The sequence below is a fragment of the Macaca mulatta genome, chromosome 3 (assembly GCF_049350105.2).
Source record: "Macaca mulatta isolate MMU2019108-1 chromosome 3, T2T-MMU8v2.0, whole genome shotgun sequence".
NCBI lineage: Eukaryota > Metazoa > Chordata > Mammalia > Primates > Cercopithecidae > Macaca > Macaca mulatta.
In genome coordinates, this window is record NC_133408.1 from 36,914,270 (window position 1) to 37,202,627 (window position 288,358).

The 288,358-nt window shown below is 48.0% G+C and overlaps 1 protein-coding gene and 1 long non-coding RNA gene across 10 annotated transcripts; both read right to left on the reverse strand.

Annotated features, from left to right (window-relative positions):
* Window positions 1-556: 556 nt before the first annotated feature.
* CARD11 (caspase recruitment domain family member 11) lies at window positions 557-139,480 on the reverse strand. Of its 9 annotated transcripts, none has more exons than XM_015133205.3 (25): window positions 139,200-139,480; window positions 55,298-55,429; window positions 44,265-44,477; window positions 42,494-42,631; window positions 40,901-41,226; window positions 35,890-36,069; window positions 34,778-34,930; window positions 34,006-34,131; window positions 33,162-33,359; window positions 30,505-30,681; window positions 28,465-28,516; window positions 25,709-25,791; window positions 24,123-24,220; window positions 22,237-22,289; window positions 19,384-19,516; window positions 18,282-18,483; window positions 17,765-17,891; window positions 13,597-13,837; window positions 12,726-12,822; window positions 11,542-11,637; window positions 9,482-9,617; window positions 7,862-8,041; window positions 6,756-6,880; window positions 4,579-4,694; window positions 557-1,258 (listed from the first exon to the last, which is right to left on the reverse strand). In XM_015133205.3, the coding sequence occupies exons 2-25, from the start codon at window positions 55,302-55,304 to the stop codon at window positions 1,054-1,056; spliced, it is 3,462 nt and encodes a 1,153-aa protein (XP_014988691.1). In that variant the 5' UTR covers window positions 55,305-55,429; window positions 139,200-139,480; the 3' UTR covers window positions 557-1,053. The 9 variants fall into 9 exon arrangements, with proteins under 9 accessions (XP_014988691.1, XP_014988687.1, XP_077852124.1 ...); XM_015133201.3 differs by having other exon boundaries at window positions 24,123-24,223; window positions 139,200-139,476; XM_077995998.1 differs by having other exon boundaries at window positions 40,901-41,260; window positions 139,200-139,474.
* A 90,908-nt stretch (window positions 139,481-230,388) lies between these two features.
* LOC106997333 (uncharacterized) lies at window positions 230,389-248,678 on the reverse strand. Its single transcript, XR_001443497.3, has 4 exons — window positions 248,597-248,678; window positions 248,256-248,373; window positions 238,694-238,781; window positions 230,389-230,674 (listed from the first exon to the last, which is right to left on the reverse strand). It is a non-coding gene; the product is annotated as an uncharacterized LOC106997333 (long non-coding RNA).
* Between the last annotated feature and the right edge of the window lie 39,680 nt (window positions 248,679-288,358).

Below are 288,358 nucleotides of genomic sequence, written 5' to 3' on the forward strand. Positions count from 1 at the left end.
GAAGAATGGTTCTAGAACTCCTAGGACTTTTGTTACCTGCTGGGGAGTGGGCACGACTTTCCTGCACCCCTCAAGCTCCTGGGCAGTGCGGTATGAACCCCATAGAGGGCTGTACCCCACATGCTTGCTCCTGACCTGCAGGAGGAAGCTGGGCTGCCCTCTAGGGACACTGAATGCAGGGCAGAGGCAATTATGTGCAGAGAAGAGCTGAGTGACAGGGGCCTGGCCTCAGGGCTGGAATTATGGGGCAGGCCAGGCACAGACTGCAAGGACTCCCCAGGGTCTGTGAGAGGATGGGCCCTCCCCAGGGTGACAAGATAATTTGTTTATCTTCCAAATCAGATGCATTTGACTCTACGGGATGCAATTAGCAAGTATTGCCCTAAGCCCAGGGATAAATTAGGCCTGTCCTGGGACCCTGGGGTGTGTCCAGGCACCCTACACAGGAACGTGGGGCCTGAGTCCCCAGCTAAGCTCCCTGGGCGTGGTTTTCAGGTTAGGAGGGTGGCAAGGTCTCAAGGCCTTGCAAGCTGTTCACAAACAAAGGGTCGAAACAAAGAAATAATAATACATTTTAATGCAAGAGGAATCATAGCCTGGTACACACCCCCTTCCCCGATCTGTCCTGCCTGGGGATGTGTTTACGGCAAGAGTGTCCCCAGGGCTAGTGGTCACCTGGCTGTCCGGGTCCCTGCCCTACTGGTGGCAGCACGCCTGTCCCCAGCATTACATTCAGCTGCTGCTCTGACTCTCGAGAGGCCGGCTGGCCTCGGGCCTCCAGCTTGGCGTCCTTTGCTCCCCTGTCTCCCTGCTCAGGCCAGCAGGGCCAAACCGCTGGGCCAGGTCAGCCGGGGCTGGGGGAATGGGTTGCGCCCTGCTCCTCCCCAGGCGCACCTGTGCCCCCCAGGCTCCATCACCGGGTGGGGCAGAGCGTCTGCTGGGGCAGCTCCGTGGGCCACAGGATCCCTCCACACCCACCGCATCTCTCTGCCCGGGGCGCCTGCCTCATAGGATGCCCCGCACCGCAGCATCTCTCTGCCTGGGGCGCCCGCCTCACAGCTGGTCCTCGTCCACCCAGATGGTCTTGCGCTGCTCCTCGCCGATCTTGTCCTTGACAACGCGGAGCAGCTCCTCTACGCTGCCCCACATGTCGGGTTCTACCGTGGCGTACAGGCACGGCAGGGCCTCCAGCTCCTTCTCCTTCAGCCGGCACACGCGCAGGAACTCCTCCTCGGTCTCAGGCCGGGGCAGCAGCTTTCTGGGAGGAGACATGCAGGGGCTGTGGGGAGGCTGCCAATCCGCGGCACTGGTGTGGCACCACCTGCCCGGACACCCCTGACTGCCGCGGTCCCCACCCCTTCCCTGCCTTGCTTCTCCCTATAGTGTCCCTGCCTCCTTAAGCTGTTTATCGGAAATTCCAAACACATCCTTATTGATTGATTGATTGATTGATTGAGATGGAGTCTCGCTCTGTCACCCAGGCCGAAGTGCAGTGGCACAATCTCGGCTCACTGCAACCTCCACCTCCCGGGTTCAAGCGATTCTCCTGCCTCAGCCTCCTGAGTAGCTGGGATTACAGGCACGTGCTACCATGAGTGGCTAATTTTTATGTTTGTAGTAGAGGTGGGGTTTCACCATGTTGGCCAGGCTGGTCTTGAACTCTCCACCTCAAATGACCTGCCTGCCTCGGCCTCCCAATGTCCTAGGATTATAGGTGTGAGCCACCGGGCCCGGTCACATCCTTTTTATTTTTTATCGTGCTAAGATACGCATAAAAGAAAATCAACAATTTCACCTATTCTTTAAGTGAGTAATTCAGTAGCATGAGGTATATTCACACGGCTGTGGAACCAATCTCCAGAACTTTCTCATCTTCCCAAACTGCAACTCTGGGACCATTAAATACTCCCCATCTTCCCTCCTGCAGCCCCCAGGAACCACCCTTCTGCTTCCTGTCTCTGGGAATCTGACTGCTCTAGAGACCTCATAGAAGTGGAATCACGTACAGCACGTGTGTTTTTGTAATCGGCTTATTTAACTGAGAATAACATCCTCAAGGTTCATCTCACACCCACGGAGTGGGTGTGAGAATCTCCTTCCTTTTGAAGGCTGAATAATACTCCACCGTATGGGCTGGGTGTGATGCCTCACGCCTGTCATCCCAGCACTCTGGGAGGCCGAGGCGGGAGGATCACTTGAAGTCAGGAGTTCGAGACCAGCCTGGCCAACGTGGTGAAACCCAATCTCTAGTAAAAATACACAAATTAGCCAGGCATGGTGGTGGGCACCTGTAATCCCAGCTACTTGGGAGGCTGAGGTAGGAGAATTTCTTGAACCCTGGAGGTGGAGGCTGCAGTGGGCCAAGATTGTGCCACTGCACTCCAGCCTGGGTGACAGAGTGAGACTCTGTCTCAAAACAAACAAACAAACAAATTCCATACAGTATTTTTGGTGCAATACACACTGCATCGCAAACACATTCCAAGGCAGGGCAGATCAGGGAAGGGGGTGTGTACCATGCTATTATTTCTCTTGCATTAAATGTATTATTATTTCTTTGTTTCAACTATTTTTTGTTAACAGTTTGCAAGGTTTTCAGCTCTTGCCACCTTCCTAGCCTGTATGGGTGGGCCCTGTTGTGTATATTCATCCCCCACGGACCAACCCTTGGGTGAAGTCCATGTTTTGGCTATTGGGAGTAACGCTGCTGTGAACACAGGCGTGTAAATGTCTCTTACAGACCCTGCTCTCACTTCTCTTGGGGACATGCCCACAGGTGGGGCTGCTGGATTATATGGTATTCTATTTTTAATTTTTTGGGGCATCGCCATGCTGTCCTCCACAGTGGCCGCTCTCTTTTGCATTTCCAGCAGCTGCCCTTGGGGTTTCGACGTCTATCCTCCTCGCCAACTCTTGTCAGTTTCTGTGCTTTTGGTCCTGGCCAGCCTAACGGGTGTGAGGTGTTGAGGGGGGATGCCGGTCTCTTTTGCTCACTGCTGGGTTCCCCAGAGCCTAACCCTTCCCAGGGGCTCAGTGAGTATCTGGTGAAAAGGAATGAAGGGGCCTAAACTCTGTTATTCCCTCTGTAAAATGGCTGCAGGACATTTATTTTGCAGGTGCGTGCGAGGAGGCGTGGGGATCCGAGATGAAGCCACTTAAGGGCCAGTCTGTCCTCGTCACCCAGGCCCCAAACCTCAGCGCCATCCTTTCGTTCTTTTTTGTTTGTTTGTTTGTTTTTTTTGAGGCGGCGTCTCACTCTGTCGACCAGGCTGGAGGGCAGTGGCTCGATCTCACCTCACTGCAACCTCCACCTTCCACGTTCAAGCGATTCTCCTGCCTCTGCCTCCCGAGTAGCTAGAACTGCAGGTGCATGTCACTACACCCGGTTAATTTTTTGTATTTTTAGTAGAGACTATGGGGTTTCACCATGTTGGCCAAGCTGGTCTCAAACTCCCAACTTCAGCTGATCCACCCACCTCAGCCTCCCAAAGTGTGGGGATTACAGGCGTGAGCCACCACGCCTGGCCTCTCCTTCTCTGGAATCCCAGAGTGAACCCTTTCCCGAATCCTGCAGGCTCGACCCTGAGCATGGATCCAAAGTCACACTGCCTCTCATCGCCTCCCAGACAGGATCCTGGCCCGCACCGCCACCCTGCCCCTGTCCACACAGAGATGAGAGGTGCGTTTATACCCTAAAGTGGACCATGCCACGCCTCCGCTCAGAACCTTCAGCGGCCTCCAGACGCACTCGGAACAAGACGCCGCATCCTCCCATGGCTCCCGTGGCCCCACAGGGCCTGTACCAGCTGCCCCTCACCCCTCCACCCCTCACCCCCCGCCCCTCACCCCCTGCCCCTCACCGCTCTGCCCCTCACCCCTCCACCTCTTACCTCTCCAGCCCTCACCCCTCCACTCCTCACCCCTCCGCCCCCACCCTCTGCTTCTCACTGCTCTGCCCCTACCCCTCCACCCCTCACCCCCTGCCCCTTACTGCTCTGCCCCTCACCCCCCACCCCTCACCCCTTCGCCCCTCACCCCTCTGCCCCTCACCCTTCCGCCTCTCGCCTCTCCAGCCCTCACCCCTTCTCCCCTCACCCTCACCCTTCACCCCTCCGCCCCCACCCGTCCACCTCTCATCCGTCCACCCCCACCCTCTGCCTCCCACTGCTCCACCCCTCACCCCTCCGCCCCTCACCACTTGGCCCAAACACCTGTCTCAGGGTCTGAGCACCAGCTGTTCCCCCGCTGCCCAGATTGCGTCTTCTTTCTCATCTCCTAGGCCCCCCTCACTGCCATGGATCTCGCTGACAGATCCCCCAGGCCTTCCCTGACCACCCCGGGTGATGGGCACTCTGCCCCGACCCTCCTAGCTCTTGTCCCCTGGGATGTGCCCCGTTTGTGAGTCATCATCTCGGCCGCTGCCTTCGGCGTCAGCTCTGCAAGGTCAGTCCCGTACTTGGTGAGGGTTTACTAAGGGGGGTGCGTGAAGTGGGGGCACACAGGCCTCCTGCGATCCATGGAGACTTGGTGGGGTGCTAGGGACAGGAGGGGGCAGCCCCTAGGGTCTGGAAGCCCTACCTGAACCTCTTGATGTTCTTCTCACACACCCGGATGAAAAGCACGATGGGGTAGATGTTGGACTTGATCAAGTCTCTCGTGCAGCCGATCCCAGCCTCCAGCAGGCAGTGCTTGTTCTGTGGGCACAGTGGTTTCAGTCAGCAGCAGCCCGCCCACCTCTCGCTCTTGTGAAGGTGCCTGCGGCAGGGCCTGGATGCAGGGTTGGGGTCTATAGCCGGGTGGGAGCCCTGAAAGCCATTTGCCACTGATCCAGGAGATGAGACCTCCCAGGAGTCTGGACACTCCAGGACTCTGCTGACCACAGTGATGTTCATGGGCAGAGACGAGGCCTTGGCCGGGGTGAACCAGGTGGTGTGAATGAGTTTGAATGAAACACCTGCTACCAACCGGGCGTGGTGGCTCACGCCTGTAATCCCGGCACTTTGGGAGGCCAAGGTGGGCTGATCACTTGGGGTCAGGAGTTCGAGACCAGCCTGGCCAACATGGCAAAACCCTGTCTCTACTAAAAGTACAAAAATTAGCCGGGTGTGGTGGCAGGTGCCTGTAATCCCAGCTACTCGGGAGGTTGAGGCAGGAGAATCGCTTGAACCCGGAAGGTGGAGGTTGCAGTGTGTCAAGATGGTGCCACTGCATTCCAGCCTGGCTGACAGAGCAAGACACTGTCTCAAACACTCAAACACACACACACACACACACCTCCCCCCAAAACACCTGCTACCCTAGCCCGCCTTCAATTAAGAGAGTAGAGAACACATGAAGGGTGAGTCAGCCAGGCTGGCAGGTCCCAGGAGTATCTGCAAGGGTTCTCAACCATGAGCTCATCATTTTGAGAAAGGACAATCTCTGCTTTGCTGAAGGCATCACTTAAAAAAAAATTTCCACCAAATGTTGGCTGGGCGTAGTGGCTCATGCCAGCAATCCCAGCACTTTGGGAGGTGGGAGGATTGCTTGATGCTAGGAGTTTGAGACCAGCCTGGGCAATATGACAAGACCCTATCTCTAAAAAAATTAGAAAAATCATTACTGGGCATGGTGGTGCATAACCATAGTCCCAGCTACTCGGGAGGCAGAGGCGGGAGAGTTGCTTGAGCCTACGAAGGCGTGGCTGCAGTAAGCCGGGATCGTGCCCTGCACTCCAGCCTGGGCAACACGGCGAGACCCAGTCTCTAAATAAATAAATAAAACATCAAACTTTGCACTGGAATAGAACATAAACACAGCATTCTAAGTGTGCAGCTCAGTGAATTTCACAAACTGAACACAACCTGGAACTAGCACCCGGGTCTGGAAGTGGGAATGTCCCACCTTGCTCAGGGTCCCCTTGGGCCTCCTGCAGGCCACTGCTCCCCCTTCCCCGTGAGCAGGGCCATGGCCCACATTTCTAACAGCACAGATCTGCTGGACGGCTTCTTCTTTTCAGCTAAAAACAATCTCGGCTCCAACCCTGTCCGCTTACTTTCTATCCGCGCCAGCTGTCAGAATTTCCTAAAGCTGTGGCCCAGACTTTTAAAAAAAACCAAAAACACCACCATCTGCTCTTGCCATCCCCAAGGTCAGCGTCCACCACAGAGCCAGCCCCCGGCAGCTGGGGGAGCCCTCCACTGGTGCAGACCGAGAGCCCGCCACGGAGCCAGCCCCCGGCCCTCCACTGACGTGGACAGAGAGCCTTTCCTTCATCCAGTGCTGGGACGAGGAAGAGCTCAATGCTTAGATCACGTTTTCTGACTCCAAAGACTCCACATTGCACACAGACAACCTTTTCGCATGGTTGCCAACAACCCTCATGATGTCCTGTTTTCCCCTCGTTTGGTGAATGCAATCCCTGTCACCTTCACGTTCATCCTGTCTCTCGCCCTGATGAGCTGGTTCTCTATCTCTGGCCCTTGTTATCACAACCAGACACACACCCCTAAATAATGCGAACATACACCAGCTCCAGGAAGCCATCACAAATAGAAAGCAGCTCCAAAATAAAAACTCACATCGGAGCCCAGGGAACAAGGGCGCAGAGAGGACGTTAACACAGGGCAGCTGCTGGGACAAGGGGAAAAGGAGAGGTCTGGCCACGGGGAGGTGAAAGCAACTCTTCATCCCACCCTTGTCCCTGGCCCAGGTGGCCTCATGAGGATCATCACGGAGGATCCCGGCCTCGTCCAACCTCCCAGCCCCCGCCTCACCTTGGCGGACACAGCTTCAATGTTGGCAGGGGCGATGCATTCGAACGTGTTGGGGTTCTTCTCTCGGGAGTAGATGATGGTCTCCGTCTTCTGCCTTCTGAGGAACTCATCTCTTGTGACGATATCTGCAGAGAGAGGGGCCAGTCCTGAGGGCAGCACCAGGTGGCCTTGGGTTGATCATCCCACCCAGGCCCTGCCTGCCACCTTCTGGGCTCTACAGAACTCGATGTCCAATCTCCTTCCAGCCATGTTTAAATGAATCTTATCTCCTTTCTACTAGACCGTGAAGCTCCTTGAGAGCAGGGCTAAGGTTAACCTTCTTCATACTCCCCATGGCAGCCCATGGAGCAGGTGCTTGGCAAATACTCACGGTTTGGCTTCTCAGCAATACCCTTCACTGGACAAAGCAGCTCAGGCACTGTGGTGCAAGGCTGATCACCAGTCTAAATAAATCTCCTGTTCCACCCACCCATCTACCGACCCCTCACCTACCCACCCATCCGTCCACCCACCCATCCACTTATCCATCCATCCATCCATCCACCCACCCACCTATCTATCTATCCATCCATCCACCCACCCACCTATCCATCCATCCATCCATCCATCCATCCATCCATCCATCCATCCACCCACCCACCCACCCACCCACCTATCCATCCATCCATCCATCCATCCATCCATCCATCCATCCATCCATCCACCCACCCATCCACCCACCCATCCTTCCATCCATCCATCTACCCACCCACCCATTTATCTATAAATCTGTCCACCCACCCAGTCACCCATCATTCATTCATCCATCCATCCATTTATCCACTCATCCAGGGGGAGGAGGGGTGATGGAGAGGAGGAGGAGGGAAGAAGAGGGAGGAGGGACGGGAGGATGAGGAAGAGGAAAAGGAGGGGAGGAAAGAGGGGAGGAGGGAAATGAGGAAGGGGAGGAGAGGAGTGAGAAGGTGGAGGAGGGAGAAGGGAGGAGGAAGGAAAGGAAAAAGGGAAGAAGGGGAAAGGGAGGAGGGGAGGAAGGAAGAGAAGAGGGGAATTCGTCCTTGTCCGTGGCTCCCGCGGGGCTCCCCAGGTGGCCGTGGCTCGCCGATCACCTGACTTGCAGATGGTGAACTCCATGGCACCTCCCGAGTTGAGCAGCCTCTGAACCAGCGTCTTGGCCAGCACGGTGGGTGTGAAGAGCACGGGCCGGCGGCGCTCGCAGTAGAAGGCGCGTACTAGGCTGTAGGGGATGAGGCTGAGGTTCTTGCCCAGCTCGCTCTCGGGGTCCAGCTCTGGCAGGGGCAGGAGAGGGCGGTGGTCAGAGCCCTGGGGCTCTGAAGACCTTCCAGGGAGGATGGGGCCCCTGGGCTGGGTCCTGGGGGCCACAGTTAGTGTGGAGACCTGGCGGCTGCCCTGGGCATCGAATGTCTGAGGTCACCTTAGGCTGGCACTGCTTGGGGCTCGTGTGCCGGGGAGGGGAGGTGTGGTGGGGGGCAGGCGGAGTGTGTGACAAATGCAGGAACCTTGGCTGAGCTCTGGAGGGAAAGTTTGCCTTGGAAGATGATCAAGGAGGGCTTCTTGGAGGAAGGGCATGGACTGGGTACAGCCCAGCGGAGGGGAGGGTGAGGGCAAGGAAAGCAAGTGCTGGCGGGCGCCCACGAGACACCAGGACCAGCGGGCAAGGCCTTGGGTGTCTCCCAGGAGCACTGGGAGGGACGACTTGGCCTCAGTTCTGCCTTCTCAGTCCCTTTCTGGCTGGGGTGGGGGAGCCATGCAGAAGCCCGGGGTTCTGATGAAACCACCCCAGGCACCCAGAGGAAACGGTTCCCAGAAACAGGCAGCCTGTCCCTTGTCCCTTGTGCCTTTTCTTGTCCCTGGCCTGGCCACTCCAACTTCCAAACGGCCAGCCTGGGGAGCTGCCCCAGGGCCTCCTCTGAGATCCAGCCAGGGCTGTGGCCTCCCTTTCCCTGAGCAGGGCCAGCCAGGGCCAGCGGGGTGGGGGACGGTGGACCGGGAGGCCCCTCGCCGGGTTGATAAATGACAAGAGGCACTCAGTGGGTAGAGAAATCAATAAAATGAACACTTCACAGCAAACAGCCCCAATTAACACAGGTACCCGGGCGCGAAGCAACCACAACGAGAGCGTCGTTATCCGGTGAGCTTGGCGGGACGTCACCCCGAGGCAGCATGGCCCTCACAGCCAAGGCCAGGCTTCCTCACCCTTAATTTATTTTTGTCTTTTATTTTTATTTTTAGAGCTAGGGGTCTTGCTGTATGGACCAAGCCAGAGTGACTGCAGTGGTGTGATCTTGGTTCACTGCAGCCTCAACCTCCTGCTCAAGTGATCCTCCCACCTCAGCCTCCCAAGTAGCTGGGACTATAGACACGTGATACCATGCCTAGCTATTTATTTACATCTTTTAAGATTTATTTTTAATGTTTTATGTTTTTATTTTTAATGTTTTTATATATTTTATAGTTATATTTTTTGTAGAGATGGGGAGTCTTACTATGTTGCCCAGGCTGGTCTTGAACTCCTGGCCACAAGCGATCCTCCTGCCTTGGCCTCCCAAAGCACTGCGATTACAGGCATGAGCCACCTATGTCCTCCCTCCCCTCCGTTTTGAGGACTTCTAGGCCCCCTCACAAGGACCAATGTGCCCCCAGGTGAAGGTGAGGCATGTATGATTGTGGATGGGAGTGGTGGGAGGGGCCAGGCGGTCCCCATGTACCTTCCTGCTTCTCAGTCAAGAGCTTGGTGGCGTCCAGCGAGGACCGGGCCAGGCTCCCGAGCGGGCTTCCCGAGATGATGCGGACCCTCTCGTTGCTGTTCATTCGCTTATACTTGTTCTCGGACCTGCTGACGAACTGGAGGAGCAGAGGGAGGACTGGGGGAGGACTGTTTTGCTTCCGCTTCTAAACAGACAGGGCGCTGCCCTCAACCAGCCAAAGTCAGACCTTTGTTCACATCCCTCCTCTGCCCGGGGGGTTCCTGGGCCAGTCATTTCCCCTATAAAAACAGGAGACTCCCAGCAGGCGGCTTGAGCCCTTTAGCCACTGGAGAGATGTCCTGAGTAGGCAAATGAATGAATCAGTGCCCACAGTCTTCCCCAGCCGGATGAGTCTCAGGTCAAGCCCATCTGCATCCCTGTGGGAGCCTCAGGTGCAGCTCTGCAGGCACTGTGGGACCTGAGCCGCCCCAGCCGTGAAGATCCCTGGCTGGAAACCCCTGTGGGCAGGGACTGCCCCCCTGCTGGGCATGTGCTGGACAATGTCACCTCCCTCTGACACTGTGCTCACCATGCCTTTCTGCCTCGGTATCCCCAAGTTTAATGGGGGGAACCCACTTTTTTCTACAGTTCACAGAGTTGAGTCCTGGAAGGCAGAAACAGATGCCCCGGCAGTGGGCACAGAAGCAGGTTCACACCATATTCTATAGGCTACTTTGAGTCTCTCCACACTCTTCCTTCTGCAGGAAGGAAAACACATGGTATCTGGGATGTCAGCTGTCTCTCTGTTAACTGGCTGCAGGGCTCTGGATGAGACTCCCAAGGTTTCACTATTTTTTTTTTTTTTTTTCTGAGATGGAGTCTCGCACTCTCGCCCAGGCTGGAGTACAGTGGTGCGATCTTGGCTCACTGCAACCTCCGCCTCCCGGGTTCAAGCGATTCTTCTGTTTCAGCCTCCTGAGTAGCTGGGATTACAGGCACCCGCCACTGCACCTGGCTACTTTTTGTATTTTTAGTAGAGACGGGGTTTCGCCGTGTTAGCCAGACTAGTCTCGATCTCCTGACTTCAAGTGATCCACCCGCCTCAGCCTCCCAAAGTGTTCGGATTATAGGCGTGAGCCACCGCGCCTGGCCCCAAGGTTCCACTCTTGCATGACATGCGGGTGTAAAAATGCGTCATCTTAAATGGTCCTGCCCTTGTAAACCCCTCAGACTTGGCCAGGGTTCCTTTCCACCTGGGTGGCTCTCTGACACTTGTTTGTGTCTTCCTGGGTTTTAGGGTCACATTGCTCATACTTTCCCTGGGTTTCCCCGTTCCAACATCAAGATGGAGCAGTGGAACGAAACACTGTCTCCACTGGGGTCTAATGAGTGAGGCAGCTACACAGGAACACGCTCATGGGGCCACATTTTCATATTACCCCCTTGGTTTTCGTCCACGGGCGATAAAAGAAACGATCCCAAAGAGTGTTTCTGCATTTATGAGAAGCCATTTTTGAAGATATCACAAACAATGCTAGTCAATGTTCTTTCTATAATGATCCATGCCAAAAAAAAAAAAATCCCTTTTAGAATTAAGTAGAAGGGAAAAGTCCTTTCTGGTCCCGATTGCTAAAATGTTTCCCTAGACAGATAAGATTGAAAGAATCTGCTGGGTTCCCTTTTTACCTTGGCTGCCAGGATGCTCAGATAAGTTGAATGCTCGATTAATGAGGACCTAAACTGGCCTAGATATTTAGGATGTTTGTTTTTCATCTCCTGATACACTGCTTCTGATCTTTCTATTAGTATCTGAACAGCTAACTTCAGTTTCTTTTCACCATAAGGTTCCTCAATCTTTTATGAAAGTGGGATTTGCTTCCCGCAGGCACAGAGACTGTCTACCAACCTGTCACTGAGAGGATAAAATGGGACAGGAGATGTGAGGCACTGTGAAGAGATGCAAGTGGTGTACAAACACAAAGCACGATTATTTTGATTCGGGTGTCTCTTCTCAGTGGGGGGAGGGCAGGGCCACAGCAGAATATGATTGAAAAGTCGGTAGGCACTCCGGAGAGCCTTACCTGAAGGAGCTGGCCAAAAAGGAAGCTTGCTCGGGAGAGACGGGGACTGACCCGGGGGTCGCTTGTTGAAAGCGCTTCTTCCGGCTGCAGGGTGTTCTGAAATGAATTTATCCATCAGTCAGGCCCTGCTGGGCTTGGCAGGAGGCAAGAACACAATGATGCTGGTGAGAATCGGAGACCTGTCCTCAAGTCCCCTCCGTGCTAAAGCTTCCTTAGGGAAATCAAAAGCCTGCAGGGAAGGGGTGGGGGCAGGCGGGGTAGGGGAGAGGAGTCCTGGAGACTTGGGAGAGAGGTGATTCGCTTCAACAGAGACCACGGATGGTAGAGCAAAGGCCTGCAGTCCAGCTCGAGCCAGACATCTAGGCTCACCTTTTTTTTTTTTGAGAGGGAGTCTCGCTCTGTCACCAGGCTGGAGTTCAGTGGCGTGATCTCTGCTCACTGCAACCTCCACCTCCCGGGTTCAAGCAATTCTCCTGCCTCAGCCTCCTGAGTAGCTGGGACTATAGGCGCACCACCATACCCAGCTAATTTTTGTATTTTTAGTAGAGATGGGGTTTCACCATGTTGGCAAGGATGGTCTCGATCTCTTGACCTCATGATCCTCCCACCTCTGCCTCCCAAAGTGCTAGGATTATAACTGTGAGCCACTGCGCCCAGCCCTGTTTTTGTTTTGAGACAGGGTCTTGCTCTGCTGCCCAGGCTGGAGTGCAGTGGCATGATCTCGGCTCACTGCAACCTCTGCCTCCCAGGTTCAAGTGATTCTCCTGCCTCAGCCTCCCGAGTAGCTGGGATTATAGGCGCCCATCACCAGGCCTGGCTACTTTTTGTATTTTTAGTAGAGACAAAGTTTCACCATGTTGGCCTGGCTGGTCTCGAACTCCTGACCTCAAGTGATCTGCTCACCTTGGTCTCCCAAAATGCTGGGATTACAGGCATGAGCCACTGTGCCTGGCCAGACACCAACCCCTTGTCCTGGAAAGTCAGGACCTGTGGGAGGGCATGACAGGACGGGTCTCCTTCGACAGAGAGCGTCTCATTCCTAAGGAACTAAGTCCCCTAGAATTCATCATCCCAATATGGATGGATTGCATTTGTTACTGCCTCTAAAAAAGACTCGGGAGTTAGGTTTGAAGCTGGCAAGGTCCCTGGCCCTGCTACTCCCACAGGGTGCTTGGCAGACCTACCCGGAGTGCCCGCAGGGTGTGGTGGGTGCCGTCCACCTCCTCCCGGCTGCCCCGGTGCATCAGGCGTTGCAGTTTGACTAGGAGGAGCTGCTGGGCTCTGCGGAGCGAAGAGAGGAGCTTCAGGGGCTGAAATTCAAGGGTCAAGCACCGGGAAGCCAGCGGGGCCGCAGCACCGCACTGGCATGGGTGGGGTGCGTGTCTGACTCTGCATAGGGATGGCCCTGTGGCTGGTGTGTGCTCTGAGCCCAAGGGCCACCCGGGGTGAAGATGTGGCTCCTTGTATCTGTGTTTGGATCCCACCTCCAGCACTGGCTCGCTGTGGGGCTGCAGAAAAGTGACTGAACCCCTCTGAGCCACCGTCTCCTCTTCCGTAAATCTGGTGTGATGATGCTTTCCTTGGAGGACTGGCCTGAGGTGCGTTGTCATGGTCTTACAGATGTTGTGGTATGGATGTGTAGTGTTACAGTCTTATAGATGCTTCCGGATGCCTGCTGTGTGCCTGACACACTACCTGTGCTCAGTCCCCGGGGGCTAGTGCTGTTATAATGACAACGTTGTTATTGGGATGTGGTCTATGGAAAAGAAACGACTAATGAACCCAGCAGGAGAGCATAGAATTGAGTACCAGGTGGTCTGGTCACCACCAGATGGAAGAGGGTTCTGCAGGATTCTAGTGAATGTCGAGAGACATCCCTGAGGAGGCAGGAAGTCCTGGAGGAAGAGGGCCTGGGGGACCTCGCTGTGAAACGGAAAGCAGTAGCCTTCTTTGTCCTGGGCTTCTCTATAAGCCCCTCTGCTGATGTTCATGGCATCCTGCCTGGTCCTCCACAGACTCAGGGAAACGGAGGCCCTGCCCTGGTTCTGGCCTCACCGGCTGTAGCTGGGAATGGTGCCCATGTCCAGGTCGTGATCTGTGAAAGGGTCGACGCGCGCACACAGCCACTCGTGCCTGTCCTGGTACATGGTGTCACGGACGTGCACAACATCGTCACACTTTAGGGACATGGTGCAGGCGTCCAGCTGGCTGGAGATGTTCAGGTTCAGCCGGATGTAGAATGAGTCCCCCGATGTGATCAGGCCATCCTCCATGTCCTTCACCAGCTTCCGGTACCCTGTGGAAGGAAAGATGCACCAGCTGTCTATCGATATGGGGTCCCCCGACCATCAGAGCAGCTCCTAGAGCAGCTTCCCTCACCACCAACTTAAAGCTTATAGCTAGGGGAAAGTTCTACCTCCCCAGTGAAGGGTAGCCATGTTGTTTACCAGTTTCCCTTTTTGTCTTGGCTGCCAGGAAGCTCAGAGCTGAAAGTTTTGCCAAGTTGCAACGATCACCTTTACTAGCATTCCTGCTACACTCTTCATATTTCCCCACCCTTATACAGCACTTGTTTGTTTTTTATTTTTTTCATTGCTGCACAACTCACATATAGCAAAAATTAAGTACTCAGCTCAATGAATTTCCACAAATATATATGTGTGGGCAGCAACGACCAGAGCCCTGTCTGTCAGTACCTTTCCCAAGGGGAACCATCATCCTAACCAACATTGCTATAAATAGGCTGAATCTCACTTCATATAAGTGGAACCAAACAGCATATGTTCTCTTCACTTCCAGCTTCCACTGTTCAACATTACGCCTGTGAGATTTGTCTGTGATGCTGCAACGTAGCTGGAGGGGGCTCTTTTTCACTGGTGTATAGTATTCCATGGTATGTAGATGTATCCATTCTCCCATGTGCAACTTGCATTGTCTGCAGTTTTGGGTATTGTGAACAACTCTGCTAAGAGTTATTCATATACACTGCTGTCTGTGGATATATGTGCCCATTTCTCTTGGGTATATACACAGAAGTGGAATTACTTGGTCATAGAATATCTATCTATCTACCTATCATCTATCTACCTATCTATCATCTATCTATTCATCTATTATCTATCTATCTACCTATCATCTATCAATCATCTATCTATCAGTCAATCAATCATCTATCTGTGGATATGTGTGCTCATTTCTCTTGGGTATATAGACAGAAGTGGAATTACTTGGTCATAGAATATCTATCTATCTATCTATCTATCAATCATCCACTTATCCATCCATCATCCATTTACATATCCATTATCTAACATCTATCATCTATCTATCTATCTATCTATCTATCTATCTATCTATCTATCTACTTATCCATCCATCATCCATCTACGTATCCATTATCTAACATCTATCATCTATCTAACACCTATCTATCTATCTATCTATCTATCTTCTATCTATCAATCATCTATCGACTTATCCATCCATCATCCATCTATGTATCCATTATCTAACATCTATCATCTATCTATCTATCTTCTATCAATCAATCAATCATCTATCTACTTATCCATCCATCGTCCATCTACATATCCATTATCTAACATCTATCATCTATCTATCTATCTATCTATCTATCTATCTATCTATCTATCTATCTATCTATCATCTACTTATCCATCCATCATCCATCTACGTATCCATTATCTAACATCTATCATCTATCTAACATCTATCTATCTATCTATCTATCTATCTATCTATCTATCTATCTTCTATCAATCAATCATCTATCTACTTATCCATCCATCATCCATCTATGTATCCATTATCTAACATCTATCATCTATCTATCTATCTTCTATCAATCAATCAATCATCTATCTACTTATCCATCCATCGTCCATCTACATATCCATTATCTAACATCTATCATCTATCTATCTATCTATCTATCTATCTATCTATCTATCTATCTATCAATCATCTACTTATCCATCCATCATCCATCTATGTATCCATTATCTAACATCTATCATCTATCTATCTATCTATCTATCTATCTATCTATCTATCTATCTATCTTCTATCAATCATCTATCTACTTATCCATCCATTATCCATCTATGTATCCATTATCTAACATCTATCATCTATCTATCTATCTATCTATCTATCTATCTATCTATCTATCTATCTATCATCAATCAATCATCTATCTACTTATCCATCCATCATCCATCTACGTATCCATTATCTAACATCTATCATCTATCTATCTATCTATCTATCTATCTATCTATCTATCTATCTTCTATCAATCAATCATCTATCTATCTTTAGAAGACACTGCCAAATGGTTTCCCAAAGAGACCATGGCACATGTCGTTTGAATCTTATTTAAATGTCATCAGCCTCCCAAGTAGTTTTGCAAATACTTTGTGAGGGAGCGGGGCATAAATCATGAACATGATAAACGCAGCAAGCTCTGCTATGATATAAAACCATAATATAAACCCCCAAATCAACCCCACATGCTGAGGGCTGCATAACACTGCGGGAGCTAAAATGGTTCTAATAACCAGAGTAGCTCCTCAACTGTCCACGCCCACATTCCAGGGCCAAGCCAGCCAGCTGGATTAACTGATGAATGTTCCCGCCCACTGTGCATGGAGAAATAGGGATTCCCTGTCAGGTCTGTCCGGGGGATCCTGGCTTTGTCCAGCACATCTCAGAATCCTGCCCATCCACTTGGCCAGGGGCCATTGTGATCGCTGTCTGAGTTCTCTGCCTCCTATGAAAACAGAACCTGCACACAGTACCCTGCTGGAGTGAACTTTCTTTCCCTGGAATTCCAGACTTGCAGGGCTGTGCTGCTACACAACTCCGGGGTTGGGGGTCGGGGGTCGGGGGTCAGGGGTCGGGGGTTGGGGGTCGGGGGTCGGGGGTCGGGGGGTGGCGCTGCTCACATCATATTCTGCAGGCCCACCGATTTTCTGCTGGGCTGGAAGATCAGGGTGCAGGACTGGGGAGAGGCCTGCCCTGCATGTAGGGATAAAGCATCGTTATTGTCTTTGCACGGGTAGGGCACTGCCGGGAAGGAGCTCGAGCAGGCGGCTCTGGAGAGCGGATAGAGAGAAACTGGCTATTTATGCTCTGCTGAAACATTCATGAGCCCTGGCGGTTAAAAATAAGATCCAGCTGCAGAGATAATCATGTAGAAAAACCCAGAGGTGAGAACGAGAACTCAGACTCGTTCAGAGCAGAAAACAAAGCTCAGAGCTCACCGCCCAGGAGTCTTGGCTGAGAAACAGGAGATCCCATTCAAAGGATGCTGGGGCCCTGTGAAAAGGCACCATACTCAGCTGCAGCCGGGGAGGCCAGAACCAGGGCGGGGCCTCCGTTTCCCTGAGTCTATGAAGGGTGAGGCCCACCTGCCCCGGAGCCGGGGGATCTCAGAGCAAGAATCCTGAGTCGCGGGATGTGGTTCAGTGGTCTTGGTCCTGGGTAGAGAAATCTCTGGGCCTCCTGACCAGCACTGCCACAGAATACGATGTGAACAGCGCCCCCCAGGGTTGTGCAGCAGCACCATCCTGCAGTCTGGAATTCCAGGGAAAGAAAGTTCACTCCAGTAGGGTCCTGTGTGTAAGTTCTGTTCTTACAGTAGTTAGAGAGCTCAGGTAGCCATTGCTGTGGCCCCCGGCCTGGGGGGTGAGCAGGCTTCTGAGATATGCTGAACAAAGCCAGGAATCCCCCAGCAGGACCTGACAGGGAACCTCTGTTTCTCCATGCCCAGTCCGTGGGGAGAATGACCCCAGAGCTGCTGCCTGTGTACATCAGGGACGGGAAGCCCGAGAGAGGAAGCAACTTCCACTTGCCAGGGAGAAAGGGCTGAGCTGGGCCAGCCAGGGCTCCAACAGGTGTGCCTGAGTCTGGGGATGCCGTGTCCACTGTGACCTGGCGGGCAGCCTGAGTCACCCGGGCAGGTGCGTGCAGACATGTCCAAAGAGCCGGTGCGAGACAGCAAAGCCCTGCTCACAGCCGTCGCCATCCCTGTGTGCTCTCTCAGACCTGCCCCTGAGCCTCGTGATGCTGCCAGGAAGTGCCCGTGCCTTCCACTGAACAGAAGAGCAAGCGGAGGCTCTGGGCAGCGAGGTCACTTGTCCAGGTCAGAGACTTGCCTCCCTGGCCAAGGGTCGCTCCAGATGGCGGAGGGAGGTCTCACCTTCGTGGTTGACCTTGTAGTGCAGCGTGACGGGGCCGCTGCACCTCTGGATGGTCCAGTGGGCTTCCTCTTTGGTGCATGTGTCCAAGGGGACACTCTGCCTCTCGCCTCGGATACAGCCTTCTAGCTGGAGAGAAGAGACTGCGTTTGTCTCCCCGCTCCACAGGCAGCAGAACCGCAGGGGTGAGGCCGCTCTCTGTACATTGGGAAGAAAACCATCTCTCCCCGAACAAAGACTAGCTCAGTGCCAACAGGGGGAAAAAGCATCTCGCTCAGGGAGGTGCACCTGCCTCCTGCCTGCACCCTGGGAGCTTGCAGGAGCCAGTGGCTGGACACAGACTGCAGAAGCACAGGCGGGGAGCTGGGGAGAGAAGGGCCCCGTGATGCGGATGGTCTGACCACCTTCCAGCTCCCTCCTCCTGCCCAGGGATCCGGGGCTGAATGCAAGGCTTAGGGGCCCTAAATGTCAGCACTGACACTACGGTTGCAGCCACCTCCCCTGTAGCCAGCCCCTCACCAGCAGCAGCTGGTGGCCCTCGCGGAGGCCGGCTTTCTCGGCCAGGGAGCCAGGCTTGACCGAGTGCACGAAGCTCCCTCGCGCGTTGCCCCCCAGCAGGGTAAGCTGGGAGGTGAGGCTGTCGCCGTTCAACGTCGTGTGCTGCACGGAGGGCCCTGGGCCCCGCACGTGCCCCACGGAGGTGACCGAAGGCCGGAAGGGTCTGCAGCGGAAACAGAATGGCAGTTAGGCAGCTGGGCTGAAAAGAGAAAAGCCCTACTGGGACACACCGGGGGTTGGTGGCGGGTGCTGGGACCCCGGTGGCATGGCCTCCTGTGGTCATCAGGCGCCTCGGTGTCCTGGCTCTGAGAATGGCCCTTAATGGCTAAGGGAAGTGAGAGCTCACAAGCGGCTCCTGCTGAGAGAAATGCAGATGAGGAGGGGAGCTGAGGCGCCCTCCCTGACCTGCAGCGGCTGTACTGGGACTGGCAAGGGCCATGTTAGGAGGGGGCCCTCGAGCATGGCCCACCAGGCTCCAATGTGTCATGGACGGGGCCTGCTGGGTATCTGGGTCCCACTTCTTTGCCTCTGCCACGCTGCATGGCCTTGGGGAAGCCCTTCCCTCTGTGGGCCTCAGTTTCTGCGCCTGGACACTTGGGAGGTCAGAGGAAGTCATTTCATTTTTTTTGAGACAGGATCTCGCTCTGTCACCCAGGCTGGAGTGCAGTGGTGCAATCATAGCTTACTGCAGCCTCAACCTCCAGGCTCAAGTGATCCTCCTGCCTCAGCCTCCTGAGTAGTTGACACTACAGGTGTGTGCCACCACACCTGGCGAATGTTTAAATTATTTTGTAGAGACGGGGTCTTGCATGTTGCCCAGGCTGGTCTGGAACTCCTGGGCTCAAGCAATCCTCCCGCCTTGGCCTCCCAAAGTGCAGGGATTATAGGTGTGAGCAACGCGCCCGGCCAGGAAGTGATTTCTGACTCAGGAATGCTACGATTCTGGTGCTGGCTCTAGGAGAACAAGGCCCACAGGAATGGTCCCCTTTCCAGGGGAGTGAGGGGGTGAGGGGTCTTTATCCCATCCCCACCCTCAACCCCGGCTTCCCCTTCACCAGGGTACCTTTCCAGAGAGAACTTCCTGAACATGAGGTTGACCTGCTCCAGGTCATAGGCATCCAGGCCCTCGGATTGGTGGGAGGAGGAGGAGGAGTGAACGGAGGAGGGTCCAAAGGAGTAGCGTTCGTGACTGTCATCTGCAGAGGGACGAGGGCCCATCAGTACCGGGGTGGCGGGGAGCTCCGCAGACAGTGCCGGGACCTGCTGGGGTGGCCCTGGCACTGGGGCAGGCCCGGAGCCTCTTGCCCTGCTCCTCCTGGGGAGCCTCCTGGGAGATGGGTCTCTGAGGTTCCCTAGCACAGAAGGCTGAGTCCCACACTGAATGTCTCCAACACAGACCTTCCTCAGCCTCCAGGAGCTTCCTCTTAGTGGGAAGCCTTGTCAGGCATCTGGTTTTTTTTTTGTTTTTTGTTTTTTGAGATGGAGTCTTGCTCTGTCGCCCAGGCTGGAGTGCAGTGGCCAGATCTCAGCTCACTGCAAGCTCCGCCTCCTGGGTTCACGCCATTCTCCTGCCTCAGCCTCCCGAGTAGCTGGGACTACAGGTGCCCGCCACCTCGCCCGGCTAGTTTTTTGTATTTTTTAGTAGAGACGGGGTTTCACCGTGTTAGCCAGGATGGTCTCGATCTCCTGACCTCGTGATCCACCCGTCTTGGCCTCCCAAAGTGATGGTATTACAGGCTTGAGCCACCGCACCCGGCCCAGGTATCTGGTTTTTAAGATTCCTTTTTTTTTTTTTTTTTGGTATCTGGAAAAGGGGGACTTCCCATTAGCAGTTGCTTGTTCTAGTTTTTTTTTTTTTTTTTTTTTTTTAGAGGGGGTCTTGCTCTGTTGCCCAGGTTGCAGTGCGGTGATCATAGCTCACTGTAGCTTCAACCTCCTGGGCTCAAGTGATCCTCCCACCTCAGTCTCTGGAGTAGCTGGGACTACAGGTGCACACCACCATGTCCAGATAATTAAACATTTTTTTTTTTATAGAGATGGGGTCTCACTATGCTGTCCAGGCTGGTTTTGAATTTCTGGGCTCAAGCTATCCTCCTATCATGGCTTCCCAAGGAGCTGGGACTATAGGGGTATGCCACCATGCCTGGCTAATTTTTTTTTTTTGTAGAGGCAGGGTCTTGCTATGTCACTCTTAATGGTCTCAAGTGATCCACCTGCCTTGGCCTCTCAAAGTGCTGAGATTACAGGCATGAGGCACCGTGGCTGGCTTCATTCTGTTTTTGAGTTGGGCCCCCAGATTTCATTTTGGTACCCTAAGGCCTCACCATTGTCCATCAGCTTCCCGGCCTGCAGGGGCCTGAAGCAGGGCGGGAAGAGGAGGGTCTGGCCCCCGTAGGAGGCCCCCCCTATCTTCTCACCCCAGGTGGACCCGGAACACCTGGGGGAAAGACATCTGCTGCATAGAACTCCGGGTGGCTGGGATGGAGGGAACTGCAAACCTGCTCGGGACTGATAACAAAAGGCTTCTCTGCAAATGGAATTTTTCCCAACACTGCAAAATACTTTGGACGGTTGCCCGGGATTCTCTCCCCTTTCCAAAACTCTTTCAATTCTTCTCATTACCCAGCCTCGATTAGGTGCTAACCTCTCTTTAACACTTGATAGCATTGATGCTTCCCCCATTAAAGAGGACCACTCATCTTTTGTTTCATCGGTTGGCAGCCTTAGCTGGCAAAGGCTGGGGGAGCCCTGGAAGAGAGGGGGCTGGCAGGGCACACCCGGAGGATTCTGAGCCACGGTCTCCCCTGCTGCCAGCTCTGTCGGGCCAGGGGATGCTGCCACCCTCCCTTGGTGCTGAGACAGGCTTGAAGGCGGTGACCCTGCAAGCCCGCCTTCACCCTCCCTATTTCTCCCCATCCCGCCTTCACCCTCCCTACTTCTCCCCATCCTGCCTTCACCCTCCCTACTTCTCCCCATCCCGCCTCGCCCCTCCCTACTTCTCCCCATCCCGCCTTCACCCTCCCTACTTCTCCCCATCCCACCTTCACCCTCCCTACTTCTCCCCATCCCGCCTTCACTCTCCCTACTTCTCCCCATCCCGCCTCGCCCCTCCCTACTTCTCCCCATCCCACCTCGCCCCTCCCTACTTCTCCCCATCCCACCTTCACCCTCCCTACTTCTCCCTATCCTGCCTTCACCCTCCCTACTTCTCCCCATCCTGCCTTGCCCCTCCAGTGTCGGCCTGTTCCCCTAGCCTTGCCCCTCCAGTGTCGGCCTCTCCCCGCAGCCTTGCATCTCCAAGGTCTGCCTCTCCCCATGGCCTTGTCCCTCCAAGGTCTGCCTCTCCCCACAGCCTTGCACCTCCAAGCTTGGCCTCTCCCCCTGGCCTTGCCCCTCCAATATTGGCCTCTCCATCTGCATTCTGTACTCCTTTTGCACAGACTGGTTAACAGCTCAATACATGAATTTCTTACGAGAACGCCCTGCTCCCAGCCCACCCTCTGCCCTCCTGTTCTTTCCTGTCTCTGAGGCTCCTTTCTTTATCTATAAAATGAGGGTAACAATAGCATTTCTGAGAGCGGTTGTTGAGATTAAACTGGATCAGGTATGCAGGTCGAGCCCCTCCATGGTGCCTGGCTACAGTACGTGAGAGCTACGCTTTTTAAAAGCCCAGACCTAGCTCGAGCCCTCTGCACAACAGCTGGATGGGCCCCCATTACCTACAAGATAAAGAACAAACTCACAGGGCGTCTCTCGGCCACGAGCAAGCCCCCTGGGGGACAGAGGCTTATCTTCTGTGTTCAAGAGTGACTTGAGTCCATTCCACATAGTAGGTCTTAAGGACCTGTGACCCTCCACCTGTGACCCTCTACGACCCGTCCTATCCAGGACCCTCCCGGATCTGAGAGGCACGTACCGTCCAGGTCTAAGGCGTCAAACCCGCCGCTGTCATTGTCTTCTTCGACTGTGCTGCAAGACACAAGGGAGGGCAGGGAAAGCATGCGTGTGAGTGTGTGTGTGTGTGCGCGTGCGTGTGCGTGCAGGTGAGGGAGAGGGAAGCTTCTGGAAAGTTCCAGGCTTCTGAGTGGCCTTGCCTCTGAGAGGGCAGTGTGGGTGGAGGAGTTTGGGACAAGGAGGGGTGGAGGAGGCAGGAGCCTCCCTGGAAGGGTGGGTGGCCCAGAGGCCTTGGAGGTTGCGTCCTCCAGTGGGGGAGGAGGGAAGCCAGGGCAGGTGAACAGAGGCCCCACCGGCCCCACTGGCCCCACCTGCTGTTTACGTCTCTCTCATTCTTCTCTGACATGGTACAGGACAGAGATCCATCTGCCCTGTGTGATGGGTCTGGGAGCAGAGCGCCCCTCAGCAGGAGTGGACAGAGCAGGCTTGCTGTGCTCTGGAGTTCTCAATTGTCTGCATGTGGTTTTTGCAATAGTGCTTCAAGGCGCAGGTGGCTTTGGTGCAGACGCCACATGTGGCTTCTGAAAGCTGCTTTCAACACCCGCCCCCGGCTGGCCTGAGGGAGCCCCCACAACACAGCTGCTGGTGGAGGGGCTGGCGTGGGTCTGTTTTTTATTTTTATTTTTTTAATTTTTGAGATGGAGTTTTGCTCCTGTCACCCAGGCTGGAGTGCAATGGTGCGATCTTGGCTCACTGCAACCTCTGCCTCTCGGGTTCAAGCGATTCTCCTGCCTCAGCCTCCCCAGTAGCTAGGATTACAGGTACATGCCACCGTGCCCAGCTATTTTTATTTTTTATTTTTTAATTTTTAGTGGAGATGGGGTTTTGCCATGTTGGCGAGTCTGGTCTTGAACTCCTGACCTCAGGTGATCCACCCACCTCAGCCTCCCAAAGTGTTGGGATTACAGGTGTGAGCCACTGTGCCTGGCCTAAGCAGATCTTTGCTGCTGATCTCTGGAGCCAACCAGGGAAGGCCATGCTGAGAGGCCCAAACCCAGGCCCCAGCAGGACCCGGGGTGTGGATCCAGCCTCCTCGGCCACTGCTTGCTCTCTGCCCTTCGGGAAACCGCCCAACAACCTCTGACTTTGTAGGTGACATGCCAAATCCTGGCAGGCTGGAAACACCCATAGCGCAGGCATACTTCTACTGTAGTTCTCCTTGTGAGGACACTAATGGTTTTTGGGAAGTAAGGAAGGTGGGAGAGGAGATTGGAGAAGCTATTCATGAGTTTCTTTCTTTTTTTTTTTTGAGATGGAGTCTCGCCTTGTCGCCCAGGCTGGAGTGCAGGGGCACGATCTCGGCTCACTGCAACCTCTACCTGCTGGGTTCAAGCGATTCTCCTGTCTCAGCCTCCCAAGTAGCTGGGACTACAGGCGCCCGCCACCATACCCAGCTAATTTTTGTAATGTTAGTAGAGATGGAGTTTCACCATATTGGTCAGGCTGGTCTTGAACTCCTGACCTCAGGTGATCCACCCGCCTTGGCCTTGTAATCCCAAAGTGCTGGGATTACAGGCATGAGCCACCGTGCCCAGCCTTGAGTTTCTTATTCTTTGGCAGAAAATGCCAAACCCTGGGGCCGTGGGGCCCTAGAACCTGATTTCTGGTCAGCATGGAGCCATGGGTCATGGGTTTCGTCCTTGGATAGGCAGCTCGGTGAACCTGGGGTGGCCACTTCCCTCCTCCGAGCCTCAGCCTCCTCATCTGTACGATGAGCAGCACCCTGCCTTTTAGGGTAGCTTTGAGGATGGCTGGGTCAGCAAGCATGGACTGGCCCGGAGACGGGGTAAGGAGGCTTGGCATGGTGGCATGGGGCAAACGCCCAGTCCTCCCTCACCTGCCACCCACCTGCGATGGGGCGCGTCCTCCTTGTAGCGTCTGACGATGGAGTCGTTTCCCGGGGGCTCGGCGGTGATTGACATGATGCTGCTGCGGCTCCGGGGGGGCTGCTTCAGACACAGAAACACACACGTTACGGGTGCGTAAATATGACACACGCAGGGACTAAATTCAACACAAAATCATGCCCGCCTTCTACTCAGGCGGCGTGGGGGCAGCGAGCTGGCTCTCAGGGGCGACCTTGGCTGCAGCAGGCTCGTGCTCAGCCCGGCGCGGCCGCAGCCGCCAAGCTTGGAACACATCTGCTTGCACATCTGCTCACAGGGAGGACGCAGGCAGGAGCTGGCCGACTGGGGGACTGGGGCACTGCCTTGCCATGGTGCACAGGCTGAGCTCGAGGCTCCCGGGCTGCACCTGCTGTGGGCACCTGCTCTAAACACGGTGAACAGTGTGGGCCTGGGGCGTGGGGAGGGCAGTGGTGTCCCCGGACGGCACAGCTGCTGGAGGGCGACCTTTGAAAGCAGGCCTGCTGGCTCCTGGCCAGAGCCGCTCTTAGTAAGAGCCTGGGATTCTGCCACCCAGGGCCGCCATCAGACAGGAATCATTATAAAATCTCTGCCTCCCCCAGGGCCTGATTTTGGAAGCTGAGCTGACAAGCTTCTCAGGGCTTCCCCTCAGGGTTAGAATTTCTAATCCTGGGCCTTCTGCTGCCTGGTGGGGAGTGGGCAATGCTGGATGCAGTGGTTGGGACCCTGCCCGGCTCTGCCCGGGTAGGGGTTCTGGGCTGGTGAGGGGGCCCCGAGCCTCAGCTCTGTAGCGGCTCTAGCTGCTCCCAGCTCTGTGCCCTGCCTGCCACCGGCTCCCCAGGCTGCTGGAGTTGCCAGGGGCTGAGAAGTTGCGGCAGAATTTTCACCGCCTGTGCCATGCGTGACAGCCCCTGGGAGGCCCAGCTCCTCCTCCCACCAAGTGTTAAATTGGGAAAGGAGGCGGCAAGAAGGTGTAAATACATTGCGAGGCTGTGGAAACCTCTCTAAATAAACATAAAGGAGGCTGGGGCTGCAGCCCAGAGCATGCAGCAGCGCCGTTCAGAGGCTGGGACTCGGGGAGGAAGGCGAGGTGGGTCGGGGCTGGTGGGGTGGACGAGGCTGGGGCCCCAGGATGGTGTTCCGCAGCAGGAGAAGGTGTTGGGGGATGAGCTGGGGCCCCGGACGGCACTCTGGAGGGAGAGAGGGTGGTGGGGACCAGCTGGGGCCCTGGATGGCACTCTGGAGGGAGAGAGGGTGGTGGGGACCAGCTGGGGCCCTGGATGGCACTCTGGAGGGAGAGAGGGTGGTGGGGATAAGCTGCGGCCCTGGATGGCATTCTGCAGGGGGAGTGGGTGGTGGGGACCAGCTGGGGCCCTGGATGGCATTCTGCAGGGGGAGTGGGTGGTGGGGACCAGCTGGGGCCCTGGATGGCATTCTGCAGTGGGAGAGGGCGGTGGGATGAGCTCTGGAGGGAGAGTGGGTGGTGGGCATGAGCTGGGGCCCCGGACAGTGTTCTGCAGGGAAAGACAACAGAGGGGACCCGCAGGTCGGGCAGAGGCTGCAGCTCACCATCTTGGTGAAGGAGTTGGTGATGGGCAGAGATCCACAGGAGCTGGGGCTGGCGTCCGTGCCTTCTTCCTCGTGCCCCTTGGCTGTCCTCATGGAAGACAAGGTGGGAGAGACAGAGAAAGGAGAAGGGGGCCGGGGAGGGTTTGAGGTGGAAGAGAGATGGAAGGGAGAGAAAAGGCAGGGAAAGGGAAGTCAGAGCCCCATAGCCAATAGACACGTGGGGCTGTCTGGTGTCATCCCAAACCTCCTTCTAACGAGGTGGGTCCGGGGCCTCTTCTCTCCCTTGGGGGCTCCCTCCCCTCTCTGTGGCATCTGCTGGAGAAAGAGCCCTCAGAAACCTCCTCTTGTTTTTTATTAAGTTTTTTGTAGAGATGGTGTCTTGCTATGTTGCCCAGGTTGGTCTTGAACTCTTGGCCTCAAGCGATCCTCCTGCCTTGGCCTCCCAAAGCGCTGATATCCCAGGCATAAAATTATCTCTTCTTTTCCCGTCTTCCCCCACCACAGTAGGCTCCTGGGGGTGGGGGTGGGTCTCGTTTGCCAACATATCCCAGCTCCCAGCAAGGGTCACTCCCTGGGCAGCCTGGGTCAAAGCTGGACAATGCCATGTGTCTCTGAGGACTTGTGTGGGGTCCCTGGCTGGCATTTTCTGTGAACAATGAACAACCGGGGCCTGAGTCTTCCCGTCCAATTCTCTACCATCACCATGGACTCTGCCTCTCCCTGACAAGCAGGGCTGGCTGATGGGGATGAGGACAAACTGGGGGCCAAGTCTGTGGAAACCTCTCTACATAAACATACGGGAGGCTGGGGCTGCAGCCCAGAGCACGCAGCAGCACCGTTCAGAGGCTGGGACTTGGGGAGGAAGGTGAGGTGGGTCGGGGCTGGTGGGGTGGATGAGGCTGTGGCCCCGGGACGGTGTTCCGCAGCAGGAGAGGGTGTTGGGGGATGAGCTGGGGCCCCGGATGGCACTCTAGAGGGAGAGAGGGTGAAGCCTCCCTTGATGTCCCTGCCCCAACCCCTGGCTCTGCTGCAGGTTGCCTGGGGACCATGTGCACGTCCTCTCAGCCCTCGTCTGACGGCTTTGCTGTCTGTGTCCCCTCCTTGCTCCCACCCTTGCTGTGTGTGCCCATGTTGTGTGCACAGACAGATATACGTACATCCACCCCCATCAGCGGATGTCTTGTAGGGAGGAACCATATGCTGTCCTTCCCTGGGCCCCCAGCACCTGGCACTGGGCAGCCTAAGGTCTGATGAGGAGCGAAGAAGCCCCATGGCCACGAAATCCTGTCCCTTCCCTTTGGTGCAACCCCCTTCTCTGCTTCCTGCAGGCCCCAGGCCCTTTGCACCTCCCTTCTGATAAAGAAGGCCGTTGAGACACCGGATATGGCCGTGAGGGAGCTGGACGGGGCCCCCTGCCCTGGCCTCCCTCCTCTACCTCCATGCCCAGAGAGAACAGCCTTAAGCATGGGTCTGCACTCTTCACTCTCCTGCTCACCCCAAAGCCACCTGGGGGAGGCTTCATCCTTGCGGTGCGGGATGAAGTCCATCTCTTCAGCGAGGCACCCACAGTCTCAGCCCAGTGCTTTCCTGCTTTGCGCTCTGGGGCGGCAGGGCAGCTTCTGCCCCGTGCACCTCCAGGTCTCCACACCTCTGTTTACGGGCCCCTCTCTGACCTGACACTGTGTCCCTCCACCAAAAGGCTCCCTTTTCCAGCCCCAGTTTAAACGTACACCCTACCCCCACTTTTTTTTTCTTTCTTTTCTTTCTTTCCTTCCTTCCTTCCTTCCTTCTTTCCTTTTTCTTTCTTTCTTTCTTTTTTCTTTTTTTTGAGACAGCACCTCATTCTTTTGCTCAGGCTGGAGTGCAGTGGTGCCATCTTGGCTCACTGCAACCTCCACCTTCTGGGCTCAAGTGATTCTCCTGCCTCAGCCTCCCAAGTAGCTGGGATTACAGGCGTCCGCCACCACACCCAGCTACTTTTTGTAATTTTAGTAGAGACAGGGTTTCACCATGTTGACCAGGCTGGTCTTAAACTCCTGACCTCAGGTGATCTGCCTGCCTTGGCCTCCCAAAGTGCTGGGATTACAGGTGTGAGCCACCATGCCCGGCCAAATGTACCCTTTTTGACGGATCCTTCTCTGACCTTTGTCCAACCACTCTCTGGACCCATGCACTTTCCGCCTCCTGGCTGTGGCCCTGCCTCCGTGTGTGGGGTCTATGGGCATCTACTTGGGCCTTCCAGCACCTGGCACATAATAGGTGCTTGATTTGCTTAGGCAAACCCTTCTAGCCGATCTGTCACTCCCAGAGACATGGTGAGGACAAAAGAGAAGATTCTGAAGGCGGTGTGTCTTGGAGAACCAGGGACTGACGAATGAACCAGCCTCCTGTGAGGTCCTGTGGGGGACCACCCAGCGAAGTCTTGGAAGAGGGTCAAAGATTCCTCTCACTGAGAAGCCACAGGCAAAATGCACAGTTCGGCTAATGCACCAGGGGTTCCGGACAGACCCACTGGGAAAGGCGGGAGGTGTGGAGGGAACCACAGAGGGAACCTTGCAGCGCTCGGGGCTCCTGCCCGCTTTGAATGACGACGAACATTAACTGCTATTTGGATGGACCCCCACCACCCTGAGACCCCCGAAAGCCCGCCATGTTTACCCTGCAGGACTGATCGCTACAGTGGGAGAAACAGATGGACTGAGAGAGACAGAGTGACAGATGAGACAGGCCGAGAGAGATCCGGGCATCTCACTAACCTTGAAAATCTGATGTTCGCTTCAGGCTGATGGGGGATTTGGCTCTCTGCAGCTAAAAGGGAGGGGAGGGGAAGAAACAAGACAGGAGACACAAATCAAACAGGGCCCTAGACACATGTCACTGGGGCTTAGAAAAAAAATAAAGCGAGGCCAGCCATCCTGTCCCTCGTCATACAGCCGCCTGGGTTGGCCCAGAACGCACACGGACTGATGCTCATCTCCCGTGGCTGGGACGACAAGACACAGCGGCTCCCCTGGGCTTGAATCAGGCAGCTGCTGGTACAGACAAGCTTTCCTCCCAGGGCAGCCGTGCAATATGGCTCATGGCAGAAGACAGGACAAAAGCCAAGAGCAGCGGAGGGGACCAAGTGATGTGCGGGGAGTGTGAGGCTGAGCAGAGCTGGCTACACAACGCAGAGGGGGTTTCTGAAGAGGGTGAGGCTGCCGGGCAGGTGCCCTGGCCACCCCCGGCCCGGAGTGCTAACGGGGTCTCAGTCAGCTCGGATGTGCTGCCTCAGCCTTCTGGCTCGGCGTGTGCAAGGCTGGGAGAGGCGGAGGCACTGTCAGGCCCTGCTGTGGCATCTCATTCATTCACTCCACTCCCCTTCGAGAGCCAGCCATAGGCTTCAGGTTGCATGAGATTCTGAGCAAAGCGACAGGATTACTGCTAACTCCAGCTCCCAGGATGGTGCCTGACATGTGACGGGCATGTGATTGGCACTCAATACATTTGTGAAGAATAAACAGATTAATTTTTTTTTTTTTGAGACAGAGTCTTGCTCTATCGCCCAGGTTGGAGTGCAGTGGTATGATCTTGGCTCACTGCAACCTCTGCCCGGCTGGGTTCAAGTGATTCTCCTGCCTCAGCCTCCCAAGTAGCTGGGACTACGGGTGTCCACCACCATGCCCAGCTAATTTTTGTTTTTTTTAGTAGATGGGATTTCGCCATGTTGGCCAGGCTGGCATCGAACTCCTAACCTCAGATGATCCATCCACCTCAGCTTCCCAAAGTGCTGGGATTACAGGCTTGAGTGACTGTGCCCAGCCTGAATTTGGAAATGATGCTCATTTCGTTCTCTTTCCCTCCCTCTGTCTCTTTTTCTCTTCCCTTCCCTTTTCCTTCCTTCCTTCCTTCCTTCCTTCCTTCCTTCCTTCCTTCCTTCCTTCCTTCCTTCCTTCCTTCCTTCTCTCTCTCTCTCTCTCTCCCCCTCTCTCCCTCCTCTCTCTCTTTTCTTTCTTTCCTTTTCTTTCTCCTTCCTTCCTTCCTTCCCTCCTTCCTTCCTTCTTTCTTTTTCTCTCTCTCTCTTATTATTGAGACAGGGTCTTCTTGCTCTCACTCAGGCTGGAGTATAGTAGTGCAATCATAGCTCACGGCAGCCTCCAACTCTTGGGCTCAGGAGATCCTCCTGCCTCAGCCTCCTGAGTAGCTGGGACTACAGGTATGTACCACGATGCCTGGCTAATTTCTTTTCTTTCCTTTTTCCCCTTCCTTCCTTCCTTCCTTCCTTCCTTCCTTCCTTCCTTCCTTCCTTCCTTCCTTCCTTCCTTCCTTGCTTCCTTCCTTCCTTCCTTCCTTCCTTCCTTCCTTCCTTCCTTCCTTCCTTCCTTCCCTTCCTTCCTTCCTTCCTTCCTCTCTCTCTCTCTTTCTCTCTTTCTTTCTTTCTTTTTTGACACTGGATCTTCCTATGTTGCCCAGCCTGGTCTGGAACTCCTGATCTCAAGCGATCCTCCCACATTGGGCTCCCAAAGTGCTGGGATTACAGACGTGAGCTACCATGCCCAGCCTGTCTTTCTTTCTCTCTCTCTTAACGTCTATTACATTTATAAGAGTGAAGGAATCAGTAAAAATGTACAAATGAGTAAAAAGCGAGTTGGCAGGATTTCCAGCTTACAGGGTTGAAATAGGTTGAATCACAGTCTGGGCACCCAAAACCCACCCAGAAGCCGGCGTGACTGTGCTGCCCCATTGTTGCCTGCAGGGGCCCGCGGCTCCCAGACCCTCCGCCCTACACCTGCGCCCCTCCCTCCACCCCCATGCACCTGGATGCCCTTCAGGTTCATCCTGCGCTGGGGTGGGTGGTAGGGCAGGAAGTACTTGCTGTCTTCGGGTGACTCCTCCGAGGTGGAGGAATCGTCGGCTTCTTGACCATTGGTCCTGGGGCTGGCGTCCCCAAAGTCCTGAGAGATGATGGTTACTGGCAGGTTCCTGGGCAGACTCTGGGGACAGAGAAAACCTGGCGTTAGTGATGGGGCTTGGCAATGTGCCACCAGTAGGCAAAGTGGCTGGGCTGACGGCATCATCATTCCCTCAGCCACCCGAGCTTGAAGCTCACTTCGGCCATTCTTCTTTCCTGACCCCAACCGTAACCCCAGACACTGAGCCCCACCATTCCAGCCTAACGATGCCTCCTCCTCCCGGGCTTCTGGTCCGGTCTCCCAAGCAAGCCCCGGTCTTCCTGTACAATGTAAAGGCGTTGCCTCCTGACCGGCCTCAACCCCTTACATCTCATCTGCCCCCATTACATTTCCAATTTCTAGCCCTGATTTCTAGAATTTTCTAGAAATTCTAGAAAATTCTAGAAATTCCCATTTCTAGCCAATTCTAGCTCTAGTGCCTGAGCTAACAATATAAAAAATATTCAGAATGACTGAATGATGTTAAGAACAAAAACAGTGCTAAGTACTGTCTGGAGTGCTTCATAGCTGCCACTTCATTGAATCCCTTCCTGACAAGTGGAGGTTGTTGTTGATCACCACCTTTTACAAAATAGGGAGCGGAGTGCTGTGGCATGAAGGAACTACGTGGCCCGCAAAGCCACACGGCACCCTCATGCTGCGCTGCCTCCAAACTCAAAGCGTCTTGTCCCACTCCCTGTGCAAAATCCTTCAGGGACTCAGAATAGCAGCGGAACACTCCTGGGTACGCACAGCCCACCTTGGCGCATCTCGTTACCCGCCTGCTGGTCCTTGACTCCCACTCTGCAGACGGTGGAAGCGCCGGACACGGCCTGCTGGCAGCACGATGGGCTACGTGCCAGGCCTGTATTCACGCTGTAACTGCAGCCGGGAATGCGGGTCCTCCCAAAGTGCTGGGATTACAGGCCTCAGCCACCGCACCCAGTCACAGGGTCCCTTCTTTTGTAAATGAGGACACTGAGCATGTGCTTTCCATGCAGGACAGTTCTGTGGGGTAAATGAGGTAACGCGCAGGGGGCACGTTGCGTGGCACCTGCACGTGACTGCGCTCAGTAAACCCACAGCTATAAAAGTGATAACATCTACCCTGGAGGAGGCATTCCTTCACTTCTCAGTGCCTGGGGCGCTGCTGGGAAATGCACTCTGCAATTCACATTGTCGATAAATGAGGGTTTACTCACAGGCACTAGGAACCCTAATGACCGCAGGGTGTCTTAAACCCAGTGACCGTTCAGGTGTGCGGGGGAACCCTAGTAGGAGGCCAGCAGCTGGCTGTGGTCAACTGAGAGGGCACTGAGGCTTCTAAGCGGGGAGGCTGCTCAGCCAGGAAGTGGCTGGGTCAGGCTTGACCCTGCATCTTCTTCTTTTTGTTTTTTGAGACGAAGGTTTGCTCTGTCACCAGGCTGGAGTGCAGTGGCAAGATCTCGGCTCACTGCAACCTCTGCCTCCCGGGTTCAAGCAATTCTCCTGCCTCAGCCTCCCAAGGAGCTGGGAGTACAGGCACACACCACCACATCTAGCTAATTTTTTTGTATTTTTAGTAAAGACGGGGTTTCACTATGTTGGTCAGGCTGGTCTCGAACTCCTGACCTCATGATCCACCCGCCTCAGCCTCCCAAAGTGCTGGGATTACAGGCATGAGCCATCGCGTCCAGCCCCCTGCATCTTCTTATTTATGTTTTTAATTTTAATTTTTTAAATTAAAAAAAATTTTCACTCTGTTGCCCAGACTGGTCTTGAACTCCTGTCCTAAAGCGATCCTCCCACCTCAGCCTCCCAAAATGCTGAGATTAGAGGCATGAACCACTGTGCCCAGCCCTACCCTGCATCTTCTAACTTCAAAATGAGTGGCTTCTACTCATCACTAAACAGACACAAACACAACACTAAAAGATGTGGATTATGCTGGGTGTGGGAGGGAACTTCTGGCTTCAAAAATATGAAGGGCCGACCGGGCACAGTGGCTCATGGCTGTAAGTCTAGCACTTTGGGAGGCTGAAGCGGGAGGATCGCTTGAGGATAGGAGTTTAAGACCAGCCTGGGAAACAGTGAGACCTTGTCTGTATAAAAAAATACAAAATTAGTCAGGCATGGTGGTGTGTGCCTTTAGTCCCGTTACCCGGGAGGCTGAAGTGGGAGGATGGCTTGAGACCAGGAGTTTGAAGCTGCAGTGAGCTGTGATGGTGCCACTGCATTCCAGCCTGGGCAACAGAGCAAGACTCCGTCTCAAAAACAAAACAAAACTAAACAAAGGACAAGGAGCCATTCATTGTACTGGGAGGTGGCAACTGGCCACAGCCCTCAGTGGGCGCCAGGGGGCACCTGGCTTCAGATGTGGGGCCCCACGGGGAGGCGGCGACTGGCCACAGCCCTCAGTGGGCGCCAGGGGGCACCTGGCTTCAGATGTGGGGCCCCACGGGGAGGCGGCGACTGGCCACAGCCCTCAGTGGGCGCCATGGGGCACCTGGCTTCAGACGTGGGCCCTGCCTGTCCCAGCCCACCTGGTCCAGGTTGTTGCTGTCCTTGGAGAGGCGCCGGAGCTTGCTTTCCAGGTTGACGATGCAGGCCTCCCGCCGCACCATCTCGATCCTCATCTCGTCGTTCTTCTCCTCCAGCTCACGGATCTGCTTCCTGTACTTGTCCTTTTCGATTAAGCACTGCGAGTACTGTGTCTGGGCTTCGTCTCGGGAGTGGAAGGCCTGCCGGGGAGAAGCAGGACAAAGGCCGCTTTGGGGGCCGCACCCCAGTCAACTCCAGCTGGGCCCAGGGACAGGCATCATCCCCAACCCAGGGGCCAGCCACATCGTCTGTGACTCTCATCTGCAGCCTGACTCCTGGGCGTGTCAGTCACTGCCTTCTTCAATAACACGATCACAGAGCCGATGGTTCGACCCTTGCTAGTGGCAGGCTCCGTGTTGAGAGATTTGATGCAGTATCCCTGGAAGGCCACGGCCTGTCCCTATGAGGTGGTGCTACCGTAATTTTCCTCATTTTACAGATGAGGGCACTGAGGTCAGGGTGGCATACACCTTATGAATGACAGGGCTGGATCTGAACCCATCCTCTCACCCGAGAGAACAGACAACATTTAAGAACCATGCTTGGTTGTGGGAGCTGCTGGAGCTCAGCTCAGAGCCCCCTGATACCCAAATGCCTGTGACTTCCAAAAGCCTTTTGGGATAGAATTCATCGTTGGAACAGAAATGGGAAAGATGGATTCAGGAGTGATCCCTGCATTGTCAGTGACATTGCACTGGACAAAACACTCTGAAGGACCCCGTGGCCTGGGGTGTGGGCCCCGCTGTGCAGTCTTGCCGCCCTGCATGCTGCAGGTGGTGCCTGTACCTGGTCCCGCTCCCGCTCCACCTCCTCCAGCTGCAGCATGACCGTATTCATCCGGTGCTTGTACATTTCACAGTCCTTCCCCAGGGTTGAGCACTTGAGCTCCAGGTCCTCCTTCTCCTCCAGGTACTGTGAACAACACAGAGAAATCAATACGTGCATCAAGGAATCAATAGGTCAGGGTTGAAAGCTGTTCTCCGCTCGTGCCTTCCCGCCGGCTGGCTGGAGCTGGCCTGTCCCTCCCTAAGCTGGCATGGTCAGGACATGGCCTGCCCTTCTGAGAACCGGCTATCTGACCACTGGGGCTCAAGGTAGGGGACCAATGAACTTGGCATTGTCATGAACCCACTACAGACCAGGTAACGTATGGGAGGATAGTGTGGTCTCAATCAGGAGGGGGACACTGGTGCTCAGCTGGTGCAATAGCTTATAAATGCCCAAGGGTGGCCGACACATCTGGGATCCTGCAATCTGCAAGGTGTGGGTGAGGCTCTGAGACTCACACATTGGCAAGTATGTTGGTTCCCCCAATCCCAAGCCCTCACCGTCTCCTCTGCCCACATTGCTCCTGCCCCCAGGCCCTCATCAGGTTGATAAACTGCAGCTCCTGCCAGGGGCTGAATACTGGGAAGTACAGGGGATTTATGCCAGGGGTCTGACCTAGTCCCCGGAAAGGAGTGTGGGGTCAGGGAGGTCCTGCTGACACACACCACTGCCCCCTGGTGTGAAGGGGGCAGGCCAAGGGCACTGCTGGGCAGGCGCTCCCTGCTCCCACCTTGTCCCGCAGCTCCTCCGCCTGGCGGGCCTCCTCCTGCAGGTTGTAGATCCTGTTGACCAGCTCCTGCCGGTCCTCCAGGGCCTCCTTGCGGTCGTGTTCCAGGATGTCCAGGATGGCCTTGTCGGAGTCTGGCAGGCTGCGCTTTCCAGCCTGGGTGGGAGGGAGGAGGTTTAACAGGGTCAGGGTCGGGGTGGGGAGCCAGGTGGTCCTGGAAGGTGGGGGACAGAAGAGCCAGCAACAGACACGGACAGAGCAGAAGGTTTTGTGTCTGGAAGGTAGAGGCAAGAAGAGATGTATGTCCCTTGAGGTCTCTAAGAAGCTTATCATTTAAGAAGTTTATTGCCTGGAAAGAAGCAGAAAACTGGCTTCTGCTTGGGAGTATCCTGGGCCTTTTGTTCTCCCTGGCACTTATTAGAGCGCAGAGAAGCAACTGGTGCACCTAGAACACTTCACAGGTGACAGCAAAGGGAAGCTGGATCGGCTTTTTAGATGCTGTCCCTGAAATACTGAGGAATCTGTTCTGGTGAAGCTGGGTTCATCCTCGGCTCCGAAAGAGAGCCTTAAATACCAGGCAGCCGCTCCTGGTGGGGACTGTTCTGGAGGGAGCCAGAGGATGCATGTTTTTTTTCCTGCCCTGCAGATATGTTTTGGGATGTCACTCCTCGGCAGCTTCCTCCTCCATGCCCACAAGTGATTCCACTTTGACAAGTGCGGAGAGGCATTTGAGGTTGGAACAAGTGGCACAGAGCTTAGAGTTGAGTTTTCTGAAATCTTTAAGGGCGTGTAGGTTTCCCAGACGTCCTTGTCTCTTCCCACAGTGCCCAGGGCATTGATTTCCACATGGATGGTGATTTTCCTGGAGTGCTTCAAACAAGGACATGTTTTCCCAAGTATGATCTCCTGTCTCTGACAAATGCGTGGTGGGGTGGTCACCGCTTTATAGAGGAGGAGACAAAGGTGCCCAAGGATGGCATGCATGTCTGTGATCCTGCAGTCAGCGTGGTGTGAGTGAGGCTCTGGGACTCACACCCTGGCAGGTGCATCGTCTCCCCCAACCCCAAGCCCTCACCCTCCCGCTGCCTGCGCTGGCCCCGCCCCCAGGCCCTCACCTGGATGATGGACTGCAGTTCCTGGTTTTTGGTCTTCAGCATTTCATTCTCCCGCTCCAGTTCCAGAACCTGCTCCTTCTTGGGCCGATTTTCAATGTCATTCTTCAGTTTCAGAGACTGATTTCTCTCCAGCTTACATTCCTCCTCCATCTTATTCAACCGGTGCTTTAGCTGATCGATCTGAAACACCCCAAGGGTGCCGAGGGGAGAAGGCAGGTGGCAAGAAACACTCAGAAAAGGCAACGCTACCCCAGATTCCACTGGGCTGGCAGCATAACCTGAGTTATGCCCCTCCTTCTTTCAGGGGCAGAGAAGGGCTTCAAGAAAACTTCTCCAGTAAAACAAACCATCATCTCCCTATTGATGGAGAGTTCCTGATTAGTCTATTTAGAAATAGCTCTAAAGGGGCTACAGACCTCAGAGAAAATTCCCTCAACCTTTGTCGGGTGGAACAGGTTATGGATTTTGGGATAAAAGAGATCCAAGTTGGTGTTTCTCACGTCAACACCCTTCTCTGATGGGTTTTTCAAATTCTGATCCTCAGAACTCAAGGATTCCCCTGAAGAATCCTAGGGTTATCCAGGGGGAAGGAGGAGATGGTTGAGAAATCTGGGTTCTCGGCGTCCACCCTGACTTCACGTCCCAGAACAGCTCTGCTTGTGTGGTTTGTTCTTTGGGGTTTCATACAGATTTTATTTGGATAAATAGCACTGTTGCTAAAAAGGAAGAGGAGGAGGAGGAGGAAGAGGAAAAAGAAAGAAAAAGCAGGAGAAGGAGGAGAAGAAGAAAAGTAGAGGAAGAAGAGGAAGAAGAAGAGGAAGCAGAAGAAGAGAAAGGAGAAGAGGAAGAGGAGGAAGGAGAGGAAGAGGAAGAAGAGGAAGAAGAGGGGGAGGAGAAGAAAGAAGAGGAGGATGAGAGGAGGAGGAGGAAGGAGCAGAGGAAGAGGAAGAGAAAGAAGATGAAGGAGGAGGAGAAGGAGGAGGAGACGGAGAAAAAGAAGAAATAAGAAGGTGGAGGAGAAGAAAGAAGAGGAGGAAGAAGAAGGAGAATAAGGGGGAGGAGGGGAGGAGGAGGAGAAGGAGAAGAGAAAGAAGAAGGAGAAGGAGGAGAAGGAGAAGAAGGAGAAGAAGGAGAAGAAGAAAGAGGAGGAGGAGGAGGACAGCCTGAAATCAACTGAATTGTAATTTAAGAGGATCTCCGGCCTAAAGAACTTCCCTAGACCTAGTGGCAGAAAGAGTGACTGAAGAAGAAGATAGCCTGAAATCCACTTAATTGTAATTTCACAGGATCTCCGGCCTAAAGAACTTCCCTAGACTTAGTGGCAGAAAGAGTGGCTTCCTGGAGGAGGCAGCTATTGCATCTAGAAATGAGACAAGTGGAGATGTGCTGATTTTCACACTCAAGAGTTTAGTGTCAGGAACTGGGACCAGCAGAAGACTTCTTCAACTTGTGAGACCAAACTGTGTGCCAAACACACTGGCTTGGCTAAAATATCCCAAATAAGAAGGTTGCATTCAAGGGCTATAAAGAAAGGAGGCACCAAAGCGGAGAGTGTCATTTTTTCAAACCTAGTCTTGGAGGGAGAATCGTCTCAAGGAATCTGGCAGGTAGAGAGCAGTGGCTTTAGTGAGAAAAGTCCAGCTCCTGCACCCCAGTGATTAACCTGAGACGATGAAGAAATGGGCGTGCAGGAAGCAGCCTGAGGCCAAGAAAACCAGCCAGGGACTCTGCTGGCCATATGTTCTTCCAAATTCTACTTATACTTTCTCACTATTATAATATATCTCCAGGGAAACATAACACAGGAGAAAGTTCCAGGAGAGAAACTTGTAAGTCCCTGCTACAGGGTAACTTCCTCAAATCCTAGGTAAAAACAGCATAGAAATCTCTCCTGCTTATGCAAAAAAAAAAAAAAAAAAAAAAAAAAAAAAAAAGAAAAAGAAAAAGAAAAAGGGAAAAAAGCTCCTCAGCATCTTCAAAGCTCAACTCAAGCGTCCCATGCTAAGTCCCAAGTCCCACACGAGCAGGCATGGGGTGCTAGCATTGAGGGGTGCTTACAGGGTCAGCCACTCTGCCCCAAGGCTTACGGTTCAGTATTCCAGCAATCCTAGGGCACAGCTATTACTTTCATTATTGCCATCTGCAAATGAGGAAACTGAAGCCAATAGCTAAGTAGTAAAGCATAAAGCCAGAATTTGAACTCAAAACTACAGGACTTACAAAGCTCATGCTCCTAACCAAAACACTATTGCCAGCTATGCCACTGACTCCATTCACCTGAATCCCGGTGGATTGTTTACAGATCTGTCTGCTTCACTAAACTGTAAGTGACCTAAGCACAGCTCACGTGATTTATCCCCGTGTCTCCCACAGCGCTTAGCACAGTGCCTCACACGTGGCAGGTGCTTAATAAATATTCTGTGAGTCTATTTCCCACCCAGCAGCCAGAGTGATCCTTCTCAGATATAAATCGTCACTCCTCAGCTCTCAATCCTTCAGAGGCTTCTCATCACAACTAGAATAAATCCCAAAGTTCTTACCATGGCCCCATGATCTGGACCCCGCCATCCCTTCCACTCCCTTCTGCACCATTTGTTTATTTGGCTCTGGCCCCACTGACTCTCCTGCTATTTCTTTTCTCTTTTCTCTTTCATTTCCTTTCCTTCCTTCCTTCCTTCCTTCCTTCCTTCCTTCCTTCCTTCCTTCCTTCCTCCCTTCCTTCCTTCCCTCCTTCCTTCCTCCATCTCCTTCCTTCTTTCCTTCCTCCCTCCCTCCTTCCCTCCCTCCCTCTCCTTCCTTCCTTCCTTCCTCTCTCCCTTCCACTCTCCCTCTCCTTCCTTCCTTCCTCCCTCCCTCTCTCCCTGCCTCTCCTTCCTTCCTTCCTTCCTCTCTCCCTTCTTCTCTCCCTTCCTCTCTCCCTTTCCTTCCTTCCTTCCTCCCTCCCTCCCTCTCCTTCCTTCCTCCCTCCCTCCCTCTCCTTCCTTCCTCCCTCCCTCCCTCTCCTTCCTTCCTCCCTCCCTCTCCTTCTTTCCTCCCTCCCTCCCCTTCCTTCCTCCCTCCCTCCCTCTCCTTCCTTCCTCCCTCTCTCTCTCCCTTTCCTTGCTTCCTTCCTCCCTCTCCTTCCTTCCTCCCTCCCTCCCTCCCTCCCTCCCTCCCTCCCTCCCTTCCTTCCTTCCTTCCTTCCTTCCTTCCTTCCTTCCTTCCTTCCTTCCTTCCCTCCCTGTCTCCCTCCCTCCCTCCCTCCTTCTTCTTCTCTCTCTCTCTCTCTTTTTCGACAGGCATGGCTCATTGCAGCCCGACCTTCTGGACTCAGGCAATCATCCTGCCTTATCCCCCTGAACTACAGGCACATACCACCATGCCTGGCTTATTTCTGTAGAGATGCGGTTTTTGTCAGGTTACCCGTGCTGGTCTCAAACTCCTGGACTGAAGCAATCCTCCCACCTTGGCCTCCCAAAATGCTGGGATTACAGGTGTTAGCCACCAAGCCCAGCCTTCCTGCTATTTCTTCGAAAACAAAAACAGAAACAAAAAAACATGCCTCCTGCTTGTGGCCTTTGCAAGTGCTTTCCCCCTGAGACTTGCATGGATGGCTCCTTTCATCCCTTCAGATCTCTGTTCATGTGTCTCCTTCTCAGAGACCTTTCCTGGCCACCCTATTTAAAGTAGCAACCCTCATGTTCTGTCCTCACGCCCTGTCTTCTCTTCTTGAGAACACTCATTTCTACCAAGTATTTATGCATTTGTTTTCTGATTACAATGTTAGTTCCACCACAGCAGGGTTTTAGTCTTGAGCTATGTATCCCTGGAAAAGAGCCTGGGGGCCAGGCGTGGTGGCTTACACCTGTAATCCCAGCACTTTGGGAGGCCAAGGTGGGCAGGTTGCCTGAGTCCAGCCTGGGCAACATGGCAAAAAGCTGTCTCTACTAAAAATAGAAAAAGGGAGGCGGGTAGGAAAAAAATAGAAAAAAGGTAGCTGGCATAGCACGTACCTATAGTCCCAGCTACTTGGGAGGCTAAGTTGGGAGGATCACCTGAGCCTGCAAGGCCAAAGCTACAGTGAGCTGTGATCACACCACTACACTCCAGCTTGGGTGACAGAGTGAGACTCTGTCCAAAAAAACCCCAAAAAACAAAAAACAAAAAGCCTGGTACCTGGTGGCACTCAATAAACAGAAAGAATGAATGAGGCTGGGTGCAGTGGCTCATACCTGTAATCCCACCACTTTGGAAGGCCAAGGCAGGTGGATCACTTGAGCCCAGGAGTTGCAGACAGCCTGGGCAAAATAGCGAGACCCCTTTTCTACAAAAAAAAATTCAAAGAATAGCCTGGTGTGATGGCGGGCACCTGTAGTCCCAGCTACTTTGGAGGCTGAGACAGGAGGATCGCTTGAGTCTAGGAGGTCAAGGGTGCAGTGAGCCAAGCCATGATCGCACCACTGCAGCCTGGGCAGTGGAAGACCCTGTCTCAAAAAAAAAAGAAAGAAAGAAAAGAAAGAAAAGAAAGGAAGGAAGGAAGAAGGAAGAAAAGAGAGGAAGAGGAGGGAAAGAGGAAGGAAGGAAGGTGGGAAGAAGGAAGGAAAAGGAAAGGAAAGAAGGAAAAGAAAAAAAAGAAAGGAAAAGAAAAGAAAAAAGACAAAAGAAAGATGTAAATCTCCTTAATTCATTTGCGCAGTGCGCCATTCCAGGAGCCCCACAGGGTCTGAGTGCGCATGCACAAGGCGACTCTGGACCCAGAGGTGGAAAGCCGTACTGGGTCGGTCCTTGTGCGCATGTCTGCCCATGCGCATAGGGGATGTAGGCGCTGACCCGGTAGCGCTAAGCACTATGGGTACCGGCGCAGGCGCATGGTGGACGCAGGACCCCCAGAGGCTCTGTGTCCTCCATTCCCTCTCACCTGGCTGGCACGAAGTTCTGGGAGACCATGTGCATGTGCTTGTACCTGCTTTATGGGGGACCTGAGCCCTGGTGACATTTGTTTCCCCCAGAGTAGCCCTTGGACACCCCTCACCTCGAGTTGAAGGTCTCGGCTCCTCATGACCGCCATGTTCTTCTCCTCACTGAGCTGTGCGTAGCGCATGGCTAAGTTGTAGTTGTCGTCCTTCACCTTGACCAGCTCGTCATTGTAGCTGTCCCGCTCTTCCTTCATCTTGTAGTACCGCTCCTGGAAGGTCAGCAACTCCACGCGCGTCAGCGTCATCTGCTTTTTCTCATCCTCCAGCTGCCGCAACCTGGCCAGCAGCTCGCAGCGTTGCAGATCCTTGGCCTTCATCTGCTGCTGCAGCTTGATGACCTCGTTCATCAGGAAGTGCGTGAGGCCCTCGTGGCCCTCCTCCACTGTGGAGAGGGGGCACCCAGTCAGGCCTGAGGACTGGGAAGTGGAAAAAGGAGGTTCCAGACGCAGGGCAGGTGCCATTCATTCACTCACTCACTCACCAACGTTGTGCCGAGCTCTTTACTCACTCTGCCCACGAGCTACTGGGGATTCAGAGTGAGCAAGACTTACAGCTTTGGCCCCGGGAGAGCTTATGGTGTAATAAGAGAAACGCATTTTTAAAAAATAAAATGATCACCACAAACAGAATTACAGACCGTGAGGATTTCACAAAGTAAAGGTAGATGGAGCTATGAGAGTGTGTGGCAGAGGCCCAGATCCAGCCTCGTGGGCAGAGGGGGTTGGAGAAGGCTCCTGATGGTTGAGGTACAATGTTAAGTTCGGGAGGGAAGAGGCATTCTAGGAAAGGGGAACAACATTGCCAAGGCCATATGGGGAGAAGGGAGGAACCTGGCATATTTCAGGAACTGAACAAAGACCAAAGTGGCTTAAGGAGAGAGATAGAAGAGAAAGGTGAGGCTGGGGGTGTCAGCAGGGACTGGATCATGAAGGGTCCTTGTGGGCTGCATTAAAGACCTGGGTCTTTTTTATATTTTAAAACAGGGTCTCACTCTGTCACCCAGGCTGGAATGCAGGGGCATGATCATAGCTTATTGCAGCCTAAAACTCCTGGGTTCAAGCAATTCTGTGGCTGCAGCCTCCAAAAGTGTAGGAATTTCAGGCATGAGGCACTGTGCTTGGACAAGACCTGGGTCTTTACAAAGAAACAATGAAAAACCACCAGAGGGTTTTAAATAAGGGAGGAAGAATGGAGAAAGCACTGAAACAGATCGGGAATTGATATAGAGAGTTGATGGGGTTGTGAGAGTCTGGACTGTGGGAAGTGTTGGGGAGGGAGAGAAGACTGATTCAAGAATGTTATAGAAAGGAAGATTAAGAAAGCAAGATGCTCAAGGGCTCTGGCCTGTGAGACACTCCAAAGAATGCAGTCAAGGCAAGGACAAGATCTACTGGGTAGAATGAACTTGAGTTCCACTCGGCGCCATTCGTGGGGGATGGTCCGTGAACACCCACTTCTCTTGGCTCCTGCTTCACTTTGCCCCTGTTAACCTATCTTTCATCATCAAGCAAAATAAGTGGTTGACAGACCCCAGTTCTATATGTCATAGATTCACAGCTTTAGAACCATGCCACTACTGAGGACACACACACACACTCATACGCCCCTCCTATTAGAGTCCAGATGTTCCCAATGGCAAAAGCACTTACCCACAATAGTGGAGAATCTCCGGGTGGGCTCTTTCCCAGTCACCAGTTTGTACAGCTCGGGGTAATAAAATTCCAGGCTCTCCAAGAAGACCACATAGCCCCTTTGCCCCTTGGTATGTAGAATGTCCAACAGCCGGCCTAGGGGAAAGACCAGATCACTCTGTGAGAATACATACCTGATGGAACACAAGTCCCTGTGGCTGGTCTCATCCTGGACTTGTGTCCTTCAGTCAACTCTAAGAAGACAGTCTCCCCACATTCTATCACTTCTGAGTTGTATCTTGGAGCCCAGATGACGTAAATCAAAGTGCCAGGCCCCCCGCAGGGATTCGTTGAGCATTCGTTTTCTTTTTCTAATAAATTGGTAGAACCAGGATAAATGGAATTGCCGCCCCAGTTTTGAAGTTTCCCAACTGACCAGGGCCAAAATGAACCATGTAGGCACCAGGTCTTCTATGACTGAAGGAGGTTGGAAGCACGATAAAAATTATGGAATGATATATGGTTCTCTGGGATTGAGAGCAGGAAGATAAATATTTGGGTGAGGGGCTAGGAAAAATCATAGGAAGCAGGGATAGTTCTAGGCTTTTCTTTGGGATTATGACACAACCTGGAAACACCTTAAGTGTAATTTCCCCAGCAGGTCCCAGTTTCTATACTATTGATTCCGCTTATTGCTTACATTTCTGGGCCCTTCCTTAAACATTTTATTTTCAGATATTTCTTCTGAGATATAGAAGAAGAAAGGTAGGTCTTAAAACTCGACCTTTTCCTTAGGACGGATGGAAGAAATACATTTGATGTGATGTCAACCCCGATGGTTTGGTGAAGCTGCCTGTAGTACTGTTTTGAGAAATATTCCAAAGTTACATCCAAGCTCAGTGGGAAAACATGCTGATTAGTGATGTCTGCCATGGATGCCAGAGAGTCGCAGCTGATGAGCCATTTACCACCAGCCACGCTGGGGGACAGTGATTATCAAACCTTCTAAACTGATCCGTAGAAAGAAAAACATTTAACATTGTGGTCTAGTGACCACAAACAAAGATAACTCTACAAATACATGTGTATACACATGTACATAATATACAATTAAAACAAGCTTCATAAACCATATTTATTACCTTTACTGAATATGATAAAGTGTCCTACCCACCCCCCCCCCCGGAAGTCAGGCTAGAAAAGCCTGTGGCACCCTTCTTGGAATAATATTTTTAAACAGATAAAGTACATCAGATTACAAAAGAAACCAATTATAATAAAATCCAGTTATCAAATATTAAATAAATTTGTGTTTCAGTAACGTACTTCTTTATTAATGCACTAAATAACAAGACCTCTTGGCAGATCTAATAAGTACTGTAATTTTGAAAGAGAGATGAGTGTAAGTGGCATTTTGAGAGATTTGCAGTAGCTGTAGTGATAGGAAGAGATCTGTAATTTTCATTGTTGCCTAAGTCACAGGAGTTATTAATCACTACTGTAATTCGTGGCCTCCTGACATTTGCAATTGAGGGCAATGCTAAATTGCTGTTGAGGTTAGTAAAATAAAGACGGCATTTCTTCCCCACTCCCAGCTTACGTATTCTTTGCGTTCTATACACAGACAGCTTGAGTTCTATACACAGATGAGTGGGTGGTGGTCTGTGGACCCCAGTTTAAAAATCCCTGACCTAGAGCAACCTCATTTTGGTACAGCTACCAAAGGGTATGTCTGGAAGTTGCCTTGTGCTGTAGCCCTCCCTCTCCCACAAAGAGGTCCTAAGGTTACCTGCCCGGTTGATCTTGGACGGCAGCATAGGAGCATTAAGCACTTCATCTTCATCCTGCTCATCAATGACCTTACACTGACGCAGGTAGGGCGTGAGCTTGGCGGGGTTGATGTAGCGGCTGAGCATGTGCCGGTTACACTCCACATTCTCCCACAAGGCGTCCTCTTCATCCTTCAGTGTCTCCATGTAGTCATCCATCTCTGGCCCTCCTCCTTTTAGACATAAACCCCAACAAGCTTAATAAAAGAGTCTCACCGGAACAGCTGTATAAACTCCTCTGGAGTGATCTCTAGAATATATTAAGTTAAAAAAAAGTCCCGTACAGTAAAGTATATATGGCATTTTACCTTTTATCTAAGAAAGGCGGTATGAATATAAAAATATGTATTTCCTTATACACTAAACATAAACAATGGAAGTTTAAGCCATAAAATTTTTAAAAGATTATTTATAGGGCAGAGAGGGAAAATCCTGCGGTTGCAGTCTACCCTTTCCATCCAAGTTTTTATGTCTTACTAAAAATGTATAGTTCCCTAAACAATATATGCTATTGGTTTTTGTTTTAAAATTTCACATAAATGGTGTCATACTGTATATTTCCTTTTTCAACATGTTTTTCTCCCTCTACATTTTTTTTTTGAGATTTATCTAGGTGGATACATACAGATCTAAGTCATTCATTTTTAAAAACAGCTTTATTGTGATATAATTCACATACTATACAAGTTAACTTTTTAATATGTTCAATTCAGTGATTTTAGTATATTCATAGAATTGTGCAACCACCACCACAATCAATTTAAAAACATTTCCATCATTTCAAAAAGAAGCTCCTCACCCTTTATTAGCCACTCTCAATTTCCCTCTAATCCCTGCCCCTCCATCCCGTGTAACTACTCATTCACCTTCTGTCTGTATAGATTTGCCTTTTCTGTACATTTTATACAAGTGAAATCCTACAATTTATGGTCTTTCATGGTTGGCTTCTTTCGCTTAGCAACTTTTCAAGGTTTGTTCCTGTTGTAGCATGTATCAGGACTTCATTTATTTGAAATTGCTCAGTGATTTTTTCATTGCATGGACACACCACATTTTGCTTGTCTGTTCATTCACTAATGGACATTTGAGTTTCTGCCTTTTGTCTATTATGAACAATGCTGCTATGAACGTTCATATACCAGTTTTTGTGTGACTGTATGTTTTTATTTCCCTTGGGTAGATACGTAGGAGTGGATTGTTAGGCCATATGGCAACTCTATATTTAACATTTTGAGGAACTGCCAAACTGTTTTCCAAAGCAGCTGCATCATTTTACATTGCCACCAGCAAGCCATGAGGGTTTTAATTCCTCCATATTCTTGCTAACACTTGTTATTGTCTGCCTTTTTTTATTACAGCTCTCCTACTGAGTGTGAAGTAGCATCTCATTGTGGTTTTGATTTGCATTTCCCTAATGACTAACGATGTTGAACATCTTTTCATGTGCATATTGGCCATTTGTGCATTGAGAAATGTCTATTCAAATCCTTTGCCCATTTTAAAATTGTGTTGTTTGTCTTTTTATTATTGAGTTGTAGGATTTTGTTATGTATTCTGGATGCAAGCCACTTATCAGATATATGACTTGCAAATATTTCTCTCATTCTGTCAGTTGTCTTCCCTTTCTTAAAAGCATTGTTTGTAGCATAAAACTTTTAAATTTTGAGGTAATTTATTTTTTTCTTTTTTTCACTTGTGCTCTTGGCATGTATCTAAAACACCATTGTCTAATTCAAGATGATGAAGGTTTACTCCTGTTTTTTTCCTTTGAATATTATACCTTAGTTCTTACGTTGAGGATGATCCATTTTGAGTTAATTTTTGTGTATGGTGTGAGGTAGGGGTCCAACTGCATTCTTTTGTGTGTGGATGTCCAGTTGTCCAAGCACAGTTTGTTTGAAAAGACTATTCTTTCCCCATTGAATGATTTTGCTACCCTTGTTGACAATCAACTGACCATAAAAGTAAACATTTGTTTTTGCACTATTGATTCTATTCCATTGATCTATATGTGTATCCTTATGACAGTACTACATTGTCTTGATTATTGAAGATTTGTAGATTTGTAGTAGGCCTTGAAATTGGGAAGTATGAGTCTCCCAAACTTGTTCTTTTTCAAGATTGTTTTGGCTATTAGGTGCCTTTTACAGCTCTTACGGATTTTGGGATTAGGATGTCAATTTGTGCAAAAAAATGCAGTTGGTATTTTGGTAGTGAATCTGCTGAATATCTAGATCAATTTGGGGAGTACTGCTACCTAACAATATTGAATCTTCTGATCTGTGAACATGGGGATGTCTTTCTTTAAATCTTCTTTAATTTCTTTCAGCAATGTTTCATAGTTCTCAGTGTACAAATCTTGCACTTCTTTTGTTAAATATATTCCTAAGTATTTCATTATGTTTGATGACATTATAAATGGGAGTTTTTTTCTTAATTTCATTTGTGGAATATTCATTGCTGGTCTATAGATATATAATTTATTTTTGTATATTGACCTCGTATTCTGCAACCTTGTGAAATCATTTATTAGTTCTCATAATTTGTTAGAGACACCTTATGATATCCTATATATAAGATCACGTCATTTGCAGATAAAGATAGTTTTACTTCTGTTTTTCCAATCTGGGTGCCTTTTATTTTTCTTCCTTGCCTAATTGCTCTGGCTAAAATACCTCCAGTACTATGTTAGATAGAAGTGTTGACAGCAGGAATCCTTGTTTTGTTACTGATGTTAGCGGACAGCATCCAGTCTTTCACTGTCAAGTATGACATTAGCTGTAGGCTTTTGCTTTTGCTTTTAGAATAGATGTCCTTTATCAGGTTGAGGAAGTTTTCTTACCTTCTTGGTTTATTGAATGTTTTTACCCCGAAAGCGTTCTTAATTTTGTCAGATGCTTTTTCTGCATTTATTGAGGCTGCCGTGTGGTTTTTGTTTTTTATTCTATCGATATGGTTACACTACCTGACTTTCAGCTGTTAAACCAACCTTATATTCCTGGCATAAATCCCATGTGGTCATGGTATATAATTCTTTTTATATGTTGCTGGATTTAATTAGCCAGTTTTTAAAAATAGGATTTTTGCATTCATATTCATAGGAGATATTGGTCTGTAGTTTTCTTTTCCTGTGATGTCATTGTCTGGTTTTGATATCAGGGTATATCAGGGTATTTCTTTTCCTGTGATGTCATTGTCTGGTTTTGATATTGGCCTCAGAATGATTTAGGAAGTGTTGCTTCCTCTCCTGCTTTTTGGAAGCGGCTTTTAAGAATTGGTATTAATTTTTCTTTTGTTTGGTAGAACTTACAAGTGAAGACAGCTGGGCATGGGTTTTTCTTTGTAGATTATTTTTACAAATTCAGCCTCCTTACTTATTACAGGTCTGTTCATATTTTCTGTTTGTCTTGAGCCAGTTTCAGTAGTTTGTGTCTTTCTAGGAATTTGTCCACTATATTTAAGTTATCCAATTTATTGGCAGCAATTGCTCACAGTTCCCTTCATAATTCTTTTTATCTCTGTAAGTTCAGTTATAATTTCCCCCCTTTCATTTCTGATTCTAGTAATTTGCATCTTCTCTTATTTTGTTGATATATCAAAGAACCAACTTTTGGTTTCATTAATTCTCTGTATTCCTTTTCTATTCTCAGGTTCATTTTCTTCTACTCTAGTCTTGATTATTTCCTTTCTTTTCATTGCTTTAGGTTTAGTTAGCACTTCTTTTTCTACTTTTGTAAGAGAGGAGGTAAAATTGCCTTTGCAAAATTTGTAACAAAAATTCTGACAGTGAAAGAGATCTGACGTAACCAATTCCATCTTGCTTCTAACCTCCAAGCTGTCCTTGTTCATTCCTGGGCAGAGGCCAAACTGATTTTGGGAGGAACTTAGTTCATAGATTAATGTATTATTCTGCTGCTGTCAGATGGAGTGTACTACAGATGTCTGTTAGGTCTGATTTTTTTTTTTTGAGACAGAGCCTCTCTCTGTCACCCAGGCTGGAGCGCAGTGGTGCAGTCGTTACTCACTCCAGGTTCCGCTTCCTGGCTTCCCGCCAGCGCGTCTGGCTAATTTTTGTATTTTTAGTAGAGACAGGGTTTCATCATGTTGGCCAGGATGGTCTCGAATTCCTGATCTCAAGTAATCCACCTGCGTTGGCCTCCCCAAATGCTGGGATTACACGTGTGAGCCACCAAGCCCAGCCAGGTCTGGTTTGTTTATAGTGTTGTGCAAGTCTCTTATTTGTTGATCTTCTGCCTAGTTGTTCTATCCATTATTGAAAGTAGAGTAATAACGTCTTCAACTCTTTTTTTTTTGTGAGACAGAGTCTCACTCTGTCACCCAGGCTGGAGTGCAATGGCGTGATCTCGGCTCACTGCAAAGTCTGCCTCCCGGGTTCAAGTGATTCTCCTGCCTCAGCCTCCCGAGTAGCTAGGATTACAGGCGCCTGTCACCACGCCTGGCTAATTTTGTATTTTTAGTGGAGACTGGGTTTATCCATTTTGGCCAGGCTGGTCTCGAACTCCTGACCTCAGGTGATCCACCTGCCTCGGCCTCCCAAAGTGCTGGGACTACAGGCATGAGCCACTGCGCCCAGCCAACGTCTTCAACTCTTATTGTTGAATTGTGTATCTCTCCCTCCAGCTCTGTCTGTCTTTGCTTCATGTATCTGGGGCTCTGATAGGTGCACATGCTTATAACTCTTATAGCTTCCCAGTGGATTGACCATTTTATCATTATGAGATGTTCTTTAGCCACAGCCAAATTTCTGGACCTGGGGATTTCATATGTGGTGGGATGGGTGAGTGTGCTGGGGGCAACTGAGCTAGAAGGTGGCATTGGTGTAGCCATGGAGGTTGGAGCTCAGCCAGGGTGAAGAGACATGCAGGCAGGTCAAGGCTATCAGGGCAGAGAAGAGACAAGCAGAGGAAGCTGGTCTTCCAAGTGGCACCATGGCGAGACCACGAGGTTCCATGAGAAGCGGATGGCCGGGGTCATCTCTCTTGGTGCATAACTCAGTTCCCAACCTCATGAGCCTTGGCCTTCTGTGGTGTCTGGTCCTTGTTGTAGGCCTTCTATATCCCTCCACCTTCCCCATTAATTTGAGCCATTAAATTTTTTTAAAAAATTATTTTTAGAGACAGAGTTTCGCTCTGCCACCCAGGCTGGAATGCAGTGGGGCAATCCTAGCTCATGGCAGCCTCAAACTCTTGGGCTCAAGCAATCCTCCCATCTCAGCCTCCTGAGTGGCTAGGACTACAGGTGTATACCTCCACCCCTGGCTATTTTGAACCTTTTTGGTAGAGACAGGGTCTCACTACAGGCATGCACCACCATGCTGTAGTTTGCCCAGGCTAGTCTCAAACTCCTGGCCTCAAATGATCCTCCTATCTCAGCCTCCCAAAGTGCTGAGATTACAAGCATGAGCCACCACTCTTGGTCAATTTGAGATATTTCAGGGGTGATTTTGTTCCCTGCAACCCAAGTGCCTTGAGTAAAAATGTCTATTTGCTGTCATGAGCAAAAGTTATATTTAAAGTAATTAAAAATGAGGATTTGGTCTGTATTCAATCCAATGAACTTTGCACAGATGACAACCTCCTTAGTTCACTGCCTTAAGTCCTGACCTCTACAAGCCTTTTGCTAACACATGGCACTGGCCACCTGAGTCATAGCCAGCAACATCATAGACATGCCCACAACAATGGCTCATTCTGACAACATGACCATGTGATCATTTGCATTCACAAAGGAAAATGTACTTGCTTTTATTATTTTCAAGAAGTGGACAGCCTAAGAATTTTATTCAACGAATTATTTATTGACTAGGTGGCAGGCACTGCTGGTGTCTCTCCACACTACCCCTTGACTTCCTGCTAACGGAACCCCCCTTTTTTTCCCCCCAAAAAACCAGGCAGTCTGATGCTTCAGGGAGGCTGAATATCTTTTGAGCTGCAAAGAGCGGCCGTCGTTTGGTCTCTACCAGTAGTGTAGAAACAAGCCGGTGAAGTGCTTTTGGCCATGCAACCTGCAGGAACACGCACTGGGGGCGGCTCTGGAGGCTTTCCTTTATCTTTAACAGGGATACCTTGTCCTTGGGCTTTTGGCTGTGTGAGTGTGTAAAGATGGATGTGATAGTTTGGGTCACTGCACCTCAGCCCGTACCCCTCGGGTGACATCAAGGACCGAGGGTCTTTCCAGCTCTCTGCTCTGCCGTCCTGAGGATTCACCCTGAGGTGAGGACTGGAAAGATCCTTGGTCCTTGATGTCATCTCCTGGGCACTGAATGAACCAGCACTGGGCTCCTCCCACCTCTGGACTCCTGTAAAACATAAATGCTCTTTGTTCCAAGCCTTGTGAAGTTGAGTCAACTGTGATTTGCAAGCCCAAAGCCTCCTAACTAGTAAATACATCTACTTAGCACAAAGACTTGCTCAGCGCCATGAATGCACAAGAGAGCTGAAAGTCAGGTGTTAAGAAGCTTACACCTTTTGCGGGGTCAGAAGGCACGTGCCTAGGAATTAAACAGCAGTTCAAGGCAAGAAGACGGGCAGGTCTGGATGGACCAAGAAGCATTACTTATCAGCCTTCATGAACAAGGAGGTTGTAGTTGACACATGCCAACCACCTGTTACAAGAGTGCTCAGTGACATAGAAAGCCTTCCTCCCGGGACTGGGGTGACCCGGTGCAGCCACCTCAGCAGCCTGTCAGCTAAGCAGGAAATAACTAGGGCAAAATCTTTCTGAAGCAGAGATGAAAGGGACGCTCCTACCTCATCATAGCTCTCTGCAGCCTCGACCTCCCAGGCTCCAGCAATCCTCCTACCTCAGCCTCCTAAGTAGCTGGGACTATAGGCGCACACCACCATGCCCGGCTAAGAGACCCTCCTACCTCAGATGCAGTGAAATCACAGACCCTGGATCTCGTTGAAACCTGTCCCATCGTTAATGCCCCTGTGCAGCACAGTTGCTTAGCAACCAGGGTGAAGAGGAACTTAGGAAAGCTGACCAGTTTGTGAGTGCCTGGAGTGAAAGGGCCTCTTCATCCTCAGCCGACTTGAGTGAGAAGTGGCTCTGTGCTGAGCACTGTGCTGGGAACAGAGGGTGCAAAGACATTTCCCACACAGCTCCTGAGCTGCAAGCTGCTCAGAGGTTGGTGGTAAGTGTCAGCCGCCCACACAAGCCCCGGTGGGAGGAACAGCATCCTCTGGAACCCTGCAGAGAGGGCAGCCGCACGCCCTGCTGGCGGAACAGGAAGTGCTTCCCCTCTGGGCTGCACGTGTGCCAGGCATCGGGCCCGACCCTTTATAGAAATTATCTCATTTGGCCGGGCGTGGTGATTACACCTGTAATCTCAGCACTTTGGGAGGCCAAGGTGGGTAGATCACTTGAGATCAGGAGTTCAAGTCCAGCCTGGCCAACATGGCGAAACCCAGTCTCTACTAAAAATACAAAACATCAGCTGAGCATGGTGGCGGGCGCCTGTAGTCCCAGCTACTCAGGAGGCAGAGGCAAGAGAATCACTTGAACCCGGGAGGCAGAGCTTGCAGTGAACCCAGATCGTTCCACTGCACTCCAGCCCTGGCAACAGAGCAAGATGCTGTCTCAAAATTAAAAAAAAAAGGAAAGAAATCATCTCTTTTAGTGACCACAGCGGCTCTGAGAGGTGGACGTGCTCACCCTTGTTTTGTAGACAAGGAAACCAAGAAGCAGAGAACCCTAGCGACTTGCTGAGGGTCATACAGCAAGTCTAACTGGGATTCCAGCCCAGGCCTCCTCCACGTGAAGACCTCCCTGAGGTTCCCCTCCTTAGAGAGGTGGGAGCATTTCGAGCGGGAGTTTGCTAGGCAGAGGGAGAGGCAAGATAAAGCAGCCCGGTGAAGGGTGAGCTCATATCACAAAGACCCGGAGCCATGATCTGGGAGCATCTGTTCTCACTTGGAGTGACAGAGTAAGGATGCTCTTGCACCTCTGTCCCCAGCAGGGGCTCACCTGCAGACATTTGTTACTGGATGGAAAAAACCCACAAGGACTGGAAAACAAGTCAGTTTCACCTAGTAGGGTTGAACATGCAGACCACACATGCCAGGAGTCCCTTTTAGATATCATCCCTAGAGAAATTCTCCCCGTGTACATCCAGAGACCTGCGCAAGAATGTTCCACAGCAGCGCCCTGTACCCAAAACCAGAAACCACACACAGACCTCGTGCAACAGCGTGGATAAATAAACTGTGTATTCAATGCTGGCGTACTCCCCAGAAGTGAAAATGGAAAGAAATATGACCATGTGCATTAGCACAGGTGGACCTCAGGAACATGACGTTGAGTGAAAAAGCAAGCCACAGAAGATGCATGGCATAAAATTGTCTATAAATACTTCAAAAACAGGCCGGGCACAGTGGCTCACGCCTATAATCTCAGCACTTTGGGAGGCCCAGGTGGGAGGATTGTTTGAGGCCAGAAGTTTGAGACCAGCCTGGAAAACACAGCGAGACCCCATCTCTACAAAAAATAAAAACAAATTAGCCGGGCATGGTGGCACACGCCTGTAGTCCCAGCTACTTGGGAGGCAGGAGGATCTCTTGGGCCTAGGAGGTGGAGGCTGCAATTAACTATGATCGTACCACTGCATTCCAGCCTGGGAAACAGTGAGACCCTGTCTCTAAAAAATTAAAAAAAAAAAAAAGTAAAACAAGGTTGAGTGAGATGGCTCATGCCTGAAATCCCGGTACTTTGGAAGGCCGAGATGGAGACTGGGAGTTTGAGGCCAGGAGTTTGAGGCCAGCCTGGGCGATATAGCAAGACCTCATCTCTACAGAAAAATAAAAACTTAGCTGGGTGTGGGGTTGCGTGCTTGTAGTTAGTCCCAGCTACCCAGAAGGCTGAGACGGAAGGATTGCTTAAGACCCGGAGGTCGAGGCTGCAGGGAACTATCGCCATACCACTGCACTCCAGCCTGGGAGACAGAGCGAAACCCTGTCTCAAAAATCATTTTTTTTGGTAAACATACAAAAGGAAACCCTACTGTTAAAGATATACGGCAAAACTATACCAAGAAACAAGGGACTGATGAAAATCAGAATGGTGGCTTCCCCTGGGGAGGGGCAGCCAGGCAGATGTGATGTTGGAAGGGCCCTGGGGGACACTGGTGATACAAGGAATTATTGTTATGCTTCAACTGGGGACACGAGTGTCCATGTCATTGTTCTCTGTCTCGTGGATACACATTATGTATACATATTTATATGTATGAAATATCTCATGGAAAATAAATCTATGGAGAGTGTAGCCAGCCTCAAAAGAAAAAAAATGTCTCAGACACAATTCGAAATGAATTTTACCTTCCAGCACTTCTCTCTAACTCAGCCTGACTCAGCCTCATCACTGGGACGAACCCGGCGGCTCTGTCAAGCTCTGGGCAGTTTCTTTGAAGGCAGTTTTCTCAGAAATGCTCCCGGAGGCCCCGAGGCTCTGAACTTTAACAGCCTTGCAGGTTGGATGGCCCGTCCCTACCTAAGTCTTAGCCAGAGCTTGTCACAACCCGCAGCTCGGACCCAACCTTCGGCAGGATTTGACTTCCAGTGTGAGACAGGTCCTAGGCCACACGAGTCTCTCTGCAAACGGATGAACAGCAAGTGCCAGGCCCCCAGGCCAGGCTCCACAGGAAGGGCTGTGTCGCTCACCTTCCCTGGGAACCAAAGGATCTGGAGGTGACCCACCGGAGGATGAATTCCATGAGAGCTGGTGGCCTCATGTCCTGACTCACTCATTCAAGACCTCTATTGTGGCTTCCTCTTGCTGTTATGATAAAGTTCCAATCATTTTTTATTTTTATTTTTTGAGATAGGGTCTTACTCTGTTGTCCAGGCTGGAGTGCAGTGGCGTGATCTCAGCTCACAGCAGCCTCTGCCTCCTGAGCTCAAGCAATCCTCCTGCCTCCGCCTACTGAGTAGCTGGGACCACAGGCAAAACCACCATGCCCAGCTAATATTTTAAAAATTGTTTTTGTAGAGATGGGGTCTTCCTATGTTGTCGAGGCTGGTCTCAAACTTCTGGGCTCGAGTGATCTTCCCGCCCTGGACTCCCAAAGTGCTGGGATTACAGGCATGACCACCATGCCAAGCCACGATCAACCTTTTTTTTTTTTTTTTTTTTTGAGACAGAGTCTTGCTCTTTTGCCCAGGCTGGAGTGCAGTGGCACCATCTCGGCTCACTGCAGCCTCGGCCTCCTGGGTTCAAGTGATTCTCCTGCCTCAGCCTCCTGAGTAGCTGGGATTACAGATGCCCACCACCATGCCTGGCTAATTTTTGTATTTTTTGTAGAGACGGGGTTTCACCATGTTGGCCAGGCTGGTCTCGAACTCTCAACCTCAGATTATCCACCCGCCTCGGCCTCCCAAAGTGCTGGGATTTACAGGTGTGAGCCACCATGCCTGGCCCATGTTCAACATCTTGATCTTGATCTTGAGGCCCTGCGACGTTTGCCTTCTGCCAGCCCCACAATCTTATCACAACTGCATCCCGGGCCCGCCAGCCTTTTCTCTGATTGTCTCCCAAGCTCCAGCTAGTGTCAGAGCCTGATCCCTGCCCCTCCCTCCCTTCACTACCCGAGCCCCTCCGCCAAGTCTTAGGTTACCCTCACTTGCCTTTTTTCCAATATAAAGGAACGGCCAGGCACAGTGTCTCCTGCCTGTAATCTCAGTGCTTTGGGAGGCAGAGGCAGGGGGATCGCTTGAGGCCAGGAGTTTGAGACCAGTCTGGGCAACATAGCAAGGCCCTATCTCTATAACAAATTTAAGAATTCACCACATTTGGTTGTGTGTGCCTGTGGTCCCAGCTACTTGGGAGGCTAAAATGGGAGGATCACTTGAGCCAAGGAGGTGGAGGGCTACAGAGTGTTATGATCACGTCGCTGCACTCCAGCCCCGGTGACAGAACAAGACCCTGTCTCTCCATGATGTAGAGAGGTATAGAGGGGATAACAGATGCTGAGTACCTGGCATGGAGGGGTGCTCACACACAGGGGCTGCTATCCCGTCATTGGGGTGTGACTTTCACACTTTCCGGCCGGATCTTGTCTTCCCTCGAGCCAGGCTCCCGTTGCATCTGGACTTGCAGTGCTCGGGATCTGAAAAGGAAGAGATAATCAGCCTTGGAGCGGGAGGCAGAGGATGGAGGGAAAGGGAACCGTTCTGGGATCAAAGCGATGCTCTGCTTGGGAGGAAAAGGCCAGGAAGTCCTGAGGGGTGCGTCACCCTCGATGACATTGGCAGAGTGGACCCCACACCAGGGGCTACAGGGGGAGAAAGGCTTCTGTCCCACCCCGTGGAGTGGACAGCCTGGGAGGCCACTGAGACAGGCCCCAAGAGCCGTGGGGATGGGGAGGAGGGAAGATGGCAGCCTTGGGCATGCTCATGACCAGTGTGGAAGATCTTTGATGAAAAGGCTTTGATGGAAACCTCTGTAGACTGGAGCCGCTCTAATCAGTGCTAATTCATTAGGTCAAAAGCAGCAAACCCTGTTCCCAGACCCCGAAGAGTTCCCGTCACTGTGAATTATGTCTTTAACCTCCAGCCTCCCGTGGATTTGGGCAGGAACACGCGGGGGCCCACACACGCTGTATTTCCCAAGGGCGGTGTTCCTTACGGTGACTGACGAGGCCACTGCTAATGTCCCACTCAGCCATCTAGGAGCCCAGCTGGGGGTTTGGGTTTTTTGGGGAAGGGTCAGTTCTCCTTCTAGAGAAAGGAGGGCAGGATCTCACTCTGTTGCCCAGGCTGGAGTGCTGTGGCACAATCATGGTAAGAGGGAAAGGTGGGGTTCAAACCCTGGTATGGTGGAAAGAGCCTTATGCCAGTCCCCAAAGCTGCTTGGAACCTGGTGGGCGGCGGGCCTCAGGCTGCTGCTGTAGGACGGCTGCATTCAGGAGTGACAGGGACCCTGAGCCGCTGATGTTTAATCAGGGACTTGCTTGGTTTTGGCTATGAAGACTAATCGGAGGTGACATGAGATCTCCCAGGGCTGACAGAAGCTGTTCCTGTTGGGCATCGGCTGGGGTTGGAGTGAACTGTCAGAAGCCCTCAGCCCCGGGGAGGTGGTGGCGACAGGCATCTCTGGAGGACACCATCTCCCTGGTCTCCTCACGGCCTTCCTGCCCTGTGGCTGGGACAGGGCTGGGGGCCGGGGCTGAGTGGGGAAGGGAATCACAGAACCAAGGGCCTCTGCAAAGGCAGCAGAGCAGTGCACAGGCCAGTCAGCAAACGCAAAGGGAAATTATACCGTCTGCATTTTTAAAAAAAGAGAATGTGTTTATCATCAGAAAAAAAAAGGCTTTAAAAAAATTATAAGGAAGGCTTCAATTGTGGCCAGGCATGGTGGCTCATGCCTATAATCCCAGCACTTTGAAAAGTTGAAGTGGGAGGATTGCTTGAAGTCAGGAGTTCAAGACCAGCTTGGGGCAACATAGCGAGACCCCATCTCTTAAAAAAACAAAAAATTATCTGGCCTGATGGCATACACCTGTAGTCTCAGCTACTCAAGAGGCTGAGGTGGGAGGATCGCTTGAGCCCAGGAGGTTGAGGCTACAGTGAGCCATGATTGTGCCACTGTACTCCAGCCTGGGTGACAGAGCAAGATCATGTCTCAAAGAGAAAAAGAAGAAAGGTTTTAATTACAAGAAAGGAGAAACAGGGCTGGGCGCAGTGGCTCACACCTGTAATCCCAGCACTTTGGGAGGCCGAGGTGGGCAGATCAGCTGAGGTCGGGAGATCGAGACCAGCCTGACCAACATGGAGAAACCCTGTCTCTACTAAAAATACAAAAATTAGCTGGGCATGGTGGCGCATGCCTGTAGTCCCAACTACTTGGGAGGTTAAGGCAGGAGAGCCGCTTGAACCCGGGTGGCGGAGGTTGCAGTGAGCCGAGATCGCGCCAATTGCACTCCAGCCTGGGCTGCAAGAGCAAAACTCTGTCTCAAAAAAAAAAGGAGAAACAGGCTTGAACAACTCCCCTTGCTATTCTACCCCTACCCCCTACCCACTATGTCAATGTAGGTTGGGGAAACTGAGGCACAAGAAAACCAATACTGAGGCTGGGCTGTTTCTGCCCTTAGAATTTTTTTTTTTTTTTTTTTTTTTTTTGAGACGGAGTCTGGCTCTGTCGCCCAGGCTGGAGTGCAGTGGCGCGATGTCGGCTCACTGCAAGCTCCGCCTCCCGGGTTCACGCCATTCTCCTGCCTCAGCCTCCCGAGTAGCTGGGACTACAGGCGCCCACAACCGCGCCCGGCTAATTTTTTGTATTTTTAGTAGAGACGGGGTTTCACCGTGGTCTCAATCTCCTGACCTTGTGATCCGCCCGCCTCGGCCTCCCAAAGTGCTGGGATTACAGGCGTGAGCCACCGCGCCCGGCCTGCCCTTAGAATTTTGATGACAGCATTTGGGAACTTGGTCCTCAGGTCAGGGAAGGTTTCTAGGATTAAAAGTCAATCTCTTGACCACTTGCAAGACTGGCTCAGAGGTATAACATGCAACTGACCAAACATCATCCCTCGTGCTTACAGACTATCTGGGGTGTGCCAGACACTTTGTTAGACGTCACTGACGAACCTCCAGAACTCTTTGAGGTAGGCGGTATTATCATCACCACCACCACCTTACAACCAAGAAAACAAAAGCTTAGAGAGGGCTAGGCACGGTGGGTCATGCCTGTAATGCCAGCACTTTGGGAGGCTGAGGTGGGCGGATCACTTGAGCTCAGGAGTTCAAGACCAGCCTGGGTAACATGGCAAAACCCCGTCTTTACAAAAAATTAGCTGGGCATGGTGGCACGCACCTGTGGTCCCAGCTATTTGGGAGGCTGAGGCAGGAGGATCACTTAAGCCTGGGAGATCGAGGCTACAGTGAGCCAAGATGGTACCATTGCACTCTAACCTGGGTGACAGAGGGAGATCTCTGTCTGAAAACAAAACAAAACAAAACAAATGCTTAGAGAGGTTCAAGTTCATATACTTAGCATAAAGTTGGGATTTGGACCCAAGGTTTTCTGACTTCCCCTTGATTACTACTATATAGCATCTAGAATTGCTTCTTATTTTTTTAAGTTTACCTTTTTAAAGGGTTGTAACCAGAAAGTATATGTGCAAAAGCTCTCTGAAATGTCACTTTTACATATAAGCTTAAGACAGAGTGAAAACCGTGCTCTGAGATGGCAGATACTGGCTCAAGGTTAAAAAGAACAACTATTGCTTCTCAAAAGAGGAATCAATTGCTTAGTGCACTGTAGATTCCTCATGGTGGTGTTTTCCAAGTACAATCAATGCCCATTCACCACACAATGAAGCCTGCTAGTTGACAAACAAAATGCTAGTTTTTCTTCTTTTCCTTTTTTTTTTTTTTTTTTCCTTTTTGAGACGGAGTCTTGCTCTCATTGCCCAGGCTGGAGTGCAGTGACACGATCTCCACTCACTGCAACCTCTGCCTCCTCGGTTCAAGTGATTCTCCTGCCTCAGCCTCCCAAGTAGCTGGGATTACAGGCATGCACCACCATGCCCGGCTAATCTTTGTATTTTTAGTAGAGATGGGGTTTCATCATGTTGGCCAGGCTGGTCTCGAACTCCTGACCTCAGGTGATCCAATAGCCTTGGCTTCCCAAAATGCTGGGATTGCAGGCATGAGCCACCGTATCTGGCTGGCAAATGTTGGTTTTTGTTGCCTCTCACTTAAGAATAAATAGATAGACAAGGATCACTTGATGGTTGAGGAAAGTCTCCACATGAAAGGCAGAGATCAAAAGGGTCATAGGGACACAAGGAACCTGCTAGAAGCAGACAATGCACAGAACAAGAGAAAATTTTAAAAAACATAACCTGGCTAGCGCAGTGGCTCACACCTGTAATCCCAGTACTTTGGGAGGCTGAGGTGGGAGGATTGCTTGAGCCCAGGGATTCGAGGCCAGTTTAGACAGTATAACGAGACACTGTCTCTACAAAAAAATCAAAAAATTAGCTGGGCATGGTGATATGTACCTGTAGTCCCGGCTACACAGGAGGCTGAGGCAGGAGGATTGCTCAACCCCAGGAGATTGAGGCTGCAGTGAGCCATGTTTGCACCACTGCACTCCAGCCTGAGGCAACACAGTGAGACCCTGTCTCAAAAGAAATCCTCAAAACATAACCTGATAATTAAGAATCATTTAGAGATGAGATGAAGCATTGTATCCATAAAGCAATGGTGCTAAGAAGAGGAACAATCAAAGAACAAGGTATTAGCAATTAAAAATAAGGCAGCAGAAATTTAAACTCAATGGAAGGCTTGGAAGATAAAGTTGGGGAAATTTCCTGAAAAGTTAAATAAAAAGTTAAAGAGAAGGAAGATAAGAGGGGAGGGAATGAGATCAATTTAGAAGGTCTAATATCCAATAAATAGAAATCCTAAAAAGAGATGACAATGACTGTGTCTTCTTGTTATATATCTTCTGGGGATAGAATATAAATCAAGGGATGAAATTATCAGAGAAATAATATTAGAGAATTCTCTGAATTTAAGAGCATGAGACTTCAGACTTAATAGGCCCTTTGAATATTAGTACAATCAGTGGAAAAGAACCTTCTCAGTGCACATTGTTCCAAAAATTCTGGCCACCAGGGAATAAGAAAAGACCCTACAAGCTTCCAGAGAGAAAACCTCAGGTCACATGAAGAAGAATGGAAGCAAATATACCATCAAACTCCTCAATACAAATACTGGAAGCTGGGAGAAAATGAGGCAACGCCTTCAAGTTTTTGATGGAAAATACTTTCTTTCCTAGGATCCTGTATCCACCCAAACTATTGTGTGTGAAAATACAATAAAATTATTTTCAGAAAAGCAGGAACTCCAAATATTTGTCTCCTATGCACCTTTTCATTGGAAGCTACTAGAGGATATGATGCAGCAAAAAGAGGAAGTAAGCAATAAAGAGGAAGGTATGGAGCTCACAAAGCAAGGAATCTACTTGGGGAGGCAGCAAGGAAAGTCCCAGGATGAAAGCAAAGCGGCCAGGAGCGATCAGCCAAGATTGCAACAGGATCATGGAGGGTCCACAAGGGAGAGGTTGCCAGGGGAAAAACAGAATGATTTTCTGATATATTTGATAACTCAGGAAATCATATTGTTAGGCAAATGACAGATCTGAGAGTCAGATGGGAAAAAATTAAGAATAAGTATATTTAAAAGAAACCCTGAGCAAATGCAAAGGAAAAAAAAAAAAAAAGAGGCAATATTAACTCCAGGAAAAAACAAAAGTGCAGACAAGAAAGAACATCATAGCACACAACTTGCCTTAACATGAACAATATTTACCTAGTTATAATAATATAACCACCACAGATAAATCAACGCAACAGATTGTGACCTAATGTAATGAGAGAATGGAGGAAGGGGAAGTGCTTTGAATGGGTTGTTAGTAAAAGAGAGCTAAATTCTCATCAGTATGTCAACCGATAATGTCTTAAAACTAATATATCAACAAATAGCAAGGCAAACATTATTTAGACCTAGTGAAAAAGAACAGAAGAAATAACAGAAGAAAACAAGGTGAAAAAGAGGTTGTTTTGTTTGTTTTGTTTTTTTTGTCTAGTTTTTTTTTTTTTTTGAGATGGAGTCTTACTCACTCTGTCGCCCAGGATGGAGTACAGTGGCACGATTTCGGCTCACTGCAACCTCCACCTCCCAGGTTCAAGCGATTCTCCTGCCTCAGCCTCCCGAGTAGTTGGGATTACAGGTATGCTCCATGTCTGGCTAATTTTTGTATATTTAGTAGAGATGGGGTTTCACTATGTTGGCCAGGCTGGTCTCAAACTCCTGACCTTAAGTGATTCACCTGTCTGGGCCTCCCAAAGTGCTGGGATTATAGGTGTGAGCCACTGCGCTTGGCCTGAAGAAGAGTTTGAAGTGACTGCCTCTGGGTATCAGGACTAAGGGATGATGATGGCTGGGTTGAGGAGCGATGTTTTTCTTACAAGCCTATTTTACTTTCTTATTTTTAATTTTTTAATTAAAAAATATAATAGAGATGGGGTTTTGTCATGTTGCCCAGTCTGGTCTTGAATTCCTGGACTCAAGCGATCCACCTGCCTTGGCCTCCCAAAGTGCTGGAATTACGGACATGAGCCACCATGCCTGGTGTATTTTGCTCCTTTGCATGACTCATGCATTACTTTGATAAAAAATAAAACTAACTAACTAAAAAAAAACAAAACACATGTCAGTCATTGGAAATATGGATAATGCATTTAAGTATGAAGAACAAAATAGTTATCTTCAGTCTTTGCACACACACCACGTTCCATCTTTTGCAATGCTTGTGAGTCAGCTCACCCCTTCCTAAACTGAAACTGCTGACTGTGTACCTGGCTCTTCATGGATATCACCTTGATTAATCTTCACAGAAGCTCAATTAGGTGGTTTTATTACTCCCATTTTATGGATGAGAAGGTAGGATCAGAGCGTTCAATAATAGAGTGAGATCTCACAGCCAATAAGTGGAAGAGCAGAGATTCCTACTCAGCCTCCCTGAACTCCACATCATCTGATCTTAATTAAACTAGCAATCATCCCAGCTAACGTTTATTAAGCATAGCATCTAATCGAACCAATTATATTCCTTGCTTCCCGAGCTCCAAATCTTCCTCTTTATTACTCTGTATCTGTGTGTGTGTGTGTGTGTGTGTGTGTGTGTGTGTGGAGAGACAGGGCCTCACTATGCTCTGGAATTACAGATGTGAGCCACTGTGCCCAGCCTCTTTATTAATTTAAGCCATCATTTTGCTGGAACTTATACTCGAATAGCTGCCTCTGAAAAGGCATATGGAGTTGCTATTTGCCAGATATTGTGCTAAATGCTCCATGTGGATTATCTCATTAAATACACAAAACAACACTATGAGGTAAATACTCCTACCCTCCTCATTTTATAGAAGAGGAAACTGAGGCACTCACAGAGAGTTCCAGCAACTTGCCACATGTCTGTCTCATCTCTGTATCCCCAGGAGAACTTAGCATGGAGCTATACTCTTAGTAGGTGTTCAATATATATATTTGTAGAGTGGATAAATACAAATAAATATCAAATCTTGAATAAAATAAACATTAAGATTCCCATTGCTTCAAACCCAGGGAGTCCTCTGGAAATGAGCTGTCTTTGGGGGGCAGAAACCTCTTTTTGCCAAGAGCTGCCCCAGTGCAAAAGCTCTGCAACCAGGAGGAGATAAACAGTCAGTTAGATAAATGCATCTCTGGTTAATTGATTTGCCTGCATGATTGGAGTGAATGGCTTGATATGCAGGGTTTAATTATTCCAATGAAACCTCCACTTAATTGAAAGGGCTTCTAGCAAAAAAAGGGAAAGAGATTATTTAAAAGGACAATCTACTGCCCATGAGAAAGGACTGAGGAGACATGGATACATGCCCGGACTCCAGCTATACTCAGTGTTTACAGCCCTGAAATGAAAGCTTGATGGAAAAGAGCCAGAATCATCCCTTCATGTACCACCTGCCCCATCCCCTTCATTCCTACAAAGAGGGCACTTGCAGAAGCAGCTAGAAAATTCCCCCTGCAAGACGATTCCCTGGTATCCCAGTTAACTTTTTAACCTCTGTCTATCTCAGCTCATTCAACCAAAATTCTGAGATGATATTATTTCCCATCAATTAACATGTGTTGAACAATCAGCAGAGCTTCACTGGTACATATTTTGAAAGTAGCAATTATTTTAAATTTGCTGTGGTGTGGCAGGCATTGCCAGCTGCTGGCCCAATAGCCATTCTCTCTTACTTATTAACAGATCACCAATTTTGTCTGGGGGCATTACTGTACCCATCCAAAAACCTGTATTTCCAGCATCCCTTGCAGCTAGGTGGCTATTTGACACCACTCTGGCCAGTGAGATGTAGGTGGAAGTTTCTGGATGAGACATACAGGAAGGCTCTTTAAAAGGAGGCAGATTTCAGATGAGAAGAGCCCTTTACTTGTTCTTCTCTTCCTACCTGGAATGTGGGTGTGATGCCTGGAGGCATAGCAGCTATTTTGTGACCATGAAGATAAGGCCATGCTCTAAGGATGACTGACTAGGATGCTACAAGAACCTCAGGTCATTGATGGCAGCTCTGGACAGCTAACCTTTGAGTTCTTGGTCCATGAGAAGAGTAAAATCCCTAGCAGGCAGAAAATCTGATTCAGTTTCTATTATTTGCAGCTGCAAACAGTCCTAACAGATACAAGTGCCACACACAACCCACACTTTCTAAGTCATATTGGTCCTGGCCACAGATCTCTGAGCACTGAAATCAGAGCAACTCTCTTATCGATCTATTCCTTCCCATTCCTTTCTCCTAGAGACAAAACCAGAGTTGGCAAGTGGTCAACAAGAACTAAGTATTTAATACCATCCATATCTAAAGTGCTGCGGCAGACAGACACAAATGGTGCGGCTCTGAGGGGTGAGCAGTACCACGAGGAGATAAGGATCGCCCAGGAAATTGTAACTCAGGGACGACACCCTCAGCCATTGGTTTAGCCATTCCCAGCTTTCAGCGTGTAGGCAGGACGATTTATCTCACCTGCCTGCTGTGGCACTTTGAATCCCCAGAACACCCCTCACTGTGCAGTCAATGCCGTCACTTCTCCAGCCTCTGCCTTATCCCCTGGGCTGCATCTCCCCCCGCATCAGCTCTCACTCTTCCGTATACACCCAACCTCCTCCCCATGTCACGTCACAGCCGAGCTTCCTGGTCACCGTCCCCGGCAAGGCCTAGCCCCTCAATCCAGAGCACTGCCCGCCACCCCAAGCATCCCCTTGGGCACCAGCCTGCCTCTAATATTCACACCTGAAGCTCCACAAGGGGCAACATCATTTTTAGCTGACTCAGGCAAAAGGCCAATGGTTCCTGAAGATGAAAATGTCTCATCTTGATAGCTTTTTAGGAAAGGCGAGAGCATCAGTAGGAAGTTAGAAGGGGCTCGTGTGCCCTGAACCCAGAGACCAAGGGCACCACCACACATCATCCCCCAGCCCCCCGGAATAAATCCACGCTTATTCTGCAGTGGCTTCAGATCTGTACCAAGACCATGAAATGTGGAAGGGCACACACCCCTTGTATTCCCAAAGGACACTGCTTCCTGGGTCTCCTTTTTTCTAACATCACTGCAGAAAAGCTTTTGATAGAAGCCCAATTAGGAGTGACAGATTTAAATTGTTCTGAAATGCACATCAATTCATCACGTCCACTTTTTATGAGCATTGGCCCCATCTGGATTTCAGGTCTGTGCACAGGGCTGATTGACAGCTCTGATGGCCACCAGGAACCATGACGGGACCACTCAGCCAGACCCATATCCCAGAGTGAGGTCACCCTCTAGGACTCCTGTCAAGTCAGGCTTGCTATAGGACTGGCTGGGGGGAAACCCTGGCCTTGATAATGAAATACGCTTCTCTCCTGCTGTTGCCTTTGAAGCCTGGTCAGCAAATCTGCCTTCCCCACAGGAGACTGATAAGCAGTTGCAACCACCAGCTGATTCCAATTCAAGACCTCTCTGTGCTTTCAAGGATGGGCTCTTGGCTTCACCTGTGCACTGGATGGAATTTGTTTCATTGCTGTGTTCTTCAGTGTCTTGGCTGTCATTTTATTGTCTGGGTTGGAAGCAACTCGGGGAGCCCATTGTCCCTCTTTGGGTTCTCCATGTCAGTGTCATGACTTGTTTGGGCCATGCTATCCAGTGTGGAGTAGGTTTTTAATAAATATTTGCTGAATTGAGTGCTCTGAAATTTTATGATAAAAACATTCCGTGGTCACAGAATTACATTCAGTATCAGTCCACCAAGAAGAATGCAGTGAGCTTAAGTGCTGTGATGGGCCCGGACGGCCACTCTGCAGTTTCGTCTAACTGCTCCAGCGGAGTGAAGACCCTCCCTTCATGTCACCTGTGTGCTGGGCACAGAACAAAATTCTGTACCACGTCTTTTTTAAATTTTTAATTGTTTTTACAGATGGGGTCTTGCTCTGTTATCCAGGCTGGAGTGCAGTGGCATGATCATAGCTCACTGCAGCCTCCAACTCCTGGGCTCAAGTGATCCTCCCAGCATTGCCTCCCAGAGCACTGGTATTACAGGGGCACACCACCACCCCTGGATAACTTTGTTTTTTAAGAGATGGAGGTCTCCCTATGTTGCCCAGGCTGGTCTTGAACTCCTGGCTTCAAGGAATCCTCCTGCCTCGGCCTCCCAAAGTGCTGGGATTTCAGGCATGAGGCAGCCTTCTGGGCCCAGTTTGTGCTTCTTACCCTCTTTTGCCCTTGCTGGTTCCTACACCTGTTGTGAATTCCCTGGAGGAGGCCTCATGTGTACCCATCGGCGCCTTTCCAGCACGGCGCCTGGCCCTCCTTTGTAGAGTGACTGAATAAACAAGTCTTCTTCCAGCGTTTAGCAAGGAGACTTGACACAAAAGCAACGGCAAGGTGGGATACAGAGCCTGTGTTTTTGTGCATCCATTAAATTCGGGAGGAGGAGAGGTGGGAGGAAATTGTGTTACTCTTTGGTTTTGGGAATTCAAGAGACAGTTTGGAAGGCGTAAAATCAGACACGGGACAGGCACTGCCGCAGACTTGGCCATTAGCAAGCAAAACCCTGCCCCTGGGAGCCCTTGGGGCTGGCATGTGAATGTGTGGGGTGGGTCCAGCGCCCCGAGAATCTTCTCAATGAGAGTTGGGCCCTTGAGTTTTATAGAAAAGGTCACCAGGATCATCAAATGAGTCCCACTCAGAGAGTGGCCAAGAACCAGAGGTGGAAGAGTCTGTGGGAGTCACAGTCAGACCTTAAATCTTCCTCATTATCTTCTCATCTCACTCGGCTGGCACTAGAACCCCCAAGGAGCCTGCGACAGGGTTAGGCCAGGCCGAGCCGGATGCCTTTGGATGTCAACCCCGGGTAAGTCCGCAAAGCATGGTAATGAGGATATTCCAGAGAGACTGCGAGGGGTCCCACTCACTCACTCACTTGCACATTCTGACTCGCGCATTCACTCCCACTCACTAGTTCCCTCATTCATTCACTCATTCATTTACTCACTCACCCATCCACTCACTCACTCATTCATTTACTGATCCACTCGCTCACTCACCCATGCACTCATTCACTCACTCATTCATCCACTCACACATCCACTTGCTTGCACATTTACTCACTCATTCACTCACTCATCCACTCATTCACTCACTAACTCATTTACTCGCTCATCCACTCACTCATTCACTCACACATCCATTCACTCATTCATCCATTCACTCACTCACTCACTCACTCATTCACTCACTCACTCATTCACCCACTCACTCACTTGTCCATTCACTCACGCATCTACTCACTTATCCACTGACTCACTCATGCATTCACTCACCCATTCACTCACTCACTCACTCATCCACTCACTCATCCATTCACTCACTCTCATTCATTCACTCACTCATCCACTCATTCACTCATGCATTCACTCATTCACTCACTCACTCACTCATTCACTCACTCACCCATTCACTCACTCATCCACTCATTCATTCACTCACTTATCCATTCGCTGATTCACTCACTCTTGCACTCACTCATGCATTCACTCATCCATTCGCTCACTCATTCATCCCTCACTCACTCATTCTCTCACTCACTCACACATTCACTCACTCATTCATTCACTCAATCATTTACTCATTAATCCACACACTCACTCATCCATTCACTCAATCACTCATCCACTCATTCATTCACTCATCTGCTCATTCATTAATTCATTTACTCATTCATTCATTTGCTCACTCACTCACTGACTCACTCACTAGATTCAAAAAGCATTCCTAGATGCAGAAGGCAAAAAAATGGAAGAAACTTTGACTGTGAGAAGATTCGGGGAACGAAAAATGGTAAGTAAGAATATGCCACACATGACAAATACAGGAGGTTCAGAGCTGAGAAAAAGAGGCAGGGAAAGAGAAACTCGGAAGAAAGATGGTGAAAACGGCCCCCAGACTCATTGGAAGAAGAAAGAAGTGGCAAGAAAGACTGGGGCTGAGGAGCAGTGAGAAGGAGATTGGAGGAAAGAAGGCAACCTGGATCCCAGCCCAGTCTGGACCGTATTTTAAAGTCAAGCATTAGCTCAGAGAATGCAAATCAGAACTACAGCAGAGTGATTTACCAAGGGAATGCAGCGTGATCACTCGGGTCACTACCTGCAGCTCAAATGAAGTTATCTCCAGGGCCCAGAGCTGGCCCTGGCCGCATCACAAGCTTCCTTTGAGAGTCAGCAGGCAGCGGGACACACACCAGGCACCTGCCGCTGCCTTCTGCATTTATAAGACACTCAGGAAATACACTTAGAATCGACGCAGCGATCAATTTAAAATGCATTTCTAGTTGTGGGGCCATCTATTTTATGAAATACCCTGCAAACGGATAAATGCAGCAATGCTTCGAAACACATGCCCAGGTGTTTGAAAGTACCTTTGCCAACTTTTTCCATCAGCTAGAAGGTTGGTATTTTTTTTTAAACGCAGATTTCAGGTTTTCTTCCATCGTGACAGGGATGTGGTGGTGGAGGCTTCTGCCTCTAGCTTTCTAATCCTCCCATTCTCATCCCAGGATCCACCAAGAGGTGCAGTCAGGGCAAGTCGCCTCAACCACAGCAGAAGAGCCCAGGGTGGGGTTTGCATGTCTTTCCCTGGAGCTTCACAGGGCTCCCAGCTCTTCCTTCTAGAAAGGTCTTCAGGTCTGGTCAGCCCAAGTTTCAGGAAGCAGCTTTTTTTTTTTTTTTTTTGGCATGGTGGCTCATGCCTGTAATCTCAGCACTCTGGGAGGCCGAGGCGGGCGGATCACCTGAGGTCAGGAGTTCACGACCAGCCTGGCTAACATGGTGAAACCCCATTTCTACTAAAAATGCAAAATACTAGCTGGGCATGGTGGCAGGTGCCTGTAATCCCAGCTACTAGGGAGGCCGAGGCAGAATTGCTTGAACCCGAGAGGTGGAGGTTGCAGTGAGCCGAAATTGTACCATTGCACTCCAGCTTGGGCAACAAGAGCGAAACTCCTTTTCAAAAAAAAAAAGACACTTTAAATTTTGTGTGTGTGTGTGTGTGTGTGTGTGTGGCAGGGTCTTACTCTGCCACCCAGGCTGGAGTGCAGTGGTGCAATCAGAGCTCACTGCAGCCTTGACCTCCTGGGCCCAAGTCATCCTCCCACCTCAAGCCTCCCCCAGGAGCTGGGACTGCAGATGTACACCACCACACCCAGCTACTTCTTAAATTTTTGTATTTTAAAGATGGGGGTCTTACTACGTTGTCCAGGTTGGTGTTGAACTCCTGGTCTCAAGCCTCAGCTTCCCCAAATGCTGGGATTGCAGGCATGAGCCACCATGCCCTGCCAGATCTGGGTTTTATTTAGGTCTTGGACTTCCTTATTTTAACCCAAGGTGTTCAAGGCTTGAGGTCAACATGCACTTTCTCATCTATCAGGCTCAGTGGGCAGATTTCCAGGCAGCAGAAGAAAAAGAAGTGGGGTGGTTTTTGAGGGCTAGGCTTGAGTGACTTTGTTAAAATGAGAGTCTCTGAGGATGCCTTCTGTTGTAGATTTAGAGAGTTGGGTGGCCAGGGTTCCACAGGCTGGGAACCCACAAATAAGGAAGCCATAACTCCTGCACTCGGGAGGTTCAAATATTGTATGTTGTACTTGTTGGTGTGAAGTGACATTGTTCCCTCCAAAAAGGGGTGTAGAGGAAAGGATTGCAGGAATTCTAATCAAACAGAAAGGAAGTCAAACAAACAAACAAACAAAAAAACCAAAATCTTTGCATAAAGAGATAAAAACGGCAGTTCCCCTCTGTGTTCTAGTAGGAAGGATGTGGTCCTGCAGTTAGAGAGCCCTGGGTTTAAACTTCAGTTCTGCCATTTGTTGCTGTGTGGCCTGGGGCATGTTACTTACCCTCTCTGAGCCCCCTTTTATTGGATGAGTAGCACTAACATCTTTCTTTTTTTTTTTTTTTTTTTTGAGATGGAGTCTGGTTCTGTCGCCCAGGCTGGAGTGCAGTGGCACTATCTTGGTTTATTGTAACCTCTTCCTCCTGAGCTCAAGTGATCCTCCCACTTCAGCCTCTGGAGTAGCTGGGATGACAGGCATGTGCCACTGTGCCTGGTTATTTATTTATTTATTTATTTATTTATTTATTTATTTATTTTTGTATTTTTCATAGAGAATGGGTTTCGCCATGATGGCCAGGCTGGTCTTGAACTCTTGGCTGCAAGTGATCCACTGGCCTCAGCCTCCTAAAGTGCTGGGATTCCAGGCATGAGCCACCGCTCCAGGCCACGAGTAGCACTAACATCTTAAGGCTACTGTGGCACGTACAGTGGGCAATGCTACTTAGCTACTCAGCCCAACCCTGTCAGAAGCTAGCAGCAAACTCAGGATAGAAACAAGAAGTTACAACCTATTCTTCCTGTCAATTACCTCCATTCCAAGCAGAATTTAGAGAAAAAGTTCAAAGATTTACCCTCAGACCTTCTGTCTGGGCTTCCGATTGGAAACTCATCCAGCCAGTGGTGTTGGCATCTTTCTGTGTCTTCCAGGTTCCTCTGGGCAGGGACACACCTCATATTTCCTTGTATACCCTGGCTTAGCAAGTGTCTTCTATAAATCGGCATTTCATACTCATCAAGTGATTGGTGTCCAGCGGCCAAACGCTGGCTTTCTTTCAGTCATTACAGCTTCTTCTCTTCAGCTGATCAGTCCTCTACCTCCCCACGTGTGGGGAGAGCTTTCACCGTGACTGCTTCCCGGTGCCTGCTGTTCCCACCTAGATGGTTCCGCTGTGCCTGCAGTTTGGAGGTACGTGCCAATCCATCTTGCACTCCCTATCACTTATGGGTTAGAAGCCTAGCATAGATGGCCCTCTGATTTCTAACCTACAGGGTGCAAACTGTCTTTACCCGGTGAAATGCCGACAGGCCAGCTGGCCGTATGTCCCACCAGGAGAGCTCTTCATTTGCCAGTGTCCCCAAACATCAGTGTTATGGCAGCAACAAACATATCTGCCACCTGCTCCCACCCTGGGCAATTTCCAGACTCCGAAGGGCCTTCTTCACCATCAAAGCCAGTCTATTCTGCTGGGCACCATGGCTCGTGCTTGTAATCCCAGCACTTTGGGAGGCTGAGGCGGGAGGATTGCTTGAGCCCAGGAGTTCAAGACCAGCTTGGGCAACATAGTGAGGCCCTATCTCTACAAAAAAATAAAAAAATTAGCTGGGTGTGGTGGCATGTGCCTGTAGTTCTAGCTATTTGGGAGGCTGAGGCAGGAGGATCACTTGAGACTGGGAGTTTGAGACCAGCCTGGGCAACATAGTGAGACCTTGTCTCTACAAAAAAAAAAAAAAAAAAAGTAGGCAGGCATGGTGGTATGCACCTGTGGTCTCAGCTACTCAGGAGACTGAGGTGGGAGGATCACTTGGGTCCAGGAGGTGGAGGCTGCAGTGAGCCGTGATTGCATCACTAGACTTCAGCCTGGGTGACAGAGCCAGATCCTGTCTCAAAAACAAGAAAGTCCATTCTGTCCACCGGGGTGTTTCTGGAGTTCAGTCATGTTTGTGGGATATTGATAACCCCATACCAGTCATCATTTTTTGGGATGATACTCGTCACTCTCTCATTGTGTAAGGGAATGAAGGGTGTATGGTAACTTCTTTACCAGTTGACCTTCAGAGGACACATTCCCGGACAACCAGGGTACAATATCTCTGTGCAGTGGGTGTCTGCACACAGTGGGCACTCAGTCAACCTGAGAGCAGGACGACAGAATGTCTCAGTAACCAAACCCACTTGCTAGACATGCAGGCGGACATTGACAGCCTCGGAGGGGAGACCGCCATGGTGCAGGAGAGCTGGGAAGCCCCCATCTCATGTTTTAGACGGTCATGCTTGGGCAGTCTGTGACCTCACCAGGATTACTCTAGGCTGTGGCTGAGCTTCCGGGAAGGAAAATGAATAATTAAGACGCTGGAGATGGAAAACTTCAGAACACAATAGAGATTTTTAGTCTTAACCAGACAGGAAAATAAGTGTCTCAGGCTAGGTACAGTGGCTCACACCTCTAATCCCAGCACTTTGGGAGGCCAAGGCGGGTGGATAGCTTGAGTTCAGGAGTTTGAGACCAGCCTGAGCAGCACAGGGAGACCCTGTCTCTTCCAAAAATACAAAAACAAGTTGGGTGTGGTGGTGCACACCTGTAGTCCCAGCTACTTGAGGAGGCTGAGGCGGGAGGATCGCTTGAGCCCGGGTGGTTAAAGCTGCAGCAAACCATGATTGCACCACTGCACTCCAGCCTCGGTGACAGAGCAAGATCTTGTCTCAATAAAATACAATAAAAATACAATAAAAGCAGCTTCTCAATATTGAAGCACATTTGCCCATTCCGGAAAGGGTTCTCGAGAGACCTCCAAAGAGTAGCCCCACCACCTCTCAATCCCCAGGAACTGACGACCCAGTGGGGCAGTTTCCAGATTCCTGGTTTGTCTGATTTCGCCTTTTACTACGTGTCTTTTGTTTTTGATTTTTTGTTGAGATGAAGTTCGCCCAAGCTGCAGTGCAGTGGCGCCATCTCGGTTCACTGTAACCTCTGCCTCCTGGGTTCAAGTGATTCTCCTGCCTCAGCCTCCTGAGTAGCTGGGATTACAGGTGCACGCCACCACGCCCAGCTAATTTTTGTATTTTTAGTAGAGACAGGGTTTCACCATGTTGGCCAGGCTGGTCTTGAACTCCTGACCTCAAGTGATCCACCTGCCTTGGCCTCCCAAAGTGCTGGGATTATAGGCGTGAGCCACCACGCCCGGCCTCTGCTGTGTGTCTTATGGTAACATCACCATTTACAGGAGGCATTTCTAGAAGAATAAAGCATGAAGCCTATATCCGGCGCTCTTATTATTACAATTATTATAACAATGAGTGTCTCCATCTGAGGTTAGACGGGCACAGAAATGGAATTCAAACCAGTCGGATTTCCTATCTCGGAGAATTCTGCCAAAGAGATGCCAGGGGAGCCCCTGTGTTAGAGCGCATTAATTGAGCACCACTATGTTGGGAGCAAAATAGGTTTGTGCATCCAATTAAATGTGGGGCATCTGAGAGGGAGAAAGATGGAGAGACAGCAGGATTCAGAAAGGGTCTCTTTACTTATAATTAACTACAAAATAAATAGCTCTCTCATGGAATGGGGCCCTCTCTGTTCCCGCCACCCCTGCAGCCCACGTTTCAATTAGCTCTGTGTTATTCGGGTCCCCTATTACTCCAGATAACTCAGGACTGGCTCTAATTAATTGTTACAATGTACTCAGGAGCAGAGCCAAGCTGCAGCTCGGGAAGGCTGGTTGAAGCTGCTCTTTTCCTCTAACCGGCCTCCTGGAAGGGCTGCTCCTGGCTTGGAGCTCCACTTTCACCAATAAGACAGAGCTGCCCTGTGGGATGATGAGGGAGAGGGGCTGAGATACTTGGAGTCTGCTTTGTTTGCTGCATTTGGTGCTGAGTAAGGTATCCCCTTTTCTCTCTGCCCCGCTCCCTTCTCAGTCCCTGAAGCCCTGAACCCTTCGTGCCAGTGACATTTAAAAAAGACATCAGGCCAGGCGCAGTGGCTCATGCCTGTAATCCCAGAACTTTGGGAGATGGAGATGGGTGTATCACTTGAGGTCAGGAGTTCGAGACCAGCCTGGCCAACACGGTGAAACCCCATCTCTGTTAAAAATAAAAAAAATTAGCCAGGCGTGGTGGCGGGCGCCTGTTGTCCCAGCTACTCGGGAGGCTGAGGCAGGAGAATGGAGTGAACCCAGGAGGCGGAGTTTGCAGTGAGCCGAGATCGTGCCATTGCACTCCAGCCTGGGTGAGAGAGTGAGACTCCGTCTAAAAAAAAAAACAAAAAACACCAATAACAAATATTAGCCAGTCGCGGTGGCATGTGCCTGCAATCCCAGTTACCGGGAGGCTGAGGCAGGAGAATCACTTGAACCCAGGAGGCAGAGGTTGCAGTGAGCCGAGATGGCACTACTGCACTCCAGCCTGGGCGACAAGAGCAAAACTCCGTCTCAAACAAACAAACAAACAAGCAAACAAAAACCCCATAGAAATTAGCTGGGCGTTGTGGCGGGCCCCTGTAATCCCAGTTACTCGGGAGGCTGAGGCAGGAGAATCACTTGAACCCGGGAGGCAGAGGTTGTAGTGAGCTGAGATTGCGCCACTGCACTCCATCCTGGGCAGCAGAGTAAAACTGTCTAAAAAAAAAAAAAAAAGACATCTTATCCATAGAATGGAATATTATTCATCCATACAAAGGCATGAAGAAGCACTGCTGCTTGCTACGGCACAGATGAGCTCAGTGAAGGAAGCCAGACACAAAACGCCACACATCATAAGATGCCATTTAGATGAAATGCCCAGAATAGGCAAATCCATAGAGACAGAAGGCAGGCTGGCGGGTACCAGGGGCTGCGGGGAGGCAGGGATGGAGAAGGGAGTGAGTGTCAATGAGGACAAGGTTTCCTTTTGTGGTGATGAAAGTGTCTTAGAGCTGGATAGAAGTGGGTGTTGCATAGCATTGTGAATGTACTAGACACCACCAGATTATTGATTTTTAAAATGGTGACTTTTATGTTATATGAATCTTACCTCAATAAATAAATAGAAACAGGCTGGGTGCAGTGGCTCACGCCTGTAGTCCCAGCACTTTGGGAGGCTGAGGCAGGAGGATTACTTGAGCCCAGGAGTCTGAGACCAGTCTGGGCAACATAGCAAGACCCCATCTCGGGAAAAAGTAAAAAGATTAGGCAGGCATGTGGGGCGCGTCTATAGTCTCAGCTACTCAGGAGACTGAGGCGGGAGGATTGCTTGACCCAGGAGTCTCAGGCTGCAGTGAGCTACGATCGCACCATTGCACTCTAGCCTGGGCGACAGAGAAAGACCCTGTCTCAAAACCAAACTAAACTAAAATAAAAACAGCTACAATTTTTTGAGCCTAGGTGAGCAGGGGCCAGGCCCCAAACCCTCAGTGACTCGAAGCCCCAAACAGCCTGGGCAGGAAGCTACGATCATCTCTGGTGAAGACCTGAGACTTCCCAGTCTGGGGGAGGGGACACCAAGGGATGAGACAGGTTATGGGGAAGCTGGGACTTGAGCCCTGCGGGGAGGCCGTGTGCTTGTCATGGGAGACGACAGTTCACGGGGGAATTGCAGGAATGACTTTTTTTATTTTTATTTTTTTTGAGACAGAGTCTCGCTCTGTCACCAGGCTAGAGTGCAGTGGCATGATCTTGGCTCACTACAACCTCTGCCTCCTGGGCTCAAGTGATCCTCCTGCCTCAGCCTCCCGAGTAGCTGGGATTACAGGTTCATGCCACCACGCCCGGCTAATTTTTTTTTGTATTTTTAGTAGAGACAGGGTTTCATCGTGTTGGCCAGGATGGTCTCGATCTCCTGACCTTGTGATCCACCCACTTCGGCCTCCCAAAGTGCTGGGATTACAGGCATAAGCCACCGTGCCCAGCCCTGCATTTTTTTTTTTTTTTGAGACAGAGTCTTACTCTGTCGCCAGGCTGGAGTGCAATGGTGCGATCTCGGCTCACTGCAAGTGTAATGGTGTGATCTCGGCTCACTGCAAGCTCCGCCTCCTGGGCTCAAGTGATTCTCCTGCCTCAGCCTCCCGAGTAGCTGGGACTACAGGCACCCGCCACCATGTCCTAATTTTTGTATTTTTAGCAGAGATGGGGTTTCACCATGTTGGCCAGGATGGTCTCGATCTCCTGACCTTGTGATCTGCACTTACAGGACGCTGGGTCAAGGAAAAGACAAGATAGAAGCAGAGGCGGAGAAAGATGGTGAGGTGAGTGGGAGAAGAGGGGACGGCGGGACCGGGGCCTTGTGACAGAAAAGGGAACAAGAAGTCAGGGTTTTACGTTGTACCCACAGGTGCAGAGCTGAGAAAAGGAAAGAGAAATGAAGAACGGCAACTCGGAGGAAGGAGATGGTGGGGGTGGCGCAGGCACCGGGTACAGGGTGAGAAAGTGAGAGGGCGGTCCGGCCAGGGGGTGGGGGTGCTGCAACCATCTCAGGTCACGTTCCTTCTCCTGAGAGCTCCCGGGACTGCAGGCAACTTGTTCAAGAATTTGAGTAATTTCCCGGAGGCCGGCTCACCTGTTTCCAACCCACCAGTGATCTTGAAACTTAAAAATACTCAGATTCACACTTTCCGCCTATCCATGCAAGGTAAGATGAGCCAAACACATCTCGAAATGCACCGATTTTTCTTCTTCTAAGGGGGCAGACTCCTGTGGTGTGCCCCCACCCTCTCTTTTAATGCCTCTATTGTGTAAAAATGTCTTTAAATAAATTTGTCAGGCTTGGAGCCTGGGGTGGCCATTTCTTTTCACTCTCTCTACTATAATCCAAGACCAGCAAACGTGAGACCACGTTTTTCCAATGGCTTATGCCTCCCCCACCCCAGCGGTGACGGAAATACGTTCCCCAGCAACAGCGAGAGGACCCTGGGATTCTGCAGGCGCAGACATCCTCTGTACCCTCCCGTCATGTAAGTGCAAGATGACAAATGAGATGCAAACAGGGAAGTCTTTCTTATGTTTGCGCCAAAGGATACAACCCCCAATAATGAAATAAGGCACCCGTCAAAACTGCACCCAGAAACGGTCGATCGGTATGGACGTGAGGCTGTTACGAATGTGTTTCCTTAGCAGCGGAGAGGGGGCGACTGGCTGCTCTCTGATCATTGGTCTCTTCTTCCCTGTATGCAGGGAGCTCTGAAGGAGCCCACTTAGGAAGGCAGGCTTTAAGGTGACAGGACAGTGTTGCAGGTGAGGCTCCACTCGCCAGTCAGTGGCGGCTGGGGGTCACCCCCAAATCTCCGCACCCATGGCTGTTAGAGGGACATTACACAGTGCATGAACTAGAGACACCAAGAGCCTATCATTCTGTTTCACGTTTTAAAGGAGGCCTCTGAGGACCAGCTAACATTTTCAAACCACTTAAGTCAGCGAAGCCCCCAAAAGGCCATAGTCTCCCGTAAGCAAAAGTTACTAAGGGGCTGCCGAGGGTCTTCAAACCCGCAGGACTTAAGAAATTCCCGAAGTGTTTCACCAGGAATTGAGGAATCTACTCGGATCCCTTTCAGGGATCCCAGAGGGAGGGGAACTTCCCCTTTGGGGTCCTCAGTCCTACTGTCTCTTTGGGAAGCTCCTTGCCCCATAATCGCCTGGTTTGTCCTCCAGTGTTTGTGGGCAGGGCCTGGGCCTTGGGTGCCCTGGTGGACACCAGCGAGCCACAGGCTCATTTCTTAGCATTTGCAATCTCAAGAGATCCCAGAGGAACCATCTGGGAGGTGCTTGCGGGGTTGACGTTGGGAAACACGAACCCTTCCCAGACCCAGAGAGGGCCAGGCTGCAAGGCCCCACGTTTTGGAAACAGACCCTGTACACATTTCCTGTCCACCCGGCTGGGGCCACGGGCATCTCAGGCCTCGAGGCACACTCTGTACACTGAACCCCACTCCTCGGCCCCTGGCACCATTCCAGTCAGAAGAAAATAAGACCCAGTGCCACATGACAACGGGAGCATCCTGACCCGTGTGGGTCACCGGGCACGTGTGGAGAGCGTCTGGGAGCTGAATCCACGGAACTCTGTGCAATCCAAGCCACGGCATGAGACGGTCGCCCTAGCACCTGCTGCTGGGATTGCACATCCGGTTTAGGAAATTAGGAGATGCAAAGAGGCGTGCATGAAGCCATGAAAACAAATGGGCATGGACAGGACAAGGGGGCCAGGTGCTGGGGAGAGGGGGTCCCACGGCAGCCGCCCAGGGACAGGGCTTCACCAGTGCTGCACCCGCGGGCCTCAGTCAGGGGACCTGCCCGTTGGGAAACGTACTCACGCGGTGGTGAGCTAGCTGGGTCCTGGGGGTCCCTCGTGTTCCTCTCAAATTCTCTCCTGTTGATTCCCCAGAAAACACCAAGGCTGCGGGAGAGCAGCCACCTCCCCCGGAAGCCCACACCGACGCCCCACTCAGATGCCACCTCTATTTTTAGCAGGGGCAGAAGTCGGGGCTGGGGGGGGGCTGCCTTACTTCCCTCTTTTTTTTTTGTTCTGAGCAGAATCTGTGGGTGACTTTCCACTCATGGGAGCGGGGGAGGCTGGGAGAGCAGAAAGGGACCCATGCCGTGCAGGGCAGGCAGGAATTGCAGGGAACAGGGTGCGTCTGTCATCAGGGCCAGGAGGGCGGTGGGGCGGGGGGACAGGGCGGGAACCCGGCATCGTCAGTCATTGTTCGTACCTCTGCTCTGCTCTCCCCACTGGGCCCCGGGCCACCCCAGACCTCACCCAGGGGACCCCTCTGGCTTCCTCCACAGAGGAGGAAGACTGGCCACTGGCCATCAGGAAGTGCGGAGCCTCGGACATGCCAGGGAACACTCTTCTATGAGCATGCATCCGTGATACATACCCTTTCCTCCTCTGTCTCTCTGAAGTTTGTTAGTGGGTGTGGAGCCCAAAGTACTTTGGACTCCCCCATCTGCTGCCCCTACCCGGGATCCACTTTGAACCCTAACCCCCTCTGACAACCTGTGTCTTGTCTTTGCATGGCAGGCTGCCTGCAGAGCTCTGACCACTTCATTCCCCTGGGAGGCCCTGTGGTATAGATGCCTGGGGGGGCAGATGGACTGGAACATTGTGTCTTCACCAGGGAATGGGGGCAACCAGAGTTGTGGGAATGAATGGAGGCAATGTGTGAACATCGCCCACCCCAGCGTCCTGTGGAGGCAGGTGACCAATTCCTTCCCCAAAGCTGTCAACATCCCCTCCACTCCTATACAAGCAAACACCAGTTTCTCGGCCATTGCTTCCTGGCCCTGTGCAACAGCACCCAAATCTGCTATCAGAGCCGGCTTCCCCCCTATTTCCCAGCCTATACCGATCGCAAGAATACTCGCTGTTCCCCTTTTCTTCCAGAAAATTGAAGTGCAATCAGTGAGCTGCACGGATCTTCAGTACACAATTCAATGAGTTAGGAAGATGCCCACGCAACTAAATTCAATGAGTTAGGAAGACGACCATGCAACTAAGACCTCAATTGTGATACAGAGTACGGTGGCCGCCACTAAGAAGTTCTCCATGGCCCTTTCCATCCCCCTGTGGCCCCAAAGGCAAACGCTCCTGTGATTTCCATCAGCTTTGCCTTTTCTTGAACCTTAGGAGAGTAGAATAATGTGCGGTTCTACTCAGACGTCCCCTCCTTAGGTATCCAGGAAGCTCTGGGCACCGCAGCTGCGTACTCTGCGCGATGCTTAATTTTCTTTGTCAACTTGACTGGGCTAAGGGATGCCCAGATAGCTGGTAAAACATTTCTGAGTGTGTTGGTGAGGCTGTTTCTCAGCCTTTGAATCAGTGGACTGAATCAAGAAGACCCATCCTCCCCAGTGTGGGCGGGTGTCATCCAATCTGCCGAGGACCCCTGAGAGAACAGAAAGTCGGAGGAAGGAAGAATTTGCCCTCTTGACCTGGGGCATCCATCTTCTTTAGGGTCTGGATCCTTTCACGCAGCGTTGTGAGGCCGGTGTCAGTCTCGCGTTCCTGTTTGTCACTGGGCAGTGTCCCATCGATGCATGTCCCACATTTTCTTGACTTGTGTTATCTTTCGCTGGACATGTGGGTTGTTTTCTGTTTGACTGGGACCTTCCCGTACAGATCTTCATGTGGACGTGTTGTCATTTTTTTGAGTAAACACCCTGGAGAAGGACTGTCTGGGGGAGGAAGACATAGTGTCCCCACCCCAGGGCTGCCATGGAGAATTAGGGGAGCAGCAGGGACTGACCCTGATCTCCTCACACCTCTGCTCTCTGATCATTCCAGCACTAGCCTTTCTGGGAAGGCTGGGAAGATCCGTGCAGCTCACTGATTACACCTCAAGTTTTTGGAAGAAAAGAAGGGGAACAGCAAGAATTCTTGCGATGGGTATAGGCTGGGAAATAGGGAGGAAGCCGGCTAAGATAGTAGATTTGGGTGCTGTTGCACAGGGCCGGGACGCAAGGACTGAGAAACCGGTGTTCACTTGCGTAGGAGCGGAGGGGATGTTGACCTCATCCTTCCCGGCTTAGGCAGGAGAGACAGTGATGATGATATCGGGAGGCTGAAACCCACCAAAGAGTCGGAAGAAAGCTGATTCAATATGGAGTTGGCAATTTCGGGGGGGAAAAGATGTCAGCACCTTCATAGGTGGGGCCAGACCCCTTGGAGGTAAAAGTCCCTTCCAACTTTGGATTCTGGAACACACCCCATTGGAGAGACCAAAACATGGCTAGTGGAATTCAGGCTTGATTCCCATTTCCCCGTGAGAGGGTGAGAAGGTTCCTACTGGGCTGCTCCAGGGAGCACAGCAAGGATCACCGGCGCCATGGGCAGAAGGAGCTGAGTCCCCCCACGGGCAACACGGAGAAGAGGGGTCACCTGAGGCCACAGAGGAAAGGGACTCCTCGGAGGAGGTGGCAGTAACTAAGTCACACACAAAAAGGAAGTGGCATCTGAGAGCTTCCGGTATGCACGCCAAGGGAGGTGGGAGCCTGAGCTTGTGGGTGAGGGGTGATTTTTTCTAGCATGGCAAGAAACAGAAAATACAAAACAGGTGGTTCTGCCAATAAGTCTGCCCCAGAGGAACCTGGTGACCCTGGAGATGAGGCCGACCTGATATGGACTTAGGGGTTTTGAGGTTTGAGCCCCAGCCTGGACTCTTGAGCCTTAACAAGGGGGCTGGGAGGCAGCCCTCTTTCCTTTTTTTTTTTTTTTTTTTTTTTTTGGAGACAGAGTCTCACTTTGTTGCCCAGGCTGGAGTGCAGTGGTACAATCTTGGCTCACTGCAACCTCTGCCTCCTGGGTTCAAGCAATTTCTCCCACCTCAGCCTCCTGAGTAGCTGAGATGACAGGTGTGCACCACCACGCTCAGCTAATTTTTGTATTTTTAGTAGAGATGGGGTTTCACCATGTTGGCCAGGCTGGTCTCAAACTCCCAACCTCAGGTGATCCACCCGCCTCAGCCTCCCAAAGTGCTGGGATAACAGGCGTGAGCCATCGCGCCTGGCCAGGAGCCCTCTTTCCTAATGCTGCTTCTCCAGTGGAGCCAGGTCTGTCCTTCCGAGGACCCCAAAGCAGTTCAGACCTAGGCCTGTCCAAGCACTCAGGATCCCACCTCCTCCCTGGCACTATTTGTTTTCTTTATCTCCGCCTTGAAGCTGTAGTTCCAAACAGGCAGGCCCTTCACTGCTGATTCAGCTGCCTGAGCCAACACTCATAAAATCCTATTTCAAAAAGGTCCAGTGATTTTATTTTCTGATCATAAATATGAAATTTAATTAGCAGCCTGCTGCTAATGAAGTCGCCGTGGAAGTCAGCCTGGAGAGGCGGAGGGAACGTGAACACCTGCAGGTTAACCCACTGCCCGGTTAACCCTTCCTCTCCTGCTGCCCCTCACTGGGCCCTTTCTAGGGCCACATGGGCCCCGCTGCAGAGGGGCAGCCTCTGGCCTGGAAGGACAAGGAGGGGCTGCTCGTTCAGGCAGAGTTGGATGTGGCTCAGATGTCCCCTCCTTGGGTCTCCAGGAAGCTCTGGGCACAGCAGCTGCGCACTCCATGTGATGGTTAATTTTATGTGTCCACCTGACTGGGCTAAGGGATGTCCAGAGAGCTGGTAAAACATCTGGGTGTGGCAGTGAGGATGCTTCTGGAGGAGCTCAGCATTTGAATCAGTACACTGAGTTAAGAAGATCCGCCCTCCCCAGTGTGAGTGGGCGCCATCCAATCTGTCAAGGACCCTGATAGAACCGCCAGTCCCAGGAAGGAAAAATTCTCCTCTTGAGCTGGGACATCCATCTTCTCCTGCCCTCTGACACTGGAGCTCTTGGTTCTGGGCCTTCGAACTCTGGGACTTACACCATGGACTCCCTTGTTTTCGGACCTTCAAACTCGGACTTTTTTTTTTTCTCTCCTTTTTCTCTCCTTTTTTTCTCTCCTTTTTTTTCTCTCCTTTTTTTCTCCTTTATCACTATCATATAGTGATATGATATAATGGACTCTGGGGATTCGGGGGAGGAGGGTGGCAGGGGGTGAGGGATACAAGGTTACACATTGGGTAGGGTATATGCTGCTCAGGTGACAGGTGCACCAAAATCTCAAAATTTCCTACTATAGAATTCGTCCATGTAACTAAAAACAACTAGTATCCCAAACGTGATAGAAAATTTTAAAAAATCTTTAAAAAACCCAAACAAGTTAAATATTTAAAAATCAAATAATATTTCATACAAGTTTTTATCGGTGTACTTGAAGTCTTCTTTGGGGACAGGATGCCCAGTGAATCTGACCCTCCACATATCCCACCTCATGGCCAACCTTGTGTAACACCCACTTCCTAATAAATTCAGATCAGTCGTGAGCAGTATGGAAAGGAACAGGTTACTAGTCACGGTGGGAGTATTTCATGGTTATAAAATGGGACAGGCATTTGAAACACCTGTTGGCAGGCATTGCCTGACAGCTAGCTCAGGACAGACCCTGAAGGAAGATGTAATAAATCCATGTGGTAAGCCCTGCCAACACTGCGGCATCTCATCTGATCCGCTTTGTTGTTGGTGGTTTTTTTTTTGAGATGGAGTCTCGCCCTGTTGCCCAGCCTGGAGTGCAGTGGCACAATCTTGGTCCACTGCAACCTCTGCCTCCCAGGTTCACGTGATTCTCATGCCTCAGCCTCCTGAGCAGCTGGGATTACAGGCACCCACCACCATGCCTGGCTGATTTTTAAAGAACTGAACACTTCAATGAAAATAAAGAGGTGATCGGGGTGGATTAAAGATGATACAATTCTATGCCGTCGATAACAGACACACTTTAAATATAAAGACATAGAGAAGGTAACAGTAAAAAGATGGAAACGCTATTCATAAAAACTGAAATGGCAAAAGATATTAATATCAGAAGAGTAGATTTCAGGAAGAGGTGTATTTCTAGGGATAAAGAGGGACATTTCATAATGAAAATAGAGTCAATTCATCAAGAAGATACAACACTCTTAAATGTGTATGCACCAATTCTAAAGCTTCAAAACATGTGAGGCCAAAAGAAATAAAACTGAAAGGGGACTTGGACAAAATCCACAATGATGGTTGTTGATTTCAACAGTCCTTTTTTCACTAATTGTTGGAGCCAATAGATAAAAACGAAGGCTACAGAAGATTTGAATAATACTATCAACCAACCTGACCTAATTGATGTTTATAAAACACTACAGTTAACAGCTGCAGAATACATACTCTTCTTTTTTTTGGAGACTGAGTGTCGCACTGTCACCCGGGCTGGAGTGCAGTGGCACGATCTCAGCTCACTGCAACCTCCGCCTTCCGGGTTCAAGTGATTCTCGTGTTTCAGCCTCCCAAGTAGCTGGGATTACAGGTGCCCGCCACCACACCCAGCTAATTTTTTGTATTTTTAGTAGAGACAGGGTTTCACCATGTTGGCCAGGCTGGTCTCGAACTCCTGACCTCATGATTCGCCCGCCTCGGCCTCCCAAAGTCCTGGGATTACAGGTGCGAGCTACTGCACTCAGCCATACATACTCCTTTCAAGTGTATGTGGAACATTCACCAAGATCTTTTATCAGTCTATAAAACAAGTCACAACTTTAAAAGGACTAAAATTATATAGAATGTGTTCTCTGTCACAATGGAACTAAAGTAGAAACTTACGATAAAAAGGAACCTAGAAATTTTCTAGACGTTTGGAAATGAAATGGCACAGTCCTAAATAACCCATTGATTAAAGAAGAAACCAAAAGAAACATTTGAAGATGTTCTGAACTGAATGGAAATAAAAACAAAACATCAAAATGTGTGGAATGCTGCTAAAGCAATGCTTAGGAGGGATGTTATAACTTTAAATGATCATATCAGAAAAGAAGAATAATTTAAAATTAATGTTCTAAGTTTCTGCATTAAGAAGCCAGGCTGGGAGTGGTGGTTCATGCCTGTAATCTCAGCACCTTGGGAGGCTGAGGCAGGAGGATCACTTGATGCCAGGAGTTCAAGATCAAAAAATCAACCAGTGTAAATCTGTGAGATTTACACTGTGAGACCTCATTGCTATAAAAATAAAAATAAAAAATTAGCCAGGCATGGTGGTGTGCACCTGTGGGCCCAGGTACTTCAGAGAATGAGGTGGGAGGATCACTTGAGTCCAGGAGCTTGAGGCTGGAGTGAGCTATGATTGCACCACTGCAATCCAGCCTGGGTGACAGTGAGACCTTGTCTCAAAACAAAACAAAACAAAATAACAACAATGACAACAACAAAACCCCCAGAACAACAACAACAACAACAAAAAAAAAAAAAAAAAAAAAAAAGAAAGAAAGAAGAGGAAAGAAGATAATGAAAATAAAGATAAGAACAGAAAAATAAAGCTTAAAAACAGTCTAGAAAACCAAAAGCTGGGTCTTTAAAAAGAGCAACGAAATGGATAAACCTTTAGTTATACACTAACAAAAAAAGAGAAAAAACAAAATGACCAATATCAGAAATGAAAGAGGAGCTATCACTACCAATGCAACAGACATTAAAAATATATTAGGAATATTATTTTTAAAACATTATGCCCACAATTCTATAATATAAATGATAAGAACATAAATTACTCGAAAGATATACATTCCTAAAATTGACTTAAGAAGAAATAGACAGTCTGAATTAGACCTATATCTATTGGAAAAGTTGAAGTCATCATCAGAAACTCTCCCACAAAGAAAATTCCAGACTCATACAGCCTCACTGGTGAATTCTGTCAAACATTTAAGGAAGAAATAACACCAATCTTACATAAACACTTTCAGAAAACAGAGGAAGAAGCAACACTTCCCACCTCATTTTATGTGGCCAATATTATGCTGATTCCAGAATCAGACAAAAGCATTACAGGAATAGAAAACTAGGCACGAGCATCCTTCATGAACATAGATACAAAAATCCTTAATGGAATTAGCAACAACTTCAAAAATATATAGAGAGGATAACACATCATGAACAAGTGAGGTTTATTCCAGGAATGCTAGTCCATTCAACATTCAAAAATCAACCAATGTGGCTGGGTGTGGTGGCTCACGCCTATAATCCCAGTACTTTGGGAGGCAGAGATGGGTGGATCACGAGGTCAGGAGTTCAAGATCAGCCTGACCAACATGGTGAAACCCCGTCTCTACTAAAAATACAAAAATTAGCCAGGTGTGGTGGTGTGTGCCTGTAATCCCAGTTACTCAGGGGGCTAAGGCAGGAGAATTGCTTGAACCCGGGAGGCAGAGGTTGCAGTGAGCCGAGATTGTGCCACTGCACTTCAGCCTGGGTGACAGGGTGAGACTGCATCTCAAAGAAAAAAAAAATCAACGAATGTAAATCACCATATTAAGAGAATAAAGAAGGGAAAAATCATCTGATTACTTCAATCTATGCAGAACAGTCACTGGGCAAATTTCAGCATCCATTTATATTAAAAACTCCTCCAAATTAGAAGAGGCTGTTCCCCAAAGACTGGGACCAAAGCAAGGATATTCATACTGAACACTTCTATTCAACATTGTGCTGAAGTTTCTAGTTAATCCAACGAGACAGAAAATAAAAGGGACGGCCGGGCACAGTGGCTTACGCCTGTAATCCCAGCACTTTGGGAGGCTGAGGCGGGTGGATCACGAGGTCAGGAGATTGAGACTATCCTGGCTAACACGGTGAAACCCCGTCTCTACTGAAAATACAAAAAATATTAGCCGGGCGTAGTGGCGGGCGCCTGTAGTCCCAGCTACTCGGGAGGCTGAGGCAGGAGAATGGCGTGAACCCGGGAGACGGAGCTTGCAGTGAGCTGAGATCCGGCCACTGCACTCCAACCTGGGTGACAGAGCAAGACTCCGTCTCAAAAAAAAAAAAAAAAAAAAAAAAAGGGACGAAGACTGGAAAGGAAGAGGTAAAGCTGCCATTATTTGCAGAAAACATGATTGTCTGAAAGAAATCCAAAGTAATCTACAGAAAAATCTGCTAGAATTGGCCGGGCGCGGTGGCTCAAGCCTGTAATCCCAGCACTTTGGGAGGCCGAGACGGGCGGATCACGAGGTCAGGAGATCGAGACCATCCTGGCTAACACGGTGAAACCCCATCTCTACTAAAAAAATACAAAAAACTAGCCGGGCGAGGTGGCGGGCGCCTGTAGTCCCAGCTACTCCGGAGGCTGAGGCAGGAGAATGGCGTAAACCCGGGAGGCGGAGCTTGCAGTGAGCTGAGATCCGGCCACCGTACTCCAGCCTGGGCAACACAGCGAGACTTTGTCTCAAAAAAAAAAAAAAAAAAAAGAAAAAAAAAAGAAAAATCTGCTAGAATTAATAATAATCAATGAACATCGATTAATAATTATCTGCTACATTAGCAAAGTCACAGAAGGTCAATATACGAAAATCAAAAACCCTAATACCCAGAAACATAACACACTTAGGATTTAAGATAAGGAAAGCTTTGTAAAGTGTCTGAACCGAAAACTACAAAGCATTGCTAAGAAAAATTAAGGAAGCCCTAAGTCGAACAGAGAGATATATCATGTTCATTGACTGGAAGATTCTTTAATATTGGTTTTTGGTGTTTTTATTTTATTTTATTTTTTTTCTGAGACAGGGTTTTGCAGTGTTGCCCAGGCTGGAGTGAAGTGGTGCAATTATAGTTCACTACAGCCTCAAATTCTTGGCTCAAGTGATATTCCTGCCTCGGCCTCCCAAGTAGCTGGGAATACAGGCACATATCACCACATTCAGCTAATTTTTGTATATTTTTGTACAGACAGGGTTTCACCATGTTGACCAGGCTGAGCTCAGGCAATCCTCCTGCCTCAACCTCTCAAAAAGTGCTAGGATTACAGTCATAAGCCACCATGCCTGGCCTGGAACTCTCATCCATATCTGGTGGGGGTGTAAAATAGGACAACCACTTTAGAAAATGGTTTAACATATACCTATTCTGATGACTTAGCAAATACCTAAGGATCTAGGACCCAGGGCCCTATGTATTTACTCAAGGAATACGAAAATACGTCCACACAAAGATTTGTATGTGGGTAGACTGATAACAACTCCATTCACAATAGCCTCGAGTTGAAAACCACCCCAGTTACCCAACAGGAGGAAGGATAAACCAGTTGTGGTAATAAAAACAAAATAAAATAAACAGGAAAGAGACATGCAACAACATGGGAGATTCCAAAGACATGAAGAGTGAAAGAAGTCAGACACAAACAGGTACATACGGTATGATTCCAGGTATGTGAAGCCCCCGGACAGACAAAGCTACCCAAAGTGAGAGAAACCAGAACGGTGATTATCCCAACAGCTTCTGGTGGGGAGGATGGAAACTGAGCAGGAGGGGCACGAGGAGCCTCTTGAGAGCACTGAAGATGTTCTGTATCTTGAAGGATTATGGGTTACGTTTATCAAAAATGGTTAACCTGTCTACCGTGCACTTAAGATTTGTGCATTTCTTTTTTTTTTTTTTTTTTTTTTTTTTGTTGAGATGGAGTCTCGCTCTGTCGCCCAGGCTGGAGTGCAGTGGCCAGATCTCAGCTCACTGCAAGCTCCGCCTCCCGGGTTTAGGCCATTCTCCTGCCTCAGCCTCCCAAGTAGCTGGGACTACAGGCGTCCGCCACCTCGGCCAGCTAGTTTTTTGTATTTTTTTTTAAGTAGAGATGGGGTTTCACTGTGTTAGCCAGGATGGTCTCGATCTCCTGACCTCATGATCTGCCCACCTCGGCCTCCCAAAGTGCTGGGATTACAGGCTTGAGCCACTGCGCCCGGCCAGATTTGTGCATTTCATGGCATACAAATTATATCCCAATTTAGAAAAAAATGAGAATGGATTTGAAGTGATCCCTCCAATACAATATTGTGCTTACATACCCCTGAAATCTTTTATTTTATTTTTAATTTTAATTTTTTATGTCCATGGGTTTTTGGGGGTACAGGTGGTATTGGGTTACATGAGTAAGTTCTTTAGTGGTGATTTGTGAGATTTTGGTGCACCCATCACCCAAGCAGTATACACTGAACCCAATATGTTACCCTTTATCCCTCTCCTCCTCCCACCTTTTCCCCACTAAGTCCCCAGAATCCACTGTGTCCATTTGCAAAAATCCACTTGCATCCTCTTAGCTTAACTCCCAGAACATATGATGTTTGGTTTTCCATTCCTGAGTTACTTCACGTAGAATAATAGTCTCCAATCTCATCCAGGGCCCTGCGAATGCCATTAATTCATATCTTTTTATGGCTGAGTAGTATTCCATCATATATATATACACACACACATATACACAAACCACAGATTTTTATCCACTTGTTGACTGATGGACATTTGGGCTGGTTCCATATTTTTGCAATTTCGAATTGTGCTGCTATACACATGCACACACTCTTGAAATCTGAAATCATAGCTCGGTGGGTTGGGGAGGGGGTAGAATTCCAGCAGATGCTCTGGGAATAAACCAGGTCCCACTGGGCCCTTGGTATTGTTTGCGCCTGTGATCCCCATGCACACGGGTGATGGGGGATGGCTAAGTTAGACAACATCTGTGTCTGTTTCCTAGAGCTGCAGTAAAAAATTAACACAAAATGAGCAGCTTAAAACAATGGAAATGTATTCTCTCACAGTTCTGGAGGCCAGAAGTTCAAAATCAGGGTGTCGGCCAGATGGGCTCCTTCTGGAAGCTCAGAGGGAGAGTCTGTTCCAAGCCTCTTTCCCGGATTCTAGTGATTTCTGATGATCCCTGGCATTTCTTGACTTGTAGATACCTCACTCCAGTCTCTGCCTCTGTTGTCACACGGCTTTCCCTGTGCATCTCTGCACGGCCTCTCTTCTTTTTATTTCTTTTTTTTTTTGAGACAGAGTCTCGCTCTGTCACCCAGGCTGGAGTGCAGTGGCCGTATCTCAGCTCACTGCAAGCACTGCCCCCCGGGTTCACGCCATTCTCCTGCCTCAGCCTCCCGAGTAGCTGGGACTTCAGGCGGCCGCCAACACACCCAGATAACTTTTTGTATTTTCAGTAGAGACGGGGTTTCACCATGTTAGACAGGATGGTCTCGATCTCCTGACCTCGTGATCTGCCCGCCTCGGCCTCCCAAAGTGCTGGGATTACAGGCATGAGCCACCGGGCCCGGCCAAGGTCCTTATATTTTAAAAAATCTTGTCCCATCAAACTCTGCTTTCAGGAATGGCACAAAGAGCTGACACACACGGTGAGCAGCTGCCTTCTCCAGGTGGAACGCATCCACACCTCACCTGGGATGCAGGCGTTCCTGTTCACAGTCAGGCCCTGAGCCCTGGATTCCTGCCCAAGGTCACATAGCAGGGACTGGCCCAGCCCCGTTCACTCACGCATGTCTGACCCCGAGGCAGGGCTGGTGGCCTCTAAATCCTCCTGCTAGGGTTTCAGTGCCTGGCTGTGTTGAAGGTGTCACCTTTTCTATGAACACCTGTTCCGAACAGTGGAAATCGCTATTTCTAATAGAGGGGTTGCGAGCTCCAGGGATCTGTGTGTGTGTGTTGCGGAGAGTGGAGTAGATCGTTTCCAGAAAACGAGGTCTCAATACGTAGCGCCGTTTACAGATGAGAAAAGATGCTTTTAGAAGCTTGAACTGGAATGGGCTGTACATAGGACTGCCTTGCCAGACAGCGGCTTAGAAGTCTTAAAAAACGTTTAAAGATGCCCCATTAAAAGCGTTTGGTTATCTGTTGGTAACGGTGCTGGTCTGTTCAGCCTGTCTTAACAAAATACCACAGACTGGGTGGCCAAAGCAACAGAAATTCACTTTCTCACAGTGCCAGACACTGGAAGTCTGAGATCAAGGTGCCAGGAGGGTTGGTTTCTGGTGAGGCCCTTCTCGCTGCCTTGTAGGTGGCCACCTCCTGGCTGTGTCCTCAAATGGCCTTTACTTCCATGCATGTGAACCTGGTGTCTCTTCTTCCTCTTACAAGGACCCCAGTGCTGTGGGATTAGGCTCCCACCCTTATGATCTTATTTAAAATTGCCTCCTTAAGATTCCTCAAATAAATAAAAATTGAACTACCACTTGACGCAGCAATCCCACAAGTAGGTGTCTACACAAAGGAAAACGAATCGTTCTACCAAAAGACACCCATGCCCTTATGTTCATGGCAGTGCTAGTCACAAAGCAAAGACATAGAATCAACCTATGTGCCCATCAACGGTGGACTAGATATAGAAAATGTGGCATATATATACCATGGATTACTATACAGCCATAAAAAGGAACAAAATCATGTCCATTGCAGCAACATGGATGCAGTTGGAGGCCATAATCCTAAGTGAATTAACAGAGGAATAGAAAACCAAATACCGCAATTTCTCACTTATAAGTGGGAGCTAAATGAGAACACATGGACATACAGATGGGAACAACACACACTGGGGTCTCCAAAATCAAGGAGTGAAGGAAAAGGGCAAGGGTTGAAAAACTACTGATTGATATGGTTTGGCTCTGTGTCCCCACCCAAATCTCACCTTGAATTGTAATAATCCCCATGTGTCAAGGGCGGGACCAGGGGGAGGTAACTGAATTACAGGGGCAGTTTCTACCATGCTGTTCTCATGACAGTGAGTTCTCATGAGATCTGATGGTTTATAAGCATCTGGCATTTCCCCTGTTTGCACCCATTCTCTCTCCTGCCGCCTTGTGAAGAGGTGCCTTCTGCCATGACTGTAAGTTTCCTGAGGCCTCCCCAGCCATTTGACCTGTGAGTCAATTAAACCTCTTTTCTTTATAAAGTACCAGTCTCTGGTATTTCTTCCTAGCAGCATGAGAACAGACTAATACAACTACCTATTCGATGTTCACTATTTGGGTGATGGGTTCAATAGAATTCCAAACCTGAGCATTGCACAATATCCCCATATCATAAGCCTGCACATATATCCCCCTGAATCTAAAATTTCCAAAAAGAGAAACAATAATTAAAAGAAAAACAATCGCTCCCCACTTAAAGGCCCCATCTCCAAAGACAATCACACTGGGAGTTAGGGTTTCAACACGTGAATTTGGGGGACACCATTCAGCCCATCACAGTAACCAAGCCTGCTGTCCCTCCCTGTCCTGATGGAATGTGTGAATCAAAGTGGACTTTTTTAAGAAAGGAGACTTGACCTGACAACACCCAAATGAACAGTCCTTTAAGACAGTGTTTCCGACAGTTTGACAATCGCTCCTCACGTTTTCTGGAATGTCCTCCTCTGAACTGCTGTAATTCTAAAGCTTGAGGAACAGTAGTAGAGGGTGAGAATCCACATTCTTCCCTGCACAGTGACACTGTCGCTGGGATAGGCACAGAGATCAAAGAGTGGCCACATCGAATGACCTCACATTTCCCAGCCCCTGCACACGCATTCATGCTGTTCCATGCACCGGGAATGCCGTTCCCATCATGTCCATTTACACAGTACATCCCCTGGGGCTCTGGGCCACTGTTGCCCGAACTCCATGGCAGCTCCATGTCTCCTTCCTCCACCCCTCCCAAGCTGTGACTTTCAGACTGGCACTTGTGGGTTTCTGCTTTTTGGCTTCCTTTGCTTGGCAATTTGCCCTGGAAACCAGCAGACCTGTCTTGTCACCAGGAGGGCCTCAGTCACCAAGGCACTCTGCAGATGTCTGTCTAATCTTGTGGAGGTGATGTTCTAGCCAGCTCCCCCCAACCCCACCCACACCCAAAGCTGCCACTGCCTGGTTTTGTCACAAAGAAAAACAGGGAATAAAGTGACACCAGCAGACCTTCTGCCACTATTCCCAGCTCTGTGCCCGAGGCCTTTCTTTCAAGACTTTTTTTTTTTTTTTTTTTGAGGCAGAGTCTTGTTCTCTTGCCCAGGCTGGAGTGCAGTGGCATGATCTCGGCTCACTGCAACCTCCATCTCCTGGGTTCAAACAATTCTCCTGCCTCAGTCTCCCAAGTAACTGGGATTACAGGTGTGTGCCATCACGCCTAGCTAATTTTTACATTTTTAGTATAGATGGGGTTTCACTGTATTGGCCAGGCTGGTCTTGAACTCCTGACCTCAAGTGATCTGCCCACCTCAGCCTCCCAAGTGTTGGGATTACGGGCGTGAGCCACTGTGCCTGGCCTTTTGGGATTATCTTAGACCACCAAACCCAGAGTGTAACAATTAAGGGTGTTTTGGGTTGAATAACACCCCAGGTACCTCGGTCTCAGGGGGAATCCCTGGGCGTGAGTTTTGTCCGTCTGCCCAGCCTCCCCATGGGATGGAGTCCCTGTCATTCACCGTGGCGACAGGCTCCATAACATACCCTTTACCAGCTGCCCCTCAACCCTGTGCCACTTCCCCACCCCAAGATCCTCGTCCCCAGCAACTCCCAGATGAACTAGTTGCATTCAAATGCTCATCTCAGAGACTGCTTTGGGGGGCACGCAAATGATGACACAGTCTGGGATGGCAGACGTGGCTCTGGACAGGTGGCATGGAGCTCAGATCCCAGCTCCGATAAAGGCTCGTTGGAGCTGGCCGGATTCACAGCAAACCACAAGCAAAACGGCCTCCCTTACCCACCCCACACACCCCAACAAATCTCAAATGAGAACCTCAGATGGTGCAGATGGACAAGGCACCATTTCTCAGGAGAGGGAAAGCCAGGGTCATCCTGAAACTCCCTTCATCTCAGCCCACGGGGGAGGCGGGGTGAGGATGGAGGCTGGTGCTTGTGGGTGAGCGGTCCTAGGCATGGCTCAGTTCTAAGTCTTATTGTAGGCTTGACTTAGCTGAGAGGCAGTCCTGAGATGCTCAGGCCCACAGCAGGGACAGCAGCAGCTGCCACCACCTCCGTGCTGAGAAAAACCAAGCTGCCCAGAACTGAGACATCCCACCCGGCAGCTCCCAGGGGCTCTGGGGACAGGATGCTGGTCTGGGCCCTGGGCTCTCAGCTCACATTTTACAGTGAAAAGATGGATGTCTTTTTATTTTTATGCAGAATCAAGCTGACAGGATCTAATTCTTTCCCCAAGGGAAGATTAAGGAGGGAGGTTGAACTTGGGATGGCAGAACGAGCTCTGTGCTGGAAAATCTATGTTTAGATCCCAGTTCTCTTAAAGTCTATCTGTGGCAATTTTAAAACATGACCCCCAAATTCTCTGCCACTTTTCCCACTGATAGGTGGGGCTTGTGTCCCCACCCCTTGAACCCGGGCTCTGTAACTGCTTGACCTACAGAAAAAGCTGGAAGTGATACTGTAACAGTGTCTGGACTCAGGCTCTAAGAAACTGCAGCTTCCTTGTCAGGCACGATGGCTCACATCTATAATCCCAGCACTTTGGGAGGCCGAGGCGGGTGGATCACCTGAGGTCAGGAGTTCGAGACCAGCCTGGCCAACATGGTGAAACCCCATCTCTCCTAAAAATACAAAAATTAGCAGTGTGTGGTGGCTCACACCTGTAATCCCAGCTACTCAGGAGGCTGAGGCAGGAGAATTACTTGAAGCCGGGAGGCGGAGGTTGCAGTGAACCAAGATTGTGCCACCACACTCCAGTCTGGGTGACAGAGTGAGATTCTGTCTCAAAAAAAAAACAAAAACAAAAACACACACATATATATATATATATATATGTATATAGCTTTCCTTGTCTGTGTCCTGGGTCACTCACTCTTAAAGCCCAGACATGCCCGGGCATGGTGACTCATGCCTGTAATCTCAGCACTTTGGGAGGCTAAGGTGGGAGGATCACTTGAGCTCAGGAGTTTGTGACCAGCCTGGGCAACATAGCAAGACCCAATCTCTAAAAACAAAAACAAACAAACAAACAAAAAATTATCTGGGTAGAGTGATACACATCTGCAGTCCCAGCTACTTAGGAGGCTGAGGCAGGGGATCACTTGAGCCTGGGAGGTTGAGGCTGCAGTAAGCCATGATGGTACCACTGCACTCCAGTCTGGGCAACAGAGCAAGACCCTGTCTCTAAAAAAAAGAAGCCCAGACACCATGCAGCCCGTGTTGTCTCTAAAAAAAGAAGCCGAGACACCAAGCAGCCCATGCAGAGGCCATATGGACAAGGATCAAGGTTCCCAGCCCTCCCTGGCTGAGATCCCAGCAAATAGCCAGCAGCACTTTGCAGTCATGTGAGAGCACTGTCTGGGAAGTGGATCCCGCGGCCCCAGCTGAGCTGCCCCAGTTGACCCTGCAAGGAGCAGAGACAAGCTTTCCCTGCCAGGCTCTGCCTGAACTGCAGAATCCGTGAGCTCAATAAAGTGTTGTTGTTTGAAGTCATTAAGTTTTGGGGTGGCTTTTACACAACACACAACCAGAACACCGTCTCTGTGGCCGGGGGCAAATGCTTAACGTCTCCGGACCTCAGTTTTCCTCGTCTGTAAAGGGAATAGGATTCAAAGGCTTCCAAAGTGCATTTCAGGATGTGAGGGCGATCTGGCTGCAACAGCTGTCACCCCCATTGGTCACCAGTGTTGATTTGGCTGATCCGGCTGGCTGGGCAGGTGGCCCCTTCCTCCCTCACCACTCCACGTGTGTACCTCCTGAGGCTGCGTACTCGTTCAAAGAGGATGACCATCCCCGAGAGAGGAAGACCGGTCTTCCGTCAAGGGTACACAAGTAGCCGTGCTTCCCCTGCTAGAACCTCCAAACAAACTCTCAAGGTGCAAAGTGCATTTCTTTTTTTTTTTTTTTTTTTTTGAGACGGAGTCTCGCTCTGTAGCCCAGGCTGGAGTGCAGTGGCCAGATCTCAGCTCACTGCAAGCTCCGCCTCCCGGGTCCACACCATTCTCCTGCCTCAGCCTCCCGAGTAGCTGGGACTACAGGTGCCCGCCACCTCGCCCTGCTAGTTTTTTTTTTTTTGTATTTTTTAGTAGAGATGGGGTTTCACCATGTTAGCCAGGATGGTCTCGATCTCCTGACCTCATGATCCACCCGTCTCGGCCTCCCAAAGTGCTGGGATTACAGGCTTGAGCCACCGCACCCGGCGCAAAGTGCATTTCAACTCAAATACTCAATGCATTCTTTCAATGTTAGTGAATCACTTTCCTGGTTTTATTGTAACACGTGACGCCCTTTCTCCAGATCATCAAAACATTCCCTAAAAGGACCAGAACGCTTTGTCAGTCCTTCTTAAACATCGACGTCTACATGACTCAGCCGGAGACCCTGTTCAATGCAGATTCTAATGCAGGAGGTCAGAGGCAGGGCCTGGAAATCTGCATTTTAATGTGATTTCTTTTTTTTTTTTTTTTTTTGTTTGTTTTTTGAGACGGAGTCTCGCTCTGTTGCCCAGGTTGGAGTGCAGTGGCGCGATCTCGGCTCACTGCAAGCTCCGCCTCCTGGGTTTACGCCATTCTCCTGCCTCAGCCTCCTGAGTAGCTGGGACTACAGGCGCCCGCCACCGCGCCCGGCTAATTTTTTGTATTTTTAGTAGAGACGGGGTTTCACCGTGGTCTCGATCTCCTGACCTTGTGATCCGCCCGCCTCGGCCTCCCAAAGTGCTGGGATTACAGGTGTGAGCCACCGCGCCCGGCCAAATGTGATTTCTTTTTTCTTTGACTCAGGACAGAGTCTCACTCTGTTGCCCAGGTTAGAGTGCTGCAGAGGTGCCATGATAGCTCACGAGCAGCCTCAACCTCCCTGGGCTCAAGTGACCTCCCACCTCAGCCCCCTGAGTAGCTGGGACTACAGGTGCACACCTACCATACCTAGCTAATTAAAAAAAAATTATTTGTAGAGACGAGGGCTCGCTATGCTACTGAGGCTGTTCTTGAATTCCTAGGCTCAAGCAGTCTTCTTGCCTCAGCCTCCCAAAGTTCTGGGATTACGGGTGTGCGCCACCAGCCCAGATTTTTTTTTTTTTTTTTTAACAAGATGTGGTCTCACTTGTTTGTCCAGGCTGGAATGCAGTGGTGCAATCATATCTCCCTGCAGCCTCGAACACCAGAGCTCAAGTGATCCTCCTGTCTCAGCCTCCTTAGTAGCTAGGACTACAGGTGAGCGCCACCACAACCAGCTAAGTTTTTTTCAATGAAGAGATGAGGTCTCACTGTTGCCCAGGCTGGTCCTGAACTGGCCTCAAGCAATCCTTCTGCTTGGGCCTCTCAGAGTGCTGGGATTCCAGACATGAGCCACTGCACGCAGCCACTGATTGCTTTTTTTTTCTTCCTGAGACAGAGTCTCACACTGTCGCCCAGCTGGAGTGCAGTGATGTGGTCTCCACTCACTGCAGCCTCTGCCTCCAGGGTTCAAGCAATTCTCCTGCCTCAGCCTCCAGAGTAGCACTGATAGCGTTTTGAGTAGCAAGGCCCCTTTGTTTGTCTGTTACCAATAGCCACCCTTACCCACAGGATTAAAAGGGAAGGCAGTATCTTTTTTTTTTTTTTTTTTTGAGACAGGGTCTCATTCTATCACCCAGGCTGGAGTGCAGTGGTGTGATCATGGCTCACTGCAATCTCAACCTCCCGGGTTCAAGCGATCCTCCTGCCTCGGCCTCCTGAGTAGCTGGGACTACAGTCACATACCACCATGCCTAGCTAATTTTTTGCATTTTTAGTAGAGATGGGGTTTCACCATGTTGCCCAGGCTGGTCTCGAACTCCTGAGCTTGCTCAAGTGATCCGCCCACCTTGGCCTCCCAAGGTGCTGGGACTACAATTGTGAGCCACTGCACCCGGCCGGCAGTATCTCATTTAATCTTAGAACAACTCCCAAGGAAGGCTCTAGAATCATGTGCACTTTACAGATGGGAGACACAGCATCTGGAGAGGTCCGGGGATGTGCCCACGGCCACAGCTGGTGGGTGGTAATGGCCAGGACTTGCACTGAAGTCAGCTCCTCCACACCCAATCCCCTGCCGCCCTCTTCCGAGCACCAGGTGATGTGAGGTCAACCATGTTTTAAAAAATCTCACCCCTTCGTGCCTGCAGCAAGGCAGCTGGGGATGAAAATCTATCACAGAAGGACAGAAATGGGGACTCAGTGACACGCAGGAATAACAAACCAGAGTTAACAAAGATAGAGGTGACTTTTTCAGGTTCCCCAGCTCCAGTCGTGATTAATTTACAGCTTTTTACATGCTAATGTTTTCCTGCCTTCTGCTCGTAATAAATAACCAATATGCTTTAATACCTAGTTATTATTCATCCCTTTCAGATACTTGGGTTTTGATTCTTCGCTGCAGCTCAATCACATTGAATTCCTTTAACCAGGACAGCTCCATTAAGAGTCCCTTGCAAGGACACCCTGGCGGGGCAGTGACAGTAACAGATAACGGGTGACAAGAGAGTGAGGAGCTGCCACACGAAATATTGGCAGCCATAGGGAAAGAAAGGGGAGGCTGTAATAAAAAACACCACCAAACTACATTTAAGGAATGCCGAGGTGATGACACAGACCAATAAAACCAGAGAACGCTCAGTGAAGGTTGACATGCCATCCTTAACGCACCTCCCCGGCTTGCTTCTGCAATAGAAACTCGCATTCATTTAATCACCTTTCTGACATCGAGCGTTCCCTTCTTACGTAGGGATAAGAATGGCTCGTCACCCCTCCCACCCCCTCCACCTGCCCGGCAGTGTATTTCAGAAAGTTCCTTGGAACTGTCTCCATCTTCTCTCCCTCCCAGTGCTTTTCAAGCAGAGAAGCCTAGCTCATCAAGAGACATGCATGAGGGTTAACAGAATTGCTTCCTTCTAAAGAAGCTGTTCCTTCTGAAATTCAAGAACTCTCTGGCCATCCTGTCCCCCATTTGACACATGGCGACTCACGTTCCTCCGGGCCCGCTGAGGACTGAACATGACAATCATCCTGCTGTGTGGCTGCCCCGAGAACAGCAGCCTCACTCCTGGGGCCTCTGGGCAGCCACTTTCCTTGGCTACCTGGACCCTTGTGGGTCAGTCCTCTGCCTCCTAGGCTGGACCACTCTTTCCACTGCAGGAACCACCCAAAGTGTTTCCAGTACAGGAAGCCTTTCGTCAGGGACAGCACTTCGTATCTTTCTTGAACTCATCTGGGACTACTTCCAGAATAATGTGGTGCTTTTTTGTTTTTAAGAGAGGGGTCTTGCTACATTGCCCAGGCTGAAGGGCACTGGCTATTCACAGGCGTGATCATAGCACACTACGGCCTCAAACTCCTAGGCTCAAGCAATCCTCCTGCCTCAGTCTCCTGAATAGCTGGGACAATGGGTGTGTGCCACTGTGCCCAGCTCAGAACAATGTTTTTAAACACATAAAATAACATACAGGCCGGGTAGGGTGGCTCACGCCTGTAATCCCAGCACTCTTGGAGGCTGAGGTGGATGGATCACTTGAGGTCAAGAGTTCGAGACCAGCCTGGCCAACATGGTGAAACCCTGTCTACTAAAAATACAAAAATGAGCCAGGCATGGTGGTGCAGGCCTGTAGTCCCAGCTACTCAGGAGGCTGAGGCAGGAGAATCACTTGAACCCAGGAGGTGGAAGTTGCAGTGAGCCGAGATCGTGACATTGCACTCTAGCCTGTAAACAAGAGTGAAACTCCATCTCAAAAACACACAAACAAACAAACAAAAACCTTCTGTGGAGGCCTCAGGAAACTTACAATCATGGTGGAAGGGCGAAGGGGAAACCAGCACATTTACTCGGGAGCAGGAGGAAGAGAGAGAGAAGGGGAAGGTGCCACATCCTTTTAAACAACCAGATCTCGTGAGAGTTCACTCACTGTCAGGAAAACAGCAAGGGGGATGTCCCTCCCCATGACCCAGTCGCCTCCCACCACGACCCTCCTCCAACACTGAGAGTCACAACTCAACATGAGATTTGGGTGGGGACACAGAGTTAAACCCTATCCCTCTCAAAATGCGAGGATTACAGATATAAGCCACCACACCTGGCAAATTGGGTCATTCTTATCACACCCACCTAAAACAGAGTTGGGAGGGGAGGAGGTAAAAAGCACCCGGGACACACATGGCTCCGAAGATGAAATTCTCTGCAAGCTGGGCTGCGGACACTACGGACACTGCTGGCTGTAACCCGAAACCAGTTTTCTCTAATAGCTACTGAAACAACCTGCTACCACTCTAAGGCTAGTTTTACCCACCGCTGTCACTCACCGACTGGGGCTTGCCAGTTCCCCAAAACTTCACTGGTGACAGTGAACTTAAAGAACAATACGTAACACTTCTGTTTTTAAAATAAAAACTCTAACCTTTGTTCTTTGGACATAACGAAGACCACCCAGGTCTATGTATACGTCCAAAATTGCAATTCTTTTTTTTTGAGACGGGGTCTCCCTCTGTTGCCCAGGCTGGAGTGCAGTGGCCCCATCATAGCTCACTGCAGCCTTGACCTCCCAGGCTCAAGAGAGCCTCCCACCTCTGCCTCCTGAGAACTAGGACGACAGGTGTGTGCCACCACGCTCGGCTAATTTTTTTTATTTTTTATTTTTTTTTAGAGATAGGGTTTCACTATGTTGCCCAGGCTGCTCTCAAATTCCTGGGCTCAGGCAATCCTCCCCCCGTCGGTCTCCCAAAGTGCTGGGATTACAGGTGTGAGCCACCATGCCCAGCCCAAATTGCAGTTTTTACTTCTCAAATAAAACTTCTGAATTTCAGATATGCATCTCTGTAATCTGTTTGATGTCGACAACTCTTATATCCCCAGTGGCTGGCCCAGAGCTCAATAAACAACCACAGACCATGTGGAAGAGTCCAGTCTGATTCTAACCCTACAGTAAAGGAGCCACCCACAGTCATCTGGAGGCCGTGAACACCGCAGCAGATGGCACAAAGTGGTCTGCTAGTCTCCTGCCTAACTAATCATCACAGCTTGGCTTTTTAAGAACAATTCCTTGCCAGAAGGGCCTCTCTCTAGCCTTATCCCATTGCAGCATCAGCTTCCTGGTGGGTTTTGGCAAGAACCTGAAGTCAAGAAGGGCACGGGAATGATGCCTCCATGTCCGATCAGCCCCAGAAGGTGCTGCTGCGACCTCTTCTTCTCCGCACCCCTCAGTCACTTCCCCGCCTGGACTCACTCTGTGGGAAGCGACGGTATCTGAGGACTGCAATATGCTCCATGTCAGGACCCCATCCATCACCAGCTTCCTACCAGTTACCATGGAGACGGAATGTGGGGTCCCCACTGGGATGGGACATTCAGAGTCCCTGGGCTAGGGAGTATTCGTGGGCAAAGGGACACTGTGAGATCCAGGATCACCCAGAGCGGGGCCATGCAGAGGTCCACGCAGGCAAGAGAGGCCAAGGGGGAAGGAGGCGGCTGAGAAAAACTGCTGAATGTGCACAGAACTAAGGGCAGCATCCGTGAGCGTCTGAAGGACCAGACCAACCACGCGTGGAACTCTGGTGAACTAAAGAAACCAGACCCTGACTATGGCACAGAGGTCTGGGCCAGCCAAGAGGTCGGCAGCTCCTTAAGTCCACAGCCCACCACAAAGACCCCACATGCCTTCCCAGGTAGGGAAACAGAAACACTGGATAATCTCAACAGTCACTTCTGCAGCTATCTAAGACATGCTGTCATATATATATATATATCACATATTATATCATGACAATATATAAATTTCATAGGGTTGCTTTAAGGAGCAAATGATAGTATCCATAGAAAAGCTTAGTTCAGGGCCTGCCACATAGAGAAAAAATATATGTATCTATATATATACATATAAATGTCAATATATAGCTATATGTCATATATAACTACATATACACATATAACTATATATCATATATAACTACATATACACATTTATAACTATAACAATACATATCATATTGATATATGATATATTATTGGTATCAATTGACATTGATATCAATAATATATATCATACATCATATATTATATATGATAAATTAAATATGTATGTATAATAAATATATTAATATATGTTAATAACAATGGATTATTATAAATTATTATTATTTAAATTTATTATTATAAATTATATAATAAATTAATAACAATAGATTAGATACATATTTAATGTATTTTTTTATGAGACAGGGTCTCGCTGTGTTGCCCAGGCTGGTCTTGAACGCCTAGGCTCAACTATCCTCCTGCCTCAGCCTCCCAAGTAGCTGGGGTTACAGGAAGGTGCTGCTGCCCCTGGCTTAACACAGGCCTCTAATGAGCCTAGCAAGCATGCTGGATTTCTTTTGACAACAGAGGCTGGCCATAGGAAGGTAAGGAAAGTGCCAGAAAGAGACCAGGAACCTGGCCACACCTTAGTGGGGTCACCCTACACTCAGGATATGGGGCTCTGTTTTGTAAGCTCAAGGAATTTACCATTTCCTCCTTCATTCTGGTCACTGAATGCTTAACAGGCTGACTCATAAACCATAATGCTTATTTATTTGGGACAGGGTCTTCCTCTGTCACCCAAGCTGGAGTGCAGTGGTATAATCACAGCTCACTGCAGCCTTGACCTCCTGGGCTCAAGTGATCCTCCCACCTCAGCCTCCTGAGTAGCTACTACTACAGGATCTCACCACCATGCCTGGCTAATTTAAAAAAATTATTATTATTATTTTTTGTAGAGATGGGGTCTCGTTATGTTGCCTAGGCTGGCCTTGAACTCCTGAGCTCAAGTGATCCTCCTGCCTTGGTCTCCCAAAGCACTGGGATTACAGGCATGAGCCACTGCACCTGGCCCTCATTTACCTTTCTATTATAAGTGGCCCTTGTCTTCTGGGGAAGCATGATAAAGTGGACTTTGGAGGGAGGCAGGCCTGGATTTGAACCTGGCACTACCACTATTGGCTGAGTAAGGAGGGAAAGTGGTTTGAACTCTCCAAGTCTCGAATGCTCTACCTATCGAATGGGAATGATGACAATATATAAACTTCACAGGGTTGCCTTAAGGAGCAAATGAAATCATACATAAGAAAGCTTAGTTCAGCGCCTGCCACATAGAAACTCAGTAAATAGTTCCTGTTCACGACACAGAACTGTGTCCCTAGTAGATAGTGTGTTCCACCAAAAAAACCAGTGAGGAGTGGGGTGTGTGACGTGGCAAAATGGATTGGTAAGGCTGGGTGTTGCAGGACTTCTCAGAGCCTTTGTACATGAATCTCGCCAAGAGAGGTGCAGCAGGCAGCATTTCCCAGCTTATCTGACCATGGCACCCTCGGTTGATGGAGCAACTCATGATCTAGTGTTCTGTGTGGCGTACACTTTGAGAAACATCATCACAGGCCATATGTCCATCAACCTGGAGAAGCCTGATGAACTCACATGCATGCTGGGGATACATCTGTTCAGAGAATGAGGATGGATTGGCAGCATCAGGCCATTCCCTCCCATGCAGAGTGGAGGGGAAAAGCACATGCACAAGTCTTACTCTTGGACAAGAACACCCCCTTCAGTCATGGCACCAATATCCATGATGGATAAGCTCAATAAATGAGATCACTTTGCATTCAGTTACATTCTGGCTTGGAGTCTACTGATGAGGTGTGGGAAGGACCCAGGCACTGTGGAAACTCGGCTCCATTCATCTTTTAGGGCAAGTGATCCCTGCTGGGAACATGCATTTCTCTTCAATTCCTACCAGGTGGAATTTCAGGGCATGGCATTTTCTGAGCCTGTTCCCAAATTCTGGAAAGGGGAGGGAGTAGGTGGAAATGCAGAGGGCTTGGGAGGAGATAGTCAAACAAGCTCTACTGCAACCAGCAGGGTGGCCTGGCCCAGAGCACAATAAACCATCAAGCCACTTCCCTGCCTATGAAATCAAACCACAACAGCTCCTCCACTGTGGGTGGTGAGCTCATATTTATACATTCTATAGTTTTATTCTAGAAGAGGAAACTGAGGAACTCTCCTAGAATCCAGTGGAAAAAGTGGTGGTGGGAGGAGCCGGACAGGATGAAAGAAAAGTTAAGAGAAGTGGAAGATAGATTGAGAAGTTGCAATGGTTGTCTTACAGGTGATACAGGTGGAGAAAATTAAAAGAATGGAGAGGAAGAGAAATTCAAAGACACTCTGGAAAAAAATTCCCAGATCTGAAAAAATACAGGAATCCTGAGCTCAAATAATGCAACAGTTTCCACGCCAGGGAGTGCATGTGCACAGCTGTACGATAAGTCCTCAATTGGCATTGCCTGTTGGTTCTTAGGAACTGCGACTTTAAGCAAAATGACCTGTAATGAAACGAATTTTACCACAGGCTAATGAATACAAACAGGAATTAAGTTCCTACTCCAAAAACATCACCAAACAACAACTACTACTACCACTTCTTCTCCTCCTCTTCCTCCTCCTCTTCTTCTTCCTCTTCCTCTTCCTCCTCCTCCTCTCCTTCTCCTTCTCCTTCTACTTCTCCTTCTTCTCCTTCTATAGGGTCTCACTCTATTACCCACACTGGAATGCGGTGGTGGAATCATTGCTCCCTCACTGTAGCTTCGACCTCCCAGGTTCAAGCGATCTTCCTGCCTTAGCCTCACAATGTGCTGGGATGTCAGGCATCAGTCATTGTACCTGGCCTACCAAACTACTCAAGACCAGAACACTTCTAGTATTAAACATGGAAATAAATGTGTGCTATACATACAATAACTGTGAGCTTAAGAAACATTCATTAAGAATAGCAAATAATTATCTATTTATTGCAGTTCAGGCTCTCGGGTGGTCAGAGCCCATCCCAGCAGCTCAGGACACAAGATGGGCACCAGCCCAGGATAGGACACCATTGCAGGGCAACTCTCACACTCCACACTCACTCAGACTGGAGCCATGTAGACACACCAATGAACCTAATATGCACACGTTTGGGATACGAGAGGAAACCGCAATACCCGGAGAAAACTCACACAGACACAGGGAGACTCGCCGACTCCACACAGGCTGTGGTCCCAGCCAGGAATCAACTTTTTTTCTCATTGACATTACAATGAAACAACATTGAATGAAATGACATTAATATGCTCCTCCAAAAAATTCATACTTCAGCTTGGAAGACAAACCAATACACCAGAGAATCAAAAAACAAGAAGGCAATTATACATCTTGATTTTAGCTTCTGACCAATTTTCTATGATAACCTTGAGAACAAGATGATAGAATTGGGACTGGTTTTCCTGATAAGTGAACTCACAGGTGGTTGAACAGCATTACCTAAATAGTATCGATAATAGTGTTATCTTTGTGCTGAATGCATTTTAAAAGCCTTGGAGAAGGTCTAAGGGGTTAGACGAAAGAGCTCATTTCTGGACCCTGTTTTGTTCAACACCTTTGGCCATGATGTGTGTGATGACATAACGGAGAACCTTATCAGATTTGCAGGTCACATAAAGTTGGGAAAAATGGTTAACATGATAAATGCACTCATCAATATTCAAAAAGACTTGACAGGCAAGAAGATAGGGCCCAAACCACAAGATGGAATTCAACAGAAATTAATGTAAAGTGCTGAATTTTGCCTTAAAATTTTGCCCAAGGGCAGGATGGGGGAGAATTGGCATGGCAGAGGCTTGTGAAGGAAGGAAGGAAGGAAGGAAAGAAGGAAGGAAGGAAGGAAGGAGAAAAGGAAGGAGGGAAGGAAGAAGGAAGGAAGGAAGGACCGACTATCAGATTTTAGCAGGTCACACAAAGTTGGGAAAGATGGTTAATACAGTAAAGAAGGAAGGAAAACAGGAAGGAAAAGAAAGAAAGAAAAAGGAAGGAAAGACGGAAAGGGAAGAAAAACACTGTGGGCTTTTAATTAACTAAATGTTCAATGTGACCCGGTAATGTAATAATGACACTTAAACCACAAGGCGAGATTATATGAAGAAGGCAAACTGTAGATGCTGTAATTTCTCCCTTCTCTTCCACTCCTAACCCAGTGGATACGAAATTACGAGAAATCATTTTATGGCGAGCAGACAGAATCGAGCTAAAAGAGAAAACCCGAGTCCAAGAGGCTGCAGGAAAGACCAACAGCAAGACTGGAGATGCCAGACACAAAGGATAGCTCTAGGGTGACGAGTCAGAGCTCTGCCTGAGACAGGGACAGCCGCCCAGGTTGAACCTTCTGCCAACTCTCCTCCCCCCATTCCATTGCCAGGCAGCACCCCAGAGAGGTGTCTTCCCTCTTGCAGACAGACTGTGGGCCTGGTGGTCAGAGAGGCAGGACAGTGCTTGTGGGGAGGGCTGGGCTGTGCAGGTGAGACCCAGGAGGAACAGGAAGCCTCAGATCCTAGAAAAGGAGTCCCTGAAGTCCCTACAACACAGCAGGGATCATCTCGTACTCGCAAAAAGGCTGCAGGCACAGATGCAGTCAGAGCACACCGTTTAGAGAGAATGTCCAATGTGAATATGGTCCTCTCACCAGGAAACACTAGACACTGGAGGAAAGTCAATGCTATGAAAGAAACAACCAAGCACAGTCAAAGAAAGCATTCACAGGGTCAGCAGAACAAGCCTTTAGAATGTGCATGTTTCATGTCCTCAGAAAGAGAGCATTGGCTCCACTAATAGAAATTAAAACAAAACATCACCAAAACAACAACAACAAAACCAGACAGTAGATGGACTGAATTTACAGAATGGACACAGCTCATGACCAAATCACTGAGTTAGGAGATGGAATTGAGGAATTGTCCCACAATCCAGAGAAAAAAGGCATTGAGGGTGGCCTGGATAGGATAAAAGAAAAGTTAAGAGATGTGGAAGATAGATCCGGAAGTTCCCACATTTGTCTTACAGGTGATCCAGCAGGAGAAAATGAAGAGAACAGAGAGGAAGATAAACTCAACACAACTCTAGAAGAAAAGTTCCCAGAATTGAAAAAAGATAGGAATCCTGAGCTCAAAAAGATGTACAAAGTGCCCGGAAGAAGGAAGAGGGAAAAAGAACACAGCAATTCACGTGATGCTGAAGTCTAGATGCCAGGCTTGCCAGAAAAAGTCTTGAAAGCTTGTAGGGATCTGTTACCTGCAAAGCTGTAGAATCAGATGGATCAACTGGCAATGCCAGGTCCAAGAAGACAGTATCTTTAACATTCTAAGGAAAAACAATTTTGAAACTAGAATTCTATATTCAGCTTGACAATGACTTCAAGTATAAACATAGAAAAAAAATTTCACAGATGCAAGGACTGAAAAAGTTTCCCATCCATAGACATTCAATGAAACAATCACCAAAAGTAGTACATTGGCAGGGAGGAAGAAAGACTCCAAGGGGAAGAAATAGGATATAAGGAACAATGGTAGTTGCCTGTTACGGGCTGCATAGCATCCACCCAAAAGCACATGTTGAAGTCCAAACCTTCCGTAGCTCAGAATGTGACTGTATTTGGAGATAAGTTCTCTAAAGAGGTAACTAAACTAAAATGAGAGTTAAGTGGAGCCCTAATCCAATATGCCTACTGTCCATATGAGAATACATTAGGTTTGTGCAAAAGTAATTCCAATCCTTGCCATTATATAATGGTAAGAACCACAATTACTTTTGCACCAACCTAATAGAATTTGAGGAAAAAAAGCATGAAAAGTAACAAGTAAGATTTTTATGCTGTTTTTGAGACAGGGTCTTGCTCTGTTGCCCAGGCTGCAGTGCAGTGGTACAACCATGGTTCACTGCAGCCTTGACTTCCTGGGCTCAATCAATCCCCCCGCCTCAGCCTCCTGAGTAGCTGAGACTACATGTGTGCACCACCATGCCCAGCTAATTTTTTAATCTTTTGTAGAGACAGGCAGGGTCTTACTATGTTGCCCAGGCCAGTCTCCAACTCCTGGGTTTAAGCGATCCTCCTGCCTCAGCTTCCGAAAGTGCTGGGATTACAGATGTGAGCCACTGTGCCTGGCCACTTTTCATGCTATTAAGAGGAGTCTGTTAACAACCATGAATGCTTGCATGCCTCACAATCTGGCTTCGAAGCACATAATGCAAAACTGATAGAAATACAGGAAGAAATCGGTAAAGACAGTGCCACAGTAAAGAGACTTCCTGCAGTCCTCTGAGATGGGGACGGCAAGTACAGGGAGAGATGATTCAAATAATGAGTACGTTTGCTCTAACAGAGCTACAGAACTCTGTACCCAACAAATGAGAGAAAAAAACTCTTTTCAATTACACATGGAAATTCTACAAAAATTCAACACGGATTAGCCACAAAGGAAATTTCAAGTAATCATGAAAAGCAGAAATAGCATATGGCATATTTGCTGACAAAGACACACTAAAATTTTTAAAGTGACAAAAGAATACCCCCTCTAATCTATAAACCAGAATATTTAAAATTATTTACAAATGAACCATAATGACAGCAGAAACTGCTAGAACCAATATGAGAGTGCAATAAGGTGGTTAAATCCAAAGTCAACTTGCATCTCTCCAGAAATTAAAACATATTATAAGACTACAGGCCACAGTGGTACAGAAACAGATAATTAGATCAATGAACAAAAGTCTAGCAGACAGTCAGTGTAGGTGTAAAAATTTAGTGTATGATTAGGGTGACATTTCAAACTAAGGTAGAAAATGGGAGTATTCAAGTGCTGATGGATAATTTGCTAACGATTCAGAAAAAATTATGTTCCTACCTGCCCCTTTGCATAATTTGCAGATGGATGAATGACTTACAAATGAAATAATAAATTCGAAAGTATTAGAAGAAAAAAAAACCTGTTAAATACTCCAATAACCTTGGTATAGGAAAGGCCTTTCTAAAGAAGGCATTGTATGCTAATGTCATTGAGGAAAGGATTGATGCCTTCGCGTACATTGTAATTTATCACTTCTATGTGGTGAAAAACAGCACAACAAAGTTAAAGTGTAAGTTATGGTCCAGGAAAACATCTGTAATATATGAAATAGAGATTAATGTGCAGACTGTCGATAAGAAAGAGACAAGGCACGTGGTGAGAAAGAAAAGAAGGAAACAGAGCAGGAGTTCACAGAACTTTACACAACCAATGAACATGGCAGTGATGATCAGGCTCGCTAATAAGGAAAAGGATTGGAACATTGAGATTCCATTCTGCACTTGAGTTGGAGGTGCAAAACAGGAATGAGAAAAGAGCTCACTCCACCAGGCACCGTGGCTCACACCTGTAATCCCAGCACTTTGGGAGGCCGAGGCAGAGGATCGCTTGAGCCCAGGAGTTCGAGACCAGCCTGGGCAACATAGTGAGACCCCCGTCTCTACAAAAAAAAGTCAAAAAATGAGGCGAGAAGATGGCTTGAGACCGGGAGGTTGAGGCTGCAATGAGCTGTGATATCCATTCACTTAATCCCACAACAACCCTGTGAAGTGAATTTTTTTTTTTTTTTTTTTTTTTGAGACGAGTCTCACTCCCATCACCCAGGCAGGCTGGAGTGCAATGGTGCAATCACTGCTCATTGGTTCTAGCAGTTTCTGCTCTCATTATGGTACAGCACCTGGGACAGGATTGGCGGCCGGTAAGCACAGGCAGTTGCTATCGTTATCATCGGCATGTTTCCGCCATCTGAGTGGCAAACGTTTTCAAGCCGGATCATATAAAGTTTTGGCAAGGGTGCAGGGAAATAAAGGACTCTCCCACTGTCTTCAGGGGAATCTAAATGGGTCCAGCCAGTTTTTGAGGGCAATTTGGCAATATCCATGAACACACGCCACCACACATCTCACACCAGGTGCTGCTGTGTGATTGTGTCTCCCCAAAATCCTATGTTGAGATCCTAACCCCAAGGAGATGGTATTAGGAGATGAGGGAGAGTACCTCACCTTTGGGAGTCAGTTAGGTCAGGGGGGCTGCACCCTCTGGGATGGGATTAGGACACTTATAAGAGAGGCCCCAGAGAGACATCCTACAGAGACTCCCTGCCCGTTTCACCACGGGAGGACATGGCCAGAAGACACCATCTAGGATGAAGCAGGCCCTCACCAGACACTAAATCTACTGGTGCCTTGTTCTTGGACTTCTCATCCTCCAGAACCATAAGAAATAAATGTTTGTTGTTTGTAAGCTGCCCAGTCTATAATATTCTGTTATAGCAACCTGAATGGACAAGATGCCCAGCAATTGCTATTTGGCACCCAACCTAGAGAAACATTCATTCCTCTGCACGTCCATAGACACACAAAGGACAGCAAAAGGTTGGAAGTCATCTTAAATGCCCATCAATAGGAGACACCACACTTTTTTTTTTTTTTTTTGAGACAGAGTCTCGCTCTGTCACCTAGGCTGGAGTGCAGTCACTCAATCTCGGCTCACTGCAACCTCTGCCTCCTGGATTCCAGTGATTCTCCTGCCTCAGCCTCAGCCTCCCAAGTAGCTGGGACTACAGGTACCCACCACCATGCCTGGCTAATTTTTGTGTTTTTAATAGACACGCAGTTTCACCATTTTGGCCAGGCTGGTCTCAAACTCCTGACCTCAGGTGATTCACCTGTCTCGGCCTCCCAAAGAGCTGGGATTACAGGCCTGAGCCACCGCGCCCAGCCTCATATGGTAATTTTGTGTTAAACTTTTGCCGAAACAGCCCAGCTGTTTTCCACGGCAGCTGCACCATATCACATTCACACCATGATTTCTTCTTTAATCACAAAATGCAAAAGAAATTCTGGGAAGGGAGTGGGAATGCCAGAGGGAGCAGCCAGGAAAGGAAAGTTTGTCGGGCATCAGTGAGTGTGCAGGAGGGTGGAATCTGCCCCGGCCAAGAGGAAGGCAGGCAGGTCAGTGTTCAGACAGGAGCAGAGCCAGACATGGCCTGGGGAGAGAGTGAGCTGGGCCTATGTCTGGGCAAAGAGCTGGGCTTGAGTGCATACAGTCATGGGGAAGTCTACTTAACAGCGGCTGGGGAGGGGTGTTGAAGTTTTTTATGCAGAGGCTGACCTCGGGCACGGGCCCAGCCCACCATCTGGTCACCTGCAGAAGGACCCCTTGCCCCTTCCCTTTTAGGTGCATCCTGGAATCTATTGGAAGATGCAGGAGGGTGAGAGGGCAGTGGCAGGCCGGGTAATGAGGTCTCTGGTCCTCCTGACCCTGCGGTGCAGAGGCAGGGCGCCTGGAACTGTCATCATCTGCTTCCAACTGTCATAAAAGAGATGTGGTGAGTGGGGAGGACATCAAACTAGGTTTAACATGCAATTGAACCAGGGACTGAGCTGGCTCCTGCGTCTTCTCTCTCTGACTTTAAAAAGAACTCCCGGAAGCTCCAGCGGTGGGTCGGGCAGAGCCAATTAAAAAAAAAATTAACTCAGCACCGTGCCCACAGAGGAGCTGAATAATAGGGGGGATGACAGCGGCGGTGGCGAGGGCACAGGATGGAATGGCAGGCCCTTCCGTGCTGCCCTGGAGACCCGCGGGCTGCACGCACATCAGAAACATCTGCGGAGCCCCCGAAGCCTGCATTGCAGCAAGCGGGAAAACGGATTGTTGCACCAGCACTTCTGGTGGCCAGTGACAGGGTCCGCTTCCCTGACCCTGTGGATGGAAGCCCAGGAGTTGGAGGCTCCAGACGTGGAGGCAGGAGTCACTCCAGAGCAGGGAGGGGCCAGCAAGCGCCTGTATGAGTTTCCCGGGATTCATGTGTTAATAACAAAGTGCCATAGACAAGGCGGCTTCAACAACAGACATTTATCATCTCGGAGTCCTGGAGGCTGGTGTCCGAGATCAAGGTGACAGCAGGGTAGGCGTCTCCTGAGGCCTCTCTCCCAGGCCTGTAGACGGCATCTTTTCCCCATGACCTCACGAGGTAGTTGTTCTGTGAGCATCTCTCTCTGATCTCTTTTTTTTTTTTTTGGAGACAGAGTCTCACTCTGTCACCCAGGCTGGAGTGCAGTGGTGCGATCTCAGCTCACTGCAAGCTCTGCCTCCTGGGTTCACGCCATTCTCCTGCCTCAGCCTCCTGAGTAGCTGGGATTACAGGCATGAGCCACCACGCCTGGCTAATTTTTGTATTTTTGGTAGAGACGGGGTTTCACCATGTTGGCCAGGCTGGTCTCGAACTCCTGACCTCAGGTGATCTGCCCACCTCCGCCTCCACCTCCCAAAGTGCTGAGATTACAGGCCTGAGCCACCGGGTCAGACCTCATTTCCTCCTCTTATAAGGACACCAGTCACATGGGATTAGGGCTCACCCCCATGACCTCATTTAACTTAATCACCTCTTAAAAGACCCTGTCTCCAAATACAGTCACACCGTGAGGTCCTGGGGGTTAGACCTGCAACATATGGACCTGGGGGGACACACCAGCCCATGATCCCCACCTGGGGGCTTTGGCACTGGAGTGGCCCCAGGTCTGCCTTCCCCTCACCTGGCTGCATCAGGTAACTCTGGCTGGCAACACTTCCAGACTCTCATTCCAGAACCACCCCAGGGAAATAACAGAATGTGCTGAGACTCTTACTGATGATAGCAGCCAGCTGGGTACGGTGGCCCACACCTGTGAACTTTGGGAGGCTAAGGAAGGAGGATTGCTTAGGCCAGGAGTTCGAGACCAGCTTGGGCAACAAAGTGAGACCTCATCTCTACCAAACATTTTAAAATTAGCTGGGGGTGGTGGCACACACTTGTAGTCCCAGCTACTTAGGAGGCTGAGGCGGGAGGATGGCTTGAGCCCAGGAGTTCGAGACTGCAGTGGGCTGTGATCGAGCCATTGCACTCTAGCCTGGGTGACAGAGCAAGACCCTGTCTCTAATAAAAGAAAAGATAGCAGTATTAGGCACTCAACCCTTCCCCTGGGACTGTGTCCAGGAATCACACACTCTCAGAGGCATCTGAACAAGAGCAACTCCATCTTGAATAGGAGCTGGGTAAAATAAGGCTGAAACCTACTGGGCTGCATTCCCAGATGGTCAGGCATTCTAAGTCACAGGTGAGATGGGAGGTTGGCAGAAAGACCTTGCTGATAAAACAGGTTGCAGTAAAGAAGCTGGCTAAACCCCACTGAAACCAGCATGGCCATAAGAGTGACCTGTGGTCATCCTCATTGCTATACTCTCCCCAGTGCCATGGCACTTTACAAACGCTATGGCAATGTCAAGAAGTTACCCCGTATGGTCTAAAAAGGGGAGGCATGAATAATCCACCCCTTGTTTAGCATATCATCAAGAGATAACCATAAAAATGGGCAACCAGCAGCCCTTGGGGCTGCTCTGTCTATGGACTAGCCATTCTTTTATTCCTCTACTTTTTTTTTTTTTTTTTTTTTGAGATGGAGTTTCACTCTTGTTGTCCAGGTTGGAGTGCAGTGGTGTGATCTCAGCTCACTGCAACCTCTGCCTCCTGGATTCAAGCGATTCTCCTGCTTCAGCCTCCTGAGTATTACAGGTGCCCACCATAACATCCAGCTAATTTTTTGTATTTTTAGTAGAGAGAGGGTTTCACTGTGTTGGACAGGCTGGTCTCGATCTCCTGACTTCAAGTGATCCACCCACCTTGGCCTCCCAAAGTGCTGGGATTAAAGGTGTGAGCCACCGCACCCGCCTGGCCTATTCCTCTACTTTCTTAATAAACTTGCTTTAACTTTATTCTATGGACTCACCCTGAATTCCTTCTTGCACGAGATTCAAGAACCCTCTCTTGGAGTCTGGATCCGGGTCCCTTTCCAGTAACAAAATCACCCTCACCGCACCCTCCATGAAATCTCACAGCATCTCAGTGGAAACTTAGGTGAGCCTCCAACTGGCAGGTAAGAAACGGTCCTGGAGAACCGGACTCAGAGCATCCCTCATCTTCCACCTCTTTATTGGATGCCACAAGGTTCATAGAAAAAGGTAGAAATCGGATGCACAGCCAGCAGGATGGGCAGGGCGGGCAGTGGAGTCCTGCTTTACCTCCGAGGGGGACGGGCTGCCCGACTCAGGCTGCCCGGGATGGAGGGTGTGGACAACCTGGCCCCTGTAGATCAAACAGGATGCCGGAGGTGCCAAGCCTTGAGTGTCTGGGAGAAACGTCAGGAGGAAACAGGGCTGTTGCATTTCTTTCCACATCAGTGCTGGGTCCCACTAAGGCTCTTGGAATGATTGACTTTTGGTTTGACAGTATTGTTGTCTGAGGCATTCGAACCACAGCGACTCCATCTTGAGTGAGGCTGAGGAAAATGAGGCTGGGACTTGGTGGGCTGCATTCCCAGAAAGTTAGGCATTCCTGGTTTCTAGATGTTAACGGTTAAGAGAACAGAGTGATAGTGTTTAAGAAACAGACCCAGACTTGGGAGTGTCCTGATATTCTGATATCTTTTTTTTTTTTTTGAGATGGACTTTCGCTTTGCTGCCCTGGCTGGAGTGCAGTGGTGCGATCTCAGTTCCCTGCAACCTCCATCTCCCGGATTCAAGTGATTCTCCTGCCTCAACCTCCTGAGTAGCTGGGACTACAGCACATGTCACCATGCCTGGCTAATTTTTATGTTTTTAGCAGAGATGGGGTTTCACCATGTTGGCCAGGCTGATCTCGATCTCCTGGGCTCAGGTGATCCTCCTGCCTTGGCCTCCCAAAGTGCTGGGATTACAGGCTTGAGCCACCCCACCTGGCCCTCCGATATCTTTAGAACAAAAGCATTCCTAATTTTGCTTTAAAGATAGTAATATCAATTCTTGCAAAATACAGTAATTAAGAAAATTAATCCTTTATCATAAGCCCTTGTAGCACAGCACATTTCCCCATGATTCTTTTTTTATCCTATATATAAACAAGTATTGTACCTAGGTAGATGCATCCCTCCTCTTACTTTCAGGACCACCCTACTGTCTATGGAGGTAGCTGTTCTTTCACCTCTTTTTTTTTTTTTTTTTTTGAGACGGAGTTTCGCTCTGTCACCAGGCTAGAGTGCAGTGGCGCGATCTCGGCTCACTGCAACCTCCACCTTCTGGGTTCAAGTGATTCTCCTGCCTCAGCCTTCCAAGTAGCTGGAACTACAGGCACATGCCACCATGCCCAGTTAATTTTTGTATTTTTAGGAGAGACGGGATTTCACCATGTTGGTCAGGCTGATCTCGAACTCCTGACCTCAGGTGATCCGCTCACTTCAGCCTCCCAAAGTGCTGAGGGTGGCTCATGGGATTGCAGGCATGAGCCACCATGCCCAGCCCACTTCACTTTCTTAATAAACTGGATTTTACTTTGCAATGCGGACTCGCCCTGTATTCTTTCTTGCACAAGATCCACGAACCCTCTCTGGGGGTCTGGATCGAGACCCCTTTCCTATAACATCATCACCCTGGGCCTGAGCTTGCCAGCAATCATGGCGGTGTGGGAGGAAATGGACATTGTGACCAGTGCGGGCTCCTGGCTGAGAACACAGCCCGGCCCTCCTCAGACACTTTGACTTAGGTGCACACGAAACACAGGGGGAGAACTGGTGGGGGTCACAGCGGAGACCCTTTGTCTCTGAGCATCATGAAATCGTGGTACACCTGGAAACTTCTGGCAACCCATCAGATGATGCAAAACATTGAGAGCTTCAACTGAATCCAAGGTCCCAGGAAAACAAGGTTCTGGGACATTTACCAGAAGTCCAAGTATTTGAATGCAAAATAATTCTGTGCGGCCAGATGCGGTGGCTCACACCTGTAATCCCAATACTTTGAGAGGCCGAGGCAGGCGGATGACCTGAGGTCAGAAGTTTGAGACCAGCCTGGCCAACATGGTGAAACCCTGTCTCTACTGAAAATACAAAAATTAGCCAGGCAAGGTGGCGGGCGCCTGTAATTCCAGCCAGCCTGGTCAACAAGCCCGAAACTCCGTCTGAAAAAAAAAATCTGTGCTCTTGGAACTACATGTCATTTATGTTAAATGTGCAGAAATCTACTCTTTTCTCTCAAGGGCTGTTTCCTAATCTCCAGAATGTTCTCCCACGTTCAGGCTGGGAACTTTTTAAGGGGAGGGCCTGTTTTGTGCTCTCTTTGCTTCTCCTTGGCATGTGTCAGAATCACTTGTGGAGTTTTTAAAACTCCATTACCCCAGATAATGAAGCAATTAGTTGTGGTAGGGCCTAGGCAATGGCAATTTTAAAAGAGGATTCTAACCAGCAGCCAGGGCTGGGAACCATTGCACCAGAGCTCCTGGCTTTAACAAGGACCCACATGAAGGGTGAGAGGAGAGGCAGCAGAGGAGATAGGGGGCCCAGGTGAAGCTTGTGGACTGAGCAGAGCTTCTCCAGGTTTACTGTGTGTAGGAACCCTCTGGGCTCTTGTTGACGTCATTCACAAGGTCTGGGGTGGGGCCTGGGAGTCTGCATTTCCAACACAGGCCCAAGAGACGTCAGTGCTGCTGGTCTGAGGACCACACTTGGAGAAGTAAGAGAAAGGGGCACCAGGAGAAAATGCTTCCAGCTGGATTTCCAGTGAAATGCATATATATTTCTCTCTGCTCCCTCCTGAAAATGGAGCAATTCACTGGTTAAGATATGAAATATGTGTGTGTTTTCATATGAACATAAAGAACAGAGATGATCACAGTAGATGAGAGATGTTGACAAAATTTTGGAAGAAGGAAAGCAGATAGAGACTACCATTTCTGGGAGACTATTGCTGTGGTCTCAATGTGTGTGTCTTCCCCCAAATTCATAGGCTTGAATTCCTCTCCCCGAAGGTGATGGTGTTAGGTGGTGAGGCCTTTGAGAGGTGATTAGGTCATGAGGGTGGGGCCCTTGCAAATGAGATTAGTGCCTTTATAGAAGGTATTCCAGAGAGTTCTTTCACCCCTTCCACCATGTGAGGACACAGCTCTGAAACACAGGCCCATTAAAAGAATTACATGTAATCACAGATTATAGAACATTTCCCCTCCCCCACACTTTACCAGTACACTGACAGGGCTCCAGTATAATCACAGTGGATTAGAGCTGAAAGAGCTGCAAATCACAGACTTGATCTAAGGAGGAATATATAGGGAAGCCCAAAGTCAAGAGACTAGACAAAAGCAAGGACATTTGAGGTGTCTGAAGCTCCTAGTACCTTGAAATACAACAAACATTAAACAGAACCTGAATCTTAGCAAGATTCAAAGAATCTTCACACTAACGGCTCATTTTTCTCAGTTGCTATTACCCAATACAGGATGTATGGCTGTCAACAAAAAAGTACAAGGTATACCAAAAGGCAAGAGAAAACACCCTCTGAAAAGACAAATTGATGATCAGAACCAGACTCAGATAGGACACAGATAGGGAATTTAAAATAATTATGACTAATAAGTTGAGGGCTCAAATGGAAAAAAAATTAGACAGTATCTAAGAACAGATGGATAAAGTAAGCAGACAAATGGAAACTCTATGAAGGAATCAGAAGGATATGCTAGAAATAAAAATCACAGAATAGAAAGGAAGAATGCCTTCAATTAGTTCATCAGTAGACTGCACATGGCCAAAGAGAGAATCAGTGATCTTGAATACAGATGAATATAATGTCCCATACTGAAATGCAAAGAGAAAAAGGAATTTTAAAAAATCAGAATCCAGAATATACAGGGAACTTAAACAAATTCACAACAAGAAAAAAACAAACAACCCCATTAAAAAGTGGGCAAAGAACATGAACAGATACTTCTCCAAAGATGACATTGATGCAGCCAACAAACATGAAACAAAGCTCAACATCATTGATCATTAGAGAAATGCAAATCAAAACCACAGTGAGATACCATCTCACACCAGTCAGAATGGCCATTATTAAAAAGTCAAGAAACAACAGACGCTGGCGAGGTTGCGGAGAAATAGGAACGCTTTTACACTGTTGGTGGGAATGTAAATTAGTTCACCCGTCGTGGAGACGGTGTGGCGATTCCTCAAAGACATAGAACCAGAATACCATTTGACCCAGCAATCCCATTACTGGATATATACCCAAAGGAATGTAAATCATTCTATTACAAAGATACATGCATGCGTATGTTCATTGCAGCACTGTTTACATTCACAAAGACATAGAATCAATCTAAATGCCCATCAGTGATAGACTGGATAAAAAAATGTGGTACATATATACCATGGAATATTATGCAGCCATAAAAAGGAACGAGATCACATCCTTTGCAGGGACATGGATGAAGATGGAGTGGAAGTTGAACAATGAAAATGCATGGACACAGGGAGGGGAACAACACACACTAGGGCCTGTTGGGTGGTGGGGTAGGGGGAGGGAGAACATTAGAAAAAATAGCTAATGCATGCCAGGCTTAATACCTAGGTGATGGGTTGACAGGTGCAGCAAATCACCATGGCACACGTTTACCTATGTAACAAACCTACACATCCTGCACATGTACCCCAGAGCTAAAAATAAAAATTAAGGCCGGGCGCGGTGGCTCAAGCCTGTAATCCCAGCACTTTGGGAGGCCGAGACGGGCGGATCACGAGGTCAGGAGATCGAGACCATCCTGGCTAACACGGTGAAACCCTGTCTCTACTAAAAAATACAAAAAATAAACTAGCTGGGCGAGGTGGCAGGCGCCTGTAGTCCCAGCTACTCAGCAGGCTGAGGCGGGAGAATGGCGTAAACCCGGGAGGCGGAGCTTGCAGTGAGCTGAGATCCGGCCACTGCACTCCAGCCTGGGCGACAGAGCGAGACTCTGTCTCAAAAAAAAAAAAAAAAAAAAAAAAATTAAAACAAAATCAGGGCAGAACATCCAAGAAGTATCACATAATATCAAAAGTGTGTAAGGCATACTTGGATAAGCAGAGGGAGAAGAAAAGAGAAGGAAGCAAAAGAAATACTACAAGTAGTAACGACCAAAAATTTTGCAAAATGAATGACATAAATCCAGGAAGTTCAGAGAACACCAAGCAGGACAAATAACAAAACACCCCAAGGCATATCCTGTCCAGCTGCAGAAAACCAAAGATAAGGAGAAAAATCTCAAAAGGAGTCAAAGAGGGGAAAAAATCCTACCTTATCTGTAAGTGAATAATGATAAGAATTACTGCAGACATCTCATCAGAAACCATGTGAGCAAGAAGGAAGTGGAGTAAAATATTGACAGAAAAAAACACTGACTTAGAATAGAATTCTGTGAAGTAGTCCTTGAATGTGAAGGAGAAATAAAGACTCTCAGATGAGCAAAAACAGAGAGAATTCATAGCCGACTTGCTCTGCGAGAAATGTTAAAAGAAGGTCTTCAGGAGAAGAAAAATGATATAAAGAAAGGAAGAACAACTGAGAAGAAATAAGTAAAAGTAAAAATAAGATCTTTTTAAAAATTCTTAATCTAGAAGATGACTGTTTTTTTTTTTTTTTTTGGAGACGGAGTCTCGCTCTGTCACCCAGGCTGGAGTGCAGTGGTGCGATCTCGGCTCACTGCAAGCTCTGCCTCCCGGGTTCACGCCATTCTCCTGCCTCAGCCTCCTGAGTAGCTGGGACTACAGGCGCCCGCCACCATGCCTGGCTAATGTTTTGAATTTTTGGTAAAGATGGGGTTTCACCGTGTTAGCCAGGATGGTCTTGATCTCCTGACCTCGTGATCTGCCCGCCTCGGCCTCCCAAAGTGCTGGGATTACAGGTGTGAGCCACCGTGCCCGGCCTAGAAGATAACTGTTTTTAAAGTAATAACAGTAATGATGTATCGGGTAATTCTAGCAAATGGATCAGTGAAGTGATTGACAGCCATCTCGTAGAGTCAGGAAGAAGGAATTGGGAATTCTGTTACAAGTTATCTTCACCACATGTGAAACAGTATAGTGTTATTTGAAGGTGAATTTGGATTAGCTAAAAATGCATTTTCTAAATTCTAGGACAACCACTAAAAATATTTAAAAAGAAGTATAGTTGATATACTAAGACAGAACATAAAATGCTCAATTAAAACCTGAGAAGTCGGCCAGGCACAGTAGCTCACAGCTGTAATGCCAGCGTTTTAGAAGGCTGAGGCGGGAGTATCACTTGAGGCCAGGAGTTTGAGACCAGGCTGGGTACCATACTGAGACTGTGTCGCTACAAAAAAATACAAAAATTAGGTGGGTGTGGTGTTGTGTGCCTGTAGTCCCAGTTACCTGGAAGGCTAAGGTGGTAGGATGGCTTGAGTCCGGGAGGTTGAGGCTACAGTGAGCTATGATGGCACCACTGCACTCCCGCCTGGGTGACAAAGCGAGACCCTGTCTCAAAAAAAAAAAAAAAGAAAGAAAGAAGAAAAAACAAGAAGAAAACACCTGAGAAGTCAGAAAACAAGGCCAGGGGGAAGAGAGCTTGGTATTTGTTCAGAGAAGGACAAGTAGATCTAAGGAACAAAACAGAATTTGGGTTCAGATTTGAAGCCATGATTATTTGAAAATTCTGATATATAAGAAACTTGGCATTGCAAATCAGTGGGGAAAAGATGTTGCAAAAACAACTGGATATTCCTTTGGAAATAAATTTAACTGGATTTCTCCCATAAGCCATTCACATAAATAAATACCATATATTTAGTGTGAAATCTTATTGCTAGCATTTCTTATATATGGATCTATACAGATCATCCCTGATTTATGATGGCTCGACTTACAATTTTTTGACTTTACAATGGTGTGAAAGTGATAGGCATTTAGTAAAAACTCTATCTTGAGTGCCCAAACAACCATTTTGTTTTTCACTTTCAGTATGGTATTCAATAAACGCCATGAGATATTAAACACTTTATTAGAAAATAGGCTTTGCGTGAGAGGATTTTGCCCGATTGTAAGCTAATGTAAGTGTTTTGAGCATATTTAAGGTATCCCAGGCAAACCTAGGATATTCAGCAGGTTTGCACTAAATGCATTTTTTTTTTTTTTTTTGAGATGAAGCTTCGCTCTTGTCATCCATGCTGGAGTACAGTGGTGCGATCTCAGCTCACTGCAACCTCTGCCTCCCCGGTTCAAGTGATTCTCCTGTCTCAGCCTCCTGAGTAGCTGGGATTACAGGCACCTGCCACCATACCCAGCTTATTTTTGTATTTTTTAGTAGAGATGGGGTTTCACCATGTTGACCAGGCTGGTCCTGAACTCCTGACTTCAGGTGATCCACCTGCCTCGGTCTCCCAAAGTGCTGGGATTACAGGCGTGAGCCACTGCGCCCAGCCTACTAAATGCACTTTCGACTCACATATTTTCAACTTAAGATGGGTTCATCGGGATGTAGCCCTATCATAAGTCAAGGAGTATCTGTATATCCTTTTGTCTGAAATTTTCAAGAAATCTAACTTATAATTTCAAAACGTTTACAGACTTCACATTAGAGAAGGATGAAGCCTGACTGCCTCATGATGGAAGAGCTGGCAAGGGGAGAGACAGTTTTCTCTGCAGAACCCCAGAAGGGCTCAGAAAATGGAAGCACTTTGTACTGCGAGAGGTGGTGTGCAGGGCAGGGCTGAGACCAGCAGATGAGTGGAGGACATGTAAAAAGAGCAGGTGAGCCCCCAGATTCCCTCCCCAACTGATAGGAGAAGGTAGGTTTACTCACTGGAAAATTATAGGGACAACAGGTGTGGGGATAAGGTGCCATCTGGAAGGGTAGATGATTAAAATGTTGGAAGAATGTGATTTGGAAGTGGGGAGGGGCAGGTTAGAGGACTGCTATTTTTTATTTTAAGTCATGTGATAGTATTTGATGTTTTATTTCTGTTTCTATTTTTAGACAAGGTCTCACTCTGTTGCTTAGGCTGGAGTACAGTGGCATGATCATGGCTCACTGCAGCCTCGCCTTTCTGGGCTCAGGTGATCCTCTCACTTCAGCCTCTCGAGTAACTGGGACCACAGGTGCGTGCCACCATGCCTGGATAATTTTTTGTATTTTTTTTTTTGGTAGAAACAGGGTTTTGCCATGTTGCCCAGGCTGGTCTCAAACTCCTGGGCTCAGGTAATCCACCTGCCTTGGCCTCGCAAAGTGCTGGGATTACAGGCAGGAACCACCACACCTGGCTGTGTTTGACTTTTGTAAACCAAGTACATATGTTGTTTAGATAAAAATAGAAAGCAAGCTCAAAAACAAAGAAAACAACTGCAACCTAAAACTAAGCTCTCTTCTGGATGTGGTCACTGGAGTGGCTTTCTCCATTGTGGTCCAGAATGAAGACCAGGAAGCAGCTTCCTTGGGAGCCCACAGTCTCTCCAGTGGAAAATTCTGCCCCTCAGTCTGCAGGTGTCATGCCCTGCCATAATGTCAGTGGGGCCAGGCCTCAGGGAGAATAGGTGTTTGCTCCAGGAAAATAAAGGGTGTTTTTGTAATGACTTTGCAATTTCTTCCCAACTTGGTTCTTCTCTCATTTTTCTCTCTAAACTCCATCATCTATCATTTACCTTGGACTTGCTTCAGGCTACACTATTTATAACAATAGAAGCAGCATTTTTGGCTTGTCACCTTTCTCCAAAGGAGCCCAGATTGTCTCTAAACCTTTAATGGGCATACAGAGTACCTGGGAACCTTGTTAAAATGCAGTTGGTCTGGGGTAGAGCCTGAGAGTCTGCCTCAGGGGAGCAGCTCCAAGGGGAGGCTGATGCTGGTCCCTGGAACACACTCTGAGTAGCAAAAGGACTTGAGGCAACTTTTTGGGGGTGATGGAAATGCTCTAAATCTTGATTGTGGTTATATGGAGTATATACATTGATCAAAACTCACTGAGTTTATTGTATGTAAATTATACCTCCATAAAGTTGATTTTAATGGAAAAAACCCATTCTAGATGCATTACAGACATAAATGTGAAAGATGAAACAACAAAGCTTTTAGAAGGAAACATAAGCCTTAGGATAGGTGAATGCTTCTTAAACAGGACTTAAATTAACTATAAGAAAGAAATACACACATTAATTGGACTGCATTAAAATTAAAAACTTCTGTTCATCAGCAGACTATTAAGAGAGTAAAAAGGTGAGCCACAAACTGAAAAAAAAAATCCACAATACATATATCTGACAAAGAACTCATGTCTATCATATATAAAGAACTACTACAATTCAATAAGTAAAAGACAACTCAAGAGAAAAGTGGACAAAACACTTAAACAGGCACTTTGCAAAGGAGGCTATCTGAAATGAACAATAAACACATGACAACATATGCTAATTAGTCATAAGCAAAATGCACATTAAAGCCACAAAATTATTTGTTTTGCCTAAACACCCACAAGAGTGGCTAAAATGAAGACACAGACAATACCATGTGTGAGTAAGAGTGTGGAGCAACTGGAACTCTCATACACTACTTATGGGAGTGTAGATTGAAACAACACCCTTAAAATCTATTTGGTAGTATTTATTAGAGCAGAACATAAACATATTCTAGGATAAAGAAAATCCACTCTTGAGTGGCCAAACACATGTTCCCAAAAGACACATAAGAATGATTGCCTGGCTGGGCATGGTGGCTTATACCTTTAATCTCAGCACTTTGGGAGGCCAAGGCAGGAGGATCACCTGAGCCCAGGAGATTGAGACCAGCCTGGGCAACATAGTGAGACCTCCCAACTCTACAAAAAAAAAAAAAAAAAAAAAAAAAAAAGAATACTTCTAGTAGCATTATTCAATGTAGCCAAAAATTGGAAACAAGTCAAACATCCATCAATAGTAGTATAAATAAAATGTTATACTACTCATTTGCAATAAAAAATGAATTACTGGCAATAAAAAATGAATGAGCAACTGCAGTAAGCAACAACATGGATTAAGCTAGGGTTGCCAGATAAAATAGAGGACACTCAATTACATTTAAATTTTGAATTAAAAACAAATGATTTTTTGAGACAGAATCTCATTCTGTTGCCCAGGCCAGGCTGGAGTGCAATGGCGGGATCTCGGCTCACTGCAACCTCTGCCTCCCAGGGTCAAGTGATTCTCCTGCCTCAGCCTCCCAAGTAGCTGGGATTACAGGCACCCGCCACCACACCTGGCTAATTTTTGTATTTTCAGTAGAGATGGGGTTTCACAGTGCTGGCCAGGCTGGTCTCAGACACCCAACCTCAGGTGATCTGCCCGCCTTGGCCTCCCAAAGTCCTGGGATAACAGGTGTGAGCCACTGCGCCCAGCCAAATGAATATTTTTTTTTTTTTTTTTTTTTTTTTAGCACAAGAATATCCTATGCAATATTTGGGATATACTTACACTAAAAAATTCTTATCCTATTAAATGTTGTTATTATATTACAATGTTATTTTTTAGCTGGTCATGTTCTGTTTCTCGATCTGGGTGTCACTGGGCAACATGGATGCGTTCACTTTGTGAAAATCCACCGAGCTCCACACTTAGGATGAGTGCAGGTCTCTTGTGTGCATTCGCCACTTCAATACAAAGTTTATCTAAAATCACAATCAAACTATCCCTGGCCCGTGGCCCATTCAATGAGGGCCTGCCTCTTGCCTTGAGGGTTCCATCTGTTGTCGTCTCTGCTGTCTGTGATCTCTGTAACCCGTGCATCCATCCTGGCTTGCAGCCGCTGCTCAGAACGCCCCAGCAACGCACCCTTGCCCACAGGATGGCATCTGCCCTCCTTGGCACAGCACCCCAGGGCTCCTGTGGCCTCCCCTGCCCCATTTCCACATCCTCACATCTTTTTTCCAGCACTGACACTAACCACACCACCACAGTTCTGTGCCTGCCGCTTCGCCTACTGCTCTGCCAGGCAAAAACCTATTTATTTTCCCAGTCTCATTTCAGCTTCTGTCGGCTCTGGGAGGTCTTTCCTGACTCCTTCAGGCAGACCTGTCTGTTCCTCTCCCCAAGGTCTGTCTTCATTTCAGCATCCGTTATAGCAACTCCATTACTTCGCAACTGACTGTTTATACGTCTGTCTCCTCCCCGGATGGCAGGCTTGCTGGGGCAGGGACCCTGTCTTTTTGTCTTTTTATCCCTAGCAACTCAGAGTGTCTGTGCGTGGTAGGCTCTGGGTATGGTGTTAAGTGGTCACGACAGTAACGGGTGCTAATGAATGGGGACCAGCAGAGAGATCGAAGGGCTCTGTAAAGGGTTCACACTTCATTTTAGAATCAGAGATGGCAAAACCCTGACTCTACAAAACAAAACAAAAACCAAAAATTAGCTGGGCAGTGGTGGTGCATGCCTGTAGTCCCAGCTACTCAGGAGGCTATATTGGGAGGATCACTTGAGACCGGGAGGTGGAGGCTGTAGTGATCCTATCACTGCACTCCAGCCTGGGAGACAGAGCAAGATGCTGTCTCAGAAAGAAAAGATAAGAAAAGAAAAGAAAAGAAAAGAAGGAAGGAAGGAAGGAAGGGAGGAAAGAAAGAAAAGAGAGAGAGAGACAGAGAGAGAAAGAAAGGAAGGAAGGAAGGAAGGAAGGAAGGAAGGAAGGAAAAAGGAAGGAAGGAAATGGAAAATGATGCTCTAAGTCACTCTGCTAATGAGTGGCTAGTGTCTCATTTAACTTCCCAGGAGAAAGGTGCTGGCCTTATCCCCGTGTCACAGATAGGAAGACAAGTGCTGAGCAGTTCAATGGTTTACCCAAGGTCACATGGCCGGCACGTAGCAGACCACACACTCATGGCCCTGGCTGCTGTTCCGTGAATCACAGCAGACGCTGAATCACTAAAATGTCCTCCTGGGACAGGCAAGTCAACAGAGGAAGTGCCCAGTCTGCCCCGGGCCACCTTTTGACTCAAGCAAGCTTTCTGGTACCTCTCAAATCAGTCCCCGTGGGTGGCCACCCCCTCTCCCATGGAATGGCTCGCCAGGAACGGGGTAACACCTCTAACACCTAAACACAGCGTTCAGCTCCGTCCAGACACTGTCAACTCCCGCTTGAGATTTTCAGGTTTTAAACAAAACAAAAATCTGATTCACTGTTTCCAGTCCTACAGGAAACTCAGGTCCTTTATTTATCTGCCACTAAAAAAAAAAAAAAAGAAGAAGAAGGAGGAAAAAAAAAATCAAACCAGAAAAAAAGCCCTTTATGTCTTACAAGGGTTTTGAATGCATCTCATTTCATACAGCACCAAACATTGTTCATGACAGAGGCTCCAGAATGAAGCCCAGACTAAAAGACAGAAGGAAATGAAACGCATTACAATAAAACACACACGCTAATAAATAAGGGCCTGGGCAATGAATCCAGCTCGGAATATACCACTGGCAAGAAGAAATGCCCCAAAGCTTTACTTAAACCAAATAATAGAAGAACAGATGGCTCCCCCAGCTCTCTGAGAAAAGTTAATAGATACAGGAGGCTGCAGATAGAGGCTCTGTTTGGGATTTGGGCAGAAAACACAGGGCATTCGCAAGATTCAAGGTGAAAGAAAGAGGGCTTGTAGATTTAGGAATAGGGACATTTTCATCAGATAACAAAAATAGATATGTCTGGATATCTCCTCTGGGTTCCCACAGACTGCAGGGCACGTGTCCTCTCCAGAAATTAACCAGGGCTACACTAGGCAGCATGCCAGGGAGACCGACTGCTCCTAGCTGCCCGACTGGAGAATTAATTTAACTCCAGAGATTTGGATAACAAGAAAGAACCCTTAAGGGAGATAAAAATTTACTTTGGGAAGATTTTTGTCCCCACCCGTTGTACAGGAGCATTGTTAAGTGGTGGGAACAGTGGGTGGGAACTGGAAGCTGTGCGTTCTATGATGCAAGACCTCCCTGGTCACTGATTAGCTGAGTGACCTCCAGGCTGCCACCTGCCCAGGGGCTGTTAAGAATACTGAGATCTGGCCGGGCGTGGTGGCTCATGCTTGTAATCCCAGCACTTTGGGAGGCCGAGGCGGTGGGCAGATCACGAGGTCAGGAGATCTAGACCTTCCTGACCAACACGGTGAAACCTCGTCTCTACTAAAAAAAGAATACAAAAAAATTAGCCGGGCGTGGCGGCGGGTGCCTATAGTTCCAGCTACTCCGGGGGCTGAGGCAGGAGAATCGTTTGAACCCAGGAGGTGGAGCTTGCAGTGAGCAAGATCACGCCTCTGCACTCCAGCCTGAGCGACAGAGCAAGACTCTGTCTCCAAAAAAAAAGAAAAAAAAAAAAAAAAAAGAATGCTGAGATCCATGGACACAAGGAGGGGAACATCACACACTGGACCCTGTCGTGGGTTGAGGGGCAAGGGGAGGGAGAGCATTAGAACAAATACCTAATGCGTGCAGGGCTTAAAACCTAGATGACAGCTTGATGGGTGCAGCAAACCACCATGGTACACGTATACCTATGTAACAAACCTGCACATTCTGCACATGTATCCCAGAACTTATAGTAAAAAAAAAAAAAAAAAAAAAAAAAAAAAAGAATGCTGAGATCTTCCAAGCACGGAAGGATCACATCCCATATCCAACACCCATAGTAATCCCCTTTCTCCTCTGCACCAGGGAAATCCAAATGACATTTTCTTCCCAGATTGGGCGGCAGCAAACGGAATCCATTAACAGGGAAAGCAAGGGCTTTCAACCTACCCGGTCAGATGGTTCAGAGGAGTGCGTGTCCAACAGGAATCCACAACTGGGGAGGTCGATTAATAAAAACAAAACTTTCCCTTTATATAACGGTGCATATACACCTCCAGCGCCATGTTTCACCTACTTACATTGTCCTGAGAGCAATTTTGTGTAGTGGCAAAAGGCAGGAATGATTTATCTCCCTTTTATTTGTGACGAAACAAAATCTTGGGACAGCGAAGTGATTTGTTCCAGGTCACCAGGACATCGTGCATTCTTTTTTCACTTTTATTTTAGGCTCTGGGGTATACCTGCAGGTTTGCTATATAGGTAAACTAGTGTCATGGGGGTTTGTTTTTATAGATTATTTCATCACTCAGGTACTAAGCCTAGTACTAGTGTCATGGGGGTTTGTTCTATAGATTATTTCATCACTCAGGTACTAAGCCTAGTACCCAGTAGTTACTTTTTTTTTTTCTCAAGATGGAGTCTTGCTCTGTCACCCAGGCTGAAGTACAGTGGCACGATCTTGGTTCACTGCAACCTCCACCTCCCGGGTTCAAGTGATTCTCCTGCCTCAGCCTCCCGAGTAGCTGGGATTACAGGCACCTGCCACCACACCTGGCTAATTTTTGTATTTTTAGTAGAGACGGGTTTTTGCCATGTTGGCCAGGCTGGTCTTGAACTCTTGACCTCAAGTGATCTGCCTGCCTTGGCCACCCAAAGTGCTGGGATTACAGGTGTGAGTCACCATGCCCAGCCTCCAGTAGTTACTTTTTTTCTGATTCTCTCTCTTCCCACCCTCTGCCCTCAAGGAGGCCCCAGTGTGTGTTGTTCCTGTCTTTGCATCCATGTCCTCTCAGCATTTAACTCCCACTTATAAGTGAGAACATGTAGTATTTGGTTTTCTGTACCTGTATTAATTCACTTAGGATAATGGTCTCCAGTTGTGTCTGTGTTCCTGCAGAAGACATGATCTCATCCTTTTTCATGGCTGCATAGTATTCCATGGTGTATATGTACCACACTTTCTGTATCCAGTCTGTCATTGATGGGCATTTAGGTTGATTCCATGTCTTTGCTATTGTGAATATAGTGCTGCAGTGAACATTCACGTGCATGCATCTTTATATCGTGGATTTGCAAGACTGGAAGGGCTCCGGGTCGTGCAGAGCAAGTGCAGATGACTGACAGGGCAGCCCAGCTTCCACGTTCAGATTCACACCCACGGGCAAACATCGGTGATTGATCCCTGAGCCTGGGTCCTCAACGTGGCCCTCCAGCAAGCCATTACTAGTTGATTGGAACTGGCTTGCCAAATGCAACGCATTTACCACCCCAAGTCCTGTCCAGTCTTCTCATTTGACTTACGAGGAAACTGAGCCCCAGAGGTGAAGGGGAACTTGGCCCAGACTGCTCAATGGGTCAGTGGCCGAAAACCAAATCCCTCTTTCTGAGCCCAGTAGCCTCTCCAGTGCACTGTGTGGTGTCCCATCTACTGCAGAAAGAATTCCCCCGTCAAGGCAGGGCAAGGTGGCTCATGCCTATAATCCCAGTACTTTTGGGAGGCCGAGGCAGGCAGATCACTTGAATCCAGGAGTTCAAGACCAGCCTGGGTGACATGGCAAAACCCTGTCTCTACAAAAAATACCAAAATTAGCTGGGCATGATGGTGCACGCCTACAGTCTCAGCTACTTGGGAAGCTGAGGCAGGAGGATCGCTTGAGCCCAGGAGGCGGAAGTTGCAGTGAGCTGAGATCATGCTACTGCATTCCAGCCTGAGACGTGCCTAAAAAAAAAAGAAAGAAAGAAAAAAAGATTTCCCTATCAAAAGATGCCTGAGAATGACATTCTTCATGACCGAGCCAGAGCAAATTTTCTTTTCTATGCCCAGCAAGCGGACAAACTACCAACAGAGAAGTGAAGGACAGTTCCAAGGATCTTAAGCCCGAGCCCCATGCAGGATGGAAGACAGAGTTCAGAAAATCACAAGTTTGATTTTGGATTCACTCCATGTCCGGGCAGACACGTGAAGACAGTTGGATATTAAAGTCTAAAGTTCAAGAGGAGAGCCTGGGCAGAAGATATAAACTTGGGAGTCGTTGGCATATAGATGACTTTTAAAGCAAGAGGTGGGAGGTCTCAGACCACCTGGGGGAAGAGGCCCACAGACTGAGCTCCCGGCAGTTTGACCTCGGAGGTGAGGGAGACAGAGGAGTCAGAAAAGGGAGGCCAGGAAGGAGTAGCTAGCAAAGAGGGGGCAAAAAAAACAAGAGGGAGAAGCCCCAAAGCTAAAGGAATGTGTGTTTCAAAGAGGAGAGAAGAATGGGTCTTATGAGATCCTGCTGATATCAAAATCTATGAAGACTGAGGATGGACCATCAGATAAGGGCATTGGTGACTTCGTGTTTTTGTTTTATTTTTATTTATTTATTTATTTTTTTGAGACAGAGTCTTACTCTATCATCCAGGCCAGAATGCAGTGGTGTGATCATAGCTCACTATAGCCTCGACCTCCTGGGTTCAAGTGATCCTCCCACTTCAGCCTCCCAAGTAGCTGGGACCACAGGTGCACACCACAATACATGGCTTTTTTTTTTTTTTTTTTTTTTTTTTTCCTGTAGAGACGGCATCTCCTATGTTGCCGAGACTGGTCTCAAATTCATAGCCTCAAGGGATCCTCCTGGCTTGGTCTCCCAAAGTGCTGAGATTATAGGCGTGAGCCCACACCTGGCCACACGGGTGGTTTTGACTAGAGCTGTTTAAATTGAGTACTGGGGACAAAAGCCTGACTAAAGTGGGCTCAAGATGGAAGGGGAGGAGAAGAATTAGGACAGGGAGTACAGACACCACTTTACTATAAAGGTGTTACGGGCTGAATCCTGTCCCTCCAAATTCCTATTATGGACGTCCTAACCCCCAGGACCTCAGAATGGGGCTGTATTTGAAGACAAGGTCTTTAAAGAGGTGATGAAATTAAAGTGGAGTGATTGGAGTGGACCCTAATCCAATCTGACCTGTGTCTTTATACCAAGAGGAAATTGGAGGCACAGAGACCCAGAGGACACACACCCAAGAGAAAAGGCCAGGCGAGGACACAGGGAGAAGATGGCACCTGGCAGCTGCAGAGACAGGCCTCCGAAGGAACCAGCCCGGCCAGCACCTTCCTAGGACTTCCAGCCTCCAAAAATGCAAGGCAATAAATGTCCCAGTCTGTGGGATTTTGTTATGACAACCCGAGCAAATGAATACAAAGGGGGTGCAGAGAAATGCAGCGAAGGCTGGAGGGGAATGTAAAATCAAGACAGGTTTGTCGTTTGTTTGTTTTAAAGTGGGTGAAACTGCAGTAGATCCGCACTCAGATAGGAATGGTCCCCGGAGAGAGGGAATACAGAATGGAAGATGCAGCAGAGAGAGAAGACAGTTGCTCGAGAAGCATCTTTGATTGGAGAGAGGTGGGCTCTGGTGCCTGTGCAGAGCGGGCCTTGGCAGGTGGCCGGATCACCATCTCAGGCACAGGGCAGGGCGAGGTGCCAGGCGCAGAGGCAGGAGGCACCAGGCAGGTGGGAGGAGGAAGTAGGGCCACCAGTGCAGTGGCAGGAGGGCCTCTGAGGCCCATTAGTCTGACTCTGCCACAAGACATAAGGTTGGGTTTTAAAATTACAGCTGGGCACGGTGGCTCATGCCTGTAATCCCAGCACTTTGGGAGGCTGAGGTGGGCAGATCACCTGAGGTCAGGGGTTCGAGACCAGCCTGGCCAACATGGTGAAATGCTGTCTCTACTAAAAATACAAAATTAGCTGGGCATAGTGGTGCATACCTGTAATTCCAGCTACTCAGGAGGCTGAGGCAGGAGAATTGCCTGAACGCAGGAGGTGGAAATTGCAGTGAGCTGAGATTGTGCCACTGCACTCCAGCCTGGGCAACAAGAGTGAGACTCTATCTCAAAGAAAATAAAAGTGTACATATAAAATTATTAAATTACATATATAAATTATATAAATATAATTATTTATTATACAAATATAATTATATGTAATTATATAATTAAACACACAATTACATATATAATTTTTTTTAAATAATATGTACATATGTGTAAATTAGTTAAGAAAGATACAGGACTGGGCACGGTGGCTCACGTCTGTAATCCCAGAACTTTGGGAGGCTGAGGCGGGAGGATAGTTGGAGCCTAGGAGTTCGAGACCAGCCTGGGCAACATAGCAAGACCCTCATCTCTACAAAAAATTTAAAAATTAGCCAGTCATGGTGTCACGTGCCTTTAGTCGCAGCTACTTGGGAGGCTGAGGTGAGAGGATTGCTTGAACCCAGGAGGTTGAGGTTGCAGTGAGCTATGATGGCACCATTGCACTCCAGCCTGGGCAACAGAGCAAGACAAAATTATATCGAACTTCCACATAAAATGAGTGAGGAGACAGGGTGACCCCGTCCCAGGCGCACAGATGGCCTTCTGCTTGTACCACAGCTGGATCCTTTCTCCACTAGGTCATGCTCTTCGCCAGTCTAAGACCTCCCTGAGCTCGGAAAACTCAGAACAGGGCCCGGTAAAAGGCCGTCTGTTAAGAAGCGGGAGAAACATTTTTCAAAGATCGAGAACTCTCCTACAAAGAGCCAAGAACCTCTGCGTACCTCAGGGACTCAAACAGGGATCACGGTGCCTGTTCGTCGGCAAACAGGGATCACCGTGTCAGCTCCCAGAGGCTCTCTGCTGGTTAACACGTTGGTTTCTGAAACGCATCTGAGAACTGAAGTCAGGAGTGTTGGAAGGCAGTGTGAGGTATCGTTATTATTCTGCTGAACGTTTCCCCCGGAACCAGCGATACTTGAATCCCTTTAAAAATAGGCCATTTCTTCTTAGAAGACTTCCATGAGTCACATAATCCTTACACAGAGGCAGGCAACGAAGCACTGATGTCAATAACGTTACAGTTTTACTTCATACCAACATTTACCCACCGACATAGCAATGTACTAAACCGCAGAAAACGCCGGCACAGGGCCTCTGTTTACCCTTAGATTTTTTATATTTCAGAGACAGGGTCTCCCTCTGTCGCCCAGGCTGGAGTGCAGTGGTGCAATCACAGCTCACTGCAGCCTCTACCTCCTGAGCTCAAGTGATCCTCCCACCTCAGCCTCCCAAGTATCTAGGCCCACAGGCATGGCCACCACACCCAGCTAACTTTTACCTTTTTTGTAGAGATGAGGTCTCGCTATGTTGCCCAGGCTGGTCTCAAACAAGTAGGCTTAAGTGATCCTCCTGCCTCAGCCTCCCAAAGTGCTGGGATGATAGGCATGAACCATTGTGCCCAGGCTGCTTCCAGATTTTTTTTTTTCTAAAATGGCCATCACCACCAAGACATGTATAAGAATGTTCACAGTGGTTTCATCATGATAGCCCCGAACTGCAAGCAACAGAAATGTTTATCAACTGTCAGGTGGATAAGTAAATTGTGGTAAATTTTTTTTTTTTTTTTTTTTTTTTTTTTTGAGACAGGTCTCACTCTGTCACCCAGGCTGGAGTGCAGTGGCACGATCTTGGCTCACTGCAACCTCCTCTTTCTCGGGCTCAAGCAGTTCTCCAGCCTCGGCCTCCCGAGGAGCTGGAATTATAGGCACAAGCCACCAACGTTTGGCTAATTTTTGAATTTTTGTAGAGATGGTTTCACCATGTTGCCCAGGCCAGTCTTGAATTCCTGAGCTCAAAGCAATCTGCCTGCCTTGGCCTCCGAAAGTGCTGGGATTACAGGCATGAGCCACAGCGCCTGCCCCTATTGCGGTAAATTTGTACCATGAAATACTGTGTAGCAATGAAAAAGAAACGTTGAATGTGTCTCTGTCCATGTGAAGTTCAAGGACAGGGATGGTGACAGAGGTTGGAAGGGGACGGGGAGGGGTAACGACTGGGAGGGGATATGGGACTTCCCCAGAACCTAGAAGGGACCCAAATCTTGATTTGGGTGATTGGCTCCAGAAAGGCATTTAAAAGCCCATTAAGTTGTATGTATGCTTAAGACTGTACTGTGTGTGTGTTACACCTTAATTTTAAAAAGTTATTATTATTACTGATGGGCAATCAGTTTTACCCTTTTTTTAATTTTATTTTTAGAGATAGGGTCTTGCTGTACTGCCCAGGCTGGAGTACAGTGGTGCAATCCCAGCTCAGTGCAGCCTTGAACTCCTGGGCTCCCATGATCCTCCCATCTTAGCCTCTGGAGAAGCTGGGACTACTACAGGTGCATGTCACCATGCCTGGCTAATTTTTAAAGTTTTTTTGGAGAAGTGGGATCTCACTATGTTGCCCAGGCTGATCTCAAACTCCTAGGCTGAAGTGATCCTCCCACCTGGGCTTCCCAAAGTGTTGGGATCACGTGTGTGGTGTGAGCTGCCACGTCCGGCCTATCAAACTTTTTGATGTTTGCCAGTCTGACAAGTGGAAAACACTATGTCCCTGTTGTATTACTTCACATGGATTTAATTGTAAACGAAGCATGCTGACTGACCAGCTGATATTCTGTGTGTGTGTACCCCTTTACCATTTTTTCTATTGGTTGAATTCTCTAATTTTGGGGTCTGGACACTCCCACTGAGGGTCCAGTCCTGTGCCGTCCACTGGGCCAAAGGTGGCCACACTTACTCCCATCTACAGCCGCCTCCACCCCACAAGGACAGCGTTGGTAGCTTCGACGGAGACCCTCTGGCTCACAAGGCCTAAAATATTTACTATTTGGAGCTTTCAAGAAAAAGTGTGCCAGTTCTCGTGTCTAATTGGTTTACAAGAGTTCTTAGTAAATTAAGGAAATAGCTCTTTGCTGCATATATTCTGTTTTGCATTTCATCTCTCTCTGTTCTCCCTCCTGGCCTCTGAATGAGCAAGTCAGAAGTAAAACTTAAAAGCAGAAGCTGCAGAACCCCTTGACACATTTGGTGCGTTTGGAAACACTTTGGTCTATGCTAACCTAGGGGTGGCATCATCCTTATTATTATATTGTGATGGAGTCTCGCTCTGTTACCCAGGCTGGAGTGCAGTGGTACAATCTTGGCTCACTGCAACCTCTGCCTCCCGGGTTCAAGTGATTCTCCTGCCTCAGCTTCCCAAGTAGCTGGGATAACAGGCGCCCGCCACCACGCCAGGCTAATTTTTGTACTTTTCGTAGAGACAGGGTTTTGCCACGTTGGCCAGGCTGGTCTCAAACTCCTGACCTCAGGTGATCCGCCTGCCTCGGCCTCCCAAAGTGCTGGGATTGCAGGTGTGAGCCACTGCGCCCCGCTAGGGGTGGTAATTTTATACCCATTTTACACGTGCAGCAGTTGAGGCTCAAAATCATCGTGTGACTTTGTTGGGGTCACAGAGAGTGCAGGTAGTGGAGCCGGAATGGACACCTTGTCTGCCAGGCTCTAAGTCTGTAGATCTCTCCAGAAAGCAGCTTTTCTTTTCTTTTTTTTTTTTTTTTTGAGACGGTCTTACTCTGTTGCCCATGCTGGAGTGCAGTGGTGCAATTGCGGCTCCCTGCAGCCTCAGCTTCCTGAGCTCTAGCAGTCTTCCCACCTCAGTCTCCTGAGTAGCTGGAACCACGGGTACATACCACCATACCTGGCTCATTTTTAAATTTTTTATAGAGATGGGGTCTTGCTATGTTGCCCAGGCTGGTCTCCAACTCCTGAGTTCAAGCAATCCTCCTGCTTTGGCCTCCCAAAGTGCTGGAGTGCTGGGATTACAGGCGTGAGCCCTCGTGCCTGGCCTTTTTTTTTTTTTTTTTTTTTGAGACGGAGTCTTGCTCTGTGCCCCAGGCTGGAGTGCAGTGGCGCGATCTCGGCTCACTGCAAGCTCCGCCTCCCGGGTTCACGCCATTCTCCTGCCTCAGCCTCCCGAGTAGCTGGGACTACAGGCGCCCGCCACCTCGCCCGGCTAATTTTCTTGTATTTTTAGTAGAGACGGGGTTTCACCGTGTTAGCCAGGATGGTCTCGATCTCCTGACCTCGTGATCCGCCCGTCTCGGCCTCCCAAAGTGCTGGGATTACAGGCTTGAGCCACCGCGCCCGGCCCACCTGGCCTTTTTTTTTTTTTTTTTTTCATCTTGCCTCTTAATGAATGAGGCCAGTCCCAGGGGGATGGCAGCGATCATAATCAGCACTGTCCTGGCAGGTGTTGCCTTTGACACCACCAGGACCAAGGACATGGCACAGGGCAGCCCCTACTCTGCTGCTGTCATACTTGGGTATAAAGACAGCAAATTCCTGAGTTGCAGAGAGGCAGGAAGGAAGATGACACGCTAGACACAGAAACCACACAGAGGAGGACGGAGCCCTGTTTGCGAGCATGGATACTGCACATGCCCCTTTCTGGCTCCCAGACTTGCAAGGAATAATGTCCACTGAGGAATGGCCCCGGCTGGGCCAGGAGGAACCCGGCACTTTGGAGGAACGAGTGTGCTTCGAGGAGCAGGAGAGGGGAAGAAGAAGTGACAGCCACACAGACGGGACTGGAAGGACTTTATCACCCTCTGGCTCTCAGCCACCAACACCTATTACACAAATGTGACAGCGACCATTATAATCTCCGAGCCCTTGAACAAATCACAACCCAAAAGGTTACCCTCCCGAAAATAATCACCCCATCAAAACCACTGACCCAGAGAGCGGCAGTCCCTCAAGGAGAGAGTACGGACAAGGCATGGGGCCTGCTCTTTGTATGGAGTGTGCGGTGCCCTGGCTGTGCTTTTCTTATGTGGCCTGCCACAGGAAGAGGCTGGCATCTGGAATCTGTGCCTTCTAATTCTTCTTCTTTTCTTTTTTTTTTTGAGACTGAGTCTCACTCCGTCACCCAGGCTGGAGTGCAGTGGTGCGATCTCAGCTCACGGCAACTCCAACTCCCTGGTTCAAGCAATACCCCTGCCTCAGCCTCCCGAATAGCTGGGATTACAGGCGCCCACCACCTCGCTTGCGTAATTTTTTCTGTATTTTTAGTAGAGATGGGGTTTCACCATGTTGGCCAGACTGGTCTCGAACTCCTGACCGCAGGCAATCTGCCCACCTCGGCCTCCCAAAGTGCTGGGATTACAGGCGTGAGCCACCGCGCCCCGTTGCCTTCTAATTTTTCTTTAGCAGAAGAGCATGTTTAAGGCGCTTCCTCGAAGGTTGCCTTTTCCTTCTCTTTTTGTTTCTGTATTTCAATCAATCGATCAAAATATTTTCTTTCTTTCTTTCTTTTTTTTGTTTGAGGCAGGGTCTTGCTCTGTCGCCCAAGCTGGAGTGCAGTGGTGTGATATTGGCTCACTGCAACTTCTGCATCCCAGGCCCAAATGATCCTCCTGCCTCAGCCTCCCAAGTAAGGAGGGACCACTATGCCTGGCTAATTTTTTAGTATTTTTTTTTTTTTGTAGAGACATGGTCTCACCATGTTGCCCAGGCTGGCTGGTCTGGAGCTCCTGGACTCAAGGGATCCACCCACCTTGGCCTCCCAAAGTGCTGGGATTACAGCCATGAGCCACCGTGCCCAGCCAAACAAGATATTTATCAAGATATTTTCTAGACTGATTTGGGTACTGCAACCACCCAGAGTGAGAGTTTTTTTACAGGGTAGATTGACGGAGCATCAGCTCGGTCTGTGATTTCCTTGGGCCTCATAATTCCCCTGTAAGACTGAGATTGCAGACAAGGAATTGGAGGTTGCACCAGAAAAAAGTAAGGAGGTCCATCCAGCTGGTGTTTGCGGGGAGGCTGGTACTATAGCCCTGGGTCTGGACTCCAGAGTCCAGCCTCTGATCTGCTGCAGACCTTAGTCATCATGGCAAAGGTAATCCTATGTCATATGCCGTATTTTCTCATTTTATGCTTGGTGTAACTGACAACACTGAAAATAACCAGTATTGATATCCTGATTTCATTAGAGAAATGACTCTCGGAGAGCTTAGGTGATGGGAAGGCTGTCCAAGGTCACACAGCTAGCCAAGGTCACATGGCAAGCCAAGGTCACAGGGCTAGCACTGATCAGTAGTCATGCCACGAACCCATGCCTTCATGGGCTCCAACCCAAAAGATGGAATGCCTCTGGGAGCACGGCCTGCAAAGCAGAGAGTGTAGGGGCTGGGCAAGAGGAAATGGAAAGTGGTTTTTTGTTTTTTTTTTCTTTTTTTGGAGACAGAGTCTCACTCTGTTGCCCAGGCTAGAGTGCAGTGGGGCAATCTCGGCTCACTGCAACCTCTGCCTCCTAGGTTCCAGCAATTCCCCTGCCTCAGCTTCCCGAGTAGCTGGAATTACAGGTGCCCACATCATTTTTGTAATTTTAGTAGAGACGGGGTTTCACCACGTTGCCCAGGCTGGTCTCAAACTCCTGACCTCAAGCGATCCTCCCACCTCTGCCTCCCAAAGTGCTGGGATTACAGGCGTGAGCCACCATGCCTAAAGGCGGTTTTAAAAATGGATTCAAGAGGCTCCATTTTTCACCACTTGACATGCCTTTTCATCATCACCATCTGAAAATCAGGACCCCATTTGGCCTTTCCTGCATGACATGCTATGAGGAGCTATGATCACAAGTGCATCTTCATCTCCATGGCCCCTGCCAGCCACCACCAAACCACAGTCACACAGCCCCTCAGTCCCAAGAAGCAAGTCTTTTATCGGAAGGGCCCAGAATCACTGCATAGGATAAAGAAGTCTAGACACTGCCCCTGGTTTTTTTTTTTTTTTTTTTTTTTTTTTTTTTTTTTTTTTTGATATATTGCCTTGCTTTGTAGCCCAAACTGGAGTGCAGTGGCACCATCTCAGCTCACTGCAACTTCCACATCCCAGTCTCAAATGATCCTCCTGCCTCAGCCTCCCAAGTAGCTGGGACTACAGATGCACACCACCATGTCTGGCTAATTTTTTGGTATTTTTTGTAAAGACAAGGTCTTGCCATGTTGCCCAGGCTGGTCTCGAATTTCTGGACTCCTAGAACCTGGACCCCCTCCTGTGACCCTGCCACCCCTTTCCTAGTACAGTGTCCACAGGGGGCTGTCCTGTCCCATCTCCCAACTCTGCACCCCCTTTCGGGGGGATTGCCCTTCCTCCCTGAGATTTTCAGCACCATCTCAGCCTGGAACCTTCCAGGGATCCCTGGACCTTCTGAGTCCTACCATCTCCCAAGTTCACTCCCTGCTTCCCTCCCCACTCCTCCTAATTCTTTTCCATCTCATGTGCGTCTCAGCCACACTCTGACCACGGCATACACAGACTGTGTGATGAACCTACTCAGGTTGGAGCACTGCTTCTCACATCCCTCCTGCGTCCCCTGTGCCACCAAGTACAAAGCCACCCACACACACCCACTGATGGATTCAAACAAGCGTCGTCATCTTTAGAAGACTTAGGTTTAGAAGTCTTTTTTTTGAGACAGCGTCTTGCTCTGTCGCCCAGGCTGGAGTGCAGTGGTGCGATCTCAGCTCTCTGCAACCTCCGCCTCCCCAGTTCAAAGCGATTCTCCTGCCTCAGCCACCTAAGTAGCTGGGACTACAGGCATGCACCACCACGTCAGGCTAATTTTTTGTGTGTATTTTTAGTAGAGATCGTGTTTCACCACTTTGGCCAGGCTGGTCTCGAACTCCTGACCTCAGGTGATCCACCCGCCTTGGCCTCCCAAAGTGCTGGGATTACAGGCGTGAGCCACTGCGCCCGGCCAGAAGTCATTTTTAAAAATCACATAAAGGATGAGCAGATATACGAAATATGGTCTATCTACACGACAGAATATTATTCATCCTGAAAAAGGAAGGAGATTCGGTCACAGGTGACAACACAGACGAACCTTGAGGACATGAGGCTCAGAGAAATAAGCCAGGCACGGGAAGGACACAGGTTGTATGAGCCCCCTTATACGGGGTCCGGAAAATCATCAGATTTCTAGAGACAGAATGGAGAAGTGTGACTGCCAGGGACTGAGGAGGGAGCCAGGAAGATGTTCTTTAATGGGGGACACAGTTTCAGTTTGGGAAGAGCTGGACGGTGGTGACCACTGCAAGACAATGCAAATGGGCTTAACGCCAGTCCACTGTGCGCTTCAAAGCGGTTCAGTGAGCTACTTTTATGTCATGTGTATTTCACCACGATTTTTAAAAAAATCACATCAAGGACCATTCATGCATTAACTGAAGACTGCTGGGGCCAGGGGAGCCACGGCCTGCCTATCTGATACCCAGGCAAGTAACATCTACACGGGTCCAAGCAGTCCCTGGCCTTGGCTATGCTTCAGAGTCCCGGTCACTGTTACTGTCCTCAGGGCAGCCCCGGCCGGAGGCAGGAGTATCATCTCTTTACAGATGCCTCGCTGGGGAAAGAACGGGAGGTTCCGCGAAAGCACAGAAATGGACACTTAATGGATTCCTGTCCTCATATTAAGCACAAAAACGTACACTGACGGAGAAATTCCTGTCCTCATATTAATTCCTGGCTCCTGGGATTTCTGGCACATATTATGCACATGCTGAGCACTTAATAAACGTGGAATGAACGATCGACTGTTTCTCTCCCCTTTCTGGCAGGTTGGTAACCTTATACCTTCAAGACGAGTCATAAACGTCAGGAGAAACATTTTTGAACTACAAATCAAAGGCTTTGAGAGCAGGCGGGACAGACAGAGGTCAGTTTGGTCCAAGACGGAGTTTGTGTGGGCAGCCCTGAAGCTCACAGCTGAGACCACTGTCCATGAACCTGGGTCCCTGTGACAGCCTCCAGCGGTGCTCAGAGCCCCCGAGGGACAGAAACACCCTCTCTGCCCCTATCTTCAGAGGGGGCTCAGCAGAAGGCCTGGTGGCCCCATCGGGCCTGGAGCGGCCTCCTGGGGGTGGGTGGCTTTCAGGCCTGAGGCCGCTGGGGACTGGTCCGGGTTTCAGTGGGGAACCTGGGCCCCCTCCTGTGCCCCCACCACTCCCTTTCTAGCAGAGTCCCTGCGGGAGGCTGTCCTCTCCCATCTCCCAGCTCCATACCCTCTTTTGGTGGGGCTGCCCTTCCTCCCTGAGCCAGGCCCCACCTTCCCAGGAGCCTCTGAGTCAGGCTGGGCTGTGGTCTGCAAACTTCCGGGCCCTTCAGGTGTCAGAAAAGTTTCTCTTCCTCCCTCTGGGCAGGTGCACCAAGGGGCTGCAGCCTCCTGACCCCCGATTTTTTCCTGTCCAGTAGGAGGAGGTGGGGGTTTTGCTGGGCAGAGATACTCAGAGAGGCTCAGAGAGACACGGAGGAGAGGTACACGAGGTGGAAAGTGAGGGAGAAAAAGGGTTGGAAGGGAAAAGGAGGAGATAAGAGTGAGAGAGAGAAGTGGGGCAGGGGGACAGAGATGGAAGGATACCCCCATCATCGCGGGGCCAGCAGGAGCCACTCCCATCCCCCCCACGCCCCACTACCATGTCATCTCACTAATGCCCCCCATCTCCTCCCCATGTCCTCCTCTCTTTCCCCAGCTCCCCGCCTCGTGCTCCCCCTCCACCAGCTCCCCCATCCCGGCTGCGCCTACCTGGGGCGCTCATGCTCCGCCAGCTGCGCGGGGCGCCTCCTCCACGCAGGCCTCCGGCTTCCTCCAGGCGACCGGGCCCTCCGTCCCCGCGGGCCCGGACCCGTCCTCCGAGGGGCGCTGCCCGCCCAGGGGCTGCAGGGCCAGGAGGGGGCTGCGGGCGGCGCGGGCAGGAGTCCGAAGGCCAGAGGAGGCAGGAGAGAAAAAAGGAGAGAAAGTATGTCATAGGCTAGGAGGGGCGGGGGAGGGAAATGCAAAACCCGACAGGAAATGAGACTAAAAAATGCGAAAGGTTAGAAAAAGATAAGGAAGAGAGGGAGGGGGCGGAGTCGGTGCTTCGGGAGGAGGGCGGTAAGGAGGTGGGGGTGGGAGTGGGGACAGGGCCTGGGGTGGGGGTGCTTGGGGACAGATCAGGGAGCCGGGGATGGGGAGACCAAGGCGAGTCTCGGGGTCCAGGCCACCTGCATCAGTCGGGGTGAGGCTGGACCAGCCTGGTTGTCAGTCCCCACCCAGCTGTGACCCCAGGCAGAGTCCAGGTGGGGCCTTGGAAGGGGCTATCCCCTTTCTAGGTTCTTCAGGCCTTTGGCTCCCCAGGTCTAGCCGAATTTCTCAAGAAATTCCAGAGCCTGTCACTGCAATGTGTGTGTGCGCGGGAGAACGGGGTGTCCCACATAAAATTCTGCAGCCTCCTACACCCCAAGCCTCTTTCCTCCCTCAGCCCCTGTTCTGGAAGCTTCCTGGGCATGCTGGCTGGTCAGCACCCCTGCAAAGGCCTTCCTCACCCCAAAAGCTTTGGGGTCCAAGATATCCATCATCAGCTTGCACCCTCAACGTTCTGGTGAACTATGCTTGTGAGAGAAATTGTGATTTGGATGTCATCATTTTACTTTATTTTTATTTTTTGAGACGGAGTCTTGCTGTGTCACCCAGGCTGGAATGCAGTGGTGCGATCTCAGCTCACTGCAAGCTCCACCTCCTGGGTTCAAGCAATTCTCCCACCTCAGCCTCCCAAGTAGCTGGGACTACAGGCGTGCGCCACCAAACCTATCTAATGTTTGTATTTTTAGTAGAAATGGGGTTTCAACATGATGGCCTGGCTGGCCTCGAACTCCTGACCTCAAGTGATCTGCCCACCTCAGCCTCCCAAAGTGCTGGGACTACAGGTGTGAGCCACCGTGTCCGGCTGGATGTCAGCATTTTGATAATTTACCCCAAATGGCCAGCGTCGTGGGTGGGATGGTCCCAAGGGTTTACAGGGATTGTGGACTCAAAAATCTGGATGAAAGAAAATGTGATACACACAAACACACACACACACACACACACACACACACACACACACACACACACACACACATACACACACCATGGAATACTACTCAGCCATGAAAAAGAACGAAATAAAGTCTTTTGCAGTAACTTGCACTTGGATGGAACTGGAGGCCATTATCTAAAGTGAAGTAACTCAGGAGTGGAAAACCAAATACTCCATGTTCTTACTTAAAAGCGAGAGCTAAGCTATGGGTAGGCAAAGGCAGGCAGAGTGGGATCATGGACATTGGAGACTCGGAAGGGGGAAGAATGGGAGGGGGTAGGGGGTGGCAAATCACCTGCTGGGTACAATGTACACTGTACGACGTGTACTATTCCAGGGACAGGAACACTAAAAGCCCAGACTTCACCACTACACACTTCATCCACGTAACCCAAAATCGCATGTACCCCTAAAGCTATTGAAATAAAAATCTGGATGAACCGTGCCTACCCAGAAAACCTTAGTTTCTATTTTCTTGCTGCAATTGACCGATGCCTCCCGCGCCACCCCCCCCCCCGCCTGTTTCCCCAGCTTCTGCACCTCTCATTCTACTCTGCCTCAGTTTACCACTCTCCTCTCATCTCTCTCCCTCTCTTTTGATCCCCTCATTACGGCTAGAGAATGTAGGCTTCTGTTTCATGTTTTAAGCGTTCTGAGAAAAGTTCCTCGAGGTGCTAGAAGGAAAGGCCTTCAGTAAATTAAACTTTCAGCAAGACGATAAATAAAAAATGGGATTTTGGTCCAAGCACGGAAGAATCTGAAATACCAGTGAGGAATGTGTTTGCACTGATGTGCATGTGCTAGGGATGAAGGAAGACACCGGTTTGCTTCCTGTAAAGCATGCAGAAATGCAAGCAAGGGCTGTAAAGAAAGTTTCTAAAATGAACACCAAGACCCACAGCCTTCTAGGCCTTTGTCCCTAAGGACACATCTCACTGCCTACCCAGGACCGGGGAAGCTGCTTATACTCTATGAAAACTCTAAATCAGGCAGTGGCATTTATTTATTTATTTATTTATTTATTTATTTATTTATTTATTTATTATGGAGTCTTGCTCTGTTGCCCAGGCTGGAGTGCAGTGGCACGATCTCGGCTCACGGCAACCTCCACCTCCCAGGGTTCAAGCGATTGTCCTGCCTCAGTCTCCTGAGTAGCTGGGACTACAGGCATGCACCACCACGTCTGGCTAAGTTTTGTATTTTTAGTAGAGACGGGGTTTTACCAGGTTGGTCAGGCTGGTCTTGAACTCCTGACCTTGTGATCCGCCCGCCTCGACCTCCCAAAGTGTTGGGATTACAGGCTTGAGCCAATGCACCTGGCCAGCATTTTATTTTACTTTATTTTATTTTACTTTATTTTATTATTTTTGAGACAGGGTCTCGCTCTGCTGCCCAGGTTGGAGTACAGTGACTTGATCACAGCTCACTGCAGCTTTGATCTCCTGGGCTCAAGCCATCCTGCTGCCTTGGCCTCTCTAGAAGCTGGGACTACAAGTACACGCCACCACGCCTGGCTAATTTTTTAATCTTTTGTAGAGATGAGGTCTCACTATGTTGCCCAGGCTGGTCTTGAACTCCTGACCTCAAGCGATCCTCTTGCTTGAGCCTCCTAAAGTGTCAGGATTACAGACGTGAGCCACGGCATCTGGCCTGTCATTTTAAAGAAGAGCTCAGATTTCCCTCCTGCAAGATATGAAATGAGGGCAATACCTTAAAACAGCGAAACATGTCTCTAGAGATATGTATAAAGTCAAGTCCACAAATGCTGCAAAGTCTGATGAATTTTTGCAGCAACTTGGATGGAACTGGAGGCCATTAGCCTAAATGCGAGTGTAACCCACACTCACACTTCATTCTATCAAAACATGGAACTTCATCTGTGCCCCAGAAACCCCCTTGTGTCTCATTCCTATCACTCTCCCACCAAGCGTAGCCAAATTCCTGCCTCTGACAGCATCGGTCAGTTTGCCTGTTTGTGAACTGTATGTAAACAGCAGCATGCGTGGGTTCTTTTCACAGCCTGGACCCTTTCACTCAGTGTTATGTTTCTGAGTTTTATAGACGGGACTGCATGTGGGTCTAGTTCCGTAAGACAAGCCTCTGTCTCCCCCAACATCTTATTAAAAATTTTAAATGTTCAGAAAAGTTAGAAGAATCATCTAATGAATTTCCATAGAATCCCCATATACCCCACCACTTGATTCTACAACTAGCATTTTGCTCTATTGGCTTTATCACAGATCTATCTGTCTATCTCGCCATCAGTCCTCCTGTCTCTTTTTTTTTTTTTTTTTTTTTGAGATGGAGTCTCGCTCTGTCCCCCAAGCTGGAGTACAGTGGCGCGATCTCAGCTCACTGCAAGCTCCGCCTCCCAGATTCATGTGATTCTCCTGCCTCAGCCTCCCGAGTAGCTGGGACTACAGATGCCTGACACCATTCCTGGCTAATTTTTTGCATTTTTAATAGAGACGAGGTTTCACCGTGTTAGTAGGATGGTCTCGATCTCCTGATCTCGTGATCCATCCGCCTCAGCCTCCCAACCTCCTGTCTTTTTTTGGGGGGTGTGTTTCAAAGTAAGTTGCAGACATCATCAGTATATGTCACTGTTAAACACTCCATCTTGCATATCATTCACTAGAGAGGTTTGTTTAGGTGAAATTTACAAACAGATTTTAACCATACGATGCAATGAAGCTGGGCACAGTGGCAGGTGCTTGTAGTCTCAGCTACTCCAGAGGCTGAAGCGGGAGAATTACTTGAGCCCAAGAGTTCGAGGCTGCAGTGAGCTGTGATTGCACCACTGCACTCCAGCCTGGGTGACAGAGCTAAACCCCATCTCAAATAAATACGTACATACATAAATAAATGATTTAAAAACTATATGATGTAATGAGTTTTGACAAATGTACATATTATGTAAGCCACGTCCTTATGAGGACATAGAACAGTGTGGTCCAGTGTGACGGCTACTAGTCACATTTGACTGTTGAGCACTTTGACAGGAGGCTGGTGAGATTAGGAAGCAAAGTTTTAATTCTCTTCTATTATTATTATTATTATTTGAGAAGGAGTCTTACTCTGTAGCCCAGGCTGGAGTGCAGTGGTGTGATCTCGGCTCAATGCAACCTCCACCTCCTGAGTTCAAGCAATTCTCCTGCCTCTGCCTCCTGAGTGGCTGGGTTTACAGGCGCCCGCCACCACATCCAGCTAATTTTTGTATTTTTAGTAGAGACGGGGTTTCACCACGATGGCCAAGCTGGTCTCGAACTCCTGACCTCCAGTGATCTGCCCGCCTCGGCTTCCCAAAGTGCTGGGATTGCAGGCATGAGCCACTGCGCCTGGCCAATTTTAATTATTTTTCATCTAAATCCAAAAACTAACACTTGATTCTGTTATTGAAAAGCTTTTAAGTACGTCTGGAGCCATTTGAACATGTTCATCTACTTTTTCAACTGTAAAGTTAATGAAATCTAAATACAGGTCAAGTATCTCCGAGGAAAATATGGTGTCTGCATTGATGTTCTGTGAGTGTAACAGAAACCAGATTTTGAAGACTTCGTGTGTAAAAAAGAATACAAAACGTCTCGTTAATAATGTTTATATTGACTGCATGCTGAAATAATATTTTTGATAAGTTGGGTTAAATAAAATATATTAGTAACATGCATTTCCTTGGTTTCTTTTTGGTATTGCCAGTAGGAAATTTTAAATTACACATTTTATTTCTATTGGGTGGTGCTGTATTATATAGAACATTACCATCACCCCCACTGAGTTCCTCATGCCTAGATACACCATTTTGTATCTTGATTCCTCTGTGATCCCAGAGAGAAGTGGATTCCAAAGTCTTTGAATCATAGACACAAAGATGGCAACAATCTGCTGAGTACAGTGGCTCAGGCCTATGATCTCAGCACTTTGTGAGGCCAAGGCGGGCAGATCACTTGAGGTCAGGTGTTCAAGACCAGCTTGGGCAACATAGGGAGACCCTGACTCTACCACAAATCCAAAAAAAATTAGCTGGACATGCTGGCGGGTGCCTATAGTCCCAGCTACTCAGGAGGCTGAGGTGGGAGGACTCCTTGAGCCCAGGAGGTTGGGGCTGCAGTGAACCATGATCGTACCCACTGCACTCCAGCCTGAGTGACGGAGTAAGACCCTGTCTCTAAAAAAGTAATAGTGAACTAAACACAAAATTTACCTGCCAAGAACAGTGGGGGATAGGTTATAAAAAGGTGCCTGGAAAGAATGCAGATAACAGGTGAGAAGCGTTTCTGGAAGGCAGGAGGCAGTGGACAGAAAACCCCGGCCCAGAGCCTGCAGCAGGGAGTTGGCAGCAAAGCTGAGAGTGGCTCTCCTACTGTAGAATCCCTCAAATCTGTCAAGATTGAACTGAAGGCAGGCTCAGAGGAAGGGCAGACACAGAGTGACTGATGGGAGCATCATCTGTAGGACTGTTAGGGCAGGTACAGTCATCCCACTTCCCTCCCACAACCCCCCACGGTGCCACTTCAGCTTCTCCCACAGGCCGAAGCCAGAGAGAGCTTTCCAGTGAAAACTCTGGTTTGATGGGTACGGATATGCAGTTAAACAGAAGGTACAAGTTCTAATGCTGGGCAGCAGAGTAGGGTGATTGCAGCTAGCAACAATGTATTGTATATCTCAAATTAGCTAGAAGAGAAAATCTGAATTATTCCCAACACAGAGAAATGATGAACACTCAAGGTGATGGATGCCTCAAATACCCTGACCTGATCATTCCACATTCTATGCATGTAACAAAAGGCTGAGCACAGTGGCTCATGCCTATAATCCCAGCATTTTGGGAGGCCAAGGTGGGAGGATTGCTCGAGCCCAGGAGTTTGAGCCCAGCCGGGGCAGCAAGCAAGACCCCATCTCTACAGAAAATTTAAAAAGCTAGCTGGATGTGGTGGCATGTGCCTGTGGTTCCAGCTACTCAGGAGGCTGAGGTGGGAGGATCACTTGAGCCCAGGAGTTCAAGGCCAGGCTGGGCAGCATAGCAAGACCCCATCTCTAGAAAAAATAAAAAAAGTTAGCTGGGTGTGGTGGCACACACCTGTGGCTCCTGCTTCTCAGAAGGTTGATGGGGGTGATCGCTTGAGCCCAGAAAGTTGAGGCTGCAGTGAGTCATGATCACATCATTGCACTCCAGCCTAGGCAACAAGAATGAGATCCTGTCTCAAAAAAAAAAAAAAAAAATCACACATACACCCTAAATATATAAAATATTATGAATCAATTTTTGAAAAGCTGCTCAGAGGGGTAAGTGCTCTTAGAATGGGGGCATGGGCCCAAAAGCCCTTCCTCATGTGATAACAGAGGGGTAGCCGGGGTAGCCTCTCCCTGCCTGGGTTCCCAAAAGCAGGGCTTCTGGAACCATCTGCAGCGAAAGACACCCCCACTCCCACCTGCCTTTAAAAAAAAATTCTAATCTGTTACGGGCTGATACTTTTGTGAAATATAATAAAAATTAATTGCTAGAAAATAGAATTTTTAAAAAGATACTAAGACACAAGCTGCGCGGTCACGCTTCGTTATTGTGTCAATGTCAAAAGTGCTATAAAAGTTTCCAAATGCTTCGTCTCCATTTCTGCTCTTATCTCGCCGCGGACCAGTGCACTGAAGGACGCGGGTCCCCAGGCCAGATATCTCAGAGCATAGCCCCGGAGTCAAGGCTGCCTGTTGACACAGCACTCCTGCTCCCGATACCCCAGCTGGCTTCTCCTCCATACAGAGGTTGGAAAAGGCAAAGGAAACTCCACACGAGTCAACACGGACCTTCCCAAACATGGACAGAGATCAGCAGCTTGAAAGGGTGGGCCTTAGATGAACAAATTGGACAATCATCTCCCAAGGGCAGGAAGGGAACAAACAATGATGAGAAGGGAATGAAGCATAATGATCCAAAAAGATCCTCTAATGAGAACCCGCAGAGAGATTCAAGCAGAGATCACATCCATCAAATAAGAACAAATGACTATGAAACAGGCTGCCTGAATAAAGGAACAGATTGTGGAAATTAAAAATAGGGTTGTCCAAATAATAAAATAAAATTTAAAATACAATAGAAGGGCTGGAAGAAGATGTCTATGAAGTCTATCCCCTGGGCTGGAAAATAAGAACAAAATAAAACCCGAAAAGAAAGAAAAAGTTTGAGAGAAAAGTTGAGACATAAGTGATGAATTTAGAAAGACCAATGTCTACTTAGTAAGAGTTCCGGCAGGAAGAGAGAAGGTGGAGGGAGGAATTAATCATCAGATAACGATAATATTTGTCAGAGCTGAAGAATGACATGATTCTTCATGAGGAGAGAGGCCACAGAGGGCCAAGTAGGATGAATGAAAAAGATCTGTACCTGCATATAGCCTCATGAAATTTCAGGAAAGTAAAAAAAAAAAAGATGGATAATGAGAAGTCTCTAAAATCTTTGAGAGAGAAAAATCATGCACACTGATGCCAAGTTCCCAGTGGGATTCAGAATTCTCATCAGCAACATTAGCTGCTAGCAGACAAGGAAGTCATGCATCAGTGTTCTCAGGGACATTTACTTTAAACTTAGAGTTCTGTATTCAACTAAATTATCAATTAAGTGTGAGAGCAAAATAAACACATTCCTCAACATGCAAAGAACTTTGGAAATTTACTTCCCAAGCATTCCTCAAGAAAAAAGTTCCTTGAGAATGGATGACAATAAAATGAAAAAGAAATCTAGGGGCCAAGTGCGGTGGCTCATACCTATAATCCCAGCACTTTGGGAGGCTGAGGCAAGAGGATCGATTGCTTGAGGCCAGGAGTTCGAGAGCAGCCTGGGAAACATAGCAAGATCCCATCTCTTAAAAACAAACACAAAAACAAAAACAAACCTAAAAGTTGGCTGTGTATACATCTATGGTCCTAGCTACTCATGAGGCTGAGGTGTGAGGATTCCTTGAGCCCTGGAGTTGGAGGCTGCCATGAGCCATGATTGAACTACTGCATTCCAGCCTGAACAACAGAGCCAAGTCTCAAAAAAAACATCTAGGAAAAAGGATCTCAGAAAGACTGAAATAAATAAGTGAAAATAATTCTTTTAAATATAAATAAATAAGACAATTTTAAAAAATAGTAATTGTGCAAGAGACCTACAAAAATGTCAGTATACAAGGAGACTTCAAAAAATTCATTGAGAAATGAAATTAAAAGATAAAAATAAAAAATATAAATGCTATTTCCCAACATAAGCTCCATGAAGGTCAACACTTTGGAAAATTATGATACCAGCCATTGAGTTCATGCCTAAAGAACTGAGGGTCCTTGGAATTTCATCATGTCAATGCAATCTTTTTTGCATTATTAACTGAAGGAGAATGAGTGCCCTTTATAGATTTTTTAAGCTTAGGAAACAAAAAGAAGTCAGAAGGAGTCAAATCAGGACTGTATGGTAGATGCCTGAGGATTTCCCACTGAAACTCTCACAAAATCACCCTTCTTTGATGAGAGGAATGAGCAGGAGCATTGTCATGGAGGAGAAGGACTGTCTGATGAAGTTTTCCCTAGTGTATTTCTGCTAAAGCTCTGGCTTTCTCAAAATACTCTCACAATAAGCAGATATTATTGTACTTTGGCCATCCAGAAATAGAACAAGCAACATGCCTTGAGCATCCCCTAAAACTCTTGCCATGGCCTTTGGTCTTAACTGGTTCACTCTTGCTTTGCTTTGACTAGACTCCTTCTACCTCTTGGTAGCCCTTACTTTGATTGTGCTTTATCTTCAGGATGGTACCAGTGAAGCCATGTTTCATTTCTTGTTACAATTCTTTGAAGACAAGCTTCAGGATCTTGATCCCACTTGTTTAAAATTTCCCCCGAAAGCTCTGCTGTTTTCTGTAGCTGATGTGGGTGCAATGGTTTTGGCACCCATTGAGTGGAAAGTTTGATCAATTTTAATTTTTCAGCCAGAATGGGTGTGAGCTGAACCAGGTGAGATGTCTGTGGTGTTGGCCCTTGTTTCTGCTGTTAATCATCAGTCCTCTTCAATTAGGGTGTGGACAAGATGAGTTTCTTTCTCACGACTTGATGTGGGGGCTTCATCTTCAACATTGTCTTGTCCCTTCTTAAAATGAGCTGTCCATTTCTAAACTGCTTTCTTTGGGGGCACTGTCCCCATAAACTTTTTACAAAGCATCAGTAATTTCACCATTTTCCCACTAAAGTTTCACCATAATTTTGATGTTGCTTCTTGCTTCAATTTTAGCAGAATTCATGTTACTCCAATAGGGACTTTTCATAAACTGATTCCTTAGCCTTCTAAGTGCAGCAAACTGGATCCTATTCAGACATGTTATAACCAGTTCACATGCATTCATTTTGGTGCAAATAAAAAATAAATAAATAAATAAATAAATAAATCCATGCATAGTGTTTTCAAAATATACATTTTCCATGAACTTTTTGAAATCCCTTCCAATATCTGAGCTTTCAATAAAAACCCTGGCTAGCTAGTGGAAAGATCCTAGCTGCTAAAACAACTGAAAAGAATTGTTGAAGTATTGGCTGGGACTGATTTTTAAGCCAGATCCTTCTGGAAGTCTTATTTGATCAAAAATGGTCATTTCTAAGGAGCTCAACTAGGAAGAGGGTGAGCAGGGGCTACATGGGTGTGCTTAATTTTCAGTGTGTGCCTGTCTATTCTGGCAAATGTCTATTGCCACAACTGTGCAATTCTTTCATAATAAAAATAAAATCATTTCTATAAGAAGCATGTGCATGTGCATATGTGCATGCGTGCATGCATGTGTTCGTGCATGTGTCTGTGCATGTGTGTGTGTGCATATGTGTGTGTGCATTTGTGTGCATGCATGCGTGTGCGTGCATGTGTGTGTGCATGTGTGTGTGCATTTGTGTGCGTGCATATGTGTGTGCGTGCATGTGTGTGCGTGCACTGCTGAATAATAAATACCAGGGCAGAGCAGATCAGTTCTCTTACCTCCCCATATTCAAGCAGTCAAGTGATCATAGCATGGATCTGTGGTGTGGTCACAGGTCACATGTCAAACCCTTCTTGTGTTTAGAGAAAACCCCTCTTTTATCTGGAAAACATCTCGTCTTTCTTCTGGGCCCCTCCTCCCTGATAGTAGGAAAAGTAAAACTTTTAGCTCTCTCTGGCTTAAAATCCAGTAATTGATTAGTCCTTTTAGACGGTGCTCAGTCTTTCTGGATTTACATGTTGAGTCTCTCTTGCAGCTGTGCCCTCCCTCAGCTTCCCCCCCTCGGATGCTTTCTGAGTGTGCAGGAGGAGAGTGGCTCATAGGGTCTGGAGGGTCCCAGAGGAAGTTTTGGGGTCCCAAGCCTCTGTCCTCTGGTTCTTGGGTCTCTAAGATAATGCCTCTTCCTTGCCTGATTGTGCTGGCCCTGCTGGAATTCATGCTGATTTCCAGCTTAGGCATAACTCACGGTCTGCTTTCTCCTAGCTCGGCTGAGTGTCTGCCATATTGCTATGCAGCCTGGAAGTCCACCTGCCGCCTCTGCGAAGGGGTCATGTCGCAGCATCTCAGTTCACCGTCACTGCACCCGGAACTTAAAAGCAGCTTGGGAAAGCCCGTGTTTCAGGCCTCTCTGCAGGACACGGAGTGGCACTCGGTTTTTGCAAGGGCAGCCCAAGACGCAGGTCTGGCCCTGCTCCACTACCCCCTCTCTGTCTGCTCTGTGCACCCTCTGGGAGGAGGCAGTACACCCACCTCTCCCCCTGGGGAAGCTGAGAAAGCAAAGTGGTATCTGCCCCTAGTGCATGCATCTATGTGTGGACAGACATGTGCACGCTCTTTTTCCATCTGAACACAGACAACTGCACTAGCCCCTGAGAGGGGGATTCTCGTGTGAGTTGTTAATTGAGGGGTGCTCTCAGGAGCAGGAAAGTGAGAGGAGGGGAAGAGCAGAGAGGGACAGCTGGACGGGGAGGTGATGCCAGCTGGTGTTGAGCCTTGACCCCTTCTCCCGGGAGCTCTGGAGCATGAATTGCCTGTTAGGCTGATGGGCTTCAGCGTCCGTCAGTCACTGGCTGTGGGCTGCCTGGAGGTGGTGTGTGTAACATGTCTTCTCTCAAAACGGGATCATTTTGAGCTGAGATCATCTTAGAAACAGGAAGGACAGAGGCTGGGAGTGGTGGCTCACGCCTGTAATCTCAGCACTTTGGGAGGCCAAGGCAGGTGGATCACGAGGTCAGGAGATCGAGACCATCCTGGCTAACACGGTGAAACCCCATCTCTACTAAAAATACAAAAAAATTAGCTGGGTGTGGTGGCGGGCGCCTGTAGTCCCAGCTACTCGGGAGGCTGAGGCAGGAGAATGGCGTGAACCTGGGAGGTGGAGATTGCAGTGAGCCGAGATTGCGCCACTGCACTCCACACTCCAGCTTGGGCGACAGAGCAGGACTCTGTCTCAAACAAAACAAAACAAAACAAAACAAAACAAAACAAAACAAAAAACAGTGAGGGCAGCAGCAGGGGTCCGTGCTGCAGCTGCAGGATCAGACGTGGTTCGTTAAATCAGTTCAATTTTTGAAACTGTCAGCTTGGCTTGCTTCACTGTCCTTTCCTCACTACTGTCCCCCATACGCCTCCATATGTCTCCCAATGTTCTCCATCTTCCGTGGTTCTTCCCCCTACAAACTTTAGCCATTTACAGTAGCTTAAGAGTTGTCTGCATTTCCCCACACAAGAGATTAAAAAAAACGGGGAGAACAGAGAGGCTGAGGCCGTACCTTGGTCTCAACGCTGTGTTAGGAGCCATTGCTGGATTGTGTGGAGAGTGAAATGGAATGAGAGAGGGAACCCAGGGGAGGATGTGGTTCTGTCTCTTAAATGATCCCTCCTTTGCTAGGGCAGTCCCCCTTCCTTCCCTCCCCTCTAGTCAGCAATCTCAGCCAGTGGCAGCTGCCTTTAACTCCAGGAAAATCATTCCTTATCAGTGAAATAGTCACACGCTTGGGACGGCAAGAAAGCATTTCACAAACGATTGATCTGAGAATTAATATATTGCTTTTTTTCCCAGATGCCACACCTCACTGCCGTGGTATATATCAATATCCCCCAAAATGGCATCAAGAGCAAAACAGAACCCTACAGGCCTTTAATTATGTTTTACGTACTTTATACTTCTACGTGGTTATTGCTCTCTCTGCCTCTGCAAGCTCATGCCTCTTAATTTCAGCTTGTTTCCACGCCATCTCCCTATGCAGAGATGATTCCAGAAAGGCATCAGTGTGTCTACATTACCCCACACCGATAAAAAAATAACCCACTGAGAGGTCCATTTACTTTCCTGTCTGCTGAACACCTTCAACGACCCCTGACGTGTTGGTTGTTTTTTTTTTTTTTTTTTTTAAATATTCTTGCAGAAAGCACGGCTCGTATCCAGGAGGAAAATACTTTCCATCTGTAGGCTGGTAATACACATTCAACAGTTTTCAATTGCTTGAGCTATGAAATATGATGATAGCCATCTATATATCTCATGGGGAAAAAGGAGACCTTGGAATTCACTCCACCACGGTGCTGGGATGGAGGCATTTCTGCACCAAATGTGCAAAACGATTGTACGCTCATGAGAATACCACGACTAAAATGAAGTCAGGGCTTTCTGATCTAAGCCTTGAGGACAGCTCCAGGTGGTCCCCTAGAGGCTCTGTTTTCTGCATGAGGCAGATAGATGTTGGAGAAATGTGGCAACATCCGATTCACCGCTCACGGCTGGGTACTGTCTGGTTTTCCTTTCCAAGGGGAGAGATGACAGTCCCTGAAACTTGACCACCATTTTCTTTCCCAGTTAATCAACATTAGGGTAATTGGCACGCTACATCCATTTACAGTGTGGCATATGTGCTTGCGGCTCTCTATAAATAATGAAAAAATCACAGTAATGACCAGAAATGTGTGTGAGACGTCACGGCGAGCGTGTAATGGATGCTTTGTTTGTCTTCAGGGACTGTATTACCAGCATGTAACTGATTAGGCTTTAAAACGCTCTAGGTTACCTGAGGCCTGGAAGGTGCTCCATCACCTCTGAGTCTGTTCTCCTCTGCCGAGAATTTAACAGTGGTCTAATATTTGCTTTTGGTTCCCCCTGTTTAAAGATGGAAAATATTTAGCCCTGCTCATCCATCACCACGCCTGCCGGTTGCTTTCTCCCCTCCCTTTGCTTTTAGAGGAAGAAACTGGAAACACTCCAGCCGTATAAACAGCTTTGAGTTATGTCTGTTTTTCAGCACACAATGTTTGAGTACGCAAGTCAGGGCTCATTAAAAACACGAATGTTGCAGCTTATAGAACTGGCCACTTTAAACACAGTCGTCCACACACCAGCGGTTCTCAAACTGTTTTATAGTAGTCTGGGTTTTTTTTATGAGGCATCTCTCAGTATCGACGTGCATAACACACTCCAGCGTATTTCCCTAAGGTTCTGCTGGGCACAGCAGTACTCACACAATCACTCCAGCCAAGGAAGAAGTAAACATCCCGTGATTAAACTGAAAACCAACTGTCACTTTATCAATGTGGACACCAAAGTGGGACAGTTACGATGCAACTATTTAGAAGAATTTCATGAACCTCTGAGCTCACACACACTTACACTTTTTAACTTTAGCCTTAGCATATTTTGCATCCTGTAAAATCAAATGCATTGTTAGCTGCTTGGACCCAAACCATGCATAGCATGTTTGAAAATCGACGTGTTTCTGACCTTTGATTTTCTCAATCAAAGAATTGTGTCTATTTGAAATGTTTCTGCTAAAATGGCTGAGTTCAGAGTGTAAGAACACAGAGAGAAATAGCAGGGCTTCGAGGAAAGGATTAGCCGAGGGAGGAAAACAGGAGGAAGAGAAACTTTGCAAGGTCAGACAGGGAGCGCTGGAGAAAGAAAAGAATGATTAGAAGTGAGAGGAATGGCCAGGCATGGTGGCTCACGCCTGTAATCCCAGCACTTTGGGAAGCCGAGGCAGGCAGATCACTTGAGGCCAGGAGTTCGAGACCAGCCTGGCCAATATGGTAAAACCCCGTCTCTACTAAAAATACAAAAAAATTTATCCAGGTGTGGTGGCACACACCTGTAATTCCAGCTACTCAGGAGGCTGACATATGAGAATCACTTGAGCCCAGGAAGTGGAGGTTGCAGTGAGCCAACATGATGCCACTGTACTCCAGCCTGGGTGACAGAGTGAGACTCCATCTCCAAATAAATAAATAGAAAAGAAGTGAGAGGTAGAACAAATCGCTCTGATCAGAGAGAAGCCAATGCTGGGGACATCAATAAGGTTCAATAATATTCAGCACGAAATACAAGAGGCAAATACACTGAATAAATAGGCAAACCACTGTGGAGGTGGAAGGATTTCATTTGGCAAACAGTCCAAGACCCCCATTCTGTGCACTGCCAATGGGCGGAGCTGGGGGGATGCACGGAGCAAAATTAAACCAAAATAAAACAAGAGCAGCCAAACACACCCTCTCTCCCTCTCTCTCTTCACACACACACACACACACACACACACACACACATCCCATTGGTTTTCAGCACCAGTTTTTGTATCAGGGGATGCTGAGATAAAATTACTGTGTGGAAATGGCCCATACAATTTTAAAGCACTTGACAAGATAAATGAAAGATGTCGGTATTTTATTAATAACTGTGAAGATCTCTGGGCCCGCACACATGACTGTGGATACAGCTAGTTCCTTTAAAGTGTAGTGTTCTACTCCTTCATGACCTGGCCTGTCCTGGTAACACCACTACATATTTGAGCCCCAGAACAAAGCATTCTGAACAACTTCCTTTGTATTTCAAAATTATATTTAGTAATAATTATATCATAATCTGTAGCAATCATTATTTTAATCTGTTCTATGGCTTTAAAACAATGATCGGTTACAAAAAGAATGGATTTTTCAATTTGATTTTATTTAATTAATTCATTTAGAGACAGAGTCTTGCTCTGTTACCCAGGCTAGAGTGCAGTGGTGTGATCATGGCTCACTGCAGCCTCAACCTCCTGGGCTCAAGCAATCCTCCTGCCTTAGCCTTTGGAGTTGCTAGTACTACAGGGGAATGGCACCATGCCCAGCTAATTTTTTTGTTTTTATGGAGCCGAGGTCTCGCAATCTTGCCTAGGCTGGTCTTGAACTCCTGAGCTCAAGCAATCCTCTTGCTTCCGTCTCCCAAAGCGCTGGGATTACAGGCATGCGCCACTGTACCCAGCTGATTTTTCAGTTTTAAAGGTGTTATGCAAATTCAGGAAAAGATTCTGGGTAAATACTGAAATTTGTACCCACCCAACAAAAATATTGCAATTTGAGATTCACTGCCTGTTTCAGTGTTTTAAAAGTTAAACATGAACTACAAGTGATCACAAAAACGGCAGCAATTAAGTAACTCAAACTCTGTTTTGTTGTCCTTTTCATTGTTCTTATTCTGATTTATTTGGAATCTACCTTTTAAATGCAGGAACCTGTAGAACCACAGGGGTTACAGATAAAAATTACGTGAATCTCTGAGCGTGCTCACGCTTAGGCTTTTCAACTTTAGACTTAGAGTATTTTGTACCCTGTTATCTAATTTTAGAACATTTTCTTCATCCCCCAAACAAACCTCATACCCATCAGCAGTCATTCTGCGTTCTCCACCTCCTCTTCCCACATCTCCTCCATCACCCCTCTCTACTTCTCACCAATGATCACTCTTCTCTTTATTTCTATGGAGTCACCTGTTCTGGAAATTTTCTATAAACAGAATCATACAATAGCCAGACTTCTGAGTATGGCTTCTTTCCCTTAGTGTAATGTTTTCAGAGTTCACCCACGTGGTAGCAGGTATCAGTATTTCTTTCCTTTTGTTGCCAAAAATGATCTGTTTCTAGAAATAGATGACAACTTGTTTATCTGTTTATCAGCGGATGAACTTATATTGTTTCTACTTGTTGGCTGTTGTGAATAACACTACAAACACCCATGTGCAGGCTTTGTGTTGACAGATGTTTTCGTTTCTCTCAGGTAGATACCTAAGAGTGGAATTGCTAGGTCATATGGTAACTGCGTGTTTAATGTTCTCAGGAGCTGCTAAACCGTTTTCCAAAGCAGCTGCACCATTTTACATCCACTCCCACAGTGCCCAGGCATTCTAATTTCCCCAACACTTTTCTTTATAGTAGTCATTTAAATGGTGTAAGGTGGTATCTCATTGTGGTTTTGACTTGCATTTGTCTAATGACTAATGATGTTAAGAACCTTTTATGTGTTTACCAGTCATTTGTATACCTTCTTTAGAGAAACGTCTGTTCAAATCCTTTGCCCATTTAAAAAATGGGGTTGTCTTTTTATTATTGAGTTAGAAGAGTTCTTTATATATGCTGGCTACAAGTCCCACATCAGATTTGTGATTTGCATGTGTTTTCCCCCACTCTGTGGGCTTTTTCACTTTCTAGATGGTATCGTTTGTAACACAGAAATTTTAATTTGTTTTAATCGCTTGTGCATTGGGTGAAATAGCTAAGAAATCACTGGTGAACCCAATGTCACAAATATTTATTCCCATGGTTTCTTCTGAAACTTTTACAGTTTTAACCTTCACATTTAGGTCTATGATCCACTTTCTTTTTTTTTCTTTTTTGAGACAAAGTCTCACTCTGTGGCTCAGGCTGGAGTGCAGTGGTGTGATCTCAGCTCACTGCAATCTCTACCTCCCGAGGTCAAGCGATTCTCCCACCTCAGCCTCCCGAGTTGCTGGAATTATAGGTGCCCATGACCATGGCCAGCTAATGGAGTTTCACCATGTTGGCCAGGCTGGTCTTGAATTCCTGACCTCAAGTGATCCACCTGCCTCAGCCTTCCAAAGTGCTGGGATTACAGGCGTGAGCCACTTCACCTGGCCACTATCATCCACTTTGATGGAATATTTATGTATGGTGTGAGGTAGAGATCCAAATTCATTCTTTTGCATGTAGATATCCATGAGTCCATCATCCATCCATTATCATCCATTACCATAATTGAAACAATTCTTTGCTCATTGAAGTGTCTTGACACGCTTGTCAAAAATCCATTATTTTTGGAATGTTGGTTTTATTCAATTTTGTCTATGTCTATCTTTATGCTAGTAGCACACTATCTTGATTACTGTCATTTCGTATTAAGTTTTGAAATTAGGAGATGTGAGTCCTTCAACTTTGTTCTTCATTTTCAAGACTGTCTTGAATATTCTGGGGTCTTTGAATTTCCATATGAATTTTAGGATAAGCTTGTTCAACTTCTGCAAAGAAAAAAAAAACAGCTGGGATTTTTATAGGAAATTGTGTTGTACCCGTAAATCAGCTTGAGGAGTATGAACATGGGCTGTCTTCCTATTTATTTAGATTATCTTTAATTGCTTTCAACAATGTGTTGCAGTTTTCAGTGTACAAGTCTTATACTTCTTAGTTATTCCTAAGTATCGTGCTATTGTACATGAATTGTTTTCTTTATTTTTGAATGGTTTATTGTTATCATCTAGAAACACAATTGATTTTTGCATATTGATTTTGTATTCTTCAACTTTACAGGACTCATATTTAGCTTCAATAGTTTTAGCGGGTTCCTTGAGATTTTCTACAAACTCATGTCATCTGAGGATAAGGATCGTTTTACTTCTTCTTTTCCAATCCAGAAGTCTTTCATTTCTTTTTCTTTCCTAACTGCCCTGGCTAGAGGCTCCAGCAGTGGCCAGAGTGGACAACCTTGTCTTGTTGCCATGGGAACTCACTCTTGGGGAGCAACTGAGTTGGGGGGATGTTGGGGGCTGATGGTAGGACCAGGAGTTCTTGAAATTAACTCCCAGGTAGTATACAATACGTATTAAAGCTCGAGTAATAAAAACTGCGCTAATCCAGAGTGCACATAGCTATTATTAAAACCCAACAGTCGCCACAGCAATTGTTTAGAACTGAGACCAAACAAAGGCTTTTTTCCTTTTCGATGAGGAATACTTGATCACGGGCATTGTGCAGAATTGCTGGTGAGTGGTGATGATAGAAACAGTCTGACTCTTCATTGGTTTTATTGTAAATTTTAAATTCTCCACAGGCAACGGACCCTTTTCTGCAGGAGCTTGGAGTAGGTGGCTCCCTGTGTGGTCCACCCTTGGGGTGCCAGTGACCACCCCACTTTTCTGACACCCTCTGAAGCCTACTTGGACACAAACCTTTCTCTGATGTGCACACCACTTCAGTCGTGAGCATGACGTGGGTCTTACCCCTTCCCGCCTCCCTTCTGACACTGTGCACACATGCTTCAGAGTGGAATTGAGATGGCCTGGGCCCCGTTGATTGGCACTCTCTGCTCTACCCCAGCACTGCTCTTTGGGGCCCATGTGCAGACAGCCCAGGATGGCAATCACAGGGCTGCAGTGTTTCAGTCCAAAAACCTTTAGGCAGAGCAAACACAGGCTAGAAGGACCCAGTCTGAGTCACTTAGTTCCACTGTGAGTGCATCGTGGGATCTGGGGCCCATGGTGCAGCTCTTTCAGTTTCTCTTCTGTGAAATGAGGACAGTGGTGCAGTCTCAACCTGTTGCCACCGCCCCGCCTCCTCCCCTTTCTCCTCCACCTCCTTCCCTGCCCACCTCAGAGTGGAAAGTTTTGTTAAGGTGGCTGTATTATTGAGCCTTTGGGAGGAGTGAGGTGTCAGGAATGAAAAGGGGGAGAAACACCTTGCTTACATCATTCCTACCCCCTAGAGGCTCACATTCTTCTTCTCTTCTTCTTCTTCTTCCTCCTCCTCTTTCTTCTTTCTTCTGCTTCTCCTCCTCCTCCTCTTCCTCCTTCTTCTTCTCCTTCTTCTTCTCCTCCTTTTTCTCCTCCTCCTCCTCCTCCTCCTTCTCCTCCTCCTCCTCCTTCTTCTCCTCCTCCTCCTCCTTCTCCTCCTCCTCCTCATTCTCCTTCTCCTTCTCCTTCTTCTCTTCTTCTTCTCCTCCTCCTCCTTCTTCTCCTCCTCCTCCTTCTTCTTCCTTCTCCTTCTCCTCCTTCTCCTTCTCCTTTTTCTTCTTCTTTTTTTATTTTTTTACTTTTTTAGAGGCAGGCTCTTGCTCTGCTGCCTAGGCTGGAGTGCAGGGGTGTGATCCTAGCTTACTGTAGCCTTGAACTCCTGGGCTCAAGCAATCCTCCTGCCTCAGCCTCCTGAGCAGCAGGACTACAGGTGCGCGCCATCACACTCAGATAACTTTTTAATTTTTATTTTTGTGGAGATGAGGTCTTGCTACATTGCCCAAGCTGGTTTCAAACTCCTGGGCTCAGGCAATCCTCCTGCCACGGACTTCCAAAGTGCTGGGATTACAGGCATGAGCCACTGCGCCTGGCTGGGGCTCACATTCTTGAGCCTGTGACACACCTATTTTAAAATGTGTTTTATTTTTTACATGGATTAGGGGAAAGTGGAGAGGATATGGCTTTCTTACATAAGCCCACTGAGATCAGTGATTTCTAGAAAAAGAGAGCGAATTGTTTTGAATGAGGAAATGTGTGCCCCTGAGGGAGCTTTAAAGGAGGTGAGGCTGCCAGGCTCTACCCAAGTGCCCCCACGCTTATCACTTCTGGGTGCAAAGACCCCACTAGCACCAGCTGTAACCACCTGGGACTTTCTGCCTAAAGGCGTTCTCTGTTTTATATGAGTGACCCTAGGAGCAGCTCTTAGCCCATAACTGATGGAGTTGGAGGATCAATAACCCAGTTATCTCGCCTCTCTGGAAGGGTAACTCCAAGGTGCGTTCTGTCCTGTCTCCTGGAGGTTCCCAGTAGGACTGTGTTCCGGTTGCCTACCATAGGGACTGGATCCAGAATGAACACGTGATCCATTGCCTTGCCTTTCTCATCTCACTTCCTTACTCCCCTGCTGGGGATTTCTGGAACCACCTCCCATAAAAATGACTTACCCTTGAATCTTTGTCTAGGGACCTACTTCTGGGTTTCCTGACCCAAAAAAAGAATAAAAGGCAAAGGGAAGAGGTCTTCGAGAGGCTCTCTTTAGAATTCCAGGAGCCAGGGGACACCTTTTTTTTTTTTTTTTTTTTAATAATGGGATTTTTTTCAGAGATGGGGTCTTGCTATGTTGTCCAGTCTGGTCTCAAACTCCTGGACTCAAGCACTCCTCCAGTCTTGGCCTCTCCAATAGCTGGGACTATAGGCTCACATCACCATGCCTGGCTAATTTTATTTAATGTTATTTTATTTTTTGTGGAGATGGGGTCTCACTATGTTGCCTAGGCTGGTCTCAAACTTCTGGGCTCAAGCAATCCTCCTGCCTCAGCCTCCCAAAGCACTAGGATTACAGGCATGAGCCACCTCACCTGGCCTTCAGCTCTGTTTTTTAAAGATCCTTGCAATTCTTAACATGGGACAACATGCCAAAAATAGTTACAATGCTGCATATATTTAAAGTATTTTCCTGAAATAATTTACTCTTTTAACACACAATGCAATATAATTGTGCTTTTCACAAGTTGACTAGCGGATTTATTTTTTAAATGCTTTGATTCATTTTGCAGGATGGGTGGCATGGGCCGATATGGAGGCATCATCTACAGTTGCATGAAGAAAGTTGTCTCCTTTTAAAACTGTCAGAGTAGCTCTGTGACTGTGTGTATGACCTTATTTGGAGATAATGTCATAAATCCATGTGGGAAACCCTCTGGGGATGTAGGGTCTGGGTCAAATGGCCTTGCATTGAGAAACCAGGAAATTCACTTTTCAGCTATTTTCCATATCTGTAAAGTGGGAATTACAGTCCCTATCTCACTGGTTTGCTGTGAGAAGTCAGTGAAACGATATTGGTAAAATGCTTAACTCAGAATCTGGCACTGGGGGTGGTGAGTGTGTGTGTGTGTGTGTGTGTGTGTGTGTGTGTGTGTGTGTGTCCCGTTTCCTCTCAGCCCCAACGCTTGCCTTTGAGATTAGAGGAGCTTGTTGTGTGGCTTCTTCAAAGTTCCCAGACTCTGGTGAGTGTCAGATCAGTGTCTGATGAAAGGCAGCTTGTAAATATAAAATGCTGCTTTGATTGCAATAAAGCTTTATGCACAAAGTAAGAGAAATAACAGGAACAAAAATAAAGAAAAGAAAACAGTTCAGGCTAGGTGAGTAAGTCCACGTTTCCTACCCGAACTGTGGGCTCTGGGATGGGTTGCTGGGGACAGACCTTGAGGCAGAGAGGACCACAGAGCTAGGGACCAGGGCCACAGGGCTTGAGGAATTAAGTCTATTCCTGCTGGTGGTGGGGAGTTCAGGAGACCAAAGATTTCTGTTTCTTGTTGATGACCTTGGGCAACTCTTCGACTCCGCTGGCTGCTCTTCTTCCTGCCCCCAGGTGGCGCTCTTTCCTCCTTCCTTCCCCCCGTCCTTTGGTGACTTCATCCACCATAGTGGTGCAGCCCTAGCTTCTACCTGGACAACTCCCACCTTTCCCTCCCATGCTGATCTCAATGACGTCTCCATGAAGCCCTTCTAAGTTTCACAGAGGTGGAAATGCATGATTGCACTTGTTATTTAAGGAGGCTTCCTGTGTGCCATGCAGAGTCCTCGATATAGAATCTCAGTTATTCCTCAGGAAATCTTCACATGCAAGTGGTTTATTTGGGAAATGATCCCAGGAAACACTGGTAGGAGAGATGGGAAGTGAGACAGGAAGGGAAGGCGGCCAGCAAAGGGGGCATGGATGGATGCACAGGTCATAGAATGCTTGGAGAGACACAGCTTAGGAAGGAAACTCATTTGAATTTTTTTTTTTTTTGACTTTGGACCTGTGCTTTCAAATGTTTTCTCCCTTGCCTGGCACAGTGGCTCATCCTGTAACCCAGTACTTTGGAAGGCCGTGCAGGAGGATTGCTTAAGGCCAGGAGTTTGAGAGTAGCCTGGGCAACATAGTGAGACCTTGTCTCTATAAAAAAATTAAAAAAATTAGTGAGGCATGGTGGTGTGGACTTGTAGTCCCAGCTAGTTGGGAGGCTGAGGAGGGAGGATTGCTTGAGCACAGGAGTTTGAGGCTGCAGTGAGCTATGATTGTGCCGCTGTACTGACACAGTGACAGTAAGCCTGGTGACAGAGTAAGGCCCTCTCTAAAAAAAGAAAGAGAGAGAGAGAGAAGGGAGAAAGAAAAGAAGGAAAGAAGGAAGGAAAGAAGGAAGGAAGGAAAGAGAAAGAAAGAAAGAGAAAGAAAAGAAAGAAAGAAAAAGAAAGAAAGAAAGAAAGAAAGAAAAAGAAAAGCTCACTGTTAGAAAAAGAAGGTTGATATGGATAAAATAATGATAAATTCCAGGGGGGTGAGCCTCCTAGCTCAGTCTCTCCTGGAAAAAAATATTTAACAGCACAGGTCCACCATGAAAAGAAATTAAAACAAATTTCATTCTTAAGCCAAACATATTCCAGAGAATCCATTTTAAGCCCTCTTGAACATTTATTGAAACCCCCTTCCTCTGTCTCCAACCCCAAAAGCTCCAAAGGACCTCACTTCTTGCTCCCCTTCCCAACCCCTGGTTCTCAGGCTCCTCTTCCCTCTTCCCCATCTGTCCCATAAATATGATCCCAGCAAACAAGAATCCCTTCTTTTTATGAGCTAGAAAACTGACCAGTGACAGAAGATTTTTATTAACAGGAAGAGAGACAGGACACTTTATTAATTTCAGCCCTGTCTGTTGTATATATGTGTGTCCTGTAATAAATCATTTGTCTGACCCTTGTTTCTGTTTCCTAGGAGGAAGCTTCTAATCCTTGGAATTTCCCGAGTGATGGGATTGCCTGAGTTTATGCTAACAAGGTGACTCAGGACAGTGGACAGCCACACCAGAAAGACAAACCATGTGATTAGAGGGTTGGGACTTTGGGCCAGTGACATCAGCCTGATGATGTCTGGGGAGTGGAGGGGTTGCTGGAGATTGAGTTCAATCACGTAGCCGATTATCTAGTCAATCTTGCCTACATGATGAAACCACAAAAAGACCTCTGAATGCTGAGACCCAGTTGAGCTCCCTGGGATGGGAGTCATACTTCTGAGTGCTCAGAGGGTGACACAGAAGCTTTGTGAATTGGGCCCTCTCATGGGTTTTTTTTGAGATGGTTCCTCCTTTATAATAAACAATTATAGAAAGTACAGTGCTTTTTTAGTGCTTTGAGTTGGTCTATGAGTTATTGAACCTGAGAGAGTAATGGGAGCCCCTGGATGTGTAGCCAGTTGGTCAGAAGTGTGAGTGGCCTGGGAGCCCTGGAGCTTGCAGTGGGTGCCTGAAGGGAGGACAGTTTTGTGGAAGACTGCGCCCTTAACTTGTGAAATGTGACCCAAGTCCAGGTGGCTGGTGTCAAAACTGCATTGCCTTATACTGTGGCTCAGAGCGTGTGACAGAGATGAGAATTTGTCATTTCTGCTTGGAGAAGTCAGTTTTTGGGGTGTGACTAATTTTTGCTCTGGGACCCAGATTTCACCCCCCTAGAGTTGAGAGTTCTGCCCTTGTGTTTTATTTTCTGCTTTTGGCTAGAGATGTGAATGAGGGCGAGAAAACTATTGCCTGGGGATTGAAAACCAGGCCACAATGAAGTGGGTCCCCCAAAGCCAAAAGTCCTGTCTGTGTTTTCCTCTTGTAGGGAGATTGGCAGGTGGGGTCAGAGGCTACGTGCATAAAGTATCTCAATTTTCCTCCAGAGTTTGTGCTACTTAATGGCCCTGCATAAATACTTCTACAAGAGCCAACAAATTAATGACTCATAAGACCCTTTAAAGCATTGGAAGCAGCAAAGAAACTGAAAAGGAGATCTAATTTGTTTGGTTCAGAGTTATTGGTATCAAGCTGGGTTTGGTGTCTTTTGTTTACTCATTTGTTTCCAAAAATAAATTTTGGGAAAACAAACCATTAAGGATAAAAGAAGCTCCAGTGTCCTTGAAACTGTTTGAGAAACAGGTAAAAAGGCGATAAAATATAAAATGTATTATGGCTGAGGGTTTTTCTAATGCCAAGCACAACAGCAGTAGACAGAAGCACAAACTGTGGACAATTGACCTTGGCTGGATCATGCCTTCCTCCCAATTTCCCAGGGCGGAGTGTCCCATTATGTAGAAATAAAAAAGAAATGCATTGTGTCCAGAGCCTGGAATGTGGGGTCCCCTGGGAATATTCATTTCAGTTATACAACAAATATTTATTAAGCCTAGATTGTGCCTGGCCTATCTTGAGCTACTTTTATTAGAAGCCTTCTCTCAGAGACTTTAAATATCTCTACAACCCACATATAGCAGCTCCAATGTTTTGATGTCATACAAAATTAGGCCAGAGTCATACTTCCATCACCCACCAGCTCTGTGACCATGGGCAACCTCAGCTTCCTCATTTGTGAAAAATGAGTTGTAGTGGGTTAAACAGTTTCCTCCAAAAATTCATGTCTACTGGAAACTCAGAACGTGAATGTATTTGGAAATAGGGTCTTTGCAGATGAAATTAGTTAAGGATCTCAAGGTGAAATCATTCTGGATTTAGGGTTGGCTGTAAATCTAATGATGGGTTTCTATATAAGAAGGGGAGAGGATACAGAGAGACACACAGAGAGAAAGACCATGTGATTATGGAGGCAGAGATTGCAGTGATGCATCTACAAGTCCGTGAACAGCAAGAACCGGCAATGACCATCAGGAGCTAGAAGAGTCACGGAACAGATTCTCCTCCAGAACCAGAAGGAACTAACCCTCCCAACACCTAGATCTGAGACTTCTGGCCTCCAGAACTCTGCAAGAATACATTTCTGTTGTTTTGAGCCACACAGCTTGTGGTCATTTTTTTTTTTTTTTTTTTTTTTTTTACAGCAGCCCTAGGAAACTAATGCACTACTCCAAATAGAATTATGGCCCAGTAAATGAAAAGATGGATGCCAGCATTTGATGGATTTAGACATTCAACCAGTGCTAATTCTTCTTTCCTTTCTAGGCTGATTGAATAGGTAACATTGGAGCTATGGGTTAGTTTTCAACTTCATCTATCATCTTCCTGATTTATTCATTGAAAAAGGTTTGAATGTAGTAGGCTCAACCTTTTTGCCCCAGTTTGGGTATCCGCTTTTGAGCTTTCCCATTTATTTTTGTGTGTGTAACAGACATCATTGGTGCCCTGCCCACAGGCCCTCAGCTCTCCTCATTTTTATGCACGTGGACTCATGCAGTGGTGTAACTACAGCAGCTGCAGTCCTTCCTGAGAGCTCTCTCTGACTGTTGGCACCTGCTTGACTCACACATGGGACAGAAAGTTGAACACCCCCTCCTCCCACAGGAACATCCTTCAACCAATGACCGATGGGAATCAGTGCAGACATTTCCCAGCTCCCTTGCTCGCAGCTGGGATGAGTCTGAGCCACATGTCACACTGTTTTCCGGAGTCCCCAGCAGGACCGAGCTTCACTCTCCCACAGCAGTGAGCTGCTTGGTAACCCACACATTACTAGGTTTCTTCCTGTGTTAGCTTCCTGTGGCTGCCATAATGTAAGACCACAAACTTGGTGGCTTGAAACAGTAGCTATTATTCCCTCCTCATTCTGGAGGCCAGAAGTCTAAAAATCAATATCGCTGAGCTGAAATAAGTGTCTACAGAGCCATGCTCCCTCAATAGTCTCTAGAGGTGAAGCTATTCCTGGCCTTTTCCAGTTTCTGGTGGCTGTTGGCTAATCCTTGGAGTTTCTTGGTTTGTGGCTGCATCACTCCAGTCTCTGCCTCCTTCTTCACCTTGCCTTCTCTTCTGTTATGCAACAAATATTTGTTAAGCCTAGATTGTGCCTGGCCTACCTTGAGCTACTTTTACTAGCTCAAGCGATCTTCCTGTCTCAGCCTCCCAAAGTGCTGGGGTTACAGGTGTGAGCCAACCACACCTGGCCCCCTGGTAGGTCCTTCATCACGGTGGAGAAGGGTGAAGATTTCTGTAGTCAAATCTCTATTTCCCTTTTATAAGGATACACGTGATCGTATTAAGGACTCATCCAGATAATCCAAGATAATCTCCCTGCCCCAAGGACTTCAATTTAATAATATCTGCAAAGTCCCCTTTTTTTTCCACCTAAAGTGTATTAGGTCATTCTTGTATTGCTATAAAGAAATACCTGACACTGAGTAATTTATAAGAAAAGAGGTTTAATTGGCTCATGGTTCTGCAGGCTGTACAGGAAGCACAGCGGCATCTGCTTTTGGGGAGGCCTCAGAAAGCTTCCAATCATGGTGGAAGGTGAAGGGGGAGGAGGCGTCTCACATGGTGAAAGCAAAAGAGAGTTGGGGGAGGTGCCACCCACTTTTAAATGACCAGATCTCACAAGAAACCGCTCACTATGTGTATTACTCTGTTCTCATGCGGCTAATAAAGACATACCCAAGACTAGGTAACTTATAAAGAAAAAGAGGTTCAATGGACTTACAGTTCTACGTGGCTGGGGAGGCCTCACAATCATAGCGGAGGGTGAAGGGGAAGAAAAACACATCTTATAATGAGGCAGGCAAGAGAGTGTGTGCAAGGGAACTCCCCTTTATAAAACCATCAGGTCAAAAAAAATTGTGTGCTATAAAATAATTGTGCAGTATCCATACAATGGAATATTACTCAGCCATCAAAAGGAGAGATGCACTGACACACGCTACAATGTGGACCGTGAGACTTATTCACTATCACCAGAACAGCATAGGAAAGACCCACCCCGATGATTCAATTACTTCCACCAGGTCCCTCGCATGACACATGGGAATTATGGGAGCTATAATTGAAGATGAGATTTGGGTGGGGACAGAGTCAAACCATATCGCTATGGCAAAGACAGCACCAAGGGGATGGTGCAAAACCATTCATGAGACATCCACCCCTGTGATCCAGTCACCTCCCGCCAGGCCTCACCTCCAATACTGGGGATTACATTTCAACCTGAGATTTGGGTAGGGACAAATATCCAAACTATATCATATGGTAACATTCATAGGTTTCAGGAATTAAGATGTGAACATCTGACCCACCACACTCCCCTTTCTCTCCTTACTTCCTATTCATCTATCAGTGCTTCCTGGGGATCAATTTCCCAATAAACTCCTTACTCTCAACTCTTTGCCCTCAGCATGCGCATCTGGAGGGACCTCACCTCAGATCATTTCATAGGGAATGAGAGCCAACCTTTCAAGGAATCATTTATTAATTTATTGTACTCACATTCCACTAGCAATTGTACTTACATGAGTCTGAACAAGGTTGTCAAATTCTATGAGGGTTGTTAATTAGCTCACAACCATAATGCCAAGTTGGAGGGGGTGATTGGCTTGAATAGGCTTTTGAGTGGTAATAACCCAAGAAAAAGAAACGAGGGAGAAGCCTACTGGGGACTCTCACTGCTACTTGAAACACCTCTCAGCCTCACTCTGTGATTTATGATTTGATAGATCTAGCAAGAGAGAAGTTGGGGTGGGAGAATCACAGACCCTCATAGCTGTGGATGGTCACTTGCAGTGGGTTGGGAGGGTAGGTGGTGAAATCTTAGGAACAGATGACACAGGTGAACTCTTCCTGGTAGGTACTTTTTTTGTTTGTTTGTTTCTGTTTTTTCCTTAAGAGACAGGGTCTTCCTGTTTTCCAGACTGGAGTACAGCAGTGCAATCATAGCTCCCTGCAGCCTCTACCTCCTGGGCTCAAGCAATCCTCCTGCCACAGCCTCCTGAGTAGCAGGGACTACAGGTGTTCACCACCATGCCTGGCTTATTTTTTATTTTTGTAGAGATGGGGTCTCACTACATTGCCCTGGCTGGTCTTAAACTCCTGGGCTCAAGCAATCTTCCCACCTCAGTCCCCACCCCCAAAATGCTGGGATTATAGGTGTGAGCCATTGTGCCCAGCCCCCGATAGGTCTTTCATCAGGGTGGAGAAGAATGAGAGCAACTCTGGTTTCCAGGAGCTCTGTAATCTGTGCACCAACGTCAAGGTCAAGACTCCCTGGTTAAGGCTTTCATCTTTCACCGGAGGGGCTGAAAGGCAATGCACTCTGCTTGGAGATATTTACTTGTTTATTCACTTGATTGTTCATTCATTGATTCATTCATTCATTCCTTTTCCCTTCTGTTGAGCAAGTACCTATTGAATACCTGCCCTGTGCCCGGCAGTGGGGGCTCCTGTAGATCAGAGGAGAGAGAACCAGGGAAGGCTGTCCTGAGGAAGTGACATTCAAGTAAAGACCCCAAGGAGTGAGTTAGCCAGACCAGGAGCAGAGGGAGCCAGAGAGCATCTCCCGAAGACCTCCATGAAATACCTTGAGGCAGAAGAGGAAAGACCTTGGAGGGCTGGGAGGGGCAGGGAAAACAAAGAGTCCAGTTTTCTTGAGCACCACGATGACTGCAGGTCAGAGCTGGAGATCCAGGCAGGGGCCAGCTCTGGAGCTCTGTTGAGGGGTTTGCATCATTCAAAACTCAGTGCAAAGTCACAGGAGGTCTGGGAGAGAGAGACAAGAGCTGATGGATGTTTTAAGAACATCACTCAGCTGGGCACGGTGGCTTATGACTGTAATACCAGCACTTTGGGAGGCTGAGGTGGGCGGATCACAAGGTCAAGAGATGGAGACCATCCTGGCCAACATGGGGAAACCCCGTCTCTACTAAAAATACAAAAATTAGCTGGGTGTGGTGGCACATGCCTGTAATCCCAGCTACTCGGGAGGCTGAGGCAGGAGAATCGCTTGAACCTGGGAGGTAGAGGTTGCAGTGAGCTGAGATCGCGCCACTGTACTCCAGCCTGGTGACAGAGTGAGACTCCATCTCAAAAAAAAAAAAAAAAAAAATCACTCATCACTCACCCTGGTCACTACCTCCTGAGTGCTCCAGGAAGGGTGAGGGCAGGAACTGGTGAGGCTGCTGTGGGCCTCTGGGTGTGATGTGGTGGGAGCTGGATGCATGGCACTTTGGCTGCATTATCTGTGATGGGCTGAATGCTGTCCCCTGCAAATCCCTCTACCGAAGCCCTAACTCTCAGTACCACAGAATGTGACTGCATTTGAAGAGAGGGTCTTTAAAGAGGGGATTAAGGTAAAATGAGGTCATCGGGGTGGGCTTTAATCCAATCTGCCTGGTGTCCTTATGAGAAGAGGAGATTAATAGCCATTTATGCCTAGTGTTCCATTACTGGAACACTAAGCATGTGAGAATTATTTATATCCTACTGCTCAAGGTCATCGCAGGGGTCTGATTGCAAAAATTCAAAAAATTGCAACCTCAGGTATAAATGGGTTAAGACACAGACCCACACAAAGGGATGCCCATAGGAGGATGTGGGGAGAAGACGGCTGTCGGCAAGCCAAGGAAGGAGGCCTCAGGAGAAACCAACCCTAGTGATAGATACCTTGATCTTGGATTTCCAGCCTCCAGAACTGTGAGAAAATAAACGTCTGTTGTTGAAACCACCCTGTTCATGGTGCTTGTTAGGGCAGCCTGAGTTGACTCATGCACCCTGTGTGAGCTAAAATTGGGCCAGCCCAGGTGATCCAGCCTCTCTCCTTCTCCTCCTGCTTTGTCCAAATGTCCCAGCACCTCTCTATTGTTCACAGCAGCCTCTTAGCCATAAAGGACATATCTCCCATGGACTTGCCTGCTGGAGCATCCTCCCACCAGCAGACAAGTCCTGGTCTCTGGAAAGCCTGTTGGCTCTCTGTCCTCTGCCGCCTGCCTCCCAGAATTATCATGCACTGACTCTTTCCAGATGAACTCACTGAAAAATTCTGAACTACCCCTCTGCTGCCCCAACTCGCCTACACACTTATGGCAATTCCCCAACCAAACAAATGTCACTTTTACGTTATGCAGACAGACCAAATGAGCATTTAGCAGAGAAAGGGACTTCTTCTTCTTCTTCTTTTTTTTTTTTTTTTTTTGCAAATCATATAACTCTAAATTACCTTCAATTTCCTAAATGGAATTTGGCTCGAGATTCACTCTGGTATGGAGTAGTCTGTAATGAGATTATATTATGTTTGGGGGAAAACATTCAAATGACCAAGATAATTAATTTTGCATAACAACCAACATATAGCAAGCTCCAGAGCCTGGAACTCAAAGCCTGCAACCTGCAGGGGCCCCTGGGGGTGATCAGGCTTCTTTCAAAATACAGCAACAAAGGCCATTCTGGGGACCCGTGCAATGCCCGGGTTTTAAAGCTGGAGATGTCGGGTTCTTTCTCTTCTGGCTACTGTCTTCATATTTTCTCAGCAGCTGTCATTTGCTGTAGGAGCTGTCCTAGGTTTGGAAAGACAAAAGAAGCCCCATGGCTCAATAGAGCATTCTGGAAGAGCTTCACTGTGAGGAATTTTTTGAGAACCGTCCCTAAGATTTCAAAACATTTGGTGCTGTTTCAGGGCCCAGCTGATGCGAGGGTGGGGTGTGTGTGTGTGTGTGTATATGTTTATCTTGAAAAGGAAAGAATAAGATCAAACGCTCCTCTCATCTTTGAATCTTCATTGTCAGGTGGCTTTATTTGTATATTCGACTTGTCTGAATATCTGGGAAGAATCTGACACAGTGACGATTTTCTGGTTCTGATTCACTGTGAAAATCACCTCGGAAATAGCCAGGACCTGGCATCTCCCCACCTCCACCCCTTGCACCTCTTGGCTGTGTCTAATTCTAACACAGTTTAGAATATGCATCAGCCTGGGAGCCAGAGAACCTACCTTTTCACTTAGGATCTGCCTCTAGCTGTCTGCATGGTCTCAAAAATAAATTCCTGCACCCAAACAAATCCTTGTCCATGAATGTTCATAGAAGCACTATTTGCAATAACCAAAAGGTGGGAGCAACCCCCATGTCCACCAATGAATGAGTGGATAAATAATTGTGTAGTATACATACAATGGAATGTTACTCAGCCATCAAAAGGAGAGATGCACTGACACACGCTACAATGTGGATGAGACTCGAGGACATTATGCAGAGTGAAAGAAGCCAGAGACAAAAGATCACATATTGTATAATTCCATTTATATGAAATACTCAGAATAGGTAAATCCATAGAGATAGAAAACAGATTTGTGCATGCCAGGGGCTGCAGAGAGGGAGTGCAGAATGACGGCTTAATGAATGTGGGGCTTTATTTTGTGGTGATGAAATGTTTTGGAACTAGATAGTGGTGTCGGTTGCCCAACATTGTGAATGTACTAAATGCCACTGAGTCGTAAACTTTAAATTTCAAAGTGAATTGTGCAATTAAAATGCTTACTTTTATATTATCTGAATTTCACCTCGATTAAAAAAAAAGTTCCTGCCATCCTCGATCTTGCACTGGATCTTGGGGTCTTCACCTGGGAAAATTAAGGTGTTGGACTAGAAACAGGGATTGCAAACTCTTAGTCTATAGACCACATTTGGCCAGCAGATATTTAATTGGGCCTTAACAGTATTTTTTTTAACACATTCTAAACCTGAATTCCCATTTTTGATGGTCAGTTTGCAAAGATGAGCCTCCCAGCCCAACGAGCTACCCCTCCTGGTATCCATGCAATGGGGCGGTCACCTCCAACCCTGAATCCAGGCTGGCCTTTTGACCAACAGAATGCAGCAGGAGTGACACTACACAATTCCAAAGCTGGACCTCAAGGTATCTGCAGCTTCTGCCTTTACCTCATGGGATGCTCCCTCTCCGAACCCAGACACCATGCTGTGAGCAAGCCCTCACTGCATGGGGAACCACACGGAGAAGCCCCCACAGAGCAGTCCATGCCTACTGCCAGCCATGTCAACGAGCAATCTTGGACGTTACAGCCCAGCTGAGCCTCCCAGTGATACAGCCCTAGCTGATATGTATTCATAGAGAGAGAGCAGAAGAACCACCCAGCTAAGCCCAGGTAACACACAAAATCATGAGAAATAATATGATGATTATTGTTTAAGCCACGAAGTTTTGGGGTGGTTTCTCACACACCAATGGATGACAAGAACAGCTTTGACTGCTTCTTTGGTTTGTCACAGTCCTCATCTTATCTCCTACACCTGCCCACTTCATACATCTGAGCTACCTGCCTGGGCCCTGCAGGCAGCTGGCTCTGCAGACCCAGATGTGACAATGATCTCTAGGTTCCCATCCAGGTTTGCCACGTGCATATTCTCCGTGTTCCAATCTGAGCACATTGAGCGTTCATGGCCAAGATCTTTTAGGGGGTGGATAAGTCTGGATTCTCCAAAGACACAGGACCAACATTATATACATATGTATGTGTGGATGTGTGTCTCTCTCTCTATATATATATGTAGGTATATACATGTGTATGATATATTATGTGAGAGACAGAGAGATACACACACAGAGTGAAAGACAGTGAGATTTATTCTAGGAAATTGGCTCATGCAATTGTGGAGACCAGTAAGTCCAAAGTCTGCAGGGCAGACCAGCAATCTTGAGGCCTAAGGAAGAGGTGACGCTGCATCAATAGCCTGAACAGTTTGAAGAGAGTCTGCAAGCAGAATTCCATGTCAGTCTTTTTTTTCCCTGTCTCTCTCTTTTTTGAGAGTCTCGCTCTGTCACCCGGGCTGGAGTGCAGTGGCACGATCTCGGTTCACTGCAACCTCCGCCTCCCAGCTTCAAGTGATTCTTGTGCCTCAGCCTCCCGAGTAGCTGGGACCACAGGCGCACGCCACCACGTCCAGATAATTTTTATATTTTTAGTAGAGACGGGGTTTCACCATGTTGGCCAGGCTGGACTTGAACTCCTGGCCTCAAGTGATCTGCCTGTCTCGGCCTCCCAATATGCTGGGATGACAGGAATGGGCCACCACGCCCGACCTCTTTTATCTCTTAAAACCTTCAGTTAGTAGGATGAGCCCCTACCCACATTATGGAGTGGGGTAGTAATTTGCTTGACTCAAAATCTACTGACTTAAATATTCATCTCATCTAAAAATTCTCTTTACAGCCACAGCTAGGCTGCTGTTTACCATATATCTGTGTACCATGGCCTGGCCCAGTTGACACATAAAATTAACCATGCTGGAGGGTAATGAACCAACTCACTGACTCCCATTTGGCTTTCAGGTTCCCAAATTAAACATCTCCCTGGGGTCCCGTGGATCCCTTCTGCATTTCCGGGGGCACCTGTCCCCACTTTAGCATGCTTTGGCTCCCAAGGGGCCTGCACCTCACCTCTCCCTTGGGCTCCTGGAGATGATGGCCTGGAAGGCACGGGTGGCTGGAGCACTTGAGGGTTTATGTTCCCCAGAGGGACACTGGCCAATAAGTGAAGAGGTCGGGGGTGGGAGGGCAACTTGGAGCCCTAATTCTCCCTCCAGTGCTCCCTCTCCATGGGCCCAGGCTGAAGCCACACTCCACAGAGCCTTCCCGGGCTCCACCCCTTCCCTGCTAGCTCCCCACTCTCCCTCACTCCCTCCCCAGTTTCTTCTGGGGTACCCCAGTCCTCATCTCAGATTCATGTCCGCAGAACGCAACCCAGGACAGACCCTCATGTGAAGAGAGGAAAAACATTCATTAAGGAAAAAATCATCAAGCAACTTGTTCTGTGCCAAGTATGATCTCTAGACATGGAAGACAGGGAAGTGAACCAAGCCGACAAAATTCCTTCAACTCCCAAAGCTGACATCCTTCCATTCAGCTGGGACTCCAAGGTTTTTCCAAGCGAGGGGTAGAATATATACGTCTATGCTGAGAGCGCTGGCCTCACTTTGTTACTGTCAGTCCGGCCTTATACCTACAAGGCCTTGGTGAGAAGGTGGCCCTCTGTTTTGACTCGATTTGTGCGTTTTGTGTTCCCCATTACCATTTCAGTTTCTTGCTCTTACAAATAAAGGAATAAAGTGTACATTACATGCAGCCGCCAGTGCCATGCGGGTCTCACTCTTTATGCAGCAAAACCAAGCCCCGAAGGCTCTCTATGCTCCCCGTGCTGCTAGCGAGGGTGGATTCGAGGCTGCCAGCATGTCCAGACCCCCCTTGTCTCCGCATGCCTTCTCCCTGCAGCCTCACCCCAACCTTACCGAAGCAAGATCAAAGCACAAATAACTCCTAATGTGGGCTTTACTGTTCCTTCCCACGATCAGAGGTCATGCATGACCCAGAGTGACACGCAGTGTGATCGCTGACATTATAGATACACGTAGAGATGCGTTAGTGTTTGGTGACGAATATGGAAATTCAATAAAAGGCAAGTTAATTAAAACAGAACAAGATGTGGCCTGGGGCAGGGAAATGTAACTGTCGATTGTATGACCGAGATTTCAGCTACAAGGGGAGTGGGAGGTTTTCTCTTTCTTCCTGTGTTTCTTTGGGGTCTGTTTGGCAAAGGCAGATTCTGAGTTTGAGGGGTAGGGAGTGAAGGGTCTAGGCTGGGATGCGTGTGTGTGGTGCACACGTATGTGGCTGGTCCCGGCGTGGGTTCCTGATGAAGAAGTACTCACAGCCCATGAGCTCCTTGACAACCAGGAGGACAATCCTGGTTTGTCCTTGCTTAGAATCCCAGTGTAGACGCGGTGCCTGGTACTGACTAAGAGTATTTCTTACTCAAGCCAACAGTGATGTTTTGAAACAAAACACCCTGGTTTGGGTTGAATTGTGTCTTGCCCCTTCCCAGTTCATATGTTGACATCTTAACCCCCAGGACCTCAGAACATAACTACATTTGGATATAGGGTCTTTACAGAGGTAATGAAGGTGAAGCGAGGTCGTTAGATTGGGTCCTAACCCAATAGGACTGGTGTCCTTATAAGAAGAGAAGATCAGGCTGGGCGCGGTGGCTCACACCTGTAATCCCAACACTTTGGGAGGCCGAAGTGGGTGCATCACTTGAGGTCAGGAGTTTAAAACCTGCCTGGGCAATATGGTGAAACCCTGTCTCTACTAAAAATTTAAAAATTAGCTAGCTGTGGTGGCACAAGCCTGTAATCCCAGCCACTGGGGAGGCTGAGGCAGGAGAAGCACTTGAACCTCGGAGATGGAGGTTGCAGAGAGTAGAGATTGCACCATTGCACTCCAGCCTGGGTGACAGTGAGAGTCTGTCTCAAAAAAAAAAAAAAAAGGAGAAGAAGAAAGAAGAAGAAGAAGGAAGAAGAAGGAAGAAGGAGGAGGAGGAGGAGGAGGAGGAGGAGAAAGAAGAAAGAAGAAAGAAGGAAGAAAGAAGAAGGAAGAAGGAAGAAGAAGAAGAAGAAGATCAGGCCAGGCACAGTGGCTCATGCCTGTAATTCCAGAACTTTGGGAGGCTGAGGAGAGAGGATTGCTGGAGGCCAGGAGTTCGAGACCAGCCTAGGTAACATAGCAAGACTTCTCTAATAAAAATAAAATAAATTAGCAAGGCATGGCACCATGTGCCTGTAGTCCCAGCTACTCAGGAGGCCGAGGCTGGAGGAAGCTTGAGCTCAAGAGGTTGAGCAGCAGTGAGCCATGATCATGCCACTACACTCCAGTCTGGGCAATGGTACATGACTCAAAAAATTAAAAACAAACAAACAAACAAAAAAGGAGATCATGACACAGACATGCACAGAGGGACAACCATGTGAAGACACGGGGAGAGGATGGCTTCTACAAGTCAAGGAGAGAGGGCTCAGGAGAAACCAACCCTGCAGACACCTTGATCTTGGACTTCCAGCCTCCAGAATTGTGAGAAAATGAATTTCTATCATTTAAGGGGCCCGGTCTGTGGTACGTTGTTTTGGTGGCTCCAGTAAATGAATATACACCCCAACCATTTATCATTGCTCAGGGGTCTATGGGTGGGCTGGGTGGCTCTGCTGAACTGGGCTGAGCTCACCTATGCCAGAGCTTGGGTGGCCATTGGCAGGTCCTTGATGGGCTATGATCCACATGGCCTCCCATGCTCCAGCAGAGAGCCTGGGCTTGTTGTCATGGCAATGGCAGGGTTGCAAGACAGAGGGCACTAGTGCACAGACTTCTTGAGACTTAGATTCCCAATGGGGATGTCATAACTTCTGCTGCCTCCTATTGGCCAAAGCAAATCACATGATCAGCTTAGATTCAAGAGGCGGGAAACAGACCCCACCTCTTAGTGGGAGATGCTACAGAGTCAGAAAGCAAAGGGATTTGAAGGCCTGGATTTAGAGAGGGGTCTAGAGAAACAGGGTCATGTTTGCCATCAGTCTAGAGGATTACTGAGCATTTCCTTTTGAATGTAAAAATCTGAACTTAAAATGTTTGAGTAATCTGGGCCCAGCGCTGTGGCTCACGCCTGTAATCCCAGTACTTTGGGAGGCTGAGGTGGGCAGATCACGAGGTCAAGAGATTGAGACCATCCTGGCCAACACAGTGAAACCCCTCTCTACTAAAAATACAAAAATTAGCTGGGCGTGGTGGCAGGCACCTGTAGTCCCAGCTGTTCGGGAGGCTGAGGCATGAGATTCACTGGAACCCGGGAGGTGGAAGTTGCAGTGAGCCAAGATCGTGTCACTGCACTCCAGCCTAGTGACAGAGCGAGACTCCATCTCAAAAAAAAAAAAAAAAAAAAAAGTTTGAGTAATCTGGAAGCCAATTATCCACACTAAAAAATTATCCACATTAATCGGGAAGCCAATTATCCACATTAAAAACATTAAAAATTCTCACTGGAGCCCAAAAGTTCGAGGCTGCAGTGAGCTGTGATTGCACTCTAGCCTGGGTGCAAGAGCAAGACCCTGTCCCCAAAATGCTAAATAAATAAGTAAGTAAATAAATAAATAAATAAAATGATTCTTGGCTTTACAGCAGGATTCACCATAGGATCTCCCAGTTCCAGAAGCATCCCAGCGTGTCTAAGGGATCACTGGCAGGGCATTCACTCCTGGCTGGGATCGAGGAGCTCGGAGGTACTTACGAGGGACAGAAATGCTTAGACACGGAGTTAGGAGGCCCTGCCAAGCAGTCATCGATCAGAGAGGAAGATACGGCTCCCTGAAATTAAGTCCAAAGGAAAACCCAGAATCGACCCACAACATTTCCAGTGACAGGGCTTTTAAGGTTTATGGTACAACCCAGGAAATCTATACATGTTAAATAACAGAGGTGGGATAAGCCCTGGTTTGAGGCCAACAAGAAAAGCTCTATCTCGGCTGCAAGAGTCAAGATTTCAGGCCAGTCACAGTGGCTCACACCTGTAATCCCAATACTTTGGGAGCCTGAGGTGGGAGGATCACTTAAGCCCAGGAGTTCAAGACCAGCCTGGACAACATAGTGAGATCCTATCTCTACAAAAAATTTTAAAAATGAGCCTGGTGTGGTGGCACGTTTGACCTGTACTCAAAGCTACCTGGGAGGCTGAAGCAAGAGGATCGCTTGAGCCTAGGAGTTCAAGGCTGCAGTGAGCTATGATTGCACCACTGCACCCCTGCCTGAGTAACAAAGCAAAACTCTGTCTCCAAAAAATAAAAAGAGTTCAGGCTGCAGCTGAAGTGCCACTTCCTCCCAAAGTCCTTGTCTGGGTCTTCAGCTAAAAGCAAGTGGCTATGCTCTGGTTTCTCAGACTCCTGAACTCTTCTCCAAGGTAGCACTTCTCACACGTGGCCACTGCACCTGCCCCTGTAGGCTTTGCCGTTTGCCGATTGCAAACTGCATGAGGGCAGGAAGCTTACTGGGATCATTTTCCCAGCAAGTGGGAAGCCCACCATAGACATCTGTCCATTGACTCTCCCATGCCCCCTTACTTCTAAATCCCTTTGCTTTCTGACTTGGTAGCATCTCCCACCAAGAGGTGGGGTCTGTTTCCTGCCTCTTGAATCTAAGCTGATCATGTGATTTGCTTTGGCCAATAGGAGGCAGCAGAAGTTATGACATCCCCATTGGGAGTCTAAGTCTCAAGAAGTCTGTGCGCTAGTGCCCTCTGTCTTGCAACCCTGGCATTGCCATGACAACAAGGGGGAAGAGCTCCATTGTTTTGGGGGAAGAAACTGAGAGTAGCCGCATTGAGCAACGTACAACATCCCTCCTCGGCAGCCCCATTCCTTTAGGACAGCCTTGGAAAGAAGCAGATATCTATTTACAAGGAAATAAAAAGGTTTGCATTTCTAATGGGCTAGGTACCATTAAGTGGAAGCTGTCCTCAGCCTGCGTGCCAGGGGTGTGGGAGAGGCAGACGGTGAAACTGATCGGCTCTGGAAGCTAAAACTAATACAACACTCCCCACCCACCCTGTCAGCTGAGGTGCAGCACCAAGGAACTCACTGTCTGGAGGGAGGTCCTAAACCAAACCCTGGTTGGGTTTATAGCTTTGTTTGAACTCGGCTTTGTCCAGCCAAATATGTCTCAACAGCTCTGAAATATGTGAGCACATTCCTTGAACGCTGGTAATTTAGTCCCAATTGCTACTTGCTGGTGGAACACAGCAACCGAAAATAAACAAGATTCATACTTATTTTCAAGCACGTTGCAATATGAGCATAATTAACTTTGGTAAATAAGACCCTCCTGAAAAAAGATCGAGTTGGTAGAAACTGCTCTGTACCCTGAAAACTAATTCTGAGGCTGAAAAGACCCAGTAATCAAAGGCAAGAATAGCAATTTTCAGGATGGTAATATAGCGGGCAGATCGGAGCCTGGCCAGGGAGCGCGCCACTCTCTCAGGAGTACAATACAATACGATGCAATTAATTTTCCTCTACCATCTTTCATGTAGAAGTTTAACAAAATGCTGTGCAGCTAATTACCAACTTCCTATGCAAATATAAGCAGAGTGTGTAGTTTGCAATTCATCAAATGGATAGAGTAAGAAGACACCCTAGAAGACATAGAGATAGGGAGATGGCCCAAGGAGAGTGGTGACGGCACCATTAACCAGGAGCTGTTGGTCTCCTGGAGGGGGCAATGTAGGAACCAGGGGAGTCTGGGTATCACCAGGAAGCTGAGCATAGACAGGCCAGAACGCCCTGGTGAGAATGAGGAATCAGGCGTCTTACGGACACAGGGAAGGAGTCAGAAGCAAGGAAGAGATACCAGTCCTGGTAGGGGGGTGTGTGAGATGCTGAGCTAGTTCTGGAGGGGGTTGCTTGAAATTCCGATGTGGACAAGATGCCACCAAGATTTGTGGTGACAGCAGATGGAATAGGCATGCCTGTCTGACTGAAGATGGAGGGGAATGGGTGTGGGTGTCCCGAGATAGGGGGCCTGCAGTGGGACAGTGAAGAGATGGGGACAATGGTGGGCCCTAGAGAGTCCCTGGAGGTGGTGATATGGAAGTGGGGGTGGGGAAGTGCTGGGTAGAGAAGGGTGGTGTCCCTGGCAAGAGCTCCACCCTTGAACCTGTGCCTATGGACCTGAATGAGGACAGGTATTTCTGTTTTCACACCCAAAAAGGTGCCTTTTGGCCCACCTCATTCCCCATCCTGTGCCCATGAAAACCCCAGACCCTAGTGGGCACAGACACAAGTGGCTGGACGTTAAGAGGAGCAGAAGAGCACACCAACAGACATCAGCAGATGCTGGCAGCCAGCAATGGCAGAACTATGCTGATGCCAAGGGGAATTTGGCCGGGGGTGGTTGGAGGAGAGTCTGGCCACTGGGTGGCCCCACTCCAGGAAAAGACCACCTTCCCACTCCATTCCCCTTGTCTTTCCCCATCTATCTTGCTAGGAGCCACCTCTGCCACTTGATAAAACCTTGCACCCGGCCAGGTGCAGTGGCTCACGCCTGTAATCCCAGCACTTTGGGAGGCTGAGGTGGGTGGATCACGAGGTCAGGAGTTCAAGATCAGCCTGGCCAAGATGGTGAAACTCCATCTCTTTAAAAATACAAAAATTAGCCAGTCGTGGTGGTGAGTGCCTGTAATCCCAGCTACTCAGGAGGCTGAGGCAGAAAATTGCTTGAACCCAGGAGGTGGAGGTTGCAGTGAGCCGAGATCGTGCCACTGTACTCCAGCCTGGGCGACAGAGTGAGACTACGTCTCAAAAACAAATCAACAAACAAACGAAAAAAACAAAAAACCTTACACCCATTCTCCAAGCCCATGGGTGATCTGATTTTTCTGGTACTCTAGGGCAAGAACCCTTGATACAGAAAGTAGCACTCTGTCCTTGAGATAAGGCAGAGGGTCTAATTGGGTTGATGACCGCAAACTGCCTGCAGACAGCAAAGCTGAAAGAGTGCACCATAACACACGCCCACTGGGGCTTCGGGAGCTGTAAGCCCTCAATGCTAGATGCTGCTGGGGGTCAGAGCCTCAAAACGCTCCCCACAAACTGTCCGTCTGTATGCTCCCCCAGGGGTTTGAGCAGCGGGGCACCAAAGAATCAAAGCATACCCCTTGCAGTGAGCCGAGATTGCGCCACTGCACTCCAGCCTGGGTGACAGAGCGAGACTCTGTCTCAAAAAAAAAAAAAAAAAAAAAAAAAAAGAATCGAGCCATACCCCTGTTGCATGCCCTGAGAGGGGGATAAGGGAGGTTCTCCCATTTCTGTATCATCAGTGACCCTGCCCCATCCAACACCCCTTCATGTTCCTGACATCAGAGGAAGACACGATCCCGGAGTTGGAGGACCAAGATTGAGCTGGGAGTTTTAGGTGACAACATTCTAATGACATGTCAGGGGTGACACTGGTAGGATCCTGAAGTCACTAAGTGATAGACGGGAGCCGTGACCAGAGCTTTACAGCCTACAAAGGACTCTTAGTGGTCGGGAGGCAGGCAGGTATGAAGGGCCCTTGTCCCCTGTCTCATCTCCAGGTGACAAAATCAGGTCTCAGAATAGAAAACTCATTGGGAAAAACATGTAGAAGCCTGATTCAGGAATCCAGATCCCTGATTTTAAATCCAGGGTTCTTAGGATGAAAACAACTTCCAGCTTAAACCTGATAAATTGCTCTGAAATGAACCCAACGAAAGCAAAAATAGAAATGAATATATGAAAACCCCAGTGTGTGCAGAATGCTAAGCATTCTGGAAATAATAGAGGAAATCAGTCAAATCAGTTGTTGGCATCTTATAGATCAAAAAGAAAAAAAAAAAAAAAAAACAAGAAAGAAACCAACCCAAATAGAAACCCGACGAATGAAGTGGTATTTTCCCTCTGCGTCGGCTGTTTTGGTGTTTTTGTTTGTTTGTTTTTTTCAGAGCCCATTGTTGGGAGAGCATAGTTCTGACTAATGTAGGTTTAGCACATTTTTGTTTCAGAAATTATAAAGAGGCTCTCAGAGATTCACAGACGCAAGCCTACTTACCTGCAAACCGGCAAAGAGGTGATACAGGCTCCTGCCTCAACACTTCAAAGTCCTTCTTTGAAATAGTTGAAACATGGAGTTAAAACCACGTGAGAGTCAAGGTCAGATTCAGCTAATCTCCTGCAGGTAATGCCTTTCACCTTCATAAAGAATTACGACATTCTTTTCCCGCATGTCCTCAACTGATGGCCAGAGAAGAGGAAGATAATATTTACTATTTTGTCCTTACAAAACGCACACAGAGATGCCGACCGTATATTTGAAAAGCAGGGGCTTAATATTTTGAGATGAGGTGTGGGGCCAGGAAAATGTGGACGATCTCACCTTATTCATTTATCTAAGTGTGACAGTGGAAACTTCTCCCACAGAACTCAATGTCACGCCCGCAGAATGCTGGGGCGTGAAACAAGGCCACGGTTAACACGAGGAAGAATTAGCTATGATGTATTAACAAGACAAAAAAGTCAGGAGAAGTGGAAGAAAATGATGAGACATCAGCATTAGTTCCTCGCCGGCTGAGTTTAGTCCAAAATGACAGCTTTGCCCGCAGGCTACGAAGCAAGCATTCAGAGAGATTCAGCAGTGGTCTTGCTTTCATATTTTGCTGAGCTGAAGAGTGTCATTTTTCATTTTCGTGTTTTAGAAGCCCATGTCCACACCTTCTCATTAGCCTCGCCTGCCTCTCTCCCTGAGAAAACTCTAGGCTTCTTAGACTGCAGCGGCAAATCAAGGTGGGCTCCTCTTACCTGGGGGAGAAAGCCTAGACTCTAGCCCCAGTGGAAGCAACCGCTGTGCCATCGGGGTGCCACCTAACAGGGCTGCTGGCTGCAGGAGACGTGGGTTCTCTCTTTTCACCTTGAGGAAGAGCTGCCCAGCTCCACACCTTCCCCCGTGGAGTTCTCTTGGCCGATGCTGTCATCGTCCTGCCCTGGCAGAGCCTCCTTGGAACAGGTGTGTGCTTTCAGCCACAGACTTTTGCCAGAAGCTCAGGAAACCTGGATCTTCACTTGCTGGCATTGATGGATGATCCTATCGGTGGGGAGAGAATGCTTTGGTCACACACTGATGATGTGTTAGGAAAGAATTTACTGCATAACATTTACTTTCTGTGCAGGGCGGGGAACAGAAGGCCACAGGGGCGAGGGGGGTTTCTTCTCCCTGTCAGCCGGCTCTTAGCTTGACCTGCCATTTAGGGCTTGGACACAAAAAAACAAAACAAAACAAAACACTCAGAGGCTCTGGAGGCCTTTGTCTCATGTCCATGGCCATGCCCGGAGCCAGGAGCAGGAGCAGGCTTGTCGTTCTGACCCCATACCCCGCATGAGCCAAAATTCCTTCAAAGGGCTGGTGAAAGCTTTGTCTTGGTGTGGCAGGAACTAAGAAGGCAAAAAAGAAGGCAAGTAAGGCCAGATGTGGTGGCTTACGCAGGTAATCCCAGCACTTTGGGAGGCTGAGGTGGGTGGATCATGAGGTCAGGAGTTCAAGACCAGCCTGACCAACATGGTGAAACTCCATCTCTACTAAAAAAAAAAAAAAAAATACAAAATTAGCCGGGCATGGTGGCAGGTGCCTGTAATCCCAGCTACTCAGGAGGCTGAGGCAGGAGAATCCATTGAACCTGGGAGGCAGAGATTGCAGTGAGCCAAGATCAAGCCATTGCACTCCAGCCTGGGTGACAGAGTGAGACTCTGTCTCAAAAAAAAAAAAAAAAAAAAAATAGAGAGTGAGTGTGAGTGGTTGCTGTTGGCGGGATGGAACCACCAGAGGTTTCTGGCAGAGATGGCCAGAGACCTGGTGTGTCCTCCCCTGGGGCTCCTCAGGCCCTGGCTCTACAGAAAGACCAGCATCGAGCGCTCCTTCGCCCCAGTTGGATGCTTTAGAAAGTGGGTGGCTGATAAGGGCAGAAGTCAATCACTAATACTTGCTGTCCCGCCTTCTTAACAGACCACCCTCAAACCTTTTCATTTTTTACAAGACTCCTGCCTGTTGCAGTTCCCATGTCGGGAAGCCAGTACTTGTGGGAGACTTTTTCTTTTAATCTTATTTTTAATTTTTGTGGGTACATAGTTTGTGTATATATTTATGTATATTTATGCGTTACATGAGATGTTGTGATCCAGGCATGCAATTCATAATAATCACATCAGGGTAAATGGGGTCTCCATCCTCTCAAACACTTATCCTTTGTGTTACAACCAACCAATTTTACTGTTTTGATTACTTTTTTTTTTTTTTTGAGACAGATTCTCCCTCTGTTGCCCAGGCTGGATACAATGGTGTGATCTCGGCTTACTGCAACCTCCGCCTCCCAGGTTCAAGTGATTCTCCTGCCTCAGCCTCCTGAGTAGCTGGGATTACAGGCACCTGTCACCATGCCTGGCTAACTTTTGTATTTTTAGTAGAGATGGGTTTTCGCTATGTTGGCCAGGCTGGTCTCGAACTGCTGACCGCAGGTGATCTGCCAACCTCTGCTTCCCAAAGTGCAGGGATTACACGCATGAGCCACCATGCCCGGCTTCTTTTGGTTACTTTGAAATGTACGATTGAATTATTTTTGACTACAGTCACCCTGTTTTGCCAGCAAATACTAGGTCTTATTCATTCTTTCTAATTATTTTTTGTGCCCATTAGTCCTCCCCACTCCCCCCTCACGTCCTCTCCCACTCCCCTTCCCAGTCTTTGGTAACCATCCTTCTACTTCTCTATCTCTATGAGTTCCATTGTTTTAAATTTCAGCTCCCCGGTGGGAGGCTTTCAAGAAGACCACTAACTCAGTAGAGTTCAAGCTGGGGCAAGTCACTTGGCCTCAGTTTCCCCATCTGTACAATGGGAGTGACAGAGTCTACCTCATTGGGCAGCTGCAAATGTCAGAAGATACTGCACGCTGGAGCTCAGTGCCCATGCACAGGGACCGGTGACGGGTGCCGACAGTGTCAGCAAAGGGTCTGGGGACCAGCAGGAAGCAAGAATGATGGGATGTGGTGGGAAGGGAATGAGTCTGCTGAAAGTGGGGAGGCACCAGAGGGTACCTCATTGTCAGCTTGACCGGGATCACGGCCAGCTCCAATTAGGCTACACGAATGGGACTGAGGGTCATTTGTCATGCAAGTAACTCCTGCCCTCCCTCCTCTGGCTCTTAATATATTAGCCCGGGACATGCATGGCAGGAATGCGAACCGCTGGAAAAGATCTCTGGGTTGCATTCCAGGCAGATGGCAGTGGTACCCGCACCCCCCCTCCACCAGGAGACCCCTCCGGAGGGAGGTGGCCGGGTCAGGCCCAGCTTGGGGCAGCGCATTCTTTCTTGGTCCACTAGGGGGACATTTACTAAATCCCCACAACCTGTGAATTCCATCCTCGCTGGGACAAATGGCTCCCTCGCGTCTCTCAAGACCCACTGCTGTTTGTTAACCTGCTGGACAGCTAATCTCTTACAGCTTTCAGGGGACAGGAACACATCAACTTCTTTCCTATTTTTTTAAACAGTGAATGTGAATGCACTGCCGATTTCCCATGAAATGCTCCATCGTGAAAGTTACTGATGAGTGCATTAATTCATTCATTCATTCATTCATTCATTTCTTCATTCATTCATGCGTTGGGTACCTACTATGGGCCAGGCCCGTACAACGCTCTGGGAGGACAATCGGGGAGAAAAATCAGATGTGGCCCTATTCTCATGGCACTTATGATGTAGTGGGAAGCTAGACAATAACCAAATAGTTGCATAAACAAATGTAAAAAATCAAACATTTAGGCCGGGCACTGTGACTCACGTCTATAATCCCAGTGCTTTAGGAGGCTGAGGTGGGTGGATCACCTGAGCTCAGGAGTTTGAGACCAGCCTGGGCAACATGGCAAAACCCTGTCTCTACAAAAAAAAAAAAAAAAAAAATGCCGGGCATGGTGACTCACACCTGTAATCCCAGCACTTTGGGAGGCCGAGGCGGGCGGATCACCAGGTCAGGAGACCAAGACCATCCTGGCTAACACGGTGAAACCCTCTCTCTACTAAAAATACAAAAAATTAGCTGGGCATGGTGGCAGGCGCCTGTAGTCCCAGATACTCGGGAGGCTGAGGCAGGAGAATGGCATGAACCTGGGAGGTGGAGTTCGCAATGAGCCAAGATTGCACCACTGCACTCCAGCCTGGGCGACAGAGCGAGACTCCGTCTTAAAAAAAAAAAAAAAAAAAAAATTATCCAGGTGTAGTGGTGTGGCCCTGTAGTCTCAGAGTCTTGGGAGTCTGGGGTGGGAGGATCCCTTGGGCCCAAGAGGTTGAGGCTGCAGTGAGCTATGATGGTGCCATTGCACTTCAGTCTGGGAAACAGAGAAGGAACTTGCTTCAAAAAAAAAAAACCTCATAAATGTATTTATCTTTTGAGACAGGGTCTCACTCTGTTGCCCAGGCTGCAGTGCAGTGATTTGATCAGAGCTTATTGCAGCTTCTAACTCCTGGACCAGGTGATGCTCCCATTTCAGCCTTTTGAATAGCTGGAACCACAGGTGTGTGCCATTAAAAGATTGTTTTTTGTAGAGAAGGAGTCTCCCTGTGTTATACAGACTGGTCTTGGACTCAAGCGATCCTCCCACCTCAGCCTCCCAAAGTACTGGGATTACAGATGTGAGCCACCATACCCAGCCACAAATTTCTACAAAGAAGAGTTACACAGCGTTCTCACAGTCTACAGTAGGAGGGTTTGACTTGGTCAAAAGGAGGGGAGCTTCTCTGAGAAGTGGCCCAAAAGATGAGACAGAGTCAATTAGGTTTAAAAAAAAAAAAAAAAGTCATCCAGGCTGGGGAATGAGCATTTGCAAAGGCCCTGTAGCAGGGGGCTCACAGCAAGCAGGAAGTCAGAGTGGAAAGGGAGGGGTGCAGGGCAAGAGGAGGTGTGGAGGGGGCAAGGGCCAGGCTCAGGGGGTCAAGCTAAGATACTTTAGTCTTTATCCTAAGAGCAATGGGAAGCCCTGAAGGATGTAAAGGGAGTAACTTGGTCAAATTTGTCTTTTAGAAGGACCACCTGGGGCCATGCACGGTGGCTCATGCCTGTAATCCCAGCACTTTGGGAAGCTGAGTCAGGAGAATCACTTGAGGTCATGAGTTCGAGACCAGCCTGAGCAACAAAGTGAGACCCTCCCCCCCAACTCTACAAAAAATAATTGGCCAGGCGTGGTGGTGCACACCTGTAGTCCCAGCTACTCAGGAGGCCGAGGTGGGAGGATTGCTTGAATCCAGGAGTTCAAGGCTTCAGTGAGCTACAATCATGCCCCTGCACTCTAGCCTGGGTGACAGAGAGAGACCCTATCTTAAAAAATAAAAATAAAAATAAAGACCACCCTGGCTGCTCACAGGGGCCTGGACTGCCCCTACCACATGGCCCTGCAGAAATGAAGGCCTAGTCCCCGGATGGTGGGGGCGCTGCTGTAAGAAAGCCTTGGTTCCCCATCCCTCAGGGACAGTGGCTGTGGGGAACGTGCTGGCTCTGAGGCATACGCCATTCCAGGACAGCCAGCAGCTGATGCATGATCAACATGGGATAAAAAGGCCCAGACTCAGCTCTGAAGGTCCCCCCACCCCATTTCCAGATTCCCTTCAGGGCTGTCTGAAGCCTTCATAGAGGCTGCCTCAAAGCTCAATATCCTTCCTGCCTAATTCTGTACTTTTCCCTTCCCCGGATGCCAGTCCTAAGAGAACCCCTTGACAGATCTCCTGCAGAGTCTCCTCCCTCTCTGAGTCAGCTTCCTGGGGCACCCGCCACTCCACCCTCCGGCAGGAGAAGGAATCAGAGACAGTACAGAGTGGAGGAGGGGACGGGCTCTTTAAGTCAGATAGAGCGAGCCCGTGGCCTGCACCGGGGTGGTGACGGAAGAGACCCAGGCAAGGAGGGTGCCTGTTAGGGCTAAATCATATCCCCCCCAAACGATGTTAAACCCTCAGAAGATGATGTCCTAACCACCAATGCCTGCAAATGCCATCTGATTTGGAAATAGGGTCTTTGCAGATGACCAAGTCAAGATGAGGTCCTTGGGGACCAAGGTGACTGGTGTCTTCATGAAAGGGGAAATGTGGACACGGAGACAGACATGCAGGAGAGGACCATGTGAGGACAAAGGTGGAGATCACAGGGATGCGTCCACAAGGCGAGGATCACTGCAGATTGTGGAGGATCACCGGGAGCTGGGGAGAGGCCTGGGGCAGGTTCTCCGCCCCCAGAAGGAACCAACCCTGCCAGAACCTTGATCTTGGCCCTCTGGCCTCCAGCCCCGTGAGGCCATCCATTTCTGTTAAGTTGCCCAGTTTGTGGTACTTTGTCACGGCAGGCCCAGCACACTAATATAGGACCCAAGAGGTAGCTGGGGAAAGATTGGGCAAACTGTGTGCATAGCATCATTACTCAGGTCAAAAATTTGAAACAAAGCTCAAACTTAAAAATATTGGTAAGTATGAAAAAAAAAAAAAGCGTGATGCAAAAAAAAAAAAAAAGCTATTGCTGCTAAAGGAAGAAGGGTAGGGTTTCCCCACCTCCATCAGCTTGCAAAAATGAGGCTGGTGACGTGGCTGTGGGTCTCATTTCCTGCACGGCCTGTTGGGGTTTGTGTAGTTTCCGGGCACTCAGCTTGAGAGGCTGACCTCCCAAAGGCATTGGGAGCCTGCGGGAGCCAGCCAGGGGGAGCACGGCTGTGCAGCCATGCCTGCTTGTCCTGACCCTACTTCGGAGGCAGGTGCACCACCACCCAGAACCCCAGAACCGGATGTAGGAGGTGGTGAGAGCTGTATTGGTTGATTTCCTATTTTCTTCCTTCCTTTTTTTTTTTTAATTTTTTACTTTTTTAGAGTAAGGCCTTGCTCTGTTGCCCAGGCTGGAGTGCAGTGTTTCAATCATAGCTCACCATAGCCTTTACCTCCTGGGCTCAAGTGATCCTCCTGCTTTAACCTCCTGAGTTTTTGCTGAGACCACAGATGCATGCCACCACACTCAGCTAATTTTTAATTTTTTTTTTGTTTTTTTTGTAGAAAAGGGGGACTTGCTATGCGGCTCAGGCTGGTCTCAAACTCCGAGGCTCAAGTGATCCTCCCATGTTGGCTACCCAAAGTGTTGGGATTATAGGCGTGAGGCACCGCAGCTGGCCTGATCTCCTATTTCAGTAACACATCACCTCCTGTGCAAAGAAGGAAGATTGTTGCAAATTAAACATAAAAACATGAAAGCTTTTCAAGCTGGGTATCTAAGTAGCCTTTTCATTCCCACCAACTCCCTGACAGATTCCTGTATGTGTTGTGCATAGCCATTATTAAAGTAACAATATATCCCTGTTGGAAGAATTCAGAATGTCACTAGAACATTCTAAAGATAAAGGCCAAAAAGAAAAAAAAAAACACACACAACCAAGCTTTATCTTTGGAACAGAATAAGGTTAAAAAAAGATTAAAATAATCACAAAGGTATGATTTAATCTTTACAATGTTATAAATATGAATATGAAAAAGACTTTATATTGGGAAACATTATTATACAGTATAATGCTAATTTTATGAAAATCAATTCATTTAGCGCTCATACATTTTTTATTGCTCTCTTTGGCTTTTGTTGACGATTTAAGTCTTATCATTCTCTACTTCAACACCTACCACCTTGCATTGATAGTGCAGGATTTGGACATCACAATTATTTCTTCAGTAATGCTCCAAGGTTTCCCACAGATAAGAGGAGGAGGTTGGCCAGATGTGGTGGCTCACGCCTGTAATCACAGCACTTTGGGAGGCTGAGGTGGGAGGATCACTTGAGCCTAGGTGTTTGAAATCAGTCCGGGTAACATAGTGAGACCTCATCTCTAATAAAAATTTTAAAACTAGCCAGGCATGGTGGTGCACACCTATAGTCCTAGCTACTCGGGAGGCTGAGGCAAGATGATCCCTTGAACCCAGGAGGTCGAGGCTGCAGTGAGCCATGATTGTACCACTGCCTTCCAGTCTGGGCCCTAGAGCAAGACCCTCTCTCAAAAACATCAACAACAAAAGGACAGGATGTTGCCGAAATAGGACAAACAACTGAGCTGAACGTTGGATTTTTTTTTTTAAGATTTTTTCTTGATGTATACACTTTTATTATTATTATTATACTTTAAGTTCTAGGGTACATGTGCACAATGTGAAGGTTTGGTACATATGTATACATGTGCCATGTTCGTGTGCTGTACCCATTAACTCGTCATTTACATTAGGTGTATCTCCTGATGCCAGCCCTCCCCTCTCCTGCCACCCCAGGACAGGCCCCAGTGTGTGATGTTCCCCACCCTGTGTCCAAGTGTTCTCATTGTTCAATTCCTGTTTTTAATCTTAAGCGTGGCTTGATTTACATCACTCCCTTCAGAAATGTGAAGGCTTCAAACATCCAGTCAAAGGCAAAACCACCGCAGGTAGGTGAGGCTGGGAGAGCCCCAGCAAAGTCAGCCTGGTGCCCACACCAGGCAGGCACAGGGCCGGCCCCACTATGCTCCTTATCTCCTTTAATCCCCTAGCAACCCCAGAAAGTAGGTTTGCGATGATCCGCACTCCGCAGACGAGGAAACCGAGGTTCAAGAGAGTTACTAACTTGCCCTGCGAAGTGGCCAGCATGAGTTGCAAACCCATATCTACTTAGCTCCATGGTCCAGCTGTGTGCACTAAGATATCAGCTACCACCCAGGGCTGGAAACCAGAAGGAGGCGGGCAATACGTTGTGTTTGCTGACGGATCCCCTCAGAAGTGATCCTACTGGGTCTCCTTTAGGTACATGCACAATTTTGGTGGCCAGAGAGGCGTTTAGATGATGGCTACAGGAGTACTTTTTTGAAAACTTCATTAACTGTACGTGTCAACATCCTATTGCAATTTCCATGAAATGGGTAATTGGGTGAAGTTCTTCTTGAACGAAATGTCGCATCTATGAGGGAATTCAGGGAGGGAGATCAAACAGGAAGTTCGATTTGGAACCAATTTCAACCCACATGGAAAGATCCGGAAGCCTCGCCACGAGACCATCACAGTAATCTGGCGTGAGAGTGCCAAGGCGTAGCTGCTGGAATCATCGCCCATTTTTCTAATTTGCAGGCTAAGAGCTGATCGTGCAGCCTTGCTAGGGAGCTAATATAGGATGAAGATGGGACAAGCTGGTGTCGAGAGTAACCCGCCGGCGCCCTAGCGGAGGTCTGAAAAACGATCGAGTTGAATTAATTTCTAAGAGACCCCATGACAGATTCTTGATGATGATCCCCAATTAGGGAAACCTCGGTTTCGTTTTTGTTTAATGTCAGGAAGTTAAGAGGCTGCGGGCGGATGACTGTGAAAGACACCGAGGGTGAAAGCCTTGCCTCTCTTGAAACCTATGGGGCCGTGGCTGCAGGTTCTTTCATGCCTTCTCCAAAGAGGAAGTCGTGAAATCTGCGTGTCTCAGCCCATGTCCAAAGAGGGAAACGCTGTAATGAGAAGATACAGCGGTTCAACTCATTCTGGAGCCCACAGAGGCTTAAAAGAGGGGGGGAAATCTGTTTCATGAAAAAGGGAAAGATTCGGTCTTCAACCAGATGGATGTGCCTGGCTGAAAATGGGTCAGCGGTACCGGAAAATCCAAAAAGCATCCTTCCTCTGGGTTTTTCCCAAATCAACAAGTGTCTTTGGTTGCTGGGACCTAGGGAGAGAGCTGTTCATGGAGGAGCGCAGGAGGTCACATTATTGAGGTCTGTTTAGTTTATTCTGTTAAAAGGAGGGGATGTGAGGCCAGGCATGGTGGCTCACACTGTAATTCCAGCACTTTGGGAGGCCAAGGAAGGTGGATCACTTGAGGTCAGAGGATCGAGACCAGCCTGGCCAACACGGTGAAATCCTGTCTCTACTAAAAATACAAAAAAAAAAAAAAAGCAAGGCTGTGCATGGTGACTCATGCCTGTAATCCCAGCACTTTGGGAGGCTGAGGCAGCGGATCACCTGAGGTCAGGAGTTCAAGACCAGCCTGACAAACATGGAGAAACTCCATCTCTGCTAAAAATACAACATTAGCCGGGCGTGGTGGCGCATGCCTGTGATCCCAGGTACTCAGGAGGCTAAAGCAGGAGAATCGCTTGAACCCAGGAGGCGGAGGTTGCAGTGAGCTGAGATGGTGCCATTGCACTCCATCCTGGGCAACAGAGACTCCATCTCAGAAAAACAAAGAAAAAACAAACAAACAAACAAAAAAACCCCAGAACACCATATATTAGGGAAGAGGTTTTTTGTTTGTTTGTTTGTTTGTTTACCACTTTCAGTCTCTTGGTGTCTCATTGCAAATAAATAACCAAAGTGCAGCCTGGTCTAGACAGGAGATCACCTCAATCTGGGGCAGCTCACACAATAAATCCAAAATGTGGATGTTGCTGGGAGCGACCTCATTAGTCAGGCAGTCACCCCTGTGAGAGGGCAATGCGTCCCACTGCTAAGACGCTCAAGTACCAACATGGAATGCCAGTCCCTGAAAAGATTCTCCCTCCCCACCTCCCTGCAAAAGAGAGGCTGCCTGGATAATAGTCTTTCAATGTGTTATGAAAAAAAAAATAGTGTTTCTAGCAAAAGTGTTAAAGTTTTAAACACTTTTTTTTTTTAAGTGTTAAAGTGTTAAAGTTTTACGTAATTTACGGAAAAGTAAATTACGGTCTACCTGGTATAGATGCTTTTCGCGAGGTAGCAGGCATTAATTACACATCTGAATGTGACAAGATCAGTCTTTGGTTTACTGAATCGAAGATAGTCTGCTCACCAGGAGTGGGTTTTCCTGAATATTATCAGGGTTCCTCCTCCTACTCCATGTCCTGTTTTACTGTGTACTCCTGGGATGGGATCTGAAGCTGGAAAGAGTTAGAAAACCCCGCCGAGGCCGGGCACGGTGGCTCACGCCTGTAATCCCAGCACTTTGGGAGGCTGAGGCGGGCGGACCACGAGGTCAGGAGATCGAGACCATCCTGGCTAACACGGTGAAACCCCGTCTCTACTAAAAATGCAAAAAATTAGCTGGGCGTGGCAGCGGGCACCTATAGTCAGGAGGCTGAGGCAGGAGAATGGCGTGAACCCGGGAGGCAGAGCTTGCAGTGAGCCGAGATCACGCCACTGCACTCCAGCCAGCCTGGATGACAGAGTGAGACTCTATCTCAAAAAAAAAAAAAAAAAAAAAAAAGAAAAGAAAAGAAAATCCCCTCAGAGTCCCCCCAAAGAGATGGTAGGCTGTATACCCAGGTGGATTTTGGTTGCTGAGAGAATCAGTCTTCTTTTTTTCTCATCTTAAAATATCTGGACAAGGAAGTGGCTAGGATTATTGTGGGAGAAACTAGCTCAGTGGTGGTTCTGGGATTTGAACCCAGGATTCTCAGCCAGCGTTCCAGCAACAGGGACTGATATGTTTGGGCTGTGTCCCCACCCAAATCTCATCTTGAATTGTAGCTCCCATAATTCTCACATGTTCTGGGAGGAGCTGGTGGGAGATAATTGAATCATGGGGGCGGTTTCCCCCATACTCTTCTCATGGTAGTGAATAAGTGTCATGAGATCTGATGATTTTATAAAGGGAAACCTCTTTTGCTTGGTTCTCATTCTCTCTTGTCTGCTGCCATGCAAGACGTGCCTTTCGCCTTCTGCCATGATTGTGAGGCCTCCCCAGCCATGTGGAACTGAGTCCATTAAACCTCTTTTCCTTTATGAATCACCCAGTCTTGGGGATGTCTTTATCAGCAGCGTGAAAATGAACTAATACAAGAACCTTCCCACCCTACACTCCACAAACACCTTTCAGCGGGCTTTTGTGACTACCAATTTGAAAGTGCTGTATTCATTCCTGATGTGAAATGATTTGCTTGTCAAGGTAACACAACTCTGAACATGGCTTTTTTTGTGTCTCATGGAAGCAGAAACATTCTTCTAGAAGAACATGCAATGGCAGAGGATAAAAATGAGTGACCTTTTGAGTCTTTCAGTCATGAAAAGATCTTCCCCCCAAAAATGTGGGAGATCCCTTACCCTAGAACAGTGTTTCCCAAAGCAGGTTCCGTGCTGGTCACCTGTAGGCAGGTCGGCTTCCAATACCCTGGCTCTTGACCCTGGAATTCTCCCGGATCACATGGCTGTGGAATGCATCAGTTGTAAGCATGCCTTGGTGCCTGTCTTCCCTGATACATGCAAGATCTCTAAGAATAGGGGCTGTATCTATTTCGTTCATTATCATCATTCCCAGGATCCACCATGGTGCCTGGCACAAAGGAGATATATAATATTTTGGGATTGAAGGAAGGAGATTCTGCATGGAAAAAAAGGCTCCATGGTCAAGTACGTTTGGAACTAGATAAAAAGCCTTCCTTTGGGGGACTCACAAAACACCATTGTTTAAGACACAGATGGAAAAATTAAAGCAGGTGTTTGCTCTGGCTTTTTGTCATTCTTGCTGCAGGACTTATCAGAACCTTGAATGTGCCAACGTGTATGGTATCATCTCCAAGATGAGGCTGTAATGTGCAGTGGCCCCTGAAGTCATTTGATTGTGTAGCCTCCTCTCCTGGGATACTTAGTAAATTCTAATGGAGCAGCTGGTAGGAAGTCCTGGAGAAACCCACCTAACTGACCCCTGAATTACAGGGACAGCCAAGGCAGCCCTAGAGAGGCCAGGCTGCTGGGAAGGGCACCAGATAGAAGCAATCTATGGACAGTCCAGAAAGCTGTCATCCCCTCACTCAATCAGCAGAGGTTTCTATTTCTGTTAAAACAGGATCAATTGATTTTCCAATCATAAAAATAACAAGTGTGTACAGAAGCCCCATGCCTGTCTTGTTAAGCATTGAATCCTCAGTTTGACAAATATTTGCTGAATGAATAAACACATAATAAATTAAATGGTAAAGTAGTATTACAAAGAGAACACATTCCACTATCAAACCACCCTGAGCACTTTCTTCTGTGACTATTTACCATAAATAAAAATTCCTTGGGGAAGCTTATTAAAAATATATAGGGGCCGGGTGCGGTGGCTCACATCTGTAATCCCAGCACTTTGGGAGGCCAAGGCAGGTAGATCACTTGAGGTCAGGAGTTCGAGACCAGCCTGGCCAACATGGTGAAACCCTGTCTCTACTAAAAATACAAAAAATTAGCCAGGCATGGTGGTGTGCGCCTGTAATCCCAGCTACTCAGGAGGCTGAGGCAGGAGAATCCTTTGAATCCAGGAGGCGGAGGTTACAGTGAGCCGCGATCGCACCATTGCACTCCAGCCTGGGCAACAAGAGCAAAACTCTGTCTCAAAAGAAAAAAAAGTATGTTATGGCAGGTGTCTCCAATGCCTGGGCCATGGACTGGAACCGGTCCATGGCCTGTTAGGAACCAGGCCGTAAAGCAGGAGGTGACCGGCGGGTGAGTGAGTGAAGCGTCATCTGTAGTTACAGCCACTCCCCGTCCCTCGCATTACCACCTGAACTCTGCCTCCTGTCAGATCGACGGCAGCATTAGAGTCTCATAGAAGCGCAAACCCTACTGTGAACTGCGCATGCGAGTTCTAGGTTGTGCGCTCCTTATGAGACTCTAATGCCGGTTTATCTGTCACTGTCGCCCATCACCCCCAGATGGGACTGTCTAGTTGCAGGAAAATAAGCTCAGGGTTCCCGCTGATTCTATATGGTGTTGAGTATAACTATTTCATTGTATATTACAGTGTAATAATAATAGAAAGTGCACAATAAACGTAATGCGTTTGAATCATCCCCAAAGCATCCCCCCTAAAACCCCTCCAGTCCGTGGGAAAATTGTCTTCCATGAAACCAGACCCTGGTGCCAAAAAGGTTGGGGACCACTGGATTTTGGATTCATGGGCCTCACTGCGGAGCTATTGAAGCAGAATCTGACTTTTAAAGGCCCCCAGTGATAGTGCTTCCAGAGTCCTTGGTCTGAGAGCCAGAGAGATCTGAGTTCAAAACCAGGCTCTGGCATTCACAGGTCCTGGAGTTTGGTTGGGGAACAATGAGGTGGCTGGCTACCAGGATAAGCATCTTCCAGGAGAGGGTTGAGCTCAGACGTGAAGGAGAAGAAGGAACCAGGCAAGGGAAGGTGGGGGTATGTTGGTTTCAGTTCCCCTAGAAGTGGACTTCGACACAGAAGTGGAAGTGTCAATAAGCTTATTTGGGAGGTGATCCCAAGAAACACCATTGGAGGAGAGGGAAATGAAGCGGGGAAGAGGAGCAGTCATTGAAGGGTACCAGGTAAAACATGATCTTAGACTTCCCCCACCCTAGGGGCCACGGTGGTGGGGCTTTTCTTCACCAGTCCCTGTGAGCCTTTGCTAAGGGATTATGGGTGTGGTTGGCGGTGGGGGGCACCTCCATTCCCTGTCACTCTGGTAGCAAATGGTGGCCTGAGAATGTTCTCTGGTATAAATGTGGTCCTGGCAGTTGGACTTTGGAAGCCTGTGTTCACTAAAGGTCATGGAGAGTGGGCAACTTCTATCACAGGGGGCAGGAGTGATCTATGCTAAAGGACTCGAAGACACAAACGTCCTCATTGGCCAGGCATGGTGGCTCACACTTGTAATCCCACCACTTTGGGAGACTGAGGCAGGTGGATCACCTAAGGTCAGGAGTTTGAGACCAGCCTGACCAATATGGTGAAACCCCATCTCTACTAAAAAATACAAAAATTAGCCAGGCGTAGTGGCATAAGCCTGGAGTTCCAGCTACTCGGGTGGCTGAGACAGCAGAATTGCTTGAACTCAGGAAGTGGAGCTGGCAGTGAGTCGAGATCATGCCACTGCACTCCAGCCTGGGCAACAGAGTGAGACTCTGTCTCCAAAAAAAAAAAAGAAGTCCTAATTAAGAATTTGATGTGTTCAAGGAACAAAAAGAAGGTCAGTGTGACTAGACCGTGGAGAGTGATGGGGAGAATGGTAGGAGTTAAGGCAGTGGTGTGCTGGGAAATACAACCAGCTCTAAAAAAAGGAGCACTGATTTGTCATGTTTGCCAGTTTCCATGGTGTAAATATTCCCATCATGGCCGACTTCAAGCTGCCAGTGTCAACCCTGAACACAGAGCTGGGAAGAGATGTGCACGTTCACGTTCAGCTCTTTAAAGCCAGGCCAAGCTGACTCCAGCACACACTGAAGGAGGAGTTCGGAAAGGAAAATGGAAAAGTCAGCCTGGGCAACACAGCAAGACTCTGACTCTATAAAAAATTTTAAAAATTAGCCAGGCACGGTGGTGCTCACCTGTAGTCCCAGCTACTTGGAAGGGGACCTCTGTGTCTTCCCTGTCTCCAGGATTTACTGCATGGATTGGACGTTCCAAAGCCTTGCAGAGTGGCTACCCCATCCCAGGACTTGGCCGTACAGCAGTAAGCAGGAGACACAAAGCTGGCCTCTGGGAACTCACAGGTCCAAGCCAAGATAAAAGCCCCATAGGAAGTGGTGAGATGGAACAGAGACCCTGGCACTGGAGGAAGTGACCTTTCTACTGAGTCCTGAAAAGTGGCAAGGAGAAACCAGGGGAGTGGCCCGGGGAAAGAGGCTCCCTTGAACCCAGGAGTTCAGGGCTGCAGTGAACTATGACTGCACCATCGCACTCCAGCCTGGGTGACAGAGCAAGACCCTGTCTCAAAAAAAAAAAAAAAAAAAAAAAAAAAAGGAAAAGAAAATGGAAAGCCATTACAAGGGTTTTAAGCAGAGGATAGAAGGGATGATCTAATTTATATCTGTCAGTGAGCTCTGAGGTTGGAAAATAATGGGCTGACTTGGAGCATTTTGGCATAGACCAATCTCTAGAACTTTGGTGGTGAGTACCCCAGACACACCCTACTTCTGAAGAGAGCCCAGTTTCCAAGCAAAGAGAGAGAAAATCCCTCGTCAGACCTTCTCATGCTGGGCCGAGATCCATGCTTCCATTTAGATAGCATTAAAGGTCTTCTATAAATTAACAAAACAGGAAGAGCTGCAAATAAAAATGGACATGCCACACTGCCATGAGCATGTGAATTTCCCAGTGGTTTCCATTCGCTGGAGTAAGTTAAAGACCGTGTCAACCTGAACACAAGCTTTGGTGACTTTTGTCAGTTTAAGTAAGACCTTTGATACTCCTTAAACATATTTTTCTGTAAGTAATAGAATCGTGGCAGAGAAATGAAGCTATCTGTCATGGAAACGCCAGCAAAGGAGGAACAGGCGTATAATAACGGGGGTGCCTGACGACCAGAATACCTGTGCAAATGAAAATTGATTTTCTTGAGAATTCTTCGCCTGATGAAATAAATTAAATCTACATTTACTTCTATTTGTTTAAAAACCTCTTTGTTAAAATAAGTACAGCAGTATATAGACATAATCTAATAAATTAGAGGAGGATAAATTATACCCAAGAACGTTCTGCACAGAGAATACACACAGAGAGAGGACCCACAGAAGGAAGGCTGGTGAAAAACCACTTAAATGTTTGGCTTAATTCCATTTGTAATGGTAAAACTGACAAACAGATACGTTTGGGTCTCCTCGAGCTTGTTTTCTTTTATTTTTTCCAAATCAGTTTTATTATGATTTTAATTTGGAAAAAATAATCTACCGAGTTTCCACTTAGCCTGAAGAAATACAAGTTTAACTAGGTCTTAAAATTTAACACAGCTTGGAAAACGCGCCAGTAGCAACAAAAGCAATCCCTAACGAGAGGAAACATTACAGGCCTTACATGAAAAGACATTATCTGAGGCCTCATCTTCCTGCCTGAGCCTGTCATCCTGCCTCTGAGATTCTCACTTTCCCCCAACAAAAAGGAAATGTTAAAAGCACGGAGGAGGCCGGGCACGGTGGCTCAAGCCTGTAATCCCAGCACTTTGGGAGGCCGAGGCTGGTGGATCACGAGGTCAGGAGATCGAGACCATCCTGGCTAACACGGTGAAACCCCATCTCTACTAAAAATACGAAAAATTAGCCGGGCGCGGTGGCGGGCACCTGTAGTCCCAGCTACTCAGGAGACTGAGGCAGGAGAAAGGCATGAGCCTGGGAGGCGGAGCTTGCAGTGAGCCGAGATCGTGCCACTGCACTCCAGCCTGGGCGACAGAGCGAGACTCTGACTCGGAACGAAACAAAATAAACAAACAAACAAAGCACAGAGGGTTTACTGAGCATCATGTAAGCGCTTGGCACTTGTTTGTTTGAGAAGGAGTTTTGCTCTTGTTGCCCAGGCTGGAGTGCAATGGCGTGATCTCAGCTCACTGCAACCTCCACCTACCAGGTTCAAGCAATTCTCCTGCCTCAGCCTCCCAAGTAGCTGGGATTACGGGCACCCGCCATCACGCCTGGCTAATTTATGTATTTTTAGGAGAGACGGGGTTTCACCATGTTGGCCAGGCTGGTCTCGAACTCCTGACCTCAGGTGATCCACCTGCCTCGGCCTCCCAAAGTGCTGGGATTACAGGTGTCAGCCACGGGGCCTGGCCCTGGCACTTGTTATATTAGGTGTGCCTCCCAGGGTGGTGCTGGGACAGGTGAGGTGGAAGCCTTTTGGTAATTGGCTACATTTATTTGTTTACTTTTTTGAATTTAGTTTTTTGGTTTTTTTTTTTTTTGAGATGGGGTTTTGCTCTCTTGCCCAGGATGGAGTGCAGTGGCATGAACTCATCTCACTGTAGTCTCCATCTCCTGGGCTCAAGCAATTCTCCTGCCTCAGCCTCCTGAGTAGCTGGGACCACAGGCAGGCATTACCACACATAGCTAATTAAATTTTTTTGTTATTACTTATTTTGTAGAGACATGGGTCTCACTCTGTTGCACAGGCTGGTCTTGAACTCCTGGACTGAAACGATCCTCCCACCTCGGGCTCCCAAAGTGCTGAGATTACAGGCATGAGCCGGCATGCTTGTAAATTGGCTGCATTTATTCACGCACTATTGTCCCATGGCAGGGTACAGGTGGGTGCATGGAAAAATGAAACTGTTGTCCCTGTGGTTACTCTGAAGTCACTGAAGACTGTGAGAACCACATAGCAAGGGCAGCTCATGTTGCATTCAAACGCGTCAAGGCAGGTGCATCACCCCAGGCTCTGAGCACACACCTCATTTCATCCCGAGCCAACACTGTTCCCATATGAGAGATGAGGACGTTGAGGATTAAAGTGGAAAATTACAGCCAGCAAGTCTGACTCCAAAGCCCGTGTGCCCACGAGGCCCTTCTGTCCCATTGCTGGGAGGATCTGCTGAAGAAACCATGTGATCTTTTTTCTAAGGATTTTCTTGTTGTTTTAAAGGGATGATAAAAGTGAACAGCTTGAGTTCTGTTTCTACCAAGTATGGGTGCTTACTTCCCAATCCCTGTTTTTGACTTCTGCTTTTTGGATTCCTTCTTAGCTGTTCATAGAAATGGGAACATTATGTACTCTTAACTTCCAAGTCGAGCCACAGTCAGATTGGGCCAGCCAGAAACCTACCATTGCCCAGCAGCATCTGAAGAACCTGCAACTTTTGAGTTTTTGGGACTGAAAGCGGACTAGCAGCTGCGCAGAGCTAATGGCCTCCTGCGGAAGCCAAACGACTTTGTCACTTTGGGTGTCTCCACACTCTGACCCCAATCCCTCACCCTTCTCCTCTAGTACCTCTGTGTCTTCCCCGTCTCCTGGATTTACTGCACTGATTGGACGTTCCAAAGCGTTGCGGAGTGGCTACCCCATCCCAGGACCTGGCCGTACAGCAGTGGGCAGGAGACACAAAGCTGGGATCTGGGAACTCACAGGTCCAAGCCAAGATAAAAGCCCCACAGGAAGTGGTGAGATGGGACAGAAACCCTGGCACTGGAGGAAGTGACCTTTCTACTGAGTCCTGAAAAGTGGCAAGGAGAAGACCAGGGGAGCGGCCTGGCAAAGACATGGATTTGAGAGAGAGAGAGAGGAATTGCTGGGTGTTCCGGAGTCATTCTGTAGCGTTGGAGGAGTGGGAAGAAGGGATCCCAAGGAATCAGGAGGATGCTTTGATGGGCCAGGTTAGGGAAACTGAGTAGCCTTTCTCTGCAGGGCAAAGGGGACTCACAGAGGCTTCCAAGCAGGGGAGGACTTGGATGGATTTGCGTTTTACAAAGACTTTAGAAAGATGCCTCTTCCATTATTAACAAGCCGCTCCAGGAGAGCCCCTTGTGAAGGGCCTGTCCACTGTATCAGCCCCCACCAGGTGCTCAGGCTCAAACTCAGGGTTCATCTTTCCTTCCTGTCTCCTCTCCCTCTGCAAGTGCAATTCAGGGAATTAGCAAGTCCTGAGAGCTCACCTTAAAACTTCATCCCCATCCTGGTCTGCTTCTCCCCACCCCACACCGATGCCTTTTCAATTCCTATGGCAGCCTCCTCCCCATCAACCCACCTTCATGTGTCCGCGCTCCACTCCTCCCACTGCGGGCTGTGGTCCTCCTAACATGAACATCCATCCCTTTGCTCCTCTGCAGGAAACCCCACCCTGATCTCCTCCTGCTCCCGGGATGAAGCACAAGCCCCTTTTCTGGCCCCAGGGGTCAGTGTGGCCTGGCTTCTGCCCACCTGCTAAGCCACATTTTCTTGCCCACTCCACCCGACCTTCCCACTCTGGCCACAGGAACCTCCATTTCTCCAGTGGCCACGCCCTTCCCTGCCTCATGACCTGGCACATCTGTTTTTTTGTTTTGTTTTTGTTTTTTGTTTTGAGACAGAGTCTCACCCTGTTGCCCAGGCTGGAGGGCAGTGGCGTGATCTCAGCTCACTGCAATGTCTGCCTCCCAGGTTCAAGTGATTCTCGTGTCTCAGCCTCCTGAGTAGCTGGGATTACAGGTGCGTGCCACCAGGCCCGGCTATTTTTTTTTTTTTTTTTTTTTTTGTAGAGACAAGGTTTTGTCATGTTGCCCAGGCTGGTCTCAAACTCCTGAGCTCAAGCAATCTGCCCAACTCAGCCTCCCAAAGTGCTAGGATTACAGGTGTGAGCCACTGCACCCGGCCACTTTTTTTTTTTCTTTTCTTTTGAAACGGAGTCTTACTTTGTCACCCAGGCTGGAGTGCAGTGGCAGGATCTTGGCTCATTGCAAATTATGGCTCCTAGGTTCAAGTGATTCTTGTGCTCAGCCTCCTGAGTAGCTGGGACTACAGGCATGCACCACCACGCCTGGCTAATTTTTGTATTTTTGGTAGGTACAGGGTTTCTCCATGCCGCCCAGGTTGGTCTCGAACTCCTGGGCTCAAGTGATTCACCCACCTCAGCCTCCCAAAATGCTGGGATTACAGGTGTGAGCCACCATGCCTGGCTGGCACACCCTTTGTCTACCACAGGTGACCTTTGACCACCCTCTTTCCACTGGCTCATTCCTATTTGTTCATCAGTTTTCACCTTAGACAATGATTCCTCTCAAGGCTTCCCTAAAGCCCCACATCCTGCTTGGGTGCCTGTGATCAACACTACTGGATTTTATTTCCCAAGGACGATCTCAGCAATAGCTGTCCTTTTCCTTGTACTTCCATAATGTACAGTAGAAGGACAGCTGTTGCTGAGGTCATCCTTGGAAAATAACATCCACTTGACCACTCCCCCATCAAGATGTAGAGTCAAATTCCTTTCCCTTTGAACTTGGCTGAGTCTTAAGGACTTGCTTGTAAGCAATAGAATATGGTGGAAGTGATGCTGTATGACTCTAAGACTAGATCAGCCGCGGCCATGCAGTGCCCACCTGGTTTCTCGGAATGCACACTCTCAGGACACCCATCTCAGTAGCCCCTGCTGGGCTCTCAGCCGCCATATTGTGAGGAAGCTCAAGCCACATGGAGGGGCCAGTCTTCAAGACTTTCCAGCCCAGGAGCCAGACCTGAGGAGAGAAACCTCTCAATGATTCCAACCCTAGGCATTTAAGCCACCCAAATCATTTCCCCAACTGAACGCCCATACTTCAGGGAGAGAGACAAGCCATCCCTGCTGTGCCCTGTCCAAATTTCTGGCCCACACAGTCTCTGAGCATACACAATTGTTTTATATCCTTATGTTTGGGGGTGGTTTCTTACATAGCAGTAGATAACTGGAACAGCTGGCTATGAAATACCCATTCCCCACATTCCCTCTCCCTTGCTAAAAGAATTCTGGTTTTGTTTGAGGTGGCCATATGCCTAGCTAAATACTCGCTCTCCCAACCTGTCTTGCAGCTGGGCTGGCCCTGGGACACAGTGGAAGGCTCTGAGAAAATGCTTTCTTTCCTGTGAAGAGGGAACAGTGCAGCTTGTATGCTCTGTCCCTCCCTTTTCTGCTTAGAATGAGAACACAGTGGCCGGAGCTGCAACCATCACTCTGTGATCTTGAGGGAAATGTGGGTTTCGATGTTACCACGTGGCTGATTCAACACAGGGAGCTAGGACTTGACCTTTCTGGGTAGGTGAGAAAAATAAATCAACCTTGGTTTGAGCCTCTGTAGCCAGGATTCTTGTTGATCAGTTCCATGTTTCTTGCATATGCTACACTCGTATTCTCAGAGGCCATCTCCCCTCCAGACCACAAGCACTGTGAGATTAGGGACGGGGTCTGTTATGTTCACCATCACGTGCCCTTACCCTGAGGCTGGTACATTGGAGGTTTTCACATATTTGTTGAATGCTATCAAATCAAGGAAGGAAGGACACTGAAGGTTTTCTAGGTGGTTAGACGCAGAGTCTCAGAGACATTTCCAGCCTGACAATTTCATGGATGAGGAATCTCCAGGAGGAAGGGTTGGGTCAGGGTTTCTCAGTCTCATTCTGGCACCTGTTCCCAAGGTCGCCAAGGTCCCCGGAATCCTTACTTCTCTGTGCACTCAGACTGGGCTGAGGTGGAGAAAGCATCTGCTGTTGGAGGCTTCCTCTGTGGCATTTCTTCCTTTGGTATTAACAAATGTTAATTTGAGGCAATGATCACTGGCCTTTCATGTGCCCTTTATGCTACCGTAATTTTGTGACTTCACTGAAGAAAAAAAAAAACAAAAAAAAACCCAACCTTGTAATTTTACTTGGCCTTACCGAAAAATCCTTAGAGGATGCGTTCTAAGACAAGAGGAAGTCCAGACAATTTTTTTTTTTTTCTCTTTTGCTTGTGGGGTTGATTCCGCTTTGCATACAGATTTAGGTCACACGTGTGAAATCGTGTACTTATTTTAAAATGGAATAAACCTGCAGCCGGCTTTTATGGCCATCTTCCCCCACTGCACTTCATTCTGACATCCTTTGGTTACAAATGACCAGTCACATAACTGGTCTCACACTCACACTCTTTCCTATGAAGAGGGAACAGTGTGGCTTGCACCCTCTGTCCCTCCCTTTTCTGCTTAGAATGAGAACACAGTGGCTGGAGCTGCAGCCATCACTCTGTGATGCTGAGGGCTTTTAGGGCTTGATGTACTTGTGACTTTACAATAGTCGGTAAAAAGCTACTCGTTTACCTTCCTTTGCCTTGTGGCCTCCAAACTGTCTGTGTTCATTCCCGGGAGTAGGTCGAACTACCTTTGGGAGGAACTTAGTTTATAGTTTGAAATAAAGATGATAACAGCCCTTTCCCAAACCAAATCCTCTTCCTGCCTGGGGACTAGAGTGCCTTCGCAGGACGAACAAATTAGCCATAAGATTACAAATTAGGGTTTAGGAGTCACACAGCTGGAGGCTGCAAGATTCTAAACCTCCCCAAATTGCTTTTGGGGATAACATCACTATTGTAAAACCAAGATCAGCACTTGAGATATTTTGCAGACCCTGTGCTCTGGCTGGATGGATCAGCTGACACCACCCAGATCAATAAACTGGCTCATCTGGTCTTGTGGGCCCCACCCAGGAACTGACTTGGTACAGGAAGTCAGCTTCAACTCCCTATGATTTCATCTCCTTCCTGAACAGTCAGAACTCCCGATTCACTGGCCACCTACCCACCAAATTATCCTTAAAAACTCCGATCTCTGAATCCTTGGGGAGACTGATTTGAGTCATGATAAAACTCTGGTCTCCCACACAGCTGGCTGTGCGTGAATTACTCTTTCTCTATTGCAATTCCCCTGTCTTGATAAATTGGGTCTGTCTAGGCAGCAGGCAAGGAGAACCTGTTGGGCAGTTACAGCTTTGTGCCCTTGGGCTATGTTCTTAGCCTTTCTGTGACTCGTTTTATCCACTGGTACACAGGGATGTAACTAAACTGAGGATGAACCTTGATTTTTTTTTTTTTTTTCTTTGAGACAGAGTCTTGCTGTTGCCCAGGCTGGAATGCAGTGGTTCGATCTTGGCTCACTGTAACCTCTGTCTCCCGGGTTCAAGCAATTCTCCTGCCTCAGCCTCCTGAGTAGCTGGGATTACAGGCATGTGCCACCACGCCCAGCTAATTTTTGTATTTTTAAGAGAGACAGGGTTTCACCATGTTGGCCAGGCTGGTGTCGAACTCCTGACCTCGTGATCCACCCGTCTCAGCCTCCCAAAGTGCTGGGATTACAGGTGTGAGCCACCGCACCTGGCCAAGGATGAACTTTGTTAATGTGTGAAAGGCTCTGAGAGCAACATCTGACATGCGTTATGTGAAAACAACAAATGCTGGGTGTGATTGCATCCATCTGAGCAGAAAGACCGCTGTGCCTGGAGCAAGCCCAGGGAGGCGGAGGCACTCCCTGACATGACATCTCACCAGTGTCTTCCAGCCTTGGTTTCTCCACTTGTAAAATGAAAGAGGTCATATAATAGTTTGTGAAACGTTTGGCAACCTCAGATGAAATGTGTGATGAGGATGCAGAGTGTTACCGTAATTACACGATTACGATCTCAGCAGAGCCGGGAGGCAGAAGGCTGGCGGGATACCGCTGCCCACACGCATACCTGAGGAGATTTCTGTGTGTCTGTGAGGTTTCTATTGAAAACAAGGTTCACAAAGGGAAAATCACCACCAGTCCTGGTCCCGCATGAAAGATAACAAGGAGAAGATGGAGCTTGAAATACCAGGGAGGCAAGACACAGAGTCGGTTAATAAATCCTTCGAAAGCCCGTCCCCAAACACCAAAGTCAAATTTCATCTCAGAACACTTTGCATAACAAGCAATTTAAGGTAAGGCAGACCCTTGAGAGCTACAGAATGTTTAAATGATGGGCAAATATTTCTGTTTGGTTAGGAGAAATGACTTTTTGAACTCCAGTCTTTGAGTGAAACAAGTTTGAGCAGCTACAAACAGATTCGAACTAATTATTTGCTTTTGCAGGGCTCCCATTTCATTTTCATGAGGTTAGGGAGTGGCAGGAGATTGCTTTGTGGGACAATAGGTTGTAAAAGTTGAAGCCGGTAGCTACGGTACAGAATTGACTGAAAAATACACCACAATCCACGCTGATGTTGAGCCTGTTCCGTTGGATGGCAGAGGCCTTGCAATAGGGGTGCTGGCTTCGATCCCTGTCTGCAGGGAATGTTGGCAATGGAGATGAACAGTGGGTTGTTGTGAATAGAGAATTGTAATTTTTTAAAGAGATAAGATCTTGCTCTGTTACCCAGGCATTTGAAAATGCTCCTCAAAAGACATCATGAAGATAAGCCACAGAAGCTGTCATCCCAGAACTTTGGGAGGCCGAGGCAGGAGGATGGCTTGTGCTCAGGAGTTCGAGACCAGCCCAGGCAACATAGTGAAACCCCATCTCTACAAAAAACAAAAAAATTATCTGGGCATGGTGGCACATGCCTGTCGTCCCAGCTACTCTGAAGGCTGAGGTGGGAGGATTGCTTAAGCTCAGGAGTTTGAGACCAGCCTGTGCAACAGAGTGAGACCCCATCACTATAAAAAATACAAAAATTAGCTGGGCGTGGTGGCACATACCTGTAGTCCCAGCTACTCTGAAGGTTGAGGTGGGAGGATCGCTTGAGCTCAGGTGGTTGTGGCTACCGTGAGCTGTGATCACACCACTGCACTCCAGCCTAGGTAGGGGACAGAGTGAGACCCTGTTTCAAAAAAATTAAAATCAAGATAAGCCACAGAGTGGAAAGAATATTGGCAGCACATGTCTCTGATAAAGGATTTGTGCAGAATATGTAGAGAACGCCTACAAATTAACCCTGAAGAGAACAACTCCTAAAAAATGAACAAAAGATTTGATGAGGTCCCTTCACAGAAGATCTAAGAATGGCCAATGAATATATAAAAGATTCCCGGCCGGGCGTGGTGACTCACGCCTATAATCCCAGCACTTTGGGAGGCCAAGGCGGTTGGATCACGAGGTCAGGAGATTGAGACCATCCTAACACGGTGAAACCTCATCTCTACTAAAAATACAAAAATTAGCTGGGTGTGGTGGTGGGCGCCTGTAATCCCAGCTACTCGGGAGGCTGAGGCAGGAGAATTGCTTGAACCTGGGAGGCGGAGGTTGCAGTGAGCCGAGATCACGCCACTGCACTCCAGCCTGGGTGAAAGAGTGAGATTCTGTCTCAAAAAAAAAAAAAAGATTCCCAATGTCTTGAGTCATCAAGGAAACGAACGTGATCACCATGGTGGACACAGTGGCTAAATTTTAAACAATCAACAGTCCCAAAGGCTGGCGAAGATGTGGGGAACATGGACAGCTCCATGCTGCTGTTTGGAAGGTGGAACGGCACCGTCTCTCTGGAGTGCTGCTGATTACAAAGTGAAACACGTACCTACCCTATGACTCGGCAATTCCCCTTTGGTGTTTACACAAGAGAAATGAAAAAAAAATACGTTCACAAAATGACATGTAGTAGGATGTAGATAGCAGCCTTGTTCAGAAGAACCCCAGACTGAAAACAGCCCAAATGGGTATCACGCATCTGGGTCCATCTTGGTGTGTTTATGCAGTGGAATACGATGCAGCAATAAAAAAAAGAACTACTGATATGAGTAATGATGTGGATGGTTCTTAAAAACTATACTGAGACTGGGCACAGTGGCTCATGCCTGTAATCTCAGCACTTTGGGAGGCTGAGGGAGCAGATCACATGAAACTAGGAGATCAAGACCAGCCTGGGCAACATAGTGAAACCTCGTCTCTACAAAAAAAAAAAATACAAAAATTAACCAGGCATTGTGGTGCATGCCTGTAATCCCAGCTACCTGGGAGGCTGAGGTGGGAGGATCTCTTGAGCCCGGGAAGTTGAGGCTGCAATGAGCTATGATTGTACTACTGCACTCCAGCCTGGGTGACAAATTGAGATCTTGTCTCAAAGAAACCAAACAAAAACTATACTGAACAAACAAAGCAGGAGACAAGAGTATAGGCTGTATAAACCCATTTATATGAAGCCCAGAGCAAACAAAGCAATCTGTAATGATAGAAAGTGGTCATCTGGGGGAGAGGAAGGAAATTGACGGAAAGAGAAATTTCTGGGTTGATGGTGGCATCTAATCTTTGCTATCTGATATGGTGGCCACTAACCTCATAAAATGTGACTTGAATTGTGGCCAGTATGACTGAGAGACTAAATTTTTAATTTTACTTAATTTTTTCTTAGAGGCAGGGTCTCGTTCTGTCATACTGGCTGGAGTGCAGTGGCATGATCACAGCTCACCGTAGCCTCGAACTCCTGGGCTCAATCAATCCTCCCGCCTCGGCCTCTGGAGTAGCTGGGACTATAGGTGTGCATCACCATGCCCAGCTCATTTTAAACTTTTTTTTGTAGAGAAGAGGTCTCACTGTAGTGTTCAGGCTGGTCTTGAATTCCCGGCCTCAACCAACCCTCCCACCTCAGCCTCCCAAACTGCTAGAATTACAGGCACTAGCCACAGCACTAACTTGAACTCTTAAAAATTAGCCTCCAAATTGAGATGTGTTGTAAGCATAAAACATGCACATAGTTTCAAAGACTTGTTGCCAAAAAAAGATAAAAAGTTATTATCATTTTGTATTAAAATCATAATGTTTTAAATACACTGGGTTAAAAAGATAGTATTAAAGTAATTTCCACTTGTTTCTTTTTACTTTTCCAAATGTGGCTCCTAGAAACTTTAAAATTACATGTATGGCTGTTGTTCCACTGCTATCAGACAGAGTCGGTCTGTGTTTTGTTTGGGTGGCGGCTACCTGGGAGTATGTAATTATCAAAACTCGCTGAATGGAATGCCTAAAATCCGTGCATTTTATAGTGTGTTAATTATAGTTCAATTAGAAAATGACACACACATGACCCCTGCTTGACTCAGGCATGGTATTAGAAATTGGGAGGCAGAAGGGAACTGATTGGGAGAATAAGGGGGGCTGGAATGCTCTATTCCTTTCTGGGAGTTTAACTCTAAAATTGAACCTGGCTTTATGATACGTTCAAGGAGTGTGAGTCTCTTGAATTTAAGAGGCAAATTTATGCAGAACAACTGGCTAATTAGTGTGCTGCCCTGGGAGCCATTGTGTTTTATAAGTGAGAAGGTTCCAAAGCCCCAGGACTGGTTTCTCTAAGCCCTAATCTCCCCTTGAGGGGTTGGACTTGCCCCTGCTGGAGAGGGCTTGGCTTACTCCTTCCCTGAAGCAGCTCACACACTCCGCTGTCTCCCCTTCCCTCAGACGTTGTCCTCAAAGAAAAACCCCAGTGCCAACCTGCTTAGGCTCAAGCATATTTTCAGGGGAGCAAAATCTCTTAACCAAGAAGAGACCTTTCCATCTGCTACAGCGAGGCCAGGAGCCTGGTGGCATGAGGGATGTTGACTTCTTGAACCCAAGTGGCAACAGGGCAAAGGGTGGGGTTAACCGCTCCATCTATGTGCCCCGACCAGGGTGACCACAGCTTTGGGTTGGTTCAGGCAGGAAGCACAGATGCATGGTAAGAGTTTCCACTGTGGGTATGGAGAGGCAGGAAGTCAGGAGTAGTGGGTGAGGAGGGGGAGAGGACCCGGAAAACAGGATTGGATGGCTGGCCGTGCAAGAAATTGTGGTCAACATCAGCTCCATCCGCATCTGACTCTGTCCTTGCGGGGGTCAGACCTGCAGACACAGCTTGGCAGCAGGTGGAGAGAATGACCAGAAAGCAAACACAATGGAGGTGAAGGTCATGAGCTCTGGACCTTCCAGACGTGGGTTCAAGTCATGGCTCTGGTGCTAGCAATGCAAACTTGTACATGTTACTTAATTTGTCTAAATCTCAGTTTCCTCTCCTGTAGAATAAAGACAATAGTAGCTGCTATAAAGGATAAGTTGGAAGTTATGTTAAATGGGGTGATATCAGCTGAGGGTTTGGTAAAGGATATCATTGGTTCTGAGTGGTGGCTCTATTCTAATAGGGCCCTAGCCAACGACTGTTGAGACAAAGGAGAGAATGAAGCCCCCAAGGAGTGGGTCAGGGCCACAGCCAAGGAGGGTGAGGCTCACAGCGTGCTCCCATCCCAGCAGGAAGCCAGAGGGCTAATCAAAAAATGGACGGGCTGCCCATCTATGTTGCATGTCTTAGGCTGTGTTCTGTAGAAGCAGATCTTTGGGGGAGAATCCATGTAAAAGTGAAAATCCCCTGGTAGAAATTGCTCCTAGGAAAAACTAGTTGGAAAGTAGGGAGGCAGGACCAGGAAGAGAAGGTGGCCAAGGGAGGGCACGATATCAAGCAAAGTCTCACAGAGAACCAGAGTATCCACCCCAAGATAGCACCCAAGGATCCTCCCCTCATGGTATTTCTGCCTTTGCATAGCCCTGCTCTCACTTCAAATAGGATGGACCTGTTTAACAATAGGGTGTTGTGAAACAGACGGAGTGTGGCTTCCAAGGCTAGGTCACAAAAGACTACAGTGTCTCCCTTGCTGTCTTGGTTCACTCACTCTGGACAAAGCCAGCCACCATGTTGTGAGGATGCTCAAGTAGTCTGTGGAGAGACTGATGTGATGAGGAACTGAGGCCTCTTGCCAACAACCACTCCAACTTGCTGGCCTTGTGAGGGAGCTTTCTTGGAGGCAGATCCTCCTGTTTCAGTTGAGTCTTCAGGTGATGCAGCCCAGCTGGCATCTTGACTGCAACCTCATGAGAGACATGAGCCCGAATCACCCAGCTAAGCCACCCATGAATTCCTGACCCACAAAAACTGTGCTATGGATTGAATATGTCCCCCAAAATCCATGTGCTGGAAACTTAATACTCAATGCAACAGTGTTGAGAGGTAGGACCTCTAAGAGGTGATTATGTCATGAGGGCTCTGCCTTCACAAATAAATTAATGTTATTATCATGGGAGTGGGTTTTTTATGAAAGCAATTTCACCTCCCTCTCCCCCTCTCTCTCATCCTCTTTTGCCATGTGATGCCTTCTGCCATGTTATGGTGCAGCAAGGAAGTCCTCATCAGATGCAGACCTTTGATCTTGGACTTCCCAGCCTCTAGAATCATGAGCCAATAGATTTATGTTCTTTATAAATTTTCAAGTCTCAGGTATTCTGTAGAAGCAGCACAAAATGGATTAAGGCACCCTCTTGGCGGCATTAATGTCCAAAGCACATGCATACATTTCCAGAGGTCAGAGCCCCCTAGAACTTTGGTGCTTAGAAACAGGAATGGATTTCTGAATTCAGAGGTAACACGCTGCCTCGTATCACACACTTGCAGCTTCCTTTATGTAACGTGCCTTATTGATTTCTATTTAATAATGACTGATGCAGCTCTTGGGCCCTTTCTCTGATGAATCCAAGCTGTCTGTCAAATAGGAGAGACAGAGCAGGAGTGAAGCATTATTATTCCAAAGCACAGTCATTAGATTAATAGTAAGCTCCAGCAACACCATTAACGTGGGGAGAATCGATGAAATAACAGAGGCACGGCTGCCTCCAGATAAGATCACTGCTTCTCAAGTATGTGTCCTATTTATAGATCATATGTGTTCATTCTACCTTTGGATCTTTCTTCCCTCGAGGGCTCCCAAGTGAGCTGATTATAATCTTTAAGACTACGTGTCAGCAGCATAAACCACCATCACCATCACTCCTTATCCTTGACCCATCATCTTCCACCTGCCCACCAGGAAAATTAGACAACACTCTGTTGCTTCGCATTGGAACAAAGACATTTTTCACAACTTTCCCACAAGAAATTTTTGTCTCACCATGATCAATCTTTTCCTATAATTTGGGAAAATAAAAACTTTAAGGCCATAAGTAGACAGTAAACTTTGAAAATCATTTCCCCAAATGGATTTCCCTATGCCCTTCTGTTCACAAACAGTTAGCTCTCCCAAGTCATAGCCTGTCAGCAAAGTGACTTTATTTTAATGTCTTTAGTTTTTATCTTCTCGATTTATTATTCAGGATAGGTGGAGGGGGAGGGGATGAGACTCTTTCTCTGGAAGATACTCCTTTCTGAATCTAAGGAAATGATTCTCTAGTTCTGTACTAGAATGTTGAGTGAGACTAAAGCTGGTGGTGTTAGGAAGGTGGGCAAGGTCGTCACTGACAGCTCTCTTAAGAATCTTAAGCATAGTATGAAGGGATGGACAAAGAAAGAAGACCAGTGGATTAAATGTACAGAGTCTCAGTGCCATATGAAAGGTGGCCAGCCTTGAGAGATCCTTTTTAGCCATCACATCCATCCCTGCAACCTGGACAGCACCTCCTCCACTCAGGAGGACCTCTGAGATCCCCTCCCTGTCCATGGGCTCATTCTGAACCACAGGCTTCTTCCACGCCTCACTCTGGCTGCCATCTTGGCTTGAACCCTCCCAGTCTCTGAGCTCATTGATCATCCATTGATTATTTTTCTGTGTCTGGCCTCGTCTTGCCCTTTGGACTTAATGCTTTGATAGGATTTCAGTTTTTATCTTGAGCTATTATCGACTTAGTTCAACTTCCCCCTTGGTTCAACTAAGCCACAGCACGTTTCCTCTGCCCTCAGTGTCTGCCCCTATCCCAAGAAGAATCATCTTGCCTTTCCCTTGCACCACGAACAGGACCTTAATAGAGAGATATGGGACCTGGAGAGAGACATCTAGAGTCAAGTCAGAACAGATTAGAGCCACCTGTGGCCCGAGCTGGCATCTCTCTCAGATGTTCTCTTTGTACCGCTTTCCCTCGATAACTTTACGCGTGTGAAGGTAACATTTAAGAAAATAATTTTCCCCCACATCCCGCTCTGTGTATCGCCAGTGGTTTCTAATCAGATGGCTTGTGGTCTCCCCTCCACCCCCAATTTTCCTTTATGTTTCAGATTAGAACTATGGACTGTCTACTGATGGCCTAACTAAAATGTATCTTTTGATTAAAATCATACAGCTCATCACCAAACATGCCAAGTCATGATAATACATGAAGGGTAAAACTTGGGCACTCAACTCATAAATTCTAAATGATGACTCCATTCTTCTCTCCCTTTGAAAATTTAAGATCAAAATCCTGTAAAAGTGGAAATAATCTAAATGCTCAAGAATAGGGATGGATAAAGAAATGGCCTCGCCCTAGTAAACAATTAATGATGGAGTTTGCAAAGACCGCTTGGTGACCGCTGCGTGAAAAAGATGGGGTACAAAGACCTGTCTTTCGGGTAAGCCCCATTCTGCTGTGCCCTGCAGCCTCACCTGGCGCACTGGCTTGCAGGGCTGGGACCATTTCTATCTTCCTTCCAAGTCTTGCTGGGGAGGGCAGGCCAAGTCAGTTGTGAGATTGCAGCCTCAATGATGTTAGAAGGGTACGGTCCTTAGCAGGACATCAACTAAGGTTGCAGTGAAGGGCTGCAATTTTAAACAAGGTGCTGAGGTGGAAAAAGCCTGTGGTGCTGGTGGGTGGGAGAGGGCTGGTGGTGAGGAGTGGGGCAGGGCTGGGGAGGATGAGAGGAGAGTGGGGAACCGCAGGGATGGAGTTGGGGAGGAGTGGTCGTCCACAATCACCGTAATGAGAACCTGAACTACCAATGGCAAGTCTCTTCAGGAGAGGGTGTTCAAGCCTTATCTTTACTCTTTGGAGCCTATCTTGATTGTTTTTTAAATGTGATTTTTATGGAGGCACAGAATGAATAGAATCCGTGCCATGCTGGCAGTTTACGGGGCTGAGTTCCTGTCTGTTCCATTTTGGGTTCTGCCGTGTCCTCAGCAGGAACACACATCCACCCCACAGAGACCAAGGAGTGGCCATGGAAATGGGAGGTGGGGTGTTTGTGGCAGGCCGTAGCTCCCTGGGCTGAGGTTCACTGGATTAAATCAAATAAACAACAGATACCTTTTCTTAGTATAAATATTTGTATTGACTGTTTCTGGCAACCATACCTGGACCCTTGATTTATCAGAAGAAAAGTTTAGGTTAGAATTTACTACTTTCATGGAAGGAGGGGGAGAAGGGAGGTGAGAAAGGGGAGGGGAGAGAGGAGAGAGAACAGGAGGGAGGGAAGAATGTTGAGAGATTGAGAGAGAAAGAGGGGAGGAAGAGAGAGAGGGAGAGGGAAGAACGAGGTGGGGAGAAGAGACAGAAGGAGGGAGCGGGAGAGGAGAGAGAAAGAGGGAAGGAGAGAGAGGAAGGCAGGGAGGGAGGCAGAGAGGTTAAAAGAGAGGTTGAGAGAGGATAGGCTTCCTAGCACTTCTCTCCTCCGAGCGCAGAGCCCTGTTAGCACAGCCTGTCTCCTTTCATGAAGCTTCTCTGCCACTTTCTCTCCCACCCCTCCCGTGTTTGGAGACAGCTCACCCCTCTCTCCTACTGGACTGGAATTTACCCAGGATGAGCCTCTGGTCCCCTCACACCTGGGCTGGCTGCCAGCAGCTTTCTCCACCAGCCTCGGAGAGAAACCCTGCAGAGCTTCCATTCTAAGTTCAGCCACCATCGCCTCCCACCCAGTGGTTTCTAAACAGTCTCTGAGCAAGATTTTGGTTTTATCACCCTGTTAACGTCTCCCTTTTTCATTTTGGGGGAAGGGGTCCACCAACGTTCATCTTGTGCTGAACAGGAGCTGTTTTCTGCTCAGCTCTTGTTCTTGGGTGAACTGGCATGGAGGGATATCTCTAGACCTTGGGGAGTCGTCAAACAAGCCTGGATCTGAGAACTGAGGGATGCTAGGGGTGACATCCACACTTAGGAGGTGTGAGGTAAATGCCCCTTCGTTGTGTTCTCATGAATCTGGTTCTTCCAAATATTTTGTTTACTAAGTTGCATTTATTAAGAAATAATGCTTTCTTTAAAAAATATTATAATTTTTAAGACAGGGTCTTGCTCTGTTGCCCAGGCTGGAGTACAGTGGTGCAATCATGGCTCACTGCAGCCTCGACCTCCTGGGCTCAAGCAATCCTCCTGTCTCAGCCTCCTGAGTAGATGAGACCACAGGTATATACCACCATGCCTGGCTAATTTTTTTTTTTTTTTTTTTTTTTTTTGGTAGAAATAGGGTCTTGCTATGTTGCCAAGGCTGGTCTCAAGTTCCTGGGCTCAAGTGATCCACCTGCCTCGGCGCCCCCTAAGTGCTGGTATTACAGGCATGGGCTACTGCACCCAACCAAAATTATTCTTATTCATCAAACATGTACATCAGACAATTGGCTTTTCCACTAATCAGAGCTAAGCAGTGTTTTTCATGGAGTGGATCTGATTCCAGTTGAAGGCATCTAATTAGGCTCTGTATTCTAATTAGGCTGAGTGGCATCATGCTCTGTAAAAACACAGGGTCTTCCATTAGACTTTTGGAAATAAGGGGCAAGACTAAAGGCCCCATTGCTGTCTGTGTGGATGCTGAGGTGGAGCCCAGCTTGGGATAGAAGATGTTAGTGACCCTGAAGGAGAAAACTCCAGAGGAAAGGCTTAAAAGCCAGAGTTATTTTGGGGTTGAGGACTTGAAACTTCCACCAGTAAGCACACTATTTTCGTACAACTGAGTGATTAAGTTCTAAGGTTTAACATCCAACTTCCTGGGTGCAAATCTCAGGCTTGCCCCTTATTAGTTATGTACCCCTGACCTCCCTGAACCTCAGTTTTCCCCTCTGTAAAATGAGGCTGTTAATAGTGGCGACTTGAACCAGATGCGGTGCAGGCGGATGCAAAGAACATAAACCCCGACGCAAACAGAGACAATACCTTGTACATTTCCATTTCTACGCAGTATTGGCTTCATCATGACATCAAATTATTATTATTATTATTTGAGAGGGAGTCTTGCTGTCACCCAGGCTGGAGTGCAGTGGCCTGATCTCAGTCACTGCAACCTCTGCCTCCTAGGTTCAAGTAATTCTCCTGCCTCAACCTCCCAAGTAGCTGGGATTACAGGTGCCCACCACCACACCCAGCTAATTTTTGTATTTTTAGTAGAGACAGGGTTTCACTGTGTTGGCCAGGCTGGTCTGAAACTCCTGACCTCACGATCTGCCCGCCTTGGCCTCCCCAAGGGCTGGAATTACAACCATGAGCCACCATGCCTGGCTGACATCAAATTATAATGTGGTTGTCAACTAGTACTGAAGCTATAAATGTCCTCATAGCGAGAAGGCAAGCATGTATCACTTCTGTAAACCCATACAGAAGATTTTTAAAACTCCTTTCCTAGAAGCTTCCGTTAAAACCCTCCTCTGGGTTCATTGGTTCGATTTGCAAAGCTGATGTGGTCATTTCTGAATCCATCAATCTAGGGGATGAGACTACATTGGTCAGACTAGGCCTGAGCTATCTATCCCTTCTCTAGAGCCAGAGGTGGAGTTAGTCCCAAAGAATGTGCCTGAATGAATGTTGGGAGACTCACAAAGATTTAGGAATACTTGCAAAGCATTAGGCACGCAGGGAGCACTCCGTAAGTGTGAGCTAATTACTGGTCATTATTGTCATCCTGGTGAAATCTGGTTAATCAAGAGTCCTATTCTACTGAAAATGTTTATGTCCATATGCCTCCATCATCCTCACCATCACCATCATCAACCTCAGCATCATCTTCACCATTCTGTTCATCATCATCCTCATCATCATAACCACTATCATCATGTCATCACATCATCATATGATCATATCATCACATCACTATCATCTTCATCATCATCCTCACCATCAGGATCATCATTATCATCATTGTCATCTTCACTGGCACCATCATTGGCCAAGTGCCTATTATGTGCTGCTGGCACCATTTCAGACACTTTGCAAACCTATATCTAATCCTTGGGACAACTTGTGAAACAGAATCTCGCTAGTTGCCTACCCCCAATGCATTCTCCCCCTTGTTCCTTGCCATATAAAATCCTGAGATTTTGTTTAATGTGGCATGATACCAAAGATTTAAAATCTACACTAATAAAAACAAACAAAATCCACTCCTCCAGTTGGGTGTGATGATGCAAAATTGTGAAACAGTTAGAAATAGATGTAAAATGTCCTATGCAACGAACAGACAAAGAAGAAAACCCCATACAGTACCAGCTTCCTTTGCAGTTAGGTATGGTCATGTGGCATAATCTAGCCAATGAGATAAGAGAAGTCTGCCAGAGACTTCTGAGAAAATCTCACCTCCCTCTGCTGCAGGCACCATCCGTTCCTCAGTGCTATTTTCCTCTTCTTCCTGCTCGCAACATGGACTCTCAAAGCTGCGGAAGAGAAACTCTCTCATGATCATGAAGATGAAAGTCACTCACTAAAGGACAAAAAGGGGAAGTCTGGGACATTGAGGCTATTGTGGACCAATTCACCAGCCCTGGGATGCATCCTCCAGACACCTTGTTATGTGTTGAGGAGAAGAAAAGCACCCTCTTTGCTGAAGTCACTGAAGTTGAGTTTTTGCTGCAGACAAGTTAACATAGCTTCTAACAGGAGATTGCTGGACAAAATGAGCCCTGTCATAAATGAAGAAACCGAGGCACACAGAGGGAAAGCATTTACCCCAAGTGTGAAATTCAGGCTCCCAACCCAATGATCTCACCTTAACAAGGAGGGAAATTCTGACACAGGCTGCCAAATGGATGGATCTTGAGAACATCCATCTTGAGATGGTGCAAAGTGAAACAAGCCAGTCAGAAAAGGACATATAACGTATGAGTTCACTTACATGAAGGACTTGGAGTTGTCATATTCATGGAGACAGAAAGTGGAATGGTAGTTACCAGGGGTGGGTGGAGGGAGACCAGGAGTGGGTGTCTAATGGGTGCAGAATTTCAGTTTGGGAAGATGAGAAGGTTCTGGAGATGGATGGTAGTGATGGTCGCAGAACACCGTGAATGTGCTTAGTGCCTCTGAACTATGCCCTTAGAAATGGTTAAGATTGTAAGGTTTTTGTTATATGTATTTTACTGCAATAAAAACATATGTGGGAAATTTTTACTAAAAACAAAAATAAAAACAAAAATCAATTCTTCCTTCAGTAATGACTCAGAAAAATTATGTTTTGTTCTGTCTTGCCAAGGGTTTGAAACTCTTGTTTCTATTCCTATCCTCTCCTCCTAGGCTCTCTGGGATCCAGTCAACACTCAGGGTGGCTGAATGAGTGTAGTTGAAGTGGCTTCCTCTACCGGGGCATGCACCTCTCTGCCTATGGCAATGACTCGGGACAGATATGACTTCTGCTCATGGCAGTTGAGATAAAGGCTGAATTTCCAGAGTCTCAGGGGTTAACAGTTACAGGGCCCGAGTCATAAGCTCACAAGTGAAGATAAGTAGCAGCTCCAGACCGGGAGGACCAAGTCTAACATTTCTCTGGGAATAAACTATTTCCAGAGTGCATATATTAACATTCAAGACTCCTCAAAAATACTCACAGTGCTACCAAGGTCCTGACTGGGGAGATTCTCTCCCTTCCCCTATGCGAAAATGTCACTGCTCAGCTTCCTGAGCAGAGTTCGCAGCTCACATCTCCTTTGCCCCAGTATCACTGAGCATCTTAATTAGGTGAAAGGGTCTACACATCTTTCCTTCTGGACTTGAGGTTGTCCTCTGTGTTGTTGTGTGTGAGGGTTCAAGTGTGAGTCATTTACTTCCTTCTTAGCGGGAGGGGGAGTTTTGTGTAGAAGGCTAAACAAAGACGGTTTCTCTCCCTGGTGTTTAAAACAAATCTCTCTAGTATGGGGACAGGTAGAGAAACAGACCCAGGCTCGTTTAGGACAGTGGTTCTCAACCCTCGCTACCTGTCCCTTAAGTCCCCAAAGAACTTTGACAAATGCTGATGTCCAGGCCAAACCCATGACCAATTAAAGGACAATCACTGGGGACGGAACCTAGGCATGCGCACTTTTTTAAGCTCCTCAGGGGATTCCAACAAGCAGTCCAATGTGAGCACCAGTGTTTTGCAATCTGTGTCATTCCACTTGTGTTCTATGGAGCAGCAGCGAAAGTGTTACCTGGGAGCTGCCCAGGTAAACAGAGTCTTAGGTCCTGCTCCAGGGCTCCTGGGTCACCCAGATCACCTGGATCAGAATCTGCATGTCAGCAAGCTTCTCAGTAGAGCTGTGTGCACCTTAGAGCTTGGAAGCCCTGGGTTAAGTCCCCATTGGAAGGAATCTTGATGACTGCTGACCGTTCCAAGTCTTCTCACCCTCCACTCTTGTGAGTTGCTTTCTGACTCCTCCCACATTTAGGGAGACATGGACCAGTGATATTGTCCATCCCAGGAGTGGCGTGGTAACCAAAAGTCAACTCTGACTTCTTCACCATTACATGACACAAAAGGGTTGATTGTATGCAGAGCTTTACAACCATTCTAGTACCAAATACTGCCCATCAGGCTAGCTAATGACAAGATAGTAATGATTAGTAATAATCGTCACATTTATTGATAACCTACTATATTAGACAGGGTTCTCCAGAGGGACAGAACTAATAGGTTAGATGTATATATAAAAGGGAGTTTCTTAAGGGGCGACTCATACGATCACAAGGTGAGGTCCCATGATAGGCCATCTGCAAGCCAGAGAGCAAGAAAGCCAGTCTGAATCCCAACACCTCAAAAGTAGGGAAGCCGACAGTGCAGCCTTCAATCTGTGGTTGAAGGTCCAAGAGTCCTAAAGCTGAAGACCTTGGGGTCTGATGGTCAAGGGCAAGAAGCATCCAGCACGGAAGAAAGATAGAGGCCAAAAGACTCAGGCAGTCTAGTCTTTCCCCATTCTTCTGCCTGCTTTGATTCTGGCCATGCTGGCAGCTGATTAGACGGTGCCCACACAGATGGAGGATGGGTCCATCTTTCCCAGTTCACTGACTCAAATATTAATCTTCTTTGGCAATACCCTCACAGACACACCCAGGAACAATACTTTGACTCCTTTCATCCAATCAAGTTGACACTCAACATTAACCATCACACCTACTGTGTGCCAGGCACTTGGCATAGAGTGCTTCATTTAATTCTTCCGGTAAATGTGTAAATAGTATTGTCCCCAACTTACAGATGAGGTAGCAGAGACTCAAAGAATGAAGTCACTTGTCCAACAAGTTCACACAGCTGGAAAGTAGTGGGTGGTAAGTGGTTGGTTTCCTTTTCTTCACCCCATTGTTCTTAGAAGGCTAATGGTAGGGTGGTAAGGAAGGAGAGAAGGGAAAATAGCAGAGGAAGTGAGGGGAAGGAGGAGGGAGGAGGAGAAGTGCACTTAGATTAATTAGAAATAGTGAGAGAGGGCCGGTTGCAGTGGCTCATGCCTGTAATCCCAGCACTTTGGGAGGCCAAGTTGGGTGAATCACATGAAACCAGGAGTTCAAGACCAGCCTGGCCAACATGGTGAAACCCCGTCCCTACTAAAAAAATATATATATAAAAATACAAAAATTAGCAGGGCATAATGGTGCATTTCTGTAATCCCAGACACTTGAAAGGCTAAGGCATGAGAATCACTTGAGCCTGGGAGGCGGAGGTTGCAGTGAGCTGAGATCATGCCACTGAGTTAGGACTTGTGGTTGCAAGTGATGGACACCTAACATACTCTAATGCAATCACAAAGAGGTATTGGCTCATTGAACATGTCCATGGGCAGGTGGACTTCAGTTTCTTCCTATCTTTTCTCCATCTTTCAGTTCTCCTTTTCTCTGTGATGACTATTTCCCAACAGGCTCTTTCTCGTAATGGCGAAGACATTCTCTGTCAGTATCAGTCCTGTGCTGTATTAGTCAATTCTCATGCAGCTATGAAGAAACACCTGAGACTGGGTAATTTATAAAGAAAAGAGGTTTAATAGACTCACAGTTCCACATGGCTGGGGAGGCCTCAGGCAACTTACAATCATGGTGGAAGGCACCTCTTCACAGGACGGCAGGAGAGAGAATGAGTGCAAGCAGGGGAAATGCCAGACACTTATAAAACCATTAGATCTCATGAGACTCACTCATTATCATGAGAACAGCATGAGGGAAACTGCCCCCATGATTTATTTACCTCCACTTGGTCCTGCCCTTGACATGTAGGGATTATGGAACTACAATTGAAGATGAGATTTGGGTGGGGACGCAGAGCCAAACCATATCATATGCTTTGTCAGCTTATCAACCTAGAGCAGTAACTTCCTAAAACTCTCCTAAAATCCTTCAGATTGACAGTGGTTGGCCAGGCCCTGGTCATCCATTTCTGAAAGCAAGAGGTAATGAATCATATGCCTTGAGAGAGTTGGAGGAGCAGTTCCCCCAAGGACGATTGCAGTACTGTTACCAAAATGGGGGAAAGAATGCAGGCCAGACAGGAATCCTTAAACTGGACATTCAGTGCTTTCCCCTCCAGATCTGCTCTCCACCTGTCTCCTCCCTTTTCTCTGTGCCAAGATTGATTTCTATGGCTAACATATGGCTATTTGATATGGTTTGGCTGTGTCCCCACCCAAATCGCACCTTGAATTGTAATAATTCCTTTGTATCAAGGGCAGGGCTAGGTGGAAATAATTGAATCATAGGGATGGCTTCCCCTGTACTGTTCTCATGGTAGTGAACAAGTCTCACAAGATCTGATGGTTTTAAAAATGGGAGTTCCCCTGCACAAGCTCTCTTGCCTGCCACCATGTAAGATGTACCTTTGCTCTTCCCTCATCCTCTGCTATGATTGTGAGGCCTCCCCAGCCCTGTGGAACTGGGAGTCCATTAAACCTCTGTTTTTAAATAAATTACTCAGTCTCAGGTATGTCTTTATAGAGGCATGAGAACAAACTAATACACTATTCTTTTCTTAGCTTTAAGGTATAATTTGCATACCTTAAATTCCATCCTTTACAAGTTTACAATTCAACAATTTTTAGTAATTTTATAACGTGCTGCAACTATCACCACAATCCAGTTTCAGAACATTTCTATCAACCCCTAAAATTCACTTCAGCCTGCTTGCCATAGCTCCTGGCAATGTGCAGAATTTGCCTTTTCTGGACATTTCATAAACATGGAATCACACACTATATAGTACGTGTCTGGTTTCTTTCACTCAGCATAATATTTTTGAGGTTTGTCCCTACTGGAACGTGTGTCAGTATTTCAGTCCTTTTCATTGCTGCATTATATTTCATTGTATGGATGGACCACATTTTGTTTATCCATTCACCAGCTGATGGGCATCTGGGTTGTTTGCAGTTTGGGGCTATTACGAATAAAACTGTTACGAACATTTGTTTACAAGTCTGTGTGGACATGTGTTTTGAATTCTCTCAGATAGCTTCCTAGGAGTGGAATTGCTGGATCATATGGTAAGTTTATGTTTCAACTCTTGTCCAGTGCTGGTGAAAATGTAAAATGGTAGGATAGGTTTGTAAAATAGTTTTAAGAAACTGCCAAACTGTTTTCCAAACCTATGGCACCATTTTACATTTTCACCAGCAATGGACAAGGGTTCTGAGTCCTCCACATCCTCACCTATGTTTAGTTATTGTCTGATTTTCAAAAATTATAGCCACTTACTAGTACATAATAATATCTCACTGTGGCTTTAATTTGCATTTCCCCAATGACTAATAATGGTGAGTGCTTTTTTTTTTTTTTTTTTTTTTTTTTTTTTTTTGAGACGAAATCTCACTCTATCCCCAGGCTGGAGTTCTATGGTGCAATCTTGGCTCACTGCAACCTCTGCCTCCCGGGTTCAAGTGATTCTCCTGCCTCAGCCTCCCAAGTAGCTGGGATTACAGTTGCCCGCCACCATGCCTGGCTAATTTTTGTATTTTTAGCAGAGATGGGGTTTTGCCTTGTTGGGCAGGCTGGTGCTTTTCAGTCATTTGTATAGATTGGATATCATATACACACACGAAAAAGTTAGGCCCTTAACTGACACCAAAAATAAAAGTTATCTCAAAGTGAATCACAGACCTAAATGTAAGAGCTACAGTTATAAAACTTGTAGGAGAAACTTCAGTGAAATGTTTGTTCAAGTCTTTTGCTTATTTTTTATTTGGGTTGTCTTATCATCAGTTGCAAGAGTTCTTATATATTTTGGGTACAAGTTCTGCATCAGATACATGACTGGTGAATATTTTCTCCCAGTCTGTAGCTTGTTCTTTAATTTTCTTCATGGCATCTTTTGAAGTTTTTAATTTTAAATTAAAATGACATCCAACTTATAATAGGCTCATACTTTTGGTGTAATGTCTAAGAACTCTTTGCTTAACCCAAAGCCATGAAGATTTTCTCTTGTTGGTTTCTCCTAAAAATTTTATAATTGTAGCTCTTACATTTAGGTCTGTGATTCATTTTGAGATAATTTTTATTTTTGTTGTTAGTTAAGGGCCTAACATTGTTTTGTGGGTTTTTTTTTTTTGTTTTTTTTTTTTTTTTGGTATATGACATCCAATTGTTACAATGCCATATTTGAAAAGACTATTCTGCCCCATTGAATTGTCTTGACATCATTGTCAAAAATCCATTGGCCATATACACAAGTGCTTATTTCTGTGCTCTCACTTCTATACCATTATCAATATCCCTATCCTTACTTCAGTGCCACACTGTCTTGATTACCGTAGCTTTAGAGTAAACTTTAGAGTAAGCTTTGAAATTGGGTAGGATAAGTCTTCCAGCTTTGTTTTTTTTTCCCCCAAATTGTTTCAGCAATTGTATGTCTTTTGCATTTCTGCATTCATTTTAGAATCAGCTTGTCACTTTCTTCAAAAAATCCTGCTGGGATTTTAACAGGGATTGCATTGCATCTACAGATCAATTTGATCTATGGATTGACATCTTAATAATATTTAATCTTCCAATCCATTAACGTGGAATATCTCTCCATTTATATTTTCTCTCATTTCTCTGAGCAATCCTTTATAATGCTCAGTGTACCAGTTTTTCACTTTTTTCTTGTTAAATTCATTCCAAACTATTTTTGATGCTATTGTGAATGAACTTTAAAAAGATTAATTCTCAAATTGTTCATGACGAGTATAGAAAATTCCATTCATTTCTATATATTGATTTTGTATCCTGCAAAGTTGCTAAATTTATTCATTGTAGGAGGATTTTTGGTGGATTCCTTAAGATTCTCTACATATAGGATGACGCCATCTGTGAATAAAAAGTTTTCCTTCTTTCTTTCCAATCTGGATATCTTTATTTTATTTATTTTTTTTATATATATATAGGCCTTATTTTACTGGCTCCAATCTTCAGTAAATTCCCAAATGGAAGTGGTGAGAATGAATGTCTTTGCTTCATTTCCAAGCTTTGGGAACCGCATTCAGTCTTTCACCATCAAGTATAATGTTAGCTGTGGGTTTTCCATGGTGCACTTCATCAAGTTGAGGAAGTTCCTTCATATTCCTAGTTGTAGATGGTTTTTGTCATGAATGGGTGTTGGATTTTGTCAATTGCTTTTTCTGTGTCTACTGAGATAATTCACTACCTGAACATGCCATCTGTTTCCTGCCAGGACCCTAAAAAATAAAAAATGCTCGCTGCAAAGTGAAAACGTACGGGGTGAAGGTGGGTTCTCTAATCCCTACTCAATGAATTATTGCACTGACTTGATGCCCATTCTCTCAGCTTTTTGGCTTCAAGAGATTTGGTTTTAAAATATATCCACTAGGCTGGACGTGGTGGCTCACGCCTCTAATCCTAGCACTTTGGGAGACTGAGGTGGGTGGATTGCCTGAGTTCAGGAGTTCAAGACCAGCCTGAGCAACACGGTGAAACCCCGTCTCTACTAAAATACAAAAAAAAATTAGCTGGATGTGGCGGTGCCTGCCTGTAATTCCAGCTACTCTGGTGACTGAGGCAACAGAATCCCTTGAACCCGGGAGGCAGAAGTTGCAGTGAGCCAGTATCATGCCACTGCACTCCAGCCTGGGCATCTCCAAAAATATATATCTATATATCTTTATCTATATCTATCTCCACTAGTAATTTGATACTGCTTCCTTCCAAAATGGAGGCTTGTTCTCTTCCCTCTGAGTGTGAACTAGACTTAGTGACTTGCTTCTAGTGAACAGAGTATGGCAGAAATGATGGCGTATGGTTTCTGAGACTAGGCCATAGGAGGCGTTGTGGTTTCCATCTGTAACTCTCTCTACCCAATCATTCACTCTGAGAGAAACCAGCCGCCATGTTGTAAGGTCACTCAAGGAGCTCTATGGAAAGTTCCACCGAGTGAAGCCTCTGTGACTGAGCCACTTTGGAAGAGAATCCTCAAGTCTTCCGACCGCAGCCCCAGCCAACATCTGACCGCAAACTCATGATACACCTCGAACCAGAACCACCCACTTAACCTGCTCCTGAATTCCTGACCCCTGAAACCACAAGGTAATAAACGACGATTGTTTTAAGCCACTGTGTGTCGGAGTGATTTGTTATGCAGCATTTGACAACACAAGAGACATTGTCACCTTCTCTCAGAATTTGTTAAGCTCTAAAAATGACAAAGATGGGTCTGAAGGAACAAGGATTTCTGGACCTGGAGGCTCTTTCAGAAGTTAGATCCCATGAGGATGGGGTATTGCTCTAAGAAGAGGTTGGTCAGCATTGTATGTGAAAACACTTCATAGGTGATAAGTGCAGTATAAACGTATTATTGTTACTGGAAGGTTTGTTATAGCCTTCAAACTGACAATGTCATCTTAGCCGGCATCCTTCTTTCTATCCCAACACATCAGGTCTTTGATCATTTGTGTTCTAAGAAAGGACCCCCAGGGTCCTGCCCTCCCAGGACTGACATACTGACCAAGCACTTGATGTGGACACATCAGCCCGCCCACATTCTACTTCCATCAGCTGTTTTTTCTAGAATTCCAGCCAGGAGGGATGGTTACACTCTGAATTTTGATCTCATGTGGGTGGGTGATCTGCTTTCTAATTAGAGTTCCCTGCCCAGCCCCTTCTGCGGAACGTTTCACCCAGGAGAAAAGACCTGAAGCAATTGTGTCAAAGGGTAGGAAAGCATTTACGCAGCAAGGGAGGTCTTGCTTAGCAATTGAGGGGGAAAAAAGAGAGAAAGATTTGCCTCCAGCTGCCATTCTGAACTGTACCATTTGTACAAAGTGGAATGTAAGTTTCTGTTTTCTGAAAAGGGGACAAGTTGCTGTTGATAAGCAGGAGGTCACATCCATCTCCATTTGCATACAAATTACTTTCTCATCTTCTTTCCAAGGGGGAGAAAGAGCTGCTTTATCATTCTCAGAAGGAGCAAACTCTCCTCGGGTGGCCTTGTATATTTGTCAGAACTTTTTGGATGCAAGTGACAGACACCCAACCCAACTCTGAGTAGCTTATGCAAAACTGGTAACTTTTTTTGGGGTTTCACTCTTGTTGCCCAGGATGGAGTGCAATGGCGCCATCTCGACTCACTGCAACCTCCGTCTCCCAGGTTCAAGCGATTCTCCTGCCTCAGTTTCCAGAGTAGCCGGTACTACAGGCGCGTACCACCACGCCCAGCTAATTTTTGTATTTTTAGTACAAACGGGGTTTCACCATATTGGCCAAGAAGTTCTCGAGCTCTTGACCTTGTGATCCGCCCACCTCAGCCTCCCAAAATGCTAGGATTACAGGCGAGTCACCATGCCTGTAAAACTGGTCATTTTTTACGTATGTCATCAAATCACAAAAGTAGAAAAGTCTTTCACTTAACAGGGGATGCAAATGCCGTCTTCCACCTTCTCTTTTATCTAATCAACTGCCTTTATTCTCTCCCCAAGAGGCTAAACCCATGGCCACATGGATATCTCCAAACTTGAATTCGAGCCTGCTATATCTGGCTCTTTACGTGCTGTGGCTATTGGGATATCTGGTAGAGCTGTCAAACTGAGTGTGTTGAAGCTCAGTTTAGGATCTTGCTCTTGTGACCTGCTCCCCCTCCTCCAGTGTTTTCCTATCAGAGTAGATGGCTCCACTTGCCACCTCCTTGGGCAGCTGATAAGCCCCAAACCTGAGCATCACCTCTGACCCCTCCCTCCCTCCCTCATCACCACACAGCCAATCAGTAAATATGACTGGGGTCCAGGTGCCTCTTTCTTACCACAATTTTTATATTTTATCTTTTTTTTTTTTTTTTTTTTTGGAGACAGGGTCTCACTCTGTTGCCCAGGCTGGTGTGCAGTGGTGTGATCCCGGCTCACTGTAACCTCCACCTCGCAGGCTGAAGCAATTTTCATGCCTCAGCCTCTCAAGTAGCTGGGATTACTGGAGCACACCACCATGCCCTGCTAATTTCTTTTCTTTCTTTTTTTTTTTTTAGAGGTGGAGTCTCACTCTGTTGCCCAGGCTGGAGTGCAGTGGTGCCATCTCGGCTCACTGCAAGCTCTGCCTCTCAGGTTCACGCCATTCTTCTGCCTCAGCCTCCCGAGTAGCTGGGACTACAGACGCCTGCCACCATGCCTGGCTAATTTTTTGTGTGTATTTTTAGTAGAGATAGAGTTTCACCATGTTAGCCAGGATGGTCTCGATCTCCTGACCTCGTGATCCGCCCACCTCAGCCTCCCAAAGTGCTGGATTACAAGCGTGAGCCACCGCGCCCGGCCGCCCTGCTAATTTCTATATTTTTAGTAGAGACAGGGTCTCACCATGTTGGCCAGGCTGGTCTGGAACTCCTGACCTCAAGTGATCCACCCGTCTCAGCCTCCCAAAGTGCTGGGATTATATAAGCCACCGCGCCTAGCCCAGGCGGCTATTTCTAGTCCCCCTGCCACTCCCTAGTCCAGGCCATCATCCCTGCAGTGTGGACTAGGGTAACTGTGTTCCAACGAGTTCTTTTCCCATCTATTCCTGCCTCCCTCTGATTTGTTCTCCATGGGATTGCCATAGATGTCCGGAATAATGCAAATTAGATCCTGGCAAGCCCCTGCTGCACGCACTCCTCTCACCATTAGGATAAAACCCCGACTCCTCCCCATGACATGATCCCAGCCCTGCCTGTCTGAGTCGGTGGCCACTTTCCTCTCCGCTGTCTGCACTGCAGCAGCTCTACTCCTGTCCACTCCATGGCCTTGAAGCATACCGTTTCCCCTGCCCAAAATGTTCTTTACTCTTCCTTTACCTGCCTAGTTCCCCTTCACACGTCAGAGCTAGAATCCCCTAGGACACTTAGGTGTAAGGATTGCTTGAAACCAGGAGTTCAAGATCAGCCTGGGCAACATAGTGAGAGCCCTGTCCCTAAAAAAAAAAAAAAAAAAAATTCACTGGGTGTGGTGGCACAGGCCTGTGGTCCCAGCTACTCAGGAGGCTGAGGCAGAAGGATCCCTTGAGCCTGCAAGTTGGAGGCTGCTTTGAGCTGTGATTGCGCCACTGCATGCCAGCCTGGGTGACAGAGCAAGACCCCCATCTCTTAAAAAAAAAAAAAAAGTGTTAGTGATGGCCAGGCATGGTGGCTCATGCCTATAATCCCAGCACTTTGGGAGGCAGAGGTGGGCAGATCATTTGAGCCCAGGAGTTTGAGACCAGCCTGGACAACATGGCAAAACCTCATCTCTACAAAATATACAAAAAGTAGCCAGGTGTAGTGGTGCATGCCTGTAGTCCCAGCTACTTGGGAGGCTGAGGTGGGAAAATGACTTGAGTCCAGGAGGTGGAGGTTGCAGTGAGCCAATATTGCACCATATACTCTAGCCTGGGTGACAGAGCCAGACCTTATCTCAAATAAATCTACAGATAGGCAATACATTTAAAATTACATGAATTTGTTGACATTCCTATCTCCAAAATGGAACCCAATTCACCTCTCCTTACATGGGGCTGGACTTAGGAACTTCTAATAAATACTTCTAATAAACTTCTAATAAATAGAAGTGACAAGGTGTGTCTTCTGAAGCTAGATCATAAAAGGCATTGTGTGACTTCCTCCTTGTGTTCTCCCTTGGATTACTTGCTCTGGGAGAAGCCGGCCGCCATGTTGTGAGGACACTCAAGCAGTCCTTTGGGGAAACCTCCATGGTGAGGAGCTGAGGCCTCCTACCAACAGCCATGTGAGGGAGTTTGGAAGTGGATCCTCCAGTCTCAATTGAGCTCTGGATGATGCAGCCCTGGCCAGCATCTTGATTGTATCCTCATGAGAGTCCCTGAGCCAGAACCACTCAGCTAAATCACTTGCAAATTCCTGGCTCAAAGAAACTGACATAATAAACGTGTATTTTTTTTTAAGCCATTAAGTTTTCTAGCAATTTGTTATACAGAAATAGACAATATAGCAACTTCCTACATTATTCTTATAGCATTTATGACATTTATATTCAAATAATTAACTGTGGAACACACGGTTTGAAAATGTCTGTTGCAGTCCCTGCTGTGCCCTCAGGGTCCTGACCTGGTAAATGCTTATAGAACTGAACGTCATGCTGGGAGACAGTGATACGCCAGGCAAAATAGACACCTGAAGCCCATCATTTCTAATATGCCTCTCCTCGATAGACAAAATTATTTTCTGTCACCATCATGCAACAGTTACTGTTTGAATTCAGTAAAATATCTCTTGTATACACTAATATTTGCACGTATGGAACAAAACATGACATGTCTCAGTTCGTTTTGCTGTTTTAATTATAAAATTAAAACTCCAAATGGTCACAAGGAAAGGCAGAATTAAAGCAATTCAAATTCTCTTTGTCTTCATAATGACTGTGCTATTGTTTATTCTGAATCTACTAAACACAGTTAATATGTAATATGCAATGCCACAGGGGATGAGGACCTGAACTCCACACCAAGTGAGCCCTAGTGATTCAGAATCTTGGCAGACTTCCTCTTCACATGAGCACGTGCTGCTGGCTCCCTGAGTGCTAGGGGTGACTCTACAATGGGGACTTCTCCAAATTAACCTCCACATCGAAGACTATTTGTTTAGAGGACAAGTCATTCAATGTGCCAATCTGAAGCGATATTATTAAAACTCAACAGTAACTGTGGCAATTGTCTAGAAATTAGACCAACAAAGAGACTGAGGGGGAGACATATGTTATCCCTGGCATTGTGTAGAATCGCACGTGGCGAGAATGAAGAGCAGATTGACTTTGAGTTGGGGTGTTATTGTTTTAAAATTCCCTACAGACGACACACTCCCGATCACACCCTGTCCGACCCCGAAGGTAGACGGGCTCCTGCCCTTTGGGAGGACCAAGGAAAGATGGATCCATTTGTGAGCTATGAGCAAGACACTGTGTTGGGCACCTACTTTTTTTTTTTTTTTTTTTTTTTTTTTTTGAGACGGAGTCTTGCTCTGTCCCCCAGACTGGAGTGCAGTGGCGTGATCTCAGCTCACTGCAACCTCCGCCTCCCAGGTTCCGGCCATTCTCCTGCCTCAGCCTTCTGAGTAGCTGCGACTACAAGCACCTGCCACCACACCTGGCTTTTATTTTTAGTAGAGATGGGGTGGGCACCTGCTTTTAATGAACAGGGCTGGCATCAGCCACATCTAGTGATTTTTGTGGCATTCTTGCAGACATACTCAAGGACAGTGGTCCGGGTAGCAGTTCCTCTGGGATAACACTGGGCCCCCCCAGTGACAGCCCAGGGTGGGGCAGGTCCATCCTCCGATCCAGCTGTAGTTCTGCAGCTCCTGCTGCTCTGATGGAGCCTGGGCCCCGAACGGCGGAACCCTCCCGGAGCAGAGCACGGGCTTGTGAAAGACACTTTGGATCTTGTAGGTTATAGCTCCATTTCCCACGCACAGGTTTTAAAATGTATTTAAATATTTCAAATAGCCTCTAAATTTTTCAGAATTCATAAACCTGGAATAGTAACAAGATCATAAAAGAAAAAGCCCGCTCCCAACCAATAGGAAACAGAACTGAGGTATTTGTATGTTTATCATTTATTTCCATTTCCCACCTGGATAGTCCCCGGAGATTTGATTTCTCGTTTCCTGGAGAATCTAAAGACAGAAAGCAGAACTCCGTGTTAAATAATCTTTACCCTACACCTGTTCAAACTACTGGCAAGACACTAGTCATTTGTCCTGATGCACAAACATCAATCCAGGGGACATGAAATTTTAACTATCAATAAATATTCCGACATCCGCACACATGAAGCATCTAATTCCAGCATCAAAACGCAGATAAGCACGAACAGATATTTGGATTTATGGCAAAAGGAGTCTCATCTGGAAACTTCTCCCAGGAAGGTCTGGCAGGTTGGATGTAAGGAATTTGGGACGATGCCTGCATTTCCTCTGCCCATTTCTACCAAGTCGGTCCTATAATCCTGTTTAATTAATAATAAACATTGCAGGATTTTTTCCCCCGCATTTGAATTATGTTTGAAATGTGACGGCTGGATGCTTCTTCTAAAAATGCTTTGAAAAATCAACCGTGTCAGAAATGAGTGATTTATCATCACTCAGAATGCTGGCAGGGGTTATCTCAGAAGAGGGGAGAATTCATGTTGCTTCCTGCCGGCATTTCTGCTACAGAGCCGGTCCGATTTGTTTTCTTCCTGTGCTCATGCATGGGGCAGCTTCTGCATGAGGCACTCCCCTCACTAGTTTTGTGTCTTTTTTTTTTTTTTTTTCTTTCTCCCAGGATCTGGCCAGGCCTTTGGAGGCCAGACCTCCCTAATAGCACAGCAGCAGGCAGGGGGAGGAAGGAGAGCCTCTGGGTCCTCGGGGCACTCCCTACGGTGCGCACCAGCCACCAGCCAACATCAAAGGTCAGGAGAAAGGAGCTCTTGTGGTCTGGATGACTTCAAATAAGCTGCATCACACTGTGAAACGTTCAGTCTGCTGAGCTTCCAGGCCAAGGTTCCTGATCAGATTCTGTTCAATCACAAGGTACAGCTCTGCCATCCATAGTCTGCCCTGTTAGGAATATAAGCAATTGAGCACTTGCTATGGATCATACTTTTTTTTTTTTTTGAGACAGAGTCTCGCTCTGTCGCCCAGGCTGGAGTGCAGTGGCGCAATCTCGGCTCACTGCAAGCTCCGCCTCCTGGGTTCACGCCATTCTCCTGCCTCAGCCTCCCGAGCTGGGACTACAGGCGCCCACCACCACGCCCGGCTAATTTTTTTTTTTTTTTTTTTTTTTGGAGATGGAGTCTCGCTCTGTCTCCCAGGCTGGAGTGCAGTGGCCAGATCTCAGCTCACTGCAAGCTCCGCCTCCCGGGTTTACACCATTCTCCTGCCTCAGCCTCCAAGTAGTAGCTGGGATTACAGGCGCCCGCCACCTCGCCCGGCTAGTTTTTTTTTTGTATTTTTTAGTAGAGACGGGGTTTCACTGTGTTAGCCAGGATGGTCTCAATCTCCTGACCTTGTGATCCACCCGTCTCGGCCTCCCAAAGTGCTGGGATTACAGGCTTGAGCCAACGCGCCCGGCCAATTTTTTGTATTTTTAGTAGAGACAGGGTTTCACCGTGTTAGCCAGGATGGTCTTGATCTCCTGACCTCGTGATCCACCTGCCTCGGCCTCCCAAAGTGCTGGGATTACAGGCGTGACCCACCCCGCCCGGCCCTGGATAATGCCTTGTTCTAAGACCTTTATATGCACAATCGCACTTGATTTTCACAAAAGTTGGTATTCGTTGCATCCCCATTTTGCAGATGAGACAACTAAGATACACACACAACAAGCAAGAGGCCAAAGCCAGGAAAGTAACCCAAACAGTCCGATTCCGGAACCCAGACTCTGAGTCATTTCACTGTATTATTTATCATTATTAATAAAACTGGGTGTGGTAGCTCATGCCTGTAATTGCAGCACTTTAGGAGGCTGACACAGGAGGATCTCTTGAGTCCAGGAGCTCACGTCCAGCCTGGGCAACGTAGTGAAACCCCATTGCTACAAAAAATAAAAACACGTAGCCAAGGATCTCCATGCCTGTGGTCCCAGCCTTGGGAGGCTGAGGTTGGAGGATCACCTGAGTCCAGGAGGTTGAGGCTGCAGTGAGCCATGATTGTGCCACTGTACTACAGCCTGGGCAACAGAGGAAGGGCCTGTCTCAAAAATAATAGTCTTTCTCAGCACTCTATACCAAGTGATGTGCCGAGCCCTGCATAGATAACTGCATCTTTTACTCTTATATGATTGAGATCATTGTCCTTCTTCGACTGCTGAGGGAACTGAGGTTACCAGAGTGAAGTCAGTTGTCTAAGGAAAGTCTTGAACCAACACAAGGACCCAGGTCCTCCCAGACCCATAGCTCATTTTCAAAGTACTTACTTAGTGTCACTCTGCTCGAGTGACATGACAGATGGGTGGTGGGGGCTGCAGTCTTGGTGGTGAGTTCCCTGGAGATCCACCCTTTGGAACAACATAGATGCTCCAGTTTCAGATTTCTCACGTCCAGTGTCTGTTCTGGGTTTTGTCCCCTTTGCTGCATTTAAGTAGCCCCAGCAGAGAAAGCCACAGAATGGTGATGTGAAAACAGCCATGTGCACCGTTCCTCTTCATCACCCGTCAGATGGTTTCCAATCAGGAAGAAAAGCTGGCCCGTAGTAAATGCTGGAGAGTATGTGGGGCAGAGGGCGCGCTCATGACCTGCTGATGCAAATGCAGGTTGATCCCACCTTGGAGCAACTGGGCAGTACCCGGTGAAGTTGAACCTGTGTGACCCCATGACCCAGAAAGTCCATGGGAACATGTAGACCAGGAGACACACATGGCAGACTCATGGTTTGAAAATGGGAAACAGTGGGAGACAACTCCATGTCCATCAATGGGGGAAGGTGGACCAGACGCGGTGCATTCATAAGATAGACTTCTACAGGTAATTGAAATGGATAGACTAGATATGCATTGATAACACAGGTAATTATAAAAAAATTCAATGTCGAGTGACACAAAACGAGTTCTAGGAACCTCAAAGCAGCCCAAACTATATTATAACAATATTATAGATTGTTCATGGGTACACCTATAAGAGGGTAGAGACACATCCCCGACTCAAGAGAGGGGAGAGGGGCTGACCTTGCATGTGGGGCTGAAAGGGACTTCATTTGATCTGTGATGTTTTGTTCACTATATATATATTATTTATTTATTTTCTATTTATTTTATTTTGAGATGGAGTCTCACTGTGTTGCCAGGCTGGAGTGCAGTGGTGCAATCTCAGCTCACTGCAACCTCCACCTCTTCAGTTCCAGCGATTCTCCTGTGTCAGCCTCCCAAGTAGCTGGGATTACAGGCACGCACCACCACGCCCACCTAATTTTTGTATTTTTAGTAGAGATGGGATTTCACCATATTGGCCAGGATGGTCTCGATCTCTTGACCTCGTGATCCACCTGCCTCGGCCTCCCAAAGTGTTGGGTGTGAGCCACCGAGTCTGGCCCACTTTATATTTTTGTAAATATAAATATATGAAATGCTGGGTGTGGTGGCTCCTGCCTGTAATCTCAGCACTTTGGGAGGCTGAGGCAGGAGGACCACTTGAGCCCTGGAGTTTAAGACCAGCCTGAGCAATAAAGAAAATCCTATCTCTACAAAGGAAAAAAAAAAAACCCACCAAAACAGAAACTCAGCTGGGCATGGTGGTGTGCACCTGTGGTCCCAGCTACTTGCGAGGATTGCTTGAGCCCAGGAGACCCATGTTGCCATGAGCTGTGATCGCACCGCTGCACTCCAGCCTGAGTGACAGAACGAGACCCTGTTTCAAAAACAAAAACAAAAACCCAAAGACAGAAAATGTTGGCATTTGTCAGTTTTGGGTGGTGCGAACCTGGGAACGTGTTCTGTTATTCTCTGCACTTTTTGTGTTTTGAATATTTCTAAAAAAAATAAAATAACCCATGTGAAACTACATACTGAATTTCTATGGTCCTCTTCTCCCCTGAATAGGGAATCTGTTTTGGAGTGGGTCTGGTGGCAGAAGGGGGCTGAAGCCAGCTCCTTGAACAAGTGAATTTCCTGCCAACACGCTTTCCTCGGCTGTGGCACAGAGGGAAAGCAGAGAACTGGCTGTGTTTGCAGTTGCATCTAGACCTTTTAAAAAAAATCTGGACATTGTAGGCAATATTAACATATACACAGAGGCATGGGCGGGGCGGGGGTGGGGCGCGGAGAAAGCAAATCAATCAATAAATGCATTTCTTCTGTTCCTGACCTTAGATAATGTGCACGGATTAAGGGGCATGTCACTTGTTTTTAAAACCAGTGTTAAATATTAATTACGAATCGTATGGCTTGACCCCAGCAGAGGCCACTGTCCCCCCTCCCTCGGGGCTCTCCCAGAGCTCTGAAAGCAGCCCAACCTCCTCTGCCACCGAGAAGCCAGGCAGATTTACATTAGGAATCACCATGATTCTTGTTCTTTCTATGGTGGTTACCGTGGACAAGACAATTATGGAAACAGAATTCATTGTTCGAACAGGCTGAGCTCATAATATTAGTGTGGATTTATAAAAACTCTTTTCTTGGCCAGGAATTAAAAATAGCTCATTCTCTCCCCACACACCCGTCTCTTTCTCTTGCCAGATTTAGAATCGAGGAACCTTGATAGTTTTCCTCCTGGTTAATATTCCTGAGGCAACTCGCATTTGCAACACTGTTGAGAATCATTTTATTTTAAACATCAGTTCTTTCCACTATTCCTGTGAGGGAGTTCCAAGTTATTAGCTCGGTTTTAAATACAAGGAGAGGGGAGTGGAGAGGCTTGGGGCCTCTCCCAGGGACCAGGTCAGAGAAGTCTGCATGCTCAAGGAGAGTGGAATTTCAGTCCCTTCTCATCAGCTGCCTTTTCATCTGTCCTCAGTGTGTTCTCTGCCACTTTAGCATGTAAAAGATTTCAATGACCGGCCAGGCACGGTGGCTCATGCCTGTAATCCCAGCACTTTGGGGGGCCGAGGTGGGTGGATCACAAGGTCAGGAGTTCGAGACTAGCCTGACCAACATGGTGAAACACCATCTCTACTAAATACACAAAAATTAGCCAGACACAGAACACACCTGTAATCCCAGCTACTCTGGAGGCTGAGGCAGGAGAATCGCTCGAACCCGGGAGGTAGAGATTGCAGTGAGCCGAGATCATGCCACTGCACTCTAGCCTGGGTGACAAAGCAAGACTCTGTCTCAAAAAAAAGGATTTCAATGACCATTTTTTTAAAATGCACATGGAAACAGAAGCCCCTGGAGTAGCCCCAGCCAGGAGCTGAACTCAGGAGTCCCAGTGCCCTGTCTGTGGTTCTTGCAAGTCTTCTCCTCTGCACTGGGTTAAATGCTGTCCTCTCCCAAGTTCATATCTACTTGGAACCTCAGAATAAGATCTTGTTTGGACAAAAGGTTTAATTGCAGGTACTATGAGCTGAGACAAGGTCATGCTGGTCACAGCCTCACATTCCAGGGCCACTTCTTGCAATTCCTACCCCTCTCTTGGTTTGATTTCTCCCAAAGCTGTTTCCTAAACCTCTGCTTCTCAAACATTAATGAGCACATGGGTCACCTGTGCATTGGCAGTTTTGTTTTTTTTTGAGATGGAGTCTTACTCTGGCACCAAGGCTGGAGTTCAGTGGTGCCATCTTGGCTCACTGAAACCTCTGCCTCTCGGGTTCAAGCGATTCTCCTGTTTCAGCCTCCTAAGTAGCTAGAACTACAAGTGTGTGCCACCACACCTGGCTGCTTTTTGTATTTTTAGTAGAGATGGGGTTTCACCATGTTGGCCAGGCTGGTCTCGAACTCCTGACCTCAAGTGATCTGCCCACTCTGGCCTCCCAAAGTGCTGGGATTACAGATGTGAACCGCCGTACCTTTAGCAGTTTCTGATACTACAGGTCTGGGTGGCCTCATTCTGCACCTCTCACAAGCTCCCAGGTGACGCCAGGCACCTGGTCTGGGGACCATACTTTGAGTAGCCTGGGTCTCACCATCACCTGTGACTCTAGCCCTGGCCCATCAGTGACTTCCTGGCTTCTGGGCTCCCCTCCATCAAATCCACAGGTTGCTAACACCACCTGATGTCCTCAGAGCAAAGTACCTATTGATGGCCGGTGATGGAGTAGGCAAGCACTTCGGGCTCGGGGAATTTAAGCTCTTTTATTGCCATGACTTTTATGTCCTCTCTGCATTTGAGAGCTTTGCAACTTCATTAGTGTACAGAGCACTGCTGAAAGAGTTTCTTGGTGGCCCCTCAGACCTTTTGATAAACAAACATTGTGAATGTAATCATCAGGTTGCCACCATTAAAAATTATATTATAATTAGAGATGATACAAGCTGCCTGAACCTTTGATGAACACACTGCTTTTGTTTGGAACTGTTGTTAAATGAATAAGTAGGCATTTTTCTTGCAAAGCAATGTTCTTCCTGCTTAGATGATTTTCTTTTCTTTTTTTTTGAGACGGAGTCTCGCTCCGTTGCCAGGCTGGAATGCAGTGGCGTGATCTCTGCTCACTGCAACCTCCGCCTCCCAGGTTCCAGCGATTCTCCTCCCTCAGCCTCCTGAGTAGCTGGGACTACAGGCGCGCGACCACGACCAGCTAAATTTTTGTATTTTTAAGAGAGACGGGTTTCGCCATGTTGGCTAGGATGGTCTTGATCTCCTGACCTTGTGATCCGCCCGTCTCAGCCCTTAGCTGATCTTTCTATAAGCTTTTCCTATGATCTTCTTATTTGCTTTCTTCCTAGAAGATCTTTCTACAAGTTTATTCTATTCTGCTGATGTCATTCATTTTGCATGGAACATTGCTAGTGGCGTCCAGGGGAAATCTTTATGTTTAAGGGCTGGGGGACGATGTTAGAAGCTATGATACAACTCAGAAATTATAAGAGGAAATAATTATTACAAGAGAAGAAATATCACACTTGTCTACACTAATGCACTTGACTGTCAAACAAAGAGATCTTTAAGATGATGCAGCACGCACCACGCAGGAGAAAAATGAGCAGAAAAAACGCGGCTACAATTTGTTCTGAGTCATATCTCTTATAGAAGGGATTGCATTCTGCTCTGTAATCATTTACTAAGAAAGTTGTTTGCAAATTAGAGAGGAAGGATTCAGGCTATGGAAACCAGCTCGAGGTCAGGTGTTGTGGGGTTGCCAGGGTTTGAGTTTTACAAAAAGCGTCTCACCCAGTTCGCACCTAGCGCGAAACAGATTCAAGGCACAATTTAGACAGAAGGTGAAAAGGAGATCCTCACTCTGGCATGGGCTGAATATTTGATACCTCCAAAGTCAAAAATAAGAACGGCTATAAGAAGAAAGGCAATAATAGCCCTATCAGAGTAATTTCATTGGGCCCTAATACACGCCGCGGGATAGTTTGTATTGTATTTTAGAGCTGGGAAAACAAGCTCAGAAAGGATATCTTCATGAGGTTGCTCAACTCATATGGGCAGACTTTTTTTTTTTTTTTTTTTTTTTTTGCGATAGGGTCCTGCTCTGTTGCCCAGGCTGGAGTGCAGTGGCACGATCTCGGCTCACTACAACCTCTGCCTCCTGGCCTCAAGCAATTCTCCTGCCTCACTTTCCCAAGTAGCTGAGACTACAGGTGCATGTGTCCACACCTGGCTAATTTTTGCTTTCTAATTTTTTTTTTTTTTTTTTTTTTTTGGTAGAGACTGGGTTTGGCCATCTTTCCCAGGCTGGTCTCAAACTCCTGGGCTTAAGTGATCCTCCCACCTCGGCCTCCCAAAGTGCTGGAATTACAGGCATGAGCCACTGCGCCCAGCCTAGAGCTTTCTGTCTCACATGTGCCTCTATTCAGGATTCCACCCTAGTTTTGGAGAAATAGATTCACATTCTGAGTAGTAAAGTTAAAACCAAGGATCTCATTCATGAATGTTACGTCACCTACAATTATTGCCAGGTTCTCCTTAATGTCATGTGTAGGCTGCCCAATACCTGATGCTCAAAACATATCTTAGGGAGGAGAAAAGGAGAAAAAAGAAGACAGGGAGACAGAACTGGAGAGACAGGAAGTGAGTTTTTTGATGAGGTTGACCTACATTGGTGAGAATACAGCACGGGTGATTTCAAGCTTTCCCTTCACTAATTTCAGCTTTTGCTGAGATGGAGTTTTGCTCTTGTCACCCAGGCTGGAGTACAATGGCACAATCTTGGCTCACTGCAACCTGTGCCTCCTGGGTTCAAGCAATTCTCCTGCCTCAGCCTCCCAAGTAGCTGGGATTATAGGCGCCCGCCACCATGCGCGGGTAATTTTTGTATTTTTAATAGAGACGTGGTTTCACCATGTTGACCAGGCTGGTCTCCAACTCCTGACCTCAGGTGATCCACCCACCTCGGCCTCCCAAAGTGCTGGGATTACAGGTATGTGCCACCATGCCTGGCATTTTTTTTTTTTTTTTTGAGACAGTCTCACTTTGTTGCCCAGGCTGGAATACAGTGGCACGATCTCAGCTCACTGCAACCTCTGCCACCCAGGTTCAAGTGATTCTCCTTCCTCAGCCTCCCGGGTAGCTGAGATTATAGTTCCCTGCCACCAAGCCCAGCTGATTTTTGTATTATTAGTGGAGACAGGGTTTCACTATGTTGGCCAGGCTGGTCTTGAACTCCTGACCTCAGGTGATCTGCCCACCTCAGCCTCCCAAAGTGCTGGGATTCCAGGCATGAGCCACCGCACCTGGCCTTTTTGTTGTTTTGAGACAGGGTCTCACTCTGTCACCCAGGCTGGAGTGCAGTGGCTCAATTATAGCTCACTGCAGCCTTAACCCCTGGGCTCAAGCAATCCTCCTGCCTCAGCCTCCTGAGTAGCTGGAACTACAGGCATGCACCACCATGCCCAGCTAATTTTTTGTTGTTGGTGGTGTTAGTTTGTAGAGATGTAGCGGTCTTGCTATGTTTCCTAGTGTATTAGTCTGTTCTTGCATTGCTATAAAGAACTACCTGAGATTGGGTAATTTATAAATAAAAGAGGTTTAATTGACTCACCGTTCCACAGACTATACAGGAAGCATGGCTGGGGAAGGCCTCAGGAAACTCACAATCATGGTGGAAGGCAAGGGTGAAGCAAACACGCCTTACATGGCCGGAGGAGGAGGAAGAGAAAGAGTGGGGAGATGCTACATAAACAACCAGATCTCGTGAGAACTCACTCAGTATCACGAGAACAGCAAGGGAGAAGTCCTCTCCCATGATCCAATCACCTCCCATCAGGCCCCACCTGCAGCACTGGGGCTAACAATTCAACATGAGATTTGGGTGGGAACACAGATGCAAACCATATCACCCAGGCTGAAGTTGAACCCGTGGGCTCAAGCAATTCTCGTGCCTTGGCCTCCCAAAGTGTTGGGATTACAGGCGTGAGCCACTGCACCGGGCCAGGCTGCCTTCTTCTCACAAGGAGTGTCTACTCCCAAACCCAGTGCTGACCTTGTGGCCCTGCTCATGAAATGCTCCAACACCCACCCACCTTCCAAGCCAGGACCAGGGGAGCTTCCTGGCTCATTGCTCTCCCAACACACACACATTTCGGCCACCAAGCCCTGGCTCCAAACTTGTCCCTTCACTTTATCCCAGATGCAACATCTGCAAGCGGCAGCCATCCATTGATCCCGACAAAAAAACTGAGGCATTGATTTCTCCCAATCTGCCCCCAGCCACAGACCAGATTGAGCTGAAACTGGCATCAGCTGGGTGGGATCTTCTTGAGTGGCTCCTTTTGCCTAATGGGCAGGGTGCAGACAGCCTAGCAGGTTTCATCAGGATTGCCACAACCAGGCCCTGTGGATGTCAGAAGCCTTTCGTATTCTCACTGGCCAGTCTCTGGACCAGCCCTGGTCTCCAGCCACAACGCTTCCTCCTGCATCACCTTTGTGGGTGCCCTTGACAGACGTCTGCACTTTCCCCACCATGTACTTGCAACCTCCCTCCTCCGAGAAGCCCTCAGACCTCACTCTGGCCTGCAGCGAGGGGCTGTGGCTCCTCTAGGCCCCCAGGGCTCCTGCAGCTGCCCCTCCCCTGTTGCAGTCCCCACCTCACCGTGCTCCACTTGCTCCTTTCCAAGCCTCTTGTTCCCACGGCCCTGTGAGTGCCAGGAAGGATGACACACATCTCCCGTCGCTCCCCACCCCGGCCAAGACTCTGCCCCACAGACAGGCCTGATGTTTTCACACACCTGGGAATTGCTTTAATCTGAGATGCTAAGACTTTGCAGACACGGGAATGACTGCCAGGAAGAAAGGAGTTTACACTCACTGACTTCTGAAAACCGGAGGCAGCCCACGCAGGGCTGCAGGGGGAAGCACCTGGGTGGGCCAGGAGTCAGAGAGATGGGGGACTAGTGGGGCTGTCCCCTCATTCAGATAATGCTCCCATCAGGAAACCACCATTATTAAAAGTCCCCTTGTTTATTTCACTTTGCTAAGCCTTCCTTGCATGCATCGTGTAGCTTTCAGATAACATTTCCCCATTTGCTTATGTCACAGAGTTCGCTAATTCCAGGCGAGGAAGAAAACATTCCCAATGAATGCAGACACACGTGCCCTCTATTGTGTTCATCCCGGGCTATTTAGTATTTACTCTAAATCATCAATTTATTATATTTATCAATTTATTATGCATTCATTATTAATTATTACTAGATATTATTAATTATTATTGCTAATTAATTATTAATAACATAATCATTTAATTAGGTTATCGGGGTTCTCTGTTTTTGTCTTTGCTTTTTTTTTTTTTTTTTTTAGAGACAGGGTCTCACTCTGTCACCCAGGCTGGAGTGCAGTGGCACAATCACAGCTCACTGCAGCCTTGACCTCCCTGGTCTCAAGGATCCTCCCACCTCAGCCTCCCAAGTAGCTGGGACTACAGGTGTGCACCACCACACCCAGCTAATTATTTTGTTTTGTTTTGTTTTGTTTTTGTAGAGACAGGGTTTCGCCATGTTTCTCAGTCTTCTGGTCTCGAACTCCTGAGCTCAAGCAATCTGCCCCACTCGGTATTGGTGTTTTAAATGCTCAATGTTATGCAAAAATGCTTGGTGGATTGTCATACGGGGGTTGGAGACAACTTTAGTACTTTTTGGAAATTGCTGAGGGTGTTTGAATGGGTTGGGAATGTAGTTTGGTATTTCCCCCCCAATACAATGAAACATGGTATCTCATTATTCAAAAGCATTGTCTACTTGTGACACGTTTCAAGGAGTAGGTTGGATTGATTTTTCACTCAGCAATCCAGCAGTAGAGTTTCAATTCATTATTTTAAACTGCTACATAGTATTCTATAATATGGATATGTCTAAATGAATCCAGCTACTCTATAGATGAAAATTTACTTTATTTGTTTCTATTTTCCCCCACTCCAAACAATACTATACCATCCTTGGTTGTTGCTTTTTCCTCCACTACAAACCATGCAGTAAAATTCATTCATTTGCCGGCCAGGCACAATGGCTCACGCCTGTAATCCCAGCACTTTGGGAGGCTGAGGTGGGAGGATCACCTGAGGTCAGGAGTTCAAGACCAGCCTGGCCATGGTAAAGCCCTGTCTCTATTAAAAATACAAAAATTAGCCAGGTGTAGTGGCGTGCGCCTATAATCCCAGCTACTCGGGAGATAGAGGCAGGAGAATTGTTTGAATTTGGGAGGCAGAGGTTGCAGTGAGCTGAAATCGTGCCACTGCACTCCAGCCTGTGCAACAGAGCGAGACTCTGTCTCAAAAAAGAAAAAAAAAAAAAAAAGAATCATTCATTTTCCTTGTCCCAAACAGTGCTACAATAAACATCCTCCTCTATGTTTTTCATGCGTCGTTGGTTTTACTTGCGTAGGATAGATTCCCAAAAGTGAGGTTTCTTGCTCAAAGAGCATGCATTTTAAATTTTAATAGACATTGTAAGGTTAATTTGTGTAAAGTTTAAAGCAGTTCACACTCATGAACAAGGAATTTGAGTACCCGGTTTCGCATTTTCTTGTGCCATTCCAAGTTACCTACTGTTCTTTTCATTTTCTAGACTAACAGATGAAAAATAGTATCCCATAATTAATTCGCACTTCCTTGACTGTTTGTGAGGCTGAGTAACTCTCTCTAAGCCCAAAAGGCAATGTTGATGTCCCCTTCTGTGAATTGTCTGTTTATATCTTCTTGGACTACTTTTCTCTAAAGTCTCGGTTTTCTCATCCATAAAATGGGGAAATGAGAGTATGTATCTCGCGGGAGTCATGAAGATTTAATGAGTCATTGGCCATAAAGAGCTCTGCAAAGCAGCTTGCAACAGAGAAAACATTATCATTGTCATTACGTGCTGGGTGCCAGACACATGGTGGCTATCAAATCTTTTATCTTTTTTCTCCTTCCTCCCTTCTGTGTGTGTGTGTGTGTGGTGTGTGTGTGTGTGGTGTGTGTGTGTGTGTGTGTGTTCTCCATGCAGAGGGTTGGGCTTGGGAAAGAAAAAGGCCCACTTAAGATAAGAGAAAGACCATATCTTGGGCTGGCTGGAGGCCGGAGCCAGACAGGACCACAGGGGCAGTGGAAATTGTCAGGAGCTAAGGTTGGGGAACGCAAAGCGGGAGTCACTTTGGCAGGAGCGGTTTTGGGGGTTGAGAAAAGAGGGTCTGGGCTGGGCACAGTGGCTCCTGTCTGTAATCCCAGCAATTTGGGAGGCCGAGGCAGGCGGAGAGTTTGAGCTTACCAGTTCAAGACCAGCCTGGCCAACAGGGCGAAACCCCATCTCTACTAAAGAAAAAAAAAAAAATACAAAAATTAGCTGGGTGTAGTGGCACGTGCCTGTAGTCCCAGCTACTTGGGAGGCTGAGGCAGAATTGCTTGAATCTGGGAGGTGGAGGCTGCAGTGAGCCGAGATCACACCTCGCACCACTGCACTCTAGCCTGGGCGATACAGCGAGACTCCACTGAAAGAAAGGAAGGAAGGGAGGAACGGAGGGAGGAAGGAAGGAAGGAAGGAAGGGAGGAACGGAGGGAGGAAGGAAGGAAGGAAGGAAGGGAGGAAGGGAGGGAGGAAGGGAGGGAGGAAGGAAGGAAGGAAGGAAGGAAGAGAGGGAGGGAGGGAGGGAGGGAGGGAAGGAAAGTCAGTCTGATCTTGAGTCTTAACCATGGGAATAGTGAGGATGGACCACTTCCCGTGTTCCCAGCACTTTGCCTGGACAACATCCCAGTGATACGGGACGCGTCATTTCTCTCCATCTTATGGCTCAGAGGGGCTAAGCGATTTGTTCAAGGTTGCACAGCATGTGAATGGCAGAGCAGAAATGCAAACGTAGGATTTTCTAACCCCCAACCCCCGCACGCTCCACTACCCCATCTTAAGAGATTACCTGGCTTCTAAGTAGCCCTGCCCTTTGGCGGAGGAACCTCTGAACACCTAGGTCAGGCCGTGAAGCCCGACCGTTGGCATTTCTAGATTTCTCTGCTAGAATTTTAGGAAGAAAGTTGGAAGCCCCCAGAGTCATTGTGCAGCCTTCTGTATTTCTATATCAAGTAGGAGATGCATTTGTTACCACACTAATTAGAGCAGAAATTAACTGAAATGCTGAGTTTTAGCAGAGAGTGAATCGGCTGCAGGTGTCAGTAATTAGCAAAAAATGAGTCATTTGATGTTTGTAGACACACAGCCTTCTCAACTTTGATTCAAAAATAAACTTCGTGGGCACATTGTTCTGAATCACTCCTGCTAATGCATGTGTCTATCTTAATGTGGCAATTCAGTATAAATATTTTAAATAAATCAGTAACGTTGCTTTTCAGTGGCAGTACACACATGACATTTTCTGTACAAAAATGGAGTAAGGATAAAATATTTTTAGTAAGATCGGCAGAAACCTGAAAAACAGCCATACAGAAAGTACTGTTTCCTTGCTCTTGCTTTTTTTCCCTCTCTCTTTCTTTTGGTTTCTTGGAGTATAAATAATTCACCTTCAATATCCTGTCCTGAGCAGGGAATGAGCAAATAAAATAAACAGAATACTGGTGAGTACCTGTAGGGTTTGGGAATGGCATTAAAAATCTCCCTTAAACTAGACATTCTCCTGTTAGTTCACTGCTTGGGAACAGCGTGAGTTCTGAGGTGGGTGGAGTAAAAAGGAAACTTACACAGAGGTAGACGGAGCTGTGTCCTCTAAAGCAAAATCTATTTACTTATCAAACTAGATAAGTTGGCCAATTATGAGATACGAGAGCATCTGTGTGTAGAGCAGGTGGGAACAGAAGCCTGGAAATTATTTTTCCTCATGAACAGCAGTTGTGTGCACGTTGGTGTGTGTGTGTGTGTGTGTGTGTGATGTGTATGTTTGTGTGTGTGCATTTTAAGGCTTAGGATCAGTGCTTGCATTAACTGTAGCCCAACAGGGGACGTCCCCACCATGAAAAATGGAATACAAGTGTCTCACTCTCTCCTTTTTTTTAGAGACAGGGTCTCACTCTGTTTCCCAGGCTAGAGTGCAGTGGTGCAATCAATCACAGCTCTCTGCAGCCTCAAATTCCTGGGCTCAAATTATTCTCCCGCCTCAGCCTCCCAAGTAGCTGGGACTATAGGGGCACATCACCATGCCCTGCTGATTTTTAAAATTTTTTGTAGAGATGAGGTCTTGCCTGTGGTGCCCAGGCTGGAGTGCAGTGGTGTGATCGTGGCTCACTGCAGCCTCAAACCCCTGGCCTCAAGTGATCCTCCTGCCTCAGCCTCCTAAAGGGCTGGGATTACAGATATGAGCCCCTGCATCCTGCCTGGTGTCTCACTCTTGAGCAAGAGAGATGCCTGGCCCCTCCCACCCACTGGCTTGGTTCTAGAGCATCCTGCTGCTCTGTCTCTGAAGCATGCATCTGCACATGAGCAGGTCTTGGGTTGACCAGGGTGGGGCGTAGGAGGAGACTCTCCTATGGCCTGTGAAAAGGTGAGGAGACTCTGGCCCCAGCCAGCCTGACAGCTTTTGTGCTTAGAAGTTGGCTGGTCAGTGATGTAGGAAGAGTTGACTCAACACATTCTCTTCCACACCTTGGCATCCTTGAGGTTGACTAGTTGAATGGATTGAAACAAAGTGAATGGGTTTAAGTCCATGAATTCATGATTCGTAAAAAAAGAAGAAAAAAAATCCCTCATTGGTCACCTTTGGAGGATAGTAGGATACCCCCTCATTATTTTGAAAACTGGTCAGTAAAAGGGAAAAAAATTTAAGCATTTATCCTACCTTTCTTACGGCAATGATACATCAGCGTGACCAAATGGTTGATAAGGGGAAGGTCCTTGTTATAGAAGTATTCTAGCTAATTAAGGAAGAGGAATGTAGAATTTGAATATCAGCATTTTACATGTCCTAATGAATTAACGGATCTAAGCAATAACCATTAAAGAACGTGAACAACCTCTAAAAACGACACAAACCAAGCACTCTGTGCCCCCCAGTGGAAGGACAGGACACTACACTATGAAATATTCTTGCCAAACCCCAAAAACTGAATGTGATCAACACTAGATCCAACTACTGAGCTACAGAAAATGAAGAGGACAGAAGAACCTGTCAAATGACACCATGGAGATGTCATCATCGAAATCCAGACTGTGGCCTATAATCCCAGCTCTTTGGGAAGCCAAGGTGGGTGGATCACTTGAGGCCAGGAGTTGGAGACCAGCCTGAGCAACATGGCAAAATTCCATCTGTACAAAAAATATAAAAATTATCTGTGTGTCGGCATATGCCTGCAGTCCCAATTACTCTGGAGGCTGAGGTGGGAGGATCACTTGAGCCCAAAAGGTTGAGGCTGTATTGATCTGTGACTGTGATACTGCACTCTAGCCTGGGGCACAGGGCAAGACCCTGTCTCAATAATAATAATCGCAGACCGTGCAGGCTGTGGCTAGCTCTATAGGACAAATAATCCAATTTTTTCATTAAGTGAATTGTAAGGAAAAAGAGGGAGAGGGTAATAGGTTAAAGAAGGCAAAGAGATCCAACTGCCCATCACAACACATGGATCTGATTTAGATCCCAAAGCAGATTTTAAAATAATACAAGAAAAAATATCTATGAGACAAATTAGGGAACTTTGAACACTGCACATTTGATTAAGGAATTATTGTGAATATCTTTAGCTGTGATACTGGTATCGTGCTTATGTTTTTGAGAGATGCATACTGAAATATTTACATATTAAGTGACAGAATGACTGAAATCTGCTTCAAAAGAATCGAGGGCTCATCTAAAGTGGGTAGAGGAACAGATGAAATGAGATTGGCCCTGAATTGAAAATTATTAGGGCTGGGCATGGTGGCTCATGTTTGTAATCCCAGTACTTTGGGAGACCGAGACCGGAGGATCACCTGAGCCCAGGAATTCCAGACCAGCCTGGGCAACATAGTGAGACCCTCTGCCTGTACTAAAAATTTTTTAAAAATTAACCAGGTGTGATGGCTCATGCCTGTTGTAGTCTCAGCTACTGGTGGGGCTGAGGCAAAAGGATCACTTGAGTATGGAAATCTAGGAGGTCAAGGCTGCAGTGAGCCTCAATCATATCACTGCACTCCAGCCAGGTGAAGAGAGTGAGACCCTGTCTCAAAAATAAAAAAATGAAGAACTACATTTCCTTTCTGGAAACACACACACAGGTAGATGTGTTCCATGAATCCCAATACCTGGGACAGGGAGAGGCGGGATCTCTGCAGTGTGGGATGATTCTGGGCCTCTGAATGACACTGAGTGGTCTGGGTGGAACTCTGGAGATTTTCCGTCTTCCAGAGCGGAAGTCGGCATGCTTTCCGTAAAGGACCCGACAGTGAATATTTTAGGTCTTTCGGGCCTTATCATCTTGGTCACAGCTACTCAGATCTGCGCTGGTTGCCTGACAGGGGCCAAAGACAATATATAAATAAATGGGTGTGTCCCTGTTCCCACGAAACTTTATTTACAAAAACAGGCAGCAGACTGCATTTGCCCTGAGGCTGCAGTTTGACCAGCCCTGTCCCGTTGCTGGACAACAGAACGTTCTGTGATGACGGAAATGTTATTTCTGTGCCATCCAATATGGGAGCCATTAGTCACATGCAGTTACTGAGCACTTTGGATGGGGTTAGTCAGACTGAGGAACCAGTTTTTAATTTTTATTTAGTTTAAATTAGTTTAACTTCAAAAAGTCACATGGAGTTAGTTGCTACCACGTTAGACAGCACAGTTCTAGAGAGCCCAGCCCAGCCATTAAAAAAGAGGAGAGGCGGGGTGCACTGGCTCACGCTTGTAATCTCAGAACTTTGAGAGGGTGAGGCAGGAGGATTGCTTGAGGACGGGAGTATACAAGCAATATAGTATACAAGCAATACAGTATACAGCCTGGGCAATATAGCGAGACTCTGACTCTATAAACAAATTTAAAAATCGGCCAAGTGTAGTGGTGTGAGCCTGTAGTCCCAGCTACTCAGGAAGCTGAGGTAGGAGGACTGCTTGAGCCTAGGAGTTCCAGATCAGCCTGGGCAACACAGTGAGACCCTATCTCTACAAAAAGTATAAAAATTAGCCGTGTGTGGTAGCATGCAACTGTAGTCCTAGCTACACCCCACCACAGCCCCCTGCCCAGCTCCATCTGCCCTCCCTGCGGCTGAGCCTGACTGAGAGTGAAGTCCATTAAATCAGTGGCCACCTCGTCCTGCGAAGGGAGGTCATTCTCATCCTGGCTACTCTGGAGGGTGAGACGGGAGGATCACTTGAGCCTGAGAGGCGGAGGTTGCAGTGAGCCAAGATCGTGCCACTGCCACCGCCCAGTGAGCCTGGACAACAGAGTGCGACCATCTCAAAAAAAAAAAAAAAAAAAAGAGGAAGAGGAGACACAGCCCAGGGGAAAGAAGTGATTTGTCTAAGACATGGCTCCAACCTTTGGGTTCACGCTTCTCCCTACACCACGGTGTGAAGTTGCCTGAACTCCAGAACCACCGAGGAATGAGGCGGGAGACCTGGGCTCTGATCCTCAGGCTGGGACCTGGGGAAAGTCATTCACCTTTAGTGTTCTGCTGTGTCTCCATTTGTATGAGGACCACACCCCAACCTCCTCTCCCCGTTCACCTGTGGGGGCTGCCAGGGGGATCACAGGAGACAAAGTAGGCAGAGGCCCTTTGAAAACTTCAAAGGGTCCCGGGAGTTTCCGGATGTTCTGCATTAATGTATCTAATCCAAGGTAGGAAAGCGAAACGTGGGCTGCGAAAGACGAAAGACGGGAGGGAAGTCGGGTGATTCATTGTTTGGCTGGAACTCTCGCGGGTTAAATCTCTCTTTCAGTGAATTTCCTGGGGAGAATTCAGGGCCCTGTTCCAGCTAACAAATTCATCCCTTTGCTTTGACTCTGAACCAGATTCTGGGATGGTATCAAAGCCAGCCTCCCAGGAGTCGCCTGAGAACTGTCTGGTTCCCGAGCTCTTCGACCCTCCTGCCTCCACTCTGCAGATGCTCCTGCTCCCATCTCCCCGGAGCAGACCCCACCACACACCCCTGCTCAGCCCCATCTGCCCTGCTTGCAGCTGAGCCTGATTGAGAGTGAAATCCTTCATTAAATCCGTGCCCACCTCGTCCTGCAGAGGGAGGTCATTCTCATCCTCATTCTCCTTTCCAGAGAAGGATGTGGGGGAAGGCAGGGAGGGCAAACGCAGGGAGGCATCCTCCTGTCCAGAACTGATTCCCCTTCTGAAAGAAAGAAAGGCAAAGATGTCCCTGAAGGGGACATTAAAACTCTCAACAAGACCCTCAGCCTGGGAGTCTTCTTCCCAAGGCCACGGTCAGGCCTGAGAGGTGTTCTCAAAGACCCGGCGTGAAATCCTTTTCCTAGACAAAGATGATTCCAAGCGGGAAGGGGAGCGGGGGACCTTGCACAAGGCAAGTAACTAGGCCTGTGGGATCAAGTTCATACCGTCTACCCTCCGTCAAACGCTGTGCTTGAAACGGTTCATGTTTTTTAAAAGGATGGCACTCTGACTCCCTCCATTCTGCTCTGCCCCATGATGTAACTTAGAAATCACGAGAGCTCCCCCCAAAAAAAAAACAACAACGAAAAAAACCAACAACAAAAATCCCCAGCAAGATGTGCTCAGAGACCTTGGTCTGCAAATGTTTTTGCCAGATGCTGAGAACCTAGGCAGAATCCAGAGCAGTTTTTATACGGATTTGATGTTTTGTTGTTGTTGTTGTTGTTGTTGTTGTTTTGAGACAGAGTCTCGCTCTGTCGCCCAGGCTGGAGTGCAGTGGCCGGATCTCAGCTCACTGCAAGCTCCGCCTCCCGGGTTCATGCCATTCTCCTGCCTCAGCCTCCCGAGTAGCTGGGACTACAGGCGCCCACCACGTTGCCTGGCTAGTTTTTTTTTGTATTTTTTTTTTTTTAGTAGAGATGGGATGTTTAACTCACCACGGAGAGGTCCCTGAACTCTCCCTGGAGAAAAAGGAAGTCGATGGAGTTGTTTGTAGGGAGAAAACTACAGCGTGATGCTGGAGGGATCGGGGATCCTCCTTCAAGGGTTTAGGGGCCTCTGGGTGAGGGCCTTTCTGGACGGTTTCTTCCCTTGGCAACAGGAAGCCAGGATCACAGAGGAAAAGGGTCCAGCCCAGACTTGGAGCTGGCCCCTTTGGAGGAGCCCTAGGGGGTATCTGTTAAACAGGAGCAGGTGAGCCTGTGTTACAGGACCCGATCCGGACCCCAAGAGGGGGTTCTTGGATCTCTTGCAAGAAAGAATTCGGGGCGAGTCCACGGAGTAAAACGAAATCAACTTTATGAGGAAAGTAAAGGAATAAAAGAATGGCTACTCCGCAGACAGAGCAGCCCCGAGGGCTGCTGGTTGCCCGTTTTTATGGTTATTTATTGATGATATGCTAAAGGAGGGGTGGATTATTCATGCCTCTCCCTTTTAGATCACATAGGGGAACTTCCTGACGTTGCCATGGCATCTGTAAACTGTCACGGTGCTGGTGGGAGTGTAGCCGTGAGGGTGACCAGAGGTCACTCTGGTGGCCATGTTGGGTTTGCTGGGGTATTGCCAGCTTCTTTATTGCAACCTGTTTTATCAGCAAGGTCTTTAGCACCTGTATCTATCGCCGACCTCCTATCTCATCCTGTGACTTAGAATACCTTAACCGTCTGGCAATGTTGCCCAGAAGGTCTCGGCCTCATTCTACCCAGCTCCTCTTCAAGATGGAGTTGCTCTGGTTCAAATGCCTCTGACATCGGGGTGGCGGGGTTGCCCTGCCTGGCTTCTTAACTTCCTGGCTCAGAACCCAAACCTGTTGCCTCTGGCTACCCAGCCAGTGGGACTGTGACAGCTGGGACAGGAGAGCCACTCAGCTTATAAACACCTGTGAGCAGGTATCCAGTAGCTAGGGGGAGAAGCGGTGGGTAGCCACGGGGCCTCCCCGCTTAGGCAGGAAAGGACTGGCTTCCCCACCCACCCCACCCCCACCACCACTTTCTGGAACTTTCCTTAAACAACTGCTGGGCTGTTGCTATTTGCTGCTTCCCTTCTTTTCTTGTTAAAACATTTTATATTTTAAATTTGTTTGCAGACCATTTCCAGAAAAAAAAATATGTGTGTGGGCCACATTTGTCATCTTGCAAATCGTATTTATTTTTTATTATTAGAGATTGCAACGTGTGCCTCACCGTGCCTTTTTCTTCTTAGTAAAACTAAACAGTTTAGTTTAATTTGGGTACTTAAAAAACACATAACTCACATATCTGAGGCACTTAGAGTTACCAAAGTCATAGAGATGGAAAGTAGAAAATAGGTTACCAGGAGCTGGGAGGAGGGTGCCATGGTTCATACTGAGTGTCAACTCGATTGGATTGAAGGATACAAAGTATCGACCCTTGTGTGTCTGTGAGGATGTTGCCAAAAGAGATGAACATTTGAGTCAGTGGCTGGGAAAGGCCCACCCACTCTTAATCTGGGTGGGCACCATCTAATCAGCTGCCAGCATGGCTAGAATAAGAGCAGGCAGAAAAATGTGAAAGGAGAGACTGGCCTAGCCTCCCAGCCTCCATCTTTCTCCCGTGCTGGATTCTTTCTGCCCGCCAAGTTCTTCAGTTTTGGAACTCGGACTGACTCTTCTTGTTCCTCAGCCTGCAGACAGCCTATCGTGGGACCCTGGGATTGTGTGAGTTAACACTTAATAAACTCCCCTTATATATATACCATTAGCTCTCTCCCTCTAGAGAACCCTGGCTAATACAGAAGGGGAGATGAGAGGTGGCTGAATGGGGACAGAGTTTCAGTTTGGGAAGATGAAAACATTCTGGAGGTGGATGGTGGTGATGGTTGCCCAACACTGAATGAGTTTAATGCCACTCAAATGTGCACTTAGAAATGGTTACAATGGGCCAGGCACAGTGGCTTATGCCTGTAGTCCCAGCTACTCAGGAGGCCGAGGCGGGAGGATTGCTGGAACCCAGGAGTTCGAGGCTGCAGTGAGTTATGATTGCATCACTGCACTGCAGCCTGGGTAACAGAGCAGGATCCTGTCTCTTAGAAAATGGAAATAATAATAATAATAATAATAATAAAATAAAGAAGAAATTATTAAAATGGTAGATTTTATGTTAGGTATATTTTAGCACAATTAAAAAGAGCATAAACATAACCAGTAGGCATTTTGGTGCCTTATTAAGATGCTGTGTGTTTAAGCTTTTGTGAGGCTGGTGTGTGTGGGTGTGCGTGTGGGCATGTGTGTTTGTTGTTGCTGTGTTTTATTTTCCCTGGCTGACTTGGTGAGCTCTTCATTGAAAAATCAGTCTTTCCAAGCCCATTAATATATTCTTTAAGTCTGAGGGAGAAATTATCTTTTTTAACATTGTATTTTTTAAAAGGAAATTTTTCATGGCTTTCATGAGCTGGACAGTCAAAATTCACACGGGGGCTCTTTGGACCACTCTCCTTTATTTTTTTTGAAATAGAGTCTTGCTTTGTTGCCCAGGCTGGAGTACAGTGGCATGATCTCAGCTCACTGCAACCTCCACCTCCTGGATTCAAGTGATTCTCCTACCTCAGCCTCCTGAGTAGCTGGGATTACAGGCACCTGCCACCACACGTGGCTAATTTTTGTATTTTTAGTAGAGACGGGATTTCTCCATGTGGGTTTGAACTCCTGACCTCAGGTGATCCACCCGCCTTGGCCTCCCAAACTGCTGGGATTACAGGCGTGAGCCACCGCGCCTGGCTGCTGGACCACTCTCCTTGAAACAGTTTTGTTCAATCCCTTTTCTCCTCTTGGCAGCGGCCACAAAATGGAGTCAAAACGTTCTTTACTGCTTGCCTTGTTGATTCACACCTGTAAACCCACAGCTTTGGGAGGTGAGAGGAGTTTGAGACCAGCCTGGGCAACATAGTGAGATCTTGTCTCAATAAAAAAATAAAAAATTTTTTTAAAATTAAAAAAAAAAAAAAAAAAAGAAGACCGCAGAATAGAGTGCCTGGAACAGAGTTGTCCTCAGTAAATGTTGGCTATGATGATTAATCATAGTCTTTATTGTTATTGAAATTATCACTGCGACCAGGCGTGGTGGCTCACACCTGTAATCTCAGCACTTTGGGAGGCCAAGGCAGGAGGATCGCTTGAGCCCAGGAGTTTGAGACCAGCTTGGGCAAGATAGGGAGACCCCATCTCTACAGAAAAAAAAAAGAAAGAAAAAATTAAAAAGAAAAGAAATGCTGGCCAGGTGCAGTGGCTCATGCCTGTAATCCCAGCACTTTGGGAGGCCGAGGCAGGCGGATCACCTGAGGTCAGGAGTTCAAGACCAGCCTGGCTAACATGGTGAAACCCTGTCTCTACCAAAAATACAAAAATTAGCTGGGCGTGGTGGCAGGCGCCTGTAGTCCCAGCTACTTGGGAGGCTGAGGCAGGAGAATGGCGTGAACCCGGTAGCTGGAGGTTGCAGTGAGCCAAGATTGCGCCATTGTACTCCAGCCTGGGTGACACAACGAGACTCCATCTCAAAAAAAAAAAGAAAAGAAAAAAAAGAATAAAGAAATGCTGTGCGGTCACTTCAGACCTGGTGATAATCTCTTTTCTTCTCCACCCACCCACCCACCCAGTTGTATTTCCCATGGAGCCCAGTAGAGGGCAGAGGGTAGCATCTTAAGCACATCCCAGGTGGGTGGGAGGATGACACGGGATTAAGGAGCTTCTCTTTTTTTTTGTCTTGTGTTCTCAACACACTTGCTTTCTCTCCTGGAGGGTGTCATCTCTTACCCACGCTGTGGAGTACATGCCTCACTTTACCCTGTAAGTAGCCCAGCTCGAAAAGCCGCCATTTCTTTCCCATGAGCAAGGGGCCTCCCCTTTTGGGGCTTTTCCTTTAGATTGGGCAGGTCTGGAGATTCCTTCCCTTCTTCCCTCCTTGGGAGGGGTGCTGTTTAGCTCGGGTGCGTGAACCCCAGTGATATGGTTTGGCTGTGTCCCCACCCAAATCTCATCTTGAATTCCCACGTGTTATGGGAGGGTCCCGGGGGGAGGTAATTGAATTATGGGGGCAGCTCTTTCCCATGCTGTTCTCGTGATAGTGAATAAGTCTCACAAGATCTGATAGGCTTTTTTTTTTTTTTTTTTTTTTAGACAGAGTTTCACTCTTGTCACCCAGGCTGGAGTGCAATGGCACCATCTCAGCTCACTGCAACCTCTGCCTCCCAGGTTCAAGTGATTCTCCTGCCTCAGCCTCCCAAAGTAGCTGGGATTATAGGCACCCACCACCATGCCCAACTAATTTTTTGGTATTTTCAGTAGAGACCGGGTTTCACCATGTTGGCCAGGCGGGTCTTGAACTCCTGACCTCAGGTGATCCACCCGCCTCAGCCTCCCAAAGGGCTGGGATTACAGGCATGAGCCACCGTGCCCGGCCAAGATCTGATAGTTTTATAAGGGGGAGTTTGCCTGCAGAAGCTCTCTTTGCCTGCCACCATCCATGTAAGATGTGACTTGCTCCTCCTTGCCTTCCACCGTGATTGTGCCTCCCAGGCCGTGTGGAACTGTGGGTCCATTAAACGTCTTTCCTGTATAAATTACCCAGTCTCGGGCATGTCTTTATTAGCAGTGTGACAATGGACCAGCACACCCAGAGAAGCTCTTCTCAAGTCATGAGAAGCACCGGATCACCTGAAAGTCCCAAGGGCATATGTGGATTCTGTCTCAGGAGGTGCAGGTTTTGAACCAAGTTCCAGGGAATGCTTGCCAGTACATGGACAACCACCCCTCCAGCTGCAAGTCTAAGACCTTCAGAGTATCATTGGCCAAGACCCCACAGAACCTTGTGTGTGGGGAAGACACAAGACTGGGCTCTGACCCCAGACACTACCCACTGGGCCCGATAGGGAACGTGGCAGGCTTGTCACAGCTCCCAGTCAGCGGAGAAACCCCTCTGGCTATGAGAGCCATATGCTCTGGTTTTATGGTGAGAGAGGAGCCGGTAACCACAGAGGATGGAGTGGACTGGCTCAGAAGCATGCAGGACCAATTAGGAGCACTCCTCAGATTCTCTGCAATGCAAACTGCCTAGGGCATCAGTAAGGCCCCAGGGAGTGCTCCGGGCGAGAGAAAGTTCAGGACACACCTCACAAAGTCCTGTCTGCTTTCTGTTCTTTGAAATGTTCCCTTCTAACAAGGAAACAGAAGTGACTTTTGCCTTCTCTTTGCTCAGTCCAAGTCTAACCAGAACTTTTTCTTTCTTTCTTTCTTTTTTGAGATAGGGTCTTGCTCTGTCACCCAGGCTGGAGTACAGTGGCGTAATCACAGCTCACTGCAGCCTCTACCTCCCAGGTTCAAGTGATTCTCCTGCCTCAGCCTCCCAAGTAGCTGGGACTACAGATGTGTGCCACCACACCTGGCTAACTTTTGCATTTTATTTATTTATTTATTTTTGGTAGAGATAGGGGTCTTACTATCTTGCCCAGGCTGGTCTTGAACTCCTGGGCTCAAGTGATTCTCCTGCCTCGGCCTCCCAAAGTGCTGGGATCACAGGTGTGAGCCACCATGCTCGGCCTAACCAGGACTTCCTTGGATTCACATATGCCTGGCTCCTGGGAGGAATGAAGTGAATTCTTACCTGCTGGGGAATAGAGGAGGGGCACAGAGCCTGTGTTTTTACACTAACGACTGTGTGGGGCCCTACAGACCTGCCTTTCCATGCCCAACCTCCTTCTTTGACCAAGACAAAACTGCAGGTTCACTGTGGCAGGTGATTACAATGGACAGAGGGTTTGTTCCCGTACTCCATCTACCAGTGGTGATACTTCCTTCCCCCTCAGCTCACCTGCTCCCCCAGCTCTTTGAAGAAATCTCAGTAATTCACTGAGATCAGAGTCTATCACCCAAGCATCTGAAATTGTAGCACACCAGGGAGCCTGCCAAGAAGGCCCACAATCAGATAACACATTCCAGCCGGGAGACCAGAGACCGTTCCAGAGGAAGGGTTAAGCTCCCCAGGTAGTTAGTGGAAATCAAAGAACTGCATGCTCTCATTATCTCATAACAAACATATCAGGTTAATAGCTGTCGCTGCTGCTCTAAACCACGTGTGTTGTGTTTTATGAGTGCTGACATGGGGCGTTCTTTCTCCCACCATATCTACAACTTGACAGTATCGTCGTGGTTCGGTGCTGGAGTCTCCTAAAGTGTTTTGCATACTGTCTCCTGCATGTTGCCTAGAAGGATTTTAAATAATTGCTGTGTTTAATGGGAACTCCTTCCTCTCTCTAATCCCCTCCTGTAGAAAAGCTGGCCAGTGTGCCCGGGGGCCATTTATTTAGAGTAGGAATGAAAGTGGAGTGTGGAGCATCCCAAAGACTGTCCGCTTGTCCTGAGCTGGCCGGGAGTGACAGTGGATGTCCGGCTATCCCGGACCACCCCTTCCCATGGCTCCTCCAGCTTCCTCTCTCCTGCTTGCACCCTGGAGCTTCCTTCCAAGCAGGATGGGGGTGGGGGTGACAGAGATGGCCCTGGAAGGCAGGGACTGACTGTGGGGGACCCACAAGTCTTGTCAGGCCCCTCCCTTCCCGTCAACCCTTGAGTGATGCCGGGGCCCCTGGGCAGGTGCTTCCAGGGCTTAGGACACAAGGACATGAGTCCTGTGTGAATTTTGTGAATTCTGTGTGAATTTTGGCTGTCCATCTCAGGATCACTTTGTCCTATCCAGGGACAAAGTGGTTGTGAGGACAGGTGTGAGCAAGGCAGTCGGTAGACCTGGAGGCGGGGGGTAGGCAGCCCCCTTGACAGGACCCCATGAAATTCTTGCACGTGGAGATTTTATTTGCACAGGCCTTGAAATCCCACAAAACAGCGGTGACAAAGATGGTAGCAACTCTGTCCATGAGAGAAGGCTGAAGCTTCAGGCTCCTGGGTGTCCATCACGTCTGGCCAGCGCCTGTCATGCTTGGTCTGGGTGGCTCTGGGCCTGCCTGATGTCCTCCTGCTGACTGGTCTTGGCCGGCTCCAGGACTGGGACCCTCCTGGGGGTGGCAGAAGCCCCTGAGCTTGAGGCCTAGAGAGCACACCTCTGACAGCAAGGCAGCAGGAGCCTGCGCTGAGGTCGGACTGGGCAGGAAATGCAGCTCCCATTTTTACCAGCTGTGTGGCCTTGAACTACCTTCCAAACCTCTCCTTGCTCTTGTTATGGGTGGAATTGTTCTGCCCAATAAGGTAAGCTGGAGTCTTAACTCTAAGACCTTCCTTGGAGACAGGGTCTTTATAGAGGTAATTCAGATGAGGTCATTTGGCCAGGCGCGGTGCCTCATGCCTGGAATCCCAGCACTTTGGGAGGCTGAGGAGGGAGCCTCGATTGACCCCAGGCATTTGAGACCAGCCTTAGCAACACAGCGAGACCTCATCTCTACACAATTTAAAAAAAAATTACCTGGGCATGGTCGCACGCATGGCATGCACCTACAGTTCCACCTACTTGGGAGGCTGAGGCAGGAGGTTTGCTTGAACCCAGGGCTTGGGGCTGTAGTGAGCTATGATCGTGCCACTGCACTCCAGCCTGGCTCACAGAGTGGCATCCTGTCTCAGAACAAGAACCACAAAAAGATGAGGTCATTAGGATGGATGGACATTAACCCAACATAACTGTAGTCTTACAAAAAGGAGAAATTTGGACAGAGACGGCAGGCTTAGGGGAGAGGGCGTGGAGACACAGGAAGAGTGTCACATGGAGATCGGAGTGATGAGGGTGCAAACTAAGGAAGGTCTGCGGCTCCCAGCAGCTGGAACAAGCAAGGGACAGTCCTTCCCTGCAGGCTTCAGAGGGAGCATGGCACTTGACTTTGGACTTCTGGCCTGCAGAACCATGAGAAAATAAGCGTCTGGTTTTTTGGATTTTTTTTTTTTTTTTTTTTTTGAGACAGAGTCTTTGCTCTGTCGCCCAGGCTGTAGTGCAGTGGCACCATCTCTGCTCACTGCAAGCTCTGCCTCCCGGGTTTACGTCATTCTCCTGCCTCAGCCTCCCAAGTAGCTGGGACTACAGGCGCCCGCCACCTCGCCTGGCTAGTTTTTTGTATTTTTTAGTAGAGACGGGGTTTCACCGTGTTAGCCAGGATCGTCTCGATCTCCTGACCTCGTGATCCGCCCGTCTCAGCCTCCCAAAATGCTGGGATTACAGGCTTGAGCCTCTTTTTTTTTTTTTTTTTTTTTTGAGACAGAGTCTTTGCTGTGCTGCCCAGGTTGCAGTGCAGTGGCACGATCTCTGCTCACTGCAATCTCCGCCTCCCGGGTTCAAGCGATTCTCCTGCCTCAGCCTCCCGAGTAGCTGGGATTACAAGTGCACACCACCACGCCCGGTTAATTTCTGTGTTTTTAGTAGAGACAGGGTTTCACCCTGTTGTCCAGGCTGGTCTCAAAATCCTGACCTCAAGTGATCCACCTGCCTTGGCCTCCCAAAGTGCTGGGATTACAGGCGTGAGCCGCCGCGCCTGGCCAGTGTCTGTTGTTCTAAGCCACCAAGTGTATGGTACGTGGTGATGGGATCCCTAGGAAACGAATACAGCCACAGGTGGGTCGTGCTAAGGAGATGATAATACAAACCCCAGGGTGGTTGTGGGATGACGTGAGATCACAGGATGCACTTAGCATGCTGCTGGGCACTAGAGACAGGCTCTGGAACTGACAGCGTCTATTCCCCAGGGACTGGGGGCCCTTTTCGCAACCTGCTGAATATTAGCTTGACCTTGGAGCTGCACTACTTCCATTTTATTTCATGATATTTTATTTTGCTGACTGGGAGTGAGAGAAGGGCAGGGAACTCAGAGACCCTGCATGTAAATGTATGTAAAATTTGAAATGCAATTTAGAATGTGGAGCCGAGAGCCCTGAAACTCGAAAAGCATTCCGCCCCACACCCATCCCTGTCCCCACTCACAGGGGTTGCCATTCTGGGTAGGAATCTGGCTGTGGCTGCCAGCCAAAGCTCATGAGAGAGGCACGGAACAGGACCAGGTAGGTGGCTCTGATCACAGGCAGCAAAGCGGTTACAGATTCCTTTGCAAATAAGCCACCCCATCGTCTTTTGCTATCTCCTTTCTGGTGCCTCTTCCCTCCCCCACTTCATCTACCTCCCCTTCCTAACAGATCCAACTTGCAAAGATTCCTGGTTTCTATGCACCTCTTGCAGCATACTAATTAAATGTTTGAAATGCTTCTTATCCATGGTTAAGTGAAGATAAAATTTTAATGATTTAATTAGCAAGCTCTAGGAAAAAAAAATCATAATGAAGAAAGGCATTTGCAACTGTCCTGGGTTTTAAGCGTTTCTGTGTAATGCTGCAATGGAGTTGGACGAGGCTGGGCCTGCAGTGTGCTTTGCCACACTGTCTGGAAGCAGAGACACCCCCAACTTGCTCCCCAGAGAGAAAGGGTGTCTCTAGCCAGGCTGGCTCTCATCTTTTGAAGGGAAAATGGCACCCTGGAAACGAGGGACCCATTAACTCAGAAATGAAGTGGAAATGCTTGAAAAAGGATGATGTTTTCCAAAGTAGACTCTCGAAGTCGGTCCATTTTTCACACGTCCTCATGACTTTTTTCGTTTTCCTTTTAGTGTGTGGCTCTCTTCTTTTCAGCACGAGTAACTGATTTACTTCCAGCCACGTGAATGTTCAGAGTTCACTATGAGAAAACTCTCATGGCTTCAGGGAGGATGGGATTTAAATGGAAAAATTAATTGCCTTGTTTGAAGACTTTTGGTGTTTGGAGCCTCGGGAGGCTCCCACCATTCGAAGTATTTTGTTGTTGTTGTTGTTATTGTTTGTTTTTGTTTTGTTTTGTTTTTTAATACAAAGTGGTTGACATTGAGAGACCTTACGTAGACCGATCCTTCTCCAAGAGGCGCTAGCCTTCCTGAGTGCCCCGACTTCCACCATCGGGATCCTCTATGCACCCTGTTCTGTTCACTGCCAACTGGCCTCCTGTGCAGATCCACAAGTTCCCCCAAATGGCCTTGGAAGACACAGGGTGTGCCATGTTGGTTCAGCAGAAAGTATCATGTCCCGAGAAGCCAGTGGATGGCGCCACCCCGGTCAAGCTCTGGCACAGGGAACTGCAATATGTGTGCCAAGTTGCTTGGAGAACTGGCTCTGGAAGCAGAGCCCCTGGTGCCCAGACTAGATTCGGGACCAGAAACACGTGCTCCTCGTCCTCCAGGGCGCAGATGACGCCTGTACGCACCGGGGCTCCTGCTCCACCTGCCCTGTGCTGAGGCCCCACGCCCACGTGCCACGCACCACGAAGGCAGCAACAAGTATTTACCCCATTTCCCCTGCATGTGGGACAGGACTTTCTAAACAGGGTGCTAATAAGTAGTTGAATAAAGGTGCAGCAGTTGCCGTCAGTGCTCGCCCCTCAAGTCCCCTCTGTCCTGACCATTTGTACTCACCATGACTTTCCTTTGCTATGTTCTGACTCTTTGATGCCTCGGGTCTTTCTGACCCTGGAGGGACTGTGCCTCCCTCCCAGGGCTAACCGATCCCTAGAGATAGTAAATGACTCACCTGTGAGTATAGCTTTCATCTGCAAACCCACCAACTCATCTCCGACCACCTCCTCTGTGGGGCTCTCACACTCTGGCCACCCATCCAACCTGCCCTGACCACTCCAGGGCCAGGTACTGGATAACAAGGGGCAGCTCCTGGGCCCCGGAGCCCACTGAAATGATCCAAACAGCCAACCTGAAGCCTGCTCGCCCTGCCTCACCTGTGCCTTCCCTTGGAAACCACCACAAAGGCTCTCACACACTTTCTCCCACCCCCTCTGTCTCTCGACTGACCCTGGGCCTGCTTTTTGTGGCCCCGTGTGACATGTCCTGGAATCTGTGAGTATAAAAAGCCTTTTTTCATGACCGTCATTTCTGTGTCTATGTGTCTTACCATACCTGAATTAAGACAAATCCCAAGAAACCTTAAAACACCGGCCAGGGACGGTGGCTCACACCCGTAGTCCCGGTGCTTTGGGAGGCCAAGGTGGGGCGGACTGCTTGAGGCCAGGAGTTCAAGACCAGCCTAGGCAACATAGTGAGACCCCATCTCCATAAAACATTAGAAAATTAGCTGGGCATGGTAGCACGCTCCTGTTCTAGGTACTCAGGAGGCTGCGGTGGGAGGATTACCTGAGCCCAGGAGGTGGAAGCTGCAGTGAGCCAAGATGGCACACCACTGCATTCCAGCCTGGATGACAGAGTAAGACCTTTTCTCAAAACAAAACAACAAAAAAAACCCACTATCGTAGTGCACTGCCCTGACTTCTAGCTGCCTGGGGGCCCTCTCTGGCCCGTAGGGTCCAAAAGAACCTGAGACTGGATGGCCTTCTTCATTCAGTAACACTCAGCCAATGACTGATTTTATATATATATATATATATATATATATATATATATATATATATATATAATATATAGGTATGTGCAATATAACTGATATATGTATAACATATATCAAAATACAGTGTAAGACCGGGCATGCTATAATCCCAGCACTTTGGGAGGCCAAGGTGGGTGAATTACCTGAGGTCAGGAGTTCGAGACCAGCCTGGCCAACATGGTGAAACCCTGTCTCTACTAAAAATACAAAAATAAGCCAGGCACGGTAGCAGGCGCCTGTAATCCCAGCTACTCGGGAGGCTGAGGCAGAAGAATCTCTTGAACACGGGAGGTGGAGGTGGCAGTGAGCCGAGATAGTGGCACTGCACTCCAGCCTGGGAGACAGAGCAAGACTCTGTCTCGCAAGAAAACAAAACAAAACAAAAAACAATATAAATATAACTATACATATCCACACACCACACACCACACACCACACTGGAGTTGGAGTCACTCTGAGGACATGGTCTACACTGAGTCACTAATTCTGAACCCAGCAGGATGAAGCCCAGGTGCCTTGGTGGTGGTCGGCTCAGTAACACACTCTCTATTAGAGGTTCCTCCCCTCCCACCTCACTTCTCTACTCCCCTATCTATGCTTTCCTGGGCCACCTCCCAAATAAACTACCTGCATTGGCATCAGCATCTCAGGATCCGCTCCTGGGAAATTTCAAACTCAGAATGAATGAATAAGAATACATCATTCCCAGATACGTATCCCCTCATCCCCCATGGAAGGAAGCGTGCCACCTGCCAGCCTGGTCCGAGCAGCCCAGAGGCTCTCCAGCTTCCTCTTGTAGTATGTATTTTGGTTCCCAAATCTGAAATTCTGTCAATCAGATTCTCTCTTTCTTTGGAATTCAAACAAAGAAACAAGGACTTGATTTGACACTTGGCGGTGAGACCAAAGGCATGGAGAGCGGCTGAGTCATGGCCGTGGTGGTGCTGTTACCAGGACCCCTTCTCAGATCAGACTGTGTGGAGCCCGGCCCCAAGAGCTGTGCTGGGTGTGCTTAAGAGCTACAGATATCCAACCCTGCGATCCACCTGCTCCTTTCAACTCTCAGCCCAGGAGGCTGATCTTCATGGATAGTATCAATGGCCTACCCTGGTTCTGGCTTCCCACTTGGTTCACCCAATGAGGATGCCCAGAAGCAATTCAGAGGGACAGAGGAGCAAGGCCAGGGTGTTGATGCCCAGCTCTTTCCTCGTGGGGTCGCCTTGGACCTACCAACCACGGGCCCCGCCAACCATGGGCCCCACCAACCACGGCTCCACCAACCACGGGCCCACCAATCACAGGTCCTGCCAACCCTAGATCAAAAATATTGTAAAAAAGAAAATACAACAATAAAATAATACAAATTGCTAAAATAATGCAGTATAACAACTATTTACAAAGCACTCACATTGTATCTGGTACTATAAGTAACCTACAGGTGATTTAACGTATACAGGAAGATGTGTGTGGGTTACATGTAAATAATATGCCCTTCTATATCAGGGATTTGAGCATCTGCAGATTTTGGTACCCGTGGGGGATGCTGAAACCAATCTGCCGTGGGTACGGAGAAAGGACTCTGATCTCTTTCTTCAGCCTTTTGTGGCTATCTTAACCCAAGTTTACCATCTTTCCTGATGGATCCTGGTGGAGACATCCCTTTTGCTTGGGCAAGCCTATGTGGGTCTCTGTTTCTTGCAATCAAAGGCATGGCTTTGGGGCTCAAGAGATGAGTGTCATGCCTAGAGAGCCCACATTCCAAGACAGCGTGAGAACGGGGGATCCTCTCCAGGGCGTCTTGGCTCTTTTTTGTCTGCTTTAACTCCCCAAAGAACCCCATTCCTTTTTTTCCAGAGAGGAGACTCAAGGATGAGATATTTCTGCCAAAAAGCCTTTTTCTGTCATTAATATGTTAATAAATGCTGTCAAGTAACAGTCGCGGTCGACAGAATTTGCTGTTGGCAGAGGCTGCGCGCTGCCAGACAAGGCTGTGTCTATTCCACACAAGCCCGGCTCCCTCCACCAGGAGATCTTGGCATCGGAGGTCACCAGGGCCCACAGGGGGACCTACCTACCCTGTCAACAGTGACAATGTCTCGTGTATGAATAATGCCTTCATGGAGCATTTCTAAATCCCTTTTATCAAAGGTGGCAGCGGAGATTCCAGGAGTAGGGCAGTGGGAGGGAGGCACCTGCCCATGCCCGGAGGCAGGGAGAAGTGGGGACAGGAGGGACGAAGAGTGGATATGAACACCAAGCACAGGGGAGAGGGGATGAGGGCAGGACAAGCCAGATTCAGATGCAAGAGGTGACGTGGACTGAAGAAAGATTCAAAGGAGATGAAATAGGTGGCCTGAAAAATCAGTGGTGGTGCTCAAGGGTCTTAGGAATCAATACTAGAATCACATGTAGAGAAACAATGGGTGGGGGTGTTGTGGGAGGTGCAGATGAGCCAGACATGTGCACCAGGGAAGACTGAATCATCCACAGGAATGGGGTGTATTGGTTAGCTACCACTATAAAACTGCTGCGTAACAAATGACCCCAAAACTCAGTGGCTTAAAACAGTAGTTATTTAGGCTGGGTGTGGTGGCCCTTGCCTGCAATCCCAGCACTTTGGGAGGCCAAGGGGGGGCGGATCACAAGGTCAGGAGGTCGAGACCATCCTGGCTAACACGGTGAAACCCTGTCTCTACTAAAAACACAAAAAATTAGCCTGGTGTGGTGGTGGGCACCTGTAGTCCCAGCTCCTCTGGATGGAGGCTGAGGCAGGAGAATGGCGTGAACCCAGGAGGCAGAGCTTGCAGTGAGCTGAGATTGCACCACTGCACTCCAGCCTGGGTGACAGAGCAAGACTCCGTCTCAAAAACAAACAAACAAACAAACAAAAAACAGTAGTTATTTATTCTCATTGATCAGAGGGCCAGCAGAGGCTTGGATGCTTGGATGTGCTAGACTGGGCTTGGCCAGAGAGGCTCTGATCCACGCATCTCTTGTCTTCCTCCTGAGACAGAGGGCTGGTCAGGCATGCTTTGCTCATGATGATGGCAGAAAGATCAGAGAACAAGAGCAAAGGCGTGGGTGCTCTTAAAGCCTAGGTGCACCATCACACCCACCTCATTCCACTGGGGAAAGTGAGTCCCATGGGTAAACGCAAAGCCAGGATATGGAGAAACAGATCCCATCCCTTTCATGAAAGAACTGCAAAGTCAACAGTGGGCAGAGATGTAATCTGTAATGATGGGCAAAGGGGAGAGAGGCAGGCATGAAGATGGCAGCTGGGGGTTCATTTGCAAGCATGGATTTGCCTGGTTAGCTCTGGTTCTCTGTTCCCTTCTTTCTCGCTCTTTCTTTTTCTGGTCACTGGGCTATAAATTCACAGAGCAGTACTTGATGACATCCTCCTTATGGCCAGTCTTGGCACCCCAATGGGCAGCTGTTCAGGCAGTCCACAGGTATTTACTGTGGACCTTCTGGGTGCTAGGTTCTGTGGAACAGGAGGACAATTCCTCATTCCTTTATTGGTTCAATTATTTAGTATTCTGTAACTGTGTGAATGACCAAAGGAAGGAAAGATGGGGTCATAAGTTTTAAATTCTTTTAAAAACTCTCAGGGCTGGGCACAGTGACTCATGCCTATAATCCCAGCACTTTGGAAGGCCAAGACAGGTGGATCACTTGAGTTCAGGAGTTGGTGACCAGCCTGGCCAACATGGTGAAACCCCATCTCCACTAAAACTACAAAAATTAGCCAGGCGTGGTGGTGCTTGCCTATAATCCCAGGTACTTGGGAGGCTGGGCAGGAGAATAGCTTGAACCTTGGAGACAGAGGTTGCAGTGAGCAGAGATCGCGTCACTGCACTTCAGCTTCGGTGAAAGAACGAGACTCTGTCTCAAAAACAAAACAAAACAAAACAACCCCCAAACTCTCAGTATCTGAAAATGCCTCTAATTTATTTACTTACTTATCTCTTTTTTTTTTTTTTCCATAACCTGTGACATAGAAGGCAAGGGCCTCTAAATTCTAAAAACAAAAACAAATACAACCCAAAACCTTGGTGTTTGTGGAAATTGGGAGGTGGGGGAAATCAATCTAATTTCAAATTTAAACCTTCAGACTTTTCCAGGGGAGGTTAATGTGGCTTCCTCAATTTACCAATTACTCTGAGACTTTCCACCTAAAATATCCTGTCCCCCTACTGTGCATATTCCCAGAAAACACAGTTCCGGTTTTCGTGCTCTCTCTGCAACGTCTCTCTGACTTGCATTTGTATTCTGAGACCCAGAATAGCTCAAGTCAGATAAGGCTCAAACCACGGACTTCACAAGCCCAGAGCCAGGAGGTCACAGTGTAAAACGCTCTCTGCCCAGGTCCACGCTGGGTACAACACATTTGCACCAGAATCTGGATGCAGCCCCCCAAATGCAACCCAAGTAACTCCCCATTCCCCACAGGGCTCTGTTTGAGTCACGTTGTCAGAAACCATCCATTACATGACAGTGAAAAATAATGCCAACGTTGGATTTTTTTCTTTTAAAATATTAAAGGAGATAAAATTGCAACCAATAACAGGCCTTTAAAAAAGAATCAATAACAAAAACCTTCATTTTTGCTTCCCCGTGTGAAAAGAAGTCTCCTGTTTTCCTACCTGTCAGCTCACCTTCCTTTCCCAGGCTTGCCTGGGCTCTCAGCCATCAATAGTTCTTCCCCCCATCAGCAATGCTGGCTGCCTTCCCCACCCTCCCACTGGTCTGCTGGGTGGCTCTAGGAAGGCTGGAGGACTCACTCAGATGCTCCCTGCCCCCTCTCCTCCCTCATCCCCGGGAGTCCTCCCGGGAAGGATTGTTCTTCCCTCACTCTGACTCACACCACCCTCCCCACCTCACCCCCTTTAAATCCTCCAGGGAAACTTCTGGCTAATAAAATTCCTCGCCTTGGCACATTGATCAAGCGCTGGTTGGGAGCCCTGAGTGTGTTTGGTGCTTCGGATCCACCGTAAACACCCCGCAGTAAATTCTGCTCGGGGATTTGTATCCGGGTGTTGCAATGTATTCCAGGGATGACACCCTGTTTTCTGAGCATTATTCGAAAGATTTTCGCACGGCTTCCAATCTGTTCACCTCTCGCTTTGCAGCCCCATGTGGCTCCCTGGCGGGAAATTGACTGGGAGAAGTGAGTCAATAAATCAGGGTGGCGCACCACATTTTTGTTTACTCCACTTAAACCGATATTTACTGGGGAGTCCACCTCCCGGGGCCCCTACCTCCTCTCACACAAGGGTGGGTGTTTAAATGGCACTCACACAGGGCGAAACACTTAGGATCCTCATCATGAGAAAGGATAATGGGACGGAGCAGATGGGGAGATTTCCCAAAGCAAACCTCCTCAGTCCATTATATATTTTATCGATCTGACCCAGGGGCTCTCTGCCTCTCTGTTAGAGCCCCGAGGAGGGGCTCATTTTTCCTGCTTTTAGACTTCCCTAAGTCACCGTCATCATCTTTCTGGATTAGCACAAAGGCTGGCAGCCCTGTTCCTCATTTTCCTCCTCGGGAAGGCTGAGGACACAGGCCTCATTACGGGGGCTACTGGCCCGCAGAAAAATTCTTTGCCCCCACTGATAGAAAATGAAAAGGGGGTTTTAGAGGCTGCCCAGAGAATTGGAGGCATCCGCTGTGTCCCTAGGGGTCACTGGTCATCTCTGCACCATTCATCTTGCTGACAGACCCCAGCTAGGGTGTCTATGTAGGCTGAGTCCACAAGCCCAGGGAGTTGTGCGATTTCAGATCTGTTCGCTTGCAGGCTCTGCTGCAGGGAAGAGGGAAGGCTGGGGCTAGAGAAAGGGGGCTAGAGAGATTGTGCTACCTCTTGTGAGGCAGAATTCAGGTTCTCAGGGCTTCTCTTGCATGAGAGGGTCCTTCCCTAAGTGCAGGGGAAATGTATCCCAAAGCCCGGCCACACAACACAGGGGCTGACACAGAGACCCCAAGCTAGACCTTTGACACAGAGACCCCAAGCTAGACCTTTGACACAGAGACCCCAAGCTAGACCTTGACCTCCGCTGTCCCTGAGAAAGCCCGCCCAAATGCAAAGACAAACAAAAGGAATTGATCGTTGGTTTTTGAACTTCTTAAGGTCCCTTCCAAGCATTATATTGACTGTACGTGATTTTTACTTTGCAGAACTTTAGTTTGTAGAATCTGAACTCCAGTGAAATGTTGACTGGGTGTGGTGGCTCACACCTATAATCCCAGCGCTTTGGAAGGCCAAAGCTGGAGGATTGCTGGAGCCCAGGAGTTGGAGAACAGCCTGAGCAACATAGCGAAACCCGATCTCTACAAAAAAACAAAAACAAAAGCAAAACACACACACACATAAATTAGCCAGGTGTGGTGGTGCATGCTTGTATACCCAGCTATTTGGGCAGCTGAAGTAAGAGGATTGCTCAAGCCCAGGAGGTTGAGGCTGCAGTGAGCTATGATTGCACCACTGTACTCCAGCCTGGGTGACAGAGCAAGAACCTGCCTCAAAAAAAAAAAAAAAAAAAAAAAGAGAGAGAGAGAGAGAAAGAAGTGTGACTTTACTGTACTGGTTATTAGTTAGCAAGCAAAGTCTCCTGAAGCGGTGCCCTGGTTTGAGAAATGTGGGATAACAGCTTATGATATCCTCAACCTATCCCCCACTCCCTAATCCCCCACCCCCACCAACGAGTGTGCTTTGGAATTCTCTGATCAGGGCTGACAATCGACTCCAGGTGTCAGCAACAGGGGATGAGGCAGCTGGGGGGGGGTGTGGTGGGAGCTGCCGACTCCCACCATCAGCCTGACGATTCTGCTATGCAAAAGCCTTCAGAACATTCGAAAACATCTGTGTCGTGGGTTAAATGGTGTCCCCTCGAAGGGGAAGTTGAAGTCCTCACCTCCAGTACGTGTACGAGTGACTTCATTTGGAAACAGGGTCTTGCAGATGTCATCGGGACAAGATGAGGTCACACTGCATTGGGGCAGGCCCTAAATCCGATGACTGATGTTCTTATGAGAAGAAGAAAATTTGGACACAAGGACACACAGGGAGAATTCCAGGTAGAGAAGGAGGCAGAGATTGGAGTGATGTGTCTACATGCCAAGGAACTCCCATGACAGCAATTACTGGAAGCCAGGAGAGAGCCATGAAACAGCTTTGCCCTCACAGCCTGCAGGAGGAACCAGCCCTGGCAGCACCTTGACTTTGGGCTTCTGGCCTCCAGAACTGTGAGAGAAGAAGTTTCTGTTAAGCCACAGCCCTTGGTCAATTGTTTCAGCAACCCCAGAAACTGATACAATCTTCCCTGGGGAATTCCAGCCCCCATGCATTGGGGGCAAATAGACTCAGAGACTACTGGGAAGGTGATCTGGGGGGACCCGTCCAGATGTCACGTGCTCCTACCTTCTGACCCTGCTGTTCCTCTACTAGGAATTGATCCTACAGATGGATTCACAGAGATACTCAGAAGCATTTCACAGCATCTTCTTTCCAGCATTGTAGAGATTAACAAAACAACCCCAAGTCCATAGGAATACGCTTAAATAATGATGGTATGTTCACTCCGTGGAATATTATGCAGTCATGAAAAAGAATAAGAAAGTTATTTATGTGCCAATAGGGAACAATATCCAAGACATATTGTTAAGTAATAAAAAAACCCACATAAAACAAAAAACAAGGTACCAGAGTACAGTATGTTAACCATTTTGAAACTAAAATAATTATACCCAATAGATTTGTGTTATTTCCAGTAACTATGTTCTACAAAGTCACTATGATCACTGAATTAGCAAATCCTGAACCACTGCTCCTTGGGGAAATACAGGGTTAGCTTATTTCAAGCCTCTGGTCACATTTTTATCAACCTAACAATACAGAACCCCGCTTTATGTGTGTTTCTCTTTAATGACATCTTATTTTATAGATATTGTTGGTTCATTCACACTGAACTCAGGGCCAGCAACACTATAACTCACGCCTGAACACAAATAATTTCTCCGTGGGGCACATCACAGTCTTTCTGTGTGTAGGACCCTGGACAGCACTTCAATGCTATGCCTGGGGGGCATTAACACAGCAAAATCGCTATCAGAAAACATGAAAATAAGAAAAATGTGGCATTAAACGGGCCTCAAAAAGGACACTGAACAAGAAGGCAGGGTGTCACCTTGCTCAGCCTCAGCTGGGACCGCATATGGAGGATGACTCAAATCTTTCATTTCTTTGTGCGTGTTTCCGATTAACCTGGAAAACCCTGAGAGTATTAATTTCAGGGTTGCAAATAAATATCAGTGAGTAGGTGAATTCCCAAGTACGAAATCCACAAATGTGAAAGATAGACTGTACGTGCACATGTGTATAAGCAGGACATGAAGGCATAGTTACAGGTACAGATAGCTCTTCTGGAAGGACACACACATTGGTAACAGTCTCTGCTTCCTTGGGCAGAAGGAAAAGGGGTCAGGAGAAGGAGAGTGACTTACCTCTTACTGTATTTCCCCTTTCGTACTGCTTCAAATCTTTACCCTGTGCAAGCATAACCTAACTTTTTAAAACCTAAATGTTGTAGGCTGGGCGCGGTGGCTCATGCCTGTAATCCAGCACTTTGGGAGGCCAAGGCAAGTGGATCACTTGAGGCCAGGAGTTCAAGACCAGCCTGGAAAACGTAGTAAAACCCTGTCTGTACTAAAAATACAAAAATTAGCCGGGTGTGGTGGCGGGTGCCTGTAATTCCAGCTACTCAGGAGGCTGAGACAGGAGAATCGCTTGAACCCGGGAGGTGGAGGTTGCAGTGAGCCAAGATAGCGCCATTGCACTCCAGCCTGGGTGACAAGACTGAAACTTCATCTCAAAACAAAACAAAACAAATAAAACCTAACATTTTTTAAAAAGTTCTTGCATTCTACAGTTGGTCATATTCTCACTTTATGAGCTGATTTTTCAGCTTTCGCAGTTTGAAGATGACTTTGATGATTGTTAAAGGAAAAAGAAAAAAACCAATTTCTTAATTTCTTGTAAGTCGCTAGCTGCAGGGTTTGGGGAGTTCTGGGCGCATCAGGGGGACATTCCTTGGTGAGAATAGCACTCAAGTCATCCGTCTCGTGATATTGTCCCTGTTCAGCTTTATAACTCATAGCTCCACACACGTTCCAGATGGTGCCTTGTGTTGGATGACCCTGGATGCTGTCTCATCTGGCATTGCTAGCTATCTCCTGCTGGCTGCAGGCCTGTGGACCATACCCCGCCCCAGCTTGCACTAGGGGATCCTGGGCGAGGAGTGTCGACCTCATGCCCCAGGACCTAAAAGCCTAAGAGCATTTTTACTTTCAAAGTCTTGCATTTCCGTCATCTTATCTCATGCTCAACACAAGTGAGGGAGGGAGGGAGGACTGCCGTGACTGCCCCCATTTGACAGATAGGGAAACCAAGGCAGGGGGGTTTAGGTGGCTTGTCCACAGTTTACAGGCTGTTGGTGTCAGTGTGAGGGCTTCCGGCCGGGTCTCCTGGCTATGACTTTGTACTGTCTCTACAGGGTCCTAAACGGCACTGGCAAAGAACACTGAGGCAAGAACTCACTGAGTTGGAATTCTTTTTAAGGTTGTCTCCCCCTTTCCTCTGGTGCAGAATATCCTCCAGCAAACAGCAGAGTGGGCCTTGTAAAATGTAAATCAGATCGTGCACTGCTCTGCTCTGAACCCCTCCACAGTTCCTGTCTCACCCAGAGTCAAGGCCAAAGTCCTTGCTGCATGCTTTAGTGTCCACATAGCCTGTCCCTGCTATATGGTCTGACCTCATCTGTCCTCTCTTAACTTTACTGCCCCGTCACTCCCAAGACACCTGGTCTCCTTGCTGCTCCTCAGCAGGCCTCAGTCTGCACTTTCAGTCCCTGGTCCTGGAGCTCCGTTCCCAGATCCCTGCATGGCTGCGTTGGCTGTGGGCTGCAGTCTGCATGGCTGCAGGGCTGCGGGGCTCTCTCTCCAAATGTCACCTGTCTGTGAAGGCTTCTTCCAAGTCTTCGCCTGGTTGTCATTATAAGGTCATTCTCTTTACAGTGTTTCAGTGAGCTGAGCAATTGTTTTCTGTATGTTCTGCATGTTAATATTTGTAGGATGAAGTGCAGTGGGCCACACCTGTAATCCCAGTTCTTTGGGAGGCTGAGTAGGGAGGATCACTTGAACCCAGGAGTTTGAGATCAGCCTGGGCAACGTAGCAAGATCCTGTCTCTGTAAAAAAAATTTTTTTAATGAATAAAAAAATAAATATCTGTAGTAAGTTTCCAGAATGCAAACTCCATACACAAATCTCAGTGCCTTTAGTCCAGCTAAGTCAAAAAACAAAACACAAAAACAAAAACAAAGCACAAACAAAAACAGATATTAGTGTATTCTGAATTGCTAGCCACAAGCCATCGGAAGTAATTTTTTAGAAGACAGCACAGTCTGAAAAAACTAATTTGCTTAAGCCACGCATGCTGGCTCATGCCTATAATCCTAGCAATCTGGGAGGCTGAATCAGGAAGATCTCTTGAGGTCAGGAGTTCGAGACCAGCCTGAGCAACAGAGCGAGGCCATGTCAATCCATCAACTGACTGATCCATAAATGAATAATTTAAAAAATGAAAATTTCACAAAACAAATGTTACCTCTCAGCAAGGCCCTCCCAACCAGGCTCATTAACTCTGCAAAACCACCCTGCACTCCTCATCTGCTTCCTGGCAGTGTCCTTCTAGAATTCAATACCACAGACTTATTATTTCGTTTATCTCTCTCTTCCATCACCCGGGTCAGAGTGTCAGTTCCATGGACACAGGCGTTTGTATGTCTTTTGTTTGCTTTTGTATAAGTAACTCCGACAAGAGTACTCCATATGTATTTGTCAATTTGGGTCTGGCTCTCTTGGGACACACAGAGAAGCATCTTGCAGCTTCTGAGTGTGTCTGGGCACCATGGGGACAGAGTCAATAGCAGGTTGTGATAGTTGTTCCTTACTCCTCTTCCCTCCCTGAACAGCGTTAGTGGGTCTGGCCTAAGACCCCATGTTTGTTATGACGATTTGTACCCCTGCTTCCACCCTTGCACAGTCAGTCTCTGAGTTTCTGAGAGCAGCTGCGAGTTTGTAGCTGTGTTACCAGATGTAACTAGTTACCCTTTTTTTTTTTTTTTTTGAGACAGAGTCTCTCTCTTGTGGCCCAGGCTGGAGTACAATGGTGCGATCTCGGCTCACTGCAACCTCCAGCTCACTGCAACCTCCGCCTCCCTGGTTCAAACGATTCTCCTGCCTCAGCCTCCTGAGTAGCTGGGACTACAGGCACATGCCACTGTGCCTGGCTAATTTTTGTAGTTTTAGTAGAGACGGGGTTTCGCCATGTTGGCCAGGCTGGTCTCGAACTCCTGACCTCAAGTGATCCACCTGCCTCGGCCTCCCAAAGTGCTGGTATTGCAGGCGTGAGCCACCGCGCCTGGCCTGTAACCAGTTACCTTTGAAGCGGCTCAAAGGTTAAAACTTCCGAGGGCTGCCAGTTACCGCCCTGGTGAGTGCCCCTTCCCGGGTCCTATTCCAAGGGCTCCTCTGCAGGCTCTGGTATGTTCAGATGCAGCTCCTGGAGGAGCGGCCCTGCTGGCTCTGAGCTGGGAACCTGCCACGACGTGCAAAGTCGAGATTGCAAAGACGGCGCAGGTCACACATCCTGCCTGACTCCAGATTGCACGTCGCCGTTTATTTTCTGTGCCCGGTGCCAGAACACGAGATACGTGCCATATGCTCACTTACTTGTGAAGACTCAGGGATTCTACACAAATTGCTGGCGTTCGCACACATAGGGAGGTGTGATCGTCGCTGACACACGGAGCTCCTGTGTCTGTGTGCCAGGAGGCTCCGAGATCTTTCCCGGCCACATCCAGCACTCACATATGGTGTTGAAGGTGCTGTAATTCTAGACACAGAGCATATGTCCTCGGAGCAGACAGGGTGCTAAATTAATTCTAAACGCCAGTTGTAAGTTTCTTGCCGAGATGCTCCCTCCCTGTATAAATAGTGCCTGTGTTGCACTTGCCTACAGCAGGCTCCATGGAAGCCCAGATAACCTGATTTCAGCTTTATTTTATAGCATTGAACATTCTTCAAAATAGCCCATCTCCATAAAGGGAAATTGGGGGGGAATGATGATATGCTAAGCTGAGGGACATTCGCTAACTCCAACTGGGAGTTCTCTCCTCTTGTTTCAATAGTGGGCCTCTCGGCCCCTGAACCCTGAAGGATGCTCTTTGGAATCTTTTTTTTTTTTTTCCAAGACAGGGTCTTGCTTTGTTGCCCAGGCTGGAGTGCAGTGGTGCAATCACAGCTGACTGTGGCCTCGACTGTGGCCTCAACCCGCTGGGGTCAAGCAATCCTCCTGTCTCAGTCTTCCAAGTAACTGGGACCACAGGCACATGTCGCCACGCCTGGCTACATTTTTGACTTTTTGTAGAGATGGGCGTCCCACTATGTTGCCCAGGCTGGTTTCTAACTCCTGGGCTCAAGCGATCCTCCCACCCTGGCCTCCCAAAGTGCCAAATCTAAGGAGGAAAATCTCATCATGGTTCGTTCATTCTCTCCTCTGGGAGGGGCTGTGTCCCCACTGAAACTTGGAGTCTGGGCTTCTCAGATGAGTCCTGCCTCTTCTGCTGCTGCTTAGGTCTGCTCCATATTTATACTGGCCCCATGAGTCATACTGGGGCCTCCTCTATGAACTTGGAAGACACCAGCTTGGGGACCAGAACAAACTAGAGTCCTGGCCTGAGGATGCTAAAATGAGGTGGAAAGTGTGTGTTTAGAGGAGTGTAGAACTGACAGAGGGGCAGGACTCTTAGGGCTCAGCCTGAGTCTCAAGGCTTAGCCCCCCTCCTCCCCTCTCCTGACCTACTGTTCCAGCCTCTAATTCTCTCTCATCTTCCCCAGGATGGGATCAGCCAGGACCACAGCTTGTCCATGTGGATATCTTGTGGGAATTAGAAAAAGGCATTCTTCTGGTTGGACACAGCTCTGTGGATGCTTAGCCTAGCAAGTGGACAATGCTTTTTGCAAAGGAAAAGTCTCGCCTTCCTCTTGTCAGATGCAGCTTCATGCAGGAACATAGAACTCAGTGAATGGAGAACAGGCTGGATTTCAGTTCCTACTTGCCTTCTTAGCTGGATGCCTTTGCACAGTGCACAACTCGGACAACAGTCCAAGGCGGGCCAGGGAACACATTACCTTCCTCTGAGTTTAGAAGAGACATTTCCTACTTGCTACAGGCCTTTGCAGCAAATTATTTTCTCCAAAAAATGACAGCAACAATATCTCCCATTTCATATGACTTTACAAGGACACTCCTTTCCAGTGGAGCTAGGGTCCACATTCCACACCCTTGAATCTGGAAAGAGTGTGTGACTGTGGCAGAAGTAATGTGTTGTGACTCCTAAGGCTGGATTATAAATGGTGATAAAGCTTTCCCTTCATTCTCTGGGGGGCTCACTCTTGGAACCCAGTTGCCATGTTTCAAAGAAGCCCAACTAACCTGTGTGGAGAGACCATAGGGAGAGGCCTCCTGTGGTGTCCCAACTGACAGACAGCACCAACTTCCAGACAGCAAGGTAAAGAGGCTTCCGGCTCTTTCCAGCCCCAGCCATGGAGTTGGACCCACCCTTCAAGTCTACCCAGCTGAGGCCCTAAATATTGTAGGGCAGAGACAAGCCAGTCTGCTGTGCTTTGTGCAAATTCCTGGCTCACGGGTCCATGAACACAATAACACAGTTCTTTTGTGACACTAAGTTCAGAGTTTTAAAAATGACACAGCAACAGTGAACAGGACAGCTTTCAGGACTCACTGCTCCCTCCTTCAAGAAGTCCTTCCTGATGCCTAGGCTATGTCAAAATATTCCTTTTTCTTTTTTTTAATTAACTTTTTAAAAATCTTTTATTTTTGAGATACGATCTTGTCATCACCCAGGCTGGAGTGCAGTGATGCAATCATTTTTCACTGCAGCCTCTAATTCCTGAATCCAAGCAATCCTCCTGCCTTAGCCTCCTGAGGAGCTGGAACTACAGACACATGCACACTTGGCTAATTTTTAAATTTTTTTGTAGATCTGAGGACTCTCTGTGTTGCCCAGGCTGGTCTCGAACTCTTGGCCTCGAGCAATCCTCTTGCCTTGGCCTCCGAAAGTGCTGGGATTATAGGTGTGAGCCACCATGCCCAGCCAAAATATCCCTTTTCTGTAGCCTCCCTAATCCCCTCGACCAGGTGACCAGGTCACGGCCCTTTTCACTGTGCACTGTCTCACTGAGTCCCCACATCACTCTGTGAGTGGCTGTTACTATCCTATTTTACAGATAAGGTAAAGGAAGCTCAGGCTGGGGATGTTCCCAAGGTTCACAGGTGCTGAGTGGCAGGGCCGGCCTCACAGCTGCTGTGACTGAGAAGCGAGGAGATGCGTAAAGGGAGATACATGAAATCCCCCAGTGCCCAAGTCCTGGCCCTTCCTACTGGCACCTGTGGAGCTCTTGGTGAAGACCCCTGACAGAAGAGCATGAAGCCTACAGCCCCTCCTGAATGTAGCACCCTTCCTGCGAGGTTAGATCTCCTCCCAGCTCCAGAGCTGCCCAATGCCAGTGAGGAGAAGGAGAAATGGATGTGCCGCGTCGAAGTCCTCCACAAACAACACAGCGAGAAGGTGGGTTTCCAGCCACGCAACAGCAAGCTGGGAACGTGGCTTCCACATGTGGCTGAGGGGCTGGGACCTTCTGGTCTCTCAGGACATTTGGCTCCAGGAAAGGCCAGAGCACCATGAGAGAGGCCAAGGAGGAACAAATGGGGAAGGGGAACGTGGTGACGTTGGACAGGTGCAAAGCCTGGGGCTGCTGGGCTGCCGAGGCCTGTGGGTCCCCGAGAGACATGGCCCCATTTTCAGGCTCCTCTGGGTGTCAGGCTGAGAAAATAGAACCCTGGCCTTGGCTGTCAACTTCAGTCTCTGAGCTGCTACAGGGTCCTCCCTGGCTGGGAAATGCGTGCAGCTGTGGACTAGGCTTGGGCGCCTTAAGGTGGAACCTCAGACAGAACCATCCCTCAGACAATGAAACCTTTTTTTCCTTAACACATCCCTTTTGTTTTTGTGTGTTTGCTCTGTTTTGTTTCGAGATGGAGTCTTGCTCTGTCACCCATACTGAAGTGCAGTGGTGCGATCTCTGCCCACTACAACCTCCACCTCCCAAGTTCAAGCAATTCTCGTGCCTCAGCCTCCTGAATAGCTGGGATTACAGGTGCCTGCCAACACGCCTGGCTAATTTTTGTATTTTTAGTAGAGACGGGGTTTCACCATATTGCCCAGGCTGGTCTTGAACTCCTGACCTCAGGTGATCCACCCACCTTGGCCTGTCAAAGTGCTGGGATGACAGGCGTGAGCCATCGTGCCTGGTCTAACATACCCCTTTTGTATATTGACTTTCAATGTCTTAAGTGGCTTGCATGTTTTTTGTGAAGCCACACAATACAGCAATATACTGTAAGAAAAAAATTCAAACAGAGCACAAAATAAAAAGTTAAGGCCAGGCCCATTGGCTCACACCTGTAATTTCAACACTTTGGGAGGCTGAGGTGGGAGGACCGCTTGAAGCCAGGAGTTCAAGGCCAGCCTAGACAACCAAACAAGACCCCATCTCTACAAAAAAATAAAAAATTAGCCAGGCATGGCAGCACACGCCTGTAGTCCCAGTTACTCGGGAGGCTGAGGCAGGAGGATTGCTTGAGCCCAAGAGGTGGAGGCTTCAGTGAGCTATAATTACAACACTGCATTCCAGCCTTGGTGACAGAGCAAGACCCTATCTTGTAATAACAACAACAAAAAGAATAAAAAGCTTAAATTCCAGCCAGGTGTGGTGGCTCACACCTGTAAAAATCCCAGCACTTTGGATCACAAGGTCAGGAGATAGAGACTATCCTGGCTAACATGGTGAAACCCCGTCTCTACTAAAAAATACAAAAAATTAGCTGGGTGTGGTGGCAGGCACCTGTCGTTGCAGCTACTCGGGAGACTGAGGCAGGAGAATGGCGTGAATCCGGGAGGTGTAGCTTGCAGTGAGCCGAGATTGTGCCACTGCACTCCAGCCTGGGCGACAGAGCAAGACTCCATCTCAAAAAACAAAAAAAAAGAAAAGAAAAAAGAAAAAAGGCTTAAATTCCTCCCATATGCCCACTTTCCCTTCATAGAGACAACCACTGGTAATACTTTAATCTGCACCATATGGTCTTTTTTCTATGATTGTGCATAGGTATATGCACACATATGTGTACGTTCAGATAAAGGGTTTTATGTAAGTCCAATTATACTATTTGCATTCTCACGACTTTTTTTTTCACTGAACTTTTATTTATTGTCTTGGAGGCTTTTCTTTGTTTTCACGGACAGCTACAAAGCTCATTCTCTTTATAGCTGTATAGTTTTCCATAACGCGATTGCATTGTGATTGATTTAACCAAATCCTCCTTGGAAACGGATTGGATGGTTTCTAGTGTTTTGCTATTCCCATTGCTCCAAATCGACATCTTTCTACTTACTCCTTTGCATATTCATGCAAATATTTCTTTTCTTTTTTTTAAAATTTTACTTTAAGTTCTGGGATACATGTGCAGAATGTGCAGGTTTGTTACACAGGTATACACATGTCACGGTGGTTTGCTGCACCTATCAACCTGACATCTAATGCTCTCCTCCCCTTGCACCCCAATCCCTGACTGGCCCTGCTGCGTGATGTTCCCCTCCCTGTGTCCATGTGCTGGCATTTTTCAACTCCCACTAATGAGTGAGAACATGCAGTGTTTGGTTCCTGTGTTAGTTTGCTGAGATTGATGGCATCCAGCTTCATTCATGTCCCTGCAAAGGACATGAACTCATTCTTTTTTTTTATGGCTACATCAAGCAAATGTTTCTACAAAAGAGGCTGAATTGGCGTCGTGAGGCTAAGGGTGTGTGCATTTAAATTCGTATAAAACCGCCAAGTTGTCCTCTCCAGACGCCGCGCTGATGAACACCTCCTCCTGTCCCGTAGGAGAGCACCTTGCACTCCACACTGCCCGGCCTCACACGTTCTCAACCTGTTCACGCTTTCCCAGGCTAATGAAGTTACGTCCCTGTTATTGCAGTTTGCAGTTCCCTATTTCACTGCTTAGGCTGAGCATAGTTTCTTGTGTTTATTGGCCACTCGTATCTCATTGACAACACCTCTTCGTGCCTGTATTAATTAGAGTGCTTTAGAGAGCAGGGAACAAAAAACCATGACTCAATTGGCTTGTACAATAAGAAATGTATCTCCTTTTTTTTGTTAGGCACAAGGTCTCACTCTGTTACTTGGGCTGCAGTGCGGTGCCACGATCATAGCTCACTGCAGCCTTGACCTCCTGGGCTCAAGTGATCCTCCTGCCTTAGCCTCCTGAGTACCTGGGACTACAGGTGTGCACCACCAAGCCTGGCTAATTTTATTATTTTTTTGTAGAGATGGGGTCTCACTATGTTGCCCAGGCTGGTCTGGAACTCCAGGGTTCAAGCAATCCCTACACCTCGGCTTCCCAAAGTGCTGGGATTACAGGTATGAGTCACCACACCCAGCCTCAGTGTCTTTATTTTTTTGGAGATGGAGTCTCGCTCTGTTGCCCAGATTGGAGTGCAGTGGCATAATCTCGGCTCACTGCAGCCTCTGCCTCCTGGGTTTGAGCGATTCTCCCGCCTCAGTCTCCTGAGTAGCTGGGACTACAAGCATGCGCCACCATGCCCGGCTAATTTTTGTATTTTTAGATAGAGATAGGGTTTCATCATGTTGGCCAGGCTGGTCTCGAACTCTGGACCTCAAGTGATCCTCCTGCTTTGGCCTCCCAAAGTACTGGGATTACAGGTGTGAGCCACTGCACCCAGCATCAGTGTCTGTTTTGAAGAATGACAGGCTTTCCTTGCCACCCCCTATTCCTCCAGCAGATGGACAAGACAACATCACTGCCTATGACCCAATCTATCCCACTGTGGTGGCCATGGTGAACCCAGACTCCTCAGCACAGGAGCTGGGCACTCTCTTGAAGCAAGCATCTGTAGCACACTGAGGACCTGAGAAATCAGGGCTCCCCTGGGAAGGTGAGGGAGGAACGGCCACTGCCATCAGTAACAAACGTGCTTGCTACCACGGCTGTGGCATTTTTCTGTGGCATTGTTTGTCTTTTTCTTTTTGATTTGTAGGAGCTGTTTATATATATTTGAAAGGAAATATATATTCCTTTCGAAATATGTGTGTTGAATCATGTACATTTTTCTTTGGTAAGTGCTAACAATATTTCTCCTGGCCTGTTGCTTTGCTTTGAGTGAATTGTATTTATTTAAGGCCAAACCTTAACTGGAAGGATACTTTTTTTCTTCCCCAAATCTTGACTTCATGAATAATACAGCTGCTTCTCTCTTGCTGGAAAACAAAACTGGAGGTGGCAGAGGGTGGGTGAGGTCATCGTCGGTTTGCAGGCTTGGAGGCAGAGGGCATCTGCAGGTAGAGGCAGCTGCAGAGATCATCTAGGGAGGCTGCAGGGAGCGCGGTGCTGCTGGAACCTGGAGCAGGGAGACTATTAAGGGGTCCAAGCCATTGCAGCCCCACGAGGAGGGGCCCACGCAGGAAAAGAAACTGCCCTGTCGGACCCTCAAGTGCCGCTGAGATGGTTTCCACCTGGGTTCAAGAAGAAGGTCCCAGTGACAGGTTCATTAGATGACAAGGCTGACTCCCAACTGGTGATCGCAAACACGAAGACACATCTCAAGCCACAGGGGCTTCTGGGAGCCACACAGGCTGAGGTTGGCAAGATGGGCATAAGATCTGCCTTTGCAGAGGACGCCCTCCCTGGCGGGGGCTGAGGAAACAGCCCATCGCCTTCCTGAGGCTCTTGGCCTCTTTGCATGGCTCTGGGAGGCAGAGGGACTTAGCTGACAGTTGCGTAGTGGAACGGAGGGGATGCTTGGATCCCTCATTGGTCTCGTTCAACTGGTACAGAGCTCAAGTGAGCAAGAGGGGCATTATTATTTATTTATTTATTTTAGTGGAGACGAGGTCTTGCTGTGTTGCCCAGGTTGGTCACGAACTCCTGGGCTCAAGTGATCCTCCCACGTAAGCCTTCTGATAACCGATCCTTCCCAGAACGTTGGGATTACAGGTGTGAGCCAACGTGCTGGACCAAGAGGGGCATTATTTATTTAATGGGGTTTCATCTGTAACCCCAAATCCCCCTTGCCAGTGCCCCGATGTTTCTGGACACAGAGATCTCCCTTCTGGCAGCCGGGCTGGAGTCAATAACCACAGCTCCCAAGTGTGTGCTGGTCTCGCTGCTCCAGGTACAGTGCTCTGTGCCTTGCAGGTGTAACAACTCTATGAGGCTAGAACCACTGTTGCCCCCATTTTGCAGTTGGGAAAACTGAGGTATGGGGAGGCCAAGAAATCACCAAGCAACGCTGCTGCTTTCTCCCTAAGCCCTGGTCTCTCCTCCTATTTGTGGAAGCCTTTTAAAATATTTTTGAGATGGTGTCTCACTCTGTTGCCCAGAGTGCCATGGCGCAATCTCGGCTCACTGCAACCTCTGCCTCCTGGGTTCAAGCGATTCTCCTGCTTCAGCCTCCCGAGTAGCTGGGGTTACAGGCACGCAACACCATGCCTAGCCAATTTTTTTTTTTTTTTTAGTAGAGATGGGGTTTTCATCGTGTTGCCCAGGCTGGTCTCGGACTCCTGACCTCAAGTGATCCACCTGCTTTGGCCTCCAAAAGTACTGGGATTACATACATGAGCCACTGTACCCGGCCAGCAGAGCCTTTTTGCCAAAAGCCAAGGAGGGTCTCCGGAGTCCCGATTTCTCTGCAGCTGGGGGTTACTTTTCTCACTTCGGGCTGGAGCACAAGTTTTCTGAAATGAGGACTGTATCAGCCAAATCTTAGAATGAGAAGATCATGAAAAAGGGTCTGCAGAAAGAGAAGAAAGGGGTGGTGCACTACAGAGGAGAAAGGTCTGCTCCAGAGGCTGCAGGTGACACCCGGGACCTCCTCCATGGATGGTGCTATGGTTTAAGTATATATGTCCCTCCAAAATGCATACATTGGAGCCTAATACCCCATGTGAAGGTATTAAGAGGTGGACCTAGCCAGGCCCCGTGGCTCATGCCTGTAATCCCAACACTTTGGGAAGCTGAGTTGGGAGGATCACTTGAGCTCAGGAATCCAAGACCAGCCTGGGCAACATAGGGAGACCTTGTCTCAACAAGAAATTAAAAAGTCAGCTGAGCATGGTGCTATGTTCCTGTAGTCCCAGTTACTTGGGAGGCTGAGGTGGGAGGATGGTTGGAGCTCAGGAGGTTGAGGCTGCAGTGAGCTGTGATTGCACCACTGAACTGCAGCCTGGGTGACAGAGTGAGACCCTGTCTTAAAATAAAAAAAAAAGAGGTGGTCCTTTTGGGAAGTGATTCAGTCATGAGGACCCCACTCTCATGAATGGATTAATGCCCTTATAATAAAAGACACTTCAGAGAGCAACCCAGCCTTTCCATTCCTTCCGCCACATGAGGACACAACATTTGTCCCCTCTCAAAGACACAGTAACAAGGCACTGTCTTGGAAACAGAGAGAAGACCTTCGCCAGACACCACATCTGCCAGCACCTTCACCTTGGGCTTCCCAGCCTGTAGAACTATGAGAAAAAAATTTCTCTTATTTATCAATTATGCAGTCTAGGATATTTTGCTATAGCATCATGAATGAACTGAGATGCTCCCAGTCAGGGATGCAGACAGGGTCTAACATGGGGGTGGGGAGGCCAGACTGGAGCCGGGATCGTGTCTTTGGTTGGAGGACGACAGGCACATTAAACAAAGATATGACCCTTTGATTTCTTGCCCAGGGGTCTCGCTACTTCCTCTCACATCTTGATAAAGTTTCACTGTGTGCCCTCCCAAAATCTCATCTTGAATTGCAATCCCTATAATCTCCATGTGTCAAGGGTGGGACCAGGTGGAGATAATCGGATTATAGGGGGCGGTTCCCTCAAGGTGTTCTTGTGATAGTAGGTGAGTCTCATGAGATCTGATGGTTTTATAAGCATCTGGCATTTCCCCTGCTTGTACTCACTCCACGAAGAAGGTGCCTGCTTCTCCTTTGTCTTCCGCCATGATTGTAAGTTTCCTGTGGCCTCCCAAGCCATTCAGAGCTGTGAGTCAATTAAACCTTTTTCCTTTATAAGTTATCCAGTCTTGGGTGTGTCTCCATAGCAGTGTGAGAATGGACTAATACACATCTGTCTACCAGCACTTTAGCCATGGGTGTGTCAACATATTACCTTAAAATTTGTTTACAAGGTACCAGGTTGGGAAGAAAGTGCTTCGCCTGCCCCTGACAGCTTTTCTTCCATTGGGGACATCTGCAAATATCTTGAAGTTGTAGGCAGAACCCAGGTGTGAGTGAACACATGCAGGTATGTGCATTTTTTCTGCAAAAATAATCCACAGCTTTCATCAGCCTTTCAAAGGCATCCTCTGAGAGGCTAAGAAGCATTGTTCTAGGTTAATGATAGTTTCCAAAATGGGCAAGAAATGACACTCTTTTTTTTTTTTTTTTTTTTGATACGGAGTCTCGCTCTGTCGCCCAGGCTGGAGTGCAGTGGCCGGATCTCAGCTCACTGCAAGCTCCGCCTCCCGGGTTTACGCCATTCTCCTGCCTCAGCCTCCCGAGTAGCTTGGACTACAGGCGCCCGCCACCTCGCCTGGCTAGTTTTTTGTATTTTTTAGTAGAGACGGGGTTTCACCGTGTTAGCCAGGATGGTCTCGATCTCCTGACCTAGTGATCCGCCCGTCTCAGCCTCCCAAAGTGCTGGGATTACAGGCTTGAGCCACCACGCCCGGCGAGACTCTTAATCTAGAGATCACAGGGTTGGAGGCTGGGCCTGTGATGGGTAACAGCAGGAGAAAGGTCAAAACCACCCATCAACATCCTGTGTGACTTCAGGCTAGTTTCCTACCCTCTCTGAGCATTCTCATTTATAAAAATGTAAACAAACACAATACGTCCTTCCAGAGCAGGTGTGGGGAGTAAATGAAGTTATGTGCTTAGAGGCCCCTGCCCGGGTCTCCATCTCTCCACCTGCCTGCTTCCTCTGCTGTCTCCAGCAAAACCTCTCTTCTCCTTTCGGTCTGATCCTCCAGCCTGTGCATTGTTTCTGTATCTTTGGGTTTTTTCCTTCCTTCCCAGTGCGCCCACCCTCTGGTCAGTATCACTGCTATTTCCATTTGCAACAGGGCAGGAGAAGGAAGTGGTGCAACTTTAACTTTACAACCTTGGAGTAGCCGTGGTTGATATTTGGGGAGGAAGAAAGCTGAGATTATCAGCACATCCAGGTCTGTGCTTCCCAATATTCCCGGTGCTTCTTCCTCTACTGACTCTTCCCTCATCATGAATAATCAAAACTCTGGCCATCCTCAAATGGCCTAATGCAACCACTACAAGAAAACATTGGGGAAAATATCTTTCAGGCTCCAGAGACACCACACCCAAGGAAGATATTTGCAAGAGCAGATGGTAATAGACACAGGTTTCCTCTTCAGCCTCATCCTGGCTTAGACCAGCCATGCCCGCACGGTTCCCATCTGCGTCTGGCACAGGGAGGTGAGGGGAGGTTAGCTCGCTAGGCCTGGGCCCATTAATCTCACTCAGGGCCCTAATGCTGGAGCACATTTATGAGCCAGTCAGTCCTTGGGTCTTTTTTCCTTTGAATCTCTACTTTGTTAACATTCAGCTCCTATATTTCATGGTGACAAACTAGGTCATATCTATGGCAAAGCGTCCTCTGAAAGCATATCGTGCTGTGTTGATATTAAGCTAAACATATTCTGATCTCAGGTTGGTTATCTGTTCTTGATTCAGATGGGAAGAACAAGGCCTGAAGTAGAGATAGTTAAATCCCCCACCCCCAGTTTCCCAGCCACATCGCTTAGGTACCCCCAAGTGGCACCGTGTGACTGATTCTGGCTATGACAGAGTGAACCCCAAAATTGGGGTTCACCCTGAGAGGCCGCATGGGTTCTTGGCTTCATGCAGGAAGGAATTCAAGAGTGAGCTGACAGAGTAAAGTGAAAGCAAGTTTATTAAGAAAGTAAAGGAATAAAAGGGTGGTTACTCCATAGGCAGAGCACTGGCATGGGCTGCTTGACTGAGTATACTGTCGGTTATTTGTTGATCATATGCTAAACAAGGGGTGGATTATTCATGGATTTTTTGGCAAAGAGATGGGAAGTTCCCCAAACTGAGGCTTCCTCCCCTTTCTAGACCATATAACATAATTTCTGAATGTTGCCATTGTGTTTATAAGCTGTCACAGTGCTGGTGGGAGTGCCTTTTCCCATGTGAATGCATCATAATTAGCGTATAATGAGCAGTGAGGACGACCAGAGGTCGCTTTCCTCACTGTCTTCATTTTGGTGGGTTTTGGCTGGCCTCTTTACTACATGCTGTTTTATCAGTGCGGTCTTTGTGAGTTGTACCTTGTAAAACCAGTCCTGCCAATTCCTAGCTCATTTATTCAAGATGGAGTCACTCTGGTTGGAAAGTCTCTGACATGGCCACTGAGTAGGGAGCAGACATGGCAGGTGCCACTTCTGGGTGGAAGTATTTTAGAGCTGGTGCAAGATGTCCCCGGTCTGTGTTCCCTGCCACGACAATTGTGGGGGCCGCATGTTGAGGTATTAGTGTTGTGGGAAACTGAGGACCAGAGAGACCGATATGGAAGACAGGAGGATTGTTTATTTTAGGTACACACTGGCTCAGTGGATTCGCATCCAAAAAGCTGAGCATTGAACAAAGACTGAGTGGGGTTTTTATAAACGGACTTACCAAAGTAAAACAAAAGCGGTTAATCATATAGTATATAACTTGTGGCCTTGTAGCTGCATCAAAAGAAAAACAAGAACTGGCTAAATACAGACATTTGTAAAACATAATCATGTTTAAGAAGCCTGGGAAAGGAGTAACAGTAAAAGAATTTGTCTTTCTCCTTTTGTTTTTTCCTTCAAACTTGCCCTGGAGGGGAGGGGTATCTGAAGCCCATTCCTTTGGCCTTGGCTTCTCAAACAGCGTTATCATCTTACAACTGTCCTTGAAGTGGGCTTGCTAGGCAGAGGAAAACTTGTTATTTTCTTGTTAACCCTTGCCTGTTACATTTCTTGGAGTGAATGAATGCATATTTATTTTTGAATATCTGCCTCATTAGAGCCACCTATGAAAGCTGCCTGGATCACTGAGTCACTCGATGGAAGCCTATTTCAAAACATAGCACATCAGTAGAAAATTTGAGGTATAGTGAAGCCAAGAGATCAGGAGATGATTGCTATTGAAAAAGTAGTTTGTTACTCACAGTTCGGAGGAGGGGACAACAACTGCCACGCCACACAGAGCCACAAGGGGAAGCACCAGGGTCAGTTAGGAGGTGGAGGGAAAATAACGCTTTGTTTGGTTTGCATTGGTTATTTGCATCTGAAAAGCGCTCTCATGGCAAGTTGCATCTCTAGAAATCAGCTAACTCTAGGGGGTCAGCGACGCCCCAGATGTCAGAGCATTGGAATGCAGGAAATAAAAGATGTGGTTAATACCAAGACAACTGTTCCACAGGACTGCACAATCTGCACTGGACTTTGTGGGAGGGGAAATTAAACTTCATTCTGTGAAGCATTCAGACTTGGGGATTCATTTACCACCAGCAGTGTACTATTGCAGGAACACAGGAGAAGCAGGGGCACGTGGACAAACAGCAGTCTCCGCATAGGTGTAACATCTGCCACACTGACAAGGTTCATTCATTTATTCATTCAAATATTCCGCCAATGGTTGTTGAGCACCAGCTGTGTGTCAGGCCCAGGGCTAGGGGCTGGATCACAGAGACCACACACTAACCCTGCTCCCACGGAGCTCTCAGTCTCACAAGAAAGGTGAGACATGTGAAAGGACAAGGATGGGCTGGATGCAGTGGTTCATGCCTATAATCGCAGCACTTTGGGAGGTCGAAGTGGGAGGTGCTTGAGGCCAGGAGTTCAAGACCAGCCTGGGCAACATTGCAAGACCCTGCCTCTACAGAAAAGAAAAAAATTACCTGGGCACGGTGGCACGCACCTGTAGTCCCAGCTACTCTGGAGGCTGAGGTGGGAGGATCGCTTGAACTGAATTGGAGGCTGCAGTGAGCTGTGATCTACACTCCAGCCTGAGTGACAGAGTGAAACCTTGACTCAAAAAAAAAAAAAAAAAAAAGAAGGAAGGACAAAGATGAGAGAGTGTGAAGACTGCTATGCAGAGGTGGGTCTCCAGTGGGTAGGTAAACAGAGGAGGGAGTGAAGCAGGGAGGACTTCTCACAGGAAGTGACACTAAAGGCAGGTGTTCATGGAGTTATGTAAGAATTTGCTGTGCAGAGACAATGGGCACAGATGTTCTAGGATGTCTAGGAAGCCCATGTATAAGGGCACATCCAGGCTCTGGCAGAGTTCAGTGGGGGTGAAGCAGAGGAGCATTGGGATATGGTCAGACATGGCTGGAAAGCCAGATGGGTTGACATCTGCAAAGGCTTTAGGTGCACTGACAAGGGCTGCAGGTGACTGAAGGGCATGCAGGTGACATTAGGAGATTGGCAGTCACAGCCTTTCCTTCTTAAATTTCCCCCACCTCCTTCAGTGGCTGTCCTATCAAATGATTAGTGTTTGTTTAACCCCTCTCGTTATAGCTGGGGAAGAACCCCATAAGCTCCTCTAATCTAAGGCAGGGATAGTAAATGCCATCCTCCCTTCTAGCACTCAGGGCAGACATCGCCAGTCAATCGACATTCTTTGCATCAGAGGCCAGATTGAGCCTCAGAGGCCTTCAACACGGCTCTTCAGGCAACAAATATCTAAGGGTCCAGACTGGTGTGCATGTCAAATTACACGTCGTTTCTGTTTTAAGAGATGAAAGCGTTCTCTTTCTAGAGGTATTTTTATTTTAGAAAAAAGAAACTGCAGGATGAGACCAAAATGTCATCAAAGAAATTAATAGCTAATGGTAGAATTTTAGTCTGCAGACGTTTTGGAAAGGGAAGTCTGTGCAAGTCTCTCAATCCTGTCTCCGTTGTCACAAAACAATGTTTCTGTTGTTTGTTTTCCAAGCCAAGGTAAACACCACAGAGGAAGAGAGTCATTTCCATGGTAAGCTCCACCCACGATGTCTCCGTTTGTATCCCTCGCAATGCCCACGATCGTTCAGGCAAAGAATAGGCGCTCACTAAATGTTTATTGATTGAATCTAAATTGCAATTTTATCCAACAACCTCAGGGAAGCCAACTGGAAACTAAACTCGCCCCCATATGTTGCTGAAACGCATTGATTACCAAGAAGCCAATGCCGTATGACAGCCCCAACTTGTGAGATGCGTTTTTTCCAAAGCCACATAAATCATGATTTGTGCAGCCCCTTGCTCATTGCATGTCTTGCACCCTTGCTATTTGCTCTTCTTGTTAGCTCCTTGAGGACAGGGGTCACCGTTTTCGCTGCTCAGCCTCCTCCTGCTCGGCCCAGCCCAGGGAGCGCCCTCAGTCAATACTTGTGAATGAATGAGTGACACTAAGCACAGAGAGATGAGTAATTCATCATTCTTACCCTCCTTCCCAACATCCTGATCCAGGATGGCATAGACACATGGGAGGGTCACATGCTGGGAGGAGTTTGAGTCCCCTTCCCGAGGCTGCAAAGTGCCTGGGCACTGGGGTGGGGGTGTGCTAGGGGCGTTTGCAGAAAGAGTAGTGGGAGAGCAGTTTGGAGGGAGCTAAGACAGGATGCCCTCAGTCCTGGGCTCAGGGACTGTGATGTGCTGCTGGAACCTGCCTGGGGAGCTCAGGAATGAGGGGAGATGGGAAATAAAGACCTGGCATGAGGTTGGGGGCAGGGACAGAAATCACCCCTGTGTCCGAGGAGGGAAAGTGGAACCCTAAAGAGGTGAGACTACCAGGGAAAGTGAAACGAGAGAGAAGGGAGGGATGTGGAATTCGGATTATTGGGGCGGAAGGAGGAAGCCAGGTGGGGGAAGAGTCAGAGGAGGGGCAGGCAGAGGGCAGGAGCGGAACTGGGAGAGGACAGCGAGCCTTCAAAAAAATCCCGGGCTGGCACCTTTAACAGAAGCCATGGAGCAACCCAAGAGGAGCCTGGGAGACAGGGACTTGGTGGCTGCTGAAAGACAGTTTCAGTTCAGGGGCAGGAGTGAGAGCCAGCCAGCACTGCAGAAGGAGAGGGAAAAGGCAAGCAACCTAGATGGTTCCTTCAAGAGGTTTATCAATAAAAGGAGCAGTCAATAGGACCCAGGACAGTAAGTTCATTCCTTCTTATTTTAAACTTTTTTTCTTTCTGCTTCCTTCCTTCCTTTTCTTCCTCCCTTCCTTTCTTTTCTCCTTCTTTCCTTCCTTCTCTTTTCTTTTTCCTTCTTTCCTTCCTTCCTTCTCTTTTCTTTTTCCTTCCTTCCTTTCCTTCTCTTTTTTCTTCCTTCTCTTTTCATTTTCCTTCCTTCCTTCTCTTTTCTTTTTCCTTCTTTCCTTCCTTCCTTTCTTTCCTTCTCTTTTTTCTTCCTTCTCTTTTCATTTTCCTTCCTTCCTTCCATTTTTTCCTTCCTTCTCTTTTCTCCCTCCTTCCTTCCTTCCTTCCTTCCTTCCTTCCTTCCTTCCTTCCTTCCTTCCTTCTTTCCTCCCTCCCTCCCTTCCTT

Coding starts and splice junctions, on each gene's coding strand:
- CARD11 (XM_015133201.3), bottom strand. Junction 34,931..35,889: donor AACTGCAGTCCATCATCCAG/GTGAGGGCCTGG, acceptor CCTCCCACCCAG/GCTGGAAAGCGCAGCCTGCC. Junction 18,484..19,383: donor AGGAAGTTCTCTCTGGAAAG/GTACCCTGGTGA, acceptor TTTCCGCTGCAG/ACCCTTCCGGCCTTCGGTCA.